Genomic DNA, 259,329 nt, shown 5'->3' on the forward strand with positions numbered 1-259,329 from the left:
AGAATTGATGAGCAGGAGGCGGGAAGACACCCGTTCCGGAGAGTAGGGAAGCGAGCCGGGTGCGGAGGAGGAGCGCTGGACCCGGGAGCCGGAGCGGAAGACTTCGCTGGAGGCGTGGGCTGGCCCGGCGGGGCGAGGCGGGGCGGGGCGGGCAGAGCCGGAGGGGCGGGGCCGGGCTGGGAGAGGCTCCGCCCCCGGGCGCGTCAGTGTGCGTGGCCGGGGGGCGCCGCGCAGAGCCCCGCTTTATGATGTCGGGCTTGAGGACGAAGCAGGGCGGCGCTGTGGCAACCCTCACCCTGCGGACACGCGCTCCCAACATCCGGCCCGGCGGCGTCGCCGCTTAAGAAGTGGGGTCCCTGTGGCAGTGCGCCGACCCCCAACTCCAGCCGCTCCCGACGCCCCCATCCACTCTTGGTGCGCGCGCGCCCCTCCCCGCCCCCGCCCCCGCCCCCGCCGGGCCCCGCGCGCCGCGCCCCCTCCCACCCGGCACGCCCTGCCGCCCCGCCCGGCCGCAGCCAGCCTGGAGCCGCCCCGCGGGCCACAGAGACCCTCGCAGCGGCACCGTCCTCCTCCGCCGCCCGCCGCCGGCAGCCCGCCGCCATGGACGTGTACCCCCCGCGCCGGCTGGGGCTGCCCCGCGCTCGGTCCCCTGGCGGCTCCAGCCGCGGGTCACCGTCCGTCAGGTACGCGGGGCGAGGCAGCCGAGGGTCGGCCGGGCGGGGGATGCGGGCTGTCGGGGTCCAGCGACGCCTCTCGCCGCAGGGCGTGGTGCGACATGGCTTCCTCGGGATGGTTCTTTCCTGAACAGCTCAGGGAGAAATGTTTTCCCAGGAACGGCGCCCTCTGTAGAGGCCCCACAATGGCTCCCCTTTGGACAACCCTGCGACGGTTTCCCCACAATGGCTCCCAGACAGACAACCCTGCAACGGTTTCCCCACAATGGCTCCCCTACAGACACCCCTGCAACGGTTTCCCCACAGTGGCTCCCCTATAGACAACCCTGCAACGGTTTCCTCACAATGGCTCCCCTATAGACAACCCTGCAACGGTTTCCCCACAATGGCTCCCAGACAACCCTGCAACGGTTTCCCCACGGTGGCTCCCCGATAGACAACCCTGCAACGGTTTCCCCACAATGGCTCCCCTATGGACAACAGTTCTCTGTGAAGACCGTGTTATGACGTCCTCACCCCCATAGAACGTTTCTCCCAGGAAAGATTCTTCTACACAGAACCCCACAGAGGCTTCCCTATAAATGACTCACTCGCCTTCCCCATGGAATGTTTCCCCCAGAAACTGCTACCTCTAGAGAACTCACACCTCCACACACACAGTAGCTCCCTTGTGTAGAATCCCCAAGTGGATTACCTAGAAAGCCCCCTGTCGTGGGTCTCTAGAGCCTTTGCCCTTGACAACGGCTTGCTTAGAGTGTCCCCCGCCCCCTACGTACATAATGACAGCATCTCCCCTATTACGCGTATCCCCAGCTCCCCCTGCCTCAGCCTGCATCGCGACGCCCCCTCACTCCACAATAGGGAGCTCAGGTTGGGAGGAAGTAGAGGTATTAGGGACGCAGGAGGAAAAGCTGGGTAAATAGGGGAAAGAGGCTTAGAGCCCCCGAAAGCGGCGGGCGCCGGGCCCCTTACCGTAGAGACACAGTCCCAGGCTACCTCGCTATGGGGAGGGGGTGATCGTGGGGAGGGCTCCCCGCCCCCTTTAGATATAGGAAGATCCGTTTCCGATTTCTGTGCCCTATGCCTTTGGTGCTGACCTTGTTAGTCTGGGCATTGTTTGTGATGGAGCTGTTGTGGGGCGCCGGCGCAGTGTGGAGGTTGGAATGATGGAGGGGTTGCAGCAGAGACCTTTGAGAGGGAGAGGGAGAGAGAGAATGCGAGCCATGAGCTTTGGTACCTCTAAACTGTCATTAAAACAGGAGAGGGTTTTGTTGTTGTTTGCTTTTTCTTATTCTGGCCACATAGCAAAGCAAATGTTGTATTGTTCCCTTGAAAGGAGGTTGCCAGTCTACCTGTTAGAACAGCTTTTCTTATATTCTTGTTATGGTACTTAAGGCATATGTTTTAACTTTGCTTGCTGATCTGTTTTTTGGGGTTGTTTGCTTTAACTAGACCAAATTATTGCAGAACAAGAAACTGATTCTTAGAAACCTGTTTCTTTTTTACTTCCCTGCATTCCTTTCCACATCCCAGAGTCCAATATATGTTTGTTGAACAAATAAAGGATAGGGAAGATGGGAGGTAGATACCAATGAAACATTGCATTTAGGAGTCCTAAATTGCTTCGAAATCTGTCAAGTGACATTTTTGAACTCCTGCTCTGCCCTTCAATGTAATTCCTTGTGGGCTTTACAGTTCCAAGTTTAACTGCTTGTGGTAACCATCTCCAATCCTTTGCAACATTTCTGCCAGTTTCACTGTCTGAAGCAAAGTATTTGAATTTGTATAGCAAAGTATTTGAATTGCATAGGATACTTTAGAACAGCCATCCGTTAAATCTAGGCTCTATGTAGACTTGAGGTTTATCCCAGATCGTCTTGTGCTTAGGAGTTTGGATTTGAGTCTATTGAGACCTTTAGGGGGAAAAAAATCATCTCTACCTTAGAATCCGTCTCTTAACTGCTGCCTTTCTTGTTTTTAATAGCATGACCATGTGCTTTTTATTTATTCTTTTAAAGTAGTGATTCCATGTTAACAGAAGTATGCTGGCTCACTTTACTGATCATACCCGCACTCCAAATCCTCTATCAAGTGGTTTGAATGAAACTTGTTTGATTTCAGACAAGGAATAGTGCAAGGAACCGCAAGGCCTAGCTGCCCAATACCTTTGGTGAAAGAAATTTGCTGAAGGCTTCCCTCCTTTCCCCACTTCTACATGATTGAACGTGCTTTTCTTGCCCATTCAAGCCTTTCCCTTACTCTTGACATTGAATGTTTCTAGCACTTTCCTGTCACCCATATATGGCTTGGCTGCTGACTGCTGAGTGATGAAAGGGGCAAACCTAACTGGTGAAGTGACATTCCTAAGACCCATAGATAGTTCTGCAAGTGTATGGTTCTAGCACGGTAGTTCATTTTCACAGATGGAGAATGGAGATCAAGAATTAAAATGTTGTTGCTCAGAATTAGAGGCTTCTCTTTAAGTATGTGATAGTCATCAGTGTTACCAGGTATTTTTGGTTTCTGTCTCTTGAGCATGTAGTAGAATTGTACTTGCTTGCTTCTTTGAAGTTAGGTATGGCCTTGAGAGTTGCTTTTGGTCAGTGAAATGCGTGGGAATACTGTGTAGCCTTTCATGGTACAAGCTTCTGTTGTGTAGTTTTCCATTCTCTTTCCTTCTGTCATGGTAGCTGTTGGGGCTGCAAATGGCAGCCACCCATCAGTTGAGGCCCCAGAGTGAGCTTCCAGGTGACCTGTGCTTGACAGGTAGGTTGAGCAAGAAGTGAAACACCACTGGGATTTTGGAATTATTACCAAGGTATAAACTAACCTATCTGGACCAATGCTAAGGAACCAGTGGAAATCTAGCTGAAATATACTTTCCTACTTCAAAATGTTTTTCTGTAGAGGGATCTGTTCCTGCTTGGGACTTCTTTAATAGCTTAAATTTCACTGTTTCTTTATATAAATAATGCAACAAGTACTGTGTTAGGTGCTGTAGATTCAGATAAATACGGCAGTCCCCTGCCCTCAAATAACTCTTGTAAATGGGAAGAGACAATAACAGTAAAAATCATAATATAGAATGGTGAGATATAAGTACTGAGGAAGAAATAGGGCCGAAGGAACAATAACACAAGAAGGCCTAGTCGGTTTTTGCCTCAGCTGTTGAAAGAATGGAGTTGCCATTTATTAGTATTAAGAACACTAGAAGAAGAAAAGACAGCGTAGCAGTGTCTTCCAAGTTCTGAGAGAAAATGGTTTCCTACCTCCGAGGTGGGAGAATAATCGGAAATAGACATCGAAAGCTGAATGAGATTGTTGATAGTGTGGTGAGAACTAATAATCAGGCTGGGCACGGTGGCTCACACCTGTAATCCCAGCACTTTGAGAGGCCCAGGCGGATGGATCACCTGAGGTCAGTAGTTTGAGCGTGGTGGCGGGCGCCTGTAGTCCCAGCTACTCAGGAGGCTGAGACAGGAGAATGGCGTGGACCTGGGAGGCGGAGGTTGCAGTGAGCTGAGAACGCGCCACTGCACTCCAGCCTGGGCGACAGAACGAGACTCCTTCTCAAAAAAAAAAAAAAAATTAACTAGGCATGATAGTGGGCACCTGTAATCCCAGCTACTTGGGAGGCTGAGGCAGGAGAATCACCTGAACCCGGGAGGCGGAGGTTGCGGGGAGCCAAGATCGTGCCATTGCACTCCAGTCTGGGCAACAAGAGTGAAACTCCATGTCAAAAAAAAAAAGGACTAATAATCGACAATTAGATTCGATAATGTGGAGGTCACTAGTGACCTTGACAAGAACAGTTTTGGTGCAGTGGGTTCAAGAGAAAATGAAGCCGGTCACCTGTAAGTCAGCTACTTGGAAGACTGAGGTGGGAGGATCCCTTGAGTCCAGGAATTCAAGTCCAGTCTGGGCAACATAGCAAGACCCCTGTCTCTCAAAAAATAAATTGATTAATTTACAAAGGAGAAAATGAGAGGAGAATTGAAGACACTGAATATAGACAGTCATAGTGATATTCTTTTGAGGATGGTTATAAGGAGAGCAGAGTAATGGGGCTGTAGTTGGAAGATCATGAGGTTTGAGTTCTTTTTGTTTTTAGATGGGCAGACATTATAGTATGTTTGTAAATTGATGGGCTGATGCAGTAGGGAGGGACAATTGATGACTAAAGAGAAGAGACACTTGCAAGGGTGAAGTCCTTGAGTAGGTAAGGTGGAATGGGATCTAGTATGTAAATGGGGATGTTGGTCTCAAGTTAGATAGGAGCAATGCAGACACAATTCGTTGGTGGCAGATTATGTGAACCCAAATGCTGGTTGGTGAGAGAAAGTGGAAGTTCTCTTCTGATTACTTCTGTGTTCTCAGGTAAATAAGAAGGAAGGTCTTCAGCTAAAAATGAAGAGAGGTGTCGGATTCATCCAAGAGAATGGGGAAGAATGAGTTGAAAATAAGGAAAAGTTTTAGAATTTCCAGGCAGCACGTAATGCCCATTTGATGTCTGTAGTTATAAACCTAGGTGAGACCCTAGTTAGCATAGTTGTATGCTTTTCCTGCAGCTGCGTTGAGCTGCTTGGATGTGGGCAATGTGGAAGGGAATAGCTGAAGTAGGGTAAAGGACACCACCATTGGAAGTGGAGGAATCAAGGCACTGAGAGGTAAAGATCGTGGTGAATATTGAGATTATCATGAATTAACAGAATGACCTAGGGATCTTTAGATGTCGGTAACAGGGAGAGATAGCAAGTAGTTATTGTTTGAAGACATGAAGAAATGATAAAAAAAAAAAAAAAAAAAAACATTTCTTAGAACCAAAGGACATACATTTCCAGATTGAAAGGACTTGCCAAGAATCTAGCACAATAAATTTTAAAATATCCATGCCAATACCACATAATCTCACTCATATGTGGGTAGAATCTAAAAAAGTTGATCTTGGCCCTGGTGGGAGGATTGCTTGAGCCCATGAGTTTGAGACCAGTCTGGGTAACATGGCGAGACCCCATCTTTACAAAATTAAAAAAAAAAAAAATTAGCCAGGCTTGGTGGCATGCGCCTGTGATTCCAACTACTCAGGAGGCTGAGATGGGAGGATCTTTTGAGCCTAAGAGGTCAAGGCTACAGTGAGCTGTGTTCATGCCACTGCACTCCAGCCTGGGGAACAGAGCGAGGTCCTGGGTCAAGAAAAAAAAAAAAAAGTTGATCTTATACAAGTAGAGAGTAGAATAGTGATAGTTAGGGTATAGCGGGGATGGGGAGATGCTGTTTGAAGGATACATAATTACAGTTGGGTAGAGGAATAAGTTTAAGAGATCGGTTATACAACATGGTAACTGTAGTTAATGATGATATATTCTTGAAAAATGCAAACAGAGTGGATATTAAGTGTACTCATCACAAAAACAACTATGTGAGGTGATACATTTGTTAATTAGCTAGATTTAACTTTTCCGCAATGTATATATACTTCAAAACATCAGATACACATATACATACCTACAGTTTTACCTGTCAGTTTAAAATAAAGATACCCATGTCACGGCATAGCATCATGAAATTTTCTAGCACCATAAAGACAAAAGAATCTAGATAGGATCAGGAATCCTAGGATTCTAGCAGGATTGGAAGTTAGGAAGTAGTGGAGCAAAGAGTGCCTTTTGAAGGAAAATAGATTCCCACCCAGAATTCTGCACCCAGCCAAACTCTCAGGCAAGTGTAAGAAAGGATGAAGATATTTCACACATGTGAGTTCTCAAAATTTGACCTCCCATGCATGTTTTACGAAGAAGCTACTGGAGGATGTGCTCTAGCAAAACAATCTGATTAAGGATTTCCTATGCTGGGGTCCCTTCTACCATCTTCTATAGAAAGATTCTACGGATCTTCCTATATCGAAAGGGGGCGGGGAACCCTCCCCACGATCACCCCCTCCCCATACCAAGGTAGCTTGGGTGACATAGGTAGGATTTCTTTATTGTCAAGAGGGTCATGGGGAAGAACCTTCTTTATCACCCCTGGAAAGTACCAGGGGGCTGGGATTATTTTTAATTGCCATTTCCCACATTGTTTCCCTTGCTGCCTAGATTGGTGTCTGGCACGTAGAACTCGCTGAGTTTGAACTGCTAATGTTAGCTATTATGAAACACTGCTCCAATAATGATTTATTGAATGAATAGAGAATAATTACAGGTGAAGCTGTGGGCTATGTTAAATTTCATGGGTATTCAGAGAATGAAGAATCGTAGTTGTGAGCTAGGTGGTAAGAAAGTGGTTCATCGGCCGGGTGCTGTGGCTCATGTCTGTAATCCCAGCACTTGGGAGGCTGAGGTGGGTGGATCACCTGAGGTCAGGAGTTGAAGACCAGCCTGGCCTTGGAAAAACCCCATCTCTACTAAAAATACAAAAATTAGTCAGGCCTGGTGGCGGGTGCCTGTAATCCCAGCTACTGGGGAGGCTGAGGCAGGAGAATTGCTTGAACCCAAGAGGCAGAGGTTTCAGTGAGCTGAGATCGTGCCACTGCACTCCAGCCTGGGCAACGGAGTAAGACTCCGTCTCAAAAATTTTTTAAAAAAAAGGAAAGTGATTCATGATAGTGATGCTCTAGAGAAAGCACTTTAATTAAAGCCTCGCAGAGGTTAGTTATCTCTTCAGGTGTTAGCCAGCTGCCATTACCCCTGGTTCTCTTGGGGGATTTACAGATTTACAGAAGTAATAACTACAGTGCAGATGGTCACAGCCTTAAGAAAACTCAAAACACAAAGCAAGCCAATGCCCTGGAATACCTGAAAATGTGGAGCTTCAGCCTCCAGTTTACTTGGATGCTGGCCAGGAAGGCTTGGTGTGGTGCCTATAAAGGGTATGCTTACTTAGACTTGTATGGCTTTATTTCTCATCCAGGGTTAGAGGCCTATATAACTTCCTTTTCACTTGTATCTGTGATGGCAGTATACTGAGGACTCTTATTTAGTGAGTATTGTGGCATTAATAGTACATACTATCTTAACAGTGTTTCACAGCTTGTGGGGCCTTCTCTGAGGTTCTGACCTTTGGAGAGGGGAGTGAATGAGACACAAATGCCCTTTAAGTAACACAGCTTAAATTATTGTTTTTGCCATAAAATTTTTAAAAAAGAAAGAAAAGCGAAGCAGGGTTTGCAACTTGGATATTTAAAATTGTTATCTGTGATTTTTTGCTCTGTTTTGAAGAAAAGGCAGCTCGTTTGGCCTTCTTTTTGTTTTTAACTTTTAATTTTGAAGTAATTTTAGATTTATAGATGAATTTCAAATATGGTGCAGAGTGTTCCTATATACTCTTCATGCAGCTTCCCTTAATATTAAGATCTTACATATAACCCTTGTGCATTTATCAAAACTAAGAGATTAATATTGGTATAATAGATTTGTTTACTTAGTAAATTTTTGTTTACTTGGAGTTTACTACTCCAGCTTTTATTTGAATTTTCTCAGTTTTTCCACACATTCTTTTTCTGTTCCAGGATCCAACTCAGGATTTCACATTGCATTTAGATTTGGCATGTTTTTAGTGGTCAAATAAGTGAAGGAAAGGAATTGTGAATGCTTTGTGACTGAAGACCTGTGAAACTGACTTTACAAAGAACAGGTTCAGTAAGGAAATATTAAGAGAATGCCAGAGAAAAGGAAGAAAATGGAAAATAAAGTGTTGTATACACTAGAATATAGTGAACAAACTTCCAGATAACATTTTCCATTTGTGATGGGTAACATTTTCTGAAGTTCTGGAATTTAGTTTGTAGAGTGTCATGCATACCAATTCATGAAATGTGTGTAGACATGAGTTGCTATTGGACATGAGTTTTAACCATTTTAGAGAAGGTGGCCTATCAGGAACTAAGTTTGGCAGCTGGCAAGATGCTTAACAATAATGACTTTAAGAAGATGTCTGTCTAGTTCAAAGGCAGGCCAGTCCTGTTACAGAGTCATCAGGGAACCAGGCCTCTTCTATGTTTGTGTTCTGCTGTCTTTTAGCAGGTGGCTTCTATATTCACCGTAGCTCATGATCACAGAATGGCTATAGGAACTCCAGCCATTACGTCTGTCAGACAAGAAACGGAAACAGAAGGGGTTTCCTTCCTTGTTGAGTCAGTTCCCTTTAGAGAGCTGTCTTGGAAGCTTCTACTTGATGACTTCTGTGTATGTCTAACATTGATCAACTCTGGAGGCAAAGGACCTGGACCTATTGTTGCCCCAAATAAAGTTGTACTCTACTAAGAAAGAAGAGGAGAATGGATACGGATTAGTCAACTGTTTATTTTTACCAGGGAGGTAGCTGTGTGGAATGAAGTTTACATTGCTTAGGATTACTAATGGGTCTAGTAAGCTACATGAAAGTACTGGGAGAAAATTTAAATCATTGAATAATTCAATGATGCAAGCACATTTTTCAGGCATATCACATGTGTCTGTGTGTTTGTCCCTTCAGTTTGAGACACCTTATGGTCATCGGTCAACCATGTATTAGCTATGACAGCAGGAACATTGGCTAGCTTTTTTCCACTGCAGGTTATTCCTCCAGCAAAGACATCAGTGGGAAGTGTCATTTATTGCCTTACTGCACATCCCACCTTTTTGCCTTTTCTCCATATCTCTAGTTTTGCAAAGGGAGGTAAATGATTGCTGCGTTAATGCAGGGCCAGTTTTCTTAAACCCATAGCAGTCCTACAATGAGCTCTTTTTAATCAGCACCTAAAGTCTAGGTTAATGCCAATATGGCTTTTATTACTTGTGCTGTTGATTCCCAAACGCCACCAACATTTTATTGTGAAACATTTCAAAAGTACAGAAAAGTTTGAAGAATTGTTCAGTGAACATTTGTATATACCATACCTAGATTCTATACTTAATATATCTGCTATATATGCCTTATATAAGGCAGATCCTTTTCTCTATCCATCCAATTTTTTTTAATGCTTTTCAAAATAATGTGTAGACACCAGTATGGTTCAACCCTAAATACTTCCTGGGATTGATTTTATAGTAATGCTTTCCATTGCAAGTGACAGAAATCCAATTCAAAGGATTTAAGTAAAAAATGGAATGTATTGGCTTATTTGACTGGAAAGGATAGTGGGGAGATAGACTTATAGGAAGAGTTGCTGGAACTAGTGCCTTAGAGACTGGAGCCAAGACTCTGCTATCAGAACTGTTAACTCTGTCCATGCTGTCTCTCACCTGCTTCTCACTACCTGGTTGCGCATTCTTCTATGAATATATCTTCCCCAAGGCAGGGAAGATGATTATCGTAGCCCCAAACCACATTCTTCCTGCACCGTGATCCTGGAGGCCATTTCTCTTCTAGCTTTAGAGTGAGAGCCCTGGAAAGGACTCCACTTGACCTGACTTGCACCTGGATAAATCATGATGGGGCACTGGCCTGGAAGGGTCACAGAATGTATTACCAGGAGAGATAGAAATGGAAAGTGTGCTGAGTGGAGTATAGTCCTCAGAAAGCTTTCCCACTCATTCTCTGAGGCTGGCATAATCCTGGTACTTGATTAGGAAAGCACAAAGGAGAGCTACAAATACAAAAATCATAAGTAAAACAATAGTATATTGAATCTAGAAGTATGGTAAAACAACAGTACTACTTCATGCACACGTAGGCTTTGTCCAAGAAATGCAAGAATTGTTCATTATTAGGAAATCTATTAATGAAGTTAATAGACTGGTAGATGCTCCCCCCAAAAAAATCTGCTTAAAATTTAACACTCATTCCTGATTTAAACCGCTAATATAATAAGGTTCCAGCTAATGTAATAAGATAAGCAAAAGAAATAATCATCTATTGAGTGGATTATTACAGTAGACTCTTTTTTTTTTTTTTTTTTGGAGACAGGGTCTCACTCTGTCACCCAGGCTGGAGTGCAGTGTTGTGATCTCCACTCACAGCAACCTCTGCCTCCCAGGCTCAAGCAATCCTCCCAACTCAGCCTCCTGAGTAACTGGGACTACAGATGTGTGCCACCACACCTGGCTAATTTTTGTGTTTTTTGTAGAGACAGGATTTTGCCATGTTGCCCAGGCTGGTCTCAAACTCCTTGCCCTCCTTGACCTCCCCCAGTGCTGGGATTACAGGCATGAGCCACCATGCCTCTCCAGCAGTAGAGTCTTAATTGGTCTCTCAGGTTCAACTTTTATCCCCCTTCGGTCCGTTTTCAACACAGCAAATAGAGTGATATTATTAAAATGTACATCTTTTCTTATGTCATACCTCTTTTTGAAGCACTCTAAGCACTACAAGTAAAAGCTGAAATAATCAAGTACTAGACCTTAACTAATCTTCCCCACACACACATACTTTTTTTTTTCCTTTTCATCTGCTACTCTTTTCCTCACCTACTCTGCTCCAGCCACACAGGCTCAGTGACACTCCCTTCAGGGCCTTTTCCCTTGCTGCATAGCTTGTGCTCTCACTTCCTTTAGGTCTTTATGCAAAGGTACTCTTGATGAGGCCTTTCCTCATCTTTTAAACTGCACTCTACCCTCCTCTTAGGACTCACAACCTCCCACTTATCACCATATGACAAGTATGTTTTACTTACTTATTTAGTTTGTCTCTCCTCCCTCACGCCTTCCTCCCTTAAAATTAAGTTCTGGTTGTGTTTCAAGGATTTTTTGTCCTTTTGTTCATTGCTAAATCCCCCGTGCTCTGAACAGTGCCTGGCACACAGTAGGTGCTCAATAAAAAGTTGATGAATTAATGAGTTGAAATAAAAACTGTAAATAAATTGTAAATAAAAAAAGAGAGAAAACTGCTCTGATTTACTAACCAGAAAACTTAAGACAATAGACAAAACTGTTAGGACTAATTAGAGTTTAGCAAGTTCTTTAAAAAAAAAATGCAACGGACTCTGTTTTCGTCTGTTTTCATGCTGCTGATAGACATACCTGAGACTGGGCAATTTACAAAAGAAAGAGGTTTATTGGACTCACAGTTCCACATGACTGAGGAGACCTCACAATCATGGCAGAAGGTGAAAGGCACATCCTACATGGCAGCAGACAAGAGAAGAGAGCTTGTGCAGGGAAACTCCCATTTTTAAAACCATCAGATCTCATGGGACTTATTCACTATTACGGGAACAGCACAGGGAAGAACCCACTCCCATGATTCAATTACCTCCCACCAGGTTCCTCCCATGACTCATGGGAATTATGGGAGTTACAATTCAAGATGAGATTTGGGTGGGGACACAGCCAGTCCATATCAGATTCCTGATGACATTCAAATTACAAGTTCAAGTGATTCTCCTGCCTCAGCCTCCCAAGTAGCTGGGATTACTGGCATGTGCCACCACACCCAGCTAATTTTTGTATTTTTAGTAGAGACGAGGTTTCACCATGTTGGCCAGGCTGGTCTTGAACTCCTGATCTCGGATGATCCACCTGCCTCGGCCTCCCAAAGTTCAGGGATTACAGACGTGAGCCACTGTACCCGGCCCAATACAACTTTTAAAATATGATGAAATATGTAAATTATTCTGAAGAAACTCAAATGACTGACTAGAAAGTAGGTAAAGAATATGACTATGCACTCACAGAAAAAGAAATGTAGATAATCAATAAACATTTGACAACTTCCCTTGCAATTAGGGAAGTGTGAGTTGTAACTCAGAATTCTAGCCACTAATTTGGCATTAGTTGAAGAGTGGTAACACATAATTTAGAAACTTGTGGGAAACAGGTACTCTGGCATATTATAGGTAAATGGTTTAAAAGAACAATTTGGCAACACCTATCGAAATTTAAAATGCAGGCACCTCTTAACCTGGCAGTGCTACTTTTAGATCTCTTCCTTGCAGAAACTTTTGTGTTTGTGCCAAAGATGGACATAAAAGGTTGCTCACCATAGCATTGTTTGCAATAGCAAGCATAAATAGTAAAAATCCTGAATATTCAATCATAGCAGCTGGTTAAATAAAAACAAAAGAACACAGTACAACAGTTTTATGTGATTTATTTTTTATTTTTGTTTTGTTTTGTTTGAAACAAGATGTCACTCTGTTGCCCAGCCTGGAGTGCAGTGGCTCGATCTCGGCTCATTGCAGCCTCAACCTCCTGGGCTCAAGCAGTCTCCCCACCTCAGCCTCCTGAGTAGCTGGGACCATAGGCATGCCCCTGTGACCACCATGCCTAAGTTTTTGTAGAGACAGAGTTTTGCCATGTTGACCAGGCTGGTCTCGAACTCCTAAACTCAAGAGGAGAATTGCTTGAACCCAGGAGGCAGAGGTTGCAGTGAGCTAAGATTGTGCCACTTTACTCCAGCCTGGACAACAGAGCAAGACTCTGTCTCAAAAATAAATAAATAAATACATAAATAAATAAAAGGTATTCAACATCATTAGTGATCAGATATGAGCCACCGCACCTGGCCAGCAGTTTTAAAAATGAGATTCAGTTCTATGTACTAAGCTGGAAAGATCTCCGAGGTATAATGTTAAGTGAAAAAAAGCATGTTGCAGAGCAGTGACATATTTTATTGTTTTGTTTATGTAAAAACAAATACTTCCCCAACAAAAAAACACCCAAACTATGTATTACTGAGAGTTGCATACCAAATTGTTCGTGTCAGTTTTCTATGAGATGAATCAGATGGTATATGAGGATTCACTTTGTAAAACATTCAAAACACAAAGTGTACAGGATATAAGAAGAATATATAGTATTTTAATTGTTTAATTTCAAGATAAAGAAAGCATCAATCTTGGAGAAAAACTGGGTAAAAATAAAATTTCCAATTGTTTTCTTCGTTTCCAGGGAAGCAGGATAATGAAATATAAACAGGAAAACATACTGGCTGTTCATGCAGCAGTTGTTATAATAGCAGTGAGCAGTGAGTTAACTATTTACATATAAGCTGGGAAGAACAGAGATGATTGTTTAGAATTCAAGTATATTATACCCATGACTGGCTTTATTGTCAGGAAAACAGTGGGGTTCAGCAGAAAGAAAAAGTTCAGAGTCAGGGTACCTGGTCATTTAGGTTCTGATGATGTTAATCTTTACTTAGCTTTGTGATCTTCGGCAAACTACATCTGTTTAGCTCTTGGTTTCTTCTTGTCGTCTGTCAGTCATCTATCGTGTCTAAATTCTGAGTCTGAATCCAGTGAAAATCAGAAATAAGTTATAATATGGGCCGGGCGCGGTGGCTCAAGCCTGTAATCCCAGCACTTTGGGAGGCCGAGGCGGGTGGATCACGAGGTCAGGAGATCGAGACTATCCTGGCTAACATGGTGAAACCCCGTCTCTACTAAAAATACAAAAAACTAGCCGGGCGTGGTGGCGGGCGCCTGTAGTCTCAGCTACTTGGGAGGCTGAGGCGGGAGAATGGCGTGAACCCGGGAGGCGGAGCTTGCAGTGAGCCGAGATCACGCCACTGCACTCCAGCCTGGGAGACACAGCGAGACTCCGTCTCAAAAAAAAAAAAAAAAAAAAAAAAGTTATAATAGAAAGCAGCATCTTTGACGTAAGCTGCGTTATTGGGTCTGCTGAGTCTATGCGTCTTCTAAAGGTGAAACTTATAAAGTCATTGGTGACCATGGACTGTCTACCCAGGATGTGCCAGCCATGCTCAGGTAGACCTGGGGGATAGAGGGCAGTGTCATTGCTGGGTATGGCATATGTTTGAAAAAATTTTTTTCTTCCTTTTTCTTTCTATAGATAGAGGCTCACTCTGTTGCCCAGGCTTGAGTGCGGTGGCGCAGTCACTGCAGCCTGGAACTCCTGGGCTCGAGTGATTCCCCCACCTCAGCCTCCTAAGTAGTTGGGACTTCGGACACACACCACCATGCCTGGCTAATTTTTTTATTTTTGTTTTTTGTAAAGATGAGGTCTTGTTGCGAAGGCTGGTGTTGAATGCCTGGCCTCCCAGAGTGTTGGGATTACAGACGTGAGCCACTGTGCCCGATCTTTGAATATTTCTACTAAAAGAAAAAAGATGGCCGGGCATGGTGGCTCATGCCTCTAATCCCAGCACTTTGGGAGGCCGAGGCGGGTAGATCACCTGAGGTCAGGAGTTCAAGACCAGCCTGACCAACGTGGAGAAACCCGTCTCTACTAAAAATACAAAATCAGCCAGGTATGGTTGCGTATGCCTGTAATCCCAGCTACTCAGGAGCCTGAGGCAGGAGAAACGCTTGATCCCTAGAGGCAGAGGTTGCAGTGAGCCAAGATCACCCCGTTGCGCTCCAGCCTGGGCAACAAGAGTGAAACCTCGTCTCAAAAAAAAAAAAGAAGAAGAAGAAAAGACTGGTTGGATACACAGCAAACTCATAGTGGTGACCTCTAGGGGGTGAGGATCAATGATGACTTTAGATTTTTAGGTAATATTCCCTTTTGTCCCTCAAAATAGACAGTAAATATTCAACATACATAATTTTAAAAAGCCGTAATGTGGAAAAATGCAAATATGCCACAATGTTAACAGTAGTTAATTCCAGCTGCCGGGAGTCATTGTGGGTTTTTAAATACTAGGTTTTCTTTTTTTTAATTAAAAGGTAAATAATTAAGTGACACATTTCATGGTATAGTGATGAATAAAAGACTATCTTCTGGTTAATAATTAAATTTGGGAAGCAAGAAAATATACAAAGGAAAGAAAGAATTTAGTTTCACCATTTGATAATAAAATAAAACACTAATTAGGACAATTTATTTCTGAGAAGAAAGTCTTTCAGCATTTTTATATGCTTGCACTTTATTTGGATAACATAGTTGTGGAAAGGAAACTGTTTTCAGTATTGTCTTGGCTTTGTACAGCAGTAGTTGGGGAGCTGGTTTTTTTTTGGTCACCTGACCTTTTCATGCTTTTGTCACTTGCTGGTTGTAACTTTGAAAACCAAAGAGCTCTGGGTAACCTTGGCAGCAAAGCAGCCTACTGTATGATGGGTTGGGAAGTGGGCCAGAGGACCAACTCGATGAACTATTTCTAGTGCAGAGAATGATTGCGAGATCAGCCTTCTACTAAACATGAAAAAGTGGGGAAAGGCAGGCAATCTTCATTGCCCAGAAAAAGTTTTTCTTACTTTAATCTTGATCGTCTTTCTGTTTCAGCCTTGCTGCTTCTGAGACTTTCTTTCCTCTCACCCCCATATTTTTATCATGAAAGTGTTCAAACCATATATAAAATGTGAGAGAAGGCCAGGCGCAGTGCCTCACACTTGTAATCCCAGCACTTTGGGAGGCCAAGGCGGGCAAATCACTTGAGGTCAGGAGTTTGAGACCAGCCTGGCCAACATGGTGAAACCCTGTCTTTACTAAAAATGCAAAAATTAGCTGGGCATGGTGGCACGCGCCTGTAATCCCAGCTACAGGGAGGCTGAGGCAGGAAAATCACTTGAACCCAGGAGGTAGAGGTTGCAGTGAGCCAAGATTGTGCCATCGCACTCCAACCTGGGCAACAGAATGAGACTCTCTCTTCAAAAAAAAAAAAAAATGAGAGAATAGTACAATGAATATTTGCTATACCCACCAGATAAATTCAACAATTTTTAACATTTTGCCATATGTGGTTTGTCTCTTTTCTTTTCCTCAATCTGTCTTCTTTTATGTTAAACCTTTTTGAAGTAAGTTACAGACATCATGACATTTCACTTCTAAATATTTCCTTATGCATCTAAGATAGAGGACATCCTACTACATAACCATGATAATGTTGCCATACCTAAGAAAATTAACAGTAGATCCCTAATGGCATCAAATACACAGTCCATATTCAAGTTTTCTTAGATGTCTCACAGATGTTTCCCTGTTTTTGTTCCTGTTTTTCTTTTTCTTTTTTGAGATGGAGTCTTGCATTGTTGCCCAGGCTGGAGTGCAGTGGCGTGATCTCGGCTCACTGCAGCCTCTGCCTTCCGCGTTCCAGTGATTCTCCTGCCTCAGCCTCCTGGGTAGCTGGGATTATAGGCACACGCCACCACGCCTGGCTAATTTTTGTATTTTTGGTAGAGACGGGGTTTCACCATGTTGGCCAGGCTGGTTACAAACTCCTGACCTCAGGTGATTCTCCTGCCTTGGCCTCCCAAAGTGTTGGGATTACAGGCGTGAGCCACCATGCCTGGCCTGTTTTTCTTTTCTAAAAAAAAATTAAAGTTCATAGATTGCATTTTGTTGTTATTCTTTAATCCCTTTTACACTATAAGAATTTTCCCTCTCTGTTGTTTTTGTTTTATATAACGCTGACTTTTAAAAAACTATTTCGTTTTTTTTTTGTGTAGAGACAGGGTCTTGCTATGTTGCCCATGTTGGTCTCAAATTCCTGACCTCAATTGATCCTCCCACCTCAGCCTCCCAAAGTGTTGGAATTACAGGCATGAGCCACAATGCCCAGCTGACTTTTTTTAACTTCTAAAAAAATTTTAAAAATTGGCCAGGTGCAGTGACTTACGCCTATAATCCAGCACTTTGGGAGGTCAAGGTGGCAGATTGCTTGAGCCCAGGAGTTCAAGACAAGCCTGGGCAACATGGCGAGACCCCGTCTCTACAAAAAATAGAAAAATTAGCTGGGTGTGGTGGTGTGCACCTGTAATCCCAGCTACTCAAGAGGCTGAGGTGGGAGAATCACCTGAGCCCAGGAAATTGAGGCTGCAGTGAGTCGTGATCAAGCGACTGCACTCCAGCCTGAGCAACAGAGTGAGACCCCATCTCAAAGACCATTTTTTAACAACTGTGTTAAAATACACATATCGAGGCCAGGTACAGTGGCTCACACCTGTAATCCCAGCACTTTGGGAGGCCAGGAGGGCAGATCACCTGAGGTCAGGAGTTTGAGACCAGCCTGGCCAATGTGGTGAAACCTCGTGTCTACTAAAAATATAAAGAAATTAGCTGGAATGGGTGGCAGGCTCCTGTAATCCCAGCTACTTGGGAGGCTATGGCTGGAGAATCACTGGAGCCCAGGAGGCAGAGTTTGCAGTGAGCTGAGACTGTACCATTGCACTCCAGCCTAGACAACAAAAACGAAACTCTGTCTCAAAAAAAAAAAAAAAAAAAAAGAGAAAAAACCAAGAAAAATACACATACCATAAAATTTACCATTTTAGCTATTTTTAAGTGTACAATTCTGTGGCACTAAGGACATTCACATTGTTAAACTAAAATCACCACCATCCATCCACACAACCTTTCGTGTTGCAAAACTGAAACTATACCTATTAAACAGTAACTCCCCATTCCCTCTCCCATCCAGCGCCTGGCAACCACCATTCTGCCTCCCTTCTGTCTCTGTGAAGTTGACTATTCTGGGTACCTCATAAAAAAGTAGAGTCATACAGAATTTGTACTTTTATGGCTGGATTTCACTTAGCATAATGTTCTCAAGGTTCATCCATATTGTAGCATGTGTCAGAATTTCCTTTTTAATGCTAAGTAATATTCCATTGTGTGTATATATCATATTTTGTTTATCACTTTGGGTTGCTTCCATCTTTTGGCTGTTGCAAATAGTGCTTCTATGAAGATGGGTATACAAGTATCTCTTTCAGTCCCTGCTTTCAATTCTTTGGAATTTATACCCAGAAATGGAATTTCTAGATCATGTGGTAATTCTATTTTTAATTTTTTAAGAAACTGCCATACTGTTTTCCATAGTGGTTGCACAATTTTACGTTCCCACCAATGGTGCACAAAGGTTCTAATTTCTCCAAATCCTTGATGGCACTTGTTATTTTCTAGTTTTTTGATAGTAGCCATGCTAATGGATATGAAGTCATATTTCATTATGGTTATGATTTGTATTTCTCTAATGATTAGTGGTGTTGAGTTTCTTTTCATGTGCTTGGCCATTTCCATATCCTCTTCGGAGAAATGTCTTTTGCCCTTTTTTTGTTTGTTTGTTTGTTTTGAGACAGGGTCTTGCTCTGTTGCCCAGGCCAAAGTGCAGTGGTGTGAACACAGCTCACACTGCAGCCTCAACCTCTTGGGCTCAAATGATCCTCTCACCTTAGCCTTGTGAGTAGTTGGAACTGCAGGCACGTGCTACCACATCCAGCTAATTTTTTTTTTTTTTTTTTTTACTTTTTGTAGAGACAGATTCTCCCTATGTTGCCCAGGCTGGTCTCAAACTCATGGGCTCAAGTGGTCCTGCACCTCGGCCTCTCAAAGTGCTGGGATTACAGGCATGAACCACCTGCCCGGCTTCATTGCCCATTTTCGAATTGGATTTTTTGGTGGTGGTGGTTGAGTTATATAGATGGGTTGTCTTTTTACTCTGTTGGTTGTGTCATTTGATGCACAGAAGTTCTAAATTTTAAATGTCCAGTTTATATATTTTTTAATTTGTTGCCTGGGCTTTTGGTGTCATTTTCAAGAATTCATTGCCAAATCCAATGTCACAAAGATTTTCCTTTTTGTTTTCTTATGAACAGTTTCTTATGAAAGTTTTATAGTTTTAGGTCTATGTTTAGGTCTTTGATACATTTTGAGTTAATTTCTTTATATGGTGTATGGTAAGGTCCAACTTCATTCTTTAGATATCTAGTTTTCCCAGTACCATTTGTTTGAAAGACTTCTTATTGAGTGGTCTTGGCATCCTTGTCAAAAATCTTTTGACCAGGTATGTGAGGGTTTGTTTCTGGTCTCTTTATTCTGTTTCATTGGTCTGTATGTCTGTCTTATGCCAGTATCCCACTGTTGATGACTGTAGCTTTGTAATAAGTTTTAAAATCGGGAGTGTGAGTTCTACAGCTTTGATCTTTATCAAGATTGTTTTGGATATTCAGAGTTTCTTAAGATTCCATATAAATTTTAGAATGGATTTTTCTACTTCTGTAAAAAACACCATTGGGATTTGAGAAGGGATTACACTGAATTTGTAAATTGCTTTGGGTAACTTTGATAGCTTAACGATATTGTCTACCAATGCATGAACAGAGGGTATCTTCATTTATTGCTGTCTTCTGTAATTTCTTTCAGAAATATATGAGTGATCCAGTTTCTCTGAATTCTCACTGTTTGGAAGTCACTATTTTTCATTTTATCCATTCTAATAGATGTATAGTAATATCTCATGGTTTTAATTTGCATTTCCATAATGGGTAATGATGTTAAACATGTTGTCATGGGGCTTCTCTGCCATTTCTGTATCCTCTTTGACAAATTGTTTCTTCATACCTTTTGCCTATTTTCTAATTGGGTTTTTTTTTACCGTTGAGTTTTGAGAGTTCTTTATGTATTCCATATAAGGTTCTTTTTCAGATATGTGGTTTGCAGATATTTTCTCCCAGTCAGTAGCTTGTCTTTTCCTTCTCTCAACAGAGTCTTTCATAGCAAAACTTTAAAATTGTAATGAAGTCCACATTATCATTTTTTTTGCTATGGATCACACTTTTTGGTGTCAGGTGTGAAGAACTGTTCACCAAATCCTAGATCCAGAATATTTTCTTCTGTTTTCTTCCAAAGATTTTATAATTTTACATTTAGATCTATGATGCTTTAATTTTTGTATAATGTATAAGGTTGAGGTTTATGTTTTTGCCTATGGATATCCAGTTACTCTAGCTCTACTTATTGAAAAGACTATCCATCCAACATTAAATTGTTTTTGTGCCTTTGTTAAAAAATAGTTAGTTGTACTTGTGTGGGTCTGTTTCTGGTTACTCTATCTATTGCATTGACTTATATGTGTGTCCCTTAGCCAGTACCACTCAGTCTTGATTACTTTGCTATGCAGTAAGTCTTGACATTGGGTACAGTGATTCCTCCTACTTTTTCTTTTTCAGAAAAATTTTAAGCTATTCTAGTTCCTTTGCTTTTCCTTATAGGTTTTATTTGTTTATTTTATTTTTAAGAGATGAGGTCTCACTATATTACCCAGGCTGGCCTCCAACTCCTGGACTCAAGTGATCCTCCCATCTTAGCCTCCTAATAGCTGGGACTAAGACAAGTAGCACTGTTCCTGGCTTATGTAAATTTTAGAATAATCTCTTCTACATCTATAAAAAAAATTGGATTTTCATATGTGTTAAAACTTATCACATTGGGGAGAATTGATATCAGTACTGTGTTGAGGTTCCTAATCCATGAACATGGTATGTCTGTTTATTTAATTCTTCTTTCATTTCTTTAATCGGAGTTTTGTAGTTTTTAGCATGTAAGTTCTATGCATGTTTTATTAGGTTTATAACTAGGTATTTAATTTTTAAGATATTATAAATGGTATTATATTTTAAATTTTGGTTTCCTGTAAAGTTACAATTGTCCCATCACTTTGGAAGGCCAAGGTGGGAGGATCACTTGAAGCTGGGAATTCAAGACCAGCTTAGGGAGGCAACAAAGTGAGACCCTGTCTCTCCAAATTTTTTTTTTCAAAATTAGCTTGTGTGGTGACATGTGTCTGTAGTTCCAGCTACTTAGGAGGCTGAGGTAGGAAGATCGTTTGAGCCCATGAATCCAGGAGTTAGAGACTGCAGTGAGCTATGATCACACTGCTGCACTCCAAGCTGAAATCAGAGCAAGACCCTGTCTCTAAAAAAAAATTACAGTTGATTTTTATATGTTGATCTTGTATCTTGAAACTTTGTTGAAGTCACTTACTAGTTCTGGGAATTTTGGTAAAATCCTTAAGATTTCCTACAGAGATCATCATGTCATCTACAAATAGGACATATCTGCAAATAGGAACAGTTTTCTTTCTTTCTTTTCAGTCTGTGTGTCTTTTACTTCCTTTTATTGCCTCATTCTGTTGGCTAGAACTTCCAGTATTATGTTAAATAGGAATAATGAGAGTAGACATGCTCATCTTCTTCCTGACCTTACAGGAAAAACATTCAGACTTTGACCATTATGTGTAATTACAAACTTTGCTTGGTGGGTTTTTTTAGATGATCTTTATCAAGTTGAGGAAACTATTTCTAGTTTTCTGAGTGGCTTTTTTTTCTGTTTTTTTAAATTGATGCATAATAGATACACACATTTTCAGGGTACATTCATATAATTTATAAAGATCAAATTAATGTAGTTGGGATATCCATCAATTCTGAGTGTTTTTATTTTGAATGGGTGTTGGTTTTTATTAAATGATTTTTCTGCATCAGTTTTTTGGTTTTGTGATTTTTCTTCTTTAGCCTGTTAATATGAAGGGTTACATTGATGGATTCATAAATAATGAACCAGCCTCAGGTATCCCTGTGATAAATTCCACTTGGTCCTAGTGTATAGTTGTTTTACATGTTGCTGAATTTTACTTACTAGATTTTGTTAAGCGTGTTTACATTTAATTTAAAAAAAAAATTGCCAGGTGTGGTAGTGCACGCCTGTAATCCCAGCTACTCAGGAGGGCTGAAGAGGGAGGATCGCTTGAGCCCAGGAGTTCGAGTCCAGCCTAGGCAACATTAATGAGACCCCCATCTCTTAAAAAAAAGAAACAAAAAAGGGCAGGGTGTTTAAATCTATATTCATGATGGATTTTGGTTTGTAGGTTTCTTTCTTTTTGATACTTTTTGTTTTTGACTGATGATTAAAAGGAAACTACTCAGACAGCGTCCTCTCCCTCTTACTCTCCCAGAGGAAGAAAACAGTTATCAAAGGCGAATGGCAGTTGCAGCAAAGCAACATGAAAAACCAGATTTATGCTCAGGAGAGACCACTGTGCCCCTTTCTATGGTTTCTAGTGCTTTATTCATTCAGAGAGACCTCTCTAATAATGAATTATAGAAATGATCCCTGAAAGTACAGTCTTTGGTACTGTCTTTGTCTAGTTTTGATATCACATGGAAGACTATGAAACTCTTCATGGAAGATAGTGATGAAGACCACTAAGTCATGGAGCGAATGAGTTGGGGCATAGGAACATCCAAAAGAATCCAGCAGGGCAGCCAAGTGTGGTGGCACATTCCTCTAATCCCAGCGCTTTGAGAGGCTGAGGCGGGTGGATCACCTGAGGTCGAGTTTGAGACCAGCCTGACCAACGTGGTGAAACCTTCTTACTAAAAAGTACAAAAATTAGCCAGGCATGGTGGTGCACATCCATAACCTCAGCTACTTGGGAGACTGAGGCATGAGAGTCGCTTGAACCCAGAAGGCGGAGGTTACAGTGAGCCAAGATTGTACCACTGCACTCCAGCCTGGACAACAGAGTGAGACTCCGTTTCAAAGAAAAAGAAAAAAAGAATCCAGTGGGGCAAAAGAATTCAGGAATTAGTGAAGAGAAATACTGTAGTTTGGCTGTAAATACTGTTTTGAGGTGAATGTAAGGCAGTGTACTGGAGGAGATTCAGTGAGGGATGGGGATGACGCCTAGCTTCATGGGTGGAAGAGTTAGTGTAGTTGGTTTGTAGAGGCTCTTAGTTAATAATGATATGGTAGGACTGGGATTGTATTGACTGTAGAGAAAATATATAAGAGTGTTAGGAAGCCAGCGTGGTGGCAGGCATGAGGTGGGCGGATCACCTGAGGTCAGAAGTTCGAGACCAACCAGGCCAACATGGCAAAACCCCATCTCTGCTAAAATACAAAAATTAGCCAGGTGTGGTGGCTCACACCTGTAATTCCAGCCACTCGGGAGGCTGAGGCGGGAGAATCACTTGAACCTGGGAGGCAGAGGTTGCAGTGAGCCAAGATCACTGCACTCCAGCCTGGGCCATAGAGCCAGACTCCATCTCAAAAATAAAATAAAATAAAATAAAATAAAAAAGTGTTAGGGAATGAATAGTAGAGGCAGATCCTGGACCTGGAGATGATGAGGAGACCAGGTGGAAGGATCAGACTTGAGCAGGAAATCGGGTGCCTCTCTCTGGAGCTTCTGGGAAGAAGGGGATGGGTATGGAGAGAATGGGGTCCTTAGAAGTAATGTGAATGTCTGAGAGTGCCTCACATTTTGCTTGAGCAAAGGGCTATCCCTAGGGCTGAAGGAATAATAGGTCTGCACAGAAATGGAAGCAAGTATTCTCTGCTGACACTCACCATATGGGTAGCTGTGAGGATGAATTAGAGCTTTGTTTAGGTCCTCAGGCCAATTTGGGGGTTTAGTTTGCATTTGTTTTTGAGACAGACTGATGACCACAAGTGGAATGATCAGTGTGGAAACTCTTCTTTGAAAAGTCTTCAAAAATGAAACGTCATTGGAAATTCTTGGAGTCAGCTGCTGAGTCTTAATGCTTTCCACCATTGACCGTGAGAGAGGGACTTTGGCTTCATCCTCTGTTGAGGAGTTTGTAATCAGCAGGTCAGACTTAGTCTTCAGACCAATTCTGCACAATCTCTTCCAGAAAATAAAAGAGAAGGGAAACCTTCCCAATGCATTTTATGTTTCTGATACCAGAACAACACAAGAATCAATTTCCATCCCTAGCAAAGTCATTCCTCTTCCTCATGCCTCCATTGTGGGACACAGGATGCTGCTTTTCTCATGGGGCTGTCCTGGCACTCAGGGGACCATTTTCTGTTCTTGTTGCAGCTGCAGCCGACTTCGGCAGGTTCAGAGCATCCTGACCCAGAGCAGCAAGTCTCGGCCGGATGGGATCCTGTGCATCCTAGGTCAGTGCTTTTAACAAGGTGGGACTCAGGGCTGGGGCACCTTGGCTTTTTTTGTTCACAGGAAGGTATTAGTAATAGGACCAAAGTGAAATAAGCTGTGAGTTAGTGTCCTCCTAGTTCTTGTTCCCCTGAAATTTGTTGCTGTTTTAATGAGGTTAGATGAGCTATCACTGAGATAGGAAGCCCATTTTTGGAGCTGCTGCTTCCTTAAGCCTTTCCTTTAGACTCACATGTATAGCTACCTCCTGCCATGACATGTCCATCTTGCCCAGAGCCATACTCTGAGACTTTACAGACATCAGGAACTAGGTAATAAATATATACCTGAAGCATTGAGAGATGGTATTGAAGACAGTATTGTTTAATTTCCTTTTTATTTGTCTCTAATTCAGCCCCTCTAGACTGTCAGCTTCATGAGGGTCATTTGCAGGCTTGTTCACCACCATACCCCACCATCCAGTACAGTGCTAGACCTTGAGCCTCATAATTGTAAAAGGATGGGTGTTTGTGGTTCCACTCACTTTCCTTTTCTTCACATTATTGGATTCTTTTCAAGCCACCTTAATCTGCCTTTGTTTGATCCCACATGTTTTGGTAAAGATTTTTTCGAAAGGTGAAGATTTTTCTGACCCCTATTCTTAAGCCACCTGAAAGTATTCCAAGATGAATCATTTTCAGAAATTAACAGCCTCAATAATCTGTGCTGTTTGATTATCTCAATTACAAGATGTTGGAATTCAAGTAAGGGTACTTGATGCTGAGACCTGTTTCTTTCACAGAATTGCTTAGCTTGGTTTCTGGCACAAAACTGGTCTGAGCTGCGTCCTTCTGCTTAATCATCAGGGTTTTGCTGAGGAGGGGCAAATTATTGGCCTCTTTGCTCCCCATAGTACAGTACAGCTGATAAGAGCCTCCTTTGCCTTGCAGGAATCGATAGCAGGTACAATGAAGGCTGCAGAGAGCTGGCAAATTATCTTCTATTTGGTTTGTACAATCAGAATACCAGTGATTTTGAGAAAACGGGATTTTCTGAAGAAGTGCTAGATGGTAAGTATATATTGGTAAACTCTGTGTGATAGAAGAGTAAGAGGTTTATTTATTTGGATCCTTATTTTATGGTGTGCTTACAGAAAAAAATTTAAAATAGTCCAAAGTCCCAGTAAATGTTTGCTTTTTAAAGAATGAAAAAGCACAGCATTTTTTCTTTGTTGATACATTTAGTAGCAACAAGTAGTTTTCAGAATATATTTACTAATTCAGCTTTAGAGAAACAAACATCAGTGTTTGGCTTTATCTCTTTTTGGCAAAGTACTGGTTTTCCTCTTTATTGCCCATTGCCTCTACATGCTAACGGTTCAGATTATATGGTGTTGTCCTGTGAAAGCACCTTCAATCATGAGGTAAGGATGGGCCTGCAGGCATCTCCTACGAGGAAGACTTCTTGTGGCTTATTATCCGAGGAACAAAGGCTCTTTGTCCTGTTGTCTTTGGGAATTATTTTCTCTGTGACTTTAATTCATGAAGATGCCTGTGACTACAATGCTGGATTTCTGTTTATATTCCCCTTTCCTTAGCACTGAGACACTCTGCCTGTGTTGATGCTGCTGGGGGCTATTGCCCTGGATCTATCTCTGATATCACATATTTAGAATCATGTCTTGTATGCCAGATGGGTCAGGAGACATTGGGATAGACAAAATAAAAATGGACAAGAGACATTTCTGTGAGGCAGCTGGGGGAGGCATGAAAACAAACATCTGATGTGAAAGAATATTGCTATGTGTCTAGTGCAGTAGTTTTCAACTGGAGGCAGTTTTGTCCTGCAGGGGACATTTGGCAATGTCTGAAGACATTTTTGATTGTCAAAACTGGGTAGGGGATGCCACTGGCATCTAGTAGATAGAGGCCAGAGATGATGCTAAACATCTACAATGCACAGAACAGTCACCCAGAACAAGGAATTCACTGATCTAAACTGTCAGTAGTGCCGGGGTTGAGAAATCCTGGTCTAGCGTATATGAAAATTCTTCTCTGGTTAAGTCCTTAGTAGTGTTTATTCTTGTAGACTGATTAAAGGTTTCCTTTTTATTAGGAAGTGCAAAAAGAGTAGACTGAAATTACTCCTTCTTTTACATTTTTTTCAATTCAAATTTGGTTTCCGATTTTGATTACAAAATATTTTTTTCCTTACGTTATACAACATCTGCTGGTTTAGAAAAGAGTAATCTTGGCAGCTCGTACCAGCCACACATTTCACCACAGCCGAGATTGCTAAGGACATTACGGTACTGAAATTAAGGAAATAGTTTAAATTCTCAAAGATGTGCTTTTTTGCTTATTTTTGTTTTTGTCTTCTTTTCTTTTTGAAACAGAGTCTTGCTCTGTTGCCCAGGCTGGAGTGCAGTGGTGTGATCTTGGCTCACTGCCACCTCCGCCTCCTGGGTTCAAGAGATTCCTCTGCCTCAGCCTCCCAAGTAGCTGGGATTATAGGCATGCACCACCACGCTCAGCTAATTTTTGAATTTTTAGTAGAGACAGGGTTTCACCATGTTGGCCAGGCTGGTCTCCAACTCCTGACCTCAGGTGATCCCGCCTCGGCCTCCCACAAAGTGCTGAGTTTATAGCTGTGAGCCACTATGCCTAGCCTGTTTTTATCTTTTTGCCTGGCACAGTGGGTGCTTAGGAAATTAGGATTTTCCTACAAATTAATAAATTTGTTTGTACAAGTAGCTGGAAAGCAGAGATCACCAGATTTCTACATTTTGATCTCATATGAGAGGGGGAAAGGCCAACATGAATTTATTTCTAAAAGCAACTTTTATTTATTTATTTATTTTGAGACAGAGTCTTGCTCTATCACCCAGGCTGGAATGCAGTGGCGTGATCCTGGCTCTCTGGTGGCTGGATCACTTGAGCTCAGCAGTTAGAGACCAGCCTGGGCAACATGGCAAAACCCTGTCTCTACAAAAAAATACAAAAATTAGCCAGGCGTGGTGGTGCTCACCTGTAGCCCCAGCTTCTTGTGGGGCTGAGGCAGGAGGATTGCTTGAGCCTGGGAGACAGAGGTTGCAGTGAACCTATATCATGCCACTGCACTCCAGCCTGGGAGTGAAACCCTGTCAAAAAAAAAAGAAAGAAAGATCTTAAGACTAACCAAATTGCTATTGTATAGCAGTGAGATACATCATGTAACAGATAACAGACAGTGAAAGAAATGTAAGTATTTTATCCTAAAATATATTCCTTTGACATATTTTAAAATGGTGCTGTAAAGCTATATCTTGTCAGGGAAATCTACATTATGTAGAGAATCCTTTCCCTTTCCAGGTCTTTTCCTGATCCAGGGGAGATCAACTAAGAGTCTGGTCCCTTTTTAAGTCTGATAAACATTTACCTTCTATTGTTGCTGAAGCCTGCTACCTGGAGGCTTCACCTGCATAATAAGAACCTTGGTCTCCACAATCCCTTATCTTAGCCCAGACATTCTGTTGATTCCAGGTCTGTATTTATTTTTATTTTTATTTTTATTTTTTGAGACAGAGTCTCACTCTGTCGCCCAGTCTGGAGTGCAGTGGAGCAATCTTGGCTCACTGCAACCTCCGCCTCCCAGGTTCAAGTGACTCTCCTGCATCAGCCTCCTTAGTAGCTGGGATTACAAGTGCATGCCACCATGCCCGGCTAATTTTTGTATTTTTTTTTTTTTTTTAGTAGAGATGGGGTTTCACCATGTTGGTCAGGCTGGTCTCAAACTCCTGACCTCGTGATCCACCTGCTTCACCCTCCCAAAGTGGTAGGATTACAGGCGTGAGCCACCGCGCCCAGCCCTGATTCCAGGTCTTTAGATAATAAAACTTAACTGTTTCAACCAATTGCCAATCAAAAAATCTTTGAATCTACCTGTGACATGAAAGGACCCTTTCACACCCAACCCCGACTTTCTGGACCAAACCAAATGTACACTTTACATGTGTTGATTGATGTCTGCTGGTAACTTCTGTTTCCCTAAAATGTGTAAAATCAAGCTGTTATCCAACCACTTTGGGTGCATGTTCTCAGGACCTCCTGAGGCTATGTCACGGGCATGTCTTTAATTTAAACTTGGCAAAATAAACTTCAAAATTGATTGAGACTTGTCTCAGATACTTTTTGGTTTATAAGGCACAGTGTTTAATTAAATAATTTTCAGTTTAGAGTTTTGTTACATTGTCTCTGAAGGAGTTTCAATGGTTTTACTAATTATGTGGGCAGAAAATATCTAAAGGAAATGCTTTTGACAGTCTTGTGTTTTGATTTTGGTTTTTTTTACAGATGTAATTATATTGATTAAATCAGATAGCGTCCATCTGTACTGTAATCCTGTAAACTTTCGCTATCTCTTACCTTACGTGGCACATTGGAGAAATCTGCATTTCCACTGCATGACCGAAAATGAGGTAAGAAGAAAAGAGAAGACAGGCACCCAGAGACACTCTAAGAATATTCTGTAAGGAAAGTGTTGATCTGAAATAGGATCGGCAATCAAATTGCAGAGTGTGATTATACAAAAAAGGTTATCTGTTTGAAGTGGAGAATTTCTTTTTTTTTTTTTTTTTTTTTTTTGAGACGGAGTCTCACGCTGTTGCCCAGGCTGGAGTGCAGTGGCGCGATCTCGGCTCACTGCAAGCTCCGCCTCCTGGGTTCACGCCATTCTCCTGCCTCAGCCTCCTGAGTAGCTAGGACTACAGGCGCCCGCCACCGCGCCCGGCTAATTTTTTGTATTTTTAGTAGAGACGGGGTTTCACTGTGGTCTCGATCTCCTGACCTTGTGATCCGCCCGCCTCGGCCTCCCAAAGTGCTGGGATTACAGGCTTGAGCCACGGCGCCCGGCCTTGAAGTGGAGAATTTCATATTTCATTTTGAGGCTACCTTATAAATTGTATGCCTGTGGAGTCAAAAGGAGGCTATTCAAATTGGGACCTAGTAGTAAGTTTATGAACTTACTTCTTGCCTGCTTCTTCGTCACTATCCAGAACCCCTTCTCTTAGGGGATTAGTGCCTAGGGACTGCCCTGGGAGAATTTTTTTTTTTTTTTTTTGTGGGGTACAGAGTCTCGCTTTGTCGACCAGGCTAGAGTGCAGTGGCACAATCTCGGCCCACTGCAACCTCCTCCTCCCAGGTTCAAGCAATTCTCCTGTCTCAGCCTCCCGAGTAGCTGGGACTACAGGCGCCTGGCTAATTTTTTTATTTTTAGTAGAGATGGCGTTTCATTATATTGGTCAGACTAGTCTCAAACTCCTGACCTTGGGTGATCCGCCCACTTCAGCCTCCCAAAATGCTGGGATTACAGGCGTAAGCCACCATGCCTGGCCCTGTGGGAGAATTTTTTTAAGCTTTCTGACATTCTTGTGTTTGAATGTCTTGGTATCTGTTTTTCTTTCCCTTTGGGCCCTTTTCAAGGGTTTGACTGGAAATCAAGTTGGGATTTGAGATTTAGGATTTCATGAAAGTTGTGACCTAATATTGGTCAAGAACACTTCTTCCCATATGAGGTTTTGGTGGATTTTTGGGGGGGTTATCTCTTGCAATTGGGTTTCCTGATCCATTTTCAGTTGATTTTCGGGTGTAATATGAAATAAGGGAATGACAAGTCTTTCTGACTAGCAAATGAAAAAGATTGGCTTTGGAAACACCTTGGGTGCAGTCCTCTGTAAATGTCATTTGGGACAACTCTGATTGATAAAATGCAGAGAAAATATGGGACTTTGTGTGATACCTCTTCAGAGCTTATTTTTCGTTTGATATCTCTCTTTAGTATGAAGATGAGGAAGCTGCAGAAGAATTTAAAATTGCCAGCTTTGTGGACATGGTTCGAGACTGTAGTAGAATTGGCATTCCTTACAGCTCCCAAGGTGAGTATCTGACAGCAAGCCTTCTAGAACCTTGCTTAGATGGTGTGTGAATTAAACATCACTGCTTTTCCTTTCATTGGAGGCATTCAGCTGAGAAACCCCTTCATCTATTTTTACCAAAGATATCAAGCAGAATTAAGTATGGGGACTTTTCTATGTAAGCTTGTATTAAGTACTGTGAAGTTTCTGCAGCAACACAGCAGGCTGCCTAAAATCAGGTAGAAGAACTGATACAGAATTTAGCACAATTGACATGTCTGTATCATTTACTGTACAAAGAGTATAGTATAGATGTGGGGGCATCTTGGTAATAAGAAAGAGGGGTTTTGATAACTTCTAAAAAGATATGCTGACGTGTTTTTAAATGATGTGTAATATACAGGAGAAAAACGATCAAGTTTAACAGGGCTTATATTGTAACAACAACAAAAAGAAAAAACCTTGCACATTGAAGCTATTGTTACAAGAAAGGAGCATTTTTGATTTAGTAGTTTTCCCTTGAGGAAGTTGATTGGCTGTGTTTCTTAAGGGAAAGGAGCCAAGTTTGGTTCTGTTAATAATTATTCCGACTGAATGATGCAAGTCAGATGTAATAGACTACTCTTATTTTTTACTTAATTACTCAGGAAACTGGAATGTTACAATATACTGTAGAGAAATCTGAATGTAACTTGTTTATAGTTTGAATTTTCCTTGGCTTTCATTTTGTATTTCTAGTTTCAATTTCTAACCATTTTATCTGTTTGAATTTTATTTTGCTAGGTGAGGCCCTGGTGACCACGTGAGAAATGATACCTGTCTAACCATGTTAGATCAGGTTTAGACTGTTGTATTCAGGATGGTATTTGATATGTATTGTTGTATTTGATTCTTCTAGGTCACTTGCAGATATTTGATATGTTTGTGGTGGAGAAATGGCCAATTGTACAGGCCTTTGCACTTGAGGGCATTGGAGGAGATGGATTTTTTACCATGAAATATGAGGTACGTATGAAAAGCAGTATGCCAGTTTTTGTCTGCCACTGGGCGGTTTTTATGAAGAACCCTTGTGGGTGTGCATTATTATGACACCAAAAAGCTGGCAGTTACTTCTCAAGGGCATGGAGCAAGTTAAAAGACTTGAAATGGAAAATAGTTGCTGCTAAAGGCTAGTCCCAGACTGAGGTCCTGTGTCCTTCTTGGAGTTTTCTCCGTCCTTCCTCTCCCTTACCCCATTCTGAGCTAACTGTTGTTCCTGTCTACTCCTGTAGCACCCTAGATTGACTTCTCCTACAGATTTTATGATCCTGTTACTACACATTTGTCACACTTGCACACCAGCCCACCCACCCTGGTCTTTGTACTGGAGGCTTCTTAAGTACAAAAACATAACTTTGTTGTTGTTTGTATGTCAGAAATTTATATAATTTATATAAATTGAGAACTATTCAAGAGCAATGAAAGGGACAGTGCAGAATTTGGGTAAGGGCAATGTACTAGAGGAATGGAAAGATTAGCTTTTGTGGTAAGAACAGTGTCTTTTATTTCAGCATTCCTTGCATCTAGAAAATGACCGGTAAATATTTCTTAAGTGAGTCTGGGACAGGGGGTGGTCCAGAGTACAGATTAAGGAAAATGGCCTGATAGGTTAGCAGCATTACCACGAGTATCTATGTGCCTCCATGGGATCCTCACTGAAATGACCTGCCCAGTACAGGAAACCAGGGAAGGGGAGCATTGTCATGCTAGAAGTGGGGACATCCTGTTAGGGAGAGAGTAAGTGGGTCCCTTAGAAGCAAGGCACAGAGCTAATTTCTACCCCTCTGAGAAGTACTGGCATCCCTAGCAGATGACTGGAGGCTTGCCTGGGAGAACCACATCACATCCTCTGAAATGGAGCAGCATGGGCTGTGGGGCTGAAGGGAAGCATACCACTTGGACTCCACTTTTCTTTTTCCAAAATCACAGTATTCTCACATTGACTACAAGTAGCAGAACATCCACAAGGCTGTGGAAGCTGCCCCTACTGGGAATTAATGCTCTCTAACTTAGAAGAGTGGGGGCTTGAAGGGAGGCAGGCCATAGGGGTTAGAGAAGAAACTTAATATTTTTATAATATTAATAATGGTAATATTTATTTTTAATTAATTATATGAACTAGGTCTGAGTACCTACTATATGCCAGGTACTGTTCTAAGCACTTTATGTGAATTGACTGATCTCATTCTTATAGTAACCCTCTGAGGTAGGTCCTATTTTACATCCCCATTTAAGACTGATTAAATGAATTTCCCGATTTCACACAGCTACAGAAAGGCAGAGCTGGGGCCAGATCCAGATGGTCTGGTTTCAGAGCCTGTGCTCCTCACCCCTGGGCTGCAGCTAGAATCACATTGGAAGAAGTGCACTGGGAGGCTACATAGTTGGTATAACCCAAATGAGAGAGGTTTTCTGACCTTAAGGTGCGTCACACTGTGAAGTCACATTCAAAAAGAGTGTTATCTCCTTCCAAAAAAAAAAAAAAGCCTTTGAAAAGTAATGTAGATCTTTACATTAGGATGGTGTTTTTAGGAAATGGGATGGGCCATGAAGAGGAAATGGTACACATCATAAAGGAAGAGTTACTATAGGTCTTCTCTAGGTCCCTCTCTCCACATCCTGCCCTTTTCTGTAGCTGCTCCTTTTTATTTTCAGATACTTCCTTTTGTCTCCATCTCATTCTACCCCACCTCAGTCTTCTTCTTTCCCCTGCCCTTCCCAGTACTTTGAGGTGTGGAGCAGTTTGGCCTATAGATGTGCTCTGCCAATACCCTCTCTACTCCACTCTGATGGCCTGATGACTGCCTGAGTCAGAAAGGCTCTTACTTCCTTTGCAGGCTAAGAGAAGGAGAGCTATACTTATAGCTTAATTTTTAAAAACTTGTGTTTTATTATATGGCCATACCCAGAAGAAAGTCGTTAGCCCAGATATGTTTTGTTCCTCATGTGGTAGGTGCCAGCATGAGAAAGAAAGCCAAGCCCAGACACAGCTTTTACTTGGCATTTATGCTGGGCCAAACTGAGTCATCGATACAGATAATTATTTCTTCCTGGGAAGCGGTACAGGGAAGTTCCTCTGCTAAGGCATTTTCTGCCTCTAACTTCCTTCTTCTTACTCTCCCACTGCTGGAACTGTGATCTGGTAATGTAAATTTACATCAACCAGGTCCACAAGGAGAGGATTCTAATAGCAAACTTCTAAATAATGAGTAACCAGTGAGCATTCATTCATCTGTTTATGGACAAATAGATCTTCATATTGAAAGCTGGAATAAGAATTAGGAAAAGGGTCAACAAAATGTAAGAAAGAGACCACAGCATATTAGATGCAGGGATAGATCAGCATGCTTTAAAAAAAGATTTTCTTCAAGGAACAAAATAAATAATTGAGAAAATGTCTCTTTTTGGTACTTTTTAGGAACAAAATTTATTTAAAAAATGAGATCTATCAATGAGGTGAGCAGTCAGAATTAAAAAGGGAGATGGAGGACATATAAGAAAAGATTGTAGGAAGTCTCAGAATTTATTAGTAGAATGAAAACTTGCATTAAAAAATAGATATCAAATTTAATACCCTTAAAAAATCTGATCAGTTGACACACTTGAAAAGCTTTTCCAGAATACAGAGGAAGGGGCCAAGTAGATTAAATCAATGGGGAAGATGATGATGAAGTGGAGAGTAGAGAATGGAAATTGGTGATATTGAAAGGAAAGAATTAAATTGAAGGTTGTTATGTAATAGTCTGTACCTCCCTCTACCACTCTCCTCTCCCCTCAAGTGACAAGCAACCAGACATTTGCAGATGCCACCTCCACCCTAGGAAAAACAAAGAACAGATCTGGGTGGAGGTTCTGTAAAAAAACTGAAAAGGGCCTGGTGAGTGGCTCACACTTGTAATGAAGCCTAGCACTTTGGGAGGCCAAGGCGGGAGGATCACTTGAGGGCAGGAGTTCAAGACCAGCCTGGCAACAAAAAGTTTTTAAAAATTAGTTGGGCACGGTTGGGCGTGGTGGCTCATGCGTGTAATCCCAGCACTTTAGGAGGTGGAGGTGGGTGGATCATGAGGTCAAGAGATGAAGACCATCTTGGCCAATATGGTGAAACCCCATCTCTACTAAAAATACAAAAATTAGCTGGGCGTGGTAGCAGGCACCTGTTACCCCAGCTACTCAGGAGGTTGAGGCAGGAGAATTACTTGAACCCAGGAGGCAGTGAGCCAAGATTGTGCCACTGCACTCCAGCCTGGGTGACAGTGTGAGACTCCATCTCAAAAAAAAAAAAAAAAAAAAAAATTAGCTGGGCACAGTGGCATGTGCCTACAGTTCCATCTACTTGGGAGGCTGAGGCCAGAGGATAGCTTGAGCCCTGGAGCTCCAGGCTGCAGTGGGCTGATTGAACTACTGCACTCCAGCCTGAGCAACAAAGTGAGACCCTGTCTCAAAATAAATAAGTAAAAATTAAATAAATAAACTGAAAGGCAAGACGAAACAAAAAGATTTCATTGGCTAGTGTAGTTTTTGCTTCCTGAGAGAGTAAAGCTGTTCGCATTTTGGCATGTAGAATATAAGGGGATGGAGACCCAGTAATAGAAGCTCTGCTTATCAGTTATCAGGAACATACAGCTTCCAGTTAACCTTTTCATTGCCTCATTTCAAAGTACGAATAGGAAGCCAAAGATCACCAGACATTTGATTAAACAGCAATAACTCAAAAGAAAAAGATCAAGTTTTTTTTTAAAAAACCAGTTCATTAAGACCCAAAGATAATTTAAGGTATAGAAGAAAAGACATAAAACCCTTTTTGGATGCCCAGAAAAATGTAAGATTTCACAACCATAGGACAAGTGAATGTTGTAATAACTGAATGTGTGGAAAATACGAGCTCTAGAAAATCATAATTGATGAAATCAATAGAGGGGTGGAAGGTAAAGTTAGGAAAGTCTTTAGAAAGGTAGAATAAAAACATCACAGTTATAGAAAATATGAGAAAAAACTTAAAAGACTTTAACTTTAAAAGTTAACTTTAGGCCGGGCTCGGTGGCTCACACCTGTAACCCCAGCACTTTGGGAGACCAAGGTGGGTGGATCAGCTGAGGTCAGGAGTTCAAGACCAGTCTGGTCAACATGGCGAGACCCCATCTCTACTAACGACAGAAAAATAGCTGGGTGTGGTGGCACATGCCTGTAGTCCCAGCTACCTGGGAGGCTGAGGCAGGAGAATTGCTCAAACCCAGGAAGTGGAGGTTGCAGTGAGCTGAGATCGCACCACTACACTCCAGCCTGGGTGACAGAGCGAGACGCCATCTCAAAAAAGAAAAAAAAAAAGTTAACTTTAAATGTTAAAAGACCGATCTAAGAATTCTAATATCCAATGAGTAGAATTTCTAGAAAGAGGAGGCAGGGATACCATAAGGAAAGAAATCTTTTTAAAAAATAAACATTTCCAATCAAAAAGAGAAATAAAAGCTTTTAAATTAAATCACTTAGGTATGAATGGGAAGAGGAAAAAAAAAAACCTTAATCTGTCCGTGACATTTCAGACACTAAGGATAAAAGAAAATCTTTTTTTTTTTTTTTTTTTGAGATGGAGTTTCACTCTCGTTGCCCAGGCCGGAGTGCAATGGCACAATCTTGGCTCACTGCAACCTCTGCCTCCCGGGTTCAAACGATTCTTCTGCCACAGCCTCCCAAGAAGCTAGGATTACAGGCATGCACCACCATGCCTGGCTGATTTTGTATTTTTAGTAGAAATGGGGTTTCACCATGTTGGCCAGGGTGGTCCCAAACTCCTGACCTCAGGTGATCTGCCTGCCTCAGCTTCCGAAAGTGCTGGGATTACAGGCATGAGCCACCTGTACCCAGCCTGGATGAAAGAATATCTTTAAAAGCTTCCAGGAAGGTGGTCAGTAAGGTTGGCCAAAAAAGAAAAAAAAAAGCTTCCTGGAAGAAAAAACAAGTCACCCACCACAAAACAACAAAAACTGGTTCCCAAACCAACAAACCCCCCCCCCAAAACAAAAACACAACCACAAACAAAGTAATGAAACAATGGTCTTCAAGAAACTAGGCATCAGGCAGTGAGGAATCCTGATTCCCTGAGTGATGGAAACAATCAAGGTGAGCCCCGTGATGGTACTAGCTTATTACTTTGAGAAAGTTTGCAGACACAGCATAGAGAAGAGAGTACCCAGGTGGAGCCCAGTGCACTCCCTGAGTTAGGAGATGCAGCTGGGAGTCTCGGGAGACCAAAGCAGTTAGAGTACTAAAGAGGAAAGAACCATCCAAAGATTCCCCTTTCCCTAGTCAGTACTCAGCAGAGTATTGATCCATGTTGTCATGTATGTGGTAACTACTCAAAGTCAAGAGAAGCCTGTCTGAAAGGATTCGAGGATAGTGCCTGATGTGTGTGTTCAGGGCTGAGAACAGTGCCTGTTTTCACCAGTTAGACTGGAAAAACACATACAGGCCTATCTTAATTTATTGTGCCTTGGTTTGTTGCACTTTGTAGATATTGCATTTTTTTTTTTAACAAATTGATCGTGTGTGGCAGCCTGCATCCAGCAAGCCTGCTGGCTCCATTTTTCCAACAGCATGTGCTCACTTTGTGTCTCTGTGTCACATTTTGGTAATTCTCATAATATTTCAAGCTTTTTTATTATTGTTATATCTGTTATGATAATCCATGATGAGTGATCTTTGATGTTACCATCGGAATTGTTTTGGGACGCCACAAACAGCACCCATATGAAATGATGAACTTAATAAATGGGTGTGTTCTGACGCTTCACTGGCTGTTCCCTCATTTTTTGCTTTCTTCTCTGACTTCCCTATTCCTTGACCGTAACAATATTGAAATTAGGCCAATTAATAGCCTTTATTGTAACCCCAGCACTTTGGGAGACCAAGGTGGGCGGATCACCTGAGGTCAGGAGTTCAAGACCAGTCTGGTCAACACGGCGAGACCCCGTCTCTACTAACAGTAGAAAAATAGCCGGGTGGCCAATAAAGGTTCAAGGGAAAGGAAGAGTCACAATTATCTCATTTTAAATCAAAAGCTGGAAATGGTTAAGCTTGGTGAAGGAGGCATGTCGAAAGCCAAGACAGGCTGAAAGCTAGACCTCTTGCACCAAACTGCTAAGTTGTGAATGCAAAGGAAAAGTTCTTGAAGGAAACTAAAAGCACTACTTCAGTGAACACAAATTATAAGAAAGTGAAACAACCATATTGCTGATATGGAGAAAGTTTGAGTGGTCTGGTTAAAAGATCAAACCAACCATAACATTCCCTTAAACCAAAGCCTAATCCAGAGCAAAGCCCTAATTCTCTTTAATGTAAAGCCTGAGAATGTTGAGGAAGCCGCAGAAGAAAAGTTTAAAGCTAGCAGAGCTTGATTTATGAGGTTTAAGGAAAGAAGCTGTCTCTATAACATAAAAGTGCAAGATGAAGCAGTAAGTGCTGATTTAGAAGCTGCAGCAAGTTATTCAGAAGATCTACCTAAGATACTTGATGAAGGTGGCTACGCTAAACAACAGATTTTCAGTGCGGACAACAGCCTTGTATAAGAAGATGATGCCATCTAGGACTTTCCTTTTTATTTTATTTTTTTATTTTTGAGACAGAGTCTCGCCATGTTGCCCAGCCTGGAGTGCAGTGGTGTTATCACGGCTCACTGCAGCCTTGACCTCCCAAACTCAAGCCATCCTCCCACCTCAGCCTCCCAACTAACTGTGACTACAGGGGTACACCACCATGCCCAGCTAACGTTTCTATTTTTTGTGGAAATGGAGTCTCACCATGTTGCCAGGGCTGGTCTTGAACTCCTGGGCTCAAGTGATCCTCCCACCTCGGCCTCCCAAAGTGCTGGGATTACATGTGTGAGCCACAGCGCCCAGCCTGTAGGACTTTCATAAATAGAGAGAAGTCAGTGCCTAGCTTCAAAGGACAGCCTGACTCTCTTGTTAGGGGCCAATGCAGCTGGTGACTTTTAAGTTGAAGTCATTGCTCATTTACCATTCTGGAAATCTTAGGGCCCTTAGGGATTATGCTAAATCTACTCTGTGCTCTTTAAATGGATCACCAAAGCACATCTGTTTACAGCATGACTTACTGAATATTTTAAGCCCACTGTTGAGTCCTACTGCTCAGAAAAAAAGATTCCTTTCAAATATTACTGCTGATTGACAGTGCAGCTAGACACCAAAGAGCTCTAATGGAGGTATACAAGAGAATTAATGTTGTTTCATGCCTACTAATGCAACATCCATTCTGCAGCCCATGGATCAAGGAGTCATTTCGACTTTAAAGGCTTATTACTTAAGAAATACATTTTGTTAGGCAATAAACTCCTCTGATGGATCTGGGCAAAAAAAAAAAAAAAATGGAAAGCCTTCTCAAAAAGATTCACCAATCTAGATGACGTTAAGAGCATTCATGATTCATAGGAGGATGTCACAATATTGACATTAACAGGAGTTTGTGAGAAGTGGATTCCAGATCTCATGAATGACTTTGAGGCGTTCAAGACTTCAGTAAAGGGAGTCACTGCAGATTTGGTAGAAATAGCAAGACAACTAGAGTTAGAAGTGGAGCCTGAAGATGTGACTGACTTGCTGCAATCCCATGTTAAAAACTTGAAATGGATGGGGAGTTGCTTCTTCTGGATGAGTAAAGAAAGTGGTTTCTTGAGATGGACTCTACTCCTGGTGAAGATGCTGTGAACATTGTTGAAATGTCAACAAAGGACTTAGAATATTCCGCAAACTTAGTTAATAAAGCAGTGGCATGGTTTGAGAGGATTGACTCCAATTTTGAAAAAAGTTCTACTGTGGGTAAAATGCTAGCAAGGCCAGGCATGGTGGCTCACGCCTGTAATCCTAGCACTTTGGGAGGCCAAGGTGGGCGGATCACTGAGGTCAGAAGTTCAAGACCAGCCTGACCAACATGGTGAAACCCTCTACTATAAATACAAAAATTAGCTGGGTATGGTGGTACGCACCTGTAATCCCAGCTACTCAGGAGACTGAGGCAAGAGAATCGCTTGAACCCAGGAGACAGGTTGCAGTGAGCCGCGATCACGCCCCTGGTCTCCAGCCTGGGCAACAGACCAAGACTCCTCCTAAAAATAAATAAATAAATAAAACGTTATCAAATAGCCTGACATATTATAGAGAAGTCTTTTGTGAAAGTAAGAGTCAACTGATGCGGCAAAACTTCATTGTTGTCTTATTTTAAGAAATTGCTGCTGGCACAGTGGATCATGCCTGTAATCCTAGTACTTTGGGAGACTGAGGCAAGAGGATCACTTGAGACTAGGAGTTCAAGATCAACCTGGGCAACATAACATGATCCCATCTTTACAAAAACAGATTTTTGTTTTAATTAGTTGGCATGATGGTGCACCTGTAGTTCTAGCTACTCAGGAGGCTAAGCCGAGAGGATTGCTTGAGAAGGAAGCAGTCTTTCTGGAGGATTGCTCCAGAAGTCAAGGCTGCAGTGAGCTATGATTGCGCCACTGCACTCCAACCTGGGTGACAGAACGAGACTCTATTTCAAAAAAACGAAAAGAAGGAGAGAGAGAAAGAGAGGAAGGAAAGGAAAGGAAAGGAAGGGGAGAGAAAGGGATTGCCACAGCCTCTCAACCTTCAGCAGCCAACACCCTGATCAGTCAGCAGGCATCAATATGGAGGCAAGACCCTCCACCAGCAAAATGGTTATGACCCACTGAAGGCTCAGTTGACTGTTCGCATTTTTTAGTAATAAAGTATTTTAAAATTAAGGTATGTACATTTGATTTTTTTAGATGTGTTATTGCTAAAAAAAATAGACTTTAATAGACTATGGTACGTTGTAAACATAACTTTTATATGTACTAGGAAACCAAAATATGTGTGTGACTTGCTTTATTGCATTATTCACTTTATTATAGTGATTTGGAACCAAGCCTGCAATAGCTCTGAGGTATGCCTGTAATTCACTGGGCCCTGGGTAGAGCAGTCAGCAGGATTTTGTCTCAGTAGCAGGGAAAAATCAACCCTGCACTGAGCAGTGGCTTCAGACCTTCCTAATAATTCATAAAAGCAGGACCCCAAAGGATCAAACTGTTTTCTAGTAACTTAACTGCTTTCCAGAACAAAGCATAAGAATATTTATAGGAATACCAAAATATTTAGCACCCAGCAAGGTAAAATTCATAGTGTCTGGCATCCAGAGATCATCAGGCTTTAAAAAAGCAGGAAAACACAATTGATAATGAGGTAATCAGTCTTCAAAATTGGCCTAGAATTGACAGAAATATTAGAAGACAAGGACATTAAAACAGTTATTATAACTGCATTTCATGTGTTCAAGAGGCTAGAGAAAAGACTGAGTCATAGAATATATAAAAAGAGACCCACAACTGGGTGCAGTGCCATGTGCCTGTAGTCTCAGCCATTCAGGAGGCTGAGGCAGGAGGATCACTTGCACCCAAGAGTTCAAGGCCAGCCTGGGCAACATAGCAAGACCGCTGTCTCAAAAACAAAACAAAACAAAAATTCAAACTTCTAGAGATGAAAACTACAGCGTCTAAGATGAGAAATACACTGGATAATAATGAATGTAATAATTGAGAATTTTTTTAAGAGGAAATATACACTAGATGAGATTAATGACAGATTGGATAATGCCAAAGAAAAGATTAGTGAATTTGAAGCCATAGCATTAGAAACTATCCAAGGTGAAGTGCAGAGAAAATAAAGAATCCAAAGTCATAGTCATGAGGACAGCATAAAGACATTTTATGTCTTTTTGTTTTGTTTTGTTTTCCTTTTTGTGGAGAACAGGGTCTCTCTATATTGCCCAGGCGGGTCTTGGACTCCTGGGCTCATACTGTCCTCCTGCTTCTGCCTCCCTGAGAGCTGGGATTACAGGTGTGAGAAAAGTTTGCTTTGCATTAATCTTTTTTTTTTTTCTTTCTTTTTTGAGACGGAGTGTCACTCTGTCACCCAGGCTGGAGAGCAAAGGCACGATCTTGGCTCACTGCAACCTCCGCCTTCTGGGTTCAAGTGATTCTCCTGCCTCAGCCTCCCAAGTAGCTGAGATTACAGGTGTGTGCCACCACACCTGGCTAATTTTTGTATTTTTAGTAGCAAGGGGTTTCACCATGTTGGCCAGGCTGGTCTTGAACTCCTGACCTCAGGTGATCTGCCCGCCTCAGCCTCCCAAATTGCTGGGATTACAAGCATGAGCCACTGTGCCCAGCCTGCATTAATCCTTTCTTAGCTATTGGATAACGTGTTCCACCAAACAAGGTAGTTAACCAAGAAAGAGGAGACAAGTAAACCACAGAGCCAAATCCATCAACTGAGAGCTCCAGGATGATATCAAAGAATGTGAATGTCCAGCCAGAATGAGGTAGAAGAAGAAAGGGAATTTGATAGAGTTTCTGATATGTTTAAATCAGTAGTTCTCAATCGGGGTGAATTTGTCTTCTCCTTCCCCGTAGGCATTTGACAATGTTTGGAAATATTTTTGGTTTGCATTGTGTGGGGGAGGTGTTATAGGCAGCTAGTGAGGGCCTGCAATGCACAGGGCAACCCCACAGAACAAAGAAATATCAAGCCCAAAATGAAAATAGTGTTACTGTTGAGACACCCTGGAGTAGGCAAATTGGATGGGGCTGTTAGAAAAAAACAGAATTGATTTGTAAAAAAAAGTATACAGGTGAAAAAAAATGAAGCTGTTAGTACTTCTAAGAATAATAATAAAGCAAATTGGAATGTAAAATGCACTTAGCCTGCAGTAAATACTATTTACATGGTTTTAACATTGTAAACAATAATTATTAATAAACCACTTCAAGTGACAGCAACGCAAGATGACAGCCACAACGGGCTCACTATTAAAAGTCCCTTGCAATTTCTGACTGTTGGAAGAACTTGAAGAAGGCCAGAAAGGAGTAGGAGATGACACAGTTAGCTGGGGTCTAGAAGATTACGAAGACATGACACTTACAACATGGACAGGGATGATAATTGGGCCTCCAAGAACAATTTATGAAAACTGAATATATAGCCTTAAAATAGAATATGGACCTAAATACTCAGAAACACCCCCCCCCCGTAAGATTTGTAACAAAAAATTAATATGAATGGAGTTAATAGTTTTAATGGAGGGGTGGACGCAAGAGCCATATCAGTGCTATCAAAATGGCAGAATTCATATAGCATCAAAGTTGTCCTGCAAGAGCTTCGGCACCTAATGATGTCTAAAGAAAATATGAAACTCCCTCAGCCACCTGAAGGACAGTGTTAGAGCAATTAATCAAAAAGAAAAACCACAGCCCTTCCCCTTTCCCCCGACATTGAATTTAAGCAGTCTTCATTTTTCACAGTAGTAAATTTTCTAGATATGTCTTGTAGACCTCGGAGTACTGGAAAGGAAGCTCCCATTCAAAGGAAGTTAAGATACTGTAAATGATACTAATTTTTTGTCCATTTGAAATATGTAAGTTGTGCTATAACAAATCATCCTGTCAAGTGTAGCCACTGTCCACGTAGTAGAACTTCTGGGATCAAGAAAGTCTGTTTAAATTGATTCCCATCATAACTGGTGGGGCACATCTAACTCAACTGTGAAAAGACACATCACACAATCACCTTGCTGCTGATTACATGGCCTGGGGTCTCTGCCTTTTCCCCTTATCCTCCCACCTCCCACTTTCCCTGCAACAACAGCCCTCTAGCCTGGAGGGCTTGTTAGAGTAGATGTGAAGGCTTCAGGTCATAGCCTGTGGGACTACTGCTGGGTATGTGGGGTGCTTTGCCTGCACTCCTGGTCTCTTAAAGTCTTAAGTGATGCCCCTTCCAAGCCATCATCCTTTCCCCCACACTCCTTCGCTTCCGCCTTTGGCCAAAGCATAGATTGTAACCCCTCTACTCCCCTCTGAGATTGGCCTTTGGTGAGGAATTCAGAGCTTTCCCCATATCTTCTCTCCCCCACCTTTATCAAGGGGTGCTGTTTTTTATTCCGTCCTCCTCAAGTTGCTTTTTGCACCATCACCACCTAACACCTTCCATGACACTTCCTTGCTTTGGCCAGAAGCCATCAGGTAAGGTTGGAAAGAGTCTTTGACCTCCCTTTGTTTAGTTTTGGAACCGTACTTACTCACTCTCCACCAGCCTGGGAAATGGGTATTGGGTCCTCAGCCCTGCCACTCTGCTGTCATCAGCTGATGCATTGTTTTTAACTCAGGTTTTGATAAGGTGAAAATAATAGTCACCAGGGTTACTCAGACCTGCCAGCTCTCAGAGTCCTTGGTGGTTAAACTTGGAGAAGGGCCACATAAAGACACTTGGAAGCACACATGATCCCTCTGAATTGTTTTACTTTCCTGTAATTGCTTTTGCTTTTAAAAATCGAAGTTTTAAACAGGGCTTTCATTTGGTCATCCTTGCGATCCACTGGGGTCTAGTTTGGAATCTGACAACTGGAACAAAAAGAACCCTGAATCTGGTGCATGCCTTGGTTTTGGTACTGCTGCTGCTTCTCAAGATCCTCAGCAGGGATTAAGAAAGAACCAGGTGTGCACAGCAGATCCCTGAAATTGGCAGGCTTGACCTCCTGGCAGATTGCTTCGTCTTTCCACTTTCTGTTCAGGACCACTAAATGCTGATGCATACCAAAATAAAAGCAATTCATTGTGTAAAAAAATTATTAATAAGCCAAAAAAGTCATTTTATGGTTTTAAATGATGTTAGGATATGTGTGTGTAAACAGTTTGGGGGCCGGGCACGGTGGTTCATGCTTGTAATCCCAGCACTTTGGTAGGCTGAGATGGGTGGATTGCTTGAGCCTGAGAGTTTGAGAAAGAAACAGTTTGGGAATAGGAATGGATGTAGAAGAACTACATCTTTGCCAGAAGTCAATATTTAGTTTCTAAAGAAAATGAAGTGAGTTCTAAGTGGTTGTTTCGTTTTTTAAAAAATTATTTTTTGAAAATGTGGAATGCTTTATGAATTTACGTGTCATCCTTGGAATTTGCATGTCCTCCTTGCACAGGGGCCATGGTAATCTTCTCTGTATCCTTCCAATTTTAATATATGTGCTGCTGAAGGGAGCACCTAAGTGTTTGCTTATGAGGAGTGAGACTAGTCAGGGTTTGTGAAAGGTTGGAGTCGGGGATTACCATTTTTTATTATAAGCCTTTTGTACCATTTGATTTTTAAAGCATGGACATGGATTTTTTGATTAAAATTTTATTTAAAACAAAGGCAAAAAATACACAATATACAAGTCTATATGTGCATGTGTGTGTGTATAAGTATATATGTGCCCATTATTGAAGATAATCGGTACCAAAGTTTCTGAAAAAATAGTTTTCTTGTATGGGAAAACATTATATGTATAGGTCTAATATAATTGATAAAATTTTGATTTATTCTATTCACACTAGTTTACACCAAAAGAGTCATTTCTGAACATCAGAAAATAATTCTGATTGTCCTAATGATATTGACTTAATTATTTCAATGTTTTTGCTCTCTGTTGCAGTTGCAGGATGTGAGTTTGAATCTATGGAATGTCTACAGCAAGATGGATCCTATGTCTCTGGAGAGTTTGCTTTCAGATGTAAGGAGCCAAACAGTAACTTTTAAATATTAGTATACGTCCAGCTCAGTGACCTGCTAGTGATCTTTAATTTGAAGAAATGCAAAGTATACTTTAGTTTGCCTTAGTCAAAAAATAGAGCAGTTTCTTTCTTGATTATTGTCTTGAATTCCTTGGGGTTATAAAGGAGCCTGGCAAGTGACACTGCTCCCTCTTCCACTCTGAGGTAATCTCACTGGAGGCAAAACCAGGGCCTCCTGCCTGGCCTTAGGTTTAGGTTTTTACCTAAAGGTGTTCTTTCTGTTGGACTGGACTTTATAAAAACAATGCAGAAGGCTTTCTCTGGCATGAAAAGATAAAAAGATGAGATTATGGCTTAAAGGAATCAAGGATTAAAGCTGGGGGCAAACTTTTTCTGTGAAAGTCTAGTTAGTGATATTTTAGCCTTTGTGTGCCTTACGGTCTCAGTGGCAACTACTTGACAATGCCGCAGTAGCATGAAAACAGCTCTAGACAGTCTTTAAACAAATGGGTATGTCTGTGTTCCCAGGAAACTATTTACAAAAATACATGGCCTGTCTATATCAGGATTGGGGGGAAATTTGCAATGAGGAGCAACAAACAGACCTAAAGCTTTAGGACTCTGTACTCTGGTTAGGCTGGTCAGTAGTGTCTCTCGGTGGCTGTAGATCGATATGCATGGTCATGGACTTAGAATTAGCCATTTCTCCAAGGAGATTCAGTGCAATTAGCGAGGAACAATATTTAACAACCAAGATCTGGGCATTAGGTATGTTTCTTGCTTCTGTGGGGACATTGGTTTTAGGCCCTTTGAGTGGGCATGCTGAGAAAATAAAGTAAAAGAATCATAAGGAAAGGAAAAGATACAGTTTCAAAAATTGTATTTCCGTGAAAGCACAGAAGGTTTGAATCTACATATTGAAAAGTGCAGACTGGGCACAGTGGCTCACGCCTGGTGAGGAGGCTGAGGCAGGCGGATTACCTGAGGTCAGGAGTACAAGACCAGCCTGGCCAACATGGTGAAACCCCATTTCTACTAAAAATACAAAAATTAGCCAGGCACAATGATGCACTCCTGTAATCCCCACTACTCAGGAGGCTGAGGCAGGAGAATCGCTTGAATCCAGGAGGTGGAGGTTACAGTGAGCTGAGATCATGCCCCTATACTTCAGCCTGGGTGACAGAGCAAGACTCTATCTATAAAAAAGAAAAGAGGTCAGGTGCGGTGGCTCACACCTGTAGTCCCAGCACTTCAAGAGGCCAAGGCGGGTGGATCACGAGGTCAGGAGATGAAGACCATCCTGACTAAAAATACAAAAAATTAGTCAGGTGTGGTGGTGGACACCTGTAGTCCCAGCTACTCGGGAGGCTGAGGTAGGAGAATGGCAGGAACCCGGGAGGCGGAGCTTGCAGTGAGCCGAGATCCACCACCACACTCCAGCCTGGGTGACAGAGCAAGACTCCGTCTCAAGAAAACAAAAAAGAAAAGGATATACCATGCCCCAGAGAAAATTGTCCAACAATGGTCAACACTGAGACATATTTTAATAAAGTTACTAGACTTTGCCCCAAGCCCTGAATCCCCCCAAAAAACAGTAAAATCCTTTGGCATCCAGTTACAGATAAACTAGAAAAATGCAGGGTGGCCTTGAGTTTCTCCATAGCAGAAAAAAAATGAAGCAAAACACCTATAATAAAATCCTCAACAAAAACATAACACCCACATTTTATTTTATTTATTTAAAATATGTGTGTGTGTGTGTGTATATATATGTGTATATATATTTAGAGACAGGGTCTTGCTGTGTTGCCCAAGTTGGAGTGCAGCAGTGATCATAGCTCACTACAGCCTTGCACTCCTGAGCTCAAGTGATTCTTGCACCTCAGCTTCCTGAGGAGCTGGGACTACAGACGTGCATCACCACACCTGGCTAATTTTTTATTTTTCTCTAGAGATCAGGTATTGCTGTGTTGCCCAGGGTGGTCTTGAATTGCTGGAACCTGGGTGGCAGAGGTTGCAGTGAGCCAAGATTGTGCCATTGCACTCCAGCCCAGGCAACAACAGCGAGATTCCATCTTTAAAAAAAAAAAAAACCTGAAAAACTAAGTAATAAAGATATAAATAACAGCACAAAGTGAAATGAACAGTAAAAGATAAAGGTGGATGGGTGAGGAAGGAGGGAGTAGGAAAAAGAAGTACACTAATTTTATTATTGAACATGGTCAGAGATTAAGGAAATTGAGCATTAAGGTTTTTCTTTCTTTTTTTTTTTTTTTGAGACGGAGTCTCGCTCTGTCACCCAGGCTGGATTGCAGTGGCACAATCTTGGCTCACTGCAAACTCCGCCTCCCGGGTTCCTGCCATTCTCCTGCCTCTGCCTCTCAAGTAGCTGGGACTACAGGCGCCTGCCACCACGCCCAGCTATTTTTTTTTTTGTACTTTTAGTAGAGACCGAGTTTCACCGTGTTGTCCAGGATGGTCTCGATCTCCTGACCTCATAATCCACCCGCCTCGGCCTCTCAAAGTGCTGGGATATAGGCGTTAAACACCGCGCCCAGCCCGAGCATTAAGGTTTTTTTCATTAGTTACAAGGTAAACACTAGCACTCAGTAATAATTTTTTGTTTTGTTTTGTTTTTGAGACAGAGTCTCACTCTGTTACCCAGGCTGGAGTGTAGTGGTGTGATCTTGGCTCACTGCACCCTACACCCTACAGGTTCAAGCGATTCTCCTGCCTAAGCCTCCTGAGTAGCTGGGATTACAGGCACATGCCACCACACCGGACTAATTTTGTATTTTTACTGGAGACGGGGTTTTGCCATGTTGGCCAGGCTGGTCTTGAATTCCTGACCTCGAGTGATCTGCCCACCTTGGCCTCCCAAAGTGCTGGGATTACAGGCCTGAGCCACCACGCCCGGCCTCAGTAATAATTTAAATAATGAAAACACTATATATCAGAGTATTTGAGAAACAGCTAACGGAGTGCTTATAAGAAATTTTTAATTGAAAATAAGTAGCCAAGTGAAGAAGGGGAGAAGAGTAAGGAAAGAATTCACTGCATGGAGAGCAGAAAATAATGAAATAGAACATAGGAAAGTGGTAGAACTCATACATAATGCCAGCACTGGTACTTTGAACCTGAGAATAATGAAATAGAGAAACCGTTAGCTTAATTGTGGTAGGTTATATATTTTTTTATAACTTTTTTTTCCCCTTCATGCCCTTGTTGTAGTTGACAGTGAGTATTCTTTCCTTTACACTGTTGGCCCTGGTCATATGGAAGGTGATTGGTCATAACATGACATATCTGACCAGAGGCCTTCAGTGTTCTTGTGTAATTTTTCTTGCCCTCTTACACTCTTGCCGTGAGAACTTTTCCCAGGTAGTTGCTGCTTTATGTGTCGGTCCTGAAATGACATACATAGAACAGACTGTAACAGCCCAGCTGAGCCATAGCCAGCCTGCAGACCTGTAAGCAATAACCTGACTAATAAACTCATCTAACAAGAAAAAAAGGGAGAAAGCAGAAATTTCAAAAGAAGAAAAAAGAGGGCAGTGATAGAACAAGGAAGTTAAGAGTCATAAGAAAGTAATTGCGTCACTTCAATGCAAATACATTTGGTTAAAGGTTAATTAAAATAGGCCCCAGGATAGATAGAAAATCTAAAATAACTGATTTTAAAAAGGCAGAGAAATTACCAGGAACACATTTCATGAGTGAATTCTCCTAAAACCTTCAAATATAGTTTGAGAGCTATTTAAAAGTTCAGATCCAGCCAGGTTCTGAACTGGGTTCTGAATTCAGGCAGGGTTAGTGGCTCACGCCTGTAATCGCAGCACTTTGGGAGGCCGAGGCAAGTGGATCACCTGAGGTCAGGAGTTCGAGACCAGCCTGGCCAACATGGTGAAACCTCTTCTCTACTGAAAATACAAAAATTAGCTGGGCGTGGTGGCACATGCCTGTAATCCCAGCTACTTGGGAGGCTGAGGCAGGAGAATCACTCGAACTCGAGAGATGGAGGTTGCAGTGAGCTGAGATCGTGCCTCCAGCCTGGGCAACAGAGCGAGACTCTGTCTAAAAAAATAAAAGTTCAGATCCTACCGTTAAAACATTTTAATGTAGTGATGAACTAAATCAGACCGGACAGCACTGAAAAAGAACATCTTGCAAACTTTTAATGAAATTAGCTAAAAAAAAAATTCAGACAGTACTGGATCTGAAAAAAAAAAAAGAAATTAGCTGTTATCAAAACTCATAAAAAGAAACTGAAGAAAATGAAGACTACAGACCACTATTATGAATATTGATACCAGTATTTTAAGTTAAATATTAGCAAACAGAACCTAGTATCATATTAAAATAAAATTCTATGAAGTAGGGTTTTTTTTTTTTTTTTTTGAGACGGAGTCTCGCTTTGTCGCCCAGGCTGGAGTGCAGTGGCGCGATCTCGGCTCACTGCAAGCTCCGCCTCCCGGGTTCACGCCATTCTCCTGCCTCAGCCTCCCGAGTAGCTGGGACTACAGGCGCCCACAACCGCGCCTGGCTAATTTTTTTGTATTTTTAGTAGAGACGGGGTTTCACCGTGGTCTCGATCTCCTGACCTTGTGATCTGCCTGCCTCGGCCTCCCAAAGTGCTGGGATTACAGGCATGAGCCACCGCGCCCGGCCGAAGTAGGGTTTTTTAAGGGTTCTATATTTAGTTAAATATCTGGAAATCTATTAGTGTAATTGCTATACGAATTTTTCCTCTTGCAGCCTTTTATAATGACTCCATAGATACTAAAAAAGGCATTTGATAAAACTGAACATCTGTTCTATTTTAAAATTTCTTTTTTTTTTTGAAACAGAGTCTCACTGTCACCCAGGCTGGAATACAGTGGTGCAATCTCAGCTCACTGCAGCCTCTACCTCCCGGGTTCAAGTGATCTCATACCTCAGCCTCCTGAGTAGCTGGGGCTACAGGTGTGCGTCACCATGCCTGGCTAATTTTTGTATTTTTAATAGAAACGGGGTTTCACCATGTTGACCAGGCTCGTCTCAAACTCCTGACTTTAGGTGATCTGCCTGCCTCGGCCTCCTAAAGTGCTGGGATTCTAGGCATTAGCCACCGAACCCAGCTTCTGTTTAAACATTTCTAATTAAAGAAGAATGTAAAAGAAAAACAACATCTGAAATTTTTGGTTTTTAAAAAAACATCATCATCCCCTGGCTAACCTAATTATGAAAAAAAGTGAAAATGCACAAATATACAGAGAATATAAGAATTAGGAAGACCAATTTAACCACAGATAAAGAAGAGAGACAGGTAATTTAGTAGTATCTGCATGCAGTCTCCTCAATGAGGAGACTGCAGGTCACACATAGAGGCCAGAATAGCACTGTAGTTTTTTTTTTTGTTTTTTTTTTTGTTGTTGTTGTTGTTGTTGTTTTGAGACGGAGTCTCGCTCTGTCGCCCAGGCTGGAGTGCAGTGGCCGGATCTCAGCTCACTGCAAGCTCTGCCTCCTGGGTTCACGCCATTCTCCTGCCTCAGCCTCCTGAGTAGCTGGGACTACAGGTGCCCGCCACCTCGCCCGGCTAGTTTTTTTTTTTGTATTTTTTAGTAGAGACGGGGTTTCACCGTGTTAGCCAGGATGGTCTCGATCTCCTGACCTTGTGATCCGCCCATCTCAGCCTCCCAAAGTGCTGGGATTACAGGCTTGAGCCACTGCGCCCGGCCAGCACTGTAGTTTTAAGAACATTGCTGGTGTCCCTAGAGTCAGTGGATAGGGTCCACTCAGGAGAGCATCTTTAATTGCACCTGGAACAGCAGTGACATCATGCAACTGAAGTAGCAGCAGTGGTGATCACCATGGGCTGTAGAGCAGGCTCTTTCCTAGTTTTCTGATTTCCTATGAGCTTGATATTCTTAGGTGATTGGAAGAAGGAGAAGGAAGCCCTTTTGATATGTGATAGTGGACTTCCATCCCAAAAAGTAGAGGCTGAGAGCCAGATTTAACTGTATTTGGAAATAATAAAGTAAGGTGATAACTCTGCCTGGAAGTGCTCAGGATTGTTTCTCAGAGGAGTCATGTGTGGTAATCAGAGATTTTCCAGAAAAGGGAGAAGGTGGTAGAACTTTCTAGACAGAGAGGGAAGGAGGCTGTCTGAAAGCCCCAGAATTGTCCTTTGCTGAATTTTGAGAGAAGGTGCTCTAATGTGGCTGCTTTGCCCTCACTGGTATTTAAGCTAGTCCTTGCGTAACTTGGGGAGGGTACAATGAATATGGACTTGGAGCCACCCAAAAGCTGCTTCTGCTGGATGCCAGCCTAGAGCCAAGAGTTCTGTTTGAAGTTCAGTATCCTTGTCCTCTGGCTAAGGGCCAAGGCACAGTGGCATGGTTTCTGCCTTCTGTTGCTTCTTTCTTCTGGATTTGGCCTTGAAGAATCTGAATGATAAACTTTGCATCCATCTCACCAGTTCCACTTACTTACAACAGTATCCATTTCCACAAATTCAGTGTTTATGTTGGGGAAAGTTGGAAGAATAGTGTGCCTACTGGAAAGCACACAGGTTCTAGGTATCTTGTCTAGATATTTTTCCGCTTTTGCTGCTTGTTAGTATTGAATCCTCAGGCAAGTCACTTTATTGCTTGGTGCCTCAGTCTCTTCTCTAAAGTGGGCATAGAGAAGTAACAAAGATGTCAGGAAGATTTAAAAGGACAATATACATAAAACAACATTTCATATAGAATGCTGGTGATTTTTAGTATGAGTCATTGCATCTTGCACTGGAAAAATAGAATGTGCATGGAGCTAAAGGCAGTACTTAATGATTCATTCTACCTTATTCTATAATTAGTACTGACATATCCACCTCCCTCAGGGGTGATTTTTTGGGGAACAAAGTGCCTATCTTCTTCTCTGTAACTCCTAAAGCACACAGTGTTTTTCACCTACAAGTTAGCAGAGAATTGATATTGCTTAACTGTTTGACTGCTTCCTGTCATAGACCCAAACCAAAATGGGTGTCACCAGGTAGGCCATTTAAGTGGAAATATACCTCCTGAGTCTGTTTCTAATAGAATTGAAACACAGTGTATTCTGTATTAATAGCCTTTTTTTTTTTTTGCTAGGGGTTGGGGGACAGGGTCTCACTGTATTGCCCAGGCTGATGTGCAGTAGTGCTATCTTGGCTCACTGCAACCTCATCCTCCCAGTCTCAAGTGATTCTCCCACCTCAGCTTCCCGAGAGGCTGGGACTACAAGCACTTGCCACCACACCTGGCTAATTTTTGTGTTTTTTTGTAGAGACACGGCCTCGCTATGTTGCCTGGGCTGGTCTCAAACTCCTGGGCTTAGGTGATCCGCCCACTCCCAGAGTGGATGAGCCACCGCACCCGGTCCCTTTTTGTTTTTTTTAAGTCTCACAAAGTGAAGCATTCTGGTAAAGTTGAAGAGGTTGGACAGAGCCAAGTAAGGAAGGCAAAGATGCACTGTGAGATGGGTGGCTTTGGGCACAGCTTCCCTGAGGCCAGTGATGTGCATTATGAGTATCTGAGAGAGAGCAGACAAGTGTCAGGATGTTGAGGGGAAGGCTCAGTTGTATATATTTATTTACATATATATACATGTTATATATATGTTATATATATCTATGTGTGTTATGTATAACGTATATACTTCTGTATATACATGTTATATATAACATACATGCAATTAATATATATGTGTATATATAAAATATTTTGAACTCATAGATTTAAACATATTTCATGTGTTTATATACATTGCAGTTACCATCTTTCTCACAGCCAGCCTTGGGCTGACCTGCAGTAGAGGCAGTACTGAAGATATCTAGTGTGCAAGATCTGATAATAAGCACTTGATACAGGTTATTTTACTTAATTCCTGTAATATCTCTGCAAGGTAGATAGTAGTCATCACAGTTATATAAGGTATTTGAAGCTCAGGTTAAGTTCCTTGCCCAAGGTCACACAGCCAGTAAGAGGCAGAGATTCAAGCACAGGTTTTTCTGAGTTGAAATTTTCTTTAACTGTCGGAATGTGAATGACAGCCAACTTGAGAAGGAGAGTAGATCTGGGACCAGAGAGGTCAGACAGACGTTGAAGGTCTGCAGTTAAAGTGTTAGTTGGAAGCGCTGGAAGTGTATTTATCTCCAGAGTCTAGAAAGGGATAATCCAGTGCCAAAGTGGGAAGATTGCCCTGGGCCCAGGATACAGGGCACTGACTGGACCTGATAGCAGTGAGGCTGAAACCCAGACCCAAAAGGATTGGTTTATCAGGCCAAGCCACAGAGGTGGGATGGCAAGGCATTCTAACCCAGGACCCTACAGATTACCAGTTACAAGTACATGCACATTTGTTTTTATAAAATACTATGTAAAAATAAGTTGAGAGAACATTTCCCAAAGTGTTTACAGTGATTCTTATTCTGTTTTCTGTAATGAACAAATAATACTTAGGCATTTGCTTTTAAAGACTTTTCATTATTAAAATAACATAGATGGCCGGGCATAGTGGCTCACGCCTGTAATCCCAGCACTTTGGGAGACCAAGGCGGGCAGATCACTCGAGGTCAGGAGTTCGAGACCAGCCTGGCCGACATGGTGAAACCCCATATCTACTAAAAATACAAAAAATTTAGCTGAGATCACGCCACTGAACTCCAGCCTGGGTGACAGAGCAAGACTTTGTCTCAATAAATAAATAAATAAAATAACACAGACTCAGAAAATAGCATAAAACTGATGTACAATCTAATAACTTAGTATAAAGCAAAGCAACAGAACCTCCATTATCTCCTTCCTCTTCCCGCAAGAATAACACTATCATAAATTCTATGGTAGTCATTTCCTTACTTTTCTTTGCAGTTTTATCATCCAAATGTATTTTATAAACGTAGTTTAGTTTTGTTTGCCTGCCCTGTATGCATGTGTGTGTTTTAGGTTTCTTTTAATCTGTAGGTTTTCTCTATCTCTTTGTTTCCCTGCCCCCTAGCTGTCTGTTGAAGAAACTAGATCATTTGTCTTATAGTTGCCATCAGTTGAAATTTTTTTTTTTTTTTTTTTTTTTTTTGAGATGGAGTCTCACTCTTGTTGTCTAGGCTGGAGTGCAGCGGCATGATCTTGGCTCACTCCAACCTCCGCCTCCCAGGTTCAAACAATTCTCCTGCCTCAGCCTCTCCAGTAGCTGGGATTACAGGCATATGCCACCATGCCTGGTTAATTTTTGTATTTGTAGTAGAGATGGGGTTTCTCCATGTTGGCCAGGCTGGTCTTGAACTCCTGATCTAAAGAGATCTGCCTGCCTTAGCCTCCCAAAGTGCTGGGATTACAGGCATGAACCACTGCACCTGCCCCAGTTGAAATTTTCTTAATTGTATTCCCGTGATGTAGTTTAACATTTTCCCCTGTCTCCTGTATTTCCTGATCATTGGTAATTGCATCTAGAGGTTGAATCAGTTTCAGGGTTGATTTTTGGAGAAACGACTACTTCCTACAGGGTGTTATATTCTTTATCAAGAAGCACATAATGTCTAATTGGTTCTCTTTTTGTTTTGTGAACGGCAGTTGATGTGTAATCCCTAGATTCTTGGTTCATTAATTAGATCCTCAATTCACCGTTGCACAATGATGTTATTCCAATTGTGTATATATACATAAATATATTGTATATATGTATATTGTATATATTTTGAACTCAGATTTAAACATATTTGATGTGTTTATATCCATTGCAATTGCCATCTTCAGTGATGCTCAAATTTTTCTGTCTTTGGATAATGAACTCCCTTCAAGTTGGTTCACAATTTAACAGAATCTTATTTTAACAGAATGCTAATAGTCTTTGATAACTTCCTTGCCAGCTGCTATGTTAAGATATCCCAGCCTTGTCTTGTACATTTCCTGTCTGAGACCCACACTCAGTCAATTCTCTAAAATGTTCTGGTTTCTTTGAATGAGAAGTGGTATTTCAGCACCCCAGTCTGAGTGCTAGAAGTACTCATTGCTGCTGGTTTGGCCATTGTTTCTAGATCTCTTCAGTAGATAGAGCTAGGAAATATTTTCTATCTCTTTCTCTCTCTGTCTCCCTCCTCCTAATATGTGTTTGTCTGTATATATAGATACCTGTATACGCACAGATTTTTTTTGTTTTATCCTACATTATATATAAAACATACTCAGAAAACACTATCAGCACTGTCACCTACATGATGACTAAAAAGAATTTTTCTGGTGGGTAGAGATGGGGTGTCACTATGTTGCCCAGGCTGATCTCAAACTACTGGGCTCAAGTGATCCCCTCAGCCTCCCAAAGTGCTGGGATTGCAGGCATGAGCCACCATACCTGGCCAGAATTTTGTGTGTGTGTGTATGTATGTGGTAAGTATCATATATAATATGCATGTGTACATATGTATACATAGATACACACACATCTGTATAGATATAGATATGGATAGGTAGTCTGGACAGCAAGTAGAGAATGTTTACATTGTCTTCCCAGCAGTGTTGCCTTGTGCTTTATGTCTAGGGCCAGAAGTAGAGTCAGTACATGGCTAGCACAGAGGTCTAAGTACTTGTATATGCTTGAGAGGAGGAGGGCATAGATCTGGCCAGTGAGTTTTGGTGCAGCAAATAGAATGCCTGCTATGAGCAAGGCACTAGACTGGGTGCCTAACATATATACCCTTCCATGGTGCAAAATTGACAGTGAAGATGACTGTCCAATTTGAGTATAAATTATTAGCAACTTCAAAATAAGGACAAGGATAATACTTGAGGAGTATCATAAGCAAGTCCTAACTGGTGGTTTTTTTTGTTGTTGTTGTTAATTGATGATGCCTTCAAGAAAAGCCAATAGCAAAAAGCAATTTGTAGTGCTTAAGAGTAAGAAGGAGTTCAGAGAGGATGCTAAAAAGCAGCTGGGGTGGGGAATGGAGGCCGCATGTAGAGGAGAGTCAACAAAGAAGGGTTTAGAGTTTCTCAGTACTCATGTGGTTACTAGAAAGAGGGCAGAAGAAAGGAGAGGGCTCTGTGCCACCCTGCCCTTTAAAGTCAATCAGTCCTTCAACAAAGCTGCTCAGATGTGACCCTTTTGGCACTGGACATGGTACCATCCTTTAGGTGCCCTGTAAATAAATTCCTCCCAATAGGGTTGCTAAAGTAAGATGTTTAAGGATCATTACTGTCCTTTCATTCATTCATTTGTTCGGACAGAATCTTGTTCTGTCACCCAGGCTGGAGTGTAGCAGCACAATCCTGCTTCACTCCAACTTGGTCCTCTTGAACTCAAGCGATTCCCCCATCTCAGCCTCCTAAGTAGCTGGGACAACAGGTGCGCACCATCAAGCTCAGCTCATTTTTTTTCATGGTTTTTTGGTTTTTTTTTTTTTTGTAGAGACGAGGTCTCATCTTGTTGCCCAAGCTGGTCTGGAACTCCTGGGGCTCACATGATTCTCCCACCTTAGCCTCCCAAAGTTCTGGGGTTACAGACGTGAACCCCTGCTCCTAGCTGTCCTTTTAAACGGCTTTATTTGGAGTATAATTTATGTACTATAATATTCATCCATTTTAAGTGTACAACTCAATTATTTTTAGTAAATTTATAGAGAACGTTTTCATCAGCCCAGAAAGTTCCCTTGTGCCCACTTGCAGTCAGTCTCCGTCCCAAGCCTAGGCAACTACTAGTCTACTTTTTGCCTCTACAGGTTTGCTTTTTCTGAATATTTCACATGAATGGACCACATATCAGGTAGTTTTTTTTATATCTAGCTCTTTCACTTGGCATAATGTTTTTGAGATTCGTCCATATAAGTAGCATGTACTAGTAGTTTGCTACTACCTTTTAAAATAACATATATAAATGGTCTGGTGTTTTGAGATCAGTTACAGTTTCATAATTTGCGCTTTCTAAAATACCTCCTTTATGTGACCAAACACATTAACTTTTTCCTTTTTTTCCCAGGATTTGGTGGCTTTTGAACATCAGTGGACTAGCTTCTTCGCTAATTTTGACACAGAAATTCCTTTCCTGCTAGAACTTTCAGAATCTCAGGCGGGTGAGGTATGTAAGGGAAGGGTCAAAGAAGAAGAAGAAAATGGTTAATTTATTTATTGTTTTAATTTTTTATTTAATTTTTTTCAAAATACAACACTATCAATTCTAATTTATCATTTCTTTAAGCTGTGTTGTATACCATAAAGAAGTTCCCCTCCATGCCAACCCTTTATAAAAAGCTCTTTTTCTGTGTGCCGGCTTCTCCATTAGAAGTATTTTTGCTTTGCAGTGTGGTGGTGCCAGGAATTCTGGGCACTGTTTAATAGACATAGGAATAATTCTCCACATGGGAGTAGCACACCTTTGTCAGTTTAACCTCCAGATATTGAATGCCAAGATGTCTTTCCAAGCAGATGATGCTAGTCAGCAGTTACCAGGCTTGTGAGTAAACCTGAAGTATCTAGATTGACAACCAAGACACAGGACAGCCTCAAAAACTAATCACCAGGAAGGATCTAAGGAACCCTTCTAAGCTTGCATTGTAGCCTTCTTGGGTACTCGCTGCAGCCCTCAACTCTCCTGTGCTCCCCTGTGGCTCAGAGCAAACCCTCCTGCTGATGGTTTGGAGCTGGAATTGATCTTTGTTGTTACGCATTTTACCTTTACTTTTTTTTTTTTTCTTTTTTCTTTTTTTTTTTGAGATGGAGTCTCGCTCTGTCGCCCAGGCTGGAGTGCAGTGGCATGATCTCAGCTCACTGCAACCTCTTCCTTCAGGATTCAAGCAATTCTCCTTCCTCAGCCTCCCAAGTAGCTGGGATTACTGGCACACACCACCATGTACAGCTAATTTTTGTATTTTTAGTAGAGATGGGGTTTCACTTTGTTGGCCAGGCTGGTCTCGAACTCCTGATCTCAAGTGATCACCCACCTCGGCCTCCCAGAGTGCTGGGATTACAGGCGTGAGCCATTGCACCCAGCTACCTTTACATATTTTATAAACCCCACAATACAATGCTCTTATTTTTCTTTAAACAATTACCTTTTTAAGGATTTAAATAATGGGGAAAAAGGTCTTACGTATTTGCCCGTGTGTTGCTTCTGGGCCTTTTGGCTAAGGTCAAATGTAGTATATTTGCCCATGTTGTTGCTCTCTCTGGTGCTCTTCATTACTTTGTGTAGACCCAGACTTCTCCTTGTCATCCTTTTCCTTGAAGGAAGGTCTTTAATATTTTTTGTGGTATTAATCTTCTGATGGTTAATTCTTTCAGCTTTTGAATGTCTGGAAAACAAATCTTTATTTCGCCTTCATTTTTGAAATATATTTTTGCCATGTCTAAATTCTAGATTGACAGTTTTTACCTTTTAATACTCGAAAGATCTTGCTTCAGTGTCTTCTTGCTTGCATTATTTCTGTTGAGAAGTCCTTCATCCTAATCTTTGTACATACTGTAGTCTTTTATCCTAATTTCTGAATATAGCAGGCCTTTTTTTTTCCCTCTGGCAACTTTTAAGATTCTCTCTTTATTACTGATTTTGAGTAGTTTGATTATGGTGTGTCTCGCTGTAGTTTTCTTCATGTTTCTTGTGCTTGGATTTTGTTGAGCTTCTTAGGTCTGTAGATTTATAGTTTTCTTTAAGTTTGGAAAGTGTTCGCTCTTCATTCTTCAAACGTTTTTTGTGTTCCATACCTCTCTTCTTTTCTTGAGGGACTCCATTTGCTTCTACATTAGACCACTTGAAGTTGTTCCACATCTCACTGATATCCTTTTCAGTTTTCGGGGTTCTTTTTCCTTTTTCTATTACTATGATTCTACGAGTGAAAGAGATTCCAAAAGGTATACTCAAGTGTCACTGTCGTTTCCTGTTACTTTTTTCTTATTGCCTTCTTCTTTCCACCCATTTTCCCCACTCCATTGACAGTAGGTAACAAACCTCTTGAGTTTCTCATTTATCTTTTCTATTTCATTTGCACAAATGAGCAAATACGTGTGCATTTTCTCATATTGTTACCTTTCTAACATTGAAGAGTAGCATATAGTCATTTCCACTTAACAGTACGTCCTGGAACTCTCTCCCAGTCCTTTTTTCTTTTCTTTGTTTTCTTAACGATGTAAACATATTCAAGTCAGTTCATTGAGATCTTCCTCATTCTTTGTTAGAATTCATAGTACTCCATTTTGTGGATTTGTCTTAATTTATTCAGCCTCTCTTGTGTGTGCACATACTGAGGTTGTTTCTAATATTTTGCCATTACAAACAGAGCCATAGTAAATAACGCAGCGCTTATGTATGTTCCCGTTGTTGGAGGTATATATACCTAGTGATGGGATTGCTGGGTCAAAAGGTAAGTGCGTATGTCATGTTGTTAGTTATTGCCAAATTTCCCTTCAGAAGGATTTTACCAGTTTGCATTCCCACCAGCACTGTATGAACGCCTGTTGCTGCACAACTTCACCAATAGAATGTATTGTCATACTTTAAAAATTTTCAGTCTCACAGATGAAAAATAGTGTATCAGTATTGTTTCAATTTACATTTCTCTATTAGTTAAGTTGAACATTCCCTCATATATTTGATGGCCATTTTATATGTTGTTTACGTGTTGTTTTTCCATTTTAATATTAGTACAGTATTATTAACTGAACTATAGAGCATAGGTTTTAGGAGGGTTTTTTGTCTCCTGGTTTTTTTTTTTTTTTTTTGAGTTGGAGTGTCGCTCTGTCGCCAGGCTGGAGTGCAGTGATGCGATCTCGGCTCACTGCAACCTCCACCTCCCATGTCCTCTCGTTTTTAAAAGTTTGTTATATATTTGGGCTGTTAGCATTTTGTCTCTAGTATATATTCCAGATACTTTTTCCATATTTATCAGTTGGTTTGTTTATAAATTTTTTTTTTTTTGCCATGCAAACATTTTTCTTTTTATGTAAATTCATCTGCCTTTTCTTTTATTGCCTCTGAATTTTGAGTCATTATATAGGGAAAGGCTGTAATTGAAAGTCACCCTCTAGCGCTTGTATGGCTTGAATTTTTACATTTAGATCCCTAATCCAAATGTAATTCATGGGAATATGTTGTGAGATACGGATCTACTTTTATTTTTTCCCTCAAATGATTACCAAGTTAGAATCCCAGCTATACAGTTCACTAGCTCTGTGACCTTGGACAAGTAAATTAACTTTTGTATCTTTGTCAACTTATCTCTAGAGGGGAAATAATGATAGAATGAAGCTCATAGGTTGTTATTAGGGTTGCTTGAGATGATAAGTGCCTATCACAGTCACATGGTAAGCCCACAATAAATTTTAAGTATTATGTTAATCTATAGTTTTTACAAATCAGTAAGACAAACATTAGAACTCCAATTGAGCCAGGTGCGGTGGCTCACGACTGTAATCCCAGCACTTTGGAGGCCAAGACGAGTGGATCACTTGAGGTCAGGAGTTCAAAACCAGCCTGACCAACACAGTGAAACCCCGTCTCTACTAAAAATACAAAATTAGCCAGGTGTGGTGATGCACGCCTGTAATCCCAGCTACTTGGGAGGCTAAGGCAGGAGAATTGCTTGAACCTGGGAGGCGAAGGTTGCAGTGAGCTGAAATCATGCCATTGCGCTCCAGCCTGGGCAACAAGAGCAAAACTCCACCTCAATAAATAAATAAATAAATAAAATACTCCAATTGATAAATATCAGAGAATGTAAATAAACTGTTAACTAATGAAGGGAAATCCAAATGGCCATTGAACATGTCTAAAATACTCTACTTCATTACAAAGCCAAGGGGTATAAAGGAGACAACAAACAGTGAGGTCCGATTTTTCATTTGTCAACTTGGCAAATATATTGAAACCATTTCATAGGCAGTGCTTATGAGGAGATCATGAGACAGGCACACTCATATTGTAGGTAGACATGCACATGGATAGAACTTTCTTAAAAAACAATTTGGCAACATGGTTCTGCCTTTTTGTTCTGTGATTTCATTTCCAGATCTGCCTTAAGGAAATCATCAGAGCTGCAGATGAAATTTATTAAGTTCATTACATGAGAGGTGTTTTTGTGTGTGTGTGTGTGTATGTGTGTGTATTTTTTTCCATTATATTGAAGAATTAATAATAATATAAATTTCCATGAACAGAAGACTATTTAATAAAGTTTAGTGCAATCATATATTGTCTATGGTGTACCATAGAGAAAAGATTTGAAGAAAATTTACCAAAATGTTAATAGTTTTTAGACATTATAGGTGGTTTTTATTGTCTTCTACAATGAACATACATTAATCAGAAAAAAAAAACCAGTAAATATTATTTAGTGGGATTAAAATTACTATTTGAATTTTTGGATCCTTTGGACATGAGATCATGCGTGTTAAGTTTTGATTAGTGTTTAGCCTGACACTGTGCATCCAAAAGCTGAGACTTACTTCATTGATTTCCCAGGAAACTTCCATCAGTATACTTCGAAATTCCTTGGATTCCTCCTCATTACTGATTTTAAATTAGCACAATAGTATATATTAATTTATTGGAAATGTAGAAAAGTTTTTTTTTTAATCTCCACATGATTAGCAACTTGGACCATAGATGGTGATTGGTCCAATTTTCTTTCAGTAGTTAAACATTGTAAAATAAAAGGATTTTTTTCTTTATTTTCCTTTTTGCAGGTTTTTGCCTTTTTTTCTTTTTTGGTATTACTTTGTTTGCCACTTACTCCTAAAATTCATATTGCTATTCACCATACACATCTTTCCATGTTCTTATAGTAATCTACAAACAAACATCTCTCTCTTTCTGTAGCTTTCTCTCTCTGTCACACATGCACACACACAAACACACACACCCACACACACACTCACACACTATGCACTCTCCTGAAGCATGTGTGTACATACATATGTGAGGGGTTTTATGACTGTTTTACCAAATTGTGGTCTTAATATATACAATGTTGGCTTCTTTTTAGCCATTCAGAAGTTATTTCAGTCATGGAATGATCTCTAGCCATATAACTGAAAACAGGTAAGTTTCTTTCTTGGGGAAGAAGGGTGAATGGTGATAGAGAAAATGGAGTTGGCAAGGGGGTTGGCTGTCGGGGTGCACCCAAGTTCAGAAGCTAGAGTCAGGAAAATATGGGTTGACTTTAGTCATCACAGGGTAAGAAATCTATACTCTGTAAATGTGTCTGTTTCACTGCTTTCATTTTTATTTTATTATTTTATAGTAAACTAGCTTTTAAAACACTGTTGTCAGTCGGGTGCGATGGCTCATGCCTGTAATCCCAGCACTTTGGGAGGCCAAGGTGGGCAGATCAGCTGAGGTCAGGAGTTCAAGACCAGGTTGACCAATATGATGAAACCCCATCTCTACTGAAAATACAAAAATAGCTGGGTGTGGTGGCATGTGCCTATAATCCCAGCTACTCGGGAGACTGAAACAGGAGAATTGCTTGAACCCAGGAGGCAGAGGTTGCAGTGAGCCAAGACGGTGCCATTGCACGTCAGCCCGGGCAACAAGAGTGAAACTCTGTCTCTAAATAAATAAATAAATCCCTGTTGTCTGCTAAAATCTAAAGAAAGGAATTTTTAATTTCATTCCTGGCTCAGGAAAATGACAGGAAGCAAATGAAAATAAATAAATGGGACCTAATTAAATGAACATGCTTCTGCACAGCAATAGAAATAATCATCAGAGTACACAGACAATCCTCAGAATGGGAGAAACTATTTGCAAACTATGCATATGACATATGCATAGTCCAAGGGCTGGGCAGGGGAGCAACAGTGTCTTACAGGGAATAAAAGGGATCAGATGTGAAGGTCCAGCCCCACGAAGAAGATGGGTTCAGTGAGGGTTCAAAAGTGTTTCCTCCCACATCTCTTTTGTCATGATCAGCAGGAGATAACTTCCTCTGATGGATAGAGAGGACATCTTTTCTCTCTTTTCTTCCCCCAATTTCAATCCAATCTAATAGTGAAACAGAGTACCCTGGCTAGGACTCAGAGTCATATTTTTCTTCCTGAAGTGTCACCTCACTTGAATTAAACTTAAGAAGAAAAATCAGCCATGCTTACTTTTAAAAGCCCTTGTTTGCCTGAAGCTTAAGGTAGTATTTTTAAGAGAGTGAAAAGAAATGCAAAGAATTCTTTACATGACACACACTAAGGGCAATTTAGGAAAAAGATAGAGGATAGAGTCATTAAATATTCACTGAGAAACGTACGACATACCAATCAAGAGAGATTCATGGTTTAAAAAAAGGAAGCAAATATGATTACTGCCCTCAAAGTTTATAGGGTAGTGGAGAAAAAGACATTAATCACACAGCTTAACAAAGAAATCTGTTATGACCAACTCTGATTGGTGCCATGAAGGAGAAAAGAGTATAGTACTTTGAAGCCCATCACAGGAGAGCCCAGCCCCCTCCAGGAGAGAGCCGAACAATGAACAGAGATAATTGGGAGTAGGAGGAAGAACAGAGACCCTGAGACAAGAACATAAGGGACATCAAAGAAAATGATCTTGGCTGGAGTATTGAAGTTGGAGTTGAGTGGCCTTCCATGGAGCTGAGAAAGTTCACTAGATCATACAAGTTCTCTTTAGCCATGTTCAAGATTGTGTCCCTTCTCCAGAAAATAACATAAAGGCAGTAAATTGGCATGTTTAAAAGATTATCATCATTGCAGTGTAGAGAATAGGAGGGCAAGAGTGGAAACAGGGAAACAGTGAGGAAGTGTTGCAGTTGTCCAGGGAAGAAATGATGGCAGCATGGGCTAAGGTTGTGGCCATGAAGATGGAAGAAAATGATTAAATAGGAAGGCTTTTGGGGAGGTTGATTATATCTGGAGGGGGAGGAAGCAGAAGTCCAGGAGGCCTTTTAGATGGCTGGGTTCCTGGGTGGATTGTGATGCCATTTAGAACTGGAAGGGGAGGAGACATAGGGAACATAATCACAGAGGAGAGGAGGGAGCAGCAAGCTGCGGGTAAACCCTGGGACTATTTGGAGACCAGGTGGAAGAGGAGGATGACTGACTGGGGAGACTGAGGGGAAACAGTTCTTGCAGTGGAGGGTGGAGGGAGTCAAGTGCTTCTCAGAGACCAATGAAGGAAGGAAGACCTGAAGACCATCTGTTGAATTTGCTGTATGCTACATGAAAGTCACTTGGTGACTTTGGCAAGAACTCTCTGGATGAAATGACTGAGGAGGCTGATTAGAGTGGGCTGAGGAGTGAGCAGAAAGTAGGGGAAAGGAAAAGTAGGGGAGAGGAAAAGTTCAGCCAAGAGGGCAGAGAGGAAGGGGATGGGTACAGAGGCAGATGTGTGGTATTGAGAAAATTTGCAACCCTCCTGTGCTCCTTCCCTATTGAAAGTTACTTAGGAATTGATGACTGCTCTATTGTCTGTCTAGTGCAAGTATCATAACTGTCATTCCTTAAGACTCATTTCTGTTAAAATTCTGTTTTATAATACCTGAGTTTTGCTCTATCACTCTATCATGGACAGCAAACTTATGGAACTTATTCCTCAAAAAGTGGGACATGCTGAAAATACAAACTTAGCTTGAGTTTAGTTATGTCCCTAAATGTTAACTGATCCCTATGGGTCAGTAGGGAGACAACTGGCATCCCTTTCCAACCAGCCAAGGACATTTGGTCGACTGTACTGACTGACTGCTTTGCTAAGGCTGCAGGTGTCGCCCAGAAAAGCCTGAGGACTTATTAAGGTCATGGAAGGTTGCCTTGGCCAGGAACTCTTTTCTAATCGCATGTTTTTGACTTCGCTCTCTAGTCCTAATCGGCAGCCATTTGTTCTCTTTGGTAATCACTCCACACGAGAAAACCTGAATGCTGGCAACTTTAACTTCCCTTCTGAAGGACACCTGGTACGAAGCACTGGTCCTGGCGGGAGCTTTGCCAAGCACATGGTAAGTGGCTGGACTGCCTGGTGCTTGGTTAGTTTTATTGTGGGGGTGGGGTGGGTGGGGGGAGCTAGACAAAAGGAACCTTTTCCAGTTAGTGTGTTGATTTAACCCTGAACTTGAAGTTGTTTTAGAGTGAAAAGAAGTGATTAGAAACTGTGTGTACTTTTTTCTGTAGGTACTAGGTATGATTTGAAAACATCACATTTAATTTTGAAATATTTGAAGGAAAAACGTTAAGAATATAGTTTCACAAACCAGTCTTTAAGTTGTCAGAGTAATATTATCAATAGAATTTTTAAAATTAAAAATAATTTGAGGATAGTTATTCCAAGCCTAAGTTTGTTACGCCTTGACTATTACATTTAAGGACAGAAACCAACCTTGATGATCATTGTTTATTGAGAGTGCCAGAGAGAAGATTTTTGCATTTGGTGGCAGATTGTCTGCTGCGTTCTTTTAAAGAAAATATTAGACCTGAATATAAGACTCTAATGACTGTGAAAGTCTGTGCTATCTCAGTGGAATTTTAAGTATTTTCAAAATGTCTCTGGCAACCAGGAAAGCTGTGGTTAGTAGGTACTGGTTTTTTTGTTTTTTTATTTTTTGAGACAGGGTCTCTGTCACCCAGGCTAGAGTGCAGTGGCACAGCCTTGGCTCACTGCAGCCTTGACCTCCCAGGCTCAGGTGATCCTCCCACCTCAGTCTCCTGAATAGTTGGGACCACAGGCACATGCCACTGTAACCTTCCTGTCTTCCCTAGGGGAGGGGGAAATAGCTAAGAAACACCTTTGATGGTCACAGCCTGGAGACACAGGCCCACTAAAAGACTGAGATTTAACCGTAAAATCATGGAATGTTTCGCTTCCCCATTACCTTAGCACAAGTCTACAATATAACAGCGGGTTACTGCTGACAGAGCTGCAAGGTACAGTCCATCTAAGGTGGAGTTCACAGGGAACCCAAAGAAGAAAAATGGGGAAGAAAAATAGAAGAATACTAGAGGGATTTGAAGTCCCTGGCACCTACAGCTTCAAAAAACATTAAACAGAACCCAACTCCCAGCTAGATTAACATAAAATCCCACATTAAAAGTCTGTTTCTTCAGTTCCTGTTACCTGATACATCATTTTTGGCTTTCTTTTTTTTTTTTTTGAGACGGAGTCTCGCTCTGTCGCCCAGGCTGGAGTGCAGTGGCGCGATCTCGGCTCACTGCAAGCTCCGCCTCCCGGGTTCACGCCATTCTCCTGCCTCAGCCTCCCGAGTAGCTGGGACTACAGGCGCCCACAACCGCGCCCGGCTAATTTTTTGTATTTTTAGTAGAGACGGGGTTTCACCGTGGTCTCGATCTCCTGACCTTGTGATCCGCCCGCCTCGGCCTCCCAAAGTGCTGGGATTACAGGCGTGAGCCACCGCGCCCGGCCCATTTTTGGCTTTCAACAAAAAATTACAAAGCATGCTAAAAAGCAAGAAAAAACACTATTTGAAGAGACAGTGCAACCATCAGAACCAGACCCAGATATGACTCATATTTTGTAATGTACAGATTATTAAAAATAACTGTGATTAATGTTAAAGGCTCTAATGGAAAACATAGGCAACATGTAAGAAGAGATGAATAATGTAAGCAGGAAGGTGGAAACTTGAAGATAGAATCAAAAGGAAATGCTAGGATTCAAAAGCACTGTAATGGAAACAAAGCATGCCTTTAATGGGCTTATTAGTAGAGCAGACATATCCAGAGAAGGAATCAGTAAGTGTGACATCAGTCAGTAGAAAATTCCTGAACAGGAGTGTGAAGAGAAGAAAACAATGAGGAAAAAGAAAATCATCTAAGAACCAGCTGGGCACAGTGGCTCATGCCTGTAATCCCAGCACTTTGGGAGGCCGAGGCAGGTAGATCACCTGAGGTCAGGAGTTTGAGACCAGCCTGGCCAACATAGTGAAACCCCATCTCTACTAAAAATACAAAAAATTAGCTGGGCATGGTGGTGGGCGCCTGTTATCTTAGCTACTAGGGAGCCTGAGGTGGGAGAATCACTTGAACCTAGGAGGCGGAGGTTGCAGTGAGCCGAGATCATGCCATTGCACTCCAGCCTAGACAACAAGAGCAAAACTCCGTCTCAGAAAAAAAAAAAAAAGAAATCATCCAAGAACCCTGGGACAATTTCAAAAGGTATACATGCCATTGCACTCCAGCCTAGACAGCAAGAGCAAAACTCCGTCTCAGAAAAAAAAAAAAAAAAGAAATCATCCAAGAACCCTGGGACAATTTCAAAAGGTATAATGTGCATGTACGGGGAATACCTGAAGAAGAAAAAGAAGGAAATGGAAGAAGTACTTGAAGTATTAATGGCCAAGAAATTTCCAGAATTCATGACAAAGGCACAAAACCACAGACCCAGGAAGCTTAGAAAACAACAAGCAGGGTAAATACCAGAATATATATGCCTAGACCTATCCTGTTCAAACTTCAGAAGATCAAAGACAAAGAGAAAATCTCTTAAGAAGCCAAAGCAGGAAATAAAACACCTTACCTATAGAGAGGAACAAGGATAAAAGTTCCGGTGGACTTCTTATCAGAAACCATACAAACAAGAAAAGAGTGAAATGATATTTTAAAGTGTTGAATGAAAAAACACACCAACCAAACCACATTTTATATCCAACAAAATTATCCTTCAAAAGAAAAGGGAAGAAACAAAAGAGAAATGCTTTCTCTTTTGTTTTGTGAGAGTCTGTGGGACTGTCACAAAAAATCCAAACAAAAAAATTGAATTTATCACTAGCAGATCTGCCCTGTAAGAAATGTTAAGTTGTTCTTTATGTATGTGTGTGTGTGTGTGTGTATATTACATATTTTAATTTTATATAATTTATATGTGTAATATAGAATATATATGTAATATGTAATATATATATCAGAAACCTGGATCCACATAAAGAAAGGAAGAGCATCAAAGAAGGAATAAATGAAGATAAAATGAAATATTTTATATTTCTTATTTTCTTATTCCTTATTATTTTTCTTATTCCTTATTCTTGTAATAGTAACAGTGTATAAGTGATTACAGCATATAGATAAGTGAGTGGCAGCAATGTAATAAGGCACAGGAGGGAGGACATAGGAGTACTCTGATACAAGTTTTATGCACTACACACAAAGTGATAGAGTGTAATTTGAAGCTGGACTTAGATTAGTTATTAATTTATGTCACAAACTCCAGGGAAACCACTAAACATGTCCAGGTTTCAATTGAAAAATCACTAGAGCTCTCAAACCCAGTGAGAAAAGACAGTCATCAGTGCCAGCACTAGCAGAACACAGATGTGAGAATTAACTGACAAGGATTTTAGAGCAACCATCATAAAAATACTTCACGAGGTCAGGAGATCAAGACTATCCTGGCTAACATGGTGAAACCCGGTCTCTACTAAAAATACCAAAAAAAAAAACACAAAAAAACAGCTGGGCGTGGTGGCACATGCCTGGAGTTCCAGCTACTCTGGAGGCTGAGGCAGGAGAATTGCTTGAACTTGGAAGGCGGAGGTTGCAGTAAGCCAAGATCACGCCACTACACTCCGGCCTGGGCGACAGAGCAAGACTCTGTGTCAAAAAAAAAAAAAAAAAAAAAAAAAACAAACAAAAAACCACTTCAGTGAGCAACTACAAATACCCCTGAGTAAATGTTAGAAAGTTTCAGCAAAGAAATAGAAGATGTGTAGAAAAACCAAATCAAGGCCAGGCACGGTGACTCATGCCTGTAATCCCACAACTTTGAGAAGCCGAGGCGGGTGGATCATGAGGTCAGGAAATCGAGACCATCCTGGTTAACATGGTGAAACCCCGTCTCTGCTAAATATACAAAAAATTAGCTGGGCATGGTGGCAGGCTCCTCTAGTCCCCAGCTACTCGGGAGGCTGAGGCAGGAGAATGGCGTGAACCCCGGGAAGTGGAGCTTGCAGTGAGCCGAGAGCGCGCCATTGCACTCCAGCCTGGGCGACAGAGTGAGACTCCGTCTCAAAAAAAAAAAAAAAAAAGAAAGAAAAGAAAAACCAAATTGAGATTTTAGAGTAAAAATAGACCGGGCTCAGTGGCTCACACCTTTAATCTCAGCACTTTGGGAGGCCAAAGCAGGTGGATTACATGAGGTCAGGAGTTCAAGACCAGCCTGGCCAACATGGCGAAACCCCGTCTCTACTAAAAATACAAAAATCAGCCAGGCATGGTGGCAGGCGCTTGTAAAATCCCAGCTACTTGGGAGGTTGAGGCGGGAGAATCACTTGAACCTGGGTGGCAGAGGCTGCAGTGAGCCGAGATTGCACCATTGCACTCTAGCCTGGGAGATAAGAGCGAAACTCCATCTCAAAAATAAATAAATAAATAAATAAATAAATAAATAACAGCTTAGTCAAAGTTAAAAACTCAGTGAATGGGCTCAATGGCAAAACGGAAATGAGAGAATAAAGAATCAATGAACTTGAAGATAGAACAATAGAAATCATCCATCTGAACAACAGAAAATAGACTGAAAAGAAAAACTGAACAGAACCTCAGAGAGCTGTGGGACTCTCACAAAAAGCCAAATATTCATATTATTGGAGTACCAGAAGGAGAGGAGAACGAGGATGGGACTTAAAAAATGAAGAAATAAAGGTTGAAATTCCCCCAAATTTGGCAGAAGAAAACCCCCACAAAACTATGGATCTAGAAAATCAAGAAGCTGAGTGAACCTTAAACAGGATTAAACCCCAAAATACCCACACCAATAAATACCAAAGTCAAATTGTTGAAAACTACAGACAAAAAATCTTTTTTTAAAAAAATGGGGTCTCACTCTGTCACCCAGGCTGGAGTGCAGTGGCTCAATCTTGACTCACTGCAACCTCCGCCTCCTGGGTTCAAGCAATTCTCATGCCTCAGCCTCTTAGCCTCTTAAGTAGCTGGGACTACAGGTGTGCGCCACCATGCCTGGCTCATTTTTGTATCTTTTGTAGAGACGGGGTTTTGCCATGTTGGCCAGGTTGGTCTTGAACTCCTGACCTCAAGTGATGCGCCTGCCTTGGCCTCTCAAAGTGCTGAGATTACAGGCATGTGCCACCACGCTTAGCCCAAACAAAAAGTCTTGAAAACAACCAGAAAGAAATGACACCTTACCCATAGGGGGAAGACAATATTTTTTTTTTTTTTTTTTTTTGAGACGGAGTTTTGCTCTTGTCACCCAGACTGGAGTGCAGTGGCGTGATCTCGGCTCACTGCAACGTCTGCCTCCCAGGTTCAAGCTATTCCCCTGCCTCAGCCTCCCAAATAGTTGGGATTACAGGCACCCACCACCACGTGGCTGATTTTTGTATTTTTAGTAGAGACGGGGTTTCACTATGTTGGCCAGGCTGGTCTCGAACTCCTGACCTCAGGTGATCCACCCGCCTTGGCCTCCCAAAGTGCTAGGATTACAGGTGTGAGCCACCATGCCCGGCCGACAATTTTTTGTGTGAAAGTTGTATTTCTTTCTCATCAGAAACCATGAAGGCTAGAAGGAAGTGACACCTATATTTCAAATGCTGAAAGAGAAGAATTGTCAGCCTAGAAATCTGTATCTAATAAAAATATCCTTCTAGAATTAAGGGAAAATCAAGACATTCACAGATGAAGGAAAACTACAAGAATTGGTTGCTGGAAGACCTACCTAAAAGAATAACTTAAAGAAATTTGGTCTAAACAGAGAGGAAATGATAAAAGAAGGAATCTTGGAACATCAGGAAGGGAAGAGAACATAATGATCAAGGCAATGTACCACTGAATTGCATACTTTAAAATGGTTTTATCTCAAAAGTTGCAAAAAAATAAAAATAAAAAACCACCCAGTGCATATCCACATTATAGATTGTATTATACAAGCAGTTTCTGCTCTCAGGTCTGTATCACTCCAAAGCCAAAGAGTTTTCACTCATTATTTCAGTAATCCTTGTTGAATGTCTGGTAAATGTCAGTCACTGTGCTAGATGAAGGGATAGTCATGATCTTTGCCTTCGAGGATCCCATGGACTTGAAAACTCCAGGGAAAGCCAGCTGGGAAATGTTTGGACCCAAACACATTGCTTCCTTTTTCCTTCTGAGTCGTGAATTCCTGATCATCCTGGGCTGACTGAGAGCCAGCTAGGAAATGTTTGGAGCAATAATTTAGATGTCCAACACCAAATGCTGGTGAGGATTTGGAACGACAGGAACTCTTATTTATTGCCGGTGGGAATGCAAAAAGGTACAGCCACTTTGGAAGACAGTTTGGCATTTCCTTACAAAACTGAATACAGTCTTGCCATAAGATCCAGCAATTTCGCTCCTTGGTATTTACCCAAAGAATTAAAAACTTATGTCCACACAAAAACCTGCATATGGATATTTACAATTACCAAAACTTAGAAGCAACCAAGATGTCTTTCAGTAAGTGAATGGATGCTATTCAGCGATAAAAAGAAAAGAGCTGTCTGGCCGGGCGCGGTGGTTCAAGCCTGTAATCCCAGCACTTTGGGAGGCCGAGACGGGCGGATCACGAGGTCGGGAGATCGAGACCATCCTGGCTAACATGGTGAAACCCCGTCTCTACTAAAAAAATACAAAAAACTAGCCGGGCGAGGTGGCGGGCGCCTGTAGTCCCAGCTACTCGGGAGGCTGAGGCAGGAGAATGGCGTGAACCCGGGAGGCGGAGCTTGCAGTGAGCTGAGATCCGGCCACTGCACTCCACCTGGGCGACAGAGCGAGACTCCGTCTCAAAAAAAAAAAAAGAAAAAAGAAAAGAGCTGTCAAGCCACAGAAAGACATGGAAGCACCAGGATTCTGATGTCTGTACTGAGTGGACAAAGAAACTATTCATTTAGAGAGGGAACACTGAGGAGAGTCAGATTGGATGTGTTTGAAGTTCACTTTAGACAGTGAATTTGAAATGACTGTGAGACACCCGAATAGAGCTGAGGCGGCAGTGGTTAGATACATAAGTCTAGGGTCGCGAGGTTAGTCTTGTCTGAAAGTAAACATTTGAGCATTCCCTTGGTATGAAGGGGGTAATTAAAACCAAGGCTGTAGATAGGATTATCTGGATATATATTGTTATTTATTTATTTCAAAATCTTCCTTTAAATACGAGGATAGATACCTTTACACCAGACATCCAATGACGCTATCTTGAGGTGGTTCTTGTTTTTTTATAGTCTTCCAGGAAAGCTCACAATTGATTCAGCCTGACTTAAAATGTTTTTAAGAGTCATGCTCTATGACACCAAGGTTTAGACTCTTAACCAGTTACTTATTTTAACTGCTTAAGAAAATCCAAAGTTCTTTTCTGAGAAAAATGTTGACTCTGTATAGATCCCATTCTACTGGCCAACACCTGTGCTGGTGTGTTGATCTTCTGACTGAAATAGACTTCAGATTCATGTACTCAAGTGTACACAACTGAAAGAGAACGGTGCCCTTTCAAATCTGGGGTTTAAACCATATGACTTTAACTCAATGCATAGCACAAACACTTGGCACCTTTTAAAAAAAAAAAAAAAAACCTTTAATAAGGGAAAATTTGGAGATCCAAGGAACATGTTTTATTTGAGGAAATACATTATCAGCCAGCAATTAGAAATACCTCCTTAAGTTTTCATTCATTGTCATGGCAATATTGATCATATTCACTATTAGTGAATTTTTTTATAGGTTAGTTAGAATAAGTCCTTATTTCCAATCTGTAACTTGGATTCACAATATTACAGAAAAATGCCATGAATTCTAGTGTTGTTGTCTTAAACAATTGAGTAAAATAGAAGGAATGAATATTTGTGTTGTATTTAGCTATTTTTGTATATTGTACTTATTAATGTTCCTTTAGCTCAGTGGTAGTATTTTTGCATTTTATACCTATTATTCTAGGAACCCTCATGAGATGTTGGATTTTCAGAAGAGGAAAGGACATCTATTTTATCTCTGTATCAATGGACATCTTAACAGGGAAGAAGAATAAAAATGTGAAAACCTAGAAGAACTTATTTTCTCTTCCTCAGGGGCTATGTACAGAGATGAAATACAAATGGAGGTGGGGATGTGGATAACACCCTCCTCTCCTGAATTTGGAGCTGCCCCACACCTCTGCCTGTCATGTCAGCCAGGGTCTTCATGGTGAAAACTCTGGACTGAGTATTGACAGTCAAAACCCAAACACCTTGCTTCCTTTATCCTTCTGAGTCATGTATCCCTTAGCATCCCTGGGCTGACTGAGTATCCAACAGCACCCTCACGGTATAGCCAAAGTTTAAACCACACATACACACACACACACACGCACACGCACCAAAAGACACCTTTGGAAAAACAGTTAAAGATCATCTTTTCCCCTATGTCTTTAAAAAATAATAAATCAGTTTTGTAGAAGAAAATTTATTTCTGGCCAGGCGCAGTGGCTCACGCCTGTAATCTCAGCACTTTGGGAGGCCAAGGCAGGCAGATCACATGAGGTCAGGAGTTCGAGACCAGCCCGGCCAACATGGCAAAACCCTGTCTCTACTAAAAATACAAAAAAAAAAAAAAAAAAAATTAGCTGGGTGTGATGGCATGTTCCTGTAGTCCCAGCTGCTGGGGAGGCTGAGGCAGGAGAATCACTTGAACCCGGGAGGTGGAGGTTGCAGTGATCTCAGATTATGCCACTGCACTCCATCCTAGGCGACAGAGTAAGACTGTGTCTCAAAAACAAAAGAAAATTTATTTCCATTAACTGTATGCTTTTTGTTTATCTACTAGTACATGCGTAAGTTATTGCCCCTTTTTTATTTTTATTTTTTTCTGACATCCAGGTAGCCCAGTGCGTCTCACCAAAGGGACCTCTTGCTTGTTCAAGAACATACTTTTTTGGAGCTACTCATGTTCCTTACTTAGGTAAGTCCCTGTAAGTTGTCATCTCATCAGCTTATCTAATGAATAGTCTCTCCCATGAATTAAAAGTTGTCACAAAATTCACTGCTTTGCTTGGAAGCTCATGATACCCAATTTGTGGGCCTCCAGCTCCCTCTCTGATTACTTCTGGATAGTTGATGTGTCTAACACATTTCTCACAGAATGTGTTTCAAGAGGAAGATGATTGGTGCAGCCTACATTAAGTCTAACCATGAGTATAACCTTTTGCTAGGTGTCACAGGGGAGGCCAAGATGAGTAAGACCTAGTTTAAGCTAGCAGGAGGTAGAGACCAGACATGGTGGCTCACACCTGTAATCCCAGCACTTTGGGAGGCACAGGCAGGCAGATCACTTGAGGTCAGAAGTTTGAGTCCAGCCTGGTCAACACGGCGAAACCCCATCTCTACTAAAAATACAAAAATTAGCCAGGCGTGCTGGCACACACCTGTAGTCCCAGCTAATCAGGAGGCTGAGGCACCATAATCGCTTGAACCTGGGAGGTGGAGGTTGCAGTGAGCCAAGATTGAGCCACTGCACTCCAGCCTGGGCAGCACAGTGAGACTCTGTCTTAACAACAACAACAAAAAAGCAGGAGGTGGGCCGGGTGCGGTGGCTCACGCCTGTAATCCCAGCACTTTGGGAGGCCGAGGTGGGTGGATCACAAGGTCAGGAGATCGAGACCATCCTAGCTAACACAGTGAAACCCCCTCTCTACTAAAAAATACAAAAAAATTAGCCAGGCGTGGTGGTGGGCACCTGTAGTCCCAGCTACTTGGGAGGCTGAGGCAGGAGAATGGTGTGAACCCGGGAGGTGGAGCTTGCAGTGAGCTGAGATTATGGCACTGCACTCCAGCCTGGGCAACAGAGTGAGACTCCGTCTCAAAAAAAAAAAAAGGCAGGAGGTAGGGTCCGCAGTGGGAATTTAGATGACTCAGCCAGGTGCCCACTCAACTGTTCTTGTGAGGAAAATGAGAAAAGGCCGTAATAAAAGAGTGCTTAGGAGCTAAGAGCATGCTGTAGGGCCATCCAGAAAGGCTGGGCTGGCTGGGGCTGCCCTGCTTGCTAGGGTAACCAGAAGTTGCAGGTATCCAAAGTCACATGGAAAAGAACCTCTGGAATGAATGCAGGTCTCAGCATTGCTACACAGAGGAGAATACATGAGGAACCATATTTTATTCTGGATGATGTTAAATAAGCCAGGAAACTCTGGAAAGAAGCATAACTTGGGTCAGGTTATTAAGGAGATAAAGCAAGAGGTAGAACTGAACCTGTTTACTGATGCCTCGAAGTTTAAAAAATTAAAAATAAAAACAAAAACCTTCCAGAACCTAAGATTCCGCATATCTCTGGTATTTAGTGATGTTGCTGAGTGGGTTGTAAAAGTGGGAAATGCAGGTGAAGATCCAGAAGGCTATTGGGAGTGGCCAGGTTCCACTGTTGTTGGTATTTGTACTGTGTTTAACTTAAAAGAAAAAAATAGTCTGGGCGTGGTGGCTCGCACCTGTAATCCTAGCACTTTGGGAGGCCGAGGTGGGTGGATCACCTGAGGTCAGGAGTTCAAGACCAGCCTGGCCAACATGGCGAAACCCCATCTCTATTGAAAATACAAAAATTAGTGGGGCATGGTGGTGTGCACCTATAATCCCAGCTACTCAGGAGGCTGAGGCAGGAGAATTGCCTGAACCCGGGAGACGGAGGTTGCAGTGAGCTGAGATTACACCACTACACTCCAGTCTGGGTGACAGAGCTAAACTGTGTCTCAAAAAAAAAAAAAGAAAAGAAAAAGAAATGTTGTTCTTGACAATGTCTTCCAGGTAAATTAAGCATTTCTAGCTTCCTTGTTAAGTGTTTGCATATCCTGTGCTCTTGTCACATTCTTAGTGGGCCTCTTTCACAGGTGGTGACAGCAAGCTGCCCAAGAAAACTGAACAAATGTAAGTCTTCATATTTTATTTTTTCTTTCTCAAAGTCGAGTTACTCAGTTGTGACTATCCTGTGTACTTCATTTTGAGATCAACAGTGATTAAGACATCTGCTTTTGCTGGGTGTGGTGGCATGCACTGTAATCCCAACATTTTGGGAAGCTGAGGTGGGAGGATCACCTGAGACCGGGAATTCGAGACAAGCCTGGGCAACGTAAGCAGACTCTGTCTCTGCAGAAAATAAAAAATTAGCCAGGCATGGTGGTGCACACCTGTGGTCCCAGCTACTCGGGAGGCTAAGTTGGGAGGATCACTTAAGCCTGGGAGGTCGAGATTTCAGTGAGCTATGATTGATTGCACCACTGCACTCTTGGCAACAGAGGGATACTGTGTAAAAAAAAAAAAAGACATCTGGTTTATGGCGTGAACATTACTGTGTTGTTTCCCAAGTTTCTGTCAGCTTCATATTCAGGCCAGAAAACCCTGCCAGCTTTGCCATCTGCTCTTCTCTCTAGACCTCAGAGACTTCCTACCTGCACACCCATGCATTTATATTATGTAACTCCCCTTGATATGTTTTCTACATAATGCATTTTTAAGTTAAGGGCTTTTCTAAGAATAAACCATCCTGAAATCCATTGGGAGAATCTTGTGAAACCCCAGCTGGTCTGAAGAGTGTTTTTCTCTGGATTTGACACTTAAGCCTGTGGAACATAGTGAGAGGGTGTGAACACTGGCTGTGCAACCTGAGAAAGGGCCTACCTAGTGTTGACTTCTCTTCTTTCACATACAGCAGGAAACCAGACAGAAAATAAACTCATTAGTGCTGAAACTATTAAATTCAAAAAAGAAATATGGATATAATGGAATTTTATTATTACCTAATTAAATACTGCAGCTTAACTTGGTAGGGTCTAGATCAGCAGCACTTCCCTATGGCCAAGCAGTGAGAGGCTACAAAAGATCATCTAAGGATCTCTTTAAAATATAGGTTCTCCAGGACCAATCCCAAGATTACAATCAGAATTACTAGGGCAGGGCCCACAAAGTTGTACTGGGAGAAATATAATAGAAGAAATATAATCATACTACAGAAAATATGAAATTAGAGAAAAATTAAGATCAGCTACAATTCCTCCTGTCTGGCACTACCCATTAGTATCTTATTTTATATATTTCTGGGACCGAGCGCAGTGGCTCATCTGAAATCCCAGGACTGTAGGGGGCCGAGGTGGGCAGATGGCTTGAGCCCAGGAATTCGAGACTAGCCTGGGAAATCTTATGGAACTCTGTCTCTACAAAAATTAGCTGGACATAGTGGCACACGCCTGTGTTCCCAGCTACTTGGGAGACTGAGGTGGGAGGATCATCTGAGCCTGGGGAGGTCAAGGTTGCAGTGAGGTGAGATCACACCACTACACTGCAGCCTGGGTGACAGAGTGAGTCCCTGTCTCAAAAATGTGTGTGTGTGGCCAGGCGCGGTGGCTCACACCTGTAATCCCAGCACTTTGGGAGCCCTAGGCGGGTGGATCACATGAGGTCAGGAGTTCGAGACCAGCCTGGCCAACATGGCAAAACCCCATCTCTACTAAAAATACAAAAATTATCCAGGTGTAGTGGCATATGCCTGTAATCCCAGCTACTCAGGAGGCTGAGGCAGGAGAATTGCTTGAACCCGGGATACAGAGGTTGCAGTGAGCCAAGATAGTGCCACTGCACTCTAGCCTGGGCGAGAGAGCAAGACTCTGTCTCAAAAAAAAGAAAATGTGTACGTGTACGTGTATATATGTGTATGTATATGTATGTATCTTTCTGGGCTTTTAAAAAAATTATTAAGTTGTAGTCATACGTGTATATAGTTCTTTTGTGGGTTTCCTTTCCTTAGCAACAAGTTAACCATTTCCTCAAGTGTTGGTGGGTGTTGTAGTCTTAACTTGTGCCTGCTTGTACTGCTGTACCAGCGCTGCTTAGCCACTGTTCTGGATACTTATGCTAGACCCTTAAACATTTTGCCTAAACCAAATCCATTGATGCCCCATGTCAGGGACTGGTATTGAGTGATAACCGGGTGCACATTGGAAGATTTGCCAAATCACAGATCCAATGGAACACGTGGATTCAAGTGAAAGTGACAACAGAGGCCGGGTGCAGTGGCTTATGCCTGTAATCCCAGCACTTTGGGAGGCCAAGGCAGGTGGATCACGAGGTCAGGATTTTGAAACCAGCCTGGCCAAGGTGGTCAAACCCCACCTCTACTAAAAATACAAAAATTAGCCAGACACCGTGGCAGGAGCCTGTAATCCCAGCTACTCGGGAGGCTGAGGCAGGAAAATCGCTTGAACCCGGGAGGCGGAGGTTGCAGTGAGCTGAGATCGCATCACTGTACTGTAGCCTGGGTGACAGAGCAAGACTGTGTCTCAAAAAAGAAACAAAAAAGTGACAACAGGCCGGGCGCGGTGGCTCAAGCCTGTAATCCCAGCACTTTGGGAGGCCGAGACGGGTGGATCACGAGGTCAGGAGATCGAGACCATCCTGGGGGAACACGGTGAAACCCCGTCTCTATTTAAAAAAATACAAAAAACTAGCTGGGCGAGGTGGCAGGCGCCTGTAGTCCCAGCTACTCGGGAGGCTGAGGCAGGAGAATGGCGTGAACCCAGGAGGCGGAGCTTGCAGTGAGCTGAGATCCGGCCACTGCACCCCAGCCTGGGTAGAGCGAGACTCCCTCTCAAAAAAAAAAAAAAAGTGACAACAGAGCCATGCAGGCTTTTTAATTTTATGGGTCAGCAGTCATGTGGCTTGTGTATTGAGCTCCTGTGTAAGGATCAGTATAGGAGAAGACCAAGCAAGGGAAAGGCCTGACCAATGTTGGTACTGAGTGATGTTTGAATCAGCTGAGGAGAGGGATATCTTTACATGTCTTTGGGTTTGGCATTTTTAAAACTGCACCCTAGGGTCAAAGTGTAGAGGATTCTGGTCTCACCTGGAAGGCACTAAGCTCATTCACATCTCTCTGCTAGGCCCCTTCCAGGGTATACCCTCTGCCCTGCCCTGGCCTGGCCAGAAGTCTTCAGGATATATTGGTACTTGAAGCTGTCATTTTGTTTTATGAGCTCTCCCTGTTCTTTTTTCTTCAACTCAACCGTAACCTCTTACCTACATTGTGGAGGTGTGGTGCAGGAGCCAAGAAGGAAATCGAAGGAGATGGCAATGTGATGTGGCACAGTGGAAAAGCACCAGGCTGAGAGCAGATCTAAGTTTGGGTCAGCCTTGAATTTTCTGTGACTTAATAGACAACTTATTCTACTTCCAGAGGCCATTACTGCTTATTCTATAAGATGAGAGGATTATACCAATCATTTCTGTATTTTTTCCCACTTTTGAACTCCTATCACCTTCCTTTACCTGTTAAAATATTCTTATGGGCTTAAAAATACACATATTTTTAGGTGAGACCTTGTCAGTTCCTTCCCAGGTACCTCTCCTGGCCTTTCAGGGCCCCTTGGATGAGCACTTAAAAATAGACATATTTTTAGGTGAGACCTTGTTATTTCCTTGCCAGGTGCCTTTCTTGGCCTTTCAGGGCCCCTCGGATGAGCCCCTTCTCTTCATAAGTGTCCTAAGAAGAGCCTGCACCTCCTTCCTCCAAGGCAGTGATTCTCAACCAAGGGAAATTCTATTGTAGCTCCCTCCCCCATCTTTCCCCACTCCCAGGAACATTTGTCAGGGTCTGGAGAAATTTTTGATTATCACAACTGGAATGCTACCAAACATCTAGTGGGTAGGGATGCTGGTTAGCAGCCAGGGGTGCTGCTGAACATCCTACAATGCACAGGACAAACCCCACAGCAAGGAATTATCCAGTCGTAAATGCCAAGGTGGAAAAACCACCTTAGGTGGTTCCCTAAATGAACCAGACTGGTTTTTCTAGAGACCTTCGTGGCAGTCCAGTCTGGCAGAGAAAAACCCAGGCCCTCCTCAGTCTGGTCATCTCTCTTCCACCCTGAGGTCTCCTACCCAGCGGTTCCAGTAATAGACCAGCATTCAGCAGGTCTAGTGAAAAGACGATATGAAACTACAGTGTGGTTGGTCCCTGGAAAAGCAGCAAGTGGGTATGATAACACTGAAGGGATTCCTGGTCTGTAGGTAGCTGCTCCTGCACATAGAGGAGTCAAGGAGTCTACACAGTTTTATTCTGTTTGATTACAAACAGGGAGGGGCAGTCTCTAGCAGAATTCAGAGGAGCCAACTTTCCTTAAGGTGATAACAAAAGCAAAGTATAAGTCAAACCAGGCATATGACTTTTTTTTTTTTTTTTTTTTTTTTGAGACAGAGTCTTGCTCTGTCGCCCAGGCTGGAGTGCAGTGGCCGGATCTCAGCTCACTGCAAGCTCCGCCTCCCGGGTTCCCGCCATTCTCCTGCCTCAGCCTCCCAAGTAGCTGGGACTACAGGCGCCCACCACCTCGCCCGGCTAGTTTTTTTTGTAGTTTTAGTAGAGACGGGGTTTCACTGTGTTCGCCAGGATGGTCTCGATCTCCTGATCTCGTGATCCACCCGTCTCGGCCTCCCAAAGTGCTGGGATTACAGGCTTGAGCCACCGCGCCCGGCTTTTTTTTTTTTTTTTTTGAAGCAGGGTCCCACTCTGTCACCCAGGCTGGAGTGCAGTGACACAATCTTGGCTCACTATAACCTCTTCTGCCTCCCAGGCTCAAGTGATCCTCCAGCCTTAGACTCCCGAATAGCTGAGACTATAGGCACATACCACCACGCCTGGATGATGTTATTTTTATTTATTTTTATTTTTTGTTGAGATGGAGTTTTGCCGTATTGCCCAGGGTGGTCTCAAATTCCTGGGCTCAAGCGATCTGCCCATCTCAGCCTCCCAAAGTGCTGGGATTACAAGCCTGAACGACTACTCCTGGCCCAGGCATGTGACTTTTAAAAGGTTTAGAAATCAGTGGGTTATATTTTTGCCTTTTTCCATTCTGTTTAAAAATCAGTTTCTTAGGGGTTGTCATTTGTGTGCATGCATCTTTTGACAAAAACCTCATGATGCTGTAATGTTAACCATTATTTTTTGTTTTTGAAGTAGGCTGTTGTCCCAGATATATGCTGCTGTTATTGAGGCTGTTGTGGCTGGCATTGCATGTTATGCTAAAACTTCCAGTCTAACAAAGGTAATTTAAATACCATGTTTCTCTTCCAGTAGTTATTATTTTAATGTAAAACATTCTATCCATGTGTTTCTTCTTTGGACACCTTGTAGTACTCACTTTTGTGCGTGCTTGGGCCTCTTTGACACCAGGCAGAGCGAAGCCTTGAGAGCACTGAGCTTCTGCTGCCTGTGACTGTGCTGCTGTTGTCTTGTAGATGACAACTAATCGGTGCTTCTTTGTAGACATCTGGTTGTGTTAAGGAAAAATCATTCTGTAGCACATTGTTTTGTTGAATAGCTTAAACAAAAGGCTTTTAAAAACTAAAAAACAAAAAAACAAAAAACTATAGATTATTCTACTGTGAATTCTAATAAAGTTCGGTAAGTTTGATTTCCTATAACTCAGTGTTTAATAAAAACAGCTAAAGATTAGAAAATCTGACTTGCTTTTCCTAGACAAGCACATGTGTTCCCGTTCTCTGACCATTATCTTCCTTGCTGTTTTGCGGTTAACCTGCCCTGAGTTGGATTCCTATATCTGACCCAGTAAGGAGATGAGAAGAGTCAGCTTGATGCCTCCCAAATGCCAATAGGACCTTTTCTGAAGGAAGCCATTTGACATTGGAAAGGTTGTGTATGATGTAGATATCAGAGAGACTGTAGCTGTAGTCACCAGCTCCTTGCCATCTCCCCTCCTCACTGAACTTGTATCCCTAGTACTGACTCTGGATTTCTCCGCCCTTTAACCACTACATGCAGAAGGTTTATCCAAAGCAGTGGGGTGTCCTTCAATATCAGTTCTCACATCTTTGTTTTTTAACTGATCTTTTGTAACTCTTGCTATTTGGATATTCTTAGCATCTGGCTAAAACTCTGAGGGCAGAGGTTCCTTCCTCTTCCTGCTGGGGAAGAGGGGAGGAGAAAGCACTTTTACAGACCTCTCATTCCGCTGCTGTCATCACAGCTGGTCACTTCTCTGGATCCAGCACGTCAGGTTCCAGTGCACACCTGCCTGAATGCAGTTTTGTCCTGTGAACCTAGCCTGGAGAAAGCAGGCCCTTGTTTCCCTTAACATGATGCTTTCACTTTATTAATGCCTTCCAAGTAGTCACATAGATGGGAAGGGCACACTGGGGCATAGTGTGATCCTGGACAAGTGTTAGGAGGGCCCTTCCATCAGTGATATGTGTACTTTCTCCTGCTGTGAAAGCTAATTGTCCCTGTCTTGTTGTTATTTTACAGGCCAAGGAGGTAGCAGAGCAGACTCTGGGATCTGGGTTAGATTCCTTTGAGTTGATTCCGTTTAAGGCAGCCCTGCGGTAAGCAATGGCTGATATTTTTTATAAGGAATTTTTTTTCTTTGTTTTTGAAAGCTTCTTTTTTCCCTTATAACTCAGATTTCATCTCCGCTTTGAGAAATGTTTCAGTAAAATAATGGGATGTATGAAGGAGAGTCATTCATGATTCAGCCTTTACTTAGAAGCCAAAGAGCCAAAGATGCAGGAACTATTTGAGAAAGTCACACACATGTTCTGAGGTTAGAATGCAAGGCAGATTAACACCAGCATCACAAGAGACTTGACAAGCCTGGGTTCCAAGGCTAGAAAGGCAAAGCTGGGGACCTGAGTGGTGAGGTTTTTAGGGGCAGGGGGCCCTGGGCACAGGAAGATAGTCACTGCTTAGAAGAAACCTGCACTGGGCCTCATCTGTCTCTTGAATGACAGAAATCCTGAGCCCACCATGTCTTGGGGTCTGCATGGTCTGAGAATCTGGTGATTTTTCCATCACATCTCCCAGAATGTCATGGTGTATCTCTTTGTAGTCTTTATCCATAGCTAAATCTTCATGAACCCAGTCCACTTAACCCACTGTTTTATGTGAGGACCATTGTGTGTACTTTTATACAAAGGATACAAAAGACACCAATACTGGGAAATTTATTTAAGAATACTTCTAGGATATGTCCTGTGATGCCTCAGGTCTATGTCCCACATTTTCTTACATCTACAGTCCTAGGTAATAAGTTGGAGTATTTGAAAGATTAGTCAATTAATTGTTCTAACAAGAAGAATTCTATTTCTGCAGCCCCACGAGTGGAAGAAAGCCAGAACTCTGTGGTGCAGGGCTTTAGACTTGCTTCAGGTCTTCTCTCCCCTGGGTCTTCTGGATCTTGCTGTCCTGGCCATGAAAGGCAAACGATAAAGGAAGTCTGTTCCCTTAAGACCTTGTGCTGGCCTTTACTATCTGTTTCTGGCCAACCTGAATTTGAGAACGCTCCTTCAGTCTGCATCTGTGTGACCTTGGGCAAGATAGGGAACTGTCTGTTTCTGCTTCTTCAACTACCTACCTTGTAAAGCAATTGGGCACATAGACGTTAGCTGCTGTCACAGTGGGGTATTCTCTCTTACCATCAATATGGCTAGCATAGTCATTCTACTCCTCCTTTACTTGGGCCCTTGCCTAGGCCACTCAGCTTCCCCAGAGCAGGCCCCCTCTAAATCCCAAGGCCTCCTAGGCCTAGGTGTCTGCCCTAGTTGGAGAAAGGCACAAAGAGAAAACACCAGTCAATGGGAGAAGAGTCTCCCAGGCCAGTCTTCCACCTGGAGCCCCACCCCTTTCTCACCACAAAGATTACTTCACTGAGGGCGGGGCGCGATGGCTCATCACTTTGTAATCCCAGCACTTTGGGAGGCCAAGACAGGTGATCACTTGAGGTCAGGAGTTCGAGACCATCCTGACCAACATGGTAAAACCCCGCCTTCACTAAAAATGCAAAAATTAGCCAGGCGTGGTTTTACACACCTGTAGTCCTAGCTTCTGGGGAGGCTGAGGCAGGAGAATTGCTTGAACGCAGGAGGTGGAGGTTGCAGTGAGTTGAGATCACACCACTGCACTCCAGCCTGGGTGACAGAACGAGACTGTCTCAAAAAATATATATATATATTACTTCAGTGAGGACCCTCGAACTGCTTCAGATTAGCAGATCTCTTTCTCCCAAGAGGGGAAGGGATGGGAGCCATGAATGCCGACAAGAATTAGTGTGTAGCTATCTAGTATTTGTTAATGCAAGAAATTACACTTACACAAGTTAGAGTAAGCCAAAAGGGTTTTCTAGTTATTTCTCGGCTCTGAAGGCCTCACCCTGCCCCTGACTCCACAGCATTTGACTGTGAGTTGCAGAGACATGGCCTCTGCTTGTGCTTAGAGCAGGGATGGAGGGTCACTCTCAGTCTTCAGTGAGCAGCAGTCCTCTCATGTCATTTTCTCCTGTTGTTGTCCAAGAGTCAAGACAGTCCTTAGGACTTGCACAGAGGCAGGGCTGTGATTAGAGTTAGACACTGGCCCCATACCTGCTGGTGGTGTAGGACCCTGGGGAAAGTATCTAAAATAGGATAAATCTGGGTAAAGCAAGGATGACACACACCTCACTGTGTGGCCTTGAGAATCCCAAGCAGGTACCCTGCACAGATGTCTGGGGAGCAGGAGCAGACTGATTTTCCTTTTGTTTTGTTTCTGGTCCACAGCTCCAAGATGGCTTTTCATATACATGCTGTGAATAATCAGGGAAGGTGCGTATATGATTGTGGTATAACCTTATATGGAGCAAGTTTTAGGAAGATAAAGAGGGGGAAGGCTGCTGACATGAGTGGTTTTCTCATGCTTCCACACCTAGCAGTGACATCACTCCAGGGTTGGGCTTGGGCTGACTGCTGAGCTGAGACCCTGTACCCTGAGTTCTTCCCACTGCAGAGCTGAGGGGCAGAGGTGGGGATGGACATACTCACCTTAGTGGCCCACATACCAATTCTACAAACGTGCAACCCAGTGTTTTGAAAGGTCCTAAGAGCAATCCGAGTCTATGACTTGTCATTACCAAGTTGAAAAAAGCGAACACTGTGAATTTAAGTACACTTAAAAACTCTTTAACATAGTCTTCCATCTCTTTCCTCTTCTAGAATTGTACCGCTGGACAGTGAAGATAGCTTATCCTTTGTGAAGACGGTAAGCAGAGTTGTCATGGGTCAGCTGGCTGGGAATGGCCTGTAGAGGGACATCTGTAAGTTAGGAGGTGGGAGTGGGTGGGGGTCTTGGGCAGCCCACCCCACCTGAAGAAACTGATCTGTTCTCAGTCCTATCCGAGCCATAGCAGTGGTGAGCCTGTGCTTACTGAGGGTACCCAGGTAGCTGTGCCAGGCCCACCCACATCTATTCTCCCTTGCCTAGGCTTCCCCGGGGTCCAGAGTCTTAATTGAGGTGTTGGGAGGCACCTCTTTCTGGGTTATGAAGCCTTCCTATAGGTAGCTGAGATTGCTCTGACTTCGTGTCGAAATGTGAGTCCAGGACAAGCCTGCCTTGACTAACAGACTTAAGTTTTTCAGTGGCATCTTTGAGTTCCAAGACTTGCATTGATGTCCTTAATGGGAACCTAGAGTTGAAACTGGTCTTGACAGCATAGTTGAGACCCCGTGTCTAAAAAAAATTTTTTTTTAATTAGCCAGGTGTGGTGGCATGCATCTGTAGCCTGAGCTCCTCAGGAGGCTAAGGCAGGAGGATCACTTGAGTCCAGCAGTTTGAGACTGCAGTGAGCTGTGATTGCACCACTGCACTCGAGCCTGGGTGACAGAGTGAGATTTAGTCTCAGAAAACAAACAAAAACCGGGAACCTGGGAAAATTAACTACAGCCCTGTACCACAAAAGGACATCTTGGTCAACAGTGGACTGCAGATACAACAGTGGTCCCATAATATCATAACACTGTATTTTTACTCACCATTTCTATGTGTATATATGCCTAAATACACAAATATTACCATTGTGTTATAATTGCCTACAGTATTCAGTATAGTAACATGCTGTACAGCTTTGTAGCCTAGGAGCAGTAGACTACACCAGCTAGCCTAGGTGTATAGTAGGCTATACCATCTAGGTTTAAGTATACTCTATAATGTTCACACAGTGATGAAATCAGCTAATGACACATTTCTCAGAATGTATCCCTGTCATTAAGTGATACATGACTATAATTATTTAAATGACCAGTAATCAACAGGGACCTGTGTCTGCCATGAAGTAGAGTAGTCAGAGCAATGTTTTCCAACCTGTGTGCTGGGGGGATGGTTTGGAGATGCACTGAGCTAATGGTCCCTGGGGTGGGATGGCATGGCCTGGGGGAGCCAGAGTTTCTAGGCCAGTTGCTCTCAGCCACAGGCTGAGTCCTCCGTTTACCCCAGAACATCCTGATGTGAAGAAGGTTGGCAAATGGTGCATGAGAGGGTGGTACATATCCAGCCAAGATTCTGTTTGTGGTGTGTGTTATATCTTGAGTCTGTTCTGTGACCACTGCCTGAGCCTTAGTTCCAAAAAGCTTTGGTCCCAGGGAACTGGGTGGGCAGCTGTGGATAATTTGGTACAAGCACATCCCCATCACCATCACCTGTGGAAAAGTAACTCGGAAGTTCCTGTCAGTAGTGTTAACCCATCTACAGAGAATAGTACAACAAGGGTAATTTTTTTAAGGTTGCAATTTATGTTTTTATAATGTTCCTGGTCCCCATCTGTCAACATTTTGTGTGGATGTTCTTTTAGAACTATTTCAGACTTTTTTGTGATATTAGTAAAACATTGGGAAATACTTTCTGATATTTAGGTGATCATACTTTATCTCCTTGTTGACTTTAAAGTCTGACTTCTCTCCTGGGACTCTTGCACGGTGCTTTGGAAGATGCTTTGCATAGTAGCAGGTGATTAGGAATCCAGTAAAATCATAGTCTTGCATCAAGTATGCACAGCTAATGAGATAGGAAATAAGAAGCAGCAAGTCGATGCTTTCTGTCTACATTCTGTCCTCTTATCCAGAGGTGAAGTTCTATCTCCTCCCCAAAGCCTTCCCTGTTGATTTCTCCCTAGAAGTATTCCTATAATCCTTGCAGTTGCAGTTTGTACTACACAAATTAAGGAATAATTCTATCCTAATGTATCATACGATATCATAATGTGTCATATGATGACCTTTGTGTACGAATGCCCTTGTCTCTCCAGCTATACATTAAGATTTCCTGAAGATAGGCACGATACCATATTTTTTCTTTCCCTGTGCCACATGGTGGGAAGTACATAACAAGTGTCCAACAAACGCTACATGTTATCTTTTCAATATCCTCTTTTCCCTTCCTCAATATCAGTGACCAAATATGAACATGAAGGATCAGGAACCCACAGGATCTGTCCACCTGATTGGTCTGGGAACCAAAGACGTAGGATTGCCATTGTCACTTAAGAGGGACCATGTAGCTCAGGAGGGTTCTGTGTCTTCAGATGCTGGAAATCCTTTGAGACAGCTTTAGATAAACCTTCCAGTTGTCAAACCTGAAAAGAAAGTTAACTCAAATATAGAAGCCTACTTGTCTCTTTTATATATCCTATTATCATCATAATATGGAAAATTCAGGGCTTTGATTTTAACTGTGGTTTTTTTCCTTTCAACTTTGTGCCCTCTTTAAGTTTTTATTTGAAAATTCAGCAATCCATTCAAGAGGCTCAGGTCTTTTGTCTGTGTCCTAAGGGGTGGGACAGGGGTCCCACACTAGAACGATAATATGTGAAAGTGGACTTAGTCTCAGGAGATCTGCACCAGCACCCACCGCTCACCGCTATTCAGGGTAGGATGGGACAGGTCCTTGTGCTACTTATCCCATGTCCCTCATCAGATCTTCCTGGTCATCCAAGACTCTAGCTCTAGCTGACATCATTTTCTCTTTCTTCTGCTGGCTTCTTCCCAGAATTGTTCCATTTTCACTAGTTTTTACCTGATAAATTAGGGCTTTCTTACTGGACATTGGGAGCTCTCTGAGTTGTTCTAATTTGGTTTCCAGGCTAGTGAAGCCTCTGCTTTTATTTATCTTGGCCATAAAAGTTTGAATAGCTTTCTTGCTTTTTTTTTTTGAGACAGGGTCTTGCTCTGTTGCCCAGGCTGGAGTGCAGTGGCATGATCATAGATTACTGCAGCCTCAACCTCCTGGGCTCAAACAGTCCTCCTGCTTTAGCCTCCTGAATAACTGAGACCACAGGCAGATGCCACCATTCCTGGCTCTTTCTTTCTTTCTTTCTTTTTTGAGACAGAGTCTTGCTCTGTTTCCCAGGCTGGAGTTTAGTGACGCAATCTCAGCTCACTGCAACCTGCACCTCCCAGGTTCAAGCAATTCTCCTGCCTCAGCCTCCCAAGTAGCTGGGATTATAGGCACACACGCCACCATGCCTGGCTAATTTTTTTTTGTATTTTAGTAGAAATGGGGTTTCACCATGTTGCCCAGGCTGGTCTCAAACTCCTGGGCTCAAGTGATCCACCCGCCTCACCTCCCAAAGTGTTGGGATTACAGGCATGATTAATCATACCCAGCCTGATTTTTCTTTAGTAGAGTGGGGATCTCACTGTGTTGTCCAGGTTGATCTCAAACTCCTGGGTTCCTCGAACTCCCAAATTACTGGGATTACAGGCATGAGCCACTGTGCCTAGTCAGTATAAAGCAATTTGAGGGAATATATGGAAACAAAGATACTTTCCTTATAGCCCAAGTGTGTCTCTGATCAGGGAGCAATTTCAGGGAAGCCCGGGTGATCCTAAAGTCACCTTGCAGTTCAAAGATGTATTTAGGATAACTCCAGTTTTCCCTAGAAACTCTTCAGTACTCTTTTGCCATGTTCCTTTAGGCAGTATTTCGTGGTCTCGTTCTTATGGATTTCTCTCTGATGGTTTTGGGCTGGTAACTGATCGAACTGGTTTCTCATTTGATGCAGGCTTGTATGACCGTCTATGACATTCCTGACTTGCTGGGAGGAAATGGTTGCTTAGGATCTGTGGTTTTCTCTGAATCATTTTTGACTTCTCAAATCTTAGTTAAAGAAAATGGTAAGTATATGTGATCTTTAGAAAGCAAACCCTAAGCCTTTTTTTTTTTTTTTGGCAAAATAAGCTATAAACTAAGGCAAAAGACCAACAGTAAGCTGGTAAAAATATTAGAACTTACGATCACAGCACTGCACTCCAGCCTCAGCAACACAGCGAGACCCTGTCTCAAAAAAAAAAAAAAGAGGAACATTAATGATGAACAAAGGGTGTACATCCTAATTTATGAAGAACTCTTACAAATTAATAAGAAAAAATAAGCTACCCAATAGTAAAATGAGCAAAAAAAATGAACAGGCACTTCACAGACATGGAAAACAAAAAAGAGAGGAGGACTATGTATAAATGAAGATATGTAACCTCACTAGGAGTCAAGAAGAAGCAACTTGAAGGCTGGGCACAGTGGCTCATGCTTTAATCCCAGTACTTTGGGAGCCCAAGGTGGGCAAATCACTTGAGGTCAGGAGTTTGAGACCAGCCTGGCCAGCATGGTGAAACCCCATCTCTACTAAAAATACAAAGATTAGCCGGACATAGTGGTGGGTGCTGGTAATCCCAGCTACTTGGGAGGCCGAGGTAGGAGAATTGCTTGAACCTGAGAGGCGGAGGTTGCAGTGAGCTGAGATCGCACCACTGCACTCTAGCCTCAGTGACAGAGTGAGACTCTGTCTCAAAAAAAAAAATAGAAAAAACTGAAACAGTAATTAGGTATTATTTTTTTACCTGTTAAGTTGGCAAAATATTCTAAAGAATTACTATATTCTAAGGAATGAAAATATTCTAAAGAATGGTAGAATGAGCCTGATAATAATTCTCTTTGATCTTTAATATGTATACCTGTACTATCTTGATAAGAAAATGTAATGGTAAAATGGACTAATTCCCAAAAGTTTTGTTTCTTGGTTTTTGGTTTGTTTTTTCTTTTTGAGACAGGGTCTTGCTCTGTCACCCAGGCTAGAGTATGGTGGCATGATCTCGGCTCACTGCAACCTCCACCTCTTGGGCTCGGGTGATTCTCCCACCTCAGCCTCCCAAGTAGCAGGGACCACAGATGCTCCGCCACGCCTGGCTAATTTTTCATATTTTTTGTAGAGACGGGGTTTTGCCATGTTGCCTGCAATCCCAACACTTTGGGAGGCCGGGGTTGGCAGGTCACCTGAGGTCAGGAGTTTGAGACCAGCCTGGCTAACATGACAAAATCCCGTCTCTACTAAAAATACAAAAATTAGCCCGGCATGGTGGCACGCACCTGTAATCCCAGCTATTTGGGAGGCTGAGTCAGGAGAGTTGCTTGAACCTGCTAGGCAGAAGTTGCAGTAAGCCGAGATGGCGCCACTGCACTCCAGCCTGAGTGACAGAGCGAGACTCTGTCTCAAAAAAAAAAAAAAAGCCCTAACTCCTGAGAAGGGCATTTAGTGTCTGGGGCCTGTGAGGCAGGCTGAGGTGGTAGGGGAGTAACTGGCATGTGTGTGGTCTTCCTGCAGATGGCACTGTTACCACAGAAACCCGCTCCATAGTCCTGACTGCTGCTGTACCCAGATTCTGCTCCTGGCTGGTTAGTGTCATTCATCAGGTGGAAGTGGACCTATGTGTGGAGAAATCAGGGTGAACATTTGAGGAAGAGCCTCTTTGTTGGGCCCCTGGTGGGATGTCAGATCCTAAACTAGCTGTTGTTCAGGAATGGAATTTTTTATCCCAGCCCTTTCTTTTTATACAAATGAACCTAATTTCGTTAACTCTCATAATCTTAGAAAAGTTTCAAAAGAAAGGAACAAAGTCATGTGGGTCACCATTAAATTGTGAAAGGAAGAAATTAACAGCCTTATTTTACAGATGAGGAAACTGAGCTTATAAATTGAACGGCCCGGCCAAGGTCACACAGATCATGAGAAGTGAATCCCATGACTTGCTTCTCTGGTAGAGTGGTTGCTACAGAGTTTTTACTGTAACATCTCTCTACTTGTAGAAAAGTCCCATCTTCTGCAGTGGGAGGGACTTGGTCTGAAACTGGGGCCTTGGAACATAGGTGTGACAGTAATGAGTCTGCTAATGGGCTGAGTCCCTGCTTGAGAGTGCTCACATTCTGCTTCTACAGTTCCCACACAGACAGGGAAGACCGAGAGTTATCCTCTAATCTGAACGTGTTTCAATGAGAAGACATTCTCTGAAGATATTTTAATACATTCTCTTTGCTTCATCCCTAAAAACAGTTGTTTTTTTCTGAAGTGAAATGTAGGTGGAGACTAACACATCCCCTCTGCTTGTCATAAGCTCATTAGCTGGACCTCAGGTCCTAGTGAGAGAGCCCACCATGGCCTTGGGCTCTGAGCCCTGGTGACCAGCAGACATCTCAGGTGTGTCAGGGCCTGAGACCACTGGACATGGACATGGTGAAAGACTGCCCAGCCAGTGTCCTGGGAATATCTGAACACAGTGGGGAGACCTAGCAGGATTTTCCCTTGAAGTAGTGGACTGAAAATCTGCATTCCTTTTGGACACAGGTAGAAGATAATGAAGTAAAATTGTCTGAGAAAACCCAGCAAGCAGTGAGGGTAAGCAGCCTTCTTATTCTCAGTGTTAACATCATATCAAAAGATAATGTAAGCAATTCATAAAGGTATTAAAATACTTCTTCTCACTACTAATCTAAAGGATTTGCACTGTGTTGTCTTCACTTCCTATTTGCATTCCTCCCCTTCCCAGCAGAGCTTTCGAAATCACCATTTACGGGGGATACAATTAGAGGGATTCTTTATTCCATGAGGGCCTTTTGGTGTTTTTTTTTAAATCTCCCCGTAGTATTAAAAGCAGATCCCAGATTGGCCTAGACATGTAGAGCTGAGACATCAAGGCTTTAGGCCAAGGAGAAGCTGCCTCCGTTTTCACAAAGGAAATAAATCCACTGGAACATGAACCAGCATTGCAGGCTTTGATGCCTGGACTCAGAGAGAATCTTAATGTTCTTTTTCTCAGCACAAATCAAGGATGCCAGTAACCTGCCAAAGAGCCAGACAATGCCAAAGGCCATGGAATACATTGGGCATGTCTGAGCCTGACTCAGCTTTTGTAGATGGACGTATTTGGGCAGGACTTTTGATTCTGTGAATATTTATGCTATAAATCACCTGTTCTTTTTTGGGTTTTGTTTTTGTTGTTGTTTTTAAAGGGGGATGAGTCTTTCCTGGGCACTTTCCTAACAGGAGGAGAAGGAGCATATCTTTATTCCAGCAATCTACAGTCCTGGCCTGAGGAAGGTAAGGAGCTATGACTTTAATGTTCTTGGCCATGTCTGGGTCCCTCATTTGCAGATGGTAGCATGGGAGTTGTGATTAATAATACGTCTTCTATTTGAACATAATTGTGGTACAGAAATGTTTTCCTACAGCTTTTCTCTCTTGACCCACCCACTTTGTAGATGAGGAAATTTATGCTAGGAAGGGCTGATCACAGAACTGTACCTGTTCCTTTTGTTGCTGCCTGAGGTTAGTTAGCTCTCCGAATGGGCTAGGGCAGCAGCATTTCCAGAAATAGAATTTGTGGACCTAAACAGAATCTGGATTCATTTATCTTACTGTGTAACAAATTACCACAAATTTAGTAGCTTAAAACAACACCCTCTTATTATCTCACAGTTCTCCAGGTCACAGTCTCCAGCAGGCTTGGCTGGACCCAGATCTCTTGAGGTCAAAATCAAGGCATCAGGCAGACTAGACTCTTATCTAGAGCCTCTGGGGAAGAATCTTCTCCCAATCTCAGCCAGGATGTTGGTTCCTTTCGCTTGTAATACTGAGGTCCCCGTTTTGTTGCTGATTGTCAAACAGGGATCCTCTCAGCTCCTCCTCCCAGAAGTCCTTGCCCTTGTAAACCCCTCCATCTCAGCTATAAAGAACCTTCTTGTATTGAATCTCTCTCACACTTGGAGTCTCTCTAATTCTTCTTTGCTATCAGCATCTTAAGTTTTTGCCTATCCCAGTCCACCCTCTGGCCCCCATAATTCATGTCCCTCGTTACCTCCTACTGAGGGTCTCATCCCATTGTGGCTACAGGTCAAAGTCCTAAATCTCATGGGCTTAAATATCCGAAATCTCATGATCAAGATCATCTAAGTCCCATGTAAATGAGGCTTGGGAGAGTAATCTTTCTACAGCTCCTGACCATAGTTCCTCTCCGTGTCTGTGGACCTACAAAACTAAAGAGACAAGTCATCTGCCCGCAGCCCTCCCAACATACAAGGTGGGACTGGCATAGACTTCAGGTTCACAAAGAGGAAAAACAGAAGGTAAAAAGGAGTCACCAGCCCAAGGCAGCTTTGAAGTCCAGCTGGGCAGACTTCAGTTCCTTGATTAGGTTTCAAGGCCTGGGAATAATTCTGGCTCTCAGCTCTGCTTCAGGGCTCTTGGTTCTACCCTGTTTGCTCTTGGTTTGCTCTGGGCTCATGGCTCCACCCTTTGGGCTTGTGGCTACACTGCTGTCATCCTTCCTTTTTCAGTGAAAGGTAGCACCTTGTTTGTAGCTGAGTAGTTTTATCAGCCTGCCTCTTGCCAGTAGAATTTTGAGGGTCCAACAGTCTCCTTCAATTTTATACTTTCTCTGTCCCTTTCAATCCAAACTGGCAGTGTTTCTGCTCGTATAAAATCCTCAAAAACCTTGTTGGTCTTGCATGGATTTTACAGGGATTTACTGCAAGTTCCTCTTTGGCTTCCTCAGAATAGCATTTTTTTATGAGTCCTATTCTTTCCCTGTTGAATATAGCCTTTATGTGAAGGAGGAGTTCTGACTTACTCTACAAATTCCTCAACCTCTACTAAGCAAATCCCTTTTCTGGATGATTTTGTTGTTCTTGTTGAAAATATTCTATCCGGTGGCAAATTCCTCTCCCTGTTCTCAGACCACTGCTTCAGCTTCTGCCCCTTCATTCACACAGAAGACAAAGCACAAGGAGTTCTGGTTTTCTGTCCACATACTGCTGGAGTGGTAATGGCGTTTGTTATCACATCTGTCCCTGCATTTCTGCCTCTCCAGATCCTGGTGCAGAGAACCCGGGAGTTAGGAACATTTGCTGAAGGCAGGGAGTATGTGGTAATACTACCAGCCTTGAGGCAAGATTGCGTAGTGTTTTAAAAGCAGATTGTAGGCACAACACAGAGGTGGTTTGTGCTCTGTCATCCTTGAGCCAATTATAATATTTAGCAGGGATATTTGCCAAAATTAGTTTGCACCTTCTTAGCAAAGGGCCTTGTTAGAAAAATAGTCTTGCATTGTACTGAGTTATCCAACAAGATTCAGTGTATCCTAAGGTCTCTGTGCAAGAATAAAGGCACAGCCAGGGATTTCTGGAGCCTTATTAGTCGTAGTCTTTTGAAAACTTGAATTTTAAACTTTCTTCGTTCCTAAGGGGAATCTAGTTTAAATTAGGAGATGGTTTTCTGAGGCAGGGAAATTGAATAGAAGCAGAGAATTTAAACAGGAGTCTCCCCTTCCTGTGGATAAGCATTTTACCACTTTGGGATTCAGGTCAGGAGCTGATGTAAGTTTTGTGGGGCTTGAAGTTTATACCATTTGGGGACTCTCTTAAGGAAAATACTACAAAATGATTAGGGCTCTTCTTAGGGCCTTAGAAGGGGGCTTGGGCAGGTAAGGAGTCCTGAAGTTCAATTGTCTTTAATGTCTTTATAAATCTGCCTTTACTTGGGACTGTGATGAGCTTGAAATTTATCTGTTCCCATCCCCTGAAGATATTTATCTTCAGCTCCTCAGGATGCATTATCTTGATTGATCTTCATATCCTGAGTCCCATAGAAGGTGAAAACTTGCCTGATATTGTACAAGTTGTTATTTTTTCCATACTTTTTTTTTTTTAAGCTCCCTCACCCTGACTGAGATGTAGTACAAGTTAATGGCAGCATCTAGAGGGTAGTCCAGGTCTGGAGAATAGTACAGGTCTTCTGATTTTTCACCCAGCAATTAGTTACAGATGAAAAGAATAGTACTTCCTGGCAGGGCGCGGTGGCTCATGCCTGTAATCCCAGAACTTTGGGAGGCCAAGGCAGGCAGATCACCTGAAATCAGGAGTTTGAGACCAGCCTGACCAACATGGAGAAACCCCGTCTGTACTAAAACTACAAAATTAGCCAGGCGCAGTGGCGCATGCCTGTAATCCCAGCAACTCGGGAGGCCGAGGAAGGAGAATCGTTTGAACCCGAGAGGCACAGGTTGTGGTGAGTGGAGATTATGCCATTGCACTCCAGCCTGGGCAACAAGAGTGAAACTCCGTCTCAAAAAAAAAAAAAAGAATAGTACTTCCTTTACCTTGAAGTTTTTTCAGCTCTAGAACTGTTTCTGTTCACCAGTTAGTGGCGTCGGCTATCACAAGATGTCTTGCTTTTCAAATTCCCATTCGTTCATGTCCTTCATGTGCCCTTCTCCTCCCCGCCCTGCTGTCTGTGGCCAGGCAGGCTGCCCAGTACCTAATCCTCAGGAACCTGCTTTAGAGTTTTGCCACACATGCCCATATCCCCAGACAATATCTTGTTTTGAACTTAATACAAATAGAATCATACTGTAGACCTGCTTTTTTTGCTCGATATTCCTAGGATTCATCCAGTTTGTTGTATGTAAGCCATATAGCTTACTCATTTTCATGGCCCTATAGTATTCGTTTTTGCAAGCATGCACTATCATTTTGACTCTTGGTGGACATGTGGGTTTTTTATAGTTTTTGTGCTAGGTGCAGTGGCTTGTGCCTGTAATCCCAGCTTCTCAGAGGCTGAAGCGGGAGGATCACTTGAAGCTAGGAGTTCAAGACCAGCCTGGGCAACAGAGTGAGACTCTTGTTGCTACAAAATAATTTTTTTAATTAGCCAGCGTCTGTAATCCCAGCACTTTGGGAGGCTGAAGCAGGAAGATTGCTTGAGTCCAACAGTTCAAGACCAGCGAGACCCCATCTCTACCAAAAAAAAAAAAATTAGCCAGGCATGGTGGTATATTCCTGTAGTCCCATATATTTGGAAGACTGAGACTGGAGAGTGACTTGAGCCCAGGAGTTCAAGGCTGCAGTAAGCTATGATCTCACCACTGTACTCCAACCTGGCTCACAGAGCAAGACCCTAACTCTAAAAAATAAGTAAATATAGGCTTTTTTAGGTATTGCAGACTATACTGTTATGAGCATTCTTGTGCGTGTCTCTTGGTCCACATGGGCAAATGTTTCTGTAGGGTTGGAATGAGGAGTAAAAATTTGGAATTTTAGTATGAGCCCACATATGGCTTTTTTAAATGAGGCCAAACTGTTTTACAAATTGATTGTCCCAAATTATACTTCCAGCAGCAGCATACAGGTATTTGAGTTTTTCCATATTCTGGCCAACACTTGCTGTTTTGCCACTGTGGTGAGTGTGCAGTGCTGTATTATTAGTATTTTAATTTACATTTCTCTTATTATTAGTGAACCATCTTTATTTATTGGCCAAGCCATTATACTTCCCTTCTGTTAAATGCTTGTTCTTGTTTTTTGCTCATGTTTCTTTTAGATTGTCTTTTTCTTGTTTATTTTAGGAATTTTTTTTTTTTTTTCTTGAGACTAAGTCTCACTCTGTTGTCCAGGCTGGGGTGCAGTGGCGCAATCTCAGCTCACTGCAACCTCCACCTCCCAGGTTCAAGCAATTCTCATGCCTCAGCCTCCCGAGTAGCTGGGACTACAGGCGCGCAACAACATGCCCAGCTAATTTTTGTATTTTTAATAGAGATGGGGTTTCGCCATGTTGGCCAGGCTGGTTTTGAACTCCCGACCTCAGGTCATCTGCCCATCTCAGCCTCTGAAGGTGCTGGGATTACAGTCGTGACCCACTGCGCCTGGCCTATTTTAGGAATTCTTTCTTTTCTTTCTTTCTCTTTCTCTTTGTCTTTCTCTTTCTTTCTTTCTGTCTCTCTCTCTCTCTCTCTCTCTCTCTCTCTCTTTCTCTAGTTCGTTTGTTCATTCATCTTTTCTTGATGGAGTTTCACTCTTGTTGCCTGGGCTGGAGCGCAATGGCACGATCTCAGCTCACTGCAACCGCTACCTCCCAGGTTTAAGCGATTCTCCTTGCCTCAGCCTCCCAAGTAGCTGGGATTACAGACGTGCACCACCATGCCTGACTAATTTTGTATTTTTAGTAGAGGTAGGGTTTCTCTATGTTGGTCAGGCTGGTCTCGAACTCCCAACTTCAGGTGATCAGCCTGCCGCAGCCTCCCAAAGTTCTGAGATTACATGTGAGCCACTGTGCCTGGCCAGGAATTTTTTATAGATTTTTGATACTAATTATTTGTCAATTCAGTATATTGCAAATATTTTCTTTCACCTGGTGGCTTGTCTTATTTTATTTCTGATGCTTTTTAATGAATAAAAGTTCTTAATTTTAATGTAATCAAGATAATCTTTTCCTATGTGATTCATGTATTTTAGATCTATTGAGGCTTTTTCTGTTGAATTATAAAAATACAATTTTTCAAAGAATCCACCTGGATTGCTCTTTGAAAATGATATGAGATAGGAGTCTAATTTCACTTTTTAAATGTGGGTAGCCACCTGTCTCAGCAACAATTATTGAAAAATCATTCTTTTCCCACTGATCGGCAGTGCCAGCTTTGTTATAAATCAAGTCTCTTTATGTGTGCGTCTATTCACAGGCTCTCTGTTCTGTTCCATTATTCAGTTTCTCCCTGAGAAAATACCACATTGTCTTATTTTAGATAGATAACATATTTCTATATGGTGTCTTAGTCCACTTGGGATGCCATAACAAAATACCACAGACTGAGTGGATTAAACAGTAGAAATTTATTTCTCACAGTCTGGAGGCTGGGAAGTCCAGGTTCAAGGTGCTGGCAAGGGAGGTTTCATCCTGAGGCCTCTTCTCTTGACCAGTAGAGGCTGCCTGTCACTGTGTGCCCACATGACTCCTCCTCTGTGCATACATGGTAGGAGCTAAGCACTCTGGTAGCTCTTATTAAGGGCACTACATCCCAATAGACCTTGCCCCACATTCATGACCTCATCACATTCATGACCTCATCTAACCCCTATTTCCTTCCAAAAGCCCGATCTCCAGATAACACCACTTTTGGGGTTAAGGCTTCAACATTGGAATTTTGGAGAGGACACAAACATTCAGTCTCTAATGTGATAAGGCAAGTTCCCACCTTTTTTTTCTTCTTCAGGAGTATCTTAGCTGTTCTTAGCACTTTGCTCAAAGTTATTGACATTTTTGTGTTGGCTTTTCAGGATTTTCAGAAAACTTGTTGGGTTTTTTTTTTTTTTTTTCTGAAATTGTGTTCAATTAAAAGATCACTTTGGAGAGAACTGTCATTTTTACCATGTCAAGTAAACCTGAGTTTTCCAGTTCATGAATGTGATGTGTATTTATGTCTTTTTAATGCCTATTAATATAGCGTTATAATTTTCTCATTATTTTATATCTTTTTTGCTGTCAGAAATATCTTTTACGATTATACTTTTGATGCTTTATCTAGGATTATAATCCTAAATTATGGTAGAATTGCTGGTTATAGGATTAACTGTATTTAATATTCATATATTTACTTTGTATTCCTTAATCTTATTCTTTATTAATTCTAATAATCTAGATTCTTCGGAGTTTTACTTGTAGGCACTCATATGATCTATCAATTATGATGGCTTTATTTCTTCCTTTCCAATTATATTTCTTTGTCTTGCCTTCACTGGCTCAGACCACTAGTACATCATGGAGTAGAAGTAATGATAACAGGCATTCTTGTGTTATTCCTGTCTAGCAGAGAGAGCTTTACCGCTTCCTCTGTGTTTTGATACTTGTGGGTTTTTTTTTTTTTTTTTTTTTTTTGGTAGTTACCTTTATTGCAGTAAAAACATTCCCCTTTCATTGCAAGTTTAATAAGCTTTTATCATGACTGTTTCTTGATTTTTATTAGTGCTTTTTTCCTGCACTTACAACTTTGTTCCTTTAATCTGTTAACATAATAAACTACTATATTACTTGATTTTTTAAATGTTAATTCTACATCGTTGGGAAGAGCTAACTGGATCATTATTTTTAATATACTGCTAGACTCAGTTTGCTAATAGTTTCGTTAGGATTATTACATCATAAATGGGATTAACTGTTTTTCCTTTTTTGTATTGTAATTTCTGGTTTAGGATCAGATTTTCTAGCCAAGGAGTATTCTCTTTTGTACTTCCTTACTGTGAAATATTATGTATGAGATTTGAATTATTTTTTGACTCTTAGTACTTGCCTATGAAACACTGAAGGCATGATTTATTTTTTAAGGAAAGGTTTTTAACTACTGATTTAGTTTCTTTAATGATTATGGAGTTAGTCAGGTTTTGAATTTCTACTTGATCAGTCTTGGAAACTTAGAATTTTCTAGGAATTTTTTTCCTTTTATCTAAGTTTTTCAGATTTTTGGTAAAAGACAAAATTTTTCAAATTTCTGTACTTTAAAGACATTGCCCCACCCCTGTCTTCTTGCTTTTGTATTATTTTTAAGCAGAAATCTACTGCTATCCTTATCTTTGTTTGCTTCTTTCTTTTTTTGTTTTTTTTGTTTGTTTGTTTGTTTGTTTGTTTTTGAGACAGAGTTCCACTCTTGTTGCCCAAGCTGGAGTGCAATGGCACGATCTCAGCTCCCGGCAACCTCCACCTCCCGGGTTCAAGCAATTCTCCTGCCTCAGCCTCCCGCATGTGCCACCACACCTGGCTAATTTTGTATTTTTAGTAGAGATGGGGTTTCTTCATGTTGGTCGGGCTGGTCTCGAGCTCCCAATCTCAGGTGATCCACCCTCCTCGGCCTCCCAAAATTCTGGGGTTTCAAGAGTAAGCCACTGCGCCCGGGCTGTTTCTATGTAAGATATCCTTTTCCCCCAACTGCTTATCACTGATTTTAGGCAGTTTGGTTTTAAAAAATTTTTTTTCAGCAATTTGGTTTTGATGTGATTTGGTGTGGTTTTCTTCATGTTTTTTTTGTTTGTTTTTTGTTTTAAGATGGAGTTTCACTTGCCACCCAGGTTGGAGTGTAGTGGCATAATTCGGCTCACTGCAGCCTCTGCCCCCTATGTTCAAGTGATTCTCCTGCCTTAGCCTCCCAAGTAACTGAGACTACAGGCACCCACCACCATACTCAGCCTAAATTTTTTGTGTTCTTAAAAACGGGGTTTCACCATATTGACCAGGCTAGTCTCAAACTCCTGACCTCAGGTGATCCGCCCACCTCAGCCTCCCAAAGTACTGGGATTACAGGCATGAGCCACTGCACCAGCTTCTTCATGGTTTTTGTGCTTTGGATTTTTTTAGCTTCTTGGATGGGTGGGTTTATAATCTTCCTCAAATGCAGAAGCTTATCAGCCATTTTTTTTTTTAAACGTTTCTCCCCTCCTCTTCAGGAATTCCTATTACATATGTATCGGGCTGCTTGAAGTTGGCCCACAGATCCCTGATGTTCCCTACTATTGTGATCAGGGTTTTTTCTCTTTGTGTTTTGTTTTGCATAGTTTCTACTTCTGTTTATTCTAATTTACTCACCTCTTCTTCGGCATTGTCTACTGCCATTAATCTCATCCAGTGTATTTTTCTTCTTAGACATTGTATTTTTCATATTTAGAAGTTTGATTTGAATCTTTTTTATATCTTTTATGTCTCAAACTAATATGGTTCATTCTTTTCTCCAGCTTATTAAACGTGATACAGTTATATCTGTTTTAGTAACTTTTTCTTATTTTATTATTATTTTTTAATAGAGATGGGGTCTCATTATGTTGTCCATGCTGATTTCAAACTCCTGGCCTCAAACAGTCCACCCATCTCAGCCTCCCAAAGTGCTGGGATTACAGGCATGCACCCCTGTGCCCAACCAATAACTTTTTCTTCTAATCTTATTACCTGGTCTTGCTTTTTAAAGCTTTATTAGGCAGGAAGCAGAGCAACATTTGACTTAGGACTAATTTTACCCCACTACTGTAGCAAAATCCTTTTCAGTACTCTACCCAATATCCCTATGAAGTATGAGGTTTTCCTCTGTGGCTGATGAGAATGGGCAGAATTTCCATTGTGAGGGATGTATTGATGTTTGCTGTTTGACATATGAATATCCAGTTTTTGCAGCACCATTTGTTGAAAAGACTCTTCTTTCTCTTTTGAATTGTCTTTTCACCTTTGTTGAAAATCAGTAGACCATATATGTATGGGTTCTATTGTTTCCTACAGGCATCAGTGAATGGTTGGTGCTTAGGCAGCTCCTTCACTCTCCCTACAGTGATTTACAGATTCCAGAGTGTTTTTACATTGGGCAGAAATTGTTAGCAATGCAGAGCAGGATCCTGGACCCATTGAAACATGGGACGGTGAATACATCCTGAGAACCCTGGGGACCAATCTGGCTTTCACCTTTGTGTGTTGGAGAGGCCCAGGCCAGCGGTGGTTTGCTCTCTGCTGCCATATTTCTGCACCCTCTCATGTGTTGACTTGTGTCCATCTGAAGCTATTGAGGGACACTTTTTAAAAATTTCTTGAGAAGAAGTCTCACTCTGTCATCCAGGCTGGAGTGCAGTGGTGTGATCTTGGCTCACTATAGCCTCTGCCTCCTGGGTTCAAGCAATTCTTGTGCCTCAGCCACTCAAGTAGCTGGATTACAGGCATATGGCACCACGCCTGGCTAATTTTTTTATTTTATATTATTATTATCATTATTTTAGTAAAGATGGAGTTTCACCATGTTGGCTAGGCTGGTCTCGATCTCCAGGCCTCATGTGAAGCTCCCACCTCAGCCTCCCAAAGTGCTGGGACTACAGGCATGAGCCGCTGCACCTGGCTGGAGGGACACTTTAAAAACGAAGGTTTTGGTCTGGCACGATGGCTCACACCTGTAATCCCAGCACTATGGGAGGCTGAGGCGGGCAGATCACCTGAGGTCAGGAGTTCGAGACCAGCCTGGCCAACATGATGAAACCCCATCTCTACTAAAAATACAAAAATTAGCCAGACCATGGTGGTGCGTGCCTGTAATCCCAGCTACTCGGGAAGCTGAGGCACGAGAATCGCTTGAACCTGGGAGGCAGAGATTGCAGTGAGCCGAGATTGCACCACTACACTCCAGCCAGGGCAACAGAGTGAGACTGCTTCTCAAAAAAAAAGTAAAGTTTTGTACAGCACTGAGCATGAAGGAACTGTTTGGCTGCCTATTACTTGTAACATGGGTCACATTCAGGAACAGACTGTCAAGAGAAGTAAGCAAGTCACAGAAGAATACATGATTAGGATTTCATTTATATAAAAACAAAAACAGACAAAACTAAGTAATACACAGTTTACAGATACATTCAAGTGTGGTAAAACCATCCAGAATTCAGGATGCTGTTCCCCATTGGGTGGAAGAGAAGGACTGTCATTGAGGAAGGACATCCAGGGGGTTTCAACGGTGCTAGTAATGCTCAATTTCTTAGGCCCGGTAGTGAGTGCATAGACATCTGGGTTTTGTTGTTGTTGCTTTGTGTTTTTTGGGGGGGTTTTTTTTGTTTTTTGTTTTTTTTCTTTAAACCTTGTGCGTACATTTCACACACATATATAGACACAGGATGAAAATCATCTAGCCATTGCATCATAAATTGCCCCAGCAGTGATAAATGTTTCCTCTTCCCATAGACTGGGCTGTTGGAAGATATGTATTTGTACAGCCAGTTTTCTGAAAGAGGAAAGCCAAATTCTTCATTGGCATTTGCTTGGTATCTTGGTTTACCCTGAGGGCTTATCCCTCTTTTGTTGAACTTCCAGGGATGCAGAGCTCAATCAAAGGCAGAACCAAACCGCAGTCCTCCTGGTTTTGGGGCAGTAATGAGAAACTTTCTCTTATCCTGGATTTTCAGACTTATAGATTAGAGGAGAAAGGACAGAGCTCATCCACTAAGGACACCAAGGATGGCACAAAAAGTCAGGGAGATCTCCTCAGGAGTTGGCTGCCCTGGCCCCTGTGAACCCCTGCAAAGGCATGGCCCTCAGACCACTGTCTGACAGTCAAGAGTCCAGAGCAGATACCAGAAAGGTTATTGCTTCAAGTGGATTAGGATCCGAGACCAGAGCACAGGCACTGGGCCACCCAGTAAGTCACTTCACTTATCTCATGTGTGCTCTGAGAATAATGACAGAGTTACTGCTCACAGAGCCAGGCTAAGGGGCAGCTGCGATCACAGGACAGATCACAGGACAGTACTGAAATTAGATCCTGTTTACTGAGACCTTGCCTTGGCCCATGCCCCATAATGAGTGCTTTTCCAGCACTGTCTTGTGAATTTGTCTTCCTCTTTTCCATTTTGTTTTGAGGCTTCAGAGTCTAGTGGGAGAGGAAATGCTGGAGATGACCTCGCTCATCCTTTCCCGTCTTCTTATTGAGTAGATGGAATGTGCCAGCTTCTCCAATCTGTGCTTTTTTCTGGAAGCTTCAGGATTTTGAGGTTTGTCCAGGAGGCCTTTCGAGTAGCACCGGACTTGTTTCTGAAAATGTTCACTTCAAAAGTACACAGGTAGAGAGGTACCCAGGACAGGGAAGGGTGCAGGTACTAAGCACTCAGCAGTAGGAGCAGTTTCTACCTCATGACACCTGTGGAGCCCTCGTATCTCTGGAAAGAGTAAGTAGAGTCATCTTGTGGCAGGAGTTGGTGGGGTTGTGGTTTTAGGAGAGTGTTAAAGGTCTGGAATGAGCTCTGTAGGCTGATGGAAGGGGTAGGGAGACAGCAGTAAACAGGCTGTGGGACAGCACTGTGGCCTATTGTGGTTGAGGGAGCAGAGAAGGCACATCGTCAGATTCACCACAGCTGGGCTTTGGACAGGGGAGAATTGAAAGAAAAAAAGGCATGAGAGAACTGAAGGCACCAGCGTGGTGTAGTGTCTTTGGCATCAGACAAACCTGTATTCTATACCTGGCTCCACCACCAAGTAATACTGTGATTTTGGGGGAAATCTCTCTAAGCTTGAGTTTTCTCATCTGTCCTATGAGAAAAAAACAATACCACCTCTTACAATTGTGAAAACAGAAAACTATAATGTATGACATGTGTGGTGCTTAGTAAATACTGCATGAAACCTGTTCCCATTCCTTTCTTTTAACAGAACAAAGATTAAAGGTAAGTCTTGTCCCAGAAGATCTGCCCTTGATGTAGATGAGAAGAATATCAGAAATTTCTGAGCAATAGGGGAAAATGCAAGTACCGTGACTGTGAAAGCTCAGTGACATCAGAGGATGGAGTGTGGGGAGGGAGACAGCTAAAAGGGGGATGGGGTGCTGGAGTCAGAGAGTAGCTGCTGAGCTGGAGATTTCAGAAGTTACTCTGGGTTCAGCTTTACTGCTCTAAGAAGGAATGGAAGTGTTTGCATTGGAGGGGAAGACTGAGCACATTCAGAGTGATTGGAAATATGGCATGGTCAAGAGGGCAGTAGGTGTGAGCGGTAGAGGGAGGGGCTTGTGTCTCTAGAGGAATGAAAGTATCATGCTGTGGTGTTGGGGAGAATGGCCTGGGAGCAGCATGGAGGAACTTTGGGGTTGGTACAGGATGAGGCTGAGGCATGAGTAGCTTCCTTTTCAGAGGGCCTCAGAAAAAGGCAGTATGCACAGAAAGCCAAGCTACTTGTTGGAGAGTAGAGGTTTCCAGAGCTTGAACCTGGATAGTTGCTGGCTGTGGCTGCCACAGATTTTAAAGTTGGCATGTCCCTCTGACTGGGCATCTGGTTCTTCCATGAGAGGCAGATGCCAGTTCTTCTTGTACCTAAAAACCGCCTCCTTCTCCCTTCACTTCTCCTGTCTGCTGTGAACACATACTAACTAGGCCCCTCCCTTCCTTCTGATACCTCACCTCCTCAGGAAGCTTCAAAGCTTGCAGTCTCTAGATTCCTCACCCAGGATGTGAATGCAGCCCTCAGACTCCTGGCCTTCGCTATTCTTGTCATTCCAGTCTCCAGAGCTTTGCACTGCTTTTCTGGAGCTACAACTCAAGGAATCGGTCTCACTTATTTATCTCTTGACCTTTGCCTTGGCAATGAGGTCTTAATGACAATAAACTCAAACCTGTGCCTTGAGCTTTAAGAACTACTTCATCTCCTCTCTGTATGCAGAAACATGGAAAGAAAAGCTGTTATAGGAATGGAAGATTCAGCTTGGACCAGCCCCAGAGAGCAGCTTCACCTAGGAGTCTTATGGGTGCTCTGGGTGCTGCTTTTGTGTCTCCAAAGCAAGCCCAGGCCCAGCATTAATCTTTGTCATCTTAGTTGTCCATCTTTTCCATGGTCTGCTCCCTAGGGCCTATACCTAGCTGCTGTATATGACCTTGACCATCCAGGACACAACAGCTCTCCTTAGACTTGAATCCTTGTTCTGAGCAACCCACATCCGTGTCCACCTGCCACCCATCTTGCTTTTGTGAACTACAGAAGAGCAACCCCCCAGTGTCTGTAGAACCTACTCATTACCTAACTCAAATGTTCCATTGCTGGGCACAGGGACCTTAAGCTCCCTTCACCAGTCTTCAGCTGAGAGTCGAATGCTCCTTCTCGGGCCCTAAGTGAGGGATGTGGTCTCTCTAGGGCTGAGCCAGCTTCTGGCAAAGCAGAAGAAAGGAAAATCTGTAAACTCAGTATATGGAGCAGATATACCCAAAGTCTTTTTTAGTGTGTTTCCCTGGAAGATACTCATAAGGGAATGTGAATTTTGCTTCTCCCCATTAGCTGATAGTTTATTCACTTGTTTTTTCTAATTCTTACGCAAAGACTGCATCTGATGCCTCGTTTCCTTCTGAGGCTCTAGGAGGTTACTTTGGCTTCCTCAGAGCACAGGGCTCAGTATACAAATTGCATAACGTAATTGCTACTGATACTGGCCTCTAGTTACCACACTGCTGTGCAAGAGGACATTGGAATCTGACCCAAAGCACCCAGCCCTCCAGCTCTGACCAACTCTCTTTTCCTTCCAGGGAATGTTCATTTCTTCTCTAGTGGCCTTCTGTTTTCTCACTGTCGTCATGGAAGTATCATCATTTCCAAGGATCACATGAATTCCATTTCCTTCTATGATGGGGTAGGTGTTTTACTAGTCAGTGGCTTTTTTGGTCGGAAAGTTCCTCACACTTTTGAGGGGAAAACTAAATAACTCCTGTTTCCTCTCCACTACCACAGGGCAGTATGTCAGGAACCAGCATAGCCACTGAGGCAGTCAGGGAGGGAGGTTGTGGAGAGGCCTGGGCATTCTCAAGACACTTATGAGCCTCGTCAACCTCACTGCTCTGTAAAGGGCTTACCTAGAAAGGGCTTCTGGTCAGAAGGGCCAGCAGCTCCCCATGCCCAATTCATTCATCCTAACTGAGAAGGCCTCTGGTGGCCCCTCTCAGCTGGCCTCCAGGCCCAGGGACACAAGGCTCACCCACTGAAAAACCAGAAAGGAGCTACATCCTGTGGTATTGATGAGGCTTCACATACACATTAGCATGGACAGGATTGTAAGTGAGCCAGAGAGAGAGAGAAATGGCTCACTTTCCCTGTGAGAGTTTAACCCCTCCTCCCTCATACACCCAGACTTCCTCTCCAGCTCTGTAAAAGTTCCACCGTCCTGTAACAGTCCTCTAAGTTCACCAGGCTGCACCAACACTTCCCCTTCACCTTAAGGGGAAGAGGGTAGCGATGAATTTCTCCTAGCCTTTACTCTGTGGCCAAGGCACAGCTTGTCTCAGTGCAACACCAGAGCAGAGGGCAGGCCCGCCACTCTGCCTGGTCTCAGCCTCAAAACCAGTCTGTCTGGGAACTAGGACAGAGACTATGTGAGGTATTTTGGTCAGATGGCTCAGAAAACAAATTCTTTGAGCAAGTTTTTCTTCCATATAGAGCCTGCAGCCTTAAAGGCTGTTCAGAAATGTAGGCAGACCAATTGGACAGATTCGATGGCCCTATTAGATTAAAGCTTTGCCGTTAGGTTAAAGAGTCTTCCAATATCAGAGAAGAAAGAATGCATCATGAAAAGCACAGTACTAGGATGATAAGTAGCTAATTTTGACAAAAAATAGATTCTTACCTCTACCAAAAATCAAAATGAACTTCTGAGGGATTAAAATTAAATATATTTAAATTTCACAAATAGAATATAAAAATGAATATTTATTAAACTTATAGGGGTTAGAAGACTTCCTAAGCTTAGAAACAATACAAGAAATTCTAAAGGAAAAATTAGTCAAATTTGACCAGTTACTGAATTTTTTTTTTTTGAGGCGGAGTTTCTCTCTGTTGCCCAGGCGGGAGTGCAGTGGTGCCATCTCAGCTCACTGCAAGCTCCACCTACCAGGTTCACGCCATTCTCCTGCCTCAGCCTCCTGAGTAGCTGGGACTACAGGTGCCCGCCACCATGCCCGGATAATTTTTTGTATTTTTAGTAGAGACAGGGTTTCACTGTGTTAGCCAGGATAGTCTCGATCTCCTGACCTCATGGTCCGCCCACCTCGGCCTCCCAAAGTGCTGGGATTACAGGTGTGAGCCACGGCACCCGGCTGACCAGTTACTGATTTTTAAAAATTTTTTGCTGACGGTTTAACTTATTGAAGTGTACTGTAAATACAACTAACTGTATTGATTTAAAACTTTGGCAGATGTGTACATTCATGAAACCAGCTTTACAATCAAACCAAAATATTTCCTCATGCCCTTTTACAGATCATCTTTCCCTCCACTCCTGGGTTCAGACAACCACTGATTAGCTTTTGTCACTATATATTAGTTTGCATTTTCTAAAATGTTATATAAATGAACATCATCTATTCTGTATCCTTTGAGTCTGACATTTTCCACTTAACATAGTGATTTTTAGATTCATCCATGTTGTGTATGTAAATAGCTGTGTTCTCTTTATTGCTAAGTAGTATTCCATTGTATGGGTATATCATAAAATTTATCAGACTAATTAGTAATACAAAACCCTTTAAAAAGTATTTTAGGGGATGGGGAGGGGTTGATCAATGAATACAAAGTTAGAAAGGATGAGTAAGTTCTAGTGTTCTGTTGCACAGTAGGGTGCCTGCAGTCAACAGTAAGGTGTTTAGATCTCAAAATAGCTAGAAGAGAAGATTCTGAATGATAAATGTTTGAGGTGATGGATTTCTCGTTCATTACCCTGATTTAATCATTACATAGGCCGGGCGCGGTGGCTCACGCCTGTAATCCCAGCACTTTGGAAGGCCGAGGCAGGCGGATCACAAGGTCAGGAGATCGAGACCATGGTGAAACCCCGTCTCTACTAAAAATAGAAAAAAAATTAGCCGGGCGCAGTGGCGGGCGCCTGTAGTCCCAGCTACTCGGGAGGCTGAGGCCAGAGAATGGCGTGAACCCGGGAGGCGGAGCTTGCAGTGAGCCGAGATTGCGCCACTGCACTCCAGCCTGGGTGACAGAGCGAGACTCCGTCTCAAAAAAAAAAAAAAAAAAATCATTACATAATGTATACATGTATTGAAACAATACATTATACACCATAAATATGTGCATATTATGTATTAATTAAAAATAAAAAATAATTTTTTATGGCCAGGCACAGTGGCTCATGCCTGTAATCCCAGTACTTTGGGAGACTGGGGCAGGTGGATCACCTGAGGTCAGGAGTTCAAGACCAGCCTAGCCAACATGGTGAAACCCCATCTCTACTAAACAAAAATTAACTGGGCGTGGTGGTACACGCCTGTAATCCAGGCTACTTGGGAGGCTGAGGCAGCAGAATCACATCAACCTGGGAGGCCGAGGTTGCAGTGAGCCGAGATCGCACCACCGCACTCCAGCCTGGGCTACAGAGTGAGAATGTCGCAAAAAAAAAAAATATATATATATATTTTTTTTTTTTTTTAATAATTTTTAAAAAGTATTTCAAAAGGCAAATTTTTAAAATTGGGAAAAATGGCCGGGCGCGGTGGCTCAAGCCTGTAATCCCAGCACTTTGGGAGGCCGAGACGGGCGGATCATGAGGTCAGGAGATCGAGACCATCCTGGCTAACACAATGAAACCCCGTCTCCACTAAAAATACAAAAAAAAAAAAAATTAGCCGGGCGTGGTGGCGGCGCCTGTAGTCCCAGCTACTCGGGAGGCTGAGGCAGGAGAATGGCGGGAACCCGGGAGGCGGAGCTTGCAGTGAGCCGAGATCGCGCCACTGCACTCCAGCCTGGGCGACAGAGCGAGACTCCGCCTCAAAAAAAATAAAAATAAAAATAAAAAAATAAAATAAAATTGGGAAAAACATTTTTGGTGATTTAGACAAATGAGTTAATATTTTTTTTCTGCAAAGAGTTGTATCTTTATTAACATGGAAACACTGAGTCCCAGGTCAGGGGTGTTCAGAGGACATGAGGCTACTTAACAGATAGAAGAAATTACATCAGAAACAAGCTCCTGCTGTCATATGTAACAGTAAACTAGCATTTATTGTTAAATTATACTAATATAGTGTTAAAGTATACTAACTTATACTAAGGAACTGTTGGCAGAGGAAAACTGGAATAGCTCATGTCAAGCCATGGGGGTGGCCCAAGAGGGTGAGAGAGTGCAGTCACTGGAAATGTTTACTGACAGTATATGATAACATGGCTGATGGTAATGATAAATTAAGTTTTAAAAACAGGATATGGGGCTGGGCGTGGTGGCTCACGCCTGTAATCCTAGCACTTTGGGAGGCTGAGAAGGGCGGATCACCTGAGGTCAGGAGTTCGAGACCAGCCTCACCAGCATGGTGAAATGCCGTCTCTACTAAAAATACAGAAATTAGCTGTGCATGGTACTGCGCGCCTGTGGTCCCAGGTACTCGGGAGACTGAGGCAGGAGAATCACTTTAACCCGGGAGGGGGAGGTTGCAGTGAGCCGAGATTGCACCATTGTACTCTAGCCTGGGCACCAAGGCTGGTGAAACTCCATCTCAAAAAAGAAAAAAAAAAAAAAGGCCCAGCATGATGGCATGTGCCTGAAGTCACAGCTATTTGGGAGACTTAGGTGGGAGGATCACTTGAGCCCGGAAGTTCGAGGTTGCAATGAGCTCGCACTTGCAATGAGCTATGATTGTACCACTGGACTCCAGCCTGGGAGACAGAGCAAAACCCTGTCTCTGAAAAAAAAAAAAACGGAAAACGAAAGTACTAAATGTTAGCTATAGTTGGGTTTAGGTGATGAGACTTTCGATTAATTTTTTTTAACTTTCCTCTCTGTTCTATTTTTATAATTTTTTTCAAAATGAGTTTCATTTCTATGCCCTACCAGTGAACAATCTGAGAAAGATATTAATAAAACAATTCCAGGGCTGGATGCAGTGGCTGAAGCCTGTAATGCCAGCACTTTGGGAGGCCAAGGCAGGTGGATCACTTGAGTCCAGGACTTTGAGACAAGCCTGGGTAATGTGGTGAAACTCCATCTCTACAAAAGATGATGATGATGATGATGATTATTTAGATGGAGTCTTGCTCTGTCACCCAGGCTGGAGTGCACCCAGCCTCAAAAATTTTTTTAAAATTAGTGGGGCATGGTGGCACATGTCTGTAGTCCCAAGCTACTTGAGAGGTGAGGTGGGGGGATCTCCTGAGCCCGGGAGGCAGCAGTTGCAGTGAGCTATGATCATGCCACACTGTGCTCTAGCCTGAGCAACAGAGTGAGACCCTGTCTCAAAAAAGAAAACAATTCAATTTACATTAGCATCAAAAACAGTAAAGTACTAAGGAGTAAATTTAACCAAGAAAATGAGAGATTTGTACACTGAAAATTGTAAAATATTGCAGAAAAATTAAAGAAAACCTAAATGAAGGAAAAACATCCATGTTCATGAATCAGAAGACTTAATATTAAGACAATACTGCCCAACGCAACCTACAGGTTCAGTGCCATCCGTATCAAAATCCCAATGGCATTTTTTGCAGATAGGAAAACCCTGCCGGACGTGGTGGCTCACACTTACAATCCCAGCACTTTAAGAGGCTGAGGCAGGTGGATCACTTGAGGTCAGGAGTTTGAGACCAACCTGGCCAGCATGGTGAAACCCTGTCTCTCTTAATAATACAAAAATTAGGAAGATGTGGTGGCACATACCTATAATCCCAGCTACTCGGAAGGCTGAGGCACAAGAATCGCTTGAACCTAGGAGGCAGAGGTTGCAGTGAGCCGAGATTGTGCCACTACACTCCAACCTGGGTAACAGAGTGAAAACTATGTTTCAAAAAAAAAAAAAAAGAAAGAAAGAAATAGGAAAACCCATCCTAAACTTCATATAGAATATATAGACTCTCAAGGGACCCTGATTGTTTAAAACAATCTTGAAAAAGAAAGTTGTAACACATACATTTTCTTGTTTCAAAACTCACTGCAAAGCTACAGTGACCTAACAGTGTGGTACTGGCAAAAGGTCAGGCATATAGACCAGTGGACTAGACCCATGGAGAGCCCAGAAATAAACTTTTGTATCGAATCATTTTTGACAAGGATGCCAGAACCATTCAATGTCAAAAGGACAGTCTTTTTAACTAATGGTGCTGAGAGGCCTGGTGCGGTGGCTCACGCCTGTAATCCCAGCACTTTGGGAGGCCAAGGAGGGCAGATCACTTGAGGCTAAGAGTTTGAGACCAGCCTGGCCAACATGGCAAAACCCTGTCTGTACTAAAAATACAGAAATTAGCTGGGTGTGGTGGGCGGGCCCCTGTAATCCCCGCCAGGCAGGAGGCTGAAGCATGAGAATCGCTTGAACCCAGGAGGTGGAGGCCAGTCAGCCAAGATGGCGCCCCTGCACTCCAACCTGGGCACAGGTGCCCTGAGTGGGACCCTGTCTCAAAAAAAAAAAAATGGTCCTGGGAAAACTAGATATCCGTGTGCTAGAGAATGAAGTTTGACCCTTACTTTATGCCCTATACAATAAATTAACTGAAAATGGATCAAAAACATAAACGTTAAGAGCTAAAACAATATGCAATCCCAGCACTTTGGGAGGCCGAAGCGAGCAGATCATGAGGTCAGGAGTTCGAGACCAGCCTGGCCAGCATAGTGAAACCCCATCTCTACTGAAAATACAAGCATTAGCTGGGCACGGTGGCACGCACCTGTAGTCCCAGCGACTCGGGAAGCAGGAGAATCGCTTGAACCCAGGAGGCGGAGGTTGCAGCAAGCTGAGATCGCGCTTTTGCACTCCAGCCTGGACAGCAGAGTGGGACTCCATCTCAAAAAAAAACACAGAGCTAAAATGATAAAACTCTTTGAAGAAAATGCAGGAGAAAATCTTGATGATATTGTATTTGGCAATGATTTCTTGGGTGTGATACTAAAAGCACAGACAGCAAATGAAAAAATACGTAAATTGGACTCTGTCAATATTTAAAACTTCTGTGTATTAAAGGACATTATCCAGAGAGTGAAAAGACAATCCTCAGAATGGAAGAAAATATTCACAAATCGTTTATCTGATAAGGGATTAATATCCTAGAATGAATTTTGAGATGACATTTTCACTTTAGGGGAAAAAATCCAGATTAGGGGTGGTGGCTCACTCCTGTAATCCCAACACTTGGGGAGGCCAAGGTGGGAGGATCACTTGAGACCAGGAGTTTGAGACCAGCCTGGGCAACATAGAAAGCCCCTGTCTCTGCAGAAAGTTTAAAGAAAAGTAGCCAGGCATGGTGGCATGTGTCTGTAGTCTCAGCTACTTGAGGGGCTGAGGCAGAAGAATTGCTTGAGCCCAGGAGTTTGAGGCTGCAGTGAGCCATCACACTCTAGCCTGGGTGACATAGCAAGACCCTGTCTCAAAAAAAAAAAAAAAAATCCTTTTATTTCCTGTATCTCCTATAAGTAAAGCACATCTATACCAAACCCCAGTGAGCTACATAATGTGACAATAATTGTACCGAAATTGATTCTGTGTGTTCTGGCAGTAGTTGTGAGTGCTATAATTGCGCAGATGCCCTTCTTGCTGATGCTCCCTCCTTTTCGCTTTAGGATTCCACCAGTACTGTTGCTGCTCTTCTCATAGACTTCAAAAGCTCATTGCTTCCTCACCTCCCAGTTCATTTCCATGGATCAAGCAGTTTTCTGATGATTGCCCTTTTCCCCAAATCGAAGATATACCAAGCATTTTACTCAGAGGTAACATCAGTCATTATTCAGCAAAACTACTACTACTTTTTTTCCCCCTAGCAATATAAATGGTAAGGCAGCATCTTGGGGCTAACAGTGAAGTGATGAGAGGCAGAGTTATGAGGGCTGGCTGGTGTGCGGTGACTGCTTCTAATCCCTTCAGGTTCTGGAATGGTGCTGTTGGCAGGGAGAGGTGAGAGCCTAAAGAAACTGAACAAGAGGGTTTTTAGCCTTTAAGAAAAATCTACTTTGTCCTCTTTAAATCCTAATTAGGGTTATCTCTTATTTAGCTACTTTATTGAATTGTTGGGCCCTACCTACTGAATTAGTGTTCTCTTTGCCACCCTATACTCTCCTTCCCCATGGGTCACAGTCCCTCTTGCGAATGGTACCACCTGGCAGGCTGCACATTATAGGTGCTCAGCACAGATTGCATAGATGAGGGAGTTTACAAGAATGATACGACCCACTTAGAGACCAAGCAATAGCCAAAGCCAAACTGATGGCTAACCTCATGACTAGTGGGAATTCTTGGAAAGGTGTGGTTACAGCAGCTTGTGATGGGACAGTGTTCCTCCCTCAGGTCAGATTCACAGACCATAGAGGATGCAAGAGTTGACCTTGGCTGTAGAATAGCTTCTCAGCCCAGTCTGTGTCTCCCAGCTTTGCTGGACCTTTTTACCTCCTTGGGCTTATCCTTTCAATCTGGGAAAGTAAAGACAGCCCTTTAGATTCTCTTCAGCCATCCCTCTGCCTCTAGGCAGGAGTTACTTGAACCACTCCTGTCCGTATCCCTAGAGGAGAACATGCCTCTGCTGCGAGGACAGTGTTACCTGACCCCTTTCTCCATGCTTCCTGACCTCTCAAGGAGCAGAATCCCTGGGGCAGTAACCCAGAAAGACATTCTGGTTTTTAAAAGTACAGAACAAAATTGCTTCAGGCCTCTATTTTTGAAGCAAACTTGTTTGTTATAGTCATTTTCTCTGCAGTGACAGTCTAGATTTTCAACAACCATCAAATCCCCATGTGGGTTCCATATCCTGTTGTTGGGTTTAAAGTGTTCTTTGCTCAAATTCTGTTTTGTTTAGGTCTTCTCCCTCTGGCAACAGCAGGATAACTCAGGGCTCTCTTTAAAAGTGATCCAGGAAGATGGATTATCTGTGGAACAAAAGAGATTGTAAGTGGCTGCTTCAATATTTGTGCTTGCTTCCCTAGGCTTTGTGGGCGTGCTTTCTCTGCAAGATGCCTCGCATTATGTAACACAGGGGTCTTGGCTTCTGAAAGGGTCAACACAGACATTTCAATGCTGCCAACTTGCAGGTAGCCGGTGCCCTTGGGAGAATAGAAGGCAAGAGAGGGCCACGTGCAGTGCCTCACACTTGTTATCCCAACACTTTGGGAGGCTGAGGCAGAAGGATGAATTGAGCACAAGAGTTCGAGACCAGCCTGCCTGGGCAACATAGTGAGACCCCATCCCTACAAAAACTTAAAAATTAGCTGGGTATAGTGGCGCATGCCTGTAGTTTCAGCTACTCAGGAGGCTGGGGTGGAAGGGTTACTTGAGACCAGGAGTTAAAAGTTGCAGTGAGCCATGACCGTGCCATTGCACTTCAGCCTGAGTGATGGATCAAGACCCTTTCTCAAAAAAAAAAAAAAAAAAAAAAAAGTCCCCACTGCCAGGAGCCAGTGTATCTATGAGGGGCCGCCTCTCATAGCCCTGACCCGGGCCAGGCATGGTGTTGGGCGCTGAGCCAGTCTCACCTGTGTCCGGGAGCCCAGGGTCTTACTCTGTCACCCAGGGTAGAGTGCAGTGGTGCGGTCCTGGCTCACTGCAGCCTCGACCTCCCAGGCTCGGGTGATCCTCCCACTTAGCAATTGGGACTACAGAGGTTGCAGAACTTGAAGCTAATTTACCTTGTACATGTAAAGTGCATTTTCCTGATCCAAACAAGCTTCACTGTTTTCAGCTAACAGTAACTCCAGATGAGGGTTACTACCAGGGTGGAAAATTTCAGTTTGAAGTGCCCGATGCGTACAACATGATGCCTCCCAAAATGAAATGCCTGACCAAGATCTGGCACCTCAACATCACAGAGATAGGGGAAATATGTCTGAGTTTACTGAGAGAACATTCAATTGATGGCACAGCTGGGCTCCCAAGAGAACATTAAAGGATGTCGTTTGGGGATTAAACTCTTTGTTTACTGATCTTTTGAATTTTGATGATCCACTGAATATTGAAGTTGCAGAACATCATTTGCAGGACAAGGAGGACTTCCAGAATAAAGTGGACAACTACATCAAGCATTATGCCAGATGATAAAAGGGGGTGATTGCAGGCCCATGGACTGTGTTACAGTTTGTCTCTAATGTGAAATTGCAAGAGGTAGCCCCGCCTCCCATCCTCACGCTCCCTCTCAGTCCCCTGGATTGCCCCAGTCCTGTGACCATGTTGCCCTGAAGAAGACCATCTTCATGACTGCTCATTGTATATGGAGAATTCAACATAATACATCAAGGGCTTCTTTAAAAAAAAAAAAAGAAAAAGGTCGGGCACTGTGGTTCAAGCCTGTAATCGCAGGACTTTGGGAGGCCGAGGTGGTGGATCACCTGAGGTCGGGAGTTCAAGACCAGCCTGGCCAACAAGGTGATACCTCATCTCTTCTAAAAATACAAAAACTAGCCGGTCGTGGTGGTATGCATCTGTAATCTCAGCTGCTCGGGAGGCTGAGGCTGGAGAATCTCTGGAACCTGGGAGGCAGAGGTTGCAGTGAGCCAAGATTGTGCCACTGCATTCCAGCCTGGGTAACAGAGTGAGACTGTCTCAAAAAAAGAAAAAAAAGAAGAGAAGTGAAACCACCAAGAATCAGAAACTCATGGTATTATCAAGGGATTTCAGGCCAGCCTTTCTATGTGGACGTACCCATCATCATGCACTAACACCTCATTTTGTTTAAGTCTGAAATGGGTGTTTTGGAAGAGTTGACTCTGTCACTGGACTCTGGCTTGAAAACATCAGAACCAGTTTTGTAAAGTGTATGTGCTAAAGGAAGATGGACTTCTAATCTGTGAGCTTTTGTTATTCCAGGCACTCCAGTGCACAGAAGCTCTTCAGTGCCCTGAGCCAGCCTGCTGGGGAGAAACGGAGTTCCCTAAAGTTACTCTCAGCCAAACTCCCAGAGCTGGACTGGTAAGCTCTGGTTCTGTTTATAGATGTTTAATATTCTGGCTTTTGAAATGTCGGAAACCTCAATGTTGGTCCTTTTAGCTCCTTTTTCTTGTAATTTCTTAGAGATCACTGTAAAGTTTCGCAGAAACACACTGTACACAGTTTTATTCTCTAGAGAGAATCTCTCCAAGGTTTATTTTTCAACAATTAAGTAAAAACTTTTTCATGTGAGTAGGCACCTTCAGGAAAGGCTAGGATGGTAACATAATAGCATTGTTTTTGTGTTTTTAGGTTTCGCCAGCATTTCGCCATCAGCAGCATTAGCCAGGAGCCTGTGATGAGGACCCATCTTCCTGTCCTGCTGCAGCAAGCTGAAATCAACCCTACTCACAGAGTAGAAAATGACAAGGTAGAGGAGCTCACTAGATATGTTGGGAATTCACAGGAAGATAATCTTGAGAGCCTGCCCCTGGATCTTTTGTGTCAGTTAACAACAAGAACTCAGATGGAGTCCCTGTTACAGGACTCTCCACTCCACTTCCTTGGATCCTGAAATGTAATGATACACATGCAACCTGCTGTGTACAATGTCTGTGTCAGGTGTCTACATTCACCCTGGCCAAGCCTCATGACAGTGACAAAACCCTGGCATCTTGCCGTGCCCTCCCCTGGCCTCTCAAGAACATTTAAACTCCTACTCAGTGCTTTCATGCTATCAGCTCTTCCTGATTGTGACAGGAACTTACCTGGCAGTGGTTGACACATTGTGCTTAATACAGGGAAGGGCACCCATGTTATTCAGGCCTTGCTGGAATCAGCAGAGTAAAGTGATACTTTATAAACACTATCTTCCCCAGAGTGGAGGTTTTTTTGTTTGTTTGTTTTGGTTTTTTGTTGTTGTTGTTGCCCAGGGTGGAGTGCACTGGTGTGATCTTGGCTCACTGCAGCCTCCGCCTCCTGGGCTCAAGTGATTCTCCTGCCTCAGACTCCTGAGTAGCTGGGATCACAGGCATGCATCACCACGCCTGGCTAATTTTTGTATTTTTGGTAGAGACAGGGTTTCACCATGTTGACCAGGCTGGTCTCAAACTCCTGACCTCAGGTAATCCGCCCACCCCAGCCTCCCAAGTGCTGGGATTACAGGTGTGAGCCACTGCGCCTGGCCCCCAGAGTGGATTTTAATCTACTCCTGCCTCACGCTTTCCTCCTCTTGACCCCCTCCCACCGTTCCTTCAGAACCATAAGTCTCTCTTTTTTTTTTTTGAGACAGAATCTCACTCTCACTCTGTTGGCCAGGCGGGAGTGCAGTGGCGTGATCTTGGCTCACTGCACCCTCCACCTCCTGGGTTCGAGGGATTCTCCTGCCTCAGCATCCCGAGTAGCCAGGATTACAGGCACGCGCCCCCACGCCCGGCTAACTTTTTGTATTTTTAGTAGAGACGGGGTTTCACCATGTTAGCCAGGATGGTCTTTTTTTCTTTTTCTTTTTCTTTTTTTTTTTTTTGAGTCTTGCTCTGTCACCTAGGCTGGAGTGCAATGGCACGATCTGCAACCTTCACCACCTGGGTTTAAGCAATTCTCCTGCATCGGCTTCTCAAGTAGCTGGAACTTCAGGTACCTGCTACCACGCCCTGTTAATTTTTTGTATTTTTAATAGAGATGGGGTTTCACCATGTTGGCCAGGATGGTCTCAAACTCCTGACCTCAAGTGACCCACCTGCCTCGGCCTCCCAAAGTGCTGGGATTACAGGCATGAGCCACCATGCCCAGCTTTTTTTTTTTGAAATGGAGTCTCGCTCTGTTGCCCAGGCTGAAGTCCAGTGGCCCGATCTCGGCTCACTGCAACCTCTGCCTCCCAGGTTCAAGTCATTCTCCAGCCTCAGCCTCCCCAGTAGCTGGGATTATAGGCATGTGCCACCAAGCCCAGCTAATTTTTGTATTTTTAGTAGAGTCAGAGTTTTACCATGTTGCCAGGCTGGTCTGGATCTCCTTACTTCAAGTGATCTGCCCGCCTCAGCCTCCCAAAGTGCTGGGTTTACAGACATGAGCTACCGCGCGCAGCCCAGAACCATAAGTCTTAATAGGCTCAAAGAGGGCATTTACTTCCATGCGAGTCTAGAAGATACTCAGCTGCAAAAGGAAGTAAAAGCACTAAGCAATGAGAAACGTCATTTTTTCCCTAAGGCAAGAGTGTAAAGCATCTGAAAATACCTACTTGTTATGTTTTATTCAAAGGTGCAATATTTATTTATATTTTATTCAAAGGTGCTTGGCCGGGCAGGATGGCTCATACCTGTAATCCCAGCACTTTGGGAGGTTGAGGCAGGTGGATCATCTAAGGTCAGGAGTTCAAGACCAGCCTGACCAACAAGGTGAAACCCCGTCTCTACTAAAAATACAAAAATTAGCCAGGCGTGGTGGCAGGTGCCTGTAGTCCCAGCTCCTTGGGAGGCCAAGACAGGAGAGTTGCATGAACCCAGGAAGCAGAGGTTGTAGTAAGCTGAGATTGCACCACTGCACTCCAGCCTGGGCAATGGAGCGAGACTCCATCTGAAAAAAAAAAAATGGTGCTTTTGGACTGGCCTTAAAGTAAAAACATGTCTGGCTTTACGTACATGTGCTGTGATTTGAGGGGCTGAGACCTGGGCACTGAGGAATAGGAACGAAGACGGGGAAAGCTGGATGGGAGGAGGATAAACATGGAGTACTGCCTGAGGGGTAGAAAGGGGTACGGTGTGGAGGCCCTGGTCAGAGGGAACAAGAGACAGCTTCTGGGTCCTACAAAAGAAGAGGGATTCACGGCCATCTTCTCTGTGCTGATGTGGGTAGCTCAAGTGATGAGTGCTTCCAGGCTTAGCTTTAGCATATTTGTGACTGGGCCTGTCCCAGTGAGTCTTGTGTATTGTGAAATAAAACTTACAGGCTGGGCATGGTGGCTCACGCCTGTAATCCCAGCACTTTGGGAGGCCAAGGCGGGTGGATCACAAGGTGAAGAGATCGAGACCATCCTGGCCAACATGGTGAAACCCCGTCTGTACTAAAAATACAAAAAATTAGCTGGGCATGGTGGTCGGCACCTGTAGTTCCAGCTACTCAGGAGGCTGAGGCAGGAGAATCACTTGAACCCGGGAGGCGGAGGTTGCAGTGAGCCAAAATTGCACACTGCACTCCAGCCTGACAGCAGAGGGAGACTCCGTCTCAAAAAAAAGAAAAAAAACTTACAGAGGCACTTGCCATGCCAAGTCATTTACATAGACCTCCCTCGGTGATTACATGATTCCTGTCCTCACCTGCCTGATGCCTCCTTTTTCAGTGAATTTCTTAAGTTGCTTTGGAATATCTACCTGAAAGGGGACCTGTTTTCCCGTGGGTGTATAATAAAGTTAGGACAGTTCAGCCTGGCCACTCTTCTCCTCTTCTAGAATCACAAGTGCTTCACACATACAGTAAGTTAAGACTTAGCCCTGGTCGGCCAGACGCGGCGGCTCACGCCTGTAAGTCCAGCACTTTGGGAGGCGAAGGTCAGTGGATCACCCGAGGTCAGGAGTTTGAGACCAGTCTGGCCAACATGGTGAAACCCCGTCTCTACTAAAAATACAAAAATGAGCCAGGTGTGGTGGCACATGCCTGTAATCCCAGCTACTTGGGAGGCTGAGGCAGAAGAATCTCTTGAACCCAGGAGGTGGAGGTTGTAGTAAGCTGAGATCACACCACGGCACTTCAGCCTGGGCAACAGAGCGAGACTGCATCTCAAAAAAAAAAAAAACGAAAAACAAAAAAAACTTAGCCCTGCTTAGCCCTGACCAAATTTGACTTAGAGGGCACAGGCAACCAGGCAGAAGCATCCCCAGCACCACTCTCCTGTCCTCTGCCCTAGTTTACCACACCAGTGTAGCCTGGGGCATTTTTGTCCCAGACCTCCTTTCTGCCCAGTGTTTTGCTAAGAAATGTTACTACTGGGAAAAAAGTCATAATATGCCTGAATGTCTGCTTTACAGAAGAGATGTGGTCTCAAGCAGGTAGGTCCTTTAATGCATTGTATTTTAACTAATCTATTCACAATCTGCTCTAATTAGTGTTACTACTCTAGTAAAAATTAGACTAGTAACACTACATTTTATATGGTATTTGCTACGTGCCAAGCACTGTTCTAAACACTTTGCTTATGTTAACCCAGTTAATCCTCACACCCACTTTATAATGTAGGTTCTGTCATTGGCCAAAGGTCACAGAGTTAGTGAGAGGTCATACTGAGGTTCAGACCCACAATGCTTGGCACCAGAAGTCAGTTCTCTTAACCTCTTCTTACACAATGCAATGCAGTTGAATTGCAAACCCATGACTTTTTCTTCATGTAGGTAATTATCAGCATTGTAACCGGCCTCCCAGGCTGTCACGCTAGCGAGCTCTGTGCTTTTCTGGTCACTCTGCATAAAGAATATGGCAGGTTAGTATGGCTGCTGCCTTTGCTGTGGGGAAAGGGATTCTAACTTGGGCCTGCCTAGGCATTGGAAAACCTTAGACATGTGCTGGCCTTGGTGGGACTGGTATCAGCACGGTAGTCAGCCATTCATTTAATGCTCTACTGAGCACTTCCTGTATGCCAGGCACTGGTCTGAGTATGAGAGAATACATTGATGAACAAACAGACAAGAAAATCTCTGCCCTTAATGGAGCTTACATTCTAGTTTGGGAAGACAGACAGATAAGGAAAAGTATATTAACTTGTGAAAAGTTCTATGAAGAAAATGAAGCAGGGAAGGGGCCGGGTTCTGTGGCTCACACCTGTAATCCCAGCACTTTGGGAGGCAAAAGTGGGTGGATCGCCTGAGCCCAGGAATTTGAGACCAGCCTTGGCAACATGGTGAAACCTACAAAAATTAGCCGAATTTGGTGGCATGCATCTATAGTCCCAGCTACTCAGGAGGCTAAGGTGGGAGAATCACTTGAACCCAGGAGGGCGAGGCTGCAGTGAGATGAGATTGTGCCACTGCATCCCAGCCTGGGCAACAGAGTGAGACTCTGATTAAAAAACAAAACAACAGGAAATAGAGCAGAGAAGGTTATAGGAAGTGCAGGGCTGGAAGTGGGGTTCCAGTTTTCTGTTTTGTTTTTGGAGATAGGGTCTCTCTCTGTCACCCAAACTTGGGTACAGTGGCACAATCATAGTTCGCTGTAGCCTCAAACTCCTGGGTTCAAATTATCCTCCCACCTAACCCTCCCAAGTAGGCAGGACTACAGGTGTGCACCATCACACCCAACTAATTTTTTAAAAATTTTTTGGAGATGGGGTTTTGCTGTGTTGTCCAGGCTGGTCTCAAACTCCTGAGCTCAAGTGATCCTCCCACCTCATTCTACAAAGTAGCTGAGATTACAGGCACATTCTACTGTGTGCCTTAGATTCCAGTTTGAAATTGGGTGGTCTGGGAAAACTTCACTAAGGAGGTGACATTTGAGCAAAGACTTTAAGGAATAAAACATGTGGCTACTGGGGGAGAGCATTGTAGCAGCAGGTCAAGCAAGTGCAGAGGCCTGGGAGTGATCAGCAGGGAAATTCAGGGTCATAAAAACTTAGGAGCTGGTGGATGTGGTGATCCTTCCATGAGCACAAGGAGACTGCCTGAGTTCAGATGCAGCTGGAACAGGTTGGCCCAGGTGAAATCAGGAAAATCATTCATCCTTCACTTCCACCTGGCTGTCAGATTACTAAACAACCTTTGCTGATTGAACCAGGTGTTTAATATCTAGTCAGCCTACCCCAAAGTAAGGCATCCTGCAGGAGGCCATAAAGAAATTTAGAAGCCTGAAATTGCATAGAGTCAGCAGTTTAGGATGGGATATTATGGGGAATGGGGAGGCAAATTATAGAGTGATGTTCAGGAAATATGGGACCTCATTTATTAAGTACTAAATGTCTAACCAGTTCCTCGTGTCTAGTGTTTTTGTTCTATAAACATTCTGAATTATTCACCCTGCCCATTTCTTTTCTTTTTTTTTTTTTTTTTTGAGATGGAGTTTCACTCTTGTTGCCCAGGCTGGAGTGCAAGTGGTGTGATCTTGGCTCACTGCAGCACCCACCTCCTGGGTTCAAGCGATTCTCCTGCCTCAGCCTCCCAAGTAGCTGGGATTACAAGCATGCGCCACTACACCCTGCCCATTTTGTATTTTTAGTAGAGATAGGGTTTCTCCAAGACCAGTTGATCAGGCTGGTCTTGAACTCCCGACTTCAGGTGATCCGCCCGCCTCGGCCTCCCAAAGTGCTGGGATTACAGGCATGAGCCACCATGCCCGGCCAGCCCTGCCCATTTCTTATTCTTAGCAAGAGACTAACTGAAGCCATCTTTTGCATGGTCCTTCAGAAAGTGACTGCCTGGTCAGAAGGAGTCTTTCTTACCTCTGATGTCTGTTGGTCAAGTACTTACCTGACCATTTTCCCTGTGGCAAGGGGTTTCCTATCAAAAGCCCCAGTGACAGTGGTTTCAGGATACTGGGCTTCCAACCCATCCAGTGCCCTCTGCCTTTTTTCTGTGAGGCCAGGATGGCTTTCTCCTGAATGGATTCACTGGGCAGAATGGCTTTAGGAGTCATGGTCACATTTGAATCCATGGCTGAACATATGGGGCCAGGTCATCAGGTGGCCCCCATTCTGAGGTTACATTTTCCCTTTCCAGATGGATGGTGTATCGCCAAATCATGGACAGTTCTGAATGTTTTCATGCTGCGCACTTCCAGAGATACCTTTCCAATGCCCTGGAGGCCCAGCAGAACCGCTCTGCCCGCCAGTCAGCCTACATCCGCAAGAAGACCAGACTGCTGGTGGTGTTACAAGGGTGAGCATTGGAAGTCTCCTGGGAATGGTCAAATCAGGGTGATGACCTTGCCATTACTCTTATTTTATGTGTAACAAACCTGAAGCACAGAACAGACTCCACATGCGTGAACAGTGTCTGCACTACAGGGAAACCTTAAGTGAGCAATGACCCTATGGCCTATAGGCTAATACAGCTTGCACACAAGTTTTAAGTTTGGATTTAACATCATCGTATCCCTACAAGGTGGGGATTTAGGGAACCTGGCAAGATTCACTGGTAATTCTTGGAACAGTAGTGGTCCCTAAGTCTTCCTTCATCATCTAAATAAGGGAGCTTCTTCTGTTTCAGTTCTCCCTCTTGTGGAATTGCAGAGATGACCCTCATACTCTGCAGGCTCCAGCCTCACCATGACATGGATGGCTGGCCCAGGAGAGTTTACTGGGACTTTGAGTGAGGTGTGGGAATATTCATGTTGGGTAAGAAGCTCCCCTTTCATGGCTGTGTGCAGAACTGTAATTATAGGCTGACTAGCTCATGAAGTCTCTGTAAGCATGATTATTGTGAGTTGCAACATGGGAGGGCAGGTTTGACAGAGCTTGTACCACTGCTCCAGGGGACCCTTGCTAAAAGGAAGTTCTCTTGACCTGTTCTAAGGCCTTTCAAGGAGGAGCCCTTCACAGACCCATTACCACCCCCGGCCCAGAGGGGAATGCGCAGTCAGGAAAACAGGAGCCGTGTTTTTCACTAGTGTCGTTATGGTTGGTAATAAAGAAGCTTTTGGCAGTTCCTGCAAAGTGCTTTTGTGCTATGTTAGTGTTTGCAATTGGCTAGTTGTTTCCAGTAAAGAATGGGTCCCAATCCAAAGCCCCTTTTCGTGTCCTGGCTGTGATAATGGAAATTGGAGGAAAGCTAGGAGGGTGGTACTGAGGAAGGAGACAGGTGGGACAGTGTACCCCAGCAGGCCAGCTTTCCCTTTCAAGCGTCGTTCTCACACCTTGCCTCCAGCTTCCCTTCTATCAGCCCTTTTGTCCTGCTTGTGGGCTGAGGTCCTAGAAACCAGAGGAAGAGTCTGGGGTTGAAACCACTTGTTTTCTTTTGGTTTTCCATTGTTTCTATTCGTCAAAGGAATGGGTTGGCCCATCTACTTCACCTCCTGCTCCCACCAGTTGAGAGTCACTGAGGGTGTGGAGCTGCAGATGAATTCAGCAGCTTGACAATGTGTAGTTGAGGTCATTTCCATCTTCTGTCTCTTCAGAGAGCATCACTGACTTCTTGTCTCTGACTTTACAAGTCTGCAAAAGTGTCAGCTTTCCTGGCTGCTTCTAAACTACAGTGTTAGTGTGACCAGCCCACTCTTATACTGCAAACCCAGCCTTTGCCCCATCACAGCCCCAGGATATGGGGACCTCTAGTCAATTTCCTAGAGGACTCCAGTCAGAATACCAGCTAAATGCTGTGGCTCTTCCCTAAGACACTTTTCTTACCAGCTGGGCCCATGTAGCACCCTCCTTTATAGCATGTCCATTGTCTTGGGACTGGGCCTTCATGCCCATTATTTAGGTTGTTGGTGATGGGAGATCCTAGATGCTTCTCATATTAAGAATTGTATTCCTTGAATATGGCTTTATTTGCTTTCTTTCTTTTTTTTTTCCTTTTTTTTTTTTTTGAAATGGAGTCTTGCTCTGTCACCCAGGCTGGAGTGCAGTGGCTCAATCTCAGCTCACTGCAACCTCCACCTCCCAAGTTCAAGCAATACTCCCGCCTCAGCCTCCCAAGTAGCTGGAATTACAGGCACACGCCACCACACCCGGCTAATTTTTGTATTTTTTAGTAGAGATCGGATTTCACTATGTTGGCCAGGCTGGTCTCGAACTCCTGACCTCAGGTGATCCACCCACCTCAGCCTCCCAAAGTGCTGGGATTACAAGCGTGAGCCACCGCTCCTGGCCTTTTTTTTTTTTTTTTTTTTGAGTTGGAGTCTCGCTCTGTCGTCCAGGCTGGAGTGCAATGGCACAATCTTGGCTCACTGCAACCCCCGCCTCCCGGGTTCAAGCAGTTCTCGTGCCTCAACCTCCCAAGTGGCTGGGATTACAGGCACTCACCACCACACCTGGCTAATTTTTGTATTTTTAGTAGAGATGGGGTTTCACCATCTTGGTTAGGCTGGTCTTGAACTCCTGACCTCACGTGTTCCACCTCCCTTGGCCTCCCAGAGTGCTGGGATTATAGGTGTGAGCCACCATGCCCAGTTTCTGGCCTTTGTTTTTAGAGATGGGTCTCCCTATGTTGCCCAGGCTGGTCTTGAACTCTTGAACTCAAGCAATCTTTGCACCTCAGCCTCCCAAAGTGTTGAGATTATGGGTGTGAGCCACCAAGCCCGGCCTGGCTTTATTTTCATTTATAGCATTATTTGGGGAAACTTGTAATATGGGACAGAGATTTCTTTAGCCCTTAGACTGGCCTGATGCCACTCAATTTAGTGAAGTGGTGGGGCGATAGACGTAAACTTTTCAAGTGGAACTGTTAGTTGTTGTTTTAAAAATTGAATTTATGTATTTTAAAATGACAAAGTTTTAGAAATGGAGGACAGATTAGTGATTGACAGGGGTCAGAATGGGAGTGGAGAGCAGGAGGGAGGTGGGCGTGTTTATAAAAGGGCAACACAAGGGATCCTTGTGTGTTGGAACTGTTTAGTATCCTGACTATGGTGATGGATATAAGAACCTACACAGGTGGTAAAATTGAATAGAACTTAATACACACACACATACACACACAAATATAAGTAAAACTGGAAAAATCTGAATTTAAAAAAATTAATTTTAGAGAATTTGAGGGGCTGTATTTATTTATACCCTGGAATATTATAAAATCATTCTTTAAAATTATCTACATTAAAAACAAAATTTGAAATTAATTAATGTAAAAACTTGTGCCCATTCAGATTGTAGGCTTAAATTGCAAACATAAGACTGTGCCCAAAGGAGACTTGAATAGATTATCTGTTGTTTCAGAGAAAAGAAAGTTAAGGTCCTGCTGGGTTTTTGTTTTGTTTTTATTTTTAATAAAGAAAATACTGACAGGAAGCAAACATGAAGAGACAGTTTTTTGCCCTCATCATACAGTTGGGTCAGTTTAGCCCAGGTGGTCTAGTACAAGCTCTAGCCCGGGTGCCATGGCTCACACCTATATCCCAACACTTTGGGAGGACAAGGTGGGTGAATCACTTGAGCTCAGGAGTTTGAGAGCAGCCTGAGCAACATGATGAAACCCTGTCTCTACCAAAAATACAAAAAATTAGGTGGGTGTGGTGGTGCACACCTGTGGTCCCAGCTACTCAGGAGGCTGAGGCAGGAGGATCGCTTGAGCCTGGGAGGCAGAGTTTGCGGTGAGCTGTGACCCTGCCACTGCACTCCAGCCTGGGCGACAGAGCAAGACTCTGTCTCAAAAAAAAAAAAAAAAAAAAAGGCTCTAGTAACTTGAGTGTGGTGATTCCTTCTGGGTGAGGGGTGCTCTTTCTGTCTGGAGCCCTCACCCAGGATGATTATGGGGCTGGGGAGGAAGGGAGGTTCTAGCAGGGATTCCCCTAATGGATAGAGTGAATGGCTCAGGGCCTTCTCTCTTGGGGCAGTGCCCAGATGCAGAGGCCTCATCAGGGAGACAGGAGCCTGTTTTTTACTGTAACCTTTTTCCATTAAAGTCAATGAAAATTAATTGCCGGGTGCGGTGGCTCAAGCCTGTAATCCCAGCACTTTGGGAGGCCGAGACGGGCGGATCACGAGGTCAGGAGATCGAGACCATCCTGGCTAACACGGTGAAACCCCGTCTCTACTAAAAAAAAAATACAAAAAACTAGCCGGGCGAGGTGGCGGACGCCTGTAGTCCCAGCTACTCGGGAGGCTGAGGCGGGAGATTGGCGTGAACCCAGGAGGCGGAGCTTGCAGTGAGCTGAGATCCAGCCACTGCACTCCAGCCTGGGTGACAGAGCAAGACTCCGTCTCAAAAAAAATAAAATAAAAAAAATAAAGTCAATGGAAATTAATGAAATGCTCTGAAAACCTAGAAATTCCACAGCCACCCTCTCTAAGGGAAATCCTGTTACATTAAAATGACTCCTCAAGCATGACTTGTGAATCCTTTTTAGTTGTCCTTTGCTCCCCTAAGAAATGAGTCTGTACTGCTTACACTGAAGTCTCCCGTAGGCTGTTTTATGTTTGCAATTTAAGCCTACAGTTTGAGTGAGCACGTTTCACATTAACCATAAGAGTTAAATCCATTAACTCCATTAAACACCACCAGAGAGGGATGCGGGACAGCATGCACATGCCAGCCCTGCTTACCAGGCGTGCTTCTGTATGGGCCTGGCAGTGCATGTTGTGGATTGGACTCTCCTGGCATCCAGGCCCAGCCAGGCATTCAGTGGAAAGAGCCCCATGTGGTCATATACACATGCCCAGGTAGGGGGAGAAGCCCTGAAGAAGAGAAGGCTGTGAGCATAGGGCTGTCAGGCCCCCCTGGTGGAACTCTAGAACCTAGTACACCCCGTTCTCTACTGAAGCCCTGCCAGCTGATCAGGACTCAGGAGAACCTGGGGTGGGGTGGGGTGGAGTATTGTAGTCTGCAGATAAAGCCAAGGGCCTTTTTACAGATGAGTTGTTCGTAGGAACTCAAGAACAACTCAAGCAGGCTGTACCTGTCCACACCACCACCACTGGCTTCCAAAGGGCTCAAACTAAACCAGGCCCATCTGATCAGACGGGCTGCCCATTAGGTTTGACTTTCTTCCATAGGAACAAACCTTTTGGTGATAGGCTGGATCAATCGGGAAAGAGTTCTCCTCTACTAGGTGAAGAGGCTAGGTCCCCCTCTTGAAGTGGCCAGGGGCCTGCTCAGGGTTGAACATCCAGTTTATTCACCTACCATCCTTTAGGCAGCAGAGATTACAGTACCACCTGACATTCTTATTATGGAGACAGTAAAGAAATAAATGAGAAAATAAGGTATAAATAACTGCTGATTGGGGCTTTGAAGAAACTTGGAAGAGGAGGCAGAGAATGCCAAGAAGGGAGGGTTGCTGAATCACACCGGGTGTATGAAGTCAGAGGATGCCTCTCCATAAGATGCCTCCTGAGCAGAGACCTGAAGGGAGAGAGAACCACTTATGCAGATACCTGAGGAAAAGAACATTCCAGGCAGGGGGGCAAAGAATGCAGAGGTAGAAGTATGCCTGGCATGTTCAGAAAAGAGCCAGGAAACCAAAGTAGCTGGATTAGGGAAAGGGAAGTGATAGTAGATGAAATTCTTCGCTGCTCCGTAGGGGGTCAGATCATAGAGGGCTGCCTGGCATATTGTAAGGACTTTGGCTTTCACACAGAGTGAGATGGAAGCCACCAGAGGGTTTTGAGCAGAGAAATGACATGATCTGACTCTGGGTTTAGCATATCCCTCTGGCATCTGTGTTGAAAACAGATCAGAGAGAGGCAAGGACAGAAGCAGCGACAGCTGGGAGGCTGATGGGGTGATCTAAGCAAGAGATTATAACAGTTTGGACCCAGTGGGAGTGTGGGGGTGTAAGCAGTGATCTCTTCTAGTTATATTTTGAAGACAGGAAAAAATGGAGTCAAAGGAGACCAAAAAAAAAAAAAATTATTTGAGCTTAGCATCTGAAAGAGTAGAGTCCATCTGCTGAAAAGGACAACGAGTTTGGAGTTTGGAGAGAGTTCCAGGCAGGAGATACCAATGTGAGCTGTATTTGACATGGATGAGTCTGCTGACCTGGATGGGTCCAGACACACTTCTTGCCTGTGTGTTCTGAGACGTGGCAAGGAAGAAAGGAGCTACTAAAGAAAATAGGCAAGTGGCAGGAGCTCCTAACTTGATTAGAAAACAGGCCTAAGGACACTAGGTCCCACCCTCAGAGCTCCAGGGTCACCTGCCATCTTCCTTTTACCTCCAGAGCAGGGTGGTTCTTCCACTCACTATTGCATAGTTATGAGGACTAATGGAACTTGGGAATGTAGAAACACTGTAGATTCCAGGGGCTGCATGTCATGAAGTGGAGTGACACCAAGGGACTGTATTGCAGGCTCTTCCTTTTGGTTTTCTTTCCATCCTTGTTCAGTCAGCCATTCGGGATTCCCCTCTTCCTCCACTTTGCAATGCCAGTCAGTAAACTAATCATTCCTTTTTTTACCTTCTCCAGCTACACAGATGTTATTGATGTTGTCCAGGCCCTGCAGACCCACCCAGACTCAAATGTCAAGGCCTCCTTCACCATTGGTGCCATCACAGCATGTGTGGAGCCCATGAGTTGCTACATGGAGCACAGGTAGATACAGGATATGGTGTGTAAGTGTACTGAAAGTGATTTGTTTCCACCCACCAGAAGGAGACAGATCTTTTGGAATGCATTAGTCACCTTGTATGTAGTAAATGCTGTTCTTTTATTAGTGCTAGGTCCTCAATAGACCCCTTTGGACTTGTAGCCAAAGAAGAGAGAGGAATTATGGAAGACAAACTTAGCTTTTGTAAGGGAGAACTATTTCTGTTTAATAGTTAGTACATAGTAAGGACTTATGAAATATCTGCTAAATAAATGGGTGCTCCAACATGTATGTTCTAAATATTGTTGAAAAATAACTTAAGTCCAGGTGCAGTGGCTCACACCTGTAATCCCAGCACTTTGGGAGGCCAAGGCAGGCACATCACTTGAGGACAGGAGTTCGAGACCAGCCTGGCCAACCTGGCAAAATCCCATTTCTACTAAAAATACAAAAATTAATCAGGAGTGGTGGTGCACACCTGTAATCCCAGCTACTCAGGAGGCTGAGGCACAAAAATCGCTTGAACCCAGAAGGTGGAGGTTGCAGTGAGCCGCGATCATGCCACTGCACCCCAGCCTGGGTGACAGAGCAAGCAAGACTCTGTCTCAAAAAAAAAATGTTTTTTATAAGGCATAAAAGGACTGAAGTTGAGTATATAATCTATTTAAATATAGAAATAAGGCTAAAATTGGGTGAACATGATTATGGAATATAAAAATTCAAGTAACAAAATCAGGCAGGGCACAGTGGCTCATGCCTGTAATCTCAGCACACTTGGAAGATGGAAGGTTGGAGGATGCTTGAGCCCAGGAGTTCAAGAGCAGCCTGGGTAACATAGCAAGACCCCGTCTCTGCCAAAAAATTAAATTAACCAGGTGTGGTAGTGAGCACCTGTAGTCCCAGCTACTTGGGAGGCTGAGGCTGGAGGATTGCGTGATGAGGCTGCAGTAAGCTGTGTTCATGCTACTGCACTCCAACCTGGGCAACAAAGTGAGACGCTATCTCAAAAAAGGGAGTTGACTTCTTTCGCCAACTGAACAGTTGCTCCATTGTTTAAAAAAAATTTTTTTTTTTTTTTGAGATGGAATTTCACTCTTGTTGCCCAGGCTGGAGTGCAATGGTGGCATGATATCAGCTCACTGTAACCTCCACCTCCCAGGTTCAAGTGATTCTCTTGCCTCAGCCTCCCAAGTAGCTGGGATTACAGGCATGCACCACCATGCCCGGCTTATTTTTTGTATTTTTAGTAGAGACGCGGTTTCTCCATGTTGGTCAGGCTAGTCTCGAACTCCCAGCCTCAGATGATCTGCCCACCTCAGCCTCCAAAAGTGTTGGGATTACAGGCTGTTTAAATTTTTTTAAGTAAAACTTTAAAAATTAAAATAAATAAAGGAATGCTTACTGTGCAGCAGCCTTCTGTGGACTGTGAGCACAGTGAAGTCAGTGAGTTCTGTTCTTGGGAGACTCTGGTGTGGCTGTATCTTCCCTTGTTCCGGCCCCTTTGACCTGCTTATAGCACATGGGTTTTCCTCCTTGGAATTCTTCAGAAACTATGAGGGAGTCAGGTAAGGGAACAGGATCCACAGCCCAACCTGGTATTCACCCAGCTCATCTACCAAATTTGGTTTCAAATGGTGTATGACTGGCTGTTGTCAGAAATCAAATAAAATGATGAAGATTTGCTGCCACCAAGGAAATTCCAGGAGAGAAACTCCCCCAGCATTGTGAACATCATTAATACCTGCCAGCTAGACCAGCAGCCATTCAGAAGAGTGACTTCAGCCAGCATCCCAATTGTCAGGGAAGAAAACACAGGACCTCTGTGGTGCCAAACAGACTGGGTCCCTGCCTTAGCCCTGCTGCCTCCCAGCTGCCTGTGAGACACTGGGCAAACTTAGTGTGTTGAGCCATCCTAAACCCATGCCTTTCATCTATTAGATACCTGAGGCACAGAGAGGACAGGACGACAGAGCAAGATCACGTTCGTGAACTGCCTGCACAGTGCCTTGCTCACAGGAGGAACTCCATAAAAGGCAGCTATCCCCATTAGTGTTAGCTTTCTTCCGTGAGGCAGGCCTTATGATGTTTTAGGAGTTCTGAAGTCCTGTGAGAATATGAGTTTTTCTCTGGAGCCTACTGCAGTGCTACAGTTGTTAAGTAACTCACACTTTGGATCAGTCACCCCCACCTCCTGCTTCACTTGTAATTCAGTTTCCTGCTTTTCATTCACCTTCTGAGTTAAGAAGGAGATTAAAGGGCAATTGAGATTCTAGTGTGTACATAAAGAGAAGCATGGCAAAGTTGGTATTAAAGGCCCCTGGTAGAGTTAGATGAGTGTAATTCTTACTTTCCCTTGAAATATCCACTTTACTCAAAAACATACGTCTTTCAAAAAAGACCAGCTCTTTCTCCATCTCCCATAGACCAAAGAGCTGGTCCTGTCCCCAGTATCCCTCTTCAACATTCCACTTAGAATTGGCCATGTAGGGACTTTTGTGGGGCTCCTGGCATGGGGAGCTTTGACAGAAAGCTGTGAAGTCCGATGGGTATCCTTAATGCTCAGTGCTGCTGCCACTTGCCTCATCATGTGAGTCAGTTTGCTTGTCAGTGGTACTATTTGTGTGGGAAATAATCAGTGACAACTCTGAGATGAATGGTTTTTAAATATTTCCCCCTTCTTCCTCCTAGATTTCTCTTTCCTAAATGTCTTGACCAGTGTTCACAAGGTAAGTAATATGCTTTATTTCCAGCTTGCATACCTTGCAAGTTCAGTAGAATTCAGCAATAGACTTTCTTCATGCTCTTACCTACCATTCTGAAATCTAAAGCAAACAAAATTGGTCAGAAAAAACTTTGATATCTTTACTTTTACCATATTTGATAGGCACATTTCTTCTAAGAGCTTGTCTGTTTTTACTCTGTCGCCCAGGTTGGAGTGCAATGGCGTGGTCTCGGCTCACTGCAACCTCTGCCTCCCAGGTTCAAGTGATTCTCCTGCCTCAGTCTCCCAAGTAGCTGGGATTACAGGCGTACACCACCACACCCCGCTAATTTTTGTATTTTTAGTAGAGACAGGGTTTCACCATGTTGGCCAGGCTGGTCTCGAACTCCTGACCTCACAATCCGCCCGCCTCGACCTCCCAAAGTGCTGGGATTACAGGCATGAGCCACCACGCCTGGCCTGAACTTGTCTCTTATGGCAACAAATTGCCACAGTAATACCTCTCCTTGAGCTGGGCTTAAGTCCACCCTGGCATTCCAGCTAATATTAGTGGGCTGAGTAGGTATTCCTAGCCTCTGGATCAGCAAGATCTTGATTCACTTCTGCCCCAAGAGTGCCGAGTTTGGCCCAGCAGGACCTGTCTTTCTTAATACCCCCCACCCCCATGCACCCTGGAATTTTCTGCATTTCCTTGATAACATTGAGAAAAATTCACCCATCCTGCAGGTTGCATTCAACCTTGCAATGCCCTGCTACCTGGCAACCCTGGAATCAGCACTTTCTAGTCATATTATCTGTGATGTTTGGAGGTCCAGAATAAATTCTGAATTCCCTGCAGTGGTGATGAAATGCTCATTGTTATTAGGAGACCTGCCTGGGGTCTGGGCTTCCTGAGCTAGTCCAGCAAGCAGAAATCAGATGGAAGAAAACAACTCAGTGTCCCCAGCACAGTTTCCCCCTGCTGATCATACTGCTAGTCCACAGGGAGCGGAGACAACAGAGCATACCAAAGTTGTTGTCTTGGGAAACAGCTGAGCTCATGCTGCCCAGGGCAGGAGGCTGGTCCCTGAAGGGAGGAATATGTATATTGGGCTGCTGTGCCAGGTAGTCTCAGGTCCAGCTTTTAGAGGCCCCTGTTACTTTCTAGGCACTGCACCTCAGAAACAGGATGAAATGGAGGTTGGCTAGGTCCATCCACAGTATTCACCCCAGGTGGATTAAGGAGAGTTTGTGGAGGTTGGGTCAATAGGATCTGGTGACAGACTAGATGTGGAGCACGCATTGCAAAAAGAGGTATCTTGGATGACTCCTAGGTTTCTAGCTTAGGAGATTAGGAAGGTTGGTGGTACCTGTCTTTGAGATAGAAAGCACAGGAGAAAACATAGGTCCAGGAGATAACCAAGGAGGGCTGTCTCATCCTAAGATACATATTTGGAAGTCATGGTCAAAGTTAATGGCATAGACTGTAGTCAGCCAGTATCCAGGTGTAGAGCTGAAAAGATCAGAAGGCTAGAGATGGGGTGAGGGCGGAGGTTCCAGGACACCGGAAGAGAAGCAGGGAAGAGCATTGCCTGAGACATTGAGGAAGGAGAAAAAGAGATCCACAATGTCTAATGCTGCAGAGACTTTGAGGGAAGGACAGAGAAAAGCCCACTGGCTCTGCAAGTGAGAAGGACCCTGATGACCTGAGTAGGATGATCTGAGTGGAGAGGTGAGGGCTGAAGCCAGCTTCAAGTAGACCAGTGGCCAAGTGAGATACTGGAAGCCAGCAGGTGTGGGTGATATTCTGGAGTGCTTGGGGCTATAAAAAGGAAGATGGCAGGCCGGGCATGGTGGCTCACACCTGTAATCCCAGCACTTTTGGAGGCCGAGGCGGGCAGATCACGAGGTCAGGAGATCGAGACCATCCTGGCCAACATGGTGAAACCCCGTCTCTACTAAAAATACAAAAAAATTAGCTGGGCGTGGTGGCGGGCGTCTGTAGTCCCAGCTACTCGGGAGGCTGAGGCAGGAGAATGGCGTGAACCCAGGAGGCAGAGCTTGCAGTGAGCTGAGACTGGGCCACTGCACTCCAGCCTGGGCAACAGAGTGAGACTCTGTCTCAAAAAAAAAAAAAAAAAGAAGGAAGATGGCTGGAGGAGAATACTTCCAAGAATTGTCATTTCTGAATGATCGGCTCCTCCTTATTTGCTGACTGAGAAAGCCTGTGGACTGCAAGGAGATACTAGACTTGATAGAGGGGACCCCTGAGAAGGAAGGGGTGGGTCCAGAGATCAGACTGGAAGTGAAGATTGACTCAGAGAAGCAGTGTCCTCCTTGAGAAGAGCTTTAGTTGGAAGCATGTGAAGTTGAGGAAGTGTTTGCCTAGGGGGCAGTACTGGCCATCAGGTGTACCTAGGACTTGCTGACCTGTCCAGCCTCAGGCCCTGCCTTATTCTTGTAAATGCTGGAGCCTTCTTTTCCTTTCAGAGCCCCTTGTCGACCATGTGATGATTGGCACCCTAGTGCACCTCAGTTCCTTGGCATTCTCCCTCAGTGTCCCCCTTCTTTTTTGCATGAAGAACAAGCACAGATGATGGGGCTTCTCTGGCAGAGAGCCTTGGAGAAGTGTTCTGTTCTCATCATCATTGAATCAGGGGCAGCCCTGGGCTTGTCTCACAAGAGGAAAGCCCCTTTTAGTCTGAACCCTTTGAGGCCAAAACAGACTGTGTTCTCTCTGGCACTTGGTAGGCATGTTTCATTTATACTACCTTCCAACTCATTGTGCAAAGACAATGTGTGTTAAACTCTGTGCTTGTGCAGAGCTAGGGGTGTGATCAGATGAGGGCTGATCACCTTCAGGTCACATATGCTGTTTTCGGAACTCCTCCAAGGGGGCTCATGGAGTGATGGTGCCTTGCTTCTGGGCCCATGGGACCCTGTGGACTGGCCTGACCAGACTTGCCGTGGACATGGGCTATCTGGGGAGGGAGGAGATAAAAGGCAAGTATTTCTTTTCTCTTAGGAGATTTGGTAGCTGGCTTGAAGGTGGGATCTGCCAGCAGTAGACAAACACTTGGTGTCCTAAGGGAGCATATTGCCTCCCTTTGCTCCTGTTCATGAGTCAGGCTACCTGATTCATAAGAGATTATTTTCCAGTTAGAAAAGGACTGTGTTGCAGCCCCAAGACAATGTGTGTTACAGAAATCAAAGGACTAAGAAACAACCTCAGTGCTTAAACAGCAAGCAAGACTCATTACAATGCTGGTGTGAAAGCAAAGTGGAGATACTTTACTGTCATGGCCTGCTTTTAAAAGCATCTGTAGATAGAAGAAGTCACCTTTGTTTTCTGCTGGGCTTCTGGAATGCTTTAGCCCAGACTGGGATGGTCAGCCAGACAATAGGGATGTTTCTCTGCTCTTGGGAATAGGATAGACCAGGCTGCCTGCTCGCCCACAGCCCAGACTGGTGAGACCTTGGCCAAATCTGGTTGTCCACTCCTTGATACAGAACAGAAGGAAGCTCCTGGCCCAAACAAGGTGGAACTGCTCACTGTGGCCTGTTCACCCTGTGCTCCAGATAACTGCTGTACCTGCCTCACAGATGGCATTTCCTCTTGGCAGCTGGCAGCTTACATAGTTGGCCTAAGGAATGCTGGGGATAATCCTCTTGCTTGTTTCCCTATAAAGCAAAGCCCCTTTTCTGTGCCCAGTTCCTGACCTAGAATCCCAACCCCACAAGGTTTGTCCATATAGTACATGTGCAGCAGACAGGACTTTGTACAAGGTGTGTCTGTCAGAGACCCAGATCCCAGCCTTTTCTTGGGCGGGCCAGACCTGTGCTTGTGACCCTGGTGTACCACCACTCATATGGCCACATTTGCACTAGTCTGACTCCTTTGTTTCTTTTGCCCAAGAAGATACCCAACAGAGTCCTAACATATTTATAGATCTTCCCTCAACCTTTGTTGGCTCTTCACTGCCAGACCCACCAGAGCTCTCCTTGCCTTCCACCCTGGGAATCTGGCAGGCCCTTTGTAGGATCTGGCTCCCACGTCTGCCATCTCTAGAATGTGCTGAGCCTTCTAAATCCTGCTTGCCTCCCCCACTGTGCCACATTTTGGGCTTGGCCTCCTGACTTCGCCTTACTCAGTTTCCAGAGGCCCCACTTTTTGTTGCCGCACCAGGGCATGGGATTCTGGCGTCAAGCTTTCCAGGCTGGCTTTGCTGCCTCATCTGCAGCCTCCAGAGTGCACTGCAGAGTGACCTTTCCAAATGGCCATGCGAACACAGGTACCAAAGACTAGAGGCAGGGGGCCAGGGGTCCTGGAATCTGTCTTCAAACTGTTGTTTGCCCCTCATGTAAATCACCAGTGTTACCTTGCTTAGAGGTTTTTCTGACACTGTTTTAGGAATTTCGTCTTAATGTTAAAGCTTCTTAACAGAAAGGGTATGTGAGGAACCCTTTTAAAATGGAATAAACAAGATGTTGATGAATTCTTCATTTGAATTGGTTTAGTTATGTGCTGTTACCACAACTAAGTCATCCACAAAGACTTTGAGGATGGAGGTGGTGGTGGTGGTGGTGGTGGTTACGGAATATCTCTCTGTCACCCAGGCTGGAATGCAGTGGTGCAATCTCAGCTCACTGCAACCTTTTCCTCCCGGGTTCAAGCGATTCTCCTGCCTCAGCCTCCTGAGTAGCTGGGATTACAGGCGCGCACCACCACACCTGGCTAATTTTTGTATTTTTAGTAGAGAGAGGGTTTCACCATGTTGATCAGGCTGGTCTTGAACTCCTGACCTCGTGACCTGCCCACCTCGGCCTCCCAAAGTGCTAGGATTACAGGCGTGAGTCACCGTGCCCGGCCAGAAGTTTTTTGTTTTTGTTTTTGTTTTTGTTTTGAGAGGAGTTTCACCTTTGTTGCCCAGGCAGGAGTGCCATGGCGTGATCTTGGCTCACCACAACCTCTGCCTCCCTGGTTCAAGCAATTCTCCTGCCTCAGTCTCCCAAGTAGCTGGGAATTATGGGCACCTGCCACCACGCCTAGCTAATTTTTTGTATTTTCAGTAGAGACAGGGTTTTACTGTATTGGCCAGGCTGGTCTCGAACTCCTGACCTCAGGTGATCCACCCGCCTCAGCCTCCCAAAGTGCTGGGATTACAGGCATTGAGCCACTGTGCCTGGATGAGGATAGAGGTTTTGAATGCTTAAGAAAAGTGAGCTGGGCGCAGTGGCTCACATCTGTATTCCCAGCACTTTGCGAGGCCAAGGCAGGTGAATCACTTGAGCTCAGGAGTTCAAAACCAGCCTGGGCAACATGGCGAAACCCTGTCTCTACAAAGAATACAAAAATTAGCTGGGTCTGGTAGCGCATTCCTGTAGTTCCAACTACTTGGGAGGCTAAAGTGGGAGGATCACTTGAGCCCCAGAAGTGGAGGTTGCAGTGAACCAAGATCATGCCATTGTACTCCAGCCTTGGGTACTAGAGCGAGACTCTGTCTCAAAAAAAAAAAAAGAAAACGTGATTCTGTATATTCCTATATATTTGTATTTGCATGCTTAGACCATCTGAGGAAGTATACCCAAACAGTAGTTATCAGTGGTTGCCTCCCAGAGGAGAACAAGCCCCCAGGAGGAGGAGGGAGGAAGAAAAAAAAAAAAAATTTTTTTTTTTTTTTTTTTGAGATGGAGTCTCACTCTGTCCCCCAGACTGGAGTGCAGTGGTGCAATCTTGGCTCATTGCAAGCTCCGCCTCCAGAGTTCACGCCATTCTCCAGCCTCAGCCTCCCGAGTAGCTGGGACTACAGGCAGTCACCACCATACCCGGCTAATTTTTTGTATATTTAGTAGAGACGGGGTTTCACCGTGTTAGCCAGGATGGTCTCGATCTCCTGACCTCGTGATCCGCCCGCCTTGGCCTCCCAAAGTGCTGGGATTACAGGCATGAGCCACCATGCCCGGCCGAAATTTTTTACTTACAGATACCTAAGAAGAGTAGGTCTCATCTCTCGGAACCAAGCAATGGATCCAAAATGGTCCCTAAGCACTTAGGAAGCAGCTTCTGTGCTTAGTAGGCAAGCCCTAACTCCGGAGGCACATAGCTTAACCTTTGTGTGGGCCCTTTCCTCATTGTCACAAGCAACCAACCATTGGCATGCGCTCTCCTAAGCCCTGTTCCCTGGTCTTCAATGGAATGCATCCAGATGGATTTGTAAGGTTAGATTCAGTCTTGAGAGTTTTGGAACACTTTTTTCATAGGTGTTATTGGTAAGAGGAAGGAAGAGACTAGAGGCAGGGGGTCAGGGGTCCTGGAATCTGCCTTCAAACTATTCCTTGCCCTCGTCTAAACCATGAGTGTAGCAGCCTTGGCTTGTGGAAATTGTATGACTTAGTTTCCCAGTGGTTGATACAGCCAAGACCCAATGCCACAGCTGCTGTCTGACAGGCCCCTCAATGTACAGGGAGAAGTCTAATTCTCAGGCTGTTGCTCAGCTGACAGTGCCGATGGTGGTAGTGGTGGTGATGATAGATTGTATTTCATGGATTCTTACTCTCTGTAGGCCCTATGATAAGTCTAGGTTTTATTGATAACCTAGAGTGATGTGTTACGGTTCCTGTCTTACAGAGGAAGATATTTGGTTTCTGAGAGAAAGTAGAGCAATTTGTCTAGAATCACCCATTAGTAATTAGCGGAACTCAAAATTCAAACTCAGGTTCGCCTGGCTCTAAATGCCTTAATATTTACATTATGCTAGCTTTTCCCATAGAGGAAGAAGATAAATAGTATTAAGTCCAAGCCAGGCACAGTGGCTCACACCTGTAATCCCAGCACTTTGGGAGGCCGAGGCAGGTGGATCACCTGAGGTCAGGAGTTTAGGACCAGCCTGGCCAACATGGTAAAACCCCATCTCTACTAAAAATACAAAAGTGGGCCGGGCGCGGTGGCTCAAGCCTGTAATCCCAGCACTTTGGGAGGCCGAGACGGGCGGATCACAAGGTCAGGAGATCGAGACCATCCTGGCTAACCCGGTGAAACCCCGTCTCTACTAAAAAATACAAAAAACTAGCCGGGCGAGGTGGCGGGCACCTGTAGTCCCAGCTACTCGGGAGGCTGAGGCAGGAGAATGGCGTGAACCCGGGAGGCGGAGCTTGCAGTGAGCTGAGATCCAGCCACTGCACTCCAGCCTGAGCGGCAGAGCAAGACTCTGTCTCAAAAAAAAAAAAAAAAAAAAAAAAAAGGCCGGGCGCGGTGGCTCAAGCCTGTAATCCCAGCACTTTGGGAGGCCGAGACGGGCGGATCACGAGGTCAGGAGATCGAGACCATCCTGGCTAACCCGGTGAAACCCCGTCTCTAGTAAAAAATACAAAAAAATAGCCGGGCGAGGTGGCGGGCGCCTGTAGTCCCAGCTACTCGGGAGGCTGAGGCAGGAGAATGGCGTAAACCCGGGAGGCGGAGCTTGCAGTGAGCCGAGATCCGGCCACTGCACTCCAGTCTTGGCGACAGAGCAAGACTCCGTCTCAAAAAAAAAAAAAAAAAAAAAAAGAGTGAGACGGGTACAGTGGCGTGCGCCTGTAATCCCAGGTACTCAGGGAGGCTGAGGCAGGAGAATCGCTTAAACCCGGGAGGTGGAGGTTGCAACGAGCCGAGATCGTGCCATTGCACTCCAGCTTGGGCAACACAGTGAGACTAAAAAAAAAAAAGAATGTAAGTCCTATGTTTTAAGTGCCATCTGTGTTATTCAAAAGAACTTTTTTTCTTTTTTTTTTTTTAGTTCAGAGAAGGGGAGAGAGCAGGGTGGCATGAGGGGAGGACTAGGATGATAAGATGTTAAGAAAGATTTGAAGGAAGATGTAAACTTTACCAAAATTAAAAAGTAAAGGGGGTAAGTAGGGGGAAAAGGTGCAGAACAGTGTAATGTGCCACTACTTGTGGAAAAAATTATACTCAACACTTTTGTATATACTCAGCAGATCTTCTGGAAGCAGAGGTAAGAATCTGATAACTGCAGTTGCCTCCTGGGAAGGGAATTTAGGTGTCTGGAGAGGAAAGGAATTATTTTCTCTGTGAACCCTTCTGATATAAATTAGATGTTTATCCCCTCCAAATCTCATGTTGAAACATAATCCCCAGTGTTGAAGGTGGGGCCTAGTGGGAGGTGTTTGGGTCATGGGGGCAGATCCCTCATGAATGGCTTGGTGCTGTCCTTGTGATAGTGAGTGAGTTCTTACTCTCTTACAGGAGACCTGGTTGTTTAAAGGAGTGTGGCACCTTCCCCACTCCTCCTTGCTCCTGCCCTCACCACTGTGATGTGCTGGCTTCCAGGCCTTCTACCATGATCTTAAGCTTCCTGAGGCCTCCCCAGAAGCGGATGCCAGCATCACGCTTCCTGGAAAGCCTGCAGAACCTTTAGCCAATTAAGCCTCTTTTCTTTATAAATTAGCCTCAGGTTTTTCTTTACAGCAACCCCAAAATAGCCTAACACACTTTCTATATGTTGCGAGTTTTGCCCTCAGTAACTGAATACATCTAATTTTTTTAACTAAACACTTGACTGAAGTAAACAGTATCAGTATAGAGAGTCTTCATTACTGAATGTTCATTACTTAGGATTCTGCAATTACAAGGTCACTTAGGAAAGCAGAAGTCTCCATAATTTAGAGATATTCACTTAAGAACTAATCGTTTATAAAACTACTCTTGCTGGGCACGGTGGCTCACGCCTGTGATCACAGCACTTTGGGAGGCCGAGGCAGGCGGATCACCTGAGGTTGGGAGTTCGAGACCAGTCTGACCAACATGGAGAAACCCCATCTCTACTAAAAAATACAGAATTAGCCCAGCATGGTAGTGGATGCCTGTAATCCCAGCTACTTGGGAGGCTGAGAGGCTGAGGCAAGGGAATCACTTGAACCCAGGAGGCAGAGGTTGTGGTGAGCTGAGATCGCACCATTGTACTCCAGCCTGGGCAACAAAAGGGAAATTCCATCTCAAAATAATAATAATAAATAATAATAAAACTACTCTGTATTAGTAAATGGGTTGGTGATGAGCATTGAATCTTTTTAAGTATAGAATTATAACACCTGTGAGAATTCTATTACAAAATAGAATATAAATGTTGAAAACCTATGTATGAAATTATATTTTACAAAAAATTAGCAGAGGAGAGATACTCTTTACATCTTTCAGAATGGGAGATTAATAAAGTTTAAAGCTATTAAATCAAATTATAAAGGGTTAACTATATTCTTTAAAGATATAAAAGTGACCACTAGAGGAACTAAAATTGCTAATGAAGCTGGGTGCACTGGCTCACACCCGCCGGTAATCCCAGCACTTTAGAGGAGGCCAAGGTGTGAGGGTCACTTGAGCCCAGGAGTTTGAGACCAGCCTAGGCAACAAAATGAGACCCTGTGTCTAAAAAAAAATCAAAAAATTAGCCAAGCATGGTGGCTCACGCTCCTGTGGTCCCAGCTACACAGGAGGCTGAGGCAGAAGGATTGCTTGAGCCCAGGAGGTCAAGGCTTCAGTGAGCCACATTTAGGCTACTGTACTGTAGCCTGGGCGACAGAGCAATACACTGTCCCACAAAGAAAAAAAAAACACACAAATATAATATGTAGACTTCCTTTGGTTCCTAATTCAAAAATTATTAACTGTAAGAAAACATTTATAAGACAGAGAAATTTGAACACAGACTGGATTTTTTTTTTTTTTTTTTTTTTTTTTGAGACGGAGTCTCGCTCTGTCGCCCAGGCTGGAGTGCAGTGGCCGGATCTCAGCTCACTGCAAGTTCCGCCTCCCGGGTTTACGCCATTCTCCTGCCTCAGCCTCCCGAGCAGCTGGGACTACAGGCGCCCGCCACCTCGCCCGGCTAGTTTTTTGTATTTTTTTAGTAGAGACAGGGTTTCACCGTGTTAGCCAGGATGGTCTCGATCTCCTGACCTCGTGATGATTTTTTTATATTAAGGAGTTCATTGTTAATATTTTTAGAGTCCTTATATTATGGAAATACATGTTGAAGTATTTTTGTTTGAAATAATTGAATGTCTGGGATTGACTTCAAAATCATACAGCAAGGGAGCTGGGGATGAGCTGGGTGGAGTGTAGATGAAATGCGATTAGCTGAGTGTTAGTAGTTCCTGAAACCAGGTGATGGGAGTTCATTCTGCTACTTTTCTAGTTGTGTATGTGTTTGAAATTTTCTACAATATTAAGAAGTACTGCTGGGCACAGTGGCTTACACCTGTAATCCCAGCACTTTGGGTGGCCGAGGTGGGCGGATCACGAGGTCTGGAGTTCAAGACCAGCCTGACCAACATGGAGAAACCCCATCTCTACTAAAAATACAAAATAAGTTGAGCATGGTGGCGTGCACCAGTAATCCCAGCTACTTGGGAGGCTGAGGCAGGAGAATTGCTTGAACCCAGGACGTGGAGATTGTGGTGAGCTGAGATTGCAACATTGCACTCCAACCTGGGCAACAAGAGCTAAACTCAATCTCAAAAAAAAAAAAAGTAAATAAAAATTATTGAATAACAAAAATGCAAAATAAAAGATCTTATATATACACTCTGATTATAACTGTGTTAAAATAGGAATGAATATGGAAGGGGTATCATAATTATCTTGGAGTGGTGAAGTGTGGTACGTTTCCTGATTTCCAAATTCTCTGTGGTCCTGTGAATTTTACTTCTGTATTTTCACCAAAAGGTTGGTTGGGAGTGATCATGGCCCACCCTGCAACCTCTTGTTACATGGGCCACACTTTCTTACCACGTTACCATGTAAAATCTCTTAGCATTTATCTTGGAATCATGTGACTCCCTGTGCACAGTGTCTTGGCTGTGCACTCTTTGAGGATATAATGAATAGCCCTAATATATGGTGAGTTTTCGATAACTATATTCTGAACTGGTGAAGGTAAATGGCACCAGTTCCTGATGATGCTAAATACAGGGGATGTGGAAAGGCCCTTTGACTAAGAACTCCAAGTATCAGCCAGATATCAGAATTAAAATAATAGAGGAGGCCGGACGTGGTGGCTCATGCCTGTATTCCCAACACTTTGGGAGGCCAAGGTGGGCTGATCACCTGAGGTCAGGAGTTCGAGAGCAGCCTGGCCAACGTGGTGAAACCCCATCTCGACTAAAAATACAAAAACTAGCCAGGCATAGTGGCGGGTGCCTGTAATCCCAGCTACTCAAGAGGCTAAAGCAGAAGAATTGCTTGAACCCTGGAGGCAGAGGTTGCAGTGAGCTGAGATCACACCACTGCACTCCAGCCTGGGCGGCAGAGTGAGACACCGTCTTTTAAAAAAAAAAAAAAAACAGAGGAAGTTAGGAGGTTAGGAAGTAAGGCAGCTACAGACTTGAAACTATTCATTCCAAGAGGTGGCAGTGCTGGGAAGCAGGAAGAGAATGATAGCTGTGTATGTTGGTGTTGGGATGTAAGGGTTGTCTCCATCAGGAGACTACTGGAAGGCATGATTAGGGGATGGAGCAAGGGTCCACGTTTGTGTGAGCCCTCACCCCTAACCAGGACTGTGAAGGCTAAACTGTCCTTGGTTTTATTCACAGGCCTGGTGAGTAACGTGGTATTCACCAGTCACACCACGGAGCAGCGGCACCCTCTCCTTGTTCAGCTGCAGAGCCTCATCAGGGCTGCCAATCCTGCCGCAGCCTTCATTCTTGCAGAAAATGGGATTGTCACCAGGTAATCTATACGTTCACTCTGCAAGACCAGTTGCTTTCTCAGATACAGCACTCTGTCTGTGGCCCAGAGTCTTTCTACTGTATCTAAGACCTAAACATTTGGAGAAGTCAGTTTTTTAACCAGGTATGGTGGTACGCACCTATAGTCCCAGCTGCTCAGGAGGCTGAGGAGAGGGGATCACTTGAGTCCAGGAGTTGGAGGCTGCAGTGAGCTATGATTGTGTCACTGCATTCCACAGCCTGAGAGACAGAGCAAGACCCCATCTCTTAAAAAAAAAAAAAAAAGGCAGGCTGGGCACAATGGCTCATACCTGTCATCTCAGCATTTTGGGTGGCTGAGGTGGGAGGATCTTGAGTCAGGAGTTTGAGACCAGCCTGAACAATATAGTGATAACCCATCTCAAAAAAGAAACAATATATTGGGGGAAAAAAAAAGTTTTCGAAGTGCTTTTGATGCTCTATAAAAATTGCCAAGAACCATCCTGGCTAACGCGGTGAAACCCCGTCTCTACTAAAAAAATACAAAAAACTAGCTGGGCGGGGTGGCGGGCGCCTGTAGTCCCAGCTACTCAGGAGGCTGAGGCAGGAGAATGGCGTGAACCCGGGAGGCGGAGCTTGCAGTGAGCTGAGATTGCGCCACTGCACTCCAGCCTGGGCGACAGAGCAAGACTCCATCTCAAAAAAGAAAAAAAAAAAATTGGCAAGAAGACTCCATTGTGTACCATTTTGAGGCATTTTGTTCTGATATATTCACATTCTCTTCCATTGAAGGATGGTAGCCAAGATTCTCTTAACGTCCTTGTATTGAAGTGTTTGAGAAATGGTATAGAGAACGTAGAGAAAGGTCGGATGCGGTGGCTCAACCTGTAATCCCAGCACTTAGGGAGCCCAAAACTGCTTGTAGGAGTTCAAGACCAGCCTGGGTAAAATAGGGACACCCTGTCTCTACCAAAACAGTTTTTTTAAAAAAAAGCCAGCAAGTCTCTAGTCTCAGCTACTCGGGAGGCTGGGCGGGAGGATTGCCTGAGCCCAGGAGTTCAGGGTTACAGTGAGCCATGATCACACCATTGCACTCCGGCCTGGAAGAAGTAGTGAGACTTTGTCTCTTAAAAAAAAAAAAAAAAGCGGCCAGGCGCAGTGGCTCACGCCTGTAATCCCAGCACTTTGGGAGGCCGAGGCAGGCGGATCACAAGGTCAGGAGATGGAGACCATCCTGGCTAGCACAGTGGAACCCTGTCTCTATTTTTAAAAATATAAAAATTAGCCAGCCGTGGTGGCGGTCATCTGTAGTCCCAGCTACTTGGGAGGCTGAGGCAAGAGAATGGCATGAACCCGGGAGGCAGGGAGCTTGCAGTGGGCCAAGATGGCGCCACTGCACTCCAGCCAGCCTGGGCAACAGAGCAAGACTCTGTCTCAAAAAAAAAAAAAAAGGTAACATAGAGATATTATCTCTACTTCATGGACTTGGGTTCAAATTACAAACTAAAAATAGAATTAGTTTGTATGTGTACACACATATACAAGGAGAAAACACCTGGTTATGTAGCCGTTTTGTTTGCTCAATTCGGATAAAAGGTTATATACTTTTTTATATAGTTTTGACTTTTGAACTATGTAGATATTTTATGTATTCAAAAATTAAATCAAGGAGGGAAAAAACGAAATTAAATACAAACCAAAAAAAGTGAATCTAGGCTGGGTGCGGTGGCTCACGCCTGTAATCCCAGCACTTTGGGAAGCTGAGGCAGGCAGATCACGAAGTCGGGAGATCGACCATCCTGGCCAACATGATGAAACCCTGTCTCTACCAAAAAAAAAAATACAAAAATTAGCTGGGCGTGGTGGTGCGTCCCTGTAATCCCAGCTACTCAGGAAGCTGAGGCAGGAGAATCGCTTGAACCATGGAGTTGGAGGTTGCAGCAGTGAGCTGAGATCACGCCACTGCACTTCAGCCTGGTGACAGAGTGAGACTCAGTCTCAAAAAAAAAAAAACCAAAAAAAGCCTATATGTATATGTGCAACAATGTCCATATGTCAGGTGTGTGTAAAAGGACACCTGAGGTCAGGAGTTTGAGACCAGCTGGCCAACATGGCGAAACCCCGTCTCTGCTAAAAATACAAAAAATTGGCCAGGTGTGCTCCGGGCACCTGTAATTCCAGCTGCTCAGGAGGCTGAGGCAGGAGAATTTATTGAACCTGGGAGGTGGAGGTTGCAGTAAGCCAAGATCACACCATTGCACTCCAGCCTGGGCAACAAGAATGAAACTCCATCTCAAAATTAACATAATCAATTAATTAAAGTAAATAAATCTATGTGTCTATCAAAGTAATAACCACACCAAAAAAAGTATTTAATTCAAGTAACTTTTGAACATAATCCTCCGCTGGAACCCTGGTTCTAAACAACATCACTGATTGAAGAGAGGAGATTATGAATATGAAATGGGGAAGATGAAGAAAAACCCTTCAAATATTTATTTTATTTTATTTAGACACAGTCTTGCTCTGTCACCCATGCTGGAGTGCAGTGGCACAATCTCAGCTCACTGCAACCTCCACCTCTTGGATTCAAGCTATTCTCCTGCCCCAGCTTCCCTGGTAGCGGAGATTACAAGTGCACGCCACCATACCTGGGTAATTTTTCTATTTTTAGTAGTGACAGGGTTTCACCATGTTGGCCAGGCTGGTGTTGAACTCCTGACCTCAAGTGATCCACCCACTTCGGCCTGCCAAAGATCAAATGTTGATTTGAATTGGAGATTCAATATAAATTCATTATTTTTAAAAATGTGTATTTCCTACCACTTTCCTTTGAAAGGGACCAGAATAGTAATACCACAGTTGCAGCAAATACCCTTACCTCTGTATCTCGGTTTCTAAGTACCAGTCCCCACTGCAAGGTATCAGGACTCCTTGGAGAATTAGCTGACTGCATGCCAGGTCAAGGAAAGTACAAGGTAGGCCTGGTCCATTTTATGCCAATAAAGCAAGGAAGTACTCAAAGATTAGTGGAAATATGTCAAAAGGATATGGGAAGTAGCTTAAGAAGTTCCTGCTAGTCTAATTTGGGACAATTTGGGGATAAGAAAGAACCATGATAATACTGGAACTATGGATTATAACATATGGAATAAAATGTGTGTCCACAGTGATCCTCAAAAACGAAGCAGGGGCCAGGCACGGTGGCTCACACCTGTAATCCCAGCACTTTGGGAGGCCGAGGCGGGTGGATCACCTGAGGTCAGGAGTTCGAAACCAGCTTGACCAATATGGTGAAACCCCGTCTCTATTAAAAATACAAAATTATGGCCGGGCGCGGTGGCTCAAGCCTGTAATCCCAGCACTTTGGGAGGCCGAGACGGGTGGATCATGAGGTCAGGAGATCGAGACCATCCTGGCTAACACGGTGAAACCCCGTCTCTACTAAAAAAATACAAAAAAATTAGCCGGGCAAGGTGGCGGCGCCTGTAGCCCCAGCTACTCGGGAGGCTGAGGCAGGAGAATGGCGGGAACCCGGGAGGCGGAGCTTGCAGTGAGCCGAGATCGCGCCACTGCACTCCAGCCCAGGCGACAGAGCGAGACGCCGTCTCAAAAAAAAAAAATACAAAATTAGCCGGGCATGGTTGCTCATACCAGTAATCCCAGCTACTCAGGAGGCTGAAGCAGGAGAAGCGCTTGAACCCAGGAAGCAGAGCTTGCAGTGAGCCGAGGTCATGCCATTGCACTCAAGCCTAGGTAACGAGCGAAACTCCATCTCAAAAACAAAAAAAAAGTGGAAGGGGACAGGATAGCAAAGCCCTTTATAGAAGAATACCAAGTAAATAAGGTTTGATAGAACTAGAAAATAATCGGCCGGGCGCAGTGGCTCACGCCTGTAATCCCAACACTTTGGTAGGCCGAGGTGGACAGATCCCAAGGTCAGGAGATCGAGACCATCCTGGCTAACACGGTGAAACCCTGTCTCTACTAAAAATACAAAAAATTAGCTGGGTGTGGTGGCGGGCACCTGTAGTCCCAGCTACTCAGGAGGCTGAGGTAGAAGAATGGCGTGAACCCGGGAGGCAGAGCTTGCAGTGAGCCGAGACCACGCCACTGCACTCCAGCCTGGGCGATGAGCGAGATTCCATCTCAAAAAAAAAAAAAAGAACTAGAAAATAACCATTTTGTAACCTTCAGTCTAATACAGTATTTGATTTAGGGAACCATCGATGAATACTAAAAGCACTAGGTGAAAGACTGTTGAAGAAAAAAAATATTACTAGTCCTGTACTGTGTAAAGTATCACTCCATAGACTACTGACTCCTTACAAAGGGGGAAAAATACCTTACAGTGGAAAAATTCTGGTATACCTATGTTGACCAAACGATGAAACTCCATGAGACCAGTAACGGGACAAACTGATACCCTGTACCTCCTTGATGTGATGCAATGGGAAGGATGCAACACCACCTGGGTATTAATCTCCAAAAATGCATAACCTGAATCTAATTACGAGAACTAGAAACAGACAAATCCAAGTGTGGGACACAAAAGCTCTGACGTGTACTCTTAAATATCAACACCATGAGAATCAAACAAACCAAAAGATAGAGGAGCTGTTCAGATTAAAGGAGAATAAAGATTATAAATTTAGGCCGGGCGCAGTAGCTCACGCCTGTAATCCCAACACTTTGGGAGGCCGAGGCAGGTGGATCACCTGGGGTCAGGAGTTCGAGACCAGCCTGGCCAACATGGTGAAACCCCATCTCTACTAAAAATACAAAAATTAGCTGGGCATGGTGGTGGGTGCCTGAAGTCCCAGCTACTTAGGAGGCCGAGGCAGGAGAATCACTTGAACTCAGGAGGCGGAGGTTGCAGTGAGATGAGATCATGCCATTTCACTCCAGCCTGGGCAACAAGAGCAAAACTCTGTCTCAAAATTAAAAAAAAAAAAAAAAGAATGTATCTGTATATCAAAGTAATAACAGACGCATGCCACCATGCCCAGCTAATTTTTGTATTTTTTTTAGCAGAGATGGGGTTTTGCCATGTTGGCCAGGCTGGTCTCGAACTCCTGACTCCAGGTGATCCACCTGCCTCAGCCTCCCAAAATTCTGGGATTACAGACGTGAGCCATCTCTCCCGGCCTAATGAATGATTCTTGATTGGATAGTGGACCCTCCCCCACCAAAAAGGGGAAATTTGAAAGTGGATGTATGTTCGTGCTTCTCCAACTTCGTTGTGCATATGCATCTCTAGTGGAGATCTTATTGAAAATTAGTTTCTGGTTCAGTACATCTGGGCTGGGGCCTGAGGCTCTGCATTTCTAACAAGCTCCCAGGTGATTGTTGGGAGCCAGTAAATTCCTTGCATGTGATCATGATACTGTAGTTCTGTAAGAGAATGTCCTTGTTCTTGGGAGATGCATACTGAAGTATTTAGGGGTAAAATATCATGATGAGTACAACTAGTTTTCATTTGGTTTGCCAGAAAAAAAAAAAATGCTTGTATATGTTTAGGGAACATGAAGAAGAAACAAAATGTGCAGGTTAAGATTGACAGTCCTGGCCCAGCACAGTGGCTCACGCCTGTAATCCCAACACTTTGGGAGGCTGAGGCAGGCAGATCATGAGGTCAGGAGATCGAGACCATCCTGGCGAACGTGGTGAAACCCCATCCCTACTAAAAGTACAAAAATTACCTGGGTATGGTGGCATACGCCTGGAGTCCCTGCTACTCAGGAGGCTGAGGCAGGAGAATCACTTGAACCCGGGAGGCGGAGGTTGCAATGAGCCAAGATTGCACCACTGCACTCCAGCCTGGCGACAGAGCGAGACTCTGTCTCAAGAAAAAATAAAAATAAAAAATTGACAGTCCTAATTAATCTAGGTCTTTTCTGTGTGTTTTCAAAGGAATGAAGACATTGAGCTGATTCTCTCAGAAAATAGTTTTTCAAGTCCTGAGATGCTGCGATCTCGATATTTAATGTATCCTGGCTGGTAAGTATCATCATTGAAAAATAACTAAGATTTTTTTGTAAACCCAATGATTTATTTATTTATAGAAAAAAAAAGGGAGAAGGTGAAAATACCAGATGTGCTCTGCAAGGATGACACATGGCAGCTGGCACGGCCCGCATGTCCAGCAGCTACTGGCCTTGCCAGGAGCCCAGTGCTTCACCTCTTAGGCTCCAAACTGGGAGCCTTCTCAGATATTTCAATTTAGGGAGTCATCCTGTAGGCAACAAGCACCACTGTGCCCTGTGTTCCTCCAGCACCTACTGAGGGCAAAGTGGCTGGCACAGAACCAAGGAGCTATAACTTTCCCAGGTGAGACTCGCTTCTGGCAATACCGTCAGTCCTGTAGGGTTCCCATCTCCTGGGTTCTCTGCTCATATGGCCCAGGGAATGTTCTCTGTAGGATGCTGCACAGCCTGTGGACCTCTCCAGAGAAGAAGAGGACAAAGGAGAGAATGTGCATAGTTACTGTAATCATACTAATACAAACACACTGAAGCATTTACTGTGTGTGCTAGCTGTTGTTCTAAGACTCCACTCTCTACATGGCAGCTCCTAGCCACATGGCTATTTAATGAAATGTAAATTAATAAAAATCAAAATTTATAATTCAGTCTTTCAGCCACGTAGCCACATTTCAAGTGCTCCATAGCTTCCTGTGGCTAGCAACTACCGTGTCCAGTAGTGCAGATCTAGAACATTTCCATTACCCCAGAAAGCTCTGTTGAATAGTGCTGTTGTGAGGGCCTTGTTTGTGTTGTCTCATTTACACCAATCCTGTGAGGTGGATTCCATTATTTTATCATTTTACAGATAAGGTACCGGGGCAGCAAAGAGTTAATGACTTGACAATTTACAGCTAGTAAATGAAAGAACTGGATTTCAAACCCAGGTTGAATGGCTCAGTGCTTTTTCTCTTAGGCATCGTGCTACACTTATTCCTGTATAGAATGGACAATTTGTTTCTGCTATGTTGAAGGTTTAGGGGAAGACCATTGTTAAAGCTTGGCCAGAATTAATCTCTCATGTTTAATTGGATTATCTTTGTTATTCTTACTCACTTTTCCCAAGCAGCTCTCTACATCCTCCATACCACCCCTTACACCACCAACTTTTTCCCTAACAAAAAATGATCTGGCCAGGCATGGTGGCTCACACCTGTAATCCCAGTACTTTGGGAGGCCGAGGCGGGCAGATCACGAGGTCAGAAGATCGAGACCATCCTGGTTAACATGGTGAAACCCCGTCTCTACTAAAAATACAAAACATTAACCAGGCATGGTGGCAGGAGCCTGTAGTCCCAGCTACTCAGGAGGCTGAGGCAGAAGAATGGCATGAACCTGGGAGGCGGAGCTTGCAGTGAGCTGAGATCGCGCCACTACCCTCCAGCCTGGGCAACAGAGCGAGACTCCATCTCAAAAAATAAAATAAAATAAAATAAAAAATGATCTACTGTGCTGTAAAAAACAAAACCAAAAAAATCCCAGAGGGTCAGTATGTAAAATTGAAGGTTTTCAGGCATATTCTTAGAAGGAACCTCTGATTTGAGTCACGTCATACTTTAAACAGTGAGTAAGTGGGTCATTCCTTACGCCTGAACAAGGTAATGATATCTTAGCTAAAAATAAACAAATGGAGCTTCTAGGGGGAACCTTCTTTCCAATGGCTACAGCCACTGACTCCCTTGCTGCCTGAACCTCTGGGTCCTGAGCTCCTGTAATCACCACCAGGTGCCTAGAGAAGCACTGTTCTCCAGTCCTTACTGACTCATGCACAAAAACCTAGCTCAGGGCCCAGACACCTGAAAGCAGGCTAATGCAGGAGAGAATAGGGTAAGAGGGGCCCATTAGAAGACTGTGAATCTGGCCGGGCGCAGTGGCTCACACTTGTAATCCCAGCACTTACGGAGGCCAAGGCAGGTGGACCATGAGGTCAGGGGTTCGAGACCAGCCTGGCCAACACGGTGAAACCCCATCTCTACTAAAAATACAAAAGTTAGCCGGGCATGGTGGCGGGCACCTGTAGTTCCAGCTACTCAGGAGGCTGAGGCAGGAGAATGGCGTGAACCCAGGAGGTGGAGCTTGCAGTGAGACGAGATCGCGCCACTGCACTCCAGCCTGGGCAACAAGAACAAAAGTCTGTCTCAAAAAAAAAAAAAGAATGTGATTCTAGAGTTTAAAACATTTTCCTCATCAGGAAGATCAGTCCTTATAGAGAATCAGAGATAGAAGGACCCCAAAATTCTCTTTCAGGCCTCCCCTCCTAAGTCCATTTCTAGAAATCAGATAATTTCATCTTTAACAAGATGGCAAGTCATCAGTCTCCTACTCATATCTATATATTACTCCCCTCCCACTTGGGTCAGAGCCACCACCTCAGGGTGAATGGACTTTAGTTCCAGGATGTGCTCCGCTCTGTGCTGTGCACACATTCTCTGCCACTTCCCTCCCACATCTTTCTCTGTTCCCATCCACCCTGCTCTCACCTTTTCTGGTAGAACAGCCTGTTTCTAGTTTGGGCAGAAACCTTGCTGCCTTCCCTTGGCCCTTGTAAATTCCTCTAAGGATTCAGGTACCACAGAAGCCAGAGGCCAGAGAAACCCCCAGTCTCCAAAATGACTTGTTTGGGTGGGGAGAAGACAGGTCAGTCTTGCAAAAATTTTATGACTACCACCATACTTTAAAGAAATTACAAAGAATAAGATACTTTCGACAATTTAAAATTCAAAATTGCAGTGCTGTTTTAAAATAAAGGAAACAGGCAGGTGCGGTGGCTCACGCCTGTAATCCCAGCACTTTGGGAAGCCAAGGTGGGTGGATCACAAGGTCAGGAGTTCAAGACCAGCCTGGCCAACATGGTGAAACCCCATCTCTATTAAAAATAAAAGAATTAGCCGGGTGTGGCAGCGGGCACCTGTAATCCCAGCTACTCGGGAGGCTGAGGTGGAGAATTGCTTGAACATGGGAGGTGGAGGTTGCAGTGAGTTGAGTTCGCACCACTGTACTCCAGCCTGGGTGACAGAGCAAGACACATGTCAAAAAAATAAAATTAAATTAATTAACTAATTAAAATGAAGGAAACAGGCTAGGCACAGTGACTCATGGCTATAATCCCAGCACCTTGGGAGGCTGTGGAGGGAGGATCACTTGAGGCCAGGAGTTCAAGACCAGCCTGGGCAGCATAGTGAGACCTTGTCTCTAATAGAAAATAAAAATTAGTTGGGCATGGTGGCATGTGTGGTAGCAACTACTCAAGAAGCTGAGGTGGAGGATCACTTGAGTCTAAGATGTCAAGACTATAATGAGCTATGATCACACCACTGCACTCCAGCCTGAGCAGGAGAGCAAGACCCTGTCTCAAAGAAAATAGGGCAGAGATGCCCCAGTTCCTTCTGTGACAGGTGTACACATCTATATGTACAACCTGTTATGCTGCCTGCAACAAAATGGCAGGACATAGTTGGAGCCCCTAAAGAAATGGGAGCGGCTGGGCGCGGTAGCTAACACCTGTAATCCCAGCACTTTGGGAGGCCAAGGCAGGCAGATCACAAGGTCAGGAGATCGCGACCATCCTGGCTAACATGGTGAAACCCTGTCTCTATTAAAAATACAAAATAAAATAAAATAAAATAAAATAGCTGGGCATGGTGGCGGGCGCCTGTAGTCCCAGCTACTCGGGAGACTGAGGCAGGAGAATGGCATGAAACTGGGAGGCGAGCTTGCAGTGAGCCGAGATTGTGCCACTGCACTCCAGCCTGGGTGACAGAGCGAGATTCTGTCACCAAAAAAAAAAAAAAAAAAAGCAATGGGAACAAGGCCGGTTGCGGTGGCTTACACCTGTAATCCTAGTACTTTGGGAAGTTGAGGAGGGCGGATCACTCGAGGCCAGGAGTTCAGACCAGCCTGGCCAACATGGCGAAACCTCATCTCTACAAACAATACAAAACTTAACTGGGTGTGGTGGCGCACACGCCTGTGATCCCACCTACTCAGGAGGCTGAGGCAGGAGAATCACTTGAACCCAGGAGGCGGAGATTGTAGGGAGCCAAGATTGCACCACTGCACTCCAGCCTGGGCAACAGAGGGAGACCTTGTCTCAAAAAAAAAAAAGAAAGAAAGAAATGGGAGGGCATCCTGAGCAAGAGCCCCCCACTGTACCAGAAAGGACCCCCAAACTCAGATGGGGACTGGGAGGCTTCAGAGGCACACAGGACATCAAGAAACTGCTAGTCTAAGGTTATGTAAAACCTTCATCCTCAGAAAGCTCCTGATTTAACTGGGCAGTCATGCTTCCCAATCTCAAAGTGAAAGAGGCATATACATATTTAAACAAGTTTCTGTGTGCAAAATGTCTTACAAGTAAGGGAGAATTCAAATATTATAGGATAGGGGTATGTAGTTCATCTCAAAGTAGCATATAATAATACTCAAAACCCAAATTATTTGTGCTTACAATTTTTTAAACCTTTTAAGGTATGAAGGTAAATTGAATGCTGGATCAGTCTATCCCCTAATGGTTCAGATCTGCGTATGGTTTGGTCGTCCCTTGGAGAAGACTCGCTTTATGGCCAAATGTAAAGGTAAGCCTTGACTGGGATGTCCCAGACCCTGGAAAAAGGGTACCCCAGAGTTAATTCTACCTCCTGGTACCACTTCAGTATTCTGTGTGCTGTGTCTCTTCTTACCTTTTGAAACCAAAAGCAGACAGAGGGATTTGAGGATTGTGGGTGGCCACACAATTTGGTTTCCACTCCAGTGAAAGGGTTTTCCCTCCCCTGGGAACAGTGGCAGAGCCACAGGGGAGCAACAGGGTATGGCGGGTAGAACCTGTGAACCCTAGACCCTGGTGTATGGTCCCTCCCCAGTCCCTAAAACTCCCAGCTGTGCTATCCTGAATTTGGCCTGTGCCTCCATGTGGGTGACATCTCTGTCCTCTTCCTCCACCAGCAATTCAGTCCTCCATCAAGCCAAGTCCCTTCTCTGGAAACATCTACCACATTCTGGGCAAAGTGAAGTTTTCAGGTAACCAGGGGCTGGGATTTGGGAGCTCTATACCATGGAGTGCTTGCATCTCATGATGTGAGTTTAGAGCCTCTGCTGGTGCTCTGCAGACCACTGATGCCATTCAGACTCTCAGAAACCTTCTGCGCCCTGGGCCTTCACGCCATTAGGCTTGTCCATCACCCCTCTCCCCCGAGGGCCTACTTAGTCTAGGTTCTCCTGTTCCATAGCAGAGGTTTGCCCTCCTCTCTTGGATGACCTGCTCAAGGGCTCTTCTCACAGCTTTTTGACTTTCTTGTCCAGAGCCTTACACTCCACACCTCTTGAGCCAGTCATGGCCTCTTCTAGACCTAAAGCCAGGAGCTGTCCAAATGCTGAGCTCTACAGCTCCAGATCTATTTCTGACCGAAGTCTTTGAGCTTCCGTTTGCCTTCTCCTCTCTTCTGACAAGTAGGCCCGAGGATCAGTCATAGACCTCTGGAGCCCTTGCATCTGATAGTCTGTCCTGGAGTGGGCGTCAGAGAAGGCCTCAGAACAAGTAGGGGTCAGTCAACTCAATGTTGAGGAAGGGTACAGTATTCCAGGGGAAAGAAATAGCATTTGCTATAATCCAGAGGCAGAAAAGACACATTTTAGGAACCAAAAAGCATTTACTGTGACTGGAGCCTGGGAGTAGGGAGAGAGGAAGTGAGTCTGTTAGGGTGTCTTCAGCTGTTATCACAGAGAACCCCCACTCAGCTAGCAGATGTTGGCTGTATAACAAGTGAGGCGCTCAAGCAGCAGAGCAAGGCCACTGAGGACCCAGGTGTTGTGTGTCTTCGTGTCCTCCCATGCTTGGTGTGTCAGCTTATCTTTCAGGTTCCTGCCCCTTATGGTTGCCAAGTGGTGCTGTAGGTCTGGGTGTCAAAACCAGACACTGCATCCAGCCAGTGAGGAGAGGCTGGCTCTTCCTGCGGGTGCCTTTGTCAGTGCAGCGCCTCCTCCCAATTTCTCTGCCAACTTATCTCATTGGATTGCTGTGCCTTTCTGGACCCATCACCCATGGGGGAATTGGTATCAGAAGAAGAGGGAGACGATATGGGGGGTAGGCAACTATCAGTGTCTGCTGTAGGGAACCACTGAGGGCTTCAAGCACAGAACCATCATAGTTCAGATGGGAGAATTACATGGGTCCTTAGCTCATAGCTTTAATTACATGGGTCCTTAACTCATAGCTTTTGCTTAATTTATGTGATCAAATCAGAAACTTCAGCCCCATACCGAAGCCCACTGATCTCAGGCTCCAACAGCCAGCCCCTGCTGCTTCAGAGGTCTTGGTATTTTTGTTTTTCCCTCACCCATCACCTCCTTTTCTTCTTTATTTTTATTTCTTTTTTGGCTGGGTGCAGTGGCTCAAGCCTGTAATCCCAGCACTTTGGGAGGCTGAGGCGAGAGGATCACTTGAGGTCAGGAGTTCGGGACCAGCTTGGCCAATATGGTGAAACCCCATCTTTACTAAAAATTAAAAAAATTAGGCCGGGCTCGGTGGCTCACACCTGTAATCCCAGCACTTTGGGAGGCCAAAGCAGGCGGATCATTTGAGGCCAGCAGTTTGAGACCAGCCTGACCAACATGGTGAAACCCCATTTCTACTAAAAATACAAAATTAACTGGACGTGGTGGTGGGCACCTGTAATCCCAGCTACTCGGGAGGGTGAGACAGAAGAATCACTTGAACCTGGGAGGTGGAGGTTGTAGTGAGCTGAGATTGTGCCACTGCACTCCAGCTTGGGCAACAAGAGTGAAACTCTGTCTCAAAAAAAAAAAAAAAAAAAAAAAATTAGCCAGGCATGGTGGCATATGCCTTTAATCCCAGCTGCACTCGGGAGGCTGAGGTGGGAGAATCACTTAAACCCAGGAGGTGGAGGTTGCAGTGAGCCGAGATTGCGCCACTGCACTCCAGCCTGGGTGACAGTGAGACTCCATCTCAATAAAATAAATAAATAATTTTTTTTCTTTTTTTCTTTTTATTTTTTGAGACAATGCCTCACTTTGTCACCTAGGCCAGAGTATAGTGGTTTGATCTCAGCTTACTGCAGCCTTGACCTCCCAGGCTCAAGCGATCATCCTACCTCAGCCTCCCAAGTAGGTGGGACTATAGGCGTGAACCACCATGCCTGGCTGATTTTTTTTCTATTTTGTGGAGATGAGGTCTCCCTATGTTGCCCATGTCTTGAATTCCTGGGCTCAAGTGATCTTCCTGCCTCGGCCTCCCAAAGTGCTGGAATTAAGGTATTAGCCACCACACCCAGCCTCTTGTTTATTTAGATCTGCTATTGACTCTTTTTTTGTTCAAATTTAACCTCTCTTTTTTCTGGATCTTTTCTCATCCTGCTTTTTGGGGAGCCCTTGCCCACTTCTTCGGTCTCCAGTCACTCCTAGTCCTCATCTCCTTAGCATGTAACACTTTTTCCCATTCTCATCTGTGTGACCTTCATGCAACAGTGCTGTACTGTTTTTTGTCTGTTTTGTTTTGTTTTTGACACAGGGTCTTGCTCTGTTGCCCAGGCTGGAGTGCAGTAGTGCGATCCTAGGTCACTGCAGCCTTGATCTCCCGGGATCAAGCTATCTTCCCACCCCAGCCTCCCAAGTATCTGGGACTACAGCAACACACCATCACACCCAGCTAATTTTTTTGTTGTACTGTTGTCTGTGCCCTCCTCCCTTGGCCTCTTAAGGCCTCTGCTGAGAGCCCCCGACTTCTACCAAGGGGGTTTCTTTGCTTTTCCTCAACAACCTCTTCCATAATGGCTATTCCAGCAACCACCAGGGACTGTGTGGATGTCTCACACTCAGGGTCTTACAGACTTTCAAATGCCACAAGTGCAGAGTCAAACTCTTCCTCTTCTCCCACCTATAAACCTTTTTTTTCTCTTGTGTTTCCCTTCTGAGATAATAGTGTCCACCTGATCACCCAGATCAGCCAAGCCAGAAACGTATTTTGTTCCTCTCTCTCTCTCTTACTCCATCCTTTCCTTTCCTTTTTAAAAAACAAATGAAAACAAAAAAAAAATGGGGTCTCCCTCTGTTACCCAGGCTGGAGTACAGTGGTGCAATCTCGGCTCACTGCAGCCTTGAATTCCTGGGCTCAAGTACTCCTGCCTCAGCCTCCTGAGTAGCTGGGACCACAAGCATGAGCCACTGTGCCCACCTACTCCATCCTTTCTAAGCTGCCACCAGTCACGTCAGTTCTCTCTCCTGCATTTTCTCGTGAATCTGTCCCAACCATCTGCATTGTCACAGTCTTAGCATAGCTGTATCCTTTCAAGGCAGGCTCTCAGGGACTAATGTATATTCTCCTTACAGACTCTGAGAGGACCATGGAGGTCTGCTATAACACACTGGCCAACTCCTTGAGCATCATGCCAGTTTTGGAAGGACCCACACCACCACCGGACTCCAAAAGCATATCTCAAGACAGCAGCGGGCAGCAGGAGTGCTACCTTGTGTTCATCGGCTGCTCCCTGAAGGAAGACAGCATCAAGGACTGGCTGCGGCAGTCAGCTAAGCAGGTGGTTTCCAGAGCCCAGACAGACCTGACACAGATGTGACCAGACACCTCAGAGCTGCTGCTGGCCCTGAGAAGCCCCGCCACTGCCTCCCTAATGCCTCCCCACTGGGCTTCCCCTCCCTGGCCCAGCCAGCACTTTCAGGGACACTTTGAGAGAGGAAAGAAGCCACTCAGAGCAAACTCCAGGCAGGCCTGCTATGTTGTTTGCTCTGTGAGCCAGGTTCTCTGCAAGCTTTGGGTGCTAAGCCTTGTAGCACAGCGTTAGGGGTTTAGTTCATCCTAGAACTCTGGGAATAGAGTTAGCTGGGGCCTGGGTCTTCTGTAGATGCTCACTAGGGACCTGTCTTTATACTGAGGCATGGGCTACCTCACTTGGATAAGCTTCTAAATGGTTCTTGACTATGGAACCTCAGGCTGCCCCTTTGTCTGCCTCTCATTGGTAGGGTTTAGGGATAAGAATCTACAAAGAGGCACGACCATTCCCATTTATGAAAACACTGGGCTTGGCCGGGCGCGGTGGCTCAAGCCTGTAATCCCAGCACTTTGGGAGGCCGAGACGGGTGGATCATGAGGTCAGGAGATCGAGACCATCCTGGCTAATACGGTGAAACCCCGTCTCTACTAAAAAATACAAAAAACTAGCCGGGCGAAGTGGCGGGTGCCTGTAGTCCCAGCTACTCGGGAGGCTGAGGCAGGAGAATGGCGTGAACCCGAGAGGAGGAGCTTGCAGTGAGCTGAGATCCAGCCACTGCACTCCAGCCTGGGTGACAGAGCAAGACTCCGTCTCAAAAAAAAAAAAAAAAAAAAAAAAAAGAAAACACTGGGCTGTCCTCTGCTGCTTGTTCTCTGCTGGCTCACAGGGCTGTATGATGGGAAAGTGGTTTTCTCAAAGAGCAGACAGGCAGAATATTATATCCAGGCCATAGTGCACATGCTTTTCCCCGCTGCTGGGATCTTAGTCGTGTAATAGAGCCCAGAGCCCTCCCCTGCCCATGCACTCCATGAGTTCTGCTGGGACCTGACCCTCCACTCCCCATCTCTGCAGAAGCCTCAGAGGAAAGCCTTGAAGACCAGGGGGATGCTGACGCAACAGGAGATCAGGAGCATCCACGTGAGTGCCTTGCCCTGGCTTCTCCCCTCAGTGGCCCAGGGCTGTCCTTGGCTTGCATAGCTCTGTATTTTGGATTCTCGGAGTGAGGAGCTATTTCTAGGACATGCTGGAGGTCTTGCTTCTCCCAGGCCACAGAAAGAAGCTGGGTACAGAATTCTGGCCTTTGTAGCTTCAGTGAGGAGGGTGAAAGAGACCTCTGGTGTGACCTGGGCATCAGGTTGAGTAGAGCTAGTACTTGTGGGAGAAGCTAATGACCAGAGTCCCTGCCTTGGCACCTTGTTCAAGCAACTGCTGTGTTACAGATGAACCAGCTAGAGCCCAGGCAAAAACTGTCTAGATCCAGAAGCTGCTCATAGGAAGGTTGTGGAACCTGAGGCCAGGATAAGAGGCTGATTGGAGACCCCCTTGATGAGCCTCCCAGCCTCCAGGCTCTGACCGCCAGCCTCTGCCTCAGTCGCCATGCCCACTGGGGCCATTTCCTAAGGGGTTTGGGGACAAAAAGCTAAAAAGGACATAGAGTCTAGGTCCCCAGGATGGACTGTGTCACCAGCCCCAGTAATGAGCAGGTGGGGCAGGAAAGTATTCTGAGACTCCAGGAGCCCCTGCTTTCGATTTGAGAAGGCCCCCTTCATGAACAGCTCCTGTAGGCCCGAACAACCCTGGATGCTCCTGGGGAGGACAACATGGGCATAAGGTAGTTCTTATAATGTATGTTCCCCTGGAAGCCAACCATGAACAAGGAGTTAAGTACAGGTAGTTTATTTTGGAAGTGATTCTAGGAGACACTAAATAGGAAAAAGGAGGATGAAAGGGGATGGGGATCCAGCCAATAAAGAGTGTGTTCATGGCCGGGCACGGTGGCTCACACCTGTAATCCCAGCACTTTGGGAGGCTGAGGTGGGATCACTTGAGGTCAGGAGTTCAAGACCAGCCTGATCAATATGGTGAAACCCTGTCTCTACTAAAAATACAAAAATTAGCCAGGCGTGGTGGCGCATGCCTGTAATCCCAGCTACTTGGGAGGCTGAGGCAGGAGAATTGCATGAATCCAGGAGATGGAGGTTGCAGTGAGCCAAGATCATGCCACTGCACTCCAACCTGAGTGACAAAGCAAGACTCCATCTCAAAAAAAAAAAAAATGACTGTGTTCACACATGAGTACCACTGGGTGCCATAGGAGCTTCATCCCAGTAGGACCTCCCAGAACTCCTCACCTGAGAGGTGAGGCGCCACCTCAGGCAGGGCTTGAGGGTTGCTGGGGGTGTTAGCTTCCTAGCTCCTCTGTATAGCAGAGTAGTCTGTCTTGCTAGGGAAATAGACTTGTTTGTTTTTAATGAGTGAGTGAAGTATAGAAAGTAGTCAGATAATTATTACAGGACTCTTTTTTCCTACAGGTAAAACGCCACTTGGAACCCCTACCTGCAGGCTACTTTTATAATGGCACCCAATTTGTTAACTTCTTTGGTGACAAAACTGATTTTCACCCCCGTATCCTTGGAACAGCGTGGTCCCTGTGTGGATCCCGGGCAGTGAGACTGGGAGTTTGTGAGCCTGTCTGTAAAGCAGTTGTCTGCTAGAGTCATGCGTCTGAGCCCCAGGAGCAGGCTGGGCTCTGCATGTCTACTGATGGGCTGGGAATGCACAGGGGCAAACCTCGGGGGCAAACTTTTCATTTCAATCTCTAAATAACTGTTAAAGTTAAATTGCTCCGTTATTGAGTGGTTGCTAATGTGACTCTGTGGGTTATAGTTTTTTGGTTTTGTCTTTTTTTTTGAGATGGCATTTCACTCTTGTTGCCCAGGCTGGAGTGCAATGGCACAATCTCAGCTCGCTGCAACCTCTCCCTCCTGGGTTCAAGCGATTCTCCTGTCTCAGCCTCCCGAGTAGCTGGGATTACAGGTGCCTCCCACCACGCCCGGCTAATTTTGTATTTTTAGTAGAAAAGCGGTTTCTCCATGTTGGTCAGGCTGGTCTCAAACTCCCGACCTCATATGATCCTCCTGCCTCGGCCTCCCAAAGTGCTGGGATTACAGACATGAGCCAAACCCTGCCCGGCTTAGAGACGAGGTCTCGCCGTGTTGCCCAGGCTGGTCTCAAACTCCTGGGCTCAAGTGATCCGTCTGCCTCAGTCTCCCAAAGTGCTAGTATGGCAGGCGTGAGCCACTGTGCCCAGCCTGTGGGTTATACTTTGGATGCAGCTGTGGTGATATCCTGAAGTCTGTAGTCATCAGAGTCATGATTAAAAGTTGAAGACAGCCTGATTACAACAGTTAACCTGTGAAAAGATGGATAGGGCTGAAGTTGAAGGGCTCAGTTCTAGGACCTCGTTAACATCCCTGTGACAACAGCCGTCACATTCTTTGTAGCTGTGGTGCTGCCAGTATATACAAGGAGTCCATCAGGTACCCGCTTTATGGGCCAGACACTGACTTCCTCAGCAAACCCCCCTCACCTGCCTACAGGACCCTCTGGGCTCAGGCAGGCTCCCTTGTCCTCCAGGCTCAGAGCTCTCTTCCTTAATGAGATACCAGTCATGGACCAGTTCATGAATGACTACGTTGAAGAAGCCAACCGGGAAATTGAGAAGTATAACCGGGAGCTGGAACAGCAGGAGTATCATGACCTCTTTGAGCTGAAGCCCTAGAGGAAGGCTGGGCCCTTATATCCTGCAGAATGTCCACCTTGGAGATGGACGAACGGGTGTCTTAACCTCAGCTCTCCTGGAGGCCTCTCCCTTAAGGGGCTGTCTTTGTTCTCCTTGGCCTATGTGTCCTGGCTTGAGTGCATGTTGTCTTTATTCCCTGTATAGCGCTGAAGAGCATCACCTGCACCATTGATTTGGGGGGTGGGGGGAATACTCAAGGATGAGCAGATGGGGCCTGCCTGTCTTCATGTGCAACTGGCAGTCCAGGAGCTCTGGGTTTCTGATAACAGGATCTCCTTTGGGCTCTCGAGGTTGGGGAGAAGCATTAGGATTGTACGGAGGAGTTGGTGGGACTTGGAAGGAACCCTGGCTGCCTGAACTGTGGCCATGTCTGGGAGGCGAGGCCACCACAGGCCTCAAGCCTCAGATGCTGCTCCACAAGAGCCATCTTCCCCAGTGGAGTGCCTGCCTCCCCTGCTAGGCCCCTTTCCCTGCAGGAGCTGGCCCTAGTGGCCGTGGGCGCAGTCCTGGGAGGAGCAGCACAGCCTTGCCCAGGCCCAGTCCACAGAGCCAGCAGCTTGGGTTGAGATGAATAATGTGTTCACAAATGAGGGAATTTCCCTTCTGGACTAAACTGAAGGAGAAACTTGTTGCTTTCCAGAGGTGTGTGGCTCTTAAGTTGACATCAGCTTTCCCTCTTGTGGGTGGTTCTTGAGTTCTCCTGTCACATCATTCGGTGTCCTAATGTAGGGACAAGAGGAAGCCTGCTGCTCAGGCCCCCTGGCGAGGCTTCACTTCACTGTGGAAGAGGGCATCCTGCAGCTGGTTAGTCTTAGGCCTGGTGGCTGATCACTTGTGGGGTCAGTCTCCAGCACCCAGCACTCCCACAAGCCTTGCCAGGGAAGGCCTGCTTTTCAGCCACAAACTTCAGGAAACTTATCTGCCCGCTCCCCAAAGCATTGTTGCTGGCCCCGGGCTTGTGTGGCTCCCGAGAATTGGGAATTTCAAGTAATTGCAATACCTAAGTTAGATTCCTTCCAATGGCATTGTTTTCAGCTGGACCGTAAAGCAGAGGGGAATTACAAGTGTATCCCATGCCTGACCTTCATAATTGGTGTGGGGGACAGGGGAGTCACAGCCACTGATATTTAGGTGATGTCTCTTAGGACTTCAGTGCCTCAGCTACCTGAACTGTAAATGTTTTCTGAATTTCACATATTTTTTTTTTTGCATGCCTTAGGAAGAAGCACATAGGTAAAACCAGCAGTTTCCAGTAATGTAGGGAGTTTTGAGCAAGGCCCCTGGAGCAGCGGAGAGACAGGATGGAGCACAGGTAGTCTGTGTGCCTGGTCATACAGAGGCCTGCATGCAAGTAGCAAAGCAACTCTCAAGGGCTTGTCAGTAAAATATATTAGGGAAAAAAAACAATTTGAAGCCAAATGAACAAAAATCCAGATACCATTAAGGAATTTTGCATCAAGAAGGGCTTCTGAAAAGACGCACGTGCTCCAGTCCCAGCTCCAAAAGCCACTGGTGACAAGGGCCCCTCTGTGGAACCTAAGTCTGGGAGGCCCCTGACTTCTGGCTGGCCAGAGGCTGGGGTATGTCAAGGGCTTGCCTCTGCTTCAGAGTCAATAACACAGATCTTAAGTGCAATTGATTAATAAGCAATGAGTTACTGTAGCTTCCTTTAGCTCTACCGAGCTCTTTTTAAAAACTCAAACTTGAGCAGCCTTAGAAAAGGGGTTGGGGGGTGGGAACCACAGGCCATTTCTCTGAGTGGGCTGCTGTGAAGTTATAAATGAAAGCTCTAGCTTTAGGAGCTTGAGCCATTTCCTGACTGCACTGGCCTGGCAGTCTGGCTGCTGCACAAGAGTTTTTAAAGAGGGGTCGGAGCCCACCTGTGAGAGTGGGTCTTCTCACCATGTGGGGCTGTACTACGTGGTGGTCTTGGTTTCTGTTCATAGAAATGCTCTCTCACCAACTTGCCCCACTGTCCCAACTCCTCTCCTCTTAGAGAAAAAACTGTGATTACCTCAACTTGAATATGAAACTGTGATTGAAAAAAAGTCAAAACGTTAAGAAGCATCAAAGCCAAAAAGGCAAAACTGGCTGAGGCCTCTGTCGATGCTCCTCAGCCTACTTGGGAACGTGAGGGGGCAGCTGGCGAAAGGGCATTCCTGGGGCCACTTGCTCTGCCCCACTGATAAGGCACACCAGCGGTGCACTGTGTGAGCTCTTTGAGGACTGAGGCCAGGGGATGCCTCCTGGAATCTGCCAGGCCTCTCTGTTCTGTGAAGTTCAGTATCCACTTGATTCCTCCAGGCGGCACTCCCAGGTCTGGGGGAGCAGGGTCTTCCACTGTCTCCAAAGGAATGGCCATGACACTGCTTTTGACCATAGAAGTGGATCCAGGGACCCAGCAAAAACAGCGGGGGTGGGTTCCCCGGGACAGGCAGTCCTCCAGGGGCTTACGTGCTTTTTGCCAACTTTCCTGTTAGCAGCTTCAGTTTATATTACCCAGAGTGTGTGGGATAATGTTGAAGTCGCTGAAGTTATGGGTTATTTTATGTTTTGACATGGGATTTTTCTGTTTTCGATTGGAAGAAGGAGACAGAAATTGGAGAAAATGGGATTATCCTAGGGAAGGGCAAGGAGTCAAGCCGGCACCTCTGAGCCCTGGGGGCTCTCTGACCTGAAGCCTGGACACTGGGCCCTTCAGGTTGCAAGAAAAAGTTCCCTCCTAAATTCTGTTAGGATTTTGGAGAATTTTTGCACAGTAATAAGCTCCGGGTTGCTCTTTGGGCTTCTCAAAAGGGAAAAGTTCAATTCAAAGATTGTAAACTACGAAGTATTCCAGCAGTGTTGCTGATATAGTTGGATAGTTGTACCTCAAAAAAGTAGGTGAGAACTGGCTTCCTCATTGTCCCAGGTTGTCAAATACTAATGACATAAGAGCTCACTTACGTGCCAAAATTCACTTTTATACTAGTTTTTCAGTGCTTTAATATTTGTAACTTAAATTTTAAAACTCGTATTTACAAACACTACTGTAACTTCAGTGAAACTGAATTGTGTGATTGAAGCTTTTTGCTTATCATAGTATTTATTACACTACTTAATTCAGTAAATATATAAAAGTAGCTTTCAATTTATTTTTATATTATTTTACATGTTTTTACCTGCAGTTGTGTATGTGAATTTACCTTGGTAATTGAGATGTCATGCTAAGGACCAATAAACTATCACTGAACAAGCAAGGACTCCAGATGATGCCTGTGCCATACACTCAGTCCCGTGGTGCTCCTGGAGCGGGGGTGAGGGGGGGCCGGCCTTCAGCCTCCCCTGGACACCTCTGCTGGGGATGCTGCGGGGAGTCTTCCGAGCTCACACTCCCTCTCTAGACGCCGGAGCAGCCCGTGGAGAATAAAATTCATCGGAAGAAACTACACTGGTTGCGGGGTGGGAACTTGGGGAGTCCCAGAACTCGGGGAGAGGCTCAAGGAAGCCGGCTATGGGAACGGGGCTCTCCCGGGCCCTCCCGCCCCGCCCGGGTCCTTCCGCCCCGCCCGGGTCCTTCACCCTTGTCTTAGGCCGCGGTGCGCGGGTGCCAGTTCTTGGCCCCAGTCTGCCGCGGCCGGGCTGCAGTAGGAACCACACTTTTCCAGCCTGATCGGCGCGTTTCCGCGCGGTGAAAGCTCGGCGAGGTGGCTTCTCGGTCCTACTTTATACATGGGGACGACGGGAGGCGCTGACGGGTCAAATGGGACGGATTTGGCGCCGCGCGTTGGAACCGCAAGTTCTAACGGGGAGGTTTGCTGGAGCCCGTGGAGCTCTAGAGGAGAGACCAGAAATGCATCAGCTGTCCCCGTGCAAGCTTGAGTTCCACTCGCCAGGCGGTTCCTGCCGCACGTGGCGCGGGCCTCCCAGCTGACAACACCCCCGGGCCCCCGCCGGCCGCGCGGGGAGGTGGGGAAAAGGGGCGCCCGCCACCAGTCCATAGACACCCTGCTTCCTGTCAACCAGTCGCTGGGGGGACAAGGGGAAATGCCCAACTGGCCAGATGTGGAAGCTGGCCCCGGGGGAAGGGTGTAGCCTCTGCAGATAGCTTCAGGTGACTGGGATGGTGGTCTTAGGTTTGGAAGTTCCTTGAGATAATTAGTCCTGTGCAAACCAAATGCAAATCTGCACGGGAAGGGCCTGGTAGACTTGAGGGAGGGAACCGGCAGCAATATTATCCCTTCACAACCTCTTCCCCAGAGCCTCCGGCATCCCCATCCTGCAGGCCGGGGTTTGAACTTTGATGGAGTGCCTGTGCTTGCATTATGGCAAAACCTCTAGGGTTTGGGGATTAACCCCTAGGAATTGCCAGAGCGATGGGGAGACAGTAAATGGTGAAGGGCTCTCAGAAGGACTTAGAGGCCAGGAAACCTGAGGATGGGGAAGGGATCCCATCTTCCACCTGGAGCCCTCAGTAGGGACAGGGGACTACTGAAACCCTAGTGCTGCTTACCAGAGTAGGAGCCCCAGAGTCAGGGAATCCTGGCAGAATCCATCGTGGAAAGTGATTTAGAGCAGAAGATCTCATGTGGAGCTACTGAAAATCAGAGAACCTGCCAGGAACACGGAGAAACACCAGTGTTAATCTCTATCCTACGCTCTAGGGATAAGTTATGCCCAAAGAAGACATGACCATGTGACCCACTTCCAGCCCATGACAGAAAGCTTGGTTTCTGTAGGAGTCCAGACTAGTACTAGATACAAGTCAGCCGGGCCCAGGCACTAATACGTCATCAGAACCCTCTCTCTATCTTTGGTGGCTTCCTTCTTCCCCTGCAGCAAGCTTCCTCTACACCACCAGCAGCACCAGGGTCCCAAAGGCAAGGATCACATTCTCATCCCTGAATAGTTACAATGGTCAGGAGGAATGGAGTTTTCTGATTAGCCTGGCCTTGGGTCTCTGTGTGCTTCCATGGGCCCCCTATGGCCCATCTGAGAGGTGCCCCCCCACAGAAGGGCTTGCTCCCCTAAACCAGCATTACACATCTCCCTGCAATTTCTGAGCTTTTCTGGTAAGTCAGACACCTACTTGATTTTTTTTTTTTAGAGTCTTGCTCTGTCACCCAGGCTGGAGTGCAGGGCGAGATATCACTGCAACCTCCACCTCCTGGGTTCAAGCGATTCTGCTGCCTCAGCCTCCCGAGTAGCTGGGAGTGGCACATGCCACCACGCCCAGCTTTTTTTTTTTTTTTTTTTTTTTTTTTGAGACGGAGTCTTGCTCTGTCGCCCAGGCTGGAGTGCAGTGGCCAGATCTCAGCTTACTGCAAGCTCCGCCTCCCGGGTTCACGCCATTCTCCTGCCTCAGCCTCCGGAGTAGCTGGAACTACAGGCGCCCGCCACCTCGCCCGGCTAGTTTTTTTGTATTTTTTTTAGTAGAGACTGGGTTTCACCATGTTAGCTAGGATGGTCTTGATCTTGTGACCTCTTGATCCGCCCGTCTCGGCCTCCCAAAGTGCTGGGATTACAGGCTTGAGCCACCGCGCCTGGCCGCGCCCAGCTTTTTGTGGTTTTTTTTGTTTTTTTTTTTTTTTTGTATTTTTGCTAGAGGCAGCATTTCACCATGTTGGGAAGGCTGGTCTTGAACTCCTGACCTCAAGTGATCCACCAGCCTCAGCCTCCCAAAGTGCTGGGATTACAGGCATGAGCCACCACCCCTGGCTTTTTTTTCTTTTTTTTTTTTTTTTAAGACAGAGTCTCACTCTGTCACCCAGGCTGGAGTGCAGTGGTGCAATTACAGCTCACTGCAGCCTCAACCTCCCGGGGCTCAGGTAATCTTCCATCTCAGCTTCTTGAGTAGCTAGGACTACAGGCATGTGCTACCTCACCCAGCTAACCTACATGACTTTTTTTTTTTTAAATGGAGTCTCACTCTCTAGCCCAGGCTACAGATCGCAGCTCACTGCAGCCTCAACCTCCCTGGGTTCAGGTCATCCTTCCTACTCAGCCTCCCGAATAGCTGGGACTACAGGTGCACACCAACATGCCGGGCCAAATTTTGCATTTTTTGTAGAGATGTTATCTATGTTGCCCAGGCAGGTCTCAAACTCTTGGGCTCAAGCGATTGTCCTGCCTTGGCCTCCCAAAGTGCTAGGTTACAGGCATAAGCCACTGCACCCAGCCCATTGTTTGGTTTTATAGTGCCTCAACACAACTCAGGGATACTGGTGATCACGGGATCCTGTTTGAGAGTCTTTTTTTCTTAAACAAAAGAAAGGTCAAAAAAAAAAAAAAAGAGAAAGGTCATGTAGGGCCGGGCATGGTGCCTCACACCTATAATCCCAGCGCTTTGGGAGGCCAAGGCAGGCACATCGCTTGAGGTCAGGAGTTCTAGACAAGCCTGGCCAACATGGTGAAACTCCGTCTCTACTAAAAATAAAAAAGCTGGGCGTGGTGGCGGGCGCCTGTAGTCCCAGCTACTCGGGAGGCTGAGGCAGGAGAATCGCTTGAACCGGGGAGGCGGAGCTTGCAGTGAGCCGAGATCGCGCCACTGCACTCCAGCCTGGGCGACAGAGCGAGACTCCGTCTCAAAAAAAAAAAAAAAAAAAAAAGAAAAAGGAAAGAAAGAAAGAAAGGTGATGTAGACTGTAATGTGGGGAATGGGCTGCTGCTCTGCATGGGTGGAGGTGAGAAGTGGACCAACTGGAGAGCCATTTTGAAGGAACAATTGACAAGACCATGACTAACTAGGCAACAGCTAAGGAGATGACCTTGAGGTATAAGTGGAAAAAGCCCAAGTGGAAAAAACCCAACATTTTGAAACAAATCCAAAGACTTTTTTTGTTTCATTCTGAAAAAATCTGACGAAAATTAAATTGGTTTATCCACAAATTATTCCTGTATTTCCCAGGCCTCTGCATTCCTAAATTGACCAGTTAAAAGGTTTGGTTTTTAAAAAATTACCTCAGGTTCAATAAGTTTTATGTCCTACTCATAAATGACTGTCAATCTGTAAAAAAAAAAAAAAAAAAAGGAAGAAATTAACCAAATAAAGTGTGAATATATTTTCATTTTATCCCACAAATTACTACTGCTTTTCCTGCAGCAATAAAGTTTGGTTTTTGTTTTCCTCTCATGACTGAACATGTTTAAGAAACTTTACATCTCTATTCTGAAATGTCATGCCTGCATGAATGTACAAATAGAAAAATAAGGACAACAGGAAATGGAAAGATAGTTTGATAAGATTATTTCAGTTTGAGACAAAATTCATGGAATTTTCTAGTTACGAAAACTCCATTCCAACTTATTCGTTTTATAGATAACAATGATCAGAGATCTAAAGAGGCTGGAGGTCTTGCTCCAGGGTGTCGCCCTGGGCCTCCCCACCACCTCTCTTTCCCCTGTGCCTCCAACTTCCCGGGAGGAGTTGGGGCTGAAGGGGAGGGTGACCTGGATGGGGCCTCAGGCCACATCAGCCCCCGATGGTGACATCCAGGCCCCTGAACAGGATGGGGACCAGCGAGAAGGAGAGCCATGGGTGAGGAAGACATGAGGGACACAGATCGGCCAAGGATGGCCAGGAGGTGACAGGCTACCCAGAGAACCTTCGGGTCAGCAGGTAGAATTCTTCCTTGGGTAGCCGGTGATGGGATTTTGATGGAGCAGGGCCTGGGGGTAGATGAGGGTGGGGAAGGAAGCCAGAGTTTGGTCATGAGAGGCCAGGCTGTGGAGGGCAGAGAGGCCTGACAGGAGGGCAGTGGGGCAGCCCTGGAATCTTCTTGCCCAGTGGTCTGCTGCCTGCCTGCCGCAAGACCTTGACAGTCTGTATGCCTGGAATCCATGAGCTCTTACAATCAGTGAGTCAAGAGCCCTAGCCCACTCCTGCCCATGCTAGCTTTGGACTCTGAGTATGGACTGAGGAGAGGGGCAGACGGATGCCATCCTGAGGGGAGCAGGTCCTTGTTGACCCTCCGCAGGGCAGGGGCTCCTTGCCCTCCTGGATTCCCTTATGTTATAGGAGCCTGGATCTTTCTCTCAGTAGGGGTAGATGGCAACTGAGAGAGGGCTTATTGCTGTGTTTGTTGAGCACCAAAGGGTTATCCTCCCACCTACACAAGGGGCCTGGAGATGCCCCCCAGGAAAGAGAGGAAGCCAGTGGAGCTATGTTCCCCCTCCCAGCACCCTGCTGCACTACCTGGACAGCCAGTCTCATGCTGGGCTCCCATGGATAGAAAACAAAAGCTGACAGGATGGGAAGAGTTACGGGGTGGCAAAAGACAATCTAAACAAAGATTGAGCTCTCTTGAAACCAGGTGTTCTGGACCAGCCTGGGCAACAAAGCAAGGCTGTCTCTTCCAAAAATTGCAAAAATAAAAAAATCAGCCGGGTGTGATGACACCCGCTTGTAGTCTCAGTTACTTGGGAGGCTGAGGTGGGAAGATGAGTTGAGCCCTCCCACCAAGGCTGCAAGGTCAAGGCTGCAGTGAGCTGTGATTGTGCCACTGTAATCCAGCCTAGGTGACAGAGAAAGACCCTGTCTAAAAAAATTTAAAAAGGGGCCGGGCACGGTGGCTCACGCCTGTGATCCCAGCACTTTGGGAGGTCGAGGCGGGCGGATCACAAGGTCAGGAGATCGAGACCACAGGGAAACCCCGTTTCTACTAAAACTACAAAAAATTAGCCGGGCGCAGTGGCGGGCGCCTGTAGTCCCAGCTACTCAGGAGGCTGAGGCAAGAGAATGGTGTGAACCCGGGAGGCGGAGCTTGCAGTGAGCCGAGATCGCGCCACTGCACTCCAGCCTGGGCGACAGAGCGAGACTCCGTCTCAAAAAAAAAAAAAAATTAAAAAAGATTTGGAGGTGAACAGGAGACTGGCATGATTGCTGGGGTCCTGATACCACCAGGGAGTATCAGGCAGTTGATTCAGTGGGCAGCTGAGCCCAGTCACTTGGCCTGGTTCAGAGCTGGACATAGGGCTCCCATAAATAACTAACTATCACAGATGACAAGTCCTCACTCATAGATAGATAGCGTGGGAACAGCACCTCTGGTCCCCAGGAACAGCGAGGAGGTGGAGCAACTGCAGCTGGAGAAGGGCTGCCAGGGGCTGGGAATGCTGGTCAAGGCAGCGGAACCCCAAGAGGCTGGTAAAATCCCAGTGACTTGAGAGAGAGCTGCTGGCTGCAAGGTGTGGGAAGCCATGCCTGCCAAGGGTCCAAGGAAGGCTATGGCAGCCAGGATGCTGCAGACCCGAGGTAGAAATAAAAGGACTCAGCTGAGTGCCATGGCTCACACCTGTAATTGCAGTTTGGGAGGCCAAGGTGCGCAGATCGCGGGAACCTGGGAGCTAGAGGCTGCAGTGAGCAGTGATCTCACCACTGCACTCCAGCCTGGGCGACACAGCAAGTCCTGTCTCAATAAATAAATAAATATAAAAAATAAGAATAAGGCTCAGCACAGTGGCTCACGTCTGTAATCCCAGCACTTTGGGAGGCTGAGGCAGGAGGATCACTTGAGCCCAGGAGTTTGAGACCAGCCTGGGCAACATGGTGAGAGCTCCGTCTCTACAAAAAATTAAAAAAAAAAAAAAAAAGCCAGGGGCCGGGCGCGGTGGCTCACGCCTGTAATCCCAGCACTTTGGGAGGCCGAGGCGGGCGGATCACAAGGTCAGGAGATCGAGACCACGGTGAAACCCCGTCTCTACTAAAAATACAAAAAATTAGCCAAGCGCGGTTGTGGGCGCCTGTAGTCCCAGCTACTCGGGAGGCTGAGGCAGGAGAATGGCGTGAACCCGGGAGGCGGAGCTTGCAGTGAGCCGAGATCGCGCCACTGCACTCCAGCCTGGGCGACAGAGCGAGACTCCGTCTCAAAAAAAAAAAAAAAAAAAAAGCCAGGCACGGCTCATGCCTACTAAAACTACAAAAAATTAGCCGGGCGCAGTGGCGGGCGCCTGTAGTCCCAGCACTTTGGGAGGCCGAGGCGGTGGATCACCTGGGGCCAGGAGTTCAAGACCAGCCTGGCCCACATAGCTAAACCCCCTCTACCAAAAATACAAAAATTAGCCAGGCATGGCGGGCGGATCACGAGGTCAGGAGATCGAGACCATCCTGGCTAACAGGGTGAAACCCCGTCTCTACTAAAAGTACAAAAAATTAGCCAGGCATGGTGGCGGGCACCTGTAGTCCCAGCTACTCGGGAGGCTGAGGCAGGAGAATGGCGTGAACCCGGGAGGTGGAGCTTACAGTGAACTGAGATCACGCCACTGCACTCCAGCCTGGGCAACAGTGCAAGACTCCGTCTCAAAAAAAAAAAAAAAAATTAGCCAGGCATGGTGGTGCATGACTGTAATTCCAGCTCCTGGGGAGGCTGAGGTGGGAGAATCGTTTGAACCGGGAGATGGGGGTTGCAGTGACCCAAGACTGCATCACTGCACTCCAGCCTGTGAGACAGAGTGAGACCCCATCTCTCTCAAAAAAAAAAAAAAAAAAAAAAAAAAGGCCAGGCACAGTGGTGCACACCTGTAGTACCAGCTGATGTGGGAGGATCACCTGAGGCCAGGAGTTCGAGGCTACAGTGAGCTGTGTTTGTGCCACCGCACTCCAGCCTGGCTGGCAGAGCGAGACCGTCTCAACAAAATAAAAATCAAAGAAATAAAAGGGCTTAGTGAAATCTGGGCATCCAGGGTGAGAGGAAGGAGGCAGAGGGGAATCGGGAGTATCTGGCTGGGATGCCCATTAGGCCAGACCAGAAAGCCTGAGTGGAATGGAGGATGGAGGATGCAGGATGGAGAAGAGAGCTTTGGGAGAGCATCATAGGCCTGAAATGCCTCCATGGAGGTATCCATCTGCCTTTAACACTCCTGTGGGTTTTTGTTTTGAGATGAGTGGGTCTCCCTATGTTGCCCAAGTTGGTCTCAACACTCCTGGACTCAAGGCATCCTCCCGTCTCATCCTCCCTAGTAGCTGGGATTATAGGTATGTGCCACCGCACCTGGTTTACTTTTTGTTTTTTTGTTTTGTTTTGTTTTGTTTGTTTGTTTGTTTTGTTTGTTTTTGTTTTTGTTTTTGTTTTGAGATGGAGTCTTGCTCTGTCGCCCAGGCTGGAGTGCAGTGGCCGGATCTCAGCTCACTGCAAGCTCCGCCTCCCGGGTTTACGCCATTCTCCTGCCTCAGCCTCCCAAGTAGCTGGGATTACAGGCACCTGCCACCTCGCCCGGCTAGTTTTTTGTATTTTTTTTAGTAGAGACGGGGTTTCACCGTGTTAGCCAGGATGGTCTCGATCTCCTGACCTCGTGATCCGCCCGTCTCGGCCTCCCAAAGTGCTGGGATTACAGGCTTGAGCCACCGCGCCCGGCCTGTTTGTTTGTTTTTGAGATGGAGTTTCACTCTGTCGCTCAGGCTGGAGTGCAATAGTGCGATCTTGGCTCACTGCAAACTCCACCTCCCAGGTTCGAGTGATTCTCCTGCCTCAGCCTCCCGAGTAGCTGGGATAACAGGCACCTGCCATCATGCCCAACTAATTTTTTTATTTTTGTAGAGATGGGGTTTCACCACGTTGGCCAGGTTTCTCTTGAATTCCCGACCTCAGGTGATCTGCCTGCCTCAGCCTCCCAAAGTGCTGGGATTACAGGTGTGAGCCACCGTGCCTGGCCTACTTTTTGTTTTTATTGAGCACTTACTATATGCAGAGTTGCACTGGCCAAGGAGAAACACAGTCCTGCTTTCTGGGAGCTCATGGGCTAGCCAGGGAGACAGGACCCAGCAGTACAGTAAGAAGGATGAAAGTGGCCCTGCCAAAGAGTTAAAGGCCATGAAGGTCTGTGGCAGAAGGACAGTAGGAACCTGCTTTAGATGGGGTGGCCATGGAAGGCCTCTGAGACCTGAAGAATTAAACGAGCTTCAGTAAGAGTTCATGAATTCCTGGCCTACAGACATCAAGGTCTGGAAGCAGGCAGGGGCTGCAGGCTGGTGGGTGGAACAGCCCCCAGCAACCACTGTGGTTGGAGCAGTGCTCTCCTGGGAGCAAGAGGTGTGATATGAAGTGGGGGACTAGGCAGGGGGCAGGCTGTACAGCAGCCGCCTCTGTAGGCCAAGCAGGGAGTTTGGCATTTTTCTTTTTCTTTTTTCTTTTTTTTTTTTTGAGACTGAGTTTCGCTCTTGTTGCCCAGGCTGGAGTACAATGGCACTATCTCGGCTCACTGCAACCTCCGCCTCTCAGGTTCAAGCGATTCTTCTGCCTCAGTGTCCTGAGTAGCTGGGATTATAGACATGCACCACCAAGCTCAGCTAATTTTTTGTATTTTTAGTAAAGATGGGGTTTTTCCATGTTGGTCAGACTGGTCTCAAACTCCCAACCTCAGGTGATCCGCCCGCCTCAGCCTCCCAAAGTGCTGGGATTACAGGTGTGAGCCACTGCGCCCAGCTGGCATTTTTCTTTTCTGTGTTGGAGAAGCCACTGGAGGTAAAGAATGGGCCAGTCAGAGACAGATGATAGACCAAGCTGGAGGTGCAAGCGGGCAGATTCCAACTCTGTTTTGAACAAAATTTGCTCATGGATTAGACGTGGATGAGTTGGGCTGACCCCCAGGTCTGGGGCTGCTGGGTGGACAGCAGACTCAGAAGCCCGATTTTCTTTCTTTCTTTTTTTTTTTTTAAAGTCAGGGTTTCACTCTGTCACCCAGGCTGGAGTAGTGACACGATCTTGGCTCACTGCAACCTCTGCCTCCCGAGCTCAAGCTATCCCCCCACCTCAGCCTCCCTAGTAGCTGGGACTACAGGCATGCACCACCATGCCTGGCTAATTTTTGTATTTTTAGTAGAGACAGGGTGTCACCATGTTGGCCAGGCTGGTCTCGAACTCCTGACCTCAGGTGATCCACTCGCCTTGGCCTCCCAAAGTGCTGGAATTACAGGTGTGAGCCACTGCGCTGGGCCAGAAGCCCTATTTTCCCTGAATTTCATTTGAATTGTCTATTAGCCATGGGGGGAGGAGGGCTAAAGAGCCTGTGGTGTGTGGGCAGGAGATATGACACTTAACAGTCAGCTGGCCGGGCACAGTGGCTCACACCTGTAATCCCAGCACTTTGGGAGACCAAGGCAGGCAGATCACCTGAGGTCAGGAGTTCAAGACCAGCCTGGCTAACTTGGTGAAACCCTGTGTCTGTTAAAAATATAAAAATTATCTGGGCGTGGTGGTGAGCGCCTGTAATCCCAGCTACTCAGGAGGCTGAGGCAGGAGAATCACTTGAACCCGGGAAGTGGATGTTGCAGTGAGCCGAGATTGTACCACTGCACTCCAGCCTGGGCAGCAGAGCGAGACTCTGTCTCAAAAAAAAAAAAAAAAAAGAAAAGAAAAAGAAAAAGGGGATCCCTTGGCAAATGACACTGACACCATAAAAAAATAAATACAATGGAAAGAAGAGGCCTGTGTGATACTAGGTATTGTTGGAGGGAGGGCAAGAAAGCCAAGGTGGGGTGACCTGTGCAGCAGCAGTTTCAGCGGTGTGCTGGGGACAAAAGACAGGTATGAGTCAGTTGAAGAGACATAGCAGGAGGGGCATGGAGCTCTGGAGAAACTTCCTCTTAAATGTAGCTGAGGGATAAGGCAGCACCCAGAGGGGAAGGGGCTTTAAGGGAATTTTTTTTTTTTTTTTTTTTGAGACAGAGTCTCGCTTTGTCACCCGGGCTGGAGTGCAGTGGCACAATCTTGGCTCACTGCAACTTCCGCCTGCCGGGTTCAAGTGACTCTCCTGCCTCAGCCTCCCGAGTAGCTGGGACTACAGGTGTGCGCCACCTCGCCCAGCTAATTCTTTTTTTTTTTTTTTTTTGAGACAGAGTTTTGCTCTGTCGCCCAGGCTGGAGTGCAGTGGCCGGATCTCAGCTCACTGCAAGCTCCGCCTCCCGGGTCCACGCCATTCTCCTGCCTCAGCCTCCCAAGTAGCTGGGACTACAGGCACCCGCCACCTCACCCGGCTAGTTTTTTGTGTTTTTTACTAGAGACGGGGTTTCATCATGTTAGCCAGGATGGTCTTGATCTCCTGACCTCGTGATCTGCCTGTCTCGGCCTCCCAAAGTGCTGGGATTACAGGCTTGAGCCACTGTGCCCGGCCTAATTTTTTTGTATTTTTAGCAGAGATGGGGTTTCACCATGTTGGTTTACCAGGATGGTCTCAATCTCCTGACCTTGTGATCCGCCCGCCTCGGCCTCCCAAAGTGCTGGGATTACAGGAGTGAGCCACCGCGCCAGGCCAGGGAATGTTTTGTTTTTAAAATGAGCCCTTTTTTTTTTGAGACAGGGTCTCCTTTTGTCACCATGGCTGGAATGCAGTGATGCAGTCTTGGCTCACTGCAGCCTTGACCTCCCTGGCTCAAACAATCCTCCCACCTCTGCCTCCTGAGTGGCTGGGACCACAGGCGTGTGCCACCATGCCTGGCTAAGTTTTTGTAATTTTAGTAGAGACAGGGTTTCACCGTGTTGACTAGGCTGGTCTCAAATTCCTGAGCTTGAGCAATCCTCTCATCTCTGCCTCCGCCTCCCGTAGTGCTGGGATTACAGGTGTGAGCCACCAAGCCCAGCCTAAAAATGAGATGTTATATATTTACTTCAGACCCCAGATTCCACAATCCACAGGCAAGATAAGTGGCATCAGGGGAGGACAGCAGAAAACTGTTAAGTGCACCTTGTGGAACCCAGTGGTTACAGTTTCAAGTCCACGGCCCATTGAAGTCTGAGACCCCAAGGGAGGGAATGAGAGGGAAAGTAGGTGCCGGCATCTGGGTCCCTCACCTGCCTGCCTATGTTAAGGACCCAGTGGGGCACAGGACAGGAGATCCAGGGCACCTGTATTTGCCTTCAGCATCTGATCTACACAGGACAGGAGGCAAGTGGGAGAACTGAAGGAAACAGCCTCTGAAACAGGGTCAGTCTGGAGGCAGCAGGGGTGTGGGCCTCAGGGGTTCCCTACAGGAGGGCCGAGGGAACAGAAACGCGGGGAGGAGCACAGGTGTAGCAGAGAAGGGCTCAGTGCCAGTTCCTTTGAGAGACGGTCAGGAGCGGACAGAGTGGGTCCATAGCCGACTAGGGGAGACTTGATTGTGGGCTCCTCTTTCCTCAGTGGGCTGAGGGGTTAGGTCCTTTGAGGAGCACTGAGGAGGCTGTGGGAGGGGAAGCACTCTCCATTCCAGAGGCTTTCCTGGAACAAGTGGGTTGGAAGAACCAGGAGTTTGGGAGCTACTGGGAGCAGGTGCAGAAGCCAAGGCATTCCCAGATGGGAGAGGCTGGGGTTGGCAAGGTGGCTTTTCAGGGGTCCAGTCTGCATGCCACGTATGCAGCCATGCTCCGGGGGCGACATCCGCCTGTGTCCTTCAGCTCTTCCTCAGCCTCCACCGGCCACACCCGGGAGTCAGTGCCTGGACTGGAGCTCTAGCTAGAGGTCACCTAGGAAAGGTCCCAAGGGATGCGCAGGATGACCTGGTGTTTCTCCAGAGTTACCCCTGCTAAAATAGTATGTGGCCAGCCCCAAGTCAGTTGCAGGTCCTGGGGTTGGGATCTTCCACAAGGCCTCCTGGAGTGGCGCTGGAGGAGGGTGGTGTATTCGGGCCGTCTCGGAGCCCCAGGCCATCCGTCGCCCAGAGGAGCACTCCAGTGCTTCCCTCCTAATGCGTTCTTATCTTGCCAGGAGGGGAACTGGGCCGGCCTTACTAACCCAATCTATGCATGAGGCTTCCCCAACGCGCCAGGAGCCCTTCCTTCGCAGAGGTGGGCTTGCCCCAGCCTGACCCAATTCCTCTGCCATGGCTGGGGCACAGTGGCCGAGGACTCCGTCCCAGAGCTGCTGAGCCGGAAAGCGCTGGCGGCCGGAGGGATCGGGAGGTTGGTTAGCGCTTTACGGAGCCGCGTGTTCCGTTTCCGAGGGCTGTGGAGCTTTCTACTGGGAGCCACCGTGGATCAGGCCAGGGGTTCATCAGCTGCATTTGCTAAACCGCATCGCAGCGCGCGCAGCCACACGCGAACACGCCCTATTCGCAGGAGACTAAGCATCCAAATAGGCGCGTCCCCGGCCGGGGTGCAGCCGGTCCAGGAAAGGAGACAGGGCGCAAGGGCCATTTTGGGAAGGAAAGAGGCGGCGAACCATGACCTTCACCTAATAGAAGGCCGGAGGACGCGAAGAGGCCGGTAGAGAAGCTGGCGAGGCTCGCAGCGAGCAAACCCAAAGCAGCCGAGCTCGGAGAGCGCCGTCTCAGCGGGCCAGGGCGTAGCGGGGATTGCACGGAGGTCCGTCTAGTCAGTCGGGGCGCGCTTCCTGGAGGAGGAGGAGGAGGAGGACTTGCCGCCGGAGCTACGGGGATAAATGCAGGAGGCGGGGCAGCCAGCGGGCGTGGCCCTGCGGAGGTCCCCGGTCGAAAGGAGGAGACAGGGGCCGGCCGCGTACTTAAAGCGGACGCGGGGAAAGCCCTCCCGGGGTCTGCCTCAGTCGCACAGCTTGGTGGGCTCGTGGGCTAGTCGAGCGTCTTCCCAGAAGCTCCCAGCCCTGTCCAGCCCGTAACCCCGCGACGCTGGGTTCGCTGGGTCCGGTGCGCACAGGCTCGAAGGAACCGGGTCTACTCGGTTTGGCCCAGCAGCTGCGGGCGGCGGGGAGCAGCCCGGCCCGGCTGGACCAGCCTCCCGCGGGTGAGGGCGCGGGCGGGCGGCCGGGTCCTAGCCCTCGGCAGCTCTGCCTCCCGCGCCCGGGCGTGGCGTCTGAGCGGCATTAGGACCCAGGCGCGGCGCGGGGGTGTGTCGCCGGCTCCCGCTGCTGGCCTGCCCGAGTCGCCGAGTTTGGGGTCCAGAAACGCCGGAGCGCGGCGTGAGTGCGCGAGTGTGCCATGGCCGCGGCCACTAGGCGCGTGTTCCATCTCCAGCCGTGCGGTGGGTGCCTGAACCCGGGGGCGCGGCAGAAAGGCCGCCCAGGTCTCCGCCACCGAGGCCGGCCAGGCGGGGACGCGGAGCCGTCGGGGACCCCGGGGAGAACGCGGATGCCGTCGGCCTGCGCGGGCCGGGGCCGGTGGGCCAGAGGGCTGCGGAGTTCCCAGCCGCGGGGAGGAGGGCACCGGTGCGGGAGGCCCGGGCGCGGCTTCGCGGCCACTGCGCTCTTGGTTTCATTAGAGCTCTGCTGTCGCCGTCTTGAATTTCTTACCCAGTTGAGCAGATGATGCAGCGGGTCGAGGGCGGGGAGCTCGAAAGTGGGCAGGGCGGAGCTGTGGGGCTCCCAGTGCCCCGAGCGCCGAGCTTTTGGGAGCCCGGCAGGCCGCCACCTCGGAAGGTCTCATTTTACCTTCCGCCCGGGCATCTTCCCGCCCGGCGCCGCGGTGGGGGCCGCCCGGTCTTGAGAGTCCCGGGACCCCTGACCGTGCCCTACGCTGCCGCAGCAGTTTCTCCCTTGCTCTGACACCAGAGGGCCAGCCCTGGCTCCCGGCCAGGACCCAGGTTGTACTACCCTTTACCTGCACGTGGGCCGCCGGGACGGAAACGGAGTGTGCACCAGACCAACCCTCCCAGACCCTCGTCGCCCAGGGCCGCTGTCCCTCCCGCGGCCTGGGACGCGCCCCAGCGCCCCCGCCCCCCACTTCAGGATGCAGCACCGGCTCCCGCCCCACGCCTACATTCACATCCTGCGCCCCGACCCCCCAGGTCTCTGAGTCTGGAGGCGCTTTCCTCTCGTGCACGCGGCCCCCCCTGTCGCTTCCTTCCTCCGACCGCGAGGCAGAAACAGCCGGGACCATCCGGGGCCCGGCCCAGGGAGGGCGCAGCCTCCCCCGACCCCAGTGTCCCTCAGACTCTCCTCCCACCCCTAATTGTTCTCCCTTTTGGACCAACTGCTCTGCCTTCCAGGCTGTCGGGACGCGGTCCCAGGGCTGGAGACCGTTGCCTGTCGGCCCCCGTGTGACCTAGGGCGCGTGACGGGGGTCGGGGGAACTGCGCCTGCAATGGGCGTTTATGGCCGTCAGGACCGGTCTGAGAGTGAGAGGAGGGATGTGCAGAGAGATCCCCTGCCTTGGCAGCGGAGGAGAGAGAGGGAGAGGAGCGCTCAGGCCCTGTCCCTTCCTCCCGCTGCAGCAGGGCAGGGTTTTGTCAGGAAAGCCTGGATTAGCGAACATGGTACTGGTACCAACTCGGTGGAAAGACATCCCTAGAACGTCTCTCCTCGCCTCTGACCCGCCTGGGCAGCCCCTAGCAGATGGGCTAAGGAATTGAATTTCTGAGATTAAGGCTGGCTTCCCCTGCTCCCCATGAGGCTCCCTCCCGAGCACTGTCCCCTACTTCCCTTTCTCCCTAGGGTGGCCTGGGTTGCTTCCCTGGGAAGAGTGAAGGAATCAGCCAGGTTGGGGGGCGGGGAGACAGGTGTACACAGGAGGTCCAGGGCTCGGTCCATGGGGCTGGTGACCTTTTGGCTTCCCTTGCAGAAAACTCTCCCAGCATGTCGCAGAATGGATACTTCGAGGATTCAAGTGAGTACCTCTCGGGGAGCATGCGTGTGCAGAGGGAGCTTGTCGGGCAAAAGCCTCCAGGGCGTGTAGCCTACCCACCAGAGTCCTGTGGCTTTGGTCGCCTGTCTGGGCCACTCTAGTGCTGGAATGCTTTTGGCTTCCACTCTCCAGGAAGCTAGACACGGATCCCCCGTGGACCTGAGAGGGCAGGCTGCCCCTTCTCCTGGGCTACTTGGACCAGGTGGACCCTCTGGGGTTCTTTCCCAAGGTTTTCTGTGACAATGGCCTGTTATCTGACTAGCCTTGGGCCAGGAATTCTGTATGCCCCTATCCCTCTGTCCTCACCCAGCCCTGGAGGGAATGGCTGTTGTTGTCTCTTTAAAGAAATATAAGGCCTCTGTGCTGCACAGTCCCTCGGGCACCTTCCTGTTGTCCCTGCTTGTACCAGTCCAGCTGTCTTCCTCCCCATGTCTCTGGGCTGGCTTCAGGCTGTGTCCTGTGCCCAGCCCCATGAGTGGCCTGACCATTCGAGGGGTGTTTGTAGAGCAGTGCGTAGACACAGGGCTGATGTGCCCTTACCCAGGGCCCCCAGGACGTGGGGGCTCTGTGTGCTAGGCTGCTGGTGGGCAGGTTACATATGGGGCTGGGACTAGGACTTGGCATTGCAGGAGCCCTCCAGGGACCTGGTAGTGTCAGCTGGGCATTTCCTTAATCTAGGGGACCTGAGCACTAAGCCTAAGGTAGAGCTCAGGGCATCAGGGAAAGTATGGGGGAAGAATGGGGCTGTGTGAAGGGCAGTGGAGGGGACTAGTGGGTGCTGGTTGAGGGGCAGAGGACCAGTTCGGGCCAGGGGAACCAGACAATTTAAACAAGGCAAGCCTAACACGGGGAGGAAGGAGTTTGTCATGAGCTCCAGAACCAAAGCTCCAGAACTTTTCTTTCTTTTTTTTTTTTTTTTTTGAGACGGAGTCTCGCTCTGTCGCCCAGGCTGGAGTGCAGTGGCACAGTCTCAGCTCACTGCAAGCTCCGTCTCCTGGGCTCACGCCATTCTCCTGCCTCAGCCTCCTGAGTAGCTGGGACTACAGGCGCCCGCCACTATGCCCAGCTAATTTTTCTTTTTGCATTTTTAGTAGAGACGGGGTTTCACCGTGTTAGCCAGGATGGTCTCGATCTCCTGACCTCGTGATTCACCTGCCTTGGCCTCCCAAACGCAAGGGTGTCTTTTGACCTAATAGTTCTTCTCTGGGCTCTGGAGGTAGTGCAGGCCTGGGCCTGGGGTCACCAGTCCTTGGGGACTTTGATGCAGGAGGTACTGGGGCTTCTTGCCCAGAAGGGGCCCAAGCTAAACTCAGGACACTGGGGGAACAGGGCCTGGGATGTGCCAAGGAAACTGGTGGCGGGAGTGGAAATGAGTCAGGGTGAGTCACTCCCTGGCAGGTGCAGGCGTGCTGCTGACCCATCTCTGTTTCTGCACAGGTGTCTGTCAGGCATCAGTGGGGTCTGAACTACAAGGGCCCCTTTCCTGGAAGTACCTACAAGTGAGGAACTTTAGGGGACCCACAAGACAGGAAGGGCTGCCAGTGGCTAGGAGTGAGGCAGGGACCTAGGAGGACTTCCTGGAGGAGGAGGTTCCAAGTGAGTCTTGAAAAAGGCCCGCCAGGGAGGGAAGCCCTCAGCTTGGAGGACAGGACCTGGCATGCCTAGGGTGCTGACCAACTGGCCTGAGGAGCCAGTGGTCAGGGCAGGGGGAGCAGAGCTGGCTCAGGCTGTGATCTGTAGGCTGCAGGGAACCCCCGCAGGGCTCAGGGCAGAGGAATATTTGCATGTTACCAGGAAATCTTCCTGTAGGCAGGGGGGTGCGCTGCGGGCCAGCTGCAGGAATTGAGGACCAAGGGGAGCAGGCTGTCAACTCTGGGGTCCCACATCCCACAGGTGCCATAACACATCCTCACTCTCCATGTGCCCTTACCCAGGGCCCCCAGGACATGAAGGAGGGGCACGATGGGGGCAGGGCTGACATGAGGCCCCGGGGTCCTCTCCTCTGTCAGTCCTTGGCTCTGTTTCCCTGGCTCTCCTGCTTCCTAGACCTTGTCTGATACGTGTACTGGGTCTCTCAGCCTCGATGCTTCTCCCCACCTGCCCTCCTGTGGAGAGGGACCTCTAAGACCCTGTGCCCACAAGGCAGTGTGCGTGTGTGTGTGTGTGTGTGTGAGAGAGAGAGAGTGCCACGTGGATACGGCAGCTTCTCTGTCTTTCCTGTGTCCCCTACTTTGGGAGGGCAGGGGCTAGACAGTCTCACCTGCATTATTGCACTCCGTGCCTGCCCCAGCGTGTCTGGAGTGGACATGTTTTTCTCACACTGAAGGGTCAAAGCCGCGCAGGGTCCTGGTCCCAGCGGCTGGGGAATGCTGGAGAGTCCCTGTGTGGCAGCTGCCATGTCCTGTGTAGGCTGGAGCAGGACTAGAAGCTGCCTTCCTGGCCCGTGGGATGGCCTCTCCCTTCACAGCCCAAGAGTGGGACAGTCCAGAGGTCCTTGCTCCCTGAGCTGGGAGCCCCTCCTTCCTGTGTGCGGCACTTTAACAGCCAGGCCCTCTTGCTCTTGGGGGTCTCTCTTGGGAGCAGCTGGGTCTCTACGCTACTACAAGTGTGACACGTGTGGCACAGATGACACCTTCGAAGCCCGAGAGGAGATCCTGGGGGATGAGGCCTTCGACACTGCGAACTCCTCCATTGTGTCTGGCGAGAGCATCCGTTTTTTTGTCAATGTCAACCTCAAGATGCAGGCCGCCAACACTGGTACGGGGGCTGCAGCAGGGGCAGGCTGGGGGAGGGCACGGGACTGGGCAGGTGTGACTTGCCTGACTAAGAAAGACCTGAGGAAAGGGTGGCACCCTGAGCCCTCCCCACTTTTCTCCAGCAGAGAATGAAGCGACTTCCGGTGGCTGTGGGCTCCTGCACACCTCCCGAAAGGTGAGCAGCCCGTCCTGCAGGTGGTCCTGGGGCCTCTACCTAGGGGCTGAGGTGGTGGCTTCCCTGAGAGTCCTCCTGCTGCTCACCTCTTCCCACGCCTCCAGGAGCAGCTCAACAGGGAGCTCACACCAGCCCAGGGCTGAGGGCTGAGGGCTGGGCTGCTGCAGCTGGCTGGTTGGGAGAGACCAAGCAGTGACAGCATCTCATACATGGGCCCGTGTGGTTCTGTCCCTGGGGTCCCCTTAGTACCTGAAGTTAAAGAACTTCAAGGAAGAGATCCGTGCGCACCGCGACCTAGATGGCTTCCTGGCACAGGCCAGCATCGTCCTGAACGAGACGGCCACCTCCCTGGATAACGTGCTGCGGTCCATGCTTCACCGCTTTGCCCAGGACCCTGACAACACCGAGCCAGACTGCAACCTAGACCTGCTTATGGCCATGCTCTTCACCGATGCCGGCGCACCCATGCAGGGTAAAGGTGAGGCCGGTCTCCCAGCCCGGGCGGGGACGTCGGTGGGGGCTGCTGACCCACCGCCCTCCGCCTACTCTTTCCGCAGTCCACCTGCTGTCAGATACCATCCAAGGGGTCACCGCCACAGTGACAGGGGTGCGCTACCAGCAGTCGTGGCTCTGTATCATGTGAGTTGCCGGGCCACTTGGCCCCCACTTCTTGTCACAGTGGAACTGGGCATCCCATGTCCCCTGTGCCCTGCAGAGGCTGGCCCACCTGTGAGTCCTGGGGCTCTGGTGGCCCAACCAACTCGGGAGAAGAGGGCTGAAGCACTGCCAAGAACCATCCCATTTGCTCTTCTTTGCCCTCCCTAGCAGAGGTTACCAGGGGTCAAGGTTGAGGGGATTCTGGGTGGGGGAGCCCCAGCTCCCCAGGATGCAACTGTGCACTGTGTCCTCCCCCCCCCGCCAGCTGCACCCTGAAGGCCCTACAGAAGCGGCATGTGTGCATCAGCCGCCTGGTTCGCCCACAGAACTGGGGGGAGAATTCCTGTGAGGTTCGGTTCGTCATCCTGGTGCTGGCCCCACCCAAGATGGTGAGTGGGTAGTGCCACGTCCTGGGGAAGAAGGAGGGCCCCAGGTTACCCGCCCTCTCCTTGGGGGCCCCTCCCACATGTCCTGACCTCTGAAGGCCTGGTCCTCTCCCCTCCCCTTCACCTCGGCCCTGTGGGTGTGTCAGAAACATCTTGCTAGGCCTAGCAAGTCCTCATTTCCCCAGGGGTTGGTGAAAAGTTTCTATTTCCTTGACTGAAAGGAAATGCTTTTGACCATTATCCTTATGCCAACATGGGGCCTTCCTTTGGCCTGCCCGCCCCTTCAGCCCTTCTTTGACTTGGCTGACTTTGTGATTTGCTGGCTGAGGGCCCTACTCCTTCCTGGGCCACACACCCCCTGGCTGGGACACTGATTTTTGTGGGAGCCGGAACTGATACAATTTCGGGAGTCTTTTAAGGAAAAGGATTTAACAAATCTCAACAGATGATTGCCAGGACCCCTCCCAAGGCCTTGGCAGGGTCTTCAGCTTCAACTTCCCTTAGCTTCTCGTGCTTCTGCCCCAGCCTTCTGTGTGAAAATGGGGTGCTCAGGGATCTCAGACATGGCGGGAACCTCCCCAGATGCTGCTATGCTGGTGTGAGAGGAAGGGCAGCCCCTGGGTTGGAGGGAGTGGCCCCCAGCAGGGTGCCCTGACAGAAGGAGCAATAGCTCAGAGCTGAGTTAAAGCCTGGTGCCTAGAGGCAGATCCCCCAGCCCCTGACACTGGGCTCCTCCTCAGCAGCATGGACCTGTTCTTTGGGGGTTTTGTATTTGTTTATTTGTTTTTATATTTATTTATTTATTTATTTTTGAGTCGGAGTCTCACTCTGTCGCCCAGGCTGGAGTGCAGTGGCGCAATCTCGGCTCACTGCAAGCTCTGCCTCCCGGGTTCAAACCATTCTCCTGCCTCAGCCTCCCGAGTAGCTGGAATTTTTTGAGACAGTCTCGCTCTGTCGCCCAGGCTGGAGTGCGGAGGCATGATCTCAGCTCACTGAAACCTCCGCCTCCCAGGTTCAAGTGATTCTCCCACCTCAGCCTCCCAAGTAGCTGGGACTACAGGCCCCCCCCCCACCACCAAAAAACTGCAGCCAGCTAATTATTTTGTATTTTTAGTAGAGGCGGAGTTTCACCATGTTGGCCAGGCTGGTCTTGAACTCCTGACCTCAAGTGATCTGCCCACCTCAGCCTCCCAAAAGTGTTGGTATTACAGGCATGAGCCACCATGCCCTGCCAAGCATGGCCCTCTTCTAAAGCAAACATGTACAGTGCCCCAGGACTATAGTTTGAGCAACAGATGGGCAGACACTGCCCCTAGGTGAGCAGGTTGCCGTGATGAGGGCCGTACACTGAGTTCATGAGTTCATGGTTCATGGTTCATGGACAGGCTTCACCTTGGCCAGGCGAGAGACAGAGTGCCTGATGGGCTTGGATCCTCTCTGAAAGTCAAACCCGCAGACAGTGCAAATACCACTGGGGAAACGTAGCTGGGTAAACACTTTTCTCCATTGTGGTTTCATTATCTGTGATTACACAGACTTTTGTTACTTAGGACAAAAGTAATATCTTGAGTTTATAAGAAATCAGGAGTTTATAAGAAAAATATAGATCGATGATAGTTGTGGTGTTCTGCCGACCTGGTTGAAATCATGGCAGAGTACACTAATGCCTGAACTTTGTAGAATAAAACCTGCTACCAGCATCTGGGCACAGTGGCTCGTGACTATAATCCCAGCACTTTGGGAGGCCTAGACAGATGGATTGCTTGAGGCCAGGAGTTTGAGACCAGCCTGGTCAACATAGTGAGACCTCGTCTCTACAAAAAGTTAAAATTTAAAAATTGCCTGGCATGGTGGTGTGTGCCTGTGGTCCCAGCTACTCAGGAGACTGATGTGGGAGAATCGCTTGAGCCCAGGAGGTGGAGGCTACAATAAGCTGTGAGTGCGCCACTGCACTCAGCCTGGGTGACAGTGAGACCCTGTCTCAAAAAAACACAAAAAACAAACAGACAGGAAACCTGCTGCCAGTTGATGGGGAGAGCACCTCCAGCTGCTGGGCCCGGGCAGGGCCTCCTCTGTTCCACAGGGGTGGTGGATGTGACTCCCGTCCTCCACCCCTAGAAAAGCACTAAGACTGCCATGGAGGTGGCGCGCACATTTGCCACCATGTTCTCGGATATCGCCTTCCGCCAGAAGCTCCTGGAGACCCGCACAGAGGAGGAATTCAAGGAGGCCTTGGTGCATCAGAGACAGCTGCTCACCATGGTGAGCCACGGTCCAGTGGCGCTGAGAATGAAGGAACACAGCACAGTCTCCTTCCCTGCCCACAGACACCCAGAGGTACAGGGTGGAGGCCAGTATGGACCGGCAGGGTTGGCGGGGGCTTGGGCCGGACAGGGCTAACAGGCGCTCTGTCCTCTCCTCCAGCCCCCAAAGTGCAAGGACTTTGTCCCTTTCGGGAAGGGCATCCGGGAGGACATCGCACGCAGGTTCCCCTTGTACCCCTTGGATTTCACTGACGGTACGTCAGCAGAGCCATCTGGGCCTCTGCTTTCCAGGCCTCGGGCCCACACGTGTGCCTGACCTGCATCCCCAGCAAACCCTGTCTCCCGTCCCCCATTCCTAGGCATTATTGGGAAAAACAAGGCTGTGGGCAAATACATCACCACCACCCTGTTCCTCTACTTCGCCTGCCTCCTGCCCACCATCGCTTTCGGGTCCCTCAATGACGAGAACACAGACGGGGCCATTGGTGAGGGGCTGGCGGTAGGTGGTGGGTGGGGGTATGCTGGGCAGGGCCCTGGGCTGCAGCGCCCGCCTGACCTCCCCACCCCTACAGATGTGCAGAAGACCATAGCCGGGCAGAGCATCGGGGGCCTGCTCTACGCGCTCTTCTCCGGGCAGCCACTGGTGATTCTGCTGACCACCGCGCCCCTGGCGCTCTACATCCAGGGTGCAGTGGGGGCTGAGGCGGGAGATGGTGCCTGACACCCCTGGTTCCTGCTAGGCCCTGACCCGCCCTGCCCCCTGCCCGCAGTGATTCGTGTCATCTGTGATGATTATGACCTGGACTTCAGCTCCTTCTACGCGTGGACAGGCCTGTGGAATAGTTTCTTCCTCACACTTTATGCCTTTTTCAACCTCAGCCTGGTCATGAGTCTCTTCAAGAGGTGACTGGCCCTTCTGTGAGCTTCTGGGACCCTTAAAGCTTGGGATCTGGCTCAGCCCCCTGGAACCCCAGGGTGATGGGGTGCCCCCACCATATCACTGCCCCAAGGGGCAGGGGTGGACTCAGGCAAGGCCTAGGGCCCTGGTCTTCTTCCTGGCAGAAGGAGGCAGGGGACTGTGCAGGGGCTCAGGGAGGCCTCCCCTACCTGCCCCCTGATGACATCCACTCTGATGAGGCTCATCACCTCCTGGCAGGTCGACGGAGGAGATCATTGCTCTCTTCATTTCCATCACATTTGTGCTGGATGCTGTCAAGGGCATGGTTAAAAGTGAGTGCGTCTGGGAGCCACCTGCTGCACAGGGCGCTCAGGCAAGATGGGAGGTTCTGCACTGCCCCTGGCTGGGGGCAGATAGGACCGGCTCAAGCTGAGTGTGTGCCCGTGGTCAAGGGTGCAGTGCTCTGGGAGCCCTGGGCTGGTAGAAGGCAGAGGCTTTCACGCTGGAGGGTGATGGGGCCACCGCAGGTGGGATCAGCAGTGGGGGCAGAGGCACTGGGCCGACTGTGATGAGGTGTCAGAGATGGGACAGGGACAGTAGGCAGGAGTGTGGGTGCATGGGCATGTCGGCAGGGTCCCCTCATCTTCCCCCTGAAGCCCTTTCTCCCTGAGATCCCCTCCCTCCAGGGCCACATGTTGGAGAGGGCTAAGGCCTGTGGGTCTGTGTCCACAGTCTTCTGGAAGTACTACTATGGGCATCACTTGGACGACTACCAGACAAAAAGGACTTCATCCCTGGTCAGCCTGTCAGGCCTCGGTGCCAGCCTCAACGCCAGCCTCCACACTGCCCTCAACGCCAGCTTCCGGACCAGCCCCACGGAGCTGCCCTTGGCCACGCACTCAGGCCAGGCGACCGCTGTGCTCAGCCTCCTCATCATGCTGGGCACACTCTGGCTGGGCTACACCCTCTACCAATTCAAGAAGAGGTGAGGGGCTGCGTGGGGAGGGGAGGGGCCCCATGGGCCAAAGGCTGTGCTCATGCACCTGCTGTCCCCAGCCCCTACCTGCACCCCTGCGTGCGCGAGATCCTGTCCGACTGCGCTCTGCCCATCGCGGTGCTCGCCTTCTCCCTCATCAGCTCCCACGGCTTCCGGGAAATCGAGAGTGAGTTGGGGCCGGGCGGCGGGTGGCGTGGGGTAGCTCCCCAGGCGCTGCAGGCATAGCAGTAGCCTGTCGCCTGCTGCAGTGAGCAAGTTCCGCTACAACCCCAGCGAGAGCCCATTTGCGATGGCACAGATCCAGTCGCTGTCCCTGAGGGCCATCAGCAGCGCCATGGGCCTCGGCTTCCTGCTGTCCATGCTCTTCTTCATCGAGCAGAACTTGGTGGCCGGCTTGGTGAACGCACCGGAGAACAGGTGTGGAGGGTGGGCAAGGGTGGGGTGGGTGGGGCCCCCCTCCTGTGGGGCTCTGTCCACGAGTGCCCGTCTGCTGCAGGCTGGTGAAGGGCACTGCCTACCACTGGGACCTCCTGCTCGTCGCCATCATCAACACGGGGCTGTCTCTGTTTGGGCTGCCCTGGATCCATGCCGCCTACCCCCACTCCCCACTGCATGTGCGAGCCCTGGCCTTAGTGGAGGAGCGTGTGGAGAACGGGCACATCTATGACACGTGAGTGTGAGGCAGGCAAGAACCATGGACCCTGAGGAGTGGGGAGCCTCTGACCACATGGGACATAGGGAAGGATGAGGCCCTGTGGACAGGGGTGCAGAGGTGACGCTGGTGGCTCGGGGCGCTGCAGGATTGTGAACGTGAAGGAGACGCGGCTGACCTCGCTGGGCGCCAGCGTCCTGGTGGGCCTGTCCCTGCTGCTGCTGCCGGTCCCGCTTCAGTGGATCCCCAAGCCCGTGCTCTATGGCCTCTTCCTCTATATCGCGCTCACCTCTCTCGATGGCAATCAGCTTGTCCAGCGCGTGGCCCTGCTGCTCAAGGAGCAGGTGAGCGCTTGGCCCTGTGAGGGAGCGGTGTGGGTGGGGACACAGCCCCATGCCTGCCCACACCCGGTCCCTGCTGCCCACAGACTACATACCCCCCGACACACTACATCCGGAGGGTGCCCCAGAGGAAGATCCACTACTTCACAGGCCTGCAGGTGCTGCAGCTGCTGCTGCTGTGCGCCTTCGGCATGAGCTCCCTGCCTTACATGAAGATGATCTTTCCTCTCATCATGATCGCCATGATCCCCATCCGGTACAGGCGGGTGGGCGGTGGACAGGAGGGGCCCAGTCTAGGTGCGGAGAATGGGCGGACTGGGGCAGGGGCTGGAAGGAGAGGTCCCACCTAGAGGCAGAGAATGGGTGGGTTGGGCTGGGTGCCCGGGAGGAGGGGTCCTGCCTAGGGGTGGAGAGTAGGTGGGCTGGGGTGGCCGGTGGGCAGGAGGCGCCCAGCCTAGAGGTAGAGTGGGCGGGTTGGGGTGGGTAGTGGGTAGGAGTGGCTCCAGTCTAGGAGTGGAGAGTGGGCGGGCTGGGATAGGCAGGTGGGGAGGAGAGGCCTAGAGCCTCGCCCTGTGGGTGGGCTGGGGTGGGCTGGGATGGGTGCCCACTGCCTTCTCTCTGATCCAGGCTCATCCTCCTGTCCCTCCCTCCCCGCAGCTATATCCTCCTGCCCCGAATCATTGAAGCCAAGTACTTGGATGTCATGGATGCTGAGCACAGGCCTTGACTGGCAGGCCCTAGCCACGCCCCATTCGCTAGCTTCCCATGTCCTCCCAGGCTGGCTCTGGGGCTGTGAGGGGAGGTGTAGGTGTGTGAGTGACTGCTCTGTGCTGCACCTTCTCATGGCTGACTCAGGCCTGGGGCATCTGGGCATTGTAGGGGTGCAGTGGTATGTGCCCACCCCTCCCATTATCCTTTAGCTTTGTGCCAAGAGCATTGCTCAGGGCAACTTCTGCCCAGGGTGGGTGGGACTGAGCAGGATGGATTTTCTTTTGATAAAAGAGTCGATGCCTGAAAGAGAAACCATTTCCTTGATTGTGTAAGGAACTTGCCGTACGCACATTAGAGAATAAAGCTCCTGTTTCTAGGCTCCTATGTGCTACCTCTGTCTCTGCTACTGCCACCCCACCCACACTGTGGGGAGGGGAAGCCCTCCCTGGGGAAGTGGAACGCAAGGGACCGAGTCTATGGAATGCCTCCTGTGGGCTGTCACCTCCAACGTCACACAGTGGGTACTGGCCCAACAGTGAAACATGGAAGATCCGGGAGTCCTTTGCATCGCCATTTTTCCAGGACCTGCAGGGAAAGCGTTCTGGGAATAGCATATGCGAGGGTCCAGAGGAGCGAGGGCTTGGGGCCACTGAGGCGCTGTGGCTGGTGGAGAGCAGTGGGGCGGGAGGGACCATCAGGGTGACAGCAAAGGGCCCTGTGACTCTCAGATGAAAGCTGCCTGCCGGGAGCCCGAGGCCCCGTGTGGAGCACTTATGAACCATCCCATGTGTTGTGCGGATCCTGGATTTTATAGGGCGGGGGCAGCACTGGCGTGGATGGAGGGAGGTGGGAGGACTGCCGATGGCAGGACACGGGGCGGGAGTGGTTTGATGGAGGGAGAAGGTGCAGTGTTTCTGGCTTGGTCATTTGTTGTTGGTCAGGGTCTCACAGTGGCAGCCGACAACAGGGAATATTGGCTCAGGGGAGCGCCCTGTGCGTGGCAACAGTGGTCAGCAGGAACACCTGGGGCTCACATCGCCTCCTGGACTAGCTTGACAAATGCCCCATGGACTAAGCAGACAGAAGAGATTGGCTCCGTCTAAAACTGAAAATATATCTGAAATATGCAAATATCTGAAATATGCAAAGAATTCCTGCAAACCAACAAACGACAGCAGCCCCAACAGAAGAGGCAGAGGCCGTGAACAGGGGAAGGAGGCCCAACTGTAACAGGAGTAGTGAGAGGTGCTCAGACCGCTTGGTAATTAGAGAACCGCAAGCTCACATGAGATGCCACCTTACACTGGGTAGCCTGGTGCTGAGTGGGAGATCAGGAGCCCCCAGGGCCCGGAGAACTAATCCAGGTGAGTATGAGCGTACTTGCATGCTCGCATGCTCTCCACCCTGCTGTTTGGGGACGGGTAGCAAGTGTGGAAAAACCAACTCAAACCGTTTTCCTCTACTCTCACTGTGCACAACAGTCAACACAGAAGATTTCTGTGACCAAGTAAGGAATTTCTCATAGGACAGCTGCTGGGTGCCCACCAATTCAATTCAATTCAACCCAACTGCTACCTGCCAGGATGATAGCTTCAGAAACCCCAAGTTGAGGGTTCAGTCCCACAAGACCACCACTTCCTTCCCACCAGTCTGAGGTCTGGGCCTGCAGAACTTCTGACACTCTGTCTTCAACTTGGGGTTCCCACGACTCCTGTTTTGGGTTCAATTAATTTGCTAGAGTGGTTCACAAAAGTCAGGGAAACATTTACTTATATTTAGCAAGTTTTAATTTTTTTTTTTTCTTTTTGAGACAGAGTCTCATTTTTAATGTGCAATGGCCTGATCGGCTCACTGCAACCTCCACCTCTGGCTCAAGCGATTCTCATGCCTCAGCCTCCCAAATAGCTGGGACTACAGGTGCATGCCACTACGCCTGGCTAATTTTTGTATTTTTAGTAGAGACGGGGTTTCATCATATTGGCCAGTCTGGTCTTGAACTCGTGACCTCAAGTGATCTTGCCTGCCTTGGCCTCCCAAAGTGCTGGGATTACAGGCACGAGCCACCATGCCCTGCCTAAATTTTTTTTTTTTTAATTATTTTTTAAGGGTTGGGCGGCCGGGCGCGGTGGCTCAAGCCTGTAATCCCAGCACTTTGGGAGGCCGAGACGGGCAGATCACGAGGTCAGGAGATCGAGACCATCCTGGCTAACACAGTGAAACCCCGTCTCTACTAAAAAATACAAAAAACTAGCCGGGCGAGGTGGCAGGCACCTGTAGTCCCAGCTACTCGGGAGGCTGAGGCAGGAGAATGGCGTAAACCCGGGAGGTGGAGCTTGCAGTGAGCTGAGATCTGGCCACTGCACTCCAGCCTGGGCGACAGAGCGAGACTCCGTCTCAAAAAAAAAAAAAAAAAAAAAAGGGTTGGGCATTGATGGAGTTCCCAGTGATGAATAAGAGCTAATGGGCCCAGGGCCTTGGCCCCCACCATACTGGCTTATTAAAAAGGCTATTACAGAGAATTCAGATGAAGAGATGCACAGGGTGAGGTGTGGGGGAAGGGGCACAGAGCTTGTGTGCCCTCCCCGGGGTGTCACCCTCCAGGAACCCCCACATGTTCGGCTATTCAGAAGCTCCCCAAACCCTGGCCTTTTGGGTTTTTAGGGAGGCCTCATTACGCAGGCATGATTGAATAAACCACTGGCCACTGGTGATCAATTGAACCTTCAGCTCTGCCCCTCCCTGGAGGTGTGGCGGGGGGTGGAGACCGAAAGTCCCAATCCTCTTGTCCTGTCTTGGTCTTTCCATAACCAAGCTACCTAGATGCTGCCAGCCACCTCATTAGCACACAAGAAGACATCAGTGTGGAGTTTCTGAGGGTTTTTAAGTTGTTTGCTAGGAAAGGGGTCAAAGACCAAATACATATATTTTTTTTTGAGACAGGGTCTCACACTGTTGCCCAGGCTGGAGTGCAGTGGTTCGATCGTGGCTCACTGCAGCCTCGATTTCCCTAGGCTCAGGGGATCCTCCCACCTCAGAATCCTGAGTAGCTGTGGCCACAGGCACGCACCACCATGCCCAGCAAATTTTTGTATTTTTGTAGAGACAAGGTTTTTTTTTTTTTTTCTTTTTCTTTTTTTGTGAGACGGAGTCTCGCTCTGTAGCCCAGGCTGGAGTGCAGGCTGGAGTGCAGTGGCCGGATCTCAGCTCATTGCAAGCTCCGCCTCCCGGGTCCACGCCATTCTCCTGCCTCAGCCTCCCGAGTAGCTGGGACTATAGGCACCCGCTACCTCGCCCGGCTAGTTTTTTTTGTGTTTTTTAGTAGAGACGGGGTTTCACCGTGTCAGCCAGGATGGTCTCGATCTCCTGACCTCGTGAACCACCTGCCTTGGCCTCCCAAAGTGCTGGGATTACAGGCTTGAGCCACCACGCCCGGCCCAAGACAAGGTTTTGCCATGTTGCCCAGGCTGGTCGTGAAGTCCTGGGCTCAAGCGATCCTCCCACCTTGGCCTTCCAAAGTGCTGGGATTACAGGCATGAGCCACCTTGCCTGGAACTAGATATATACTTCAGAGTATCACAGGTAGCTAAAGTAAAAAAAAATGGGCAGAAGCCGGGCACGATGGCTCAAGCCTGTAATCCCAGCACTTTGGGAGGCTGAGACGGGCGGATCACAAGGTCAGGAGATCGAGACCATCCTGGCTAACACGGTGAAACCCCGTCTCTACTAAAAAACACAAAAAACTAGCCGGGCGAGGTGGCGGGCACCTGTGGTCCCAGCTACTCCGGAGGCTGAGGCAGGAGAATGGCGGGAACCCGGGAGGCGGAGCTTGCAGTGAGCTGAGATCCGGCCACTGCACTCCAGCCTGGGCGACAGAGCCAGACTCAGTCTCAAAAAAAAAAAAAAAAAAAAAAAAAAAGGGCAGAAAGTGTCATGTGCACCCAGGACAGAATTCTGGAGGAGCTGAACAGGCAATACAGAGAGGTGCCCTGCCCCACGCCTATGTCCCCATCCCACCCAGGCAGCATGTGATTCTTCTTTGGAGTACCCTCATCAGTAGCCTGGGTGTTCCCTGCACAGGGGGGCTGCATCCATGATCAACTGGCAAGGAGCAGGCAGGCCCCCAGCACCCCACGTCTGAGGCCCAGCTAGACTTTTCCCACCCATTAAGGAGACTCAGGAGACTGGGCAGGGACGCAGCACCTCCTGGGGATTTAACCCAGCCGGAGCTTGCAGGCAAGAGGGGAGTGAAGGAACGACACTGTCCTGACCCAGGGCCATCCTGCTGGATGGAGTCACAGGGACTGCAGGGGTCTCTCCAGAGCTGCCTGTGGGCACAGAAGCAAGCCTGGCGGTGCCCCACCAGCCTGAGCCTACCACGCCCCCCTTGAATGTCCTTGGGTTGGACACTCTGACAAGGCAGCCACCTGGGGAAGTCCCTTCCAGGCAATGACTTCTCCAGGGCACAGAGTAAGGGTGTGTGGCATGAGCGAGGTCTCCTGAGGGGTCTGCAGCCAGCAGGCTGAACTGTGGCTATCAAGCCAACTGGGGTCGAGGACTCCAGCCCCTCCTCACCATAAAAATGAACTGGGCATTGTAATTGTAAACCAACATTTTAGCGGCTCTGCTGTGTAACAGCATAAGGCAAAAGCACTGGGCGTGCCACACCGCCCAGCCCCCAACCCAGTAAGGCTTCATGGAGGCCCTGGCACTACCTGCAGGTAGGGGGCAGCATGGATCCAGGGTGGAGGTCAGCCCACAATCCATGCCACTGAGTGAGGCAGGAACGTGAGTGGAGATGTAACACTCCAGTTCACAGTGGCATCCGAACGCCTTCCACAGAGTGCTGCCCGTGTCCCCATCCCCACCCCCACCTAAAAGGCTTCCTGCACCTGCCAAAGGAGACTGAGACAGACACCTGCCTGGGGCAGGGTTCAAAACAGATATAGCTGGTTTATTTTGGAAACAAGTCTCATCCAGAAGTGTTATTTATTGCATTTAAAAAACATGGAAGGTGATTTGCATGGTTCCTCCCCAAGCCCTCACTCCCACCAAGTCCAGCTTTACCACCCAAGGTCCTTGCAGGATCCCAGGCCTGGAGGTTGTAGGAGAGAGCAGTGAATCCTAAGGGCAAGAGAATGGCATCCACTTGCCCAGAGTTTCTCAGAGCAGAGCCAGCTGCTCCTCCAGACAGGCTGGTGAGGCTACTCGACACCCCCAGGAAGGGGAAACCCTGAAGGAAGTACTTCCAGGGGTGCCTGCCTGATGCGGGAGGTTTCAGGCTAGCCCTCCCCAGATCCCCGGCCTGAGGGGCCTCCCCCAGCCGCAGAAGTCAAGCTGCCAAAGTACTCCTGCAGCTCCAGCAGGGCCCGGAAGCGATGGGAGACAGCGTTCTTCTCCGCCTTAGGCATCTCTGCGTACCTGAGGGATGACAGTAACAGCTCAGGGAGCCCAGATTCAGGGAGGAAACGCACCCCCTCCCTACCCTACCTCATCTCATCCCTGGAGTCCAAAGCTCACAGACCCCCAGAAAAGCAGAGGGGCCCAGCAGTTGCTGGCAGCCAGTTAACTTTTAAAAATCGGATCAAGTTTTCAATTCCCCTGGGGCAGAAACCCCCATGAATGAGCATGGAGGGATATTAAACTTGCTCTAGTGTGCCCAAAAGTCATTAAGGGAAGCTGGGGACAGGGGGGGATGAGCTACATGTTTGATCAGCTTTGTCATCTGTTGACAGGAAGCAGTGGGGCCTGACAGAGCAAACACAGCAGTCTCCTCTAATGCGCGGAGGGCGGGGGAGCACTTGAACAGCTGGCCAGGGGCCTGACCTCCGTGCCAGCACGGCAGTGAGGTGAGAATCCCATACCCCGCCTGTGGCCTGCAGACTGCTCTGTGCAAGACGGCAGCCAGTAGCCACTAGCCAGGTGTGGCTATTTAAATGAATTAACACTGAATAAAAATATTCCATTTCTGGGTCTCACCACATGCAAGTACTCCACAGCCCCATATGGCTAGTGGCTGGTTCCACAATGTCCTTACCCCTGCTGGGGCTATTGTGGGGCCTCAGACTGCGCTCCCTCAGGGCCCCTCCAGCCTGGAAAGCCTGATTCCAACAATGGTCCGTGCCTTGTGTGAATAAGGGGGGATTCGTGCGAACTACTGAGAACAACTGGTACTTTGAGGGCATAAAATAGTGCCCACAAGAGGCTGCAAAACCCTGGACATTTTCCCAACCTAGATGGGGGTCAGAAAATGACGCCATAAAACTGTCAGATGTGGCCAGGCGCAGTGGCTCATGCCTGTAATCCTAGCACTTTGGGAGGCCAAGGCGGGTGGATCACCTGAGGTCAGTTTGAGACCAGCCTGGCCAATCTGGTGAAATCCCGTCTCTACCAAAAATAACAAAAATTAGCTGGGCATGATGGTGTGTGCCTGCAATCCCAGCTGAGACAGGAGAATCGCTTGAACCTGGAAGGCAGAGGCTGCAGTGAGTCGAGATCACACCACTGCACCACTGCACTCCAGCAGCAAGCAAAACTCCGTCTCAAAAAAAAAAAGTCAGAGGTACAGCTTACAAGCCAAGGCCAGAGAGGCGAAACCACTGGCTACACAGCTGATGTGGGGTGACCTGGAGCCTTAGAGCCCAGGACTCCCGGTGCCATCTGGCTGCCTTCCCGACCATGGACTAGGCCACCCAGATTCCTAGTGTCCACCCCAGCAGAGCTGCCTTTGGCTGGAACGGCACCCTCAGAGCCTCCCCAGCCCATATCCGCATGCCTGCACTTGGGCGGGGCACTGGCCCAACCCAAATCATGGCTATGCCAACCCCACACCCCAGGGAAGAAACCAGGGCTCCTTACGTCTGCTCATATCCATCAGGCTGAAAGCAGGGGTCCCAGCCAAAGTCCCGGCAGCCTCTGGGTGCCACGATCTGGCCCTGCCAAAGGAAAGGGGGTACTGGTGTGTAACTCGGTCCAGAGGACAAGCATGAGGAGGGCAGTGGCCAGTAGGAGTTTGGTGAGTTTGTGAATTTGATTTGACCCAACTTATGCAAAATAGTTGCAAGGCCTCTATAGCACCTGCAAATGTTTGCTGAATACAATAAAAAGCAGAGTGGGGCAGCTCTCCCCTCACACAGGGAGGAGGCATGCACCCGATGGGCCCACTGGCACCTCCGAGGCCACGTGCCCTCGCCACACCCGGGACAAATTGGGATATCACTGAAGAACAATGAGGCTACTTTGATAGATAGAAAACGTTTTCTCCTAATAGGAAGCTAAGTGCCCTGAAGTCTGTGGACAAGCCAGATGCCTGCCACTATGACCGTGTTCCTGAAAATGCGAGGAAGACTTTAACCATACGATGAAACACTGCAACCAGAAGCAGGCACCCAGCTCCCCACTTCATGAACACATAAGTGAGTACAGTAAATACTGGCTGTAGTAGGGAAATTCCACAGTGAAAATGTTAGAAAAAAGAACAAATTGTAATCCAGTGACATGAAATGTCATGTTGTTATCAAAGTAAAAAAAAAGAAAAAACAATCTGGCCAGGCACGGTGGCTCATGCCTGTAATTCCAGGACTTTGAGAGGCTGAGGTGGGAAGATCACTTGAGCCCAGCAATTTGAGACTACCCTGGGCAACATGGCAAAGGCGAAATCCCATCTCTACAAAAAATACAAAAATTAGCCTAGCCTGGTGGTGTGAGCCTGTAGTCCCAGATACTTGGTGGGAAGACTGCTTGAGCCCAAGAGGTCGAGGCTGCAGTGAGCTGTGATCCAGCCCGGGCGACAGACTGAGACCCTGTCTCAAAACAAACATACAAACATTCCAAAAAACAAACAAAAAAACCCAAAAAATTCTAACTGAAAAAATACAAGGGGCCAGGTGTGGTAGCTCATGCCTGTAATCTCAGCGCTTTGGGAAGCGGAGGAGGGAGGATGGTTTAAACCCAGGAGTTCAAGACCAGTCTGGGCAACACAGTCAGACCCTATCTCTACCAATTTTTTTTTTTTTTTTTTTAATTAGCCAGATGTAGTAGCTCGCACCTGAGGTCCTAGCTACTCAGGAGGCTGAGGTGGGAGGATGACTTGAGCCTGAGAGATCAAGGCTGCTATGAACTGTAACCATGCCACTGCACTCCAGCCTGGGTGATAAAGCAAGACCCTGTCTTAAAAACATTTTTTTTTAATTTTTAAAAAATACAGTGGAGGTAGTACATGATTGGGATTAGTCACATAAATGCCAAGTAATTTAAACCCAAAGGCAAATTCTACTTCCGCTATGAGAGGCTGCGTGACCAAGGCCAGTTACTGAACCTCAACCATACAACAAATGTGTTTTGTGCACCCACAGTGGGCCTAGCCTTGCCCTCATACAATAGACCTCTTAAGCCAAACAGGCATTACACCAGTAAACAAATTAATAAAAGTAATGATTATACAATGCAAAGTGCCTTAAAGGGAATGAACAAGGTGTTAAGTTCAATAATGAAAGTATGGGGGCCTGCACGGTGGCTCATGCCTACAATCCCAGCACTTTGGAAGGCCAAGGAGGGTGGATCACCCGAAGTCAGGAGTTCGAAACCAGCCTGACCGAAATGGCGAAACCCCATCTCTACTAAATATACAAAAATGAGCCGGGCATTGTGGCGCATGCCTGTATTAGTCAGGCATAGTGGCGCACGCCTGTAATCCCAGCTACTCGGGAGGCTGAGGCAGGAGAATTGCTTGAACCCAGGAGGTGGAGGTTGCAGTGAGCCGAAATCATGCCATTGCACTCCAGCCTGGCGACAGAGCAAGACACCGTCTCAAACGAACAAACAAAAAAGCTATAACCAGTGAGTACCAAGAAAAAAAAAATGGTTACGATAGTAATTTTTTTTTTTTAACCATCACCACCACCACCAAAAACTTTGACCAGACAAGGTAAGACATCTGTGAACAGCTCCCAGTGGAATCTCTGGACATTCTCCTGAGCAGCAGGACTGCGCAGAGGAGTGAAGTGGCAGAAGGCATGCTTCTGCACAGGGAGAGAGCAGGTGGGCACAGGGGCAGCAGCCAGCCTGGAGGGTAGTCTGGACCCTGGGAGAAGCAGCTATAATTCAGAATCTGATAGGCAGGTAAGGGGTGTGGAATACATCTCACGGAAGGAATAAGTTTGGGCAAATAATTAAGGTGTTATTATTATTATTATTTTTTTTTGAGACTGGGTCTCACTCCATTACTCCATGGCTGGAGTGCAGGAGTGCGATCATAGCTCACTGTACCCTCAAACTCCTAGGCTCAGGTGATCCTCCCACCTCAGCCTCCCAAGTAGTTGGGACTACAGGTGTGCACCATCATGCCCAGCTAATTATTTATTTATTTATTTTTGAGACAGGGTCTGGCTATGTTACCCAGGCTGGTCTCAAACTCCTGGCCTCAAGCGATCCTCCTGCTTTCGCTTTGCAAAGTGCTGGGATTACATGTGTGAGCCACTGTGCTCAGCCTCATTTTTTTTGTGGGGGGGGGGGGAGCACGGAGTCTTGCTCTTGTCACCCCCAGGCTGGAGTGCAGTAGCGGGATCTCGGCTCACTGCAACCTCTGCCTCCCGGGTTCAAGCGATTCTCCCACCTTAGCCTCCCGAGTAGCTGGGATTGCAGGCATCTGCCACCAGGTCCAGCTACTTTTTGCATTTTTAGTAGAGACAGGGTTTAGCTATGCTAGCCAGGCTGTTCTTGAACGCCCGACCTCAGGTGATCCACCTGCCTCGGCCTCCCAAAGTGCTGGGATTACAGACGTGAGCCACCACGCCTGGCCTCATTTTTAGATTATTTGTAAAGATGGGGTCTTGTTATGGTGCCCAGGCTAATCTTGAACACCTGGGCTCAAGAAAGCCTCCCACCTGGGACTCCCAAAGTACCAGGATTACAGGTGTAAATCATCAAACCTGGCCAAGAATTCACATTGTATACTTGAACCCTGGAGGCAGAGGTTGCAGTGAGCCGAGATGACACCACTGCACTCCAGCCTGGGCAACACAGCAAGACTTTGTCTCAAAAAAAAAAAAAATTAAGATTCTATTATACATAAACACGAAAAGCTGGAAAGGCTGAGAGATAGTCAGCACCTTGGCAGTTGGATAAGGAAATCTGAGCTTGGAGAAGTCTGGGCTATACATGTAGCTTTGATCCAAGTGTGGTTTCTTACTAACAACAACAAAAAAAAAAAAAAAAGAAAAGAAAAAAAAGTAGTTTTGGGAGTTGTCACCTTCAGTTTGCTCTTCTGGGTCTATCAGGCCTCAGGAGCTGTTAGCCAAGCCTTTCCCTGAAACAACAGCCTCAGGGGTCAAACAGGTTTCAGAATTGACAACACTTCCATTGTCCTGCCCAGGGGCGCCCCTCAGCAAGGCGAAAGTAACTACTCTGGCCCCAGGGCACCCTTTCCACCACCCTCCTAGGATTGACAGCACTTCTACCTATGCTGCCCAGGGGAGCCTCTCAGCAAGTCAAGATATCTTTGGCCCCAAGGCGCCCTTCCCCCCACCCTCCCGCAGACCCAGGGCGGTCGGCTCCTGTCGCGGCACCCCCTGGCGGCGCGCGGCGGGAACTGCATCAAGGTGGTTACGCACCGAGGTCCGGCCCCTGAACAGGCGCACGGGCTGGCTTGGGTCCCCGGTGCTGAGTGCAAACGTGCAGAGCGCGTAGGCTGACTTGTCCTCGAACCCAGCCAGGAGCTGGTGGAGACCTGCGGGTGGGCAGTGAGGGCTCATGGCATCCCTGCTGGCTAACTCCCATCCCCACTCCCAAGAAGCCCACTAAGGGTGGGGAGGCAGGAATTCCCTAAAAAGGGAAATTAGGTCTCAATTGGGGTAGCAGGCGCGGCAGAGCCCAAGGCAGTGGGACTAGGCTTGAAATAGAAGTCTCTGGGCATTCTCGCTTTCCTCTAGCACAGGCTGACGACACAAGGTTTTATTTAAAGTTAGAAAACTAGCCAATGCAGTGTGGACCTTGTTTGATTCCTGATTCAAAACTAACCAACTGTAGGCCGGGCGCGGTGGCTCACGCCTGTAATCCCAGCACTTTGGGAGGCCGAGGTGGGCAGATCACGAGGTCAGAAGATCGAGACCATCCTGGCTAACACGGTGAACCCCGTCTCTACTAAAAATACAAAAAAAAATTAGCCGGGTGTGGTGGCCGGCACCTGCAGTCCCAGCTACTCGGGAGCTAAGGCAGGAGAATGGCGTGAATGCGGGAGGCGGAGCTTGCAGTGAGCCGAGATCGCGCCACTGCACTCCAGCCTGGGCAACAGAACGAGACTCCGTCTCAAAAAAACAAAACAAAACAAAAAAACTAACCAACTTTAATAGGCACTTTTTCTACAACCAAGGAAATCCAAAAAATGATTAGGTAATATTAAAAAATGATTATATTTTAGTTATTTAACAGTTTCTTAATTTTTCACCTTTTAGAAATACAGTGGCTGCATTTGGTGGCTCATACCTGTAATCCCAACACTTTGGGAGGCCAAGGCGGGTGGGTCACTTGAGCTCAGGAGTTTGAGACCAGCCAGGGCAACATAGTGAGACCTCACCTCTATAAAAAACACAAAAATTAGCTAGGCATGGTGGCTTACACCTGTAGTCCCAGCTACTCAAGAGGCTGAGGTGGGAAGATCACTTGAGCCCGGATGGTGGGCAGTGAGCTGAGATTGAGCCACTGCACTCCAGCCTGGGCAACAGAGGGAGACCCTTGTCTCCAAAAAAAATTAAAACAAATAAAAATAAATACAAGCTGAAGAACTTACTGATGATATGGTGTCTGTGATTTGCCTTAAAATACTGGACTTAGGAAAAATAAGAGGGGTTATAGATGTCACAAAATAGGCATTGTGCTGATAACCCTGGAAGCTGGTTGATGGTGACTGAGGTTCATTATTCTGCTATGCTTTTTTTAATTGACAAACAATAACTGTATATATTTATGCCCATTATCCTATTATGATATTCTACGTGCAGATGTGAAATGCTCTATAATGTAAAGTGTCCTTTTTTTTTTTTTTGAGACGGAGTCTCGCTTTGTCACCCAAGCTGGAGTACAGTGGCGCGATCTCGGCTCACTGCAAGCTCCGCCTCCCGGGTTCACACCATTCTCCTGCCTCAGCCTCCTGAGTAGCTGGGACTACAGGTGTCCGCCACCACGCCCGGCTAATTTTTTGTATTTTTAGTAGAGACGGGGTTTCACCGTGTTAGCCAGGATGGTCTCGATCTCCTGACCTCGTGATCTGCCCACCTCGGCCTCCCAAAGTGCTGGGATTACAGGCGTGAGCCACCGCCCTTGGCCAATGTGAAGTGTTTTTAAAAGCACATAAGGATGGGTGTGGTAACTCATGCCTGTAATCCCAGCATTTTGGAAGGCCGAGGTGGGTGGATCACCTGAGGTTAGGAGTTCGAGATCTACATGGCCAACATGGTGAAACCCTGTCTCTATTAAAAATACAAAAATTAGCTGGACGTGGTGGCAGGCACCTGTAATCCCAGCTACACGGGAGGCTGAGGTAGGAGAATCGCTTGAACTCAGGAGGCAGAGGTTGTAGTGAGCCGAGATCGTGCCATTGCGCTCCAGCCTGGGCAACAAGAGTGAAACTTGTCTCCAACAACAACAAAAAAAGGCCAGGCGTGGTAACTCACACCTGTAATCCCAGCACTTTGGGAGGCTGAGGCAGGCAGATCACAAGGTCAGGAGATTGAGGCCATCCTGACCTACATGGTGAAATCCCAACTCTACTAAAAATACAAAAATTAGTTGGGCATGGTGGCATATGCCTGAAGTCCCAGCTACTCAGGAGGCTGAGGCAGAAGAATCGCTTGAATCCGGGAGGTGGAGGTTGAAGTGAGCCGAGACCGTGCTACTACACTCCAGCCTGGGTGACAGAGCGAGACTCCATCTCTCAAAAAAAATTTAGCCGGCGTGGTGGCACATGCCTGTAATCCCAGCTGCTTGGGAGGCTGAGGCAGGGGGATTGCTTGAACCAGGGAGGCAGAGGTTGCAGTGAGTTGAGCCACTGCACCCCAGCCTGGGCAACAGTGAGACTCCATCTCAAATAAATAAATAAATAAATAAATAAATAAATAAATAAATAGGCTGGGTGTGGTGGTTCACACCTGTAATCCCAGCACTTTGGGAGGCCAAGGTAGGAGGATCACTTGAGGTCAGGTGCTCGAGACTGGCCTGGCCAACATGGTGAAACCCCCTCTCTACTTAAAATACAAAAATTAGCTGGGCATGGTGGTAGGCGCCTGTAATCCCAGCTACTTGGAAGGCTGCAGCAGGAGAATCGCTTGAACACAAGAGGCGGAGGTTGCAGTGAGTCGAGATCACACCAGTGCACTCCAGCCTGGGCAAGAGTGAGACCTTGTCTCTAAATAAATAAATAAAAGCACATAAAGATGGGACATTTTGGCTTGCAACTGTGGGTGACAGGATACGCACTGCTGGGGTCCAGGAGGGGCAGTCCTCCAATTCCCAGGGCAGGCCCTGGCTAAAGCAGTCACGAGGGCCAAGTCCCTCTTGAAGGCTCCTCAACCCTATAGCTCCCACCATCTCTCCCCCACACAGTGCTCTCTGGAGTACAGGGTAAGTGTGAACTACCAGTGCTAGATGGGGAAAATGAGGTGGAGGCTCCGTGGTGGGGGCTAGAACCTGGGACTCCTGACTACTAGTTGGGGTCCCTCCCCTAGAGCAAACCCAGATTCTCATTCCCAACAGATCCAGGGAAGAAACAAAGCAGATAATACCTTCAGGCTTTAACTTCTCCAGAAACCACTTTCTGCAAGAGAAATAAAGGAGAGTCAGAACACCAGGAGCAGCTGGATCTTCTTACCACCTTTTCCTGGCTGTTCCCTATTGACAGCCAAGGGTAAATGAAAAAGAATGCCTCCAAGGGCCAGGCGAGGTGGCTCCTGTCTGTAATCCCAGCACTTTGGGAGGCTAAGGCAGGCGGATTGCTTGAGCTCAGTTTTTTTTTTTGAGACGGAGTCTCGCTCTGTTGCCCAGGCGATCTCTGCTCACTGCAAGCTCCGCCTCCCAGGTTCACGCCATTCTCCTGCCTCAGCCTCCCGAGTAGCTGGGACTACTAGCCACCTCGCCTGGCTAGTTTTTTGTATTTTTTAGTAGAGACGGGGTTTCACCGGGTTCGCCAGGATGGTCTCGATCTCCTGACCTTGTGATCCGCCCGTCTCGGTCTCCCAAAGTGCTGGGATTACAGGCTTGAGCCACCGCGCCCGGCCCTCTTTCCTGAAATTAATCTACCTATGAACATACTTCTCAAATGCGTGGGGTCCCCTTTACCATCTCCACTTACAGGTCGCATTCTCACACTTTACAAAAGAAAGACATGCTTCTCCTATCCCATCTTTCCTCGGGACAACGTGAAAGACTGTTGATGCGAAGACAGGGAATGACCTGCAGTATCAGGTGCCTCGTCATTTTGCAGTTCTGGTGGTTTTGGGCCTGGGGTCCTGTAAGGGGGTGGAGGTGGGCACTCACATGTAGGGGCCGGGGAGCCCTCCAAGGGCGTTGTAGCACAGACAGGTGTCCTCAACCAGCACGGGCCCCTGTACCTGCAGCACAAAGACATGCAGCCCTGAGACACACGATCACCATCCCCTCCTGGAACACCGAGGTCACCCAGGCTGGGGCCAGCCCTCAGCCAGCTGAGATCTGTGGCAGACAGCGCCCTGGGAGCTGCCCTCGGCCAATCTCTTACCTTTGGCCAATCTCTTATCTTATGAAGACACCAAAGCTTTGGCTGATTGTAAAGCTTGCTCCAGGCACAGCAATGGGAGAGCTGGGATTCGCACTCAGCCTGACTCTCCACAGCATGCTTTCTGAGTTCCACGAACAAGTGTGAATGCAGCGGTGGATGTGTGTGGGGAGGACGTAGGGCTGGAATGCATGTGTCTGAGCATTTGGGGGAAGGAGAGTCTGTGTGTATGTAGGAGTGTATAGTAATGGTCTGGGGGAGATACCATGTATTCAAGGCTGGCAAAGGAAGGCAGTGTTCCAAAGTCAATATTAACTGAACCCTAGAGGGCTCTGGGTCGGTCCTAGAAAGCTCAACAAACTTGTTTACTCTATTGTTTCCAGCAGGCAGAGGCCCTGGAAGCTACCTGGACAAGAGGAGCAAGTGTGGGACAAGGGCAGGGTAAGCACCTGGCGAGCTGCCTCCTGACATTTCTGTATGGAAATCTCATCCGGCTCCCCCTGGTACTCCGGCACTTATCAGGGAAACAGACACACAGAGAGTCAGGTCACAGGAAGACAGATAAAATCCAACCATCTTTTAAAAATAAAACAAAACAGAGACATACGGTCAATTTTCTGTGCCACCAAAGTGCATGGAAACTTATCTCCTAGAATCTGAATGACCTGTTCCAAAAGAAAAGAGAAGATTTATCACCATCTAATGATTCCCCATTACTATGTGAGCACGTGAGCTGTCATCCACCTTTCTCATCGATAACTCTCCTGCCAATCTCCTAAAGCTTACCAACTCAGGCCCGTGAGCCTCACCCCGGCTTTCAGGGTCCCACCCCAGCAAGCCAGCCCCTTCCATCTCCTTACTTCTCTATCTCTCCTACATCAGGTCTCTGCTTGTGCTAAGCCCCCATCCAGAACACCCTCTTCTTTTCTCAATGCTCCTAGAAACCCTAGCCACCCTCCTAAACCAGAAATTCTCTATCAGAAGATACCCAGAATTCAGGAGGCCTGTGAACATGGATTGGAAAAAAAATATCTTTAGTCTTAGTAACCTTAATTGAAATTTAGTATCTTTGGCCGGGCACAGTGGCTCACGCCTGTAATCCCAGCACTTTGGGAGGCTGAGGCGGGTGGATCACGAGGTCAGGAGATCGAGACCACCCTGGCTAACATGGTGAAACCCCATCTCTACTAAAAATACAAAAAATTAGCCTGGCATGGTCGCGGGCACCTGTAGTACCAGCTACTCGGGAGGCTGAGACAGGAGAATGGCTTGAATCCAGGAGGCGGAGCTTGCAGTGAGCCGAGATCGCGCCACTGCACTCCAGCCTGGGCAACAGAGTGAGACTCCGTCTCAAAAAAAAAAAAAAAGAAATTTAGTATCTTTTTCCATTATGAATATAGGTAACAAACCAAAATATTACTAGCAGTTCCTGTGACTTTTAAACCTACTAAAATCACAGATGTTGTTATAACTCATTACAACTGCTGCAGATATCTCAAAATACCATTTATCTGGGTATTTTAAAATTAAGGGGCTAGGTGCTGTGGCTCACGCTTGTAATCTCAGCACTTTCAGAGGCCAAGGTGGGCAGATTGCTTGAGCCCAGAAGTTTGAGACTAGCTTGAACAACATGGCAAAACCCCATCTTTACAAAAAATACAAAAATTAGCTGGGCATGGTGGCATGCGCCTTAAGTCCCAGCTACTCAGGAGGCTGGGGCAGGAGGATTGCTTGAGCACAGAAGATTGAGGCTACAGTGAGCCAAGATTGCACCATTGCATTCCAGCCTTAGGCAACAGAGTGAGACCCCGTCTCGGGAAAAAAAAAAAAAAAAAAAAAAAAAAAAAAAAAAAAAAAAGGTAATTACTCATACATTGGTAGATTAAATTCTTTTTTTTTTTTTGGTTTTTTTTTTTTTTTGAGACGGAGTCTTGCTCTGTCACCCAGGCTGGAGTGCAGTGGCCGGATCTCAGCTCACTGCAAGCTCCGCCTCCCGGGTTTACGCCATTCTCCTGCCTCAGCCTCCCGAGTAGCTGGGACTACAGGCGCCCGCCACCTCACCCGGCTATTTTTTTGTATTTTTTAGTAGAGACGGGGTTTCACCGTGTTAGCCGGGATCGTCTCTCGATCTCCTGACCTCGTGATCCGCCCATCTCGGCCTCCCAAAGTGCTGGGATTACAGGCTTGAGCCACCGCGCCCGGCCTAAATTCTTTAATGCATTAAGAAAGTATAGATAACTAGGCCGGGCGCGGTGGCTCAAGCCTGTAATCCCAGCACTTTGGGAGGCCGAGGCGGGTGGATCACGAGGTCAGGAGATCGAGACCATCCTGGCTAACATGGTGAAACCCCGTGTCTACTAAAAATACAAAAAAAAAAAACTAGCCGGGCGTGGTGGCGGGCGCCTGTAGTCCCAGCTACTCGGAGGCTGAGGTGGGAGAATGGCGTGAACCCGGGAGGCGGAGCTTGCAGTGAGCCGAGATCGCGCCACTGCACTCCAGCCTGGGCGACACAGCGAGACTCCGTCTCAAAAAAAAAAAAAAAAGAAAGTATAGATAACTAAATCACAAATATTTGTAACATTTTGATAATTGTAATTCACTATAGTTGATTTCCTTTGTAATCCATTTTATTTATTTTATTTTTTTTTTTTTGAGAGAGGATCTCTCTCTGTCTGTCACCCAGGCTGGAATACAGTGGCACAAACACAGCTCACTAGAGCCTCAACCTCCTGGGTCCAAGAGATCCTCCTGCCTCGGCCTCCCATGTACCTAGAACCACAGGTGGCCCAGGTACCATGGTTAGGCTAATTATTTGTAGAGCTAGGGTCTCACTTTGTTGCCCAGGCTGGTCTTGAACTCCTGGGCTCAAGAGATCCTCCTTGAGCCTCAGTCTCCCAAAGTGCTGGGATTATAGGTATGAACCACAGTGCCCAGCCTGTAATACCATGTATTTTCTTTTGTACATTTGAAACTATTTTTCTGAGAAAGATTCTATAGGTTTCCTCAGTCTGCCAATGGCATACCACTAGTTAAGACTACCCGTTCGACCAGGCGCAGTGGCTCATGCGTGTAATCTAACACTTTGGGAGGTGGAAACGGGCAGATCACCTGAGGTCGGGAGTCCAAGACCAACCAGCCTGACCAACATGGAGAAACCCTGTCTCTACTAAAAATACAAAAATTAGCTGGGTGTGGTGGCACACACCTGTAGTCCCAGCTACTGGGAAGGCTGAGGCATGAGGATTGCTTGAACCCGGGAGGCGGAGGTTGCAGTGAGCTGAGAGAGTGCCACTACACTCCAGCCTGGGCGACAGAGTGAGACTCGTCTTAAAAAAAAAAAAAAAAACCACAGCTGGGCGAGGTGGTTCACGCCTGTAATCCCAGCACTTTGGGAGGCGGAAGCAGATAGAGGGTGGATCACCTGAGGTCAGGAGTTTGAGACCAGTCTGGCCAACATGGCAAAATCCCGTTTCTACTAAAAATACAAAAATTAGCCAGGCGTGGTGACGCATGCCTGTAATCTCAGATACTCAGGAGGCTGAGGCAGGAGAATCGCTTTAACCCAGGAGGCGGAGGTTGCAGCGAGCAGAGATCACACCACTGCACTCCAGCCTGGGTGACAAAGTGAGACTCTGTCTCAAAAAGAAAAAAAAAAGACTACCTGTTTTAGGCCAAGTTCAAGTCCATGTTCTCCAAGGAGTCTCCCTTGGCTACTCTAGCACCTTCTTCTTCTTCTTTTTTTATTTTGAGACGGAGTCTCACTCTGTCACTCTGTCACCCAGGCTGGAGTACAGTGGTGTCATCTCAGCTCACTGTAACCTCTGCTTCCGGGCTTCAAGCGATTCTCCTGTCTCAGCCTCCTGAGTAGCTGGGACTACAGACATGTGCCACCATGCCCAGCTAATTTTTGTATTTTTAGTAGAGATGGAGTTTCACCATGTTGGCCAAGCTGGTCTTGAACTCCTGACCTCAGATGATTTGCCCGCCTCAGCCTCCCAAAGTGCTGGGATTACAAGCGTGAGGCACCGCACCCAGGCTCCAGCTCCTTCTTTAAATGAGGGCAATATTCTCAGTCAGAGGTTTGGGGTCTCATGCCCATTGTCCTGCATGGGCTCTGTTCAGGGTGGCACTGCCTGACTGGTCTGGCCTCAGGATCCCAAACCTTTTTTCAGCAGAAGGTTCTGGTTCCTGAGGCCACTTTGTCCTGGCACCAAAGTGACATCAGTCCCTCCCTACGCTACAGGCAAATATAGGTTTCCCTAGTGATTACACCCCGCTGGTCTGACTCAGACATATCCAGTGGGTGTCATCCTGATCCCCTACACATGACCCCCACTCCGTGGCTATGGCTGATTGAACAGGGGCAAACACTTGATTCAAGCAAAGCCAGTCGGGGCTGATATCTGGTAGAAGTCTCACTGTTCCATCCCCCAGCAGGGAAGAAAGGGGAAATCTATGAACAGGAATAGGGATCAGCATCCAGAGAGAACAAGGACAAGTCAGCTTCTTGAGGGAACCTCAGGTCCTGCAGGACACTGTAACATTATATTCCCACAGGAGTCATCTGGTGGCTTACATGAACTCCCTGTGTGTCTCTGTTACTTGCTAGCCACAAAGTCCCTGCAAACAGAAACTTTAGATCCACTGCCTCCTTTACTCCTCCTCCCTGTAGCGCTGTGAAGCAAATGTCCTGCATCATCCCCACTTCACACACGCGAAGAGGTTAGAACATTTTAGGACGGTGGTGGGGCACGGATTGCTTAGTGTGGAACTCCGCCCCACGCCCTCTGTGGGTCCTGCTAGCCCTGGCCCAGCAGCGGGATGTGGATAAGTCCCAGAAGAGTATCGGGACACTGGGTTGGGGTCTACTTCAATAGGTGACTTCGGGGCGGTTGCTAAGGGCCCCGCTACTCCTCCGGGTCCCGCAGTCGCTGACCACACAAGCCCTGTGTCGGGATTTGTCAAGACCCTCGTTCCTTCGCCAACTCCGGGGCGCCCCGATTCCGCAGCCACTCCCTTCTTGCGCCCCAGCCTTTCCACACAGCCGGGTCAGGACCCATCCTTCCGGGCTGAATTCTCTTCTCTCTCCATGCCTCCTCCCACGTGCTTCCCTCCACCCGGAAGCCCCTTCTCTGCCGTATTTCCAGCTGCCTCCCAGTCAGCCCCCAACACCCTCCCGGCACCTCCTCCAGCTTCTTGGCGTTCCCCGTGACAAACACGATCTTCTTCCCCACCAATGAGGCCGCCATGGTGAGCCCCGGTTACCCAGCTGAGCCACCGAAAACTCCTTGGCGTCCAGTGACAGAAAACTTCCGGCTGGTGGCGGAAGTAAACGGCTCAGTTTCCGGCCAGGGGTCCGGGTGAAAGCCGACCCGGACCCCAAGGCGCGTATCGGGCGACTGGGCTCGCGGTGGCGGCCTAGCCCTCCGCGTCCGAATTGCTGGGGGCCTCCCAAGCCTGGAGATTGAGTGCTCCAAGACCCGTCCCTCCTGCCTAAGGGACGCTCTCTTCAAGAACCGGAAGAGACCACTACCACCCCCACCCCGCCCCTGATTTCGCTCTTCTCTGCAATGGGGTCTCCGAAAGGAGAATACTGCAGCCCTGTGATCCTGGAGGTTTGCGCTGTCCTACGCTGTCTCAAAAAATTGCCTCCTTTTAGGCAAGGGCTTCCAAACCCTCATCCCGCTCTCACGTTCAGCCTTACCCGCCAGCTCTGATCCACCGGACCGTGAACTTAAACTCGGCATAGCCTAAAACAAGCCCAAACTTCTCACCCGGTTTCACACCTAGGCTTGAGAGCTCAGTATCTAGACTCCCTCACTTCCTCATCCCTTCAGCCTCTCAAATCCATCACCCCTTCTCCGTGGCCACCGTTTCAGCCCGACCTTTGCATTCCAAACACAACTGAAAGTAGGAAGTGCCCTCTCAAAGGTGTGTCTGCTGAACCTCTGCTGATACTCTCTTTGCGGCAAGTCATCTGACTCGCTCCTCCAGAGACTCAGCCTTCTGCCCGCCGCCTGTAACCCTGGGTCAGTACCTCTTGAATGGCCACTTCTGCCCATGGACAAGAAAAGGAGGGAGTCTGAGTTCTTACCAAGCTCCTCAGGCCATTCTGATGCTCATCAAAGTGTGGGAAAGCCCAGTGGCTCACACCTGTGATCCCAGCACTTTGGGAGACTGAGGTGAGTGGATCACCCGAGGTCAGGAGTTTGAGACCAGCCTGACCAACACGGAGAAACCCTGTCTCTACTAAAAATACAAAATTAGCCAGGCATGGTGGTGCATGCCTGTAATCCCAGTTCAGAGAATTCAGGATTCAGGGCCGGGCGCGGTGGCTCAAGCCTGTAATCCCAGCACTTTGGGAGGCCGAGACGGGCGGATCACGAGGTCAGGAGATCGAGACCATCCTGGCTAACACGGTGAAACCCCGTCTCTACTAAAAAAATACAAAAAAAACTAGCCGGGCGAGGTGGCGGGCGCCTGTAGTCCCAGCTACTCGGGAGGCTGAGGCCGGAGAATGGCGTGAACCAGGGAGGCGGAGCTTGCAGTGAGCTGAGATCCGGCCACTGCACTCCAGCCTGCACTCCAGCCTGGGCTACAGAGCGAGACTCCGTCTCAAAAAAAAAAAAAGAATTCAGGATTCAGGAGCATCACCTGAACTCGGGAGACAGGGGTTGCAGTGAGCAGAGATCGTGCCATTGGATTCCAATCTGGATAACAAGAGCAAAACTGCGTCTGAAAAAGAAAAAAAAAAAAAAAAAGTGTGGGAACCACTGCTTTGGGTGGTGACCTGTTTTCTTTTTTTCTTTTTTTTTTTTTTGAGACGGAGTCTCGCTCTGTCACCCAGGCTGGAGTGCGGTGGCCGGATCTCAGCTCACTGCAAGCTCCGCCTCCCGGGTTCACGCCATTCTCTTGCCTCAGCCTCCCGAGTAGCTGGGACTATAGGCGCCCGCCACCTCGCCCGGCTAGTTTTTTGTATTTTTTAGTAGAGACGGGGTTTCACCGTGTTAGCCAGGATGGTCTCGATCTCCTGATCTCGTGATCCGCCCGTCTCGGCCTCCCAAAGTGCTGGGATTACAGGCGTGAGCCACCGCGCCCGGCGACCTGTTTTCTTTTATTGAAGCAGAAACATCATTATGCAGAGTACCTAGAGGAGTGGCCATGGGAATTTGAGGGCAGATGAGGGCCTGGAAGACATCAGTTACCCTGAGGAGCCTGAAAAGAAGAAAAACGGCCCACCCTACATGGACACCTTTCTTGGATCTTAGCCAGCTCAAGCCCCAGCTCAGGAAAAGCTTCCCTGAGCTCCCTTTCATCTGCTTGCATAGCACTGACCTCTCCACTGCAAATAGATATTCATTTGTGTGATTCTGTTTTCTAAAAATTCTAATGGTAAAAACCACATCTGTTTTTGCTCACCTCTCTTTTTCTTTTTCTTTTCTTTTTTTTTTTGGGGGGTGGGGGACGGAGTCTTGCTCTTGTCACCCAGGCTGGAGTTCTATGGCATGATCTCAGCTCACTGCAACCTCCGTCTCCCGGGTTGAAGCGATTCTCCTGCCTCAGCCTCCCAAGTAGCTGGGACTACAAGCACCTGCCACGACGCCCATCTAATTTCTGCATTTTTAGTAGACACGGGTTTCACCATGTTGGCCAGGCTGGTCTTGAACTCCTGACCTCGTGATCTGCCCACCTTGGCCTCCCTAAGTGCTGGGATTACAGGTGTGAGCCACTGCGTTTTTTGTTGTCGTTGTTGTTTTGAGATGGAGTCTCACTCTTGTCGCCCAGGCTTGAGTGCAGTGGCACAATCTCGGCTCACTTCAACTTCTGACTCCCGGGTTCAAGGGATTCTCCTGCCTCAGCCTCCCCACTAGCTGGGATTAGAGACATGCACCATTACGCCCAGTGAATTTTTGTATTTTTAGTAGAGGTGGGGGTTTCACCATGTTGACCAGGCTGGTCTCGAACTCGTGACCTCAGGAGATTCCTCCCTGCCACCTCAGCCTCCCAAAGTGCTGAGATTACAGGCTTGAGCCACCGCGCCCAGCCTCACCTCTCATTCGTAAATCCCAGTGCCTGGTACATAGTAGGTGTTCTGTAATGTAAGATCACAACTAGCTTGGGTACAGTGGATCACTTGATCCCAGGAGTTCAAGACCAGCCTAGACAACATGGTGAAACCCAGTCTCTACAAAAAATACAAAAAATTAGCTAGGCTTGGGGGCACACAACTGTAGTCATAGCTATTCAGGAGGCTGAGGTGGGAGGATCACCTGAGCCTGGGAAGTCAAGGCTGTAGTGAGCCAAGTGTGCCACTGTACTCCAGCCTGCGTGATGCAAGTGAGACCCTGTCTCAAAAAACCAACAAACAAAAAGATCACAACTGACATCCATAATTACAATTCCATAGATAACTTTCTTTTTCATTCTTTCCTTTTTTTTTTTTTTTTTTTTTGAGATGGAGTCTTGCTCTGTTGCCCAGGCTGGAGTACAGTGGCATGGTCCCTGCTCACTGCAACCTCTGCCTATCAGGTTCGAGCACTCCTCCCACCTCAGCCTCCTGAGTAGCTGGGACTACAGGCATACACCACCATGGTCGGTTAATTTTTGTATTTTTCTTTTTCTTTTTTTTTTTCTTTGAGACAGAGTCTCGTTCTGTCGTCCAGGCTGGAGTGCAGTGGTGCAATCTCGGCTCACTGCAAGCTCTGCCTCCCGGGTCCCCGCCATTCTCCTGCTTCAGCCTCCTGAGTAGCTGGGACTACAGGCGCCCACCACCACGCCCGGCTAATTTTTTTGCATTTTTAGTAGAGACAAGGTTTCACTGTGTTAGCCAGGATGGTCTTGATCTACTGACCTCACGATCTGCCCACCTCGGCCTCCCAAAGTGCTGGGATTACAGGCGTGAGCCACCACACCCGGCCAATTTTTGTATCTTTAGTAGAGGCGGGGTTTCACCATGTTGGCCAGGCTCGTCTTGAACTCCTGACCTCAAGTGATCTGCCCACCTCAGCATCCCAAAGTGCTGGGATTATATGCGTGAGCCATCGTGCCAGCCTTAGATAATCTTTTTTTTTTTTTTTTTTTTTTTTTTTTTTTTTTTTGAGACAGAGTTTCACTCTCATTGCCCAGGCTGGAGTGCAATGGCACGATCTCGGCTCACTGCAACCTCTGCCTCCCAGGTTCAAGCAATCCTCATGCCTCAGCCGCCCAAGTAGCTGAGATTACAGGCATGCACCATCACAGTCTACTAAAAAATTTTGTATTGTTAATAGAGACGGGGTTTCTCCGTGTTGGTCAGGCTGACCTCAGACTCCCAGCCTCAGGTGATCCGCCCACCTCAGCCTCCCAAAGTGCTGGGATTACAGGCACGAGCCACCCGCGCGGCCTAATTAACTTTCTAAAGCCAAGGAATTGATCGTTCAGGACGAGAAGCAGTTTCTCTTCAGATCCCAGGCCAGATGAAGCTGCTTCTGTGTCTCAAGAGGTGGTACAAGTCAAAAACCAAAAAAGGCAAATTAGAGAAACACATTTTAAGCAGAACTCCAGAAGCTGCAGAAACATTCATTTGATGGAAATCCTCATATAAGGAACCTGTTTCTCCTTTTTTTTTTTTTTTTTTTTTTTTGAGACGAGTCTCGCTCTGTTGCCAAGGCTGGAGTGCAGTGGTGCAATCTTGGCTCATTGCAACCTCCGCATCCTGGGTTCAAGTGATTCTCCTGCCTCAGCCTCCCAAGTAGCTGAGATTACAGGCGTGTGCCACCATGCCCCGCTAATTGTTTGTATTTTTAGTAAAGATGGGATTTCATCATGTCGGATAGGCTGGTTTTGAACTCTTGACCTGAAGTGATCCGCCTGCCTCGGCTTCCCAAAGTGCTAGAATTACAGGCGAGAGTCACCTCGCCTGGCCCATATTTTTTCAAACCCCTTTCTCATTGTTGTTCAATAGTCCTGAATTTATTTTTATTTTTATTTATTTTATTTTTTATTTTTCTGAGATAGGGTCTCACTCTATCACCTAGGCTGGAGTGCAGTGGCATGATCATGGCTCACTGCAGCCTCGACTCCCTGGGCTCAGGTGATCTTCCCACCTCATCCTCCCAAGTAGCTGGAATTACAGGTGCATGCCACCACACCTGGCTAATTTTTGTATTTTGTTTTGTAGAGACAGGGTTTCATCATGTTGCCCAGGCTGGTCTTGAACTCCTAGGCTCAAGGGATCCCCCAACCTAGACTTCCCAAAGTATTGGGTTAACAGATGAGCCTCTGTGCCTGGCTCCTGAAATCTTTACTTCTGTTATTATGCATACAAAAAGCTTCATAAATTCCAGTACTGCCCTCCCCTCCCCTTCCGGAAGGAAGGAAGGAAGGAAGGAAGGAAGGAAGGAAGGAAGGAAGGAAGGAAGGAAGGAAGGAAGGAAGGAAGGAAGGAAGGAAGGAAGGAAGGGAGGGAGGGAGGGAGGGAGGGAGGGAGGGAGGGAGGGAAAGAAATTCAATGTCACAGATATAGCTAAAGCTCAGGGCTTAACCCCAACCCGCTTCCCTCCTCCTAGAGGCAATCGCTGTCCTGAAGTTGGTGTGCATCAGTCCCAAGCCTCTTCGTACTTTTTCCAAGGTTGTTTCCATAAACACTATGTGGGATTTTAAATCACTAAAATTTAGTGATTTTAAAACATACAGAGTCCGGGCGTGGTGGCTCACGCCTGTAATCCCAGCACTTTGGGAGGCCGAGGTGGGCGGATCACAAGGTCAGGAGTTCGAGACCAGTGTGGCCAAATAGTGAAACCGCATCTCTACTAAAAATACAAAAATTAGCCCGGCGTGGTGGCGGGCGCCTGTAGCCCCAGCTGCTCGGGAGGCTGAGGCAGGAGAATCGCTTGAACCCGGGAGGTGGAGGTTGCAGTGAGCTGAGATTGCGCCACCGCACTCCAGCCGGGGCCACAGAGACTCTGTTTCAAAAAAAAATACATAGATGTTTTCTACTGGACATACCATCTGCAATAATTTCCTCTTAACATTATGGGTTTTTTTACGCCCCCCAAACTCATTTTAATGTTTTACATTAAAGCCTCTCTGTGAAGTGCGGCTGGGCGGGGCTCCGAATAGTGGGCGGAGTCTAGACTGGGAAATGGAGGCGGGGCCTAGGAGATTCCGGCCTTAGGGTGAACGCCGTGGTTCTGCACGGAGGGCCTCGTCATGGTGGGGCCCGTGTGGTACTTGGTAGCGGCGGCTCTGCTAGTCGGCTTTATCCTCTTCCTGACTCGCAGCCGGGGCCGGGCGGCATCAGGTAGGAGATGCCGCTGCGCCAGGACTGGTGGTACCGGGTTTTCTGGCCTGAGCCTTTGTGGACCGGCGCGTCGCGGCTCCTGCGCGTGCGCATCCGGGCGGGCGGGGCGCATGCGCATCCATGCGCGCTTCGTGGGCCTGCTGGGGCCTCCGCAGTTCCCTGCCTGGAACCGGTGGCCGCGCTGCTACCCCTTTCTCTCAGCCCCAAGCCAGAGTCTGGCCTCATCCCTCTCTTCATTCCCGGGAGCTCCGTACCTCCAAAGGCCTCAGGCCCTGGCCGGCGCCCACTCCCATCCGTCACTGTCTGGGCCCTTTCCCTCTGCACCTGTTAAGGTGGCCGCAGGGGTTTCCCATTCCTCCCAGCCTGGCTCCAGAGCAGGTGCCAGGAAGGGGGCATCTGAATATTTTCTGCCTGCCCCCCACGAGCTGGAGAAGCGCGAGACGGCTCCAGGAAACTCCTGAAGCTCTATCCCTTCCCGCCAAAGAGAGCGCCCACGCTCCCTCCCTAATCTGCTCCCGATCAAAAGGCCTGTCACTGGCCAGGACACAGAACAGATACACCCATCCTCCCTCTTTTCCCCCATTTCTGGTCAGCGGGCGGGTTTGTGTGTCTTCCTGCTCCCTGGGCCCACAAGCTGCCTCTGAGCACCTGCGCGCTCCCAGGGGCGGGAGGACCACGCTGAGGAAAGGCGGAGAGCCAGCAGGTCTTCCAGGGGAAGGCTCGGGAAGTGTACTCTCTGGTTGGGGAGCCAGGTAAAACCACAGGTGGTGTTAGGCGAGAAATCAATGGATTCCTGCAGCGGGTACTCGATGAGAGCTGGGGACATCAGGATAGGGGACTCCTGACAGGCCAGCTGGAAAGGTGGAGCTGGGAGAGGAGAGAAGAGTATTCATACAGGCCGGAGGGAAGGGCTGAGCCACCGCCTGGGACCAAGCTGTGGGCCTGGGGGAAAAGGCCTTGCCAGTCAGACTGAGAAGTCAGGGCCTTGTGCTGTGGGCAGCAGACCACTGAGCAGAGGAGGTGAGGCTTCCAGGCTGCCGCTCCTCCTGCCATGGGCCGGGCTGGGCTTCCAGGCAGCATTGTCATTTCTGTCTTCCCTACAGCCAGCCAAGAGTCACTGCACAATGAGGAGCTGGCAGGAGCAGGCCGGGTGGCCCAGCCTAGGCCCCTGGAGCCTGAGGAGCCGAGAGCTGAAGGCAGGCCTCGGCGCCGGAGGGACCTGGGCAGCCGCCTACAGGCCCAGCGTCGAGCCCAGCGGGTGACCTTGGCAGAAGCAGATGAGAATGAGCAGGAAGCTGTCATCCTAGGTGAGAGGAGCCCAGCCTGGTGGGGAGAGGGTCTGGGTTGGAGGGGGAGATAAAGAGGCCCCCAAAACTAAGTGGGGGAGTAGGGTATGAAGCCTCAGGGTAGGAGGGACATCTGGGAGCCACACGGTAGAGTAGGGGGATTCTTGGGACCTGGCATTTGTTCCACTGGGTCAACCCCCCTCTTCCTTCATCTTGGCTCTCAGTGTCCAAGCAGAGGGCAAGGGTCTTCAGATTGATTCAGAATGTTCCTCAATTCACCCCTTCTATCCTCGCACCCTTCCTGTTATGGGCACACTCATTCCCTGAGGATTTCACCCTAGAGGCAGAGTGCCTGGCCAAGAGTTTCTGCAGTTCTGGAGTGGGGTCACCCACAACCCCAGGAAAACAGTTTAAAGATGGAGACATTCTGTTGACACAGAGGTCTCCATATCCCTGCTTCCGGGAGACCAGGAGAGCCCTCAGGATTGTCTTCTCCAGTACTTGGACAGCTGGCTTGAGCCTGAGGAGGGGGCGTCTGGGTCTTTCTCAGAAACTGGGGGCATTTGAGGCTTTTGCCTTGTACCCTTAGGGATTATCCCTTTAGCTCACAAAGAGGCCCCTTCTTTGCCTACCTTTTGGCTCAGACTTGGGTTCAAAGACCCTTGCTGCACAGGCGTCAGTGGGTCTTTAACTTGCAGCTGGCCCTGAGGTAGTCATGGTGTTGGGGCTGTCTTTTCAGCCAGGCTTTGGTGGGCAAAGGGATAATCCTAGCCAGGGACTAAGCCCAGAATCCTCAGCAACTCCTGACTATGGTGAGGAGGATTTCAGATTTGAGGCAGGATAAATTTCCCCATAGGACTTCCCTTCTCTGGGGGTTTGGCACCAGAGACAGAAACCAGAGAACTCTGTAGTTCATTAGCCAGGATATTTAAGGTACATTAGGTGGGACCAGTATTCAAAGGTAAAAAAACCCTCCTTGGGCCAGGCGCAATGGCTCATCCCTGTAATCCCAGCACTTTGGGAGGCTGAGGCAGGCGGATCACGAGGTCAGGAGATCCAGACCATCCTGGCTAACACGGTGAAACCCCATCTCTACTAAAAATGCAAAAAAAAAAATTAGCCGAGCGTGGTGGTGGGTGCCTGTAGTCCCAGCTACTCAGGAGACTGAGGCAGGAGAATGGTGTGAACCCGGGAGGCGGAGCTTGCAGTGAGCCGAGATCGCGCCACTGCACTCCAGCCTGGGCGACAGAGCGAGACACTGTCTCAAAAAAAAACAAAAAAAACACAAAGAAACAAACAAAAACCCTTTCTGCTAATGCTTCCCCCATGCTGTATTCTGGCTCATCAGCCACAGTACCTTAAATATCCAGGCAGCCCTATCTGTGACCCCGAGACACTTGCATATTTTAACCTGATACCTCTCTTTTTATGATACCTCTCTTTTTATATGCAATATCTAAAGTTCTCATCTTTTTTTTTTTTTTTTTTTTGAGACAGAGTCTCACTCTGTCACCCAGGCTGGAGTGCAGTAGCGTGATCTCGGCTCACTGCAAGCTCCGCCTCCCGGGTTCTCGCCATTCTCCTGCCTCAGCCTCCTGAGTACCTGGGACTACAGGCGCCCGCCACCACGCCTGGCTAATTTTTTGTGTTTTTAGTAGAGACGGGGTTTCACCGTGTTAGCAAGGATAGTCTCGATCTCCTGACCTCGTGATCTGCCCGCCTCAGCCTCCCAAAGTGCTGGGATTACAGGCGTGAGCCACTGCACCCGGCCCTTTTTTTGTATTTTTGATAGAGATGGGGTTTCACCACGATTGCGAGGATGGTCTCCATCTCCTGACCTCGTGATCCGCCCACCTCGACCTCCCAAAGTGCTGGGATTACAGGCGTGAGCCACCGCAGCTAGCCCAAAGTTCTCATCTTTTCCCTTGCCCTGTGGGCCCCTCACCATTCTTCCATCCCTACATATTCATGCACCCGCACACACACATGCGCTTATGGCAGATGCCTCTGGAGGGCAGAGCTGGGCTAGTGACATTTGCAGGTGGGTGGAAGGGGACCCCCCCATTAGGAGAGGGACGAGGGGTTGGGGATCCATCATCATCAGTCCTCTCTGGTCAGAACCTACTGTCTTTCTTTGATCATACCCAGCCCAGGAGGAAGAAGACGTTGAGAAGTCAGCGGAAACTCACCTGTCAGGGAAAATTGGAGCTAAGAAACTGCGGAAGCTGGAGGAGAAACAAGCGCGAAAGGCCCAGCGTGAGGCAAGCCGGAGGGATGGGATGCAGCTCTGGGAAGTGGGAAAGGGCCCTGCCTGCCTTTTCCCCTAAGGCAGACTCAGGGCTCCTTGCCTGCTGGGCTGGTGCTTGCTGCCTCCCTGACTCTGTCTCCTGCTGCCTGGGTCTGTGCCCTGGCCCAGGCATTGCCTTCCCTAGTCTGTCTGGGAGGTGGGCACACGCTAGCTGGGGGTGAGGGATGTGCCCCTATGAAGACCTGTCTCTAGGCAGAGGAGGCTGAACGTGAGGAGCGGAAACGACTCGAGTCCCAGCGCGAAGCTGAGTGGAAAAAGGAGGAGGAGCGGCTTCGCCTAGAGGAGGAGCAGAAGGTGAGGCCAGCCCCGACCCTGACTTCTGACCCTTGACCAGGCAGCCTTGCTTCTTATGCAGCTCCTTGGCACCTCCAACATAGAAGGTGGGCCATAGATCTGGCACAAGGGCAGGTTCTGGTTTATTTGTTCCCTAGGCTCCAGCGCAGCCTGGAAAAGCAGCTGCTGAAAAGCAGAGCCCAGAGTGAGGATTCTTGTGCACGTGACTATTGAACTTTCAGGGAGCATGTGAGGAACACGAGGCAGGCAGGGCAGCTGGGCAAAGAAAGCCAGGAGAGGAGGAAGAGATGGCAGAGAGGTGATGGGGGTCTGGATCCTGAAGGCCTTGAGGCCGTTAAAGATCATTGTAAGAGATGGTGGCTGCATTGAGGGCCTGACATAGAGGAGGTGCTCAGGGAATGGGGACCACTGCAGTAAAGGTGACTAATGAACATTTGTTTGCCAGATGCTTCCTTTGTTCTGAGAACCAGGTTTCCAAAAAAGGGAACAGCGTAAAAACGTTGGGTACGTAGGGTTAGAGCCAGGGCTGCCCTAGCTGGGAAGACCTGTGACCTCTGACTGGCCTGTTGTCCCAGGATCCTGGATGTGGGTGCTGTGGCTGATAAGCCAGAATACAGCATAGGGGAGGAATTAGCAGAGAGGGTTTTTTACCTTTCTGAATATTTGTCCCACTTAGTGTACCTTAAATATCCTGACTCTTCTCCCCTGTAACCAGTTTCCCTTATCCTTAACATCTCACCTCACTTTAATACATTCCTCACAACTAATATTGACACATTATTAGTAACTAAACTCTAACATTATTCAGATTTTTGTTTATTGATTGATTAGGACAAGTCTTGCTCTATTGCCCAGGCTGGAGTGCGGTGGCACGATCTTGGCTCACTGCAACCTCTGACTCCCAGGCTCAAGCAATCCTCCCACCTTAGATCCCCCTCCCCACGAGTAGCTGGGACTATAGGTGTGCACCACCATGCCTGGCTAATTTTTTTTTTGTGTGTGTGGAGATTGGGTTTCACCATGTTTCCCAGACTGCTTTTGAACTCCTAGACTCAAGCAATCCTCTTCCCTTGGCCTCCCAAAGTGCTGGGATTACAGGTGTGAGCCACTGTGCCCAGCCTTAACAATTTTGAGGAGTCCTGGGCAAGTAGTTTGTAGAAGGTCCCTTAATTTGAGTTTGGTTGTTTTTCTCATGGTTAGACTGGGGTTATGGATCTGACTGAAGAAGACAATAAGTGAAGTTCCATCTTCAATGCAACATACTAAGCACGCAGGTTATCCCCTTCACTTATCCCTAATGTTGTTAACCTTGGTTGCCTGGCTGCGGTTTTGTTTGCCAGCTTTCTCCACTGTAATGTGACTGCTTTTTTCCCCTCTTCCCATATTTCTTTGGAAAGAAGTCACTGTGCACAGCCCACACTTAAGGGTTGGGGGGTTGGAGTTCTTACATAAATTATTTGGAAATCTCTTACAGGAGATATGTCTCTTCCTCCCTATTCATTACATATTAATGCAGTCTTTTTTTTTTTTTTTTTTTTTTTTCTGAGATGGAGTCCCACTCTGTCACCCAGGCTACAGTGCAATAGCTCAATCTGGGCTCGCTACAACCTCTGCTTTGCAGGTTCAAGCGATTCTCCTGTCTCAGCCTCCCAAGTAGCTGGGATTACAGGCGCCCGCCACCACACCCAGCTAATTTTTGTATTTTTAGTAGAGACGGGGTTTCACCATGTTGGCCAGGATGGTCTTGAACTCCTGACTTCAGGTGATGCGCCCGCCTCAGCCTCCCAAAGTGTTGGGATTACCGGCATAAGCTACCGTGCGTGACCAGCCATTTTTTTATATCTGTATAGACTCATGAGTATTTATTTTGTACTTTGTGTTGTAATCCAGTAACATGTTATTTCTTAATTTATTTTATTTTACTTTATTTTATTTATTTATTTTTTGAGACGGAGTCTTGCTCTGTCACCCAGGCTGGAGTGCAGTGGTGCGATCTCAGCTCACTGCAAGCTCTGCCTCCCAGGTTCACGCCATTCTCCTGCCTCAGCCTCCCAAGTAGCTGGGACTACAGGCGCCCGCCATGCCTGGCTAATTTTTTTGTATTTTTAGTAGAGATGAGGTTTCACCATGTTAGCCAGGATGGTCCGGATCTCCTGACCTTGTGATCTGCCCACCTCGGGCTCCCAAAGTGCTGGGATTACAGATGTGAGCCACTGCGCCCGGCAACATGTTATTTATTGTGTTGTTCAGATTGTTCCAGCTTTGACCACTGGGAGCCGTTTCATTTGGCTCCTGTGTACCTTTAACACACACTCGTTGTTTTGTTTTTTGAGTACTTAGTTTCTGGCACTGCAAGATGCCCCAGACTCATCTTGTATATTACTTGCCCCAGCTTTAGCTTTCTGTTTGAAGAAAATTTTTCTGAGTGCTCTGGAAAATGGGTTGAAGGAGGCTGTTGTACCAGGCAGTAGTGGTGATGGAGCAACATTGACAGACCGGGGAGTTTCCTGGAAGTTCAAGAAAGAAGTGGTCAGTAGGACCTCATTTCTGACCAGTTGGCTGTGTTAATTCACGGAGCCAGGGACCCAGGAGGAGGTCTAAGCATAGAAGAGCAGGTCCTAGGGTCTGTCTGCTGCCTGTGAGATGGCCCAGTAGGTGTGTCACATGGACCGTTGTGTGTTTGGGGGAAGAGATTTGGATGGGGATACAAGTGTGGTAGTCACTGGCAAGGAAGGGGTTGATGCTTTGGGCATGGGCGAGGTGGCCCAGAGAATGTGGAGGAGAGAGAAGAGGCAGGGCTGAATGATGAAGGAGGCGGGAAGAATGGCCCAAGGAGCAGGAGGAAATCCAGGAGAGGGTGGGATCTGGAAGCCAAGGGAGGAAAGAAGGATCACTGAGAGGACAGGCATATGAGACCTGAAGGTTGTGCCTTGAGTTTGGTGAGTGGAGGGCATGGGTGAGACTGTGGCAGGAGTTGTTTCATAGAACTGGGAACACAGAAGCCAGACTGTAGTGGGCTGACTGGGTGAGTGGGTGGTGAGGAAATGCAGGGTTCACATTTGCTCATGAGGTTTGGACATGATGGGGTATGCTTAATGAGTTACACAAGGAAAGGATGGGTCAGGTGATTGGAGGGTATTGTAGAGTGGGGTCATGGTGGGGTTTTCAACAGATTTTTGCTAAGATCCCCTGAGCATGAAGGGCAGGAGCAGGGGCTGAGCAGCATTTGTCCAGGTGATGATGAAACTGATGACAAGAGGGGCCTCGGCCCATTGTTCAGCTTGGGGGATGGAGGAATGGGGGTCTTGAAGGAGCTCTGTCTCTGAGAAAACTCTGGGCTGTATGCTCTGGTGTCCTGCAGGGGTAGCAGCAACCAGAACAGGGATGGGGTGGGAACCTGCCCCCAATTCCTGACTTTTGCCTCCTGTGTCCACAGGAGGAGGAGGAGAGGAAGGCCCGCGAGGAGCAGGCCCAGCGGGAGCATGAGGAGTACCTGAAACTGAAGGAGGCCTTTGTGGTGGAGGAGGAAGGCGTGGGAGAGACCATGAATGAGGAACAGGTGGGCCTGCTGCCCCTGGGAAGCCCCTCTCTGTACCCATCAGTGCAGCCTGTGCCAGACCCAAGGCTAGCCACCCCATCCCAGATGTCCCGGCCAGGCAGTGAGAGGTGGGTGGGTGTCAGTACCAGCAGGGTTTAGCGGCCAGAGGCCTCGTCCTCAGCAGAGGCTGGTGCCTCCGAAACCCTTACCCTGGAAGGCTCTGCTGCTTGTGTAAGCAAGTGGTACATGCAGGTGGTCGGGCGGGCCCAAGGCAGGCTGCAGGCAGGTGGCCCTCAAGTGAGCAGGTGGTGCTTGGGTGGATGAGTACAGAACCCTGTGGCCTTGATAGGGGGTGCTCATCCTGATTTCTCTGCTTCTCTAGTCCCAGAGCTTCCTGACAGAGTTCATCAACTACATCAAGGTAAGCAGCCACGGAACAGAGCCTGAATGTCAGCTCCCTGCCTGGTGTGTGCAGGTTGGTTGCCTCCAGCAGGGGCTGCAGGCAGTGCATTCAGGCTCATGCAAGAGTGGGCAGGGGGGCCTAGCGGGGCAGAGCTGCAGGGTCCTGGCCAGGAGTGTTTCTCCCTGCTCCGACCCCGAAGGTGGAGAAGGACCTGGGTCTGTGTGGGAGGTGCAAGCCTTTGATCACTTCCTCACACTCAGTTTGACAGTTTCCCTGCTCTTCAGACCCCACGCTCAGTGAGTCAGTGTGTTTTCAAGTCTCTTCACATGTGTTTTCTGTCAGTTCTGTCACACTGAGGCTCCACTGAGTTGAAACAAGCATCCTCTGCCATGTGCTCCTGACTGGGAACTTGGGTCTTTCAGAGGAAACAGGACGGTGTTTCCTTTGGAGTCTAGGGTGGGGCGGCAGTGTGTCCCCTTCTGTCTGCAGCCACTGCGCAGGCCGCCTCAGTGCTGCTCCAGGTTGCATAAGCACATCCTACTTTGCTTTGCTGCTAAGCAACTTCTCTCCCACGAAGGATGCCATGAGGGGAGAGGTTTTCAAGTGCAACTCAGAGGTGCAGAGGCGGCTGAGGGAAGGAGTGCAGAGGGAGCGGGGGCGGTGGTGGGGGTGCTACTAGGGGCTGCCAAGGACCCAGGGCTTGCATAATCCTCCCGCCACCTCTCCTGAAAGAGAGCAGGGTTTAGACGCCTGCCGACAGTGAGGGACTGGGCTCACAGCCTTGAGTCTGGGGTTCCTAAGTGGGGAAAATGCTGGCAGCTTTGACAGGGTCCTGTCTGCTCAGGCTGTGTGCACTCCCCGCTCATGGAGCCCTTTCTCTACCCTGGCACACTTGATTAGGGGCTGCGACCGGGCAGAATATCTCTCACACTTGCCTACTGCTGTTTGGAACTTGTCCCCGCCTACCCAGTAGGCAGTAAGATGGTCCTGAAGCCCCTTCCCTGGAAGCTTTCCCAGGTGGAATTAGAGGAGGGGTCAGCTTCAGCATCTCCCTTTACTCTGCAGAAACCAGAAGAAAGGTCCCCAGTTCTAGCCCTCACTTTTGGTGGCTCCCTGGAGGTACCATTCTCTGGGAGTTCTCCAAACTCTTTTGGAGCTTAGAAGTTTTTCCAGCTTGTCCGGGCACAGTGGCTCACACCTGCAATCCCAGCACTTTGGGAGGCTGAGGCAGGCGGATCACTTGAGGTTAGGAGTTTGAGACTAGCCTGGGCAACATGTTGAAAACCCATCTCTGCTAAAAATACAAAAATTAGCCAGGCATGGTGGTGCATGCCTGTAGTCCCAGCTACTCAGGAGGCTGAGGCAGGAGAATCACTTGAACCCAGGAGGTGGAGGTTGCAGTGAGGCAAGATGGTGCCACTGCACTCCAGCCTGCGCAACAGAGTGAAACTCCGTCTCAAAAAAAAAAAAAAAAAAAAGTTTTTCCAGCCTGTGCTGGCTAATTCTTCTAGAGCTGCTATCTTGCAAGGAAAAGGAGGACTTCTGAAATCCAGTCTGTCTGCTCTCCTCCTTGCTCCAAAGGGATGGGCCTTTTTGCCTTAAGATTTCAGAACTGGAGGAACATGCCTGCACCCAGCATTGTTTATGAGAGGTGTAGGGTTCACTCGGTCTTATTCCATTCTCCTGTCTGACCATGGCTGGGCTCAGGTGATCTTCCCGCCTCCGCCTCCGGAGTAGCTGAGACTGCAGGTGTGTGCCTCCACACCTAGCTTGTTTTATCAAACGTGTTTTGGCCCCAGCAGCACCTCAGGCCAGGTCATCGGGGAGCACCTGGGGTGACTTCATGTTCTTGCACCACACTGTCACTGAGAGCCCACTGCCTGATCCCTGTTTTGCAGGTAGAGGCCAGCTGACCACGTCACCTTGTCCTTGCCCATCCTGGCCCAGCTGCCTCTCGCTTGCCTTCCTGCTTGCAAATACGGCTTGGCATTTCAAACAAGTCACATGCTATCTGCAGTCAGGGAGGTGTCACCATGTCAGTCCTCCCCCAGCTCATTTGAGGTGGAGGATTCACAGAAATGCAAAAGAACGGCCTTTTCTCAAGTCCTGTGCTGTCTGTTGGGGTAGTGGGGGCAGGTGCCTGTGTGGACACAGCAGCAGACCCTTCGCCACACCCTTGGGAACTCAGATTTCTACTGAGGGTATGAGGAAGCACTTGGAGCATGGAACACGGCTGTGCTGGAAAGCACTCAGCGGTGTTAGTGACAGTGATTTTAAGGGTGGGCTCAGTGCCTCAGATGGTATGAAGAGGATGGATAAAAAGTGTGGGTGTGTCAGGTTATGGGGGAACAGGCCAGTGGGGCGGCAAGCAAAGGTAAGGCAGGAGTGGGTCCCCACGGCCTCTACTGAGAGACCTTGGCTTGCTCGGGCCTTTATCTGCTCTCCCTCTTGTCCATGTACTCAACCTGTCTCACCAGCCAGACTGCGAACTCCAGGGCGGGGGCTATGGCTTGTTCAGCATGTGTCCCTCATACCTTTTTAGGGCCTTGTTCTAGTAAGTCCTCAGCAAACATAAGTCCTGGTGACAGTTATTTAAAATAGCTTTTGGTGACTCTCACCGCCTCCTTCCTCCCTATGGTGCATCCCCTTCAACTTGTCCATGATGTTAAAAAGAGATGGCTGGATGCAGAGGATGGTGGCAGCTGTGCTCTGATTTCCACTCATGCGTGTCTCGGAGTCCAGGACAGGGCCCGTGAGGCAGGTGGTTGTTTTGAGTAGATTCCTTCCTCGCAAGAAGGGGAATGAGAGGGTTTATGATTGTGCAGGTCTCTGTCAATGGGTGGTTGTGAGAGACAGAGAGTGTGTGTGTGTGTGTGTGTGTGTGTCAGGGGAGCAAGGCTGTCCCACAGGAGTGTGTACAGTGTTTATCCAGCCACCCAGATCAGATCAGAATGCGAACCTGGAGGGTGCCCATGCCTAGAGGGATTTGCCCAAGCTCAGCCTCTCTCTCTTTTCCTCCTCCTTTTTGTAGCAGTCCAAGGTTGTGCTCTTGGAAGACCTGGCTTCCCAGGTGGGCCTACGTACTCAGGTAAGCCCTGGAACGTGCCCTGCTGTGTGCAGTGTGGCCAGGGGTCTGTGTGGCTAGCAGAGAGGACCTGCCCTAAAGACAGAGTCTTAATGCACCCTCTACCCTGTCCCCAACCAAGAGTGAGTAGTGCACAGAAGTCTGCTGGCACCCTAGGAATCCTGCATTTTTAATGGATGGAAGAACAGGCAGGAAAGAAAAAAAAAAATCCAAACCCCATCACTCTGCCAGCCCCTGTGACCAAAGCAGCCCAAATCAGTTACCTTGACAACTCTCTTGCACAGACTGCACCAGCCTATGTTGCAAGCATCACCACTGCCCTGCTTCTAACAGGAGAGATCCTCTTTTGGGGGCTTGCAGGGCCCAAGACCAGAGCCCCTTCTACCCAGGGCCCTTCCAAAGGCGAAGCACAGAGTCACATTTAGGGGCTGGCATGAGAGGGAAATAAAGAGATTTGGCTGTAGTGGGAGGGAGGTTTCAGTGCTTTTTCTGGGGACATTGGTGCCTGTCTCTACTCTGAGAATTGTTCTCCTCATAGGACACCATAAATCGCATCCAGGACCTGCTGGCTGAGGGGACTATAACAGGTGAGAGGATAAGAGCCAATCACTGCAGTCCTGGCCTTGGAGAGTGTCTAGCCACAGGGGCTGCAGGGATGTGCTGCAGAGGCAGGATGACCACCCAAGATCGGGGGAGGGGTGTGCAACAAGGGGCACTGAGTAGTTGGATGCAGTTACAAGGAGGACGTGCCAGGGCCTGGAGATGGTGGCAGTGGGAGAGGACAGACAGGGCAGCCTGATTCGACTCTCCTAGCAGGACTGGATGCAGCCGGGAAAGGCCAGGCAGGCAGGAGGCCTGAAGGGCCCTGAGCCAGCTGTGAAGGAGTAGGTGGGCATTCTCAGGCCAGATGGGGAACGCCCAGGAGGCCTCAGCCCCACAACCTGCATATCCCCACAGGTGTGATTGACGACCGGGGCAAGTTCATCTACATAACCCCAGAGGAATTGGCCGCCGTGGCCAACTTCATCCGACAGCGGGGCCGGGTGTCCATCGCCGAGCTTGCCCAAGCCAGCAACTCCCTCATCGCCTGGGGCCGGGAGCCCCCTGCCCAAGCCCCAGCCTGACCCCAGTCCTTCCCTCGGACTCAGAGTTGATGTGGCCTACCTGGCTGTACATCTTCATCCCTTCCCACCATCCTGAGGAAGTGACAGAGTGTGGCCAGGCAGTTATAGATTAAAGGCCTGTGAGTACTGCTGAGCTTGGTGTGGCTTGGTGTGGCAGAAGGCTTGGCCTGGGATCCTAGATGAGCACGTGGAATTTAGGCCTCAGAATGTATCTGAGAGGTGGGGAGGGTCCCTTGGAAGCTGGTGAAGTCCTATTCTTATTATGAATCCATTCATTCAAGAAAATAGCATGTTGCACATTTACTCTGTTCCTTTGTGCCCTGGAAGCCCTGCCCCCAAGACCTAGATAAGGTCTTTCTCTTCTTCTGCCCCCACTCAAATTAGAAGTGGGGAACCTCTTGGGCCACATCTCTGTTAACTGGGAAAGGGAGGTCTTATGGGTATTTTTTAACAGATTAGGAGCCCTAAGTAGGGCTGAGAGCCAGTGGGGAGAAGAATTAATGAGAAGCATCAAGGATAGAGTCCTAGGGAGCATCAGCCTTTAAGAGGCAGGGTGGGGGGGTCAGTGAAGGAGATTGCCATTTGCAGGGCAGGTAGAAGGAAGGAGAGGACCTGCTTGAGCTGGCTATAATTGTGCAGCAGAGGGACACTGCTCATATGGGAAATCACATGAATTCAACTCTACATCCTTGACAAAAAGTTTAAATGGTGTGGGTGATTCCACCCACTGGTGGATGTGAGAACCATATGCTCAGGAGTGGGTGGGATGGGAGGGAGGTGTGTACCTCCTGGAGGGTCGGTCACTCTGGTTCCTGTGGGCTGTTCATGGCATGAGCATCCTGCTGTGCTGAGGGTGAGGCACATGTTTAAATGTGTATTTATGCAAAGTGATCCCTAACATAAGCCCCCTACTTCCTCTGGTGTCTGGTGGAGGAGGCAGCTTGCTGTTCTGGCCCAGGAGGAAACTCTCCCTGGATGGCGATGGGGAAACAGTACATCAGGTTCCAGGGAAGAGCCTTCCTTAGGAGTTGCCAAGGGTGTTTTTGACTCATTGGGTGCCATAAGTGTTGACTGTAGAACCTAAATTCCAAGAAAGGTATGACTCTGCTACTTCTATCAGCAACGGGAACTTGTCATCACCTGGAGCGTGAAGGGCCACATGCATTGTTTAGAAGGCCATCTGGAGCCTACATTCTAGTAGGAGAGGGAAGAAACATGTAGCCAACCACAGTATGGGGTGGAAACATAAAATTACAAAGCGAAAAAAAGAAGAGATGACTTACAGTTAGATCACTGGTCCTTAGCCTGGTTGCTCATTGGATTCACCTAGGAAGTTTTTAGTAGTCTCATGCCAGCCCTGTTGCACCCAGGACCAGTTAAATCAGAATCTCCGAGGGCGCAGTCAGGGAGCATCAGTAGGAGATTCCAATGTGCAGCCAAAGTTGAGAGCTAGGGAACAGATGGGGGTGGAGTGGAGAGGCAGGCCAACAAATTGCAAGTAATTCAAATCTCCATTGGAAGGGGCTTCTCACAGAGCAAGGCGGCAGCTCCAGGGCTCTCTAGTCCTTTCCCTCAGCCATCCTCTGCCACTGCCATGCAGATAGCAAGATGGCCAAGGCAGCCCCTGCCCCAGCAACCCGTGCTCAGGACAGCACCCGAAGGCCAGGAGTGGGAAAAGGCACATTCCTTCCTCACATCCTGGAAGCACCCAGATATTCTTCATGTCCCATGGGCTTAGTGTGGAGGAAAAAAACTTACGATCCTTTGAGCATTATTTAGTGCTCAATTAATACATTTATTAAATGGATAGTTTATTAAATAAAAGTAAACATTTTTCTAAATGTATACAAACTACTTTCACAACTAAAAAATGAAAAAATAAAGGGAAAAATGAAAAAATGAAATTTAATGCTTTTTTTTTTTTTTTTTTTGAGGCAGAGTCTTGCTCTGTCGCCCAGGCTGTAGTGATCTTGGCTCACTGCAACCTCCGCCACCCAGATTCAAGCGACTCTCCTGCTTCAGCCTCCTGGGTAGCTGGGATTACAGGAGCATGCCACCACTCCCGGCTAATTTTTGTATTTTTAGTAGAGACAGGGTTTCACTTTGTTGGCCAGGCTGGTCTCGAACTCCTGACCTCAGGCGATCCACGGATCCGCCTGCCGCAGCCTCCCAAAGTGCTGGGATTACAGGCGTGAGCTACCGCACCCAGCTGTAGACCAGACAGTATTATAATGATTACATTACTGATCTGTACATGTGACACTAAAACTGATTATAAACACTTCACTAGCTCTACTTTTTTTTTTCTTGAGATGGAAAACTGTCACTTAGGCAGAAGTGCACTGGCACAATCTTGGCTCACTGCAACCTCCACCTCCCACGTTCAAGTGATTCTCCTGCCTCATCCTCCCGAGTAGCTGGGATTAGAGGCATGCACCACCACACCTGGCTAATTTGTGTATTTTTACTAGAGATGGGGCTTCATCATGTTGGGCAGGCTGGTCTCAAACTCGTGACTTCAAGTGATCCCCCCGCCTCAGCCTCCCAAAGTGCTGGATTACAGGCATGAGCCACTGTGCCCGGCCTTGCTAGCTCTAATTAAATTTTATTTATTTATTTATTTATTTATTTATTTATTTATTTATTTATTTGAGAGGGAGTCTCACTCTGTCCCTCAGGCAGGAGTGCAGTGGCACGATCTCAGCTCACTGAAACCTCCACCTCCCAGGTTCAAGTGATTCTCCTGCCTCAGCCTCCTGAGTAGCTGAAATTACTAGCGCCCTCCACCACACCTGGCTAATTTTTTGTATTTTCAGTAGAGACAGGGTTTTGCCATGGTTGCCAGGCTGGTCTCAAACTTCTGACCTCAGGTGATCCGCCCGCCTTGGCCTCCCAAAGTGCTGGGATTATAAGCATGAGCCCCTATGCCTGGCTTTTAATTTTTACTTTTGTCTGAGGGTAGTTTTCAATTACTCTGGAGCACCAGGATTACTGTATTAGCTGAGGACATAGATATGACTGATGGATGATGATTCAGAACCAAGGACTCAAGACTTCATTGTAATTCTTTTAAATTTTTATTTATTTTATTTTTATTTTTTTGAGATGGAGTCTCACACTGTCGCCCAGGCTGGAGTGCAATGGCATGATCTCGGCTCACTGCAAGCTCCATCTTCTGGGTTCAAGTGATTCTCCTGCCTCAGCCTCCCAAATAGCTGGGATTACACGTGCCCACCACCACGCCCTGCTAATTTTTTGTATTTTTAGTAGAGATGGGGTTTCACTATGTTGGCCAGGCTGGTCTTGAACTCTTGACCTCATGATCCGCCCGCCTTGGCCTCCTAAAGTGCTGGGATTACAGCCATGAGCCACCACACCCAGCCAACGTCATTGTAATTCTCACCTGAGTCTTTTACTTGTTGGGTAGTCCCTTTTTCTTTTCTTTTCTTTCTTTTTTTTTTTTTTAATTAGTATTTATTTTTTTGAGACAGAGTCTCACTCTGTCACCCAAGCTGGAGTGCAGTGGCGGGATCTCAGCTCACTGCAACCTACGTCCCCAGGGTTCAAGCGATTCTGCCTCAGCCTCCCAAGTAGCTGGGACCACAGGTGCATGCCACCACGCCCAGCTAATTTTTGTATTTTTAGTAGAGACGGGGTTTCACCATGTTGACCTCCCAAAGTGCTGGGACTACAGGCATGAGCCACTGTGCCCAGCCTGGTGGTGCCTTTTTCATAGTTAGATTTTAGAACCCTTGACTCACAGCCCAGCCCAACACAGGTCTATTTTGATACCACTCGTGCCCTATAGAGTCCAGTAACTTCTCTTTCTTTTGGATCTTCAAGGCCTATTATTGACAGGTTCTAGATTGGAGTTATATTACACAGTTTTTCAAAAAATAGTTATTTATAAGATTAACCAGGAGCTGAAAATTATTGAAAAACTGGGAATGGGCCGGGCGCGGTGGCTCAAGCCTGTAATCCCAGCACTTTGGGAGGCCGAGACGGGCGGATCACGAGGTCAGGAGATCGAGACCATCCTGGCAAACACGGTGAAACCCCGTCTCTATTAAATACAAAAAAAAAAAAAACTAGCCGGGCGAGGTGGCGGGCGCCTGTAGTCCCAGCTACTTGGGAGGCTGAGGCCGGAGAATGGCGTGAACCCGAGAGGCGGAGCTTGCAGTGAGCTGAGATCCGGCCACTGCACTCCAGCCTGGGTGACAGAGCGAGACTCCGTCTCAAAAAAAAAAAAAAAAAAACTGGGAATGGGTACATGGAGGTTGTACTCATTTTCTCTCTTCTTTCTTTTTTGTTTTTAAGATAAGCTCTAGCTCTGTTGCCCAGGCTGGAGTACAGTGGCACGATGTCAGTTCACTGCACCTCAACTCAATGGGCTCAAGCCATCCTCTCAACTCAGCCTCCTGAGTAGCTGAGGACTTACAGGTGTGACACCACCATGCCCGGCTAATTTTTTAATTTTTTGTAGAGATGGGGTTTTGCCATGTTGCCTAGGCTGGTCTCGAACTCATGAGCTCAAGCAATCCACCTGCCTTGGCCACCCAAAGTGCTGGGATTACAGGCGTGAGCCACCGCAGCCAGCCATCTATTTTCATACATGTTTAAACTTTTCTATAACAAAACATAAAGAGCCCTAGACGGCCTTGTGTATCCTTGGCTCATGCTAAACCTTGAGAAAAGGGGCTAAAATAGCTGGGTTATGTGAAGCCACCAGTAATATGGTGGCAGTTCAGTGATTCCCCCAGGCTACCACAGTGATACTGATAACTGGATGCATGTTGGATTTTTGTTTTTGAGACAGAGTCTCACTCTTTTGCCCAGGCTGGAGTATAGTGGTATGATCATGGCTCACTGCTGCCTCAAACTCCTGGGCTCAAGCGATCCTCCCACCTCAGCCTCCCTAATAGCTAGGACTACAGGAGCACTCCACCATGCCCAGCTAATAAATATATATATATATTTTGGTAGAGACAGGATCTCACTATGATGTTCATGGTGGTCTTGAACTCCTGGGCTCAAGTGATCCTCCTACTTCCGCCTCCCAAAGCACTGGGATTATAGCCATGTACCACTGCACCCAGCCTGTACTGAGAATCTTTATAACAGAACATTATTTAAACACATCTGAAATATGTCATAAAAAAATAATGTAATTTATGGGGAGCTTAGTGAGTACAAGGCATGATTTTGAACACCCTAGGGAAGTAGTGAGCAAAACACGGCCCCAGCCACAAGTAGGGATTAGTGCAGTGGTATTAAATCTGACAGCGAGACCAATCAATCACAAGCCAGCAAGTGCACAGCCAGATGCTGGAGTGTATGAAAGGGACCAGTGGATAATAGCAGAGGCCTTCCAGGCTAGAGGGAGGACAGGTGCAGAGATCTGGAGTGGAGAATAAGGCCTGTGGTTCCCTGAGGAGAGCATGGAGTGTTGGGAGGAGGAAAGGCCAGGGCAAATGAGAGACAAAGCTGGAAAAGGAGGCTGGGACCTGGCTGGGAAAGACTGAGCCCGGAGATCTGAGCTATGTTTGGTAAGCCTGGGTGGGGAAGAGGTGGGAATGTTTATTTACTTAGTGTTTTGAATCTGTTAACTCATATCGGCCGGGCGCCGTGGCTCACGCCTGTAATCCCAGCACTTTGGAAGGCCGAGGCGGGCGGATCACAAGGTCAGGAGATCGAGACCATGGTGAAACCCCGTCTCTACTAAAAGTAGAAAAAAATTAGCCGGGCGCAGTGGCGGGCGCCAGTAGTCCCAGCTACTCGGAGGCTGAGGCCGGAGAATGGCGTGAACCCGGGAGGCGGAGCTTGCAGTGAGCCGAGATCGCGCCACTGCACTCCAGCCTGGGCGACAGAGCGAGACTCCGTCTCAAAAACAAACAAACAAAAAAACCTCATATCCTTTTTTTTTTTTTTTTTGAGACGGAGTCTCGCTCTGTCGCCCAGGCTGGAGTGCAGTGGCGCGATCTCGGCTCACTGCAAGCTCCGCCCCCCGGGTTCACGCCATTCTCCGGCCTCAGCCTCCGAGTAGCTGGGACTACTGGCGCCCGCCACTGCGCCCGGCTAATTTTTTGTATTTCTTAGTAGAGATGAGGTTTCACCATGTTAGCCAGGATGATCTCGATCTCCTGACCTTGTGATCCACCCGTCTCGGCCTCCCAAAGTGCTGGGATTACAGGCTTGAGCCACCGCGCCCAGCCTAACTCATATCTTAAAACCTTTACATCACTGTATCCCACAAATTGTCATTACACCATCAACTTCTCCCTCCACAAGCCACTGGACTGTTTGAGAATATCCCTCAAGTCTTCATGCGTTCATGCCTCAACCCCAAGATTGGAGACAGCTATTCCCCTAAGGTTGTGTTGTTCAGATTCTTTTAACAGTATCTCTTAGTAAGAAATCCATTTTCCTATGTGTGCATTTACGCATATAGATACATGAAGCAGGCGTTTCACAGTACAATCCTTTTGGTTTGATGCATGTTGATTCTTGCCTCTCTATTCTGTTTTATTGCCAATGGTGACTAAATTGATTTTACAACAGATCTTGACCTACAGTTTGAAAAACAGAGTACTAAAGAGTCTTGTTTCCTTTATTGAGAACAGGGCAAGGATGAGTATCTGGGTAGAGTTGTGCGTTGTACATAACCTTTGATAGTCATATAGTTGTACCAAAAACAATTTCAGTAGTGACACTGAAAAACATTTTGACTTGATTTATCCTGACAGCATACATAATTTTTGACTGGCTAATACATTATTTGATTATTAATTACAGCAAAATGGATAAGGGAACCTTATAAGAAAACATACCAAATACCAATACTGTAACATTACACTTATTTAAATATAACCTTTTGCTTATAGCTTGGTAGATTTACTCTGACTGGTTTTTAGTCATTTTAACTTACTTTCTATTTTACATTTACTATTTAAATTTCTACCATATGACACAAAAACACATCTATAATATAATAAAACTAAAACTCTTAATGTTCTAACTGTTCAGAACTGAGTAACAGACTTAATTCCGCAATTGCTGTAGGAGATTTTCCTTTAGCTGTTTCTCAGCAAGGTAAGTCAAGTCACCTTGTTGAGCTAAACTCCACAGTTCCCTGTGTTGTTCACATAATAGTGTAGTTGTGTGGACATGTGCTTGCTGTCTAGTTGGGCAGTTGTCTTTTTTTTTTTTTTGAGATGGACTCTCGCCCTGTCACCCAGGCTGGACAATGGTTCTGTCTTGGCTCACTACAACCTCCACCTCCCGGGTTCAAGTGATTCTCCTGCCTCAGCCTCCCGAGTAGCTGGGATTATAGGCACCTGCCATCATGCCTGGCTAATTTTTTTGGGCTTTTTTTTTTGACAGTCTCACTGTGTTGCCCAGGCTGGAGTGCGATCACAGCTCAGAGTTTAAGATCAGCCTGGGCAACATGGTGAAACCCCATCTCTACCAAAAAAAAAAGACAGAAGTTAGCCAGGTGTGGTGGTGTGCACCTGTAGTCCCAGCTACAGGAAGCTGAGTGAGACCAAAAAAAAAGGACCTACATGCTCTATCTGTTTCACAGGTACATGTATGATGCAGAGGCACTCACTTGAAGTGGTGACTTGTGTTCCTTTTCGCTTTGTATCTAAATATCTTGAAATGAGGCTTACAGGGTATAGGTACAGATGAGTCTGTTAGTATCATATAAACAATGCGTCAATTACATAAAAACAGAATCAGACGTTACAGGGGGACCTTGTGGAACATACAAAAAACATAAACCATTTTCTATCTTGGTAAAATGCAATTAGTAAAGAATAGTGTTAAGAAAGAGAATATAGTTTTTAATTTTTTGTATATTTTTCCTTTAACTTTTATATTTATTTATTTACTTATTTTCACTTTTTGAGACGGAGTCTCGCTCTCTCAGGCTGGAGTGCAATGGTGCGGTCTCGGCTTACTGCAACCTCTGCCTCCTGGGTTCAAGCGATTCTCCTGCCTCAACCTCTCGAGTAGCTGGGATTACAGGCGCCTGCCACCATGCCTGGCTAATTTTTGTATTTTTTTTTTTTTTTTTTTTAGTAGAGATGGGTTTTCACCATGTTGGCCAGCCTGGTCTCAAACTCCTGGCCTCAGGTGATCCGCCCACCTCACCCTCCCAAAGTGCTGGGATTATAGGCGTGAGCCACCACGCTCGGCCTTAAATTTTATTTTTCACAAACCCTGTGTGTGTGTGTGTGTGTGTGTGTGTGTGTGTGTGTGTGTGTGTGTGTGTGTATAAACATCAACTCAGCTGGGCGCGGTGGCTCACGCCTGTAATCCCAGCACTTTGGGAGGCCAAGGTGGGCGGATCACCTGAGGTCAGGAGTTCGAGACCAGCCTGGCCAACATGGTGAAACCCCATCTCTACAAAAATACAAAAGTTAGCCGAGCATGATGGCGGGTGCCTATAATCCCAGCTATGTGAGAGGCTGAGGCGAGAGAATTGCTTGAACCCAAGAGGCGGAGGTTGCAGTGAGCCGAGATCGTGCCGCTGCACTTCAGCCTGGGCGACAGGGCGAGACTCTGTCTCAAACAAACAAACAAACACAAAAAAAACACATCAGCTTATAAAACAGTCATAAAAGACCCCAGCATTCTTGGATTATAATCATTTCAGTTACTTTTATATTGGCTTAGATAACCCCCAAGACCTTTACTGGTCATTCCCAGGAATTTTTGGCCCAATTCCAGAAGTTTTCATTTCCTCATAAAGTAAGCACAGCTGTAAAAGGCTTTAGTACAAACATTCAAACTTTAGCATGAATTAAAGTGCCTTGTCTGCCCCCTAATTTGCTGTTCAGAGGTAATGGCAAGCAGTCATCTCAGAGAGGTAAACCCAGATCCCCTTCTGGACAAGTTGGTGGGTAGGACCCCAAAGGATTGCAATAGTCTTTCCTAATCTGATAGGTTTTGGTCTGCATCTCTTCAGTATCAATAAGGATATAGATGTTTTCAACTGCTTATTGGCTATCTGGATTCATAGTGATATATATCTATATCTATATTTTTTTATTTATTTTTTGGGACAGAGTCTTGGCTGTGTCACCCAAGCTGGAGTGGAGTGGCATCTCGGCTCACTACAACCTCTGCCTCCTGGGTTCAAGTGATTCTCCTGCCTCAGCCTCCCAAGTAGCTGGGATTACAGGCACATGCCACCACGCCTGGCTGATTTTTGTAATTTTAGAAGAGACGGGGTTTTGCCATGTTGGCCAGCCTGGTCTCGAACTTCTGACTTCAGGTGATCCACCTGCCTCGGCCTCCCAAAGTGCTGGGATTACAGGCATGAGCCACCGCACCCAGCCCTAAGTGATATATTTCTTTTACCTATTTATCTGTAGACCTAGGGTTTTTGTGATTTCATTCATCATTCAACAAAGGAATGTTGTGTCTATTATGTATTTGTATTCATTTTCTACTGCTGCTGTAACAAATGACCAAATCTTAGTGGCATAAAACTACACAAACTTATTATCTTATGCTTCTGTAGCTTAGAAGTCCAATGTGAGTCTTCTGTGCTAAAATATAAGGAAGGACTGTGTTCCCTTTCTGGAGGTTCTTTTCCAGCTAGAGGCCACCCACATTTCTTGGCTCATGGCCCCCTTCTTCCATCTGCAAAGCCAGTTATATTGCATCTCTCTGATCATTCTTTCCTAGTCACATCTCCATCTCACTCTTTCTGCCGTCCTCTTTCACTTTTAAGAATACTTGTGATGACACTGGGCCTACCTGGATAATCCAGGCTAATCTTCCTATTTTAAGGTCAGCTGATCAAAACCTTAATTCTGTCTACAACCTTAATTTTGGTTGGCCATGTAACAACATATTCACAGGTTCTGGGGATTAGGATTTGGACATTTTGGGTGGGGGGCATTATTCCGCTTACTCTAGAGTATTAAGAGAGAGATGATTTTTTTAAATTTATATTTTAAATATGTTTCTAAAGACAGTCAAAAAGGAAAATGAGTTTATTTGGAAGAATAAACAGGTAAGTAAGCTCTGAAAATGTAGAAATAGCAAAGGATTAAGATATTAAATATTTGCCCAGCTGTGGTGCCTCACATCTGTAATCCTAGCACTTCGGGAGGCAGAGGCAGGAGGATTACTTGAGGTCAGGAATTCATTACCAGCCTGGGCAACTTACCAATACCCCTTCTCTACAAAAAACTTTTTTAAAAGGAAGCTGGGCATATCTGTAGTCCTGCCTCCTCAGGAGACTGAGGCAGGCAGGCAGGAGGATCACTTGAGTCTAGGAATTCGAGGCTGCAGTGAGCTGATTGTGCCAAAGTGCAAAAATTACATTACTGCCTAGACTCCTTTCTTCTGCCATATGACCTGTGATCCCACAATCTCAAGGTAGCCCATGTTTAATCTCATATGTATCTTTCCTGAATTTTCTATGCACGTACATATATATTCTTTGAAAAAGAACAGAGGGGCTGGGCACGGTGGTGGCTCACACCTTTAATCCCAGCACTTTGGGAGGCCAAGGTGGGCTGATTACCTGAGGCCAGGAGTTCAAGCCATCCTATCCAACATGGTAAAACCTCATTTCTACTAAAAATATAAAAATTAGCTGGGCATGGCCAGGCATGGTGGCTCACACCTGTAATCCTAACACTTTGGGAGGCCCAGGCGGGTAGATCACCTGAGGTCAGGAGTTCGATACCAGCCTGGCCAACATGGAGAAACCCCGTCTTTACTAAAAACACAAAATTAGCCAGACGTGGTGGCGCATGCCTGTAATCCCAGCTACTCGGGAGGCTGAGGCAGGAGAATCGCTTGAACCCGGGAGGCAGAGGTTGCGGTGAGCCGAGATGGCGCCATTGCACTCCAGCCTGGACAACAAGAGCGAAACTCCGTCTCAAAAAAAAATTAGCCAGGCATGGTGGCGGGCACCTATAATCCCAGCTACTCAGAAGGTTGAGGCAGGAAAATCGCTTGAACCCATGAGGCGGAGGTTGCAGTGAGCCGAGATCATGCCACTGCATTCCAGTCTGGGTAACAGACTAAGACTCCATCTCAAAAAAAAAAAAAAAAAAAAAAAGGTAGAGGGACTCTCTGTTTTGCGGGCTGCTCAATAAATAAATAATCATAGTAGAAAAATTAGAGCATGATAGGTTGATAGTTATACATATGATTATGCCACAGCTTTTTTCACTTACTGTGGTCATCTTTCTGTGTCAACACATAGGCATTCATGTCCTTCTTTTAAATATTAATAGCTGTCTATTGTTACATTGCATTGGATGCCTTGTAATATATTTAATCAATCTTCTATTAATAGATTGATGTATTTACAAGGTTTTTTTTTTTTACTTTTACAATCAGTACATTAGTTACTGTCTTCAGACATATGACATATTATTAGTGATGTTATCTCTTCCCAAGAAATGAGATTGCTGGGTCCAAGGATGTACACATTTCATATTTTTATATACTATCCAATTGTCCTGCCAAAAGGCTGTACCAATTTATACCCTCAAAAATGCTATGTGAGGCTAGGTGCAGTGGCTCACACCTGTAATCTGAGCACTTTGGGAGGCCAAGGCGGGTGGATCACTTGAGCTCAGTAGTTTGAGACTAGCCTGGAAAACATGGCAAAAACTTGTCTCTACAAAAAATACAAAAATTAGCTGGACATGCTGGTAAATGCCTGTAGTCCCAGCTACTCGGGAGGCTGAGGCAGGAGAATCACTTGAACCCAGGAGGCGAAAGTTGCAGTGGGACAAAATGGTGCCACTGCACTCCAGCCTGGCAACAAGAGCGAGACTCCATCTCAAAAATAAATAAATAAATAAATAAATATTAAAAAAATAAAAAGAATTATTGACTTGACTTCTGGTAAAATCAAGAGGGCCTCAAATGGTCTAGCTGTAAGCTGCCCTCCTGCTGTATTCTGTGGGTAAGGTCCCCTAGCCAATCCTTTCATCAAATGAACCAGGAGCAGTTCCTGCTTATCTCTTAATAGTAGGCTTCAGTTCCCTGCCAGTCTGTAGAATTATTCATACAAGCCAGTTACCTCCCATACAGGAACCAGGGAGCACCTCACTCTCATCACTACAAAGCCTGCCCTCCACAACCCCTGGTTGTTCACTCCATTCCTGAGTGCACCTCCTGTGTGGCCCTGCATGGCTTGTGGTGCCCTTTCCCATTGAGTATGTAACTAATGAACTGCAGTAAATCTCACCTGTCCAGTGTCGGTGTTGTGTTTGGTCACTGCCATCACATGAAAGTGGGAACCCCTCCCTCAGCTATGGGGCAAAGAGGACGTGATTAAAACAAACATTCAAAAGACTAATGAGGCCGGGCGCGGTGGCTCAAGCCTGTAATCCCAGCACTTTGGGAGGCCGAGACGGGCGGATCACGAGGTCAGGAGATCGAGACCATCCTGGCTAACACCGTGAAACCCCGTCTCTACTAAAAATACAAAAAACTAGCCGGGCGAGGTGGTGGGCGCCTGTAGTCCCAGCTACTCCGGAGGCTGAGGCAGGAGAATGGCGTAAACCTGGGAGGCGGAGCTTGCAGTGAGCTGAGATCCGGCCACTGCACTCCAGCCCGGGCTACAGAGCAAGACTCTGTCTCAAAAAAAAAAAAAAAAAAAAAAAAAAAGACTAATGATATCCCATGCTGGTGAGGCTGTAGGGAAACAGGAACTCATGTAGCTTTTTTTTTTTTTTTTTTTTTTGAGATGGCAACTCACTCTCTAGCCCAGGCTGCAGTGTGCAGTGGCATGATGACTGTTCACTGCAGCCACGACCTCCCAAGTTCAGGTGATCCTCCTGCTTCAGCCTCCTGAGTTGCTGGGATTACAGGCACTTGCCACCTCACCCAGCTAATTTTTGTATTTTTAGTAGAGACGGGGCTTCACCATGTTGGCCAGGCTGGTCTCAAACTCCTGACTTCAGGTGATCTGCCCACCTCAGCCTCCCAAAGTGCTGGGATTAAGGCGTGAGCCATTGTGCCTGGCCGGTAATACATAATTCTTCATTTCAACTGTTCTTGGTTAATTGGGAGGGTTCTTTTTGGGTACTCATTTTTGACTGATTTTTTTTTGGCATCTGTTATGATAATTGTTTCTTTTTCTCATTTGACAAACTCATGGCTTATTAATTTCATATAGAATAATCTACAATTTTATTTTCTTGAATTGTATGTAGGATTTTCCCCCCCGGAACTGATGAACTGATGAGTACGGTTTTCAGTTTTCCTTTCTTCCTATGCTATTATTAGGAATTGGTATAAGGGGAATTGTGGCTTCATAAAATGAAATAGACAGCTTTCTATCTTTTCTGGGTTCTGATGCAGATTAGTAGGGTGAAAATTATCTATTCAGTGAGTTTGGGAGATTTCTTCCATTAAACTATCTGAGGCCAGAGCCTTTTTTAAATTTTATTTTGGCCGGGCGCGGTGGCTCAAGCCTGTAATCCCAGCACTTTGGGAGGCCGAGACGGGCGGATCATGAGGTCAGGAGATCGAGACCATCCTGGCTAACACGGTGAAACCCTGTCTCTACTAAAAAATACAAAAAACTAGCCGGGCGAAGTGGCGGGCGCCTGTAGTCCCAGCTACTTGGGAGGCTGAGGCAGGAGAATGGCGTGTACCCGGGAGGCGGAGCTTGCAGTGAGCTGAGATCCGGCCACTGCACTCCAGCCTGGGCGACAGAGCATGACTCCGTCTCAAAAAAAAAAAAAAAAAAAAAAAAAAAAATTTATTTTATTTTTTTGACACAAGGTCTTGCTCTGTTGCCCAGACTAGAGTGCAGCAGCACGATCATGGCCCATTTGCAGCCTCAACGTCCCAGGCCCAAGCCATTATCCAACCTCAGCCTGCTGAGTAGCTGAGACCACAGGTGTGCACCACTGTGCCTTGCTAATTTTTTAATTTTTTTTTTTTTTTTTTGAGACAGGGTCTCACTCTGTCGCCTAGGCTGGAGTGCAACGGCACGATCTCAGCTCACTGCAACCTCCACCTCCTGGGTTCAAGCGATTCTCTTGCCTCAGCTTCCCGAGTAGCCAGCACTACAGGCATTCACCACCACACCTGGCTAATTTTTGTATTTTTTGGTAAAGATGGGGCTTCACTAATGTTGGCCAGGCTGGTCTCAAACTCCTGACTTCAGGTGATCCACCCGCCTTGGCCTCCCAAAGTGCTGGGATTACAGGAGTAAGCCACCGTGCCCAGCCCAATTTTTAAATTTTTTTATAGAAACAGGGTCTCCCTATGTTGTCCAAGCTGGTCTTGAACTCCTAGGCTCAAGCCATCCTCCTGCCTTGGCCTCCTAAGGTGTTGAGATTATAGGCGTAAGTAACCATGCCAGCCACCAGAACCTTTTTTGGACATATTTCTTGGATGATGTTTTTAACATCTTTTTTATTCTTGTAATTTTATTTCCCAGAAAATGATCCACTTTATCAAGGTTTTCAGGGCCAGACACAGTGGCTCAGGCCTGTAATCCCAGCACTTTGGAAGGTGGAGGTGGGTGGATCACTTGAGGCCAGGAATTTGAGACCAGCCTGGCCAAAATGGCGAAAACCCTGTCTGTACTAAAAATACAAAAAATTAGCTGGGCGTAGTGGTGCACACCTGTAATCCCAGCTACTGAGACTGAGGCACGAGAAGCACTTAAACTGGGAGGCGGAGGTTGCAGGGAGCCAAGATCATGCCACTGCACTCCAGCCTGGGTGACAGAGCAAGACTGTCTCAAAAAACAAACAAACTTGTGTGATCATTAATCAGCAAGTGACAAATCATCTTAAGCAACAAAACAAAACAAAACAAGTATTGATTGGTTCGCTCAACTGATGAACCGAGATACAAATAGTCTAATCTCAGCACTTTGGGAGGCCGAGGCGGGCGGATCTCAAGGTCAGGCGTTCGAGACCAGCCTGACCAACATGGTGAAACCCTCTACTAAAAATACTCTACTAAACTCTCTACTAAAAATACAAAAATTAGCCGGGTATGGTGGTGGCATATGCCTGTAATCCCAGCTACTCAGGAGGCTGAGGCAGGAGAATCGCTTGAACCCAGGAGGTGAAGGTTGCAGTGGGCCAAAATTGCGCCATTGCATTCCAGAGGGAGACTCTGTTTCAGAAAAAAAAAAAAAGTCTAGTTCATGGTTGCTCTGAAAGAAAGGAAGGTGATTGCATTATTCATTGAACAGATACACACTATGCAGAGTTTGTGTAAATTTTAAGTGAGACTCTGTCTCAAAAAAAGAAAAGTTTTCATATGCATTGGACCAGAGTCAGATATAGATAGTATTCTCTTATTTTCCTGGTGTTCTTTTAAAGATGCAAAACCAGGCCGGGCGCGGTGGCTCAAGCCTGTAATCCCAGCACTTTGGGAGGCTGAGACGGGCGGATCACGAGGTCAGGAGTTAGAGACCATCCTGGCTAACACGGTGAAACCCCGTCTCTACTAAAAAATACAAAAAACTAGCCGGGCGAGGTGGTGGGCGCCTGTAGTCCCGGCTACTCGGGAGGCTGAGGCAGGAGAATGGCGTAAAAACCCGGGAGGCGGAGCTTGCAGTGAGCTGAGATCCGGCCACTGCACTCCACCCTGGGCGACATAGCGAGACTCCGTCTCAAAAAAAAAAAAAAAAAAAAAAAAAAAAAAAGATGCAAAACCATATTATTCTATGAAATAGGAATGGAGACTATAAAGAGAGATTAAGTTGAGATAAAGACAGAGGTGGAATGGAAGTTGGCTGAAAGAAAATAAAATCAAACAAGCAGAATCAAATGTCTTATTGGAGAAAATAAACAGTACTCTTGACTCTGATGAAAATCAAATCCGTAATGGTGAAGAAAAACTTGATATAGTCTCCCAGGGTGCAGAGAAAACAGATTTATTTGACATTGGTGATCCAATGTGATAGTTTTAGAGGACAGGAAAGAAAAAACCCAAATCTTTTCACAGAATGGACAGGAAGAAAACTTTTCTAAGCTGCAAAGAAGACCTCTTTTGTTTCTGGAAAATTAATAGATAAGGCCCATATTGATTTATACTGGCAAAATGTTTGACTTCTGAGGGTAAAGAAAAACCCTTGCAAGCACCAAGCAAACTGCTGACCTTAAACAGACAAACCCAGCTTTGCATTTTCAGTGCCAGAAGACAATGAAATAAAGACAAGAGTTTTGAGGGGGAAAGCTTGAGACTCAAGAATCCTATAAACAGGAAATCACTGTAAAGGCATTCTCACCTAGGGCAAAGGCTTAGGAAATACAACATTCCAGAGTCCCCCCTGAAATCGCCAGTCATGTGAGAGATAGGTCCAAATGAGGAATAGAAAAATTAGAATACAAAAAACCGGCAGTGACATTGAAACCAATTAAATAGAGTTGGCAAAAGCCAAAAACAAGGATTGAAAAAGAATGTGGCTTAAAAAAAAAAGTGTAAACAAAAGCTAGGTCTGTTGTCCTGATTAAGTGGACAAATATAAGTAGTGAGGGCGGCAGGTAGGAGGCAGAAAAGCACATTACATTTCTTATGACATAAAGGGGAATATAAAAACGAATTATTTGTCACTGACTTTACTAATTTGTGAAATGTAAACTATTTTCATTTGATTAAAGGCAGTCGCGAGAAGAATTAAAAACACTTTCTGCCTTGAAAATCACGATAGAAAATAAAAGCAAATGTGGGAAAATTCAGAAAACAGGAATAAATAAAAACTAGAGAATACAAAGTCGTAAGACCAAACACGACACCTATAAACAGCAGAGACGTAATGCGTTAAATCCCAGCCACAGTAGAGACTGCAGTTCTTAGGACAGACCCTGGTGCCTCCAGGCCTTTGCTAGTGCTAAACTCTCGGCCAGGCTTGTTTCCCCACCCTATTCAAGGCTGAGGCCTCAATTCAAGGCCGACTTTCTCCTCCCGGCAGTCCTCCCGGGCCGCCCTAGGCTGAGTGAGCACTCCCCACAGTGAACGCTGCCGGCGCGGGCGAGGCCGGTGCTCTAGGTCCGGGACAAAGTCCCCACCTCACTCCCTCTCACCCCGGATTGCAGCGTGTGGTCTGGGGCCACGCGTTACGCCAGGCGCGGGACAGGGTGAAAGCGTTCAATCCTGCTGGGGTATAATGTGCATTTTTTCCCCGTCGCACCTTCCAGACGGTGATCCAGTGTGAGCAGCAAGTTTCAAATCGTCTCCGTTTGATCACGAACGGAGTTTACTGCCCTTCGACGCCTCCCGCACGACAGCCCGTGGTCCTCGCGCCCGGGCGGGTCGTTTCTCGGCCGGGTGGATCCACCCGCGACGATTCGTCCCGACCCCACCTAGCGGACTTGCAAGGTCCAAAGGCGTCCGCTGGGAGGCCGCGTCCGGAAGAGCTGGCGCGGGAGAGGAATGGGGCTCGGGGCTCGGAGTCGGGAGCCCCTTCACCCAAGCAAGAGGAGCTCCTCCCCCTCTTCCTAGACGTGGGATTCAGCGAGGGCGCGGTTCCATTGGATTTGTTGCAGACGAACGACTGGGCCTAAACCCAAGCCCAAGGGCCTGGGGGGTAACGAGCGATGACCGGAGGGGATTGTGGCTGTCTTGCTGCGCCCTAGAGAGGGTGAGGCGGAGGGGTCCCACGCGCGGGCGGGGCGCAGCGACGAAGGGGTTAAGGCGCCTCGCCCCGCCCCAGCCCGGGCATTGGCTGTCCCGGGGGGCGTGGCCGGAGGGCGGGCTCGCGTTTGCCGCAGCCGCTGGTGGGCGGGGCTCGGGCGGGGAGCAGGAGGGGCGCGGAGCGGAGCCGGGCCCGCGCCGCGCGTCCCGCCGGGCGTGCTTCGGGCTGCGCCAGCGAGCCGGGCCGGTGGCGCCCGTGTCGGAGACCCCGCGCCGGACCCTGAGGCAGCGAGTAAGTGAGGCAGGCCCATCGTGGCATCCCTCCCGGCTCCGACCTGCCGCCGTGCCTGCTGCACTGCGCGGCATGTCAGACCTGACCGGGACTGGGTAGGGGGCGCGTCCCGCTGCTGGGGTCCCAATGGGGAGGGGAGCGGAGAGGAGGCGGATGATGTCATGGATGCTTCGCCCGGCCTGGGAGGAGGTGGCGGCCGGAGGGGGTGCGGCTCGGATTATGTCACCTCTTCCCTCTGCGCCCCGCCCCCCGGGGCCACACGCGTTGGTGGGGAGCCTGGGGAGGTGCGGGCGGGATTTCCCCCATCGCAGGGACTCCTAGGTCCTGTGGCCTGTGGCTGGGGTCTCTATCAGTTGGCTCTGCGGGCCATGGGCTGCTGGTGAATGGCGACCCCCCCACCCCCAGCAGAAGCTCGTGTTTGCGCGCGTGTGTGTGCTCGGGGTGGAGGGGGCGCTCTCGGCCCCCTCAGTCCTCAGTCCGGAAACACCGGCTTCATCAGAGCCAGTAGCTAGGTGATGGGCCCATTCCGCCGCCAGTGCTTAGGCCACCGAGGGAAGATGGATCTCCCCTTACTCATCCCAACCAAGAAGTTCTGGATATCTCTGCACCCCAAAAGCCCTGCAGTGCCCCCAGATCCCTTTCCTCCCTCCGTCCTGCTTCCTGGAAACCCCTTCTGCTCCCCCTGCCCAGATTCACTGCCTCTTTGCATGGCCCATAACTAGCATTCCCACAGGCATTTGCCCTGCATTTCTTTGGTGCAGGGCCCAGAGATCCCTAGGACTCTGCCATCTGTGCCCCTGGGAAACCTACAGGCCAGACATGGGGATGCCTCAGAGTGAAATCTCCCTGGAGTGACCTGAGCCAAGGGCTCCAAGACGCCCCCTCGGGTGGGTAGAGATCAGGGATGCTGTCCTGAGGCCAGCCTTTGGACTGGTCTAGAAGCATGTAGGATGGTCACAGAGAGCTGGCAAGAGCTTGTGTGTGAAGTAGAGAGGGGCTCAGGTCAGGGGAGATAGAGGAGGGGCATCAGGAGGGGCCTTGGGGACCCTGCTGCAAGCTCTACTCTTGTTCTGGGGACCAAGAGGAATACCAGGCGTTTCACCCATTATACATTTACTTCTTAAAATGCCTGCAAGGTAAGTGTGAGAACTCGAGGTGAAATTACCTGCATGAGGTTGCACTGCTAATCAGTCCAGCTGGGATTTACACTTGGAGCTGATGCTGCCAGAACTCTGTCTACTGCACTTGATCCTGCTCGTGGAAGGATCTGGACAGAGCAGGGGCAAGATCAGCTTTGCCCTTTAGAAGGAGTTCCCTGGCAGCTGCCTGGGGGAGGGAGTGCAGGAGAAGAAAGTCCATTGAGGAGCCCCCAGCAGGGGTGCTGGATGGAGGGGCTGGCTAGAGATTTTTAGGAGATAGAATGGTCTGGGGTTGGGGCCTCTGAGACACCAAGTGTTCCTAGCTTTGGGAGAGACACAGGTTGGGGAGTGGGTTGGAGGTACCTATACATGTAACTCTTAGGTAGAGTCCGTTTGGCACCTTCATGACGCTAATACTGTGTATAATGCCCCAGGCACTGAGGGCTGAGGTGACAGAGATCGAGGCAGTTGGACAACAGGCTGTCATCCCAGGGTGGTGCACTGATGCCAGGAGGCTGCCTTTGCAGACCATGCTCAGTTACCTGGGCCAGTTCAGGACCTTTCCTCTTGGTTCAGTTCCTGCTTATCAGGGAAACATCCTCTTCCTTGTCCTGCCAGTGCCCTACTGGGATTTTGTGGAAAGAAGCTGCAGCAGTCAAAGCTTGGGAGAGACAAGGGGCAGGGCATGTTTGCAAGGGGTTAACCATGACAGGTTAAAATTACGACAAGAAGCTCTTTAGAGAGTGAGGCTCCAGAGAGATCTTCTGTGGGTTGATAGTCAAGCATTCCCCAGGTAGAGCACAGAGAAAGGAGGCTCAGGACAATGGTCCTGGAAACTTGTTTCCATCCACGACTCGAGGCATCTGAGACTTGCTGGGGACTACACACACTCTAGAGAAACAGTAGGGCAGAGTGGCATATGACCAGCCCCAACCTATGCTCAGGTTATCCTTTCCCGGATTTCAGGGAAGGTAGTACTACATGTTTGTATTGCCCCTTATAGTTTACAAAGCACCTTCCCAAACATTATACCCTGTCACTCAAGATCAACATGATCACTGTTGAGGTTTATTCCTGCCCAGATCCAGGTCTCTGGTGCAGCCACCTTGCTTTCCCCTTGCCTAGATCTTTCATCCCACTATTGGCGCCTTCCCTCAGCATATTAACACTCAGGTTTCTACCATGGTTAATTTTAAAATTAAAAAAGCCCTTGAATCTCAAATCTCCTTAAATGACTGCCTTCTCTTTCAGCAGGAACTCTGCCATGTCTTTCTCTGCACTCCTCTAACCTTGTGGACTGCCTTTGTTTTGTACCACGTTTTTGTTCTGTTTTGTTTGTTTGTTTGAGAGGGAGTCTTGCTCTGTCACCCATGCTGGAGTGCAGTGGCGCAATCTTGGCTCACTGCAACCTCCACCTCCTGGGTTCAAGCAATTCTCCCACCTCTGCCTCCCGAGTAGCTGAGATTACAGGCATGCGCCACCACACCCAGCCAATTTTTTTGTATTTTTAGTAGAGACAGGGTTTTGCCCTGTTGGTCAGGCTGGTCTCGAACTCCTGACCTTAGGGGATTCACCTGTCTTGGGCCTCCCTAAGTGCTAGGATTACAAGCGTGAGCCACCGCCCCGGCCTATTTTTTTTTTTTTTTTTTTTGACATAGTCTCGCTTTGTCTCCCAGGATGGAGTGCAGTGGCATGATCTCGGCTCACTGTAACTTCTGCCTCCTGGGTTCCAGTGATTCTCCCACCTCAACCTCCTGAGTAGCCGGAATTGCAGGCGTGCACTACCACGCCCAGCTAATTTTTTGTATTTTTAGTAGAGACAGGGTTTCACCACGTTGGCCAGGCTGGTCTCGAACTCCTGACCTCAAGTGATTTGCCTGCCTTGGCCTCCCAAAGTGCTGAGATTACAAGCGTGAGCCACCACATCCGGCACTTGTACCACTTTTCTGAAACCATTCTGACATAGACGTTGGTGATGTCTTCAGACCGGCTCCTAAATCCTCAGCACACTCTCCAATCCCAATGTTACCTGGCCCTGTTATTTTTGACACTGGAAACTGTCCCCATATTCTTGAATCCCCTCAATCTTGGCCTTCAGGGCCCACTTTCTCCTGGCCTTCTTCCTGCTCCCAGAGTGCCTCCCAGACTTCTGGGGCTTTGCTCCCTGGCCCAGTGCGGGACCCCACCCTCAGCACCCTTGAAAACTGATGATGTCAATTTCTCTCCATCTAGTGCTTTTTTTTTTTTTTTTTTTTTTTTTTTTAAGACAAAGTCTCGCTCTGTCACCCAGGCAGGAGTACAGCGGTGCAATCACAGCTCACTGAAACCTCTGCCTCCTGGGTTCAAGGGATTCTCGTGCCTCAGCCTCCCAAGTACCTAGGATTACAGGAATGCACACCACGCCCAGCTAATCTTTCTATTTTTAGTAGAGATGGGGATCCACCAAGTTGGCCAGGCTGGTCTGAACTTGGCCTCAAGTAATCTGCCCACCTTGGCCTCCCAAAGTGCTGGGATTACAGGCATGAGCCACCTTGCCTGGTCTCCATTTACTGCTTGAGAGGTATCTTTCTCTGATATTTCCCAAAGCAACTATTTTCCCCAAGCAGTCTCACCCTATCATGTTAAGAGTGTCACACCCACCCTGGTGCCCAGTCCAGAGTTCTCCCTTGTCCCCACCGCCTGACCTCATCTGTATGAAATTTTGCCAGTTCTTTCCCAAACCCTGCCCAGGCTTTCCTACTGGTTCCAAGCCTCAGGCCTTTCAGCCTTCATCCTCTCAGTCCGCAGCTGCTCCCCACATTGCACCCAGAGATGGCAAGGGAAGGGGGCCATGCTTAAGGTAGGAGGGGGTTGCAGGGCTGAGGCATAGCGGGCTGGAGTATGCTGGGGAGTAGAGGCAGAGCAGGGACTAGAGTGAGGCCAGAGAGGGACCCAAGGCACAAAGGGAAGGAGGCTATCACTTTCAGGGTTGTGCACTTGCTGATTGCACCCTTCATTTGGCTCTCTGTCCTCATCCTAGTCCTGGCCCTTGCTTATGGGGACAGACAGGTCCAAGGGAGTAGGGTGGCAAAGTGCTCTTCTCCACACCTGTGGGAACAGATGCTGAGTATGGAATTCTACAAAGACAGTGGACAAGCTTGGTAGTGAACTTTCCAACAACCTAGAGCTCTCATTCCTGGTGTGGGGGCCAGAAGACTCCTGAAGGACAACAGTTTTGTCAGGTTCCCTTGGTCTGGGCCAAGGATACAGCATTAGAACCCAGATGCCGTATCCTTGGTCTGGGCCAAGGATAGGGTATCTGGGTAGAAGATGGTCTGTGGGGCCATCGGGTGCCACGTGGACCCCTTAACTTCATAGGGAAGGAGGGCTCCCTGCCTGGTTTATGCAGGGTGTAGTGGGAAAAGGCCTGAAGGGCACCCCCTTCCATTTCCCACACACTTATTTGAGGGTCTAACCCGAGGCAGACACTGCCTAGTGCTCCTGCCCGGCTGCATTATGCAGATCTCTGGGGCAGGTGTTCCCAGGTGCGAACTTGAGACAAAGGAACGAGGAAGCAGGGCCTCCCTGAGCACAGGTAACCCGAGGCCTGGCTCCCACTGCGCCTGTGGGCCCGCCTTGGGGGAGGGGGACGTGCACCCACAGAAGGGCTCAGAGGGCTTCATGGTAAGCTGAACAGGGTCAAGGTCCACAGGGAGCGGGAGAGGGGAGTAATCCAGGAAGTCTTCCTGGTGGCAGTGAATTCTTAGCGGGGTTCGGCAAGCCCAGGATCCTCGGGGGCGCTGCAGGGTGCGCGGCCCCTCCCCTCCCCCCGCCCACCTGTGGGAAACGCAGGCCCAGAGGGAGGCTCCGTCAGCGCCAGCAGCTGGCGCCACTGCGTCCCCTGCCCCGGCCTCAGCCAGCCCTGGGACCTCTGCAGAGGACTGATCCCGGGAAGGGGGCCCTGTCTTAAGACCTTGGGGCGGGCAGGCCTGCCACCTACTGCAGCCGCGGCCCCCATCCGTCCGCGGGGGACAGGGCGTGCCCTTGGCGGCGCCCACCCGCGACCCAGATGCGCACCGCCTACCCACCCTCCCCAAGACTCCCGTTTCCTCAGGCGCTCGCCGCCTCGGGGCGCCTGGCACGCGGCAGCCCCGCAAGGTAGGTCCTTCATTCCTCCCATTTCGCAGAGGAGAAAACTGCAGTCCGGGATGGCTCAGTCGGCCCCTCCAAAGCCGCGCAGCTGGTTCGGGCCGAGCCCCGACTGCGAGAGTGAGGCACATGGCCCCTGCAGACCGGGCCTCGGAGGGTCCCAGGCTTGAGGACCCGTCAGCCCCTCAACCCTTTGGAAAGGCAAGGAGAGAAGCCTGCGCTGGTAGTGAGCTTCCACTTCTGCCCTGACTGCAACACCTTAGGTTAGGGGGCTGGGAAGGACCCCCACCCTCAATTTTTGGATACGAGTGTATTTCTCTCCCTCCCCTATCTTCTGAGGTTGGTTCCCTGTTGGATTCAGGTACTGCTCTCCCCTTCCAACCCCATTTCCCCAGCCCGTGAGGTTCGGATGTTAGGGTCCCAGACCCAGGATAAAGAACCCCAAAATTCTGGGGTTGCAGCAAAAAGTTGAGAGGGTCACTGAACCTGGGAAGCTCATGGCGGAGGTGGGGCTAACGCAGAATTTTAGGAATGGAATGCTGAGCTGAGCTGAGCAACGGCTGGGGGCTAGGTGCATGGAGCCCTGGGGGTTGGGCTTTATCAGGTGGGCAACAGGCAACCCCCATTCCCAAGTTCTCTCTTTTACCCCAGCCCTATTCCTTCACCTTGGATGCCTGAGGACTTTTTGTACCCATTGTAAGGAAGGGGACACTGAGGGGCAGAGTGGTGCTGGGTTGACTTGGCTGGGGTGGTGGGAGTAGGAGTAGGGTCTTACCTATTTCTGCCTTCCTACCTGTGCCCACAGTGCCCCCCTGGCTTAGTCATGGCGAAGCTGGAGACACTGCCTGTGCGCGCTGACCCAGGGCGGGATCCTCTCCTGGCCTTTGCCCCACGGCCCTCCGAGCTTGGACCCCCGGACCCCCGCCTGGCCATGGGTAGCGTGGGCAGTGGGGTGGCCCATGCCCAGGAATTTGCCATGAAGAGCGTGGGTACCCGCACAGGGGGAGGGGGCAGCCAGGGCAGTTTCCCTGGCACTCGAGGCAGTGGCAGTGGGGCCAGCAGGGAGAGGCCAGGCCGCTACCCCTCAGAGGACAAGGGTCTCGCCAACTCCCTCTACCTCAATGGCGATCTGCGGGGCAGTGACCACACTGATGTCTGTGGCAACGTGGTTGGCAGTAGCGGTGGCAGCAGCAGCAGTGGTGGCAGTGACAAGGCGCCACCACAATATCGTGAGCCCAGCCACCCACCCAAGCTCCTGGCCACCTCTGGCAAGCTAGACCAGGTCAGCCTTTTTCTGGGGGTGGGAGGCAACCCAGAGAGGAAGGCAAAGTGGGCCTTCTTGGAGGTTGGGTTGTAGGGGCAGGATGGAGGCTGGGCTGGGGAGTCATGGACTGGGGACCTGGGGCCAAGTCTAGCGGGTGGATCAAGGACAGAGATCTGGCATTGGGGAGCCATGGGGTAGAACCCCAGATGAGGGACCTCAGGATGGAGATCCAGTAAGGGTGGGAGGTGGGGCTGGACAAGTCTCGGCCAGAGGGAAGAGCCTGGGCCAAGCCCAAGGCCTCATCCTGATGCCCAGCCCCTTCCTGCCTTTCCTACAGTGCTCAGAACCACTAGTTCGGCCATCGGCCTTCAAGCCTGTCGTACCCAAGAATTTCCACTCCATGCAGAATTTGTGCCCCCCGCAGACCAATGGGACTCCTGAGGGACGACAGGGCCCTGGTGGCCTCAAAGGCGGACTGGACAAGTCCCGGACCATGACTCCAGCGGGCGGGAGTGGGAGTGGCCTCTCAGACTCAGGCCGGAACTCCCTCACGAGCCTGCCCACCTACAGCTCCAGCTACAGCCAGCACCTGGCGCCCCTCAGTGCCTCCACCAGCCACATTAACCGCATTGGCACTGCCAGCTATGGTAGTGGTAGTGGTGGCAGCAGTGGTGGGGGGTCGGGCTACCAGGACCTGGGGACCTCCGATAGTGGACGGGCCTCCAGCAAGAGTGGATCATCGTCATCCATGGGGCGGCCAGGCCACCTGGGCTCTGGGGAGGGTGGAGGTGGAGGCCTACCTTTCGCAGCCTGCTCACCGCCCTCGCCCAGTGCACTCATCCAGGAGCTGGAGGAGCGCCTGTGGGAGAAGGAGCAGGAGGTGGCAGCTCTGCGGCGCAGCCTGGAGCAGAGCGAGGCGGCCGTGGCCCAGGTACTGGAGGAGCGTCAGAAGGCGTGGGAGCGGGAGCTGGCCGAGCTGCGGCAGGGCTGCAGTGGGAAGTTACAGCAGGTGGCCCGCCGTGCCCAGCGTGCCCAGCAGGGCCTACAGCTGCAGGTGCTGCGTCTGCAGCAGGACAAGAAGCAGCTGCAGGAGGAGGCAGCCCGGCTGATGCGGCAGCGGGAAGAGCTGGAGGATAAGGTGGCCGCCTGCCAGAAGGAGCAGGCAGACTTCCTGCCCCGGATGGAGGAAACTAAGTGGGAGGTGCGGGCTGGGGATCTGGGCCTCCCCCCTCTGCCTCCCTTCTGTCCCTCTGGGAAACCCCAGGGCATTTGCCCCTCACTATCATAAGGGGGTGGGGGGTGGTGAAAGGAGCAGGGGGGACAAAATCAACTGGCAGTGCCTGTGAGGACCGGAGGCCATCCCCTGGGTGAGACATGTCCATCTTGAGTCCAGGCAGGTAACCCGGTGCGTCGCTGCGGATGAGGGGCTGAGCCAGCAGCCCCAGGAAGCTTGGTGCCCCTGGCTCCAGATCTGGTAGCTGGGTTGGGGTGAGCAGAGCTCTGCCTTTACCTGGCTTCTCCTCTCACCTGTTCCTGCCCAGGTGTGCCAGAAGGCTGGTGAGATCTCCCTCCTGAAGCAGCAGCTGAAGGACTCGCAGGCGGATGTGTCGCAGAAGTTGAGTGAGATCGTGGGACTGCGCTCACAGCTGCGGGAAGGCCGGGCCTCGCTTCGGGAGAAGGAGGAGCAGCTGCTCAGCCTGCGGGACTCCTTCAGCAGCAAGCAGGCCAGCCTGGAGTTGGGCGAGGGCGAGCTGCCTGCTGCCTGCCTCAAGCCGGCGCTGACCCCCGTGGACCCGGCCGAGCCACAGGATGCTTTGGCCACCTGCGAGAGCGACGAGGCTAAGATGCGCCGTCAGGCCGGGGTGGCCGCTGCCGCCTCCTTGGTTTCCGTGGACGGGGAGGCGGAGGCTGGTGGGGAGAGCGGGACGCGGGCCCTGCGGCGGGAGGTGGGGCGGCTGCAGGCCGAGCTGGCGGCTGAGCGGCGGGCCCGGGAGCGCCAGGGTGCCAGCTTCGCCGAGGAGCGCCGTGTGTGGCTGGAGGAGAAGGAGAAGGTGATCGAGTACCAGAAGCAGCTGCAGCTGAGCTACGTGGAGATGTACCAGCGCAACCAGCAGCTGGAGCGCCGGCTGCGGGAGCGTGGGGCCGCAGGGGGTGCGAGCACGCCCACTCCCCAGCATGGCGAGGAGAAGAAGGCCTGGACCCCCTCCCGCCTCGAGCGCATTGAGTCCACAGAAATCTGATCGACCTGGGCACTCGGCCTATTGACAAATGTCCTGTCAAAAGGCCACAGTCCCTAGTGTCCCCTACCCTCCATCTCCCCCATAGATCCCGTATCCCCAGACCAAAGAGGTTCTCTAAGCAGCTGTGACCAGGTTCCTCCCTCCCCACCTGCCCTTCCAGCTCCAGCACTGCCCCCGTGGCAGCCCACTTGGACCCTCCTAAAAGGAGGGAATAGGGGGAGGGCAGGATGAGCAGGGGCAATCCTAGGTGGTGGGGGAGTCATGCTCCCTTTCTTGGCACCCTCTTGTTGGAGATGGAGGCAGCAGGCCTGCAGTGCCATAAGGTGCCCCAATCCTTCTGGGGGTCAGGGCTGCTACTGTTGGGCCACCCTGTGTCCAGTGATGCTCTCTGTGCTCACCTCCTAGGCCAAGGAGCCTGAGGGGGCCTGCACTGGGTTTGCTGAGACTGACAGACCCTGGGCTCCAGACCTCTCTCCCTCCTACAGTGCTCTCCCTCCCTGGGCAGATTGGCAGGACAAGTGGGAGCAGATGGCCTGCCTTTGGTTGAGAGGGCTACCTGCCCAGCCCCTCCCCCCAAGATCTCTTGGGCTCAGGCCTCAGAGCCTGGCCTGGTCGTGAGTGTGTGTCCCTGTGTGTGTGTTGCGGGAGGGGAGGACTGGGGCTGGAAGTCCGGCACCCAGGGAAGATCTGTCCTCCTGTTCTTGGAAAGGGTTGCCTGATGGCTTCTCGGCTCTACCCTCGCCCTTCTGGCCAGGATCCCGCAGGGCAACAGCCCCATCTGCTTGGCTGACCCCACACCCAGGGCCACTGTCCGGCTCCAATACAGCTATTAAGTACTACCTGCCTCTCAGGCACTCTCCTCACCCAGTTTCTGAGGTCAGACGAGTGTCTGCGATGTCTTCCCGCACTCTATTCCCCCAGCCTCTTTCTGCTTTCATGCTCAGCACATTGTCTTCCTAGGCAGCCTCTTCCCCAAAGTCTCACCTTTTCTTCCAGTAGAAAATTCTGCTTGACTTTTGGTGCACTGCCCACTTCCCAGCTCCACTGGCCCAAGTCTAAGCCGGAGGCCCTTGTTTTGGGGGTGGGGGGAGAGTTGGATGTGATTGCCCTTGAAGAACAAGGCTGACCTGAGAGGTTCCTGGTGCCCTAAGGTGGCTCAGCATCTACCCAGGGTAGGCCTGGCATGAGGGGTTAGGTCAGCCGACGTCAGCTACTTCTCTTGGGGCCCTCTCAGAGTCCATCTCCCCAAGACAGGAAGGGAAAAGCAAATTTCTAATTCACCAGCAATAAAAATTGGAGGAGGCTTGGCCCTCAGCCCTTGTATTTCTCTCTTTTTCACTCTCTCTTCCTCCCACCCCCAGGACTGAGTTTTGGGGGGCAAGGTGGAGAGAGCTGGCAACTACTGTGAGCAAGTCCCCTAGCCCCTGACCAGCCTCCTCCCATGACTGGTGACTGTTTAATGAGCTGTGCATCCCCCACAAAAACATGAGTGCCCCTCTGTGTGGCCTCTGACCCTTTGCACAGCCCTTCTGGGTGGTCCTCACCAGGTCTCTGAGCTGGGTGGGAGGCCATCCTGGCAACCACTGCCCATTCCATTCACCCCTCACTGCACCTGCCCTAGAACCTGGGCCTAGGCCACAGGGGCAGGGAGAAGAGAAGGCATTAGTAAGAAAAAACTAGAAAAAAATATGAACAGACTTAGCTTTGGGACGTCCAACCACAAAAGAAATTATATATAAATATATATAAATATATATCTCTACCATATGTGATGGAAAGACTTTTTGTTTTCCTTTCCCAAAGAAATAAAATGGAAAAAGCCTCTCGAGTGGTATTCTTTGGCCTGTTTATGTCTTTGCAGGTGTGGGAGGTGAGGCCCGGGTGGGGGATGGAGGCAAAGCTGGAGTAAACAGATTTCCCAGAGGAGGCATGAGACTGGAGGTGCTCACTGGGCCGTGCTAGGAGGTTGGCCCAAAGCCCAAGCTCTGCCACGTTGCCTGGGAAGAGTTGTGGTGCCACGTATGTGCCCAGTGCCCAGTGGGGCTTTCTCTTCAGCTCACACCGTTGTCAAAGGGGTTTCAAGCTCGTTCCAGCTCAGAATCTGGACACTAAGCTGCTAGCCAGAAAGCAGATGATGTAGGACAGCTAGATGCAGCCTGCGGTCGTCTAAGCCACCATACAGCAACTGGTAGATGTTTGCGGGTTGAATGGATAGAAGTGAAGAATGGGAATAGGTTTGCAATTAATGGTGAAGCCCCGAAGGCAAAAGAGACCCAAGCATGCTGCACAGCAGAGAGCTTCCCTTTACAACAATTCCTCTGTCATCCTCTCAAAGCACCACAATCAAGAATGCATTCTGTTGTAAGTAACACAAAGGACCTCAAAGAGTGGTTTATTTTTCCCCAACCTGACAAGAAATCTGGAGGTGGGTGTCATGGTTGTTGGATCATCGGGGACCTAGATTTTCATCCTCCCACTGTCCCATCCTTAGCATGTTATTCCCTCCTTACCACAAAGTGGCTGCCACAGCTCCATGAAGGCATTGAGGCTGCCCCACTTTATCATGAAAGTAAAAGCTTTCCCAGAGCCCTCCCAGGACCCTTCCCTTTAAGTCCTGTTGGCCAGAACTGAGTCACATGCTCCTCCCACTTCAAGGGAGAATGGAAAATTGAGCATTACAAAGAGAAAAGGATTGTCATGGCTGCCTGGGAACAAACATGGTTCATTCCTTGGGGGTAGGCACTCTGCTTTCTTTGGGTTCTACTGGCAAGGACAGAGTCATAACAATGAATAGTGTTTGCCCTGGTCTGGCCTGAATGAGAGAACCCTCCCTAAGCAGTGGTGTCTGCGGTCTGGAGCTCCAGATATTCAAACAGCGCTGTCTCCAGAGATCAGGAGTTGGGATGCCAGGCTTGCCCCTCCTTGCAGGGACGTGTTCTCCCTACATTGATTTTGTCTTCCCAACAGGATAGTGCCCTGGAGGGAGCATGATTTCTCAGCTCTCCTTCACCCCGCTTGGGAGGTGTGGACTGGTAGAGCCAAGGCATTGACAGGATATGAAGACCCTGATCAGCATATCTCAAGTGCCCTCAGGAATGGCAGCCTGGGGCCAGGCCTTTCTGATAGGTAGAGGCTTAGTAGAGTCTCTTTCTTGTCTAGGTACCTGTACTGACAGCTGTGTCAGTATATGTACCCAGTAGGACCCAGCCCTCCTTCTTAGGGTGGTGGAGAGTTGCCCTGGCTCATGCTCCATAGCTCTGGCCTCCCTAAGCTCCAACTCCACATCTATTTCTCTCAGCAGGCTCATCTATCCATCATGTCACTAGCTCTTTTCCTGGGAGCACTTTACAGATACATCTCTATTATACATGCATTTTTTTTTTTTTTTTTAAAGATGGAGTCTCACTGTCGCCTGGGCTGGAGTGCAGTGGTGCAATCTCAGCTCACTGCAACCTCTACCTCCTGCGTTCAAGTGATTCTCTTGCCTTAGCCTCCCAAGTAGCTGGGGTTACAGGCGCCTGCTCCCACGCCCAGCTAATGTTTTTTGTATTTTTAGTAGAGACAAGGTTTCGCCATGTTGGCCAGGCTGGTCTCCAGGGATTACAGCTGTGAGCCACCATGCCTGATCAATGCATTGTTAAAATTAGACAGGTATGGTGGTGCATGCCTGTGGTCTTAGCTACTCAGGAGGCTGAGGCAGGAGGATCACTTGAACCCAGGAGGTTGAGGCTACAGTGAGCCGTGGTTGCACCATTGTACTCCAGCCTGGGCAATGGGGTAAGACTCTGTCTCAAAAATAAGTAAATAAATAAATAAAAATAAAAATAAATACATGTATTGTTTTTATCACTGTACAGGCTTAGAGAATTTATGTGAGCTGGGTGTGATGGCTCATACCTGTAATCCCAGCACTTTGGGAGGCTGAGGTGGGAGTACTGCATGAGCCCAGGAGTTTGAGACTAGCCTGGGCAACATAGGAAGACACTGCCACCCCCGTCTCTATGAAAATAATAATAATAATATAATAAGAATGAATTTGTGTGGCTTCCCCAAGGCCATAAAACCCTGAGTGGTGATCCTCAGATTTGAACCTGTGTCTAAGCTACTTACTTTTTTTTTTTTTTTTTTTTTTTTTGAGATGGAGTCTTGCTTTGTGGCCCAGAGTGCCCAGGCTGGAGTACAGTAGCAGTATCTCGGCTCACTGCAACCTCCACCTCCAGGGTTCAAGCGACTCTCCTGCTTCCGGAGAAATCTCCAGGCTGGATTATAGGCGTGCGCCACCACACCCGGCTAATTTTTGTATTTTTTTGTATTTTTGTATTTTCATTTTTTATTTTTTAAGATGGAGTCTCACTCTGTCACCCAGGCTTGAGTGCAGTGGTGCGATCTTGGCTCACTGCAAGCTCTGCCTCTCATGTTCATGCCATTCTCCTGCCTCAGCCTCCCGAGTAGCTGGGACTACAGGCGCCCGCCACTACGCCCAGCTAATTTTTTTGTATTTTTAGTAGAGACGGGGTTTCACCATGTTAGCCAGGATGCTCTTGATCTCCTGACCTCGTGATCCGCCCGTCTCGGCCTCCCAAAATGCTGGGATTA

At 47.2% G+C, this 259,329-nt stretch overlaps 5 protein-coding genes, 2 non-coding genes and 2 pseudogenes across 30 annotated transcripts; 6 read left to right on the forward strand and 3 right to left on the reverse strand.

The window, feature by feature from the left end:
• Window positions 1-272: 272 nt before the first annotated feature.
• DNAAF9 (dynein axonemal assembly factor 9) lies at window positions 273-164,943 on the forward strand. Of its 5 annotated transcripts, NM_001194506.3 has the most exon segments (38): window positions 560-683; window positions 24,111-24,190; window positions 25,118-25,237; window positions 28,499-28,623; window positions 29,982-30,078; window positions 30,956-31,062; window positions 44,626-44,703; window positions 56,672-56,770; window positions 61,668-61,723; window positions 64,490-64,625; window positions 73,452-73,533; window positions 75,449-75,485; window positions 80,560-80,647; window positions 81,868-81,944; window positions 84,150-84,194; window positions 84,582-84,627; window positions 88,421-88,532; window positions 90,014-90,084; window positions 91,031-91,081; window positions 91,696-91,783; window positions 105,514-105,617; window positions 112,521-112,667; window positions 113,747-113,835; window positions 115,747-115,848; window positions 116,119-116,236; window positions 120,186-120,274; window positions 122,499-122,657; window positions 128,842-128,967; window positions 131,651-131,688; window positions 143,247-143,382; window positions 149,274-149,360; window positions 153,851-153,957; window positions 154,325-154,399; window positions 157,724-157,929; window positions 158,974-159,039; window positions 160,434-160,527; window positions 161,571-163,792; window positions 163,828-164,943. In NM_001194506.3, coding segments are annotated over 37 exon segments (3,534 nt in total). In that variant the 5' UTR covers window positions 560-600; the 3' UTR covers window positions 161,684-163,792; window positions 163,828-164,943.
• Window positions 22,183-22,394, reverse strand: LOC114670716 (small nucleolar RNA U3). The gene has a single exon (XR_003720408.1). It is a non-coding gene; the product is annotated as a small nucleolar RNA U3 (small nucleolar RNA).
• LOC144332049 (ubiquitin-conjugating enzyme E2 variant 1 pseudogene) lies at window positions 41,951-42,505 on the forward strand (annotated as a pseudogene).
• LOC114670741 (U6 spliceosomal RNA) lies at window positions 44,087-44,195 on the reverse strand. The gene has a single exon (XR_003720430.1). It is a non-coding gene; the product is annotated as a U6 spliceosomal RNA (small nuclear RNA).
• Window positions 114,259-115,113, forward strand: LOC107000460 (NEDD8-conjugating enzyme UBE2F-like; annotated as a pseudogene).
• A 13,110-nt stretch (window positions 164,944-178,053) lies between the features above and the next one.
• Window positions 178,054-190,404, forward strand: SLC4A11 (solute carrier family 4 member 11). Of its 11 annotated transcripts, none has more exons than XM_077951326.1 (20): window positions 178,054-178,350; window positions 180,123-180,167; window positions 182,769-182,942; window positions 183,064-183,116; window positions 183,363-183,594; window positions 183,674-183,755; window positions 184,039-184,162; window positions 186,278-186,496; window positions 186,584-186,677; window positions 186,783-186,908; window positions 186,996-187,109; window positions 187,194-187,326; window positions 187,580-187,653; window positions 188,054-188,306; window positions 188,378-188,484; window positions 188,567-188,735; window positions 188,815-188,988; window positions 189,119-189,314; window positions 189,398-189,567; window positions 189,969-190,404. In XM_077951326.1, the coding sequence occupies exons 2-20, from the start codon at window positions 180,137-180,139 to the stop codon at window positions 190,036-190,038; spliced, it is 2,595 nt and encodes an 864-aa protein (XP_077807452.1). In that variant the 5' UTR covers window positions 178,054-178,350; window positions 180,123-180,136; the 3' UTR covers window positions 190,039-190,404. The 11 variants fall into 11 exon arrangements, 10 of the variants coding, with proteins under 10 accessions (XP_077807452.1, XP_077807454.1, XP_077807449.1 ...); XM_077951328.1 differs by having other exon boundaries at window positions 182,811-182,942; window positions 183,067-183,116; XM_077951323.1 differs by having other exon boundaries at window positions 178,055-178,587; window positions 182,811-182,942.
• Window positions 190,405-194,955: 4,551 nt separating this feature from the next.
• On the reverse strand, window positions 194,956-210,041 carry ITPA (inosine triphosphatase). Of its 2 annotated transcripts, XM_001115179.5 has the most exons (8): window positions 209,946-210,041; window positions 205,370-205,427; window positions 205,212-205,276; window positions 204,546-204,619; window positions 203,795-203,826; window positions 200,630-200,745; window positions 196,878-196,954; window positions 194,956-195,440 (listed from the first exon to the last, which is right to left on the reverse strand). In XM_001115179.5, exons 1-8 carry the CDS (start codon window positions 210,009-210,011, stop codon window positions 195,302-195,304), a joined length of 627 nt encoding a protein of 208 aa, XP_001115179.1. In that variant the 5' UTR covers window positions 210,012-210,041; the 3' UTR covers window positions 194,956-195,301. The 2 variants fall into 2 exon arrangements, with proteins under 2 accessions (XP_001115179.1, XP_028684095.1); XM_028828262.2 differs by lacking the exons at window positions 205,212-205,276; window positions 205,370-205,427.
• A 5,878-nt stretch (window positions 210,042-215,919) lies between these two features.
• DDRGK1 (DDRGK domain containing 1) lies at window positions 215,920-228,384 on the forward strand. Its single transcript, NM_001194674.3, has 9 exons — window positions 215,920-216,043; window positions 217,147-217,350; window positions 219,478-219,590; window positions 219,830-219,931; window positions 223,368-223,490; window positions 223,852-223,890; window positions 226,904-226,960; window positions 227,496-227,544; window positions 227,915-228,384. Exons 1-9 carry the CDS (start codon window positions 215,953-215,955, stop codon window positions 228,079-228,081), a joined length of 945 nt encoding a protein of 314 aa, NP_001181603.2. The 5' UTR covers window positions 215,920-215,952; the 3' UTR covers window positions 228,082-228,384.
• Window positions 228,385-244,865: 16,481 nt separating this feature from the next.
• On the forward strand, window positions 244,866-256,557 carry LZTS3 (leucine zipper tumor suppressor family member 3). Of its 9 annotated transcripts, none has more exons than XM_028828264.2 (5): window positions 244,866-245,677; window positions 251,268-251,430; window positions 252,035-252,511; window positions 252,831-253,694; window positions 254,035-256,557. In XM_028828264.2, exons 2-5 carry the CDS (start codon window positions 251,359-251,361, stop codon window positions 254,731-254,733), a joined length of 2,112 nt encoding a protein of 703 aa, XP_028684097.1. In that variant the 5' UTR covers window positions 244,866-245,677; window positions 251,268-251,358; the 3' UTR covers window positions 254,734-256,557. The 9 variants fall into 9 exon arrangements, with proteins under 9 accessions (XP_028684097.1, XP_077807460.1, XP_077807457.1 ...); XM_077951331.1 differs by having other exon boundaries at window positions 245,233-245,677; window positions 251,268-251,492; XM_015149423.3 differs by lacking the exon at window positions 244,866-245,677 and adding an exon at window positions 245,868-245,962 and having other exon boundaries at window positions 251,268-251,492.
• Window positions 256,558-259,329: the final 2,772 nt, after the last annotated feature.

The sequence above is a fragment of the Macaca mulatta genome, chromosome 10 (genome assembly GCF_049350105.2).
Source record: "Macaca mulatta isolate MMU2019108-1 chromosome 10, T2T-MMU8v2.0, whole genome shotgun sequence".
Lineage (NCBI taxonomy): Eukaryota > Metazoa > Chordata > Mammalia > Primates > Cercopithecidae > Macaca > Macaca mulatta.

What these genes read in the sequence shown, in the direction of transcription:
- DNAAF9 (XM_077948981.1), top strand. Translation starts at nt 601, where the DNA reads ATGGACGTGTACCCCCCGCGCCGGCTGGGGCTGCCCCGCGCTCGGTCC. An exon ending in AAACTTCCAGTCTAACAAAG is followed by an intron (nt 80,648 to 81,867) that starts GTAATTTAAATA and finishes GTTATTTTACAG; the next exon opens with GCCAAGGAGGTAGCAGAGCA. An exon ending in CCGTTTAAGGCAGCCCTGCG is followed by an intron (nt 81,945 to 84,149) that starts GTAAGCAATGGC and finishes TCTGGTCCACAG; the next exon opens with CTCCAAGATGGCTTTTCATA.
- SLC4A11 (XM_001111005.5), top strand. Translation starts at nt 179,646, where the DNA reads ATGGGCGTTTATGGCCGTCAGGACCGGTCTGAGAGTGAGAGGAGGGAT. An exon ending in TCCTGCACACCTCCCGAAAG is followed by an intron (nt 183,117 to 183,362) that starts GTGAGCAGCCCG and finishes GGGTCCCCTTAG; the next exon opens with TACCTGAAGTTAAAGAACTT. An exon ending in CCTGGCGCTCTACATCCAGG is followed by an intron (nt 187,110 to 187,193) that starts GTGCAGTGGGGG and finishes CCCTGCCCGCAG; the next exon opens with TGATTCGTGTCATCTGTGAT.
- ITPA (XM_001115179.5), bottom strand. Translation starts at nt 210,011, where the DNA reads ATGGCGGCCTCATTGGTGGGGAAGAAGATCGTGTTTGTCACGGGGAAC. An exon ending in GGGCTCCCCGGCCCCTACAT is followed by an intron (nt 203,827 to 204,545) that starts GTGAGTGCCCAC and finishes TTTCTCTTGCAG; the next exon opens with AAAGTGGTTTCTGGAGAAGT. An exon ending in TGTTCAGGGGCCGGACCTCG is followed by an intron (nt 196,955 to 200,629) that starts GTGCGTAACCAC and finishes TTCCTTTGGCAG; the next exon opens with GGCCAGATCGTGGCACCCAG.
- DDRGK1 (NM_001194674.3), top strand. Translation starts at nt 215,953, where the DNA reads ATGGTGGGGCCCGTGTGGTACTTGGTAGCGGCGGCTCTGCTAGTCGGC. An exon ending in CGCGAAAGGCCCAGCGTGAG is followed by an intron (nt 219,591 to 219,829) that starts GCAAGCCGGAGG and finishes ACCTGTCTCTAG; the next exon opens with GCAGAGGAGGCTGAACGTGA. An exon ending in AGACCATGAATGAGGAACAG is followed by an intron (nt 223,491 to 223,851) that starts GTGGGCCTGCTG and finishes CTGCTTCTCTAG; the next exon opens with TCCCAGAGCTTCCTGACAGA.
- LZTS3 (XM_028828264.2), top strand. Translation starts at nt 251,359, where the DNA reads ATGGCCCCTGCAGACCGGGCCTCGGAGGGTCCCAGGCTTGAGGACCCG. An exon ending in CCCCTCAACCCTTTGGAAAG is followed by an intron (nt 251,431 to 252,034) that starts GCAAGGAGAGAA and finishes CTGTGCCCACAG; the next exon opens with TGCCCCCCTGGCTTAGTCAT. An exon ending in TGGAGGAAACTAAGTGGGAG is followed by an intron (nt 253,695 to 254,034) that starts GTGCGGGCTGGG and finishes GTTCCTGCCCAG; the next exon opens with GTGTGCCAGAAGGCTGGTGA.